The 277,496-nt window shown below is 50.3% G+C and overlaps 14 protein-coding genes and 9 non-coding genes across 28 annotated transcripts; 14 read left to right on the forward strand and 9 right to left on the reverse strand.

Moving 5' to 3' along the window:
* Positions 1-6,349: 6,349 nt before the first annotated feature.
* On the forward strand, positions 6,350-14,256 carry RACK1 (receptor for activated C kinase 1). The gene is made up of 8 exons (XM_044982031.1): positions 6,350-6,573; positions 8,173-8,344; positions 9,493-9,640; positions 10,551-10,646; positions 11,213-11,323; positions 12,350-12,490; positions 13,244-13,354; positions 14,124-14,256. Exons 1-8 carry the CDS (start codon positions 6,465-6,467, stop codon positions 14,187-14,189), a joined length of 954 nt encoding a protein of 317 aa, XP_044837966.1. The 5' UTR covers positions 6,350-6,464; the 3' UTR covers positions 14,190-14,256.
* A 5,294-nt stretch (positions 14,257-19,550) lies between these two features.
* On the reverse strand, positions 19,551-33,797 carry TRIM41 (tripartite motif containing 41). The gene is made up of 6 exons (XM_044981990.1): positions 32,833-33,797; positions 27,565-27,660; positions 25,161-25,391; positions 24,446-24,468; positions 22,416-22,543; positions 19,551-21,416 (listed from the first exon to the last, which is right to left on the reverse strand). Exons 1-6 carry the CDS (start codon positions 33,715-33,717, stop codon positions 20,899-20,901), a joined length of 1,881 nt encoding a protein of 626 aa, XP_044837925.1. The 5' UTR covers positions 33,718-33,797; the 3' UTR covers positions 19,551-20,898.
* Positions 33,798-42,269: 8,472 nt separating this feature from the next.
* Positions 42,270-47,555, forward strand: LOC123345269 (zinc finger protein 501-like). The gene is made up of 3 exons (XM_044982024.1): positions 42,270-42,321; positions 42,920-43,033; positions 43,408-47,555. Exons 1-3 carry the CDS (start codon positions 42,288-42,290, stop codon positions 44,523-44,525), a joined length of 1,266 nt encoding a protein of 421 aa, XP_044837959.1. The 5' UTR covers positions 42,270-42,287; the 3' UTR covers positions 44,526-47,555.
* Positions 47,556-58,079: 10,524 nt separating this feature from the next.
* On the forward strand, positions 58,080-58,152 carry TRNAK-CUU. The gene has a single exon. It is a non-coding gene; the product is annotated as a tRNA-Lys (tRNA).
* Positions 58,153-60,657: 2,505 nt separating this feature from the next.
* Positions 60,658-60,730, forward strand: TRNAV-CAC. Its single transcript has one exon. It is a non-coding gene; the product is annotated as a tRNA-Val (tRNA).
* Positions 60,731-62,246: 1,516 nt separating this feature from the next.
* TRNAK-CUU lies at positions 62,247-62,319 on the forward strand. The gene has a single exon. It is a non-coding gene; the product is annotated as a tRNA-Lys (tRNA).
* Positions 62,320-69,594: 7,275 nt separating this feature from the next.
* LOC123345241 (zinc finger protein 271-like) lies at positions 69,595-81,771 on the reverse strand. 2 transcript variants are annotated; one of them, XM_044981976.1, is made up of 3 exons: positions 81,678-81,771; positions 75,355-77,781; positions 69,595-70,482 (listed from the first exon to the last, which is right to left on the reverse strand). In XM_044981976.1, the coding sequence occupies exons 1-2, from the start codon at positions 81,685-81,687 to the stop codon at positions 75,368-75,370; spliced, it is 2,424 nt and encodes an 807-aa protein (XP_044837911.1). In that variant the 5' UTR covers positions 81,688-81,771; the 3' UTR covers positions 69,595-70,482; positions 75,355-75,367. The 2 variants fall into 2 exon arrangements, with proteins under 2 accessions (XP_044837911.1, XP_044837910.1); XM_044981975.1 differs by lacking the exon at positions 69,595-70,482 and having other exon boundaries at positions 74,728-77,781.
* Positions 81,772-85,086: 3,315 nt separating this feature from the next.
* Positions 85,087-92,974, reverse strand: LOC123345260 (E3 ubiquitin-protein ligase TRIM39-like). Its single transcript, XM_044982010.1, has 6 exons — positions 92,189-92,974; positions 91,899-91,994; positions 89,893-90,123; positions 88,227-88,249; positions 87,396-87,508; positions 85,087-85,821 (listed from the first exon to the last, which is right to left on the reverse strand). Exons 1-6 carry the CDS (start codon positions 92,597-92,599, stop codon positions 85,304-85,306), a joined length of 1,392 nt encoding a protein of 463 aa, XP_044837945.1. The 5' UTR covers positions 92,600-92,974; the 3' UTR covers positions 85,087-85,303.
* Positions 92,975-94,943: 1,969 nt separating this feature from the next.
* On the reverse strand, positions 94,944-99,660 carry LOC123345271 (zinc finger protein with KRAB and SCAN domains 2-like). 2 transcript variants are annotated; one of them, XM_044982028.1, is made up of 4 exons: positions 99,522-99,660; positions 98,709-98,801; positions 96,423-96,961; positions 94,944-95,541 (listed from the first exon to the last, which is right to left on the reverse strand). In XM_044982028.1, the coding sequence occupies exons 3-4, from the start codon at positions 96,943-96,945 to the stop codon at positions 95,090-95,092; spliced, it is 975 nt and encodes a 324-aa protein (XP_044837963.1). In that variant the 5' UTR covers positions 96,946-96,961; positions 98,709-98,801; positions 99,522-99,660; the 3' UTR covers positions 94,944-95,089. The 2 variants fall into 2 exon arrangements, with proteins under 2 accessions (XP_044837963.1, XP_044837962.1); XM_044982027.1 differs by having other exon boundaries at positions 96,423-96,973; positions 98,708-98,801.
* Positions 99,661-99,809: 149 nt separating this feature from the next.
* On the forward strand, positions 99,810-113,371 carry LOC123345252 (zinc finger protein RFP-like). 2 transcript variants are annotated; one of them, XM_044981998.1, is made up of 8 exons: positions 99,810-99,953; positions 102,204-102,626; positions 105,700-105,795; positions 106,753-106,983; positions 108,866-108,888; positions 110,558-110,673; positions 111,360-111,392; positions 112,083-113,371. In XM_044981998.1, the coding sequence occupies exons 1-8, from the start codon at positions 99,810-99,812 to the stop codon at positions 112,586-112,588; spliced, it is 1,572 nt and encodes a 523-aa protein (XP_044837933.1). In that variant the 3' UTR covers positions 112,589-113,371. The 2 variants fall into 2 exon arrangements, with proteins under 2 accessions (XP_044837933.1, XP_044837934.1); XM_044981999.1 differs by lacking the exon at positions 99,810-99,953 and adding an exon at positions 100,061-100,084.
* A 4,292-nt stretch (positions 113,372-117,663) lies between these two features.
* LOC123345256 (zinc finger protein RFP-like) lies at positions 117,664-131,425 on the forward strand. Its single transcript, XM_044982004.1, has 7 exons — positions 117,664-118,071; positions 119,850-119,945; positions 122,872-123,099; positions 124,460-124,482; positions 126,885-126,994; positions 128,739-128,813; positions 130,861-131,425. The coding sequence occupies exons 1-7, from the start codon at positions 117,664-117,666 to the stop codon at positions 131,367-131,369; spliced, it is 1,449 nt and encodes a 482-aa protein (XP_044837939.1). The 3' UTR covers positions 131,370-131,425.
* A 5,538-nt stretch (positions 131,426-136,963) lies between these two features.
* On the forward strand, positions 136,964-146,014 carry LOC123345101 (zinc finger protein RFP-like). Its single transcript, XM_044981744.1, has 7 exons — positions 136,964-137,440; positions 138,908-139,003; positions 140,806-141,036; positions 142,015-142,037; positions 142,702-142,817; positions 143,438-143,467; positions 144,376-146,014. The coding sequence occupies exons 1-7, from the start codon at positions 137,024-137,026 to the stop codon at positions 144,894-144,896; spliced, it is 1,434 nt and encodes a 477-aa protein (XP_044837679.1). The 5' UTR covers positions 136,964-137,023; the 3' UTR covers positions 144,897-146,014.
* A 3,305-nt stretch (positions 146,015-149,319) lies between these two features.
* On the forward strand, positions 149,320-179,557 carry LOC123345367 (zinc finger protein RFP-like). The gene is made up of 7 exons (XM_044982162.1): positions 149,320-149,775; positions 150,633-150,728; positions 175,379-175,609; positions 175,936-175,958; positions 177,051-177,166; positions 177,780-177,809; positions 178,670-179,557. Exons 1-7 carry the CDS (start codon positions 149,359-149,361, stop codon positions 178,840-178,842), a joined length of 1,086 nt encoding a protein of 361 aa, XP_044838097.1. The 5' UTR covers positions 149,320-149,358; the 3' UTR covers positions 178,843-179,557.
* Positions 179,558-185,149: 5,592 nt separating this feature from the next.
* LOC123345364 (E3 ubiquitin-protein ligase TRIM7-like) lies at positions 185,150-196,092 on the forward strand. Its single transcript, XM_044982158.1, has 7 exons — positions 185,150-185,600; positions 186,773-186,868; positions 188,669-188,899; positions 190,951-190,973; positions 192,732-192,847; positions 193,358-193,432; positions 194,266-196,092. The coding sequence occupies exons 1-7, from the start codon at positions 185,193-185,195 to the stop codon at positions 195,141-195,143; spliced, it is 1,827 nt and encodes a 608-aa protein (XP_044838093.1). The 5' UTR covers positions 185,150-185,192; the 3' UTR covers positions 195,144-196,092.
* A 4,583-nt stretch (positions 196,093-200,675) lies between these two features.
* On the forward strand, positions 200,676-217,418 carry LOC123345365 (zinc finger protein RFP-like). Of its 3 annotated transcripts, XM_044982160.1 has the most exons (8): positions 200,676-200,691; positions 201,082-201,636; positions 207,676-207,771; positions 208,640-208,870; positions 209,560-209,582; positions 210,658-210,785; positions 212,570-212,602; positions 213,991-217,418. In XM_044982160.1, the coding sequence occupies exons 2-8, from the start codon at positions 201,220-201,222 to the stop codon at positions 214,503-214,505; spliced, it is 1,443 nt and encodes a 480-aa protein (XP_044838095.1). In that variant the 5' UTR covers positions 200,676-200,691; positions 201,082-201,219; the 3' UTR covers positions 214,506-217,418. The 3 variants fall into 3 exon arrangements, with proteins under 3 accessions (XP_044838095.1, XP_044838094.1, XP_044838096.1); XM_044982159.1 differs by lacking the exon at positions 200,676-200,691 and having other exon boundaries at positions 201,052-201,636; XM_044982161.1 differs by lacking the exon at positions 200,676-200,691 and having other exon boundaries at positions 201,052-201,636; positions 210,670-210,785.
* Positions 206,808-206,879, forward strand: TRNAR-UCU. Its single transcript has one exon. It is a non-coding gene; the product is annotated as a tRNA-Arg (tRNA).
* A 12,180-nt stretch (positions 217,419-229,598) lies between the features above and the next one.
* On the forward strand, positions 229,599-240,007 carry LOC123346521 (E3 ubiquitin-protein ligase TRIM39-like). Its single transcript, XM_044983969.1, has 6 exons — positions 229,599-230,377; positions 231,565-231,660; positions 233,768-233,998; positions 235,026-235,048; positions 237,336-237,451; positions 239,070-240,007. Exons 1-6 carry the CDS (start codon positions 229,961-229,963, stop codon positions 239,609-239,611), a joined length of 1,425 nt encoding a protein of 474 aa, XP_044839904.1. The 5' UTR covers positions 229,599-229,960; the 3' UTR covers positions 239,612-240,007.
* A 5,131-nt stretch (positions 240,008-245,138) lies between these two features.
* On the reverse strand, positions 245,139-245,211 carry TRNAK-CUU. The gene has a single exon. It is a non-coding gene; the product is annotated as a tRNA-Lys (tRNA).
* A 1,462-nt stretch (positions 245,212-246,673) lies between these two features.
* Positions 246,674-246,782, reverse strand: TRNAL-CAA. The gene is made up of 2 exons: positions 246,745-246,782; positions 246,674-246,719 (listed from the first exon to the last, which is right to left on the reverse strand). It is a non-coding gene; the product is annotated as a tRNA-Leu (tRNA).
* Positions 246,783-250,727: 3,945 nt separating this feature from the next.
* Positions 250,728-250,799, reverse strand: TRNAE-UUC. Its single transcript has one exon. It is a non-coding gene; the product is annotated as a tRNA-Glu (tRNA).
* Positions 250,800-251,444: 645 nt separating this feature from the next.
* TRNAK-CUU lies at positions 251,445-251,522 on the reverse strand. Its single transcript has one exon. It is a non-coding gene; the product is annotated as a tRNA-Lys (tRNA).
* A 1,457-nt stretch (positions 251,523-252,979) lies between these two features.
* TRNAL-CAA lies at positions 252,980-253,088 on the reverse strand. The gene is made up of 2 exons: positions 253,051-253,088; positions 252,980-253,025 (listed from the first exon to the last, which is right to left on the reverse strand). It is a non-coding gene; the product is annotated as a tRNA-Leu (tRNA).
* A 7,557-nt stretch (positions 253,089-260,645) lies between these two features.
* LOC123346376 (olfactory receptor 12D2-like) lies at positions 260,646-261,682 on the forward strand. The gene has a single exon (XM_044983747.1). The coding sequence runs from the start codon at positions 260,646-260,648 to the stop codon at positions 261,585-261,587; it is 942 nt and encodes a 313-aa protein (XP_044839682.1). The 3' UTR covers positions 261,588-261,682.
* Positions 261,683-277,496: the final 15,814 nt, after the last annotated feature.

Raw genomic sequence — 277,496 nt, forward strand, 5'->3', positions numbered from 1 at the left:
GAGGGGCATCGAGGGATGAAATGTGTTGAGTTTTACTGACTGTTTGGATGGCAGTGAGCAACGGACTATGTGTTTGGGCCTTTTGTTATGGACTATTTTGTCAAGGGGGTTGTATAATAAGCCAGCCCCAAGGAGGGTATGATTGTGCCAAGAGAGCCTGAAGTGAAGTTACTGGGTTAGCTGAGAGAGGAAGTGCCTGCCCTTCCACAACCTGGCACGGCTGAGCGCTCCAGACGGGGGTGCCCTACGACAGCCCTCAGTCCCCAGCTTCAGACATTACCTACAAATCTCCCGCCCTCCCTGCATTCCTAGTGCTCCCCCCATGCATCCCAGCTGGCCCATCCTGGAGCAACCCTCCCTTCCCCAGGGGTTGTGTTCCTTCCCCAGGGCAGGCTGATTCACTGGGCCCGGGCCCCTCTCGACCAAAAAACCGGCTTCATGGCTTGACTTGTGCATCTAAAGTGGGATCTTCGGCCCTGAAATCACAAGCCCTGACCCCTTGCCTTAAAGCAGAAACTCTGAGCTGTGAGCCATGAGCTGGTTGGTCATGACTGGGGCTGGCCACTAGGGGGACATGATCTCTTGCACTAAGCCAATGTATGAAATAACCACATAAAGCCAACCAGAGGGGACGTGTCCTAGTACTGCCCTTGTCTCCTCCAGCTCTGCTTTTCCCTGGAGGGGCCCTGAGGTTTCTCCTCTGCAATTCTTTCAACAGGACACACAGAGAGCCAAGTGGCTGCCGGTTTGTGAGGTACTGGCCATGGGGCGAGCCCCTAGGATGAGCAGGCAGGAGATGGGGAAGCTGAGGCTGGAGGAGAGAGAAGTCCTATCAGACTCCAGTCTCCTGCTGTTCAGATCAATGAGGAAATAACTATCAAAGCCTGTGGGATTAAGGTAAAGGCAGCAGGTGGAAGGGAAAAAAACAAAAAAAACCACTTGGCTGCCGGTTGGCACCTATCTCTGGGGTGCAACCCTGCCCCACACTGTGCCATGATCTGGGAAGGTGTGTGTACAAGCCCTTTCCCAGCATCATGAAGGCTCAGAGAGAGAGTGAGAAGGAAGCACGTACCTGGCCAAGGTGCTTCTGATGTCCGAGAGAGGAAGAGAGAGAGAAAAAGGAGCTCAGTGTCACAGTGACGTGAATGATAGCTAATGAGTGAGTGAGCACCAAGATAATTTAACACTGTAACCTCAGGGATATCCTCTGTACCCAACTGCTTTGTTCATCATACTTCCCTGTCACAATTGCTTGGGAACACAAATAAATATAATAGTAATTGATGATGATGACTAGATCTGTGTTTGACTGGAGTAGCCATTGGACTGGGGACTTGACTACACACAACCCTCATGGTGCTGTGCAGGTGTTGCAGTGGTTAGCACATCTGCCTTCCAAACCCTTCGCATGGGTTCTTTACCCAGACAACAGAGGTCAATGATCTCGAGAAGACAAAGTCTGGCCTTGTGACAAAGCACTGAATTGAGGCACAGGAAATCCGCCTTTAGCTCTTGGCCACAGACACAGTCACGTAAGCGACGGCTACACTGCAATCCGAGGTGCGACTGCAGCATGTGGAGACGTGATGGAGCTAGCGCCAATCAAAATAGCAGTGAAGCTGCTGCAGTAGCACAGGTTATATGTTCCCGCCCTGGGTCAGTGACATTGGAAAAGGGGGGGGAAGGGGGAGTCCTTCCACTTTTCACCACAGACCCTGCCCCCACTTTTCCCCCCTGAGGCCCTGCCCCACAGCCAGGCCAGGAGCTGGTGGAGCCTGGGCAGCTGTGGGGAACCGCAGACCCTCCACCTGCCCGGGATGCATGGGGCCTGAGAGCAGCCCCCTGGCTGGCCCATGTCCCCACCGAAGGCAGGAGGAGGGTCTGCCACGGCTTCCCACATGGCTCTTAACATGGCCAGGCTCCGAGATCCCGTCCCCCGGCTGGAGCCAGGTCGGGGTAAGAGCCGAGCAGGCAGCTGTGAGGAAACTGGGTCCCTCCACCTGCCCTGGGCGGAGGGCCCACCAGGGACTACTTTCGGCCCCACTCCACCCTAGCTTTTGGCTTGGCCGGGGGGGAAGAGTAAAGAGTAAGGGTCCCCCCCACCCCCAACACACACTTTTGACTGCCCTGGGTACGTATTTGAGCAGCGAGTCCATGCTGCCACCTGCATGGCCATAGCTTTGTGGTGATTGGTATTGGAACTAGTTCAGAGGAGGGGGCTGTGACGTTATTGATATAAATTGGGACCATATAGAACATGGGTTGCAACCAAGGTCCTGTAGTGGCACCAAATCTTAAGTAAAGGGGGTCATATAAGGTGTCTAAGACCAGGTTCTGGGTTGCTGGTTATGATTATGCTGTCTGTATGTCTGTGTATCATTTTGTAGTTGAAGTTATAAGTATTGGCTCTGTACTGTCTGTATTTTGTATTATGCTCTGCTTCTGGGAAATATCCCAGACAAGCTGGTGTTAGCCCTGCCTAGCTGGCTTGATGGCCCATTAAGGACCATCAGCTACACAATTGACCCATGGAGAGAAGGCAGACACGCCTTGTGACTCAGCAAGGTATGCAGAGACTTGTCCATGTGACTGCAGACTCCATTTTGCTGTAATTTTCCACAGTGAGGACAAAGAGATTCTTACACCTGGAAAAGTCTATATAAGGCTGATGCATCATCTCCATCTTGTCTTCAATCCTGCTTCTGACCTCTGGAGGGACTTTGCTACAAACTGAAGCTCTACACAAGGGACTGAACGACCCATCCCAGCGGGGGATGTATTCCAGAGACTTAATTTGAACCTGCAGTTTACTCCATCACTGCTGCAAGCCTGAACTAAGAACTTTGCCATTTCTGTATGTAATTGATTCCATTTAACCAATTCTACCTCTCATCTCTACCTTTTTCCCTTTGTAAATAAACCTTTAGATTTTAGATTCTAAAGGATTGGCAACAGCGTGATTTGTGGGTAAGATCTGATGTATATATTGACCTGGGTCTGGGGCTTGGTCCTTTGGGATCGAGAGAACCTTTTTCTTTTATTGGGGTGTTGGTTTTCATAACCAGCCATCCCCAGGACGAGTGCACTGGTGGTGATGCTGGGAGACTGGAGTGTCTAAGGAAATTGCTTGTGTGACTTGTGGTTAGCCAGTGGGGTGAGACCAAAGTCCTTTTTGTCTGGCTGGTTTGGTTTGCCTTAGAGGTGGAAAAACCCCAGCCTAGGGCTGTGACTGCCCTGTTTGAGCAATTGGTCCTGAATTGGCACTCTCAGTTGGGTCCCACCAGAACCGCACCGTCACAGGGGCTCAGGCATGTCTCTGTGTGCTGCAGCCACATCTTGCAGCACGGACATACCCTTAATCTGTGGGTCTCAGTTCCCTACTCACAAGACGAGGAAAATTCATTAATAGCAACACAGAGACTTTAAAAAACACACGCGAGTTCTATACTGAGGTTTGAATCTTGCACTCTATGACTTGTGAGTTTCACCCTCTACCCCTTCCCCAAATGCCTTGCATGAATCGTGGGTCTCACCTGCAGGAATTCACTCGCTGGCTGCCGGCACTTCATCTCGTCGATCAGCTCGCTGAGACGGGAAATCTCCATGGAGAGTTTGGCGACATATTCATTGTGCATATTCTCCACACTTCCCACCAAAAAGTTTCGCTCTCCTATGCCGATCACCAATTCCATGTCTTCCTTCATAAACTGAAGCAGTTGCATAATTTCCAGTGTATTTTTTTCTCTCTCAGCACCTGCGTTCTGTAATCGATGGGCACAAACAGGGAAAGGGGCAGGCAGGGGACTTGTCATACAATACATTGCACCGCATATAAATGAACATATTTCCAGTGACCCCCATGGCCATGTGTGCACAGTCAGGAGAATTTCACTGCCACTTGTGAAATGTCAACAGGACCTTTTGACAGAAGCTCTCCCTGTGCTGCTAGACCAGTGTTTTCCCCAAAGATTCCCACTTTGGTCGTAATGTCTGTTAGCATTGTGATGGCCCTAATTTTTCCTTCTGCTGGCTCTTGGGCGCCAACAATGCAAACACAAAGAGCAGGCTTCAGATCGACAAGGGGAGCAGTTTATTGTGACAGACACCAAAGGAAGGTGAGAAAAATCAGCATAGATCAAGACAAATTAGGAGAATCACGATGCTCACACAGAGATGAAAGCAGACACGCACATGGATGCAAATATACATGCAAAGAAAAGAGAAAGTCTCCTGGGTTTGCGCAGCCAGACACTCTGGAACAGGGCAGCTTGTCCTGAGCTGCAGAGTATGCAGCTAGGCCAATCCTGACTGCAGAGCAAGCCCCACCTGAAGAGAACAGCAACTGAGAAGGGAGACCCAGCAGGACATGACACCAGGAAGCTTGGAGGGTAAAGACTAGTAAGGTGGAGACTTGGGGCAGCAGGAAACCGTGACTGTGTTTGGGAGTGGGTGTCAGGGCCCCAGTGAGGGGGAATGTTTGGGAGATCAGATCCGAATGGAAGAAGGGCCCTGGGGGGTGAGAGAAAGTGCGCAAGCTAAGGATCTTCCATAGTTGGTTGCAGTGTTGTAACTGTGCTGGTCTCAGGATGACAGAAAGAGACGGTGGGTGAGGTAATATTTTTTATTGGACCAATTTCTGTTGGTGGAACGTACAAACTGTTGAGCCAAGCAGAGCTCTTCTTTGGGTCCTGACAAAGAGTTCCATGTATTGGAAAACGTGTACATTCCACCAACAGAAGTTGGTCCAATAAAAGGTATCACCTCCCCCATCTCGTCTCTCTCTAGAGCCAGGTATGGACCTTTTCTTTGTGTTGCTGGAATGGACTTTAGTTTGAAGACTCTGGGTTGTTCTAAACTGGTTCTTGAATGAAAATAACCCCTGGAAGGTGTACTGGCAATCAGAGAAAGCCTCTGTGAGTTCTTAAAAGACCTGAAGAGAGGGAAAAATGGAGGGGGGGGGGCCTTCAGAGACACTCCTGGTCAAGAGGAGGAAATCAGTAAGCAGCAGTCCCATTATGCACCCCACACATACCTACAGATTAATAACAGACACATACCAGGTATTTCTGTTTTCTCCTCTCCTTGGTCTATCTTTTCCTTCCAAGGCTGCACTTGCATCTGGATTGGTATCTGAGCAAAGAAACATGGTATGCGAGGCCAGGTCTATGCGACAAAAATTGGATCGACTTTATTTATGTCAGCACGCAGCCATCAGTTCTTAAATCGCTTGTGTGCGCACACATTTGGCTCCTTGTGTTGGCGGTGCACACCATCACCATGAGCGCTTGCATCGTAAGATGGTAGAGACAGACAAGCAGCTGTGAGAAACTGTGAACCCTCCACCTGCCCTGGGCAGGAAGCCTGGGGGGCAGGGACACTGGCCAGGAGTTCGCTTGGGCACCCACACGGCACCCCATTGCTGCCCACCCTGGTTCATCACTAACCGTCAGGGGAGAGCTCATTCAGACCTTGCTTACAAATCATTTTAAAATTATAAGGTTGCCCAACACTGCCAAAAACCAGAAAGTCAACAATGTAATTAAAAGCAACAGCTGTGAGAGGAAGCTCGTCTTTGTTCATACTTTTCAAACCTATTCTACTTTTTCAGGTACAAATATTTTATCATGCACTGTATACGCTTTTAAAGTGTGTCTTAATGTTTCCATTTCAGTCCAAATTTCCAACCAATAACTAAATTGGGAACACTGCATGTAACTAGATGGAGAGAAGTCCTTGTTTCACTGAATTAAGTCTCCTGCTGCACCTCAGTAGGTTACAGCAGACACGGAGTTGCTGCAGTGACTAGGCATGGGTGGTGCTGCCAATTTTGGTTGGGCACATTTCCTGGAGATTTCATCAAAGGACAATATTTAATTGGAGATGAATCTTTAATTCCTGGAAACTCCAGGACAATCCTGGAGGCTTGGCAACCCTAGACATTGGGAAGCCCGTGCTTCGTGTGACCCTGCTCAGCGCGTTCCTACGGGGAGCGGGATCGGGGAGAGCCGCGCTGGCAACGGGGATCCTGGGTCTTCCCACCTGCCCCGGGTGGAGGCAGGGGGGGGGCCGCTAGGGGAGGGGGGTAGAGATACTGGGCGGGGGGCTGCTTCCCCACCGCAGCAGCGGCTGGGGCGGGGCTGGGATATGCTGCGTCACGACAGGAGGCGGGGCAAGGAGGGAACAGCTCTTCCCATAGGGCGTCCCACGGATGGAGCCGTTGGGATTCCCTGAGTTGAATGGCTACAAGGCGGCGGCCATATTGTGACCCGCTGCGTCTCCTGCCGGCGGCCATCTTGCCGTACGGTGGCGCGGAGGGGAGGAAGGCTATTTCCGCTTCCGGGTGACGTCGGCGCGTCCTTTCTCTCCGGGCCGCTAGCTGAGCGAGAGGACGGGCCGGGGCTGCCGCCGAATCCGCCTCCATCCTCCTTCCCCGCTCGAGCTGAGCCCCCCGCGCCGCCGCCGCCATGACGGAGCAGATGACCCTGCGCGGCACCCTTAAGGGCCACAACGGCTGGGTGACCCAGATCGCCACCACCCCGCAGTTCCCGGACATGATCCTGTCCGCCTCGCGCGGTGAGCGCCGCGGGCCAGACCAACCGCCCTGCCGCGAGGGGGGGGGGGGAGTGGGAGAAACCATCTCGTAGCGGGTGCTGGGGTCAGGCTGCGCTCACGGTGCGGGGGAGAATGGAACCGAGTCGCCGACGATGGGAGCGCGCTGGCAGGTTCCAAGGGCGGGGCGAGACCATCTCGTAGCCCCCCGGGGGTGGGGGAGGTGGGAAGAAGATCCCATCTGGCTGGGGGAGGGGAAGAGACCAATTCTCATACGTGGGGGCAGGCAAGGGAGGGACCATCTCAGCCATGGAGGGGGGGCGAATTCATTCCTGGGGGTGGGGGGAGAGCTAGTGTCATCCCTGGGGAGGGGGCAGGGCTGCACTATGTGACTGGGGGGAGGAGCACAGACTTGGGCACCTGGGGGGGGAGGGGAGGTTACAGGAGTGTTGGGAGGGGCAATATGGGGGGGGTGAATCACACGCTGTGGGGGGGAGGGGTAATTCACTGACTCCTGTCGGGGCACTGCCCATCTGGGGCTCTCCAATTACCTCTCGATCTTGGGGGCATCTCAGAAAATCAGGGCCACCCCCCTCGGCCTCAGTTTCCCTGACGGGGGTAGGCGCTTACCCCATCTCGCGGGGGTGACTGGGAGGGTGGAACCCAGTGAGAGGCGCTTGGATACCTGGCATGTAAGGTAGATAAATAGGAGGGGACCCGTTGCAGGGAGCCAGGAAGGCGTCTCAGGCCTAAATACTATGGGGGGAGGAGTAACTCAGTAGAAGAGGGAGGCGGACGTGCTTGTGACATTGCCACAGGGGCAGTGTTGGGGCTTTCCACGCTCGGTCCCCTCCGCCTTGAGCCGTCACAGCAAGTAAGGACCCAGTTTGTTGGAAGCTCTCCTCAGGCACATTTCCCCCCGCCCTGTGTGTGGGTCCCAGTGGGCATCCCTGTCAGCATCAGCATCCATCTCTAGTACTGCCGTTGAGCTGCTCCACGCCTCCTCTCCCCAGCCCTGATGATTAGACCTGGCTCGTCCACTGACCCTCCTGGGTTTTGATGACATGTCCTGCAATGATGAGGGGATGCCGGGAAGGAGCGTGAGCAAAGGCCTGGGCTGTGGGAGCCAGGGCTGGGCCCATGATTATATAAATGAGGACAGGGCATTGGCTGGTTCAGAGTGGGGGCTGGGATGGTGGGGTCTTTCTCCTGTAGTTGACACTCATCTGATCATAAATGGGGAGGGGGCCAAGGAATGGCATACAGGGCTGTCGGGCTCCAGGTTAGGGGGTGACTCGCTGTGTGGGGGATGAAGTGGGATACGAGGCCTTTCTCCTCTAAGCAGCACCGGTTTGGATCTAGCCCCAGGCTCGGGGGACTAGCTGGCCGGCCAAGGGGCTGTGGTGTATTTAGCTCTGGGCGCTGGCCACAGAGACCAGTCTCCTGTGCGACAGACCCTAGGAGCTCAAGATGGCATGGAGTGGGGAATGGTCATAGGGCCATGCCAGGCCTGCATGGGAATGGCAGGTTCCCCTTCCCAGGGCTGTCAGGCCGCTCCCTGAGAGGACATGCCCGTTAGGAAGGCAACTAGCCGACCTTAGACTCCCTCCTCCCTCCACACAGACAAGACCATCATCATGTGGAAGCTGACACGGGACGAGACCAACTACGGAATCCCGCAGCGCGCCCTGCGCGGCCACTCGCACTTCGTCAGCGACGTGGTCATCTCCTCCGACGGGCAGTTTGCCCTCTCAGGCTCCTGGGACGGCACCCTGCGGCTCTGGGACCTCACCACGTGAGTGATGGATCGGGGGTGGAGGAGAGGGGGTGCACCACAGACATCAGATGGGCTTCCTTGGCAGAGCAAAAGCCTGTGCGAAGGAGGGTGGGAGGGGAGAGGGTTCCTGTGGGTGACAGAGTCAGACGGGTTCCTCTCAGCCCCATGGCCTGTTTCTCCTGCCCATCGCAGCTCCCCTTAGTGGGGAGGGGGACTGGATGCCTATCCTAGAGCCCCTTGGCTTGTCGTGGCACCCCTTAATGGTGCCCTAGGGCAGGGTTTCAGAAATGGGTGATCACGACCTCTGGTGGGGGTCATCAAAGGCAGTTGGGGGGTGTCATGAGGCATTGACACATATAACCTAAAGCAAAACAAAAGATGTCTCCCCTACACACCCTTCCCCTTTCAAGTCGAGTGTTCTCTGTGGAGCTCTGGAAACACACCAGTTATTTATACAGGCTTAGCCGTGTCATCACCGACCTTTTATTTATTCATTCATAGTCAACGTCAGGGAGGCTGTGAACGTTTTTGACATCAGATCAGGGGTCTTTCACCTGAAAAGGCTGAGGCGCTGCTGCGGGGAAATGGCCAGTCTAGGTTCTAAGACCACAAACGTGTGGGGTAGTTTCCTGCTGGGCCCAGGCTTGGATGTACCCAGTGGCCAATCACCCCTGATTCCAGCCATTGGGGCATCTGGATTTTCTGAGGCACCCCTCCCTTTCCTCCCAGTCCCAATGATTAAATCTGACACGTGTCTGCTGACCCCTCAGGGGCGTGATGACATGTCCTGCAATTATGATGGGACAGCAGGGGAGACAGGGAAGTGTTGCGCTGTCTCTTGGCTTTTATCCCCTGTGACATCACAATCCTTTGTCTTAATACCCTGTCTCGTTCTTCTTCGGCTCCACCCCTTTTTTATCTGGCTGAGCTGCCTCCACTGCTGGATCTTGGGTCCCCCTTCATGTTTAATGTCCTGCCTAGTTCCTGGCATGTGATTCTGTCTCAGTGGGATCCCCAGTCACTTGGCCGCCACTCTTCGTGCTCCTCTCTGTGGAGGTTAAAGAGGATTTTTCTTTGGGTGGCTTGGGAACAGGACCTGCTCTTAGCAGGAGGGAGGCTGGCGTAGCTGGCCTGGGAGTGATTGAGGGGAGTCTATTGCCTTGCAGAGGTACCACCACCCGCCGCTTCGTGGGCCACACCAAGGACGTGCTGAGCGTGGCCTTCTCGTCCGACAATCGCCAGATCGTCTCAGGCTCCCGGGACAAAACCATCAAGCTCTGGAACACCCTGGGCGTCTGCAAGTACACGGTGCAGGTGAGACGTAGGAAGGGGTGGACCAGGCATCTGCCCTAGACCCCGATCACCTCCCTGAGTCAGGGACAGAGAATCCAGGAGTCCTGCTCCCCAGGCCCCTGCTCTAACTCACTAGATCCTGCTTTCCCTACCAGAGCCGGGGATAGAACCCACTAGGTTTCCCCCTCCTCCCAGAGTCAGGGATAGAACCAAGGCATCCGGATTTCCTGTCCTATGCTCCTCACTGTTTCTCTTTGGGTTTGGTTGTGGTAAAAACCCACTTACATTTTGAATGTGAACCTGCCGCTCTGGTCATGGGGGCGGGGGACGAGAAGGGCCTCCGAAGCCTTGCAGAGCAGGGGGTGGTTGGAAAACAGCTGGCTCAGAAGGGATGTGGGATGGGATCTGGGGCCTTTCCTCTCTGCAGAAGGGGCCTTCGTGGAAGAGACGCTCGCTGGGTCTTTGGGGAAACCCCTCTGAGTTAAGCTGTAGCAACAGTCCCTGGGCTCCCGCGCATTAATTTAGAAGCATCCCTGCAATTGTCTCGTGTGTGTCCCCTGCTGGGAACTGGTCCTGCTCCCAGCTGGCAGAGGATCCAGGGCTCTGTGTTGCCCCCCCAGCCCCGATGATTAGATCTGACACGTCTGCCGACCCCCCTGGGGCCTGACGACATGTCCTGCAATTATGATGGGATGCAGGGAGGGCTGGCAGAGCCCTGGGCCAGGGGTTCGAGCAGCAGCTCACATGGCGGGGCAGGTGGGGAGGTCAGCAGAGCCCTTGGTGGTGGGAGGCTGTGAACCTAGGGCTGGTGGGGTGGAGCCCCCAAGGTGTGGGGAGATGAGTGGAGGGTTGAGAGCAGAACTCTAGGTTGAGTGAGCGATCCCTGGGCTCTAGTCTCTCCTCCAACTCCTCCCCGTCCTTCTCTCCCCAGGATGAGAGCCACTCGGAGTGGGTGTCCTGCGTCCGCTTCTCCCCCAACAGCAGCAACCCCATCATCGTCTCCTGCGGCTGGGACAAGCTGGTGAAGGTGGGTTTGAGGCCGTGTGCGCTGCAGGGGGTCGGGTCCCCCTGCTGGCCCGGGGCTGCTTGGAGCGGGAGAGGGCACAGACCATTGATGGGGTCTCGGCCTGAGCTGTTGATCATTTCTCTTCCCGCTCCCAGTGGTGCTGGGTCTGGGACAGGGAGCATCGGCACAGAGACACCTGGGAATTTCCATTGTCCCACAATTCCTAGGTTGCCCTAGGGCCAGGGGATAGGCTGGGAGCGGATGATCGCTTGGTTGCCTCTGGGTGGTGAAGGGGGCATTTCAGCTCTGGGGACTCGTGTCTCGTCTCCGCAGCTTGTCCTGTCCTTGACGCGCTGGCGTCCTGCCCTCTGGGTGGCTTGGTCTCCGAAGAAGCAGGCGCTCCATTGCTGTGCTGCCGAGTGCCGTAAAAACTTGGATGGGTGGGGAGGTTCCTAAAGTCCTTGCTTTGGTGGTTCGACTGGTTGCCTGCCTGGGAGATGCTGGAGCTCCGACTGGATGATCCGTGGGTTCCTTTTTGGTCTGGAACATGCTCTGCTGATCACATGACATTCTTCTCCTGCCCCCAGGTGTGGAACTTGGCCAACTGTAAGCTGAAGACCAACCACATCGGGCACACCGGCTACCTGAACACCGTGACAGTCTCCCCCGACGGCTCCCTCTGTGCCTCCGGCGGCAAGGTCCGTCCCCAGCCCGGTTCCAGTGGGGATCCGGGACTGGGAAGCATGGGGGGGGATGGACGGCAGGACTGGATCGAGGTCCCTCTCCTCTCTGGGTTCTGTCGACCCTGAGGGGTCACTGATCTCGGCTGAGCTACCCCCACCAGGAGGCTGGGGGACATTGTCTGTCTGTCTCTCTCTCAGCCTGTGGGAGCGGGGCTGAGCCGTGATGAAACCCACTGAGTTTCTGATTGCGTCTGCGTGCGGAAACCCAGAGGCTGTTTCTGAGCTGCCCCTGCCCAGCTCTCCCTGGACTGACAGTGCTTAGATGGCTGCTTCTTTGTGTTCCTCTGTCTGTATCCGCCTGTCATCTCGTGCCTTCTGCTGACGTTATGAGCTTTTGGGGGGCAGAGGGCTCCCTTGTCGTTCACAGCAGCATCCTCTGTGCCCGCACAGACAGACACACGCTATTGATCTCTTCACCATGCTGCTACTAAACTCCCCTTTCCTCGCCCTTTGGTCTGATCCATATTCTGAACCCCTCCCTTGACTCTTCGACCAGTATTGGCTCCAACTCCAGTTTCTTGCAACCACCATCAAAGCTCTGTGTGATCAACCACCCTGATCCTGCCTGTTCCCCTCCACCACTGCTTCCAATCTCATTCTACCCTGTCAGAGTCTCACAAAGCCACCGGACAGCCACTCTGAGCCCCTGCCCCAGTCCACACGGCCCCACCTCTGCCTAAGGGGAACCTTGTTGGTTTTGAATCTGAGCAGTTTGTTACTCCCCTTCTCCTCATCTCTGAGTCTCTCAGTGCAGGGCCTGTCCTTGGGCATCAGGGAAGTACATAGCAGGCAGTAATTAATATTAGTTACCCTTTCTCTCAGTGCTATCCTGCAGCAGGGAGTGCCACAGGTTAAAGGTTTGCTGCCTGACTCCCAGGGTGCATCATTTCCTTGGTACAAGTTGCAGGCTGCTGGCTGGTTGGTTGTGGGGTGGGATGGGGTGAGGACTCTCTCTCTGTCTGACCCTCCCTCTTCCCCCAGGACGGCCAGGCCATGCTGTGGGACCTGAATGAGGGCAAGCACCTGTACACGCTGGACGGCGGTGACATCATCAATGCCCTGTGCTTCAGCCCCAACCGCTACTGGCTCTGTGCTGCCACCGGGCCCAGCATCAAGATCTGGGTGAGCGGGTGCCCCCTGCTGGTGGGGGTGGGCCTTTCAGGGGACTTCACCCCCCCCCTCTGTGCTCCCTTTATACCGAGTGCACAGCCTGGGGTGTCTAGGGGCCTCTCCCCTGGAATTCCCTATCTCTGTGTCTCCTTTCTGTAGGGCACAGGGATTCCTTCTCTGTCTCCTTTCTATAGGGACTAGGGACCGGGGGTGTGTAGAGGACACACCTCTGGGAGGCGTGTCTGCTGTGCTTCCTTTATAAAGGGAACAGAGCTTAGGCTTTTCTATAGGGCATACCCAGAGAGTTGCCTTCCTTGCTGGTTTCTATAGGGGACCTGGCCTGGGGTTTCCATGGGGGGACACCCTTAGGGGTCACTTCTGCCCCAGGAAATAGATCTTGGTTTTCCCGTAGGGGAGACACCTCCACCATAGTGATCTCTGGGCCCTGTTGGATCTGCAGTCCCCCACAGGGAGTGGGATATGGGGCGGGGCCGTGCTTTGGTATCTGTGGGTGTGCAGCTGCCAGGAGATGTGGGATGAGGACATGCTGTGGGTCTGGAGCCCCCCAGGGGCTGTGAGGGCCAACAGGCCATGCTGTGATGAAACATCATGCCATCTGACTGCATCTCCGTGCTGAAAACCAGAGGCTGTTTCTGAGCCAGCTCCCAGCACCTGCCCTGGCGTGGGCACAGCTGGGAAGGGGGGTCCATGGCCTTCCCGGGGGGTGGGGGTCTTTTGTCTGATCTTTTCCCCTCTCCCCCGCAGGACCTGGAGGGGAAGATCATCGTGGACGAGCTGAAGCAGGAGGTGATCAGCACCAGCAGCAAAGCCGAGCCGCCCCAGTGCACCTCGCTGGCCTGGTCCGCGGACGGACAGGTAACGCGGGAATGGGCCCTTTAACATCTCGCCTCCCTCGGGGGGGTGAGGGGGGGAGATGACTCAGCACCAGGGCAGAATCTTAAAGGGCCAGGGCCAATATTTCAGTGGGGGCGGAGGTGCCCTGTGCATCCTCACCACTGGCCCCAGGGGGCAGAGGCTGCCAAGGGACCTGCTCTCGGCTCAGCCTATGGGAAGGTGATCCCGTTCTCACACCCCGTGGGAGGGCAGATGTGCCCATGAGCACCCGAGCCCCTACTTGCACTGACAACAGCCCTGATACCTCCCAGGGCCTGGCCTTCGTCCTCCTCCCTGACAGGAGACCTGAGGCCTCTCTGCCTCTGTCCCTGCCACCAGCCCCCTGTCCAGCATGGAGCCCAGCCTCCAGCCCTCTCCTAGCAAGAGATTCAGCCCCTCCAACATCACCCCTTTCTTGTCTCCACCTGCCTCCCTGCCCTTCAGCACTGCTGCTTCTCCTCCCCCCTCCCCCGCAAGAGACCTGACCCCTTGCCTTCAGCCCCCTTCCCACCAAGATTCAGCCCCTCCCAGCCTCCATACCCGCCAGCATCCTGGCACTCCCCAGAGCCCCATCCCCCCGTGTCGCTGATCTACTGTGGCCCGGCCCTTTCTCCCTGCCCCCTAGCATACCCTCTCACCATTTTCCCAGCTGGGCACTGGCATCAGATGAGGGAGCTCAGCCTGGCTGATCTGTCCCCAGGCCCGCTGTAGCTACCCCGTTACTGACATGTCTTTTTTTTCTCCTCCCCAGACCCTGTTTGCTGGGTACACAGATAACCTGGTCCGCGTCTGGCAGGTCACCATCGGGACCAGATGAGAGCCGCCCACAGGACCCAGCCTGCCTTTGTGTAAAAAAAATCAATAAAAAGTACATTTTGGAGGTTGGGGATTGTTTGGGTGTCATCTTTGCCATACGGGGCCTGTGTGCGAAAGCTGGAACTTCCGAGGAAGCCTGGCCCTGGGTTCAAGTCCCTGGGGTCCAATCCTTGCTCTGCCAAAGATCTTGAGCAAGTCCCGTAGGCCCGGATTTGTAAAGGTGTTTCGCCTGCATTGCACTCAGCATCGTGAAGCCGAAGGGGAGAGGATTTTCAGGCATCTAAAATTGCAGCTAGACGCCTGGCATGGGCAGTGCTAATGGAAGCTGGGGGAGGCTAAGTCTCCCCAAACCTCGTGCCACCAAAGAGGTGGTGGGCTGGGGGGCTCTTGAGAAAAATCTCCCCTGTCACAGCCCCAGGGCTGGAAGAGCACAGCTTTTCCTGTCTCAGGGCTGCAAGGGGGGGTGGGGTGCTTTGCAGGGAAGAGTTGGACCAGAGGAGGGGCTCAGAGCTCTCAGCCCTTCCTCCAACCACCCTGCCTGCCCCAACTGAACTCTCAGGTCCCCTCCCTGGCAGGGCCACAGGAGGGAGGAGTCAGCAGTGAAAGCGGGGCGTGGCCTCAGCAGGAAGAGGCGGACCTGGGGTCTCCAGGAATTAAAGTTGAATCCTTAATTCCCAGAAGCTGGGAATGGGCGACAGGGAATGGATCACTTGATCATTACCTGTTCTGTTCATTCCCCCTGGGGCACCTGGCATTGGCTGGGTTGGATGGACCATTGGTCTGACCCAGTCTGGCCGGTCTTCTGTTTTAATGAAAGTTTCTGTCCTGTGATGAAATCTTCCGGAAAACTGGGAACCCTCCGCCTGGTGGGATTTTCAAGTGTTGGACTCGCGCTGCTTTCACATGGAAGGAGGTGGACTTCAATCCTGGTCACTCAATTACAGACCTCAAAATGGCAATTCTTCAACAAGAAAACTTCAAAAACAGACCCCAAGGTGAAGCTGCTGAACTGCAATTAATTTGCAAACTGGATACTGTCAGATTAGGCCTGAATAATTTCCCCATACTAATTTCTCCCTTCTGTTACTCACACCTTCTTGTCAGCTGTCTGTAATGGGCCACTCTCTTACCATTTCAAAAGTTATTTCTCCTCGCTTGGTATCCTGCTGTTAATTGATTTATCTTGTTAGACTGACTCAACACTTGGTAAAGCAACCCCCCATCCTTTCATGTATTTATCTGCTCCTGTATCTTTTACTTCATACAACTGATGAATGATGTGGGTTTTAGCCCATGGAAGCTTATGCCCAAATAAATTTGTTAATCTCTAAGGTACCACAAGGACTCTGCTTTGTTTTTTTTTTCTGATACAGACTAACAGGGCTACCACTGAAAACTATTACAGCAATCTGTAATCCATTAATTCCCTTCCTGTCCTATGACTGGAGGGGTGTTGATGGGTCATTTCACCTTGACTGGTGCTTTAGATTGTGCTAACAATCTAGTCTGCCTTGTGTTCAGGTCTGGAAAAGGGAGTACTTTTCCCAGATCTGAAGAATAGCTCAGTGTAAGCTTGAAAGCATGTGTCTCTCACCTGCCAAAGGTGATCCAATAAATGAGATCACCTCACCCACTTTGTCTGTAATCCCTGAGACCAGTTTGGCTGTAACCATGAACTAGTTAAAAAAGATCTGGGGTGTGGTGTGCAGAGAGCACCCTGCTTAGCCCTCTGTCAAATACACCATTAAAATTCCCTTTAACCTTTTATTAAAGAGACAGAAAATGAGGGGAAAGCAGCTGAAAGGTAAAATATTGAACAAGGTTTTCACTATAACCATTCCCTTGTCTGACAGCTTCCTAGGGCATGGCTCCACTCTGGAGTTAAACCAGCCTTCGGAGACCGCAGCAGGGAGAACGCTGCCATGTGTTTACACTGTCAGGTGCAAGCGCAGTGGCGTGGCCATGGTAGCAGTCCTTGCAATGCCACAGAGAGCAGTGCATTGTGGTAGCTATCCCAGTGTGCGCAAGTGGCTGCAATGTGCTTTTTAAATGGGCGGGGGGAGCATGTCAGCATGCTGTCTTGTAAGTTCAGACAGCAGCAGACCCCCCCCTCCCTGCCCTCCACACACAAACTCACAACAGCAGCATCCCCCACTAATAGTTTGCTTTGTCCCGGAGCAGGTAAGCATGCTGGCTGTCAGAAACGGAGCTTTGAAAGGGAATAGCCACATTCCTGTAGCCGATTCTGACAAGAGTGGCCACTTGACTGCAGGGGATTATGGGACCTTTCCGGAGGCCAATCACAGTGCAGTAATGCAACACCTCGTTCACACTGATGCCTGGGTGTTTCAGCCGGGATGCAGCAAGCTTTATGCTTCTCATGGAGGTGGATTACCAGGAGTGCTCCAGCTGCAGAGTCCAGGTGCTCTACATGCTTTGCCAGTGTGGACACATCGGGATTTAGAGCACCCAGGGCTGCTTTAATGTGCTCTAACTTGCAAGAGTAGCCAAGCCCTTAGATGGTATCAAATATGGTCATAATGGGGGACAAGAGAAGTTCGGGGAGACGGTGTGGAGCTGTTGCGGTTAAATGTCCAGAGGAGACAAAACAAGAGAGCCGCACACAAAGGGAGAGGAAAGGGCACCAAACACAGCGGCTGGGGCTGACTTTCCCTTGCAGTCTCGCTGCTGAAAAAAATGGCACGGCCCAGTGTCCGGGTCAGACCCGGCAAACTTGTATCGGTATTGAGCTGATTGAGGAAAGTACTTGAGCAAAATGTAAGAGAGCCGCATGCTTCAATCTCATTGCTGTCAGGACGTGAGCAAATGTTTAAGCACTTTCCTGCCTCGAGGACTGCCCTGGGGAGAGAGCTGGGGTAGCTGGGCAAAGAGATAAGTTTGGTCATCACGGAAGGGACATGAAGAGCAAAGGGTTAACACTAGAGCGGGGTTGGTATTTTTCACATGAAGACTTTGGCATACAATGGCTTCCTTCCGTGCCCTCCCCCCCACCACTCACCTTTTTGGTGACAATTTTTAACAGTTCTTGTTGGGGTTTTTCCATTATTTGGTTAAAAATATTTGTCCCCCAAACACAATTGAAAAATGGGTTTTTCTACTGAACAAAAAAAAATTGAGGACCAACCCCCCTGCCCTCCTTTTTGTTAAATCAGTGGCTCTCAACCTTTCACGACCACTATACCCCTTTCAGGAGGCTGATTTCTCTTGTGTACCTCAAATGACACCTCACTTAAAAACAATTTGCTTACAAAATCAGACATAATACAAAAGTTTCACAGCCACACTATCACTGAAAAATTGCTGACTTTCTCAGTTACCCTATAATTATAAATCAATTGGAATATAAATATTGTACTTGCATGTCAGTGTATAGTCTATAGAGCAGTATAAACAAGTCATTGTCTGTCTGAAATTTTAGTTTGTGCTGACTGTGCTAGTGCTTTTTATGTTGCCTGTTGTAAAACTAGGCAAATATCTAGAGGAGTTGATGTACCCCCTGGAACACCTCTGACTACCCCCAGGGGTACACAAACCCTTGGTTGAGAACCACTGTGTTAAATGTTACTGGTAAGTATCTTCATAAGTAATTCAGGGCAGATCATTTCCTTTTAAAATATGGGTCTATTTCATTGTAGGGGACGGATTCAGAGAAGGGCGATGAGGCTCATCCGGTGTCCAAAAAACTCTCCTGTGACGAGAGACTGAAAAGACAGGGCTTTAGAAAAGAGAGATGCTAAGAGTCTATGCAATATGGGACTGGTTAGAGGAAGGAGAGCAGGAGTTTCTGTTCTCTCTGTCTCATAAGACAAGCGCAAAGGAGGCAGTCAATGAAAACAAAAGGTGGCCAGTGAACAACTGCTAAAAAGGACACTTTTTCCACACCATGTGGGATTAGACTATGGAATTTGTTACCAGGGGGAGTGGGTGAAGCCAAGAATTCAGCAAGATTTGAAAAAAAAAATAAAAAGTGGTTATTTATGCAGATAACTTGAATATTCAGTTAGAACAGCTGATGCTCACTTCCACCTTAATTTAATTGGCTCCTTAGCACTGCCCCCCCACTTGGTAGGGCAACTCCCACCTTTTCATGTGCTAGAACAGAGGTAGGCAACCTATGGCATGCGTGCCAAAGGTGGCACATGAGCTGATTTTCATTGGCATTCACACTGCCCAGGTCATGGCCACCAGTCCGGGGGGCTCTGCATTTTAATTTTAAATGAAGCTTCTTAAACATTTTAAAAACCTTATTTACTTTACATACAACAATAGTTTAGTTATATGTTATAGACTTAGAGAAAGAGACCTTCTAAAACATTAAAATGTATTACTGGCACATGAAACCTTAAATTAAAGTGAATAAATGAAGACTCAGAACACTACTTCTGAAAGGCTGCCCACCCCTGTGCTAGAATATATATTCTGCTTGCTGTATTTTTCACTCCATGCTTCTGATGAAGTGGGTTTTCGCCCTCAGAAGTTTATGCCCAAATTAGTTAGTCTCTAAGGTGCCACAAGGACTCCTCATTGTTTTTGCTGATACAGACTAACACAGGTACCACTCTAAAATGCTGAAAGAGAGGCTGCAGGCCTTAAACCAATCTCTAAGTACTACAGAAAGACTGATGGTGGGGTAATCAGCACCCCCCCACACACACACACCCCATGACAAATGTGGACATCTTTGTGATATTGTTATGAACAATCTGTAGGACTCTGTACCTACCCACTTGTATTGCTACCCCTTGAAGGTAAAGAGTTCACCTTCTCCCTAGTTCTAGACCATCCCTGACAGGTGTTTGTCCAACCTGCTCTTAAAAATCTCCAGTGATGGAGATTCCACAACTTCCCTAGGCAATTTATTCCAGTGCTTAACCAGTCTGACAGTTAGGAAGATTTTCCTAATGGCCAACCTAAATTTCCCTTACTGCAATTTAAGCCCATTGCTTCTTGTCCTATCCTCAGAGGTTAAGGAGAACAATTTTTCTCCCACCTCCTTGTAACCTTTTATGTACATGAAAAGTGTTATGTCCTCCTTCAGTCTTCTCTTCTCCAAACTAAACCACCCCAATTTTTTCAATCTACCCTCACAGGTCATTTTTCCAGACCTTTAATAATTTTTGTTGCTCTTCTCTGGACTTTCTTCAATTTGTCCACATCTTTCCTGAAATGTGGTGCCCAGAACGAGACACAATACTCCAGCTGAGGCCTTATCAGTGCAGAGTAGAGCAGCAGAATTACTTTTGTGCCTTTGAAACAAATTTGACATCCTTTCCAAACCCCCTTTTTGGATTTTACCCTGCCACCAGCTCCAGCCAAGGTGGGACTAAAGAGGCAGAGACTAAACTGTACAATCTTCTCTTTATTATTAATTATTATTATAACATTTCAAAAAACTAAATCTCCATTTAATTCTTGGTTTAGCCAAAAATATTTCAAACTAGCTTTGTAACATCAACAGAAAAACAACCAACCAAACCTCAACACACAGCAGGTATGGGCAGTGTCTTTCCAGGGATGGGTTGCTGGAAACTGGACAGCGACTGGGAAGGTGGGGGAGGACAGCTCAGAGAACATTTAAAATAAATACCCAACCCTCAGAGAGTGCTGGAGGAGGCCTAGGACTCCCAGAACAGGGCTCACAATGAAAGCATCTCACATGATTCTTGGCACCTCCAGACATTTTAGCCAGTGATTCTCTTGTAGCATCTCAGCTTAGGGAGGAAGTTGCCCCGTTTGCCTCGGTACCACAGGCTGTTTTGGATGTCCACGAATAAATGCAATGCCCAGGGCCACAAAGGGTGGTGACAACGTGGAATAGAGATTCAGGAGCATGTGTGATGGTTCTGGAGACCAAGACTGGCAGACAAGAGGACCATTGTGGGGAAGAACTAGAGGACAGATGGACACTGGGACTGTTCTGGGTGGAAAGCACTGGGCTCTGGAGGCTGGACACAAAGCGGGGGGGGGAGAGCAATGTTTTGGGGCTGGATCTTGGTCTGAACACCAGCAGGGAAGGGAAGGCAGCATTATGGGACTGGGCAGAGCAATGGGGTCTTGTGCTTGTGGAAGAAGAGAGAAGATGGTCTGGAGCTAGCTTCAAATGCCACCAGGAAGTGGGGGAGGGGGAAGTTGGATGGCTGGAATTCTTCCAGCAGGGCCAAAGGAAATTCAATGACATCTGGGTGGCCAAGTCCCTTGGGAGCTTGAGTTGTTATGGGACAGAGCAGCGGGCCAGCGCTTCCGGGGATGCTCAGAGCTCCCTCCCCAGGTCTGGGGCCTAGATCTTCCATGAAGTCGCTCACCTCCGCCTGCTCGGCCCCCAGACACGAGCGAGGGTGTTGCAGGAGCACCAGGGCCCTACAGAGTGACGGCAGAGGGACAGATTGGGGGGTGGTTACAGTGGTGCATCAAGAGCAATTCACACATTGTGCATCGGACAGGAGGGGGAATTGCCTGACAGCAGCATGAAAACCCACCCGTCATCCCCGGAACCAAGCCCTCCCCTGCCCTCACACTTCAAAACAGAGTAACGCAAAGGGACGAGGCAGGCTTTGGAATGTCAGGCCGGCTGAGGCGGCCTCCCCCCAGGCCTCTGTGCGGTGCCGGATCCTGGGACAGGGTGGGGAGGATCCGTGCAATGGTGGGAGGGACCCAGCAGGGGAGGAGGCCCGAGGCAGCAGGGAAGCAGGTCAGGTGCAGATCTTGATGCGTGTGCCCTTGGCCAGGATGCGGAAGAAGGGGAAGATGCGCTCGCGGAAGGTGGCATTGAAGGTGTGGATGTGGGCCATGTTCTCGGCGTTGTAGAAGCACAGCTGGCCCCGCTCGTAGTCCAGGTAGACCCCAAAGCGCCGGAGCTTCTCCCCGGGGGGCAGCGCTGTCTGCTCCGTGGCCGTCAGCGCCTGGTACTTCTTCCCGTTGGCGCCCACGCACCAGATCTCCCGCTTCTGGTAGGGGCCACCCGTTTTCTCCTTCCGCCGGGCCGTCTCCCGGGCCGCCCCCACCGCCCAGCCCCGCCGGCCCCCCACCTCCACCTCCCAGTAGTGGCGCCCTGTGCTGAAGCCCTGAGAGCCCAGCACGCAGTAGTCGGAGTCGAAGCGCTTGGGGTTGTCGGGTAGGTCCTGGCGACGTTCACCCAGCTTCACGCTCCGGCGATCCAGGGACAGGCTCAGGTGGGGATGGGCCGTGTCGGGGTCCAGGGTCACGTCAGCTAAGGAAAGAGACCCACACACGGTCAGGAGAGTTAGGGGGGCAGCATGATCCAGTGAACTCAACTCTGTGCTGAGTGTCAGGATACCTGGGATCTATTCCCAGCTGACTCTGGGCAAGGTACGGCCTCTGTTTCCCTTCCCACCCTATCTCATCTATTTAGACTGTGAGTACTGTCTCTCGCTGTGTGTCTGTGCAGCACCCGGCACCATGGGGCCGTGATCTCAGCTGGGGCAGGGACTGTCTCTCGCTGTGTGTCTGTGCAGCACCCGGCACCATGGGGCCCTGATCTCAGCTCAGGTCTCAGGCACTGAGATAATACAAATAAACAGTAGGCTTGGTATTTGAGACCTCCCCCTGCTTTCCCTGCATGGAGAGCCGAGGCCTTACCTCATCATGTGACACTCCACAGGCCAATCAGCAAGCCCCAAGTGCTAGGTTTATATATATTACTACTGGCTGGGAGCTGCTCCTGGCACTGGTCATCCAGTAGGGGGCATCCTCCTCCTGAGCAGCAAAGAGCTGCTGCAGACTCCCAGGGCCAGGAGCACCGTGAGCTCAGGGACAGGATAGCAGCAGGCTGCAGGTCAGGATTGAGGGGCACCAGCAGAGCCAGGCAGGAGCCTAAGGCTGGCAGGACAGGGGGCTGTGGGTCAGGACTGCAGTGCATTAGCAGAGCTGCATGGGAAACCAAGTGGCTGGGCACTGGCAGAGCCTGGAGTTTGGGGAGCAGAGCCCAGGGCTGGGGCAGCAGGTGAGGGCTGTGGGTCGGGATAGAGGAGCACCAGCAATCGTGTGCACTGGGACAGCAGGAGGATGTAGGTCAGGACAGAGTTGTGGACGAGTGCTGATGCACATCAGCAGAAGCAGCCTGTGAGAGAAACTCATGCTACAGTGGCCTGTGCTGTTCAGCTCCACCACACACAGGACATCAGCGTAAACAGAGTCCTGGCTCTCCCTGGTCCGCTAACCAAGAGAAGAAAGAGCTGAGCTCCTTTACCTTGAGGGACTTTCCTGAAGACCTTCTCCATCTTCCTCATCACCACGTCCTGCAGGAAGTAATTGCGGTATTTCTTCCCCACGTCTACCGGCACCGTCTCCGGCTCCTGGAATTTGACGCTTTCGCACCTGGCAAAGGGAATACAGCAGTGAGTCAAGGGCTGGGTGTAGTGGGAAGCGTGGCCTAGTAGGCAGAGCACTGAACAGGTCTCAGGCTCTGCCACTGTCTCACTCGACAACCCTGGGCAAGTTAGTTTCCCTCCTCTCTCTTTTTAGACTGTAAGCTCCAGGGACAGAAAGTCTCTCACTGTGGGGGTGGGCTGACAATCTTCTGTCAAAGCTCTTCTGCAACAGAAATGTAGGTTTTTGACTAAGCAATTTTCTTGTCTCCTTTCTGCAGAAGATTCTGATTTTTTTCACCCCAAACCAGACCACCCCCAAACTGAAATATTCGACTTAGAATGCCACAGGGCTTCCTGGGAGTTGTAATTCAATTGCCTCATGTCTCCCTTCTCCTCTACTGGCTGGGCTCCCAGGCAGACTACATCCCCCATGATGCATTAGGAGAGTCCCTGAGCATGGTGTACCACCTCCCCTCTTTGGGTGGTGCATCATGGGAGATGAAGTGTGACTAGGAACTCCAGCCTATACAGGAGACAGGAAGCATGAGGCAGCTGAACTAAACTCCCATGACCCACTGGGGCAGCACTTCCAAATTTAGTTTTCTGGCATTCAAATTTTCCATAAGAAAAACATTCCCACGAGAAAAAATATTTTCAAACCGGCTTTACTCATTACGCACGGCTACCACTTCCAACGCAGTGGGTCTCCAACTCTAACACAAATGACCTAACAGTACCTAAGACCAGAGAGTCTGCATAGAGACACAAGTAACATCTTTAACCACAGTCCATGGATCAGGTCTACAATGTTCGGACCACGTGACACCCGCTGGTAACAATGACCAAATCTGTTTGGAAGACTGCTCCTTGAAGCACCATAATTCGATTCCAGAGTTAATAAGGGGTGATGTAAATGAGGAGAGGTGGTCCCCGACCTGTTTCAGGCAGTCTGAGGCCAGATCTACACTAGAAATTTTGGCTGGTATAGCAAGTTCAGTTAGGGATGCGATTTTTTGGATGACATTTCTCTACCAACAAGAGCCCTGGTGCAGACCAAGTCTCAGCATAAGAATCCTTGTGCTGGTATTTCGTTTGGGGAACCAAAATAAGCTATACTCTTTTGCCTGGAGAAACTGCATCTCCACTAGGCGGCTTTGTTAGTATAGCTATACTGGCAAACCCTCTGCTAGCGGTTCATGTTTGAGAGTTTCTCTTTGCGGCCACAACGGCTGCGATCTGGTTTAGAATGAAAGCTTGACTCAAGACCCGTCACGGGGGCTGAGTAAATACATCACGTCAATACATCTGGCACGACTGCCTCAGATCATCGGTTCTCTTGGGTCACTCCCCAATCTCTTTGGGTCTTTCTGTTCCGTGTTTGTGCAGCGCCTAGCCCAGTAGGGACCCAATCCATGACTGGGGCTCCCAAGTGCTAGGATAATACAAAAAAAATATTATCGAGGAAGCCAAGTGTGTTCAAGTCTAGGCTGCCCGGAAGTCTAACTGCCATGACTGTAACTACATTGTGGGGACCCCAGAGATGTTTAAAGCCAACCAGGATACTGGGTTAAGATCTATAGTGTGCAGAGGAAGCCGCGTGGCCTAGGAATAAACTCTCTGCTGCTGCCCTGCTAGGTAAGTCACTCCCCCCACACACGCCCCATGCCTCAGTTGCCCCATCTGTAATATGGGGAAAATGAGACTATCCTCCTTTGCAAAGTGCTCTGTGATCTATTGACGAAATGCACTACAGAGGAGCTGGAGATCCCTATCCTTCAGTGCTAAACCACGGCTAGTCAGTTTCAACAAGTGACATCATGGAGCATTTCCATGTTTCTACAACATGACATTCTTAAAAACAATCGGTTTCCTTCCTGTAGCAACAGGTGCATCAACAGACGGGACTGACCTGATGAAGGTGTCTTTGATGTCCTGAGAAGAGTGGGAAGAAAAGAGAAAAAAAATTACTAACAAGCCAGCGACAAGCACCACGGTGTCTCATAAAACTCTTTGATCAGCCACGACTCAGCGAGATCTTTGAGCACCTCCCTCGCTTTGAGCGTGGGAGCGACCCCATTGCAGTCTGGGGCACTAACCACATGCTTGAAGTTAGAAAACCACCCCTGACGTATGTGCCTAAGGCACACAGCGGAGTTAAGCGAGGTGCTTTTCAGTGGGCGTTGCCATCTGTGCCCTTGGAAGTCTCCCCCTAAGTGCAGCCGGGGGGGAACATTTTCAGCGCAATTTCATTTCATCGGAACATGCTGTTTTGAAGCAGGGGACGTATCAGTTTCAATGAAGTGTCCCTTGGGGACAGAGAGAGAGAGAAAAAATAGCTCTGGCCTGGGACGTTGGAGCAGAACAGGTTCAAGCCCCCTGCTCTGAGTCAGAACAGTGTTTTGTTCCAGATCATAACCCAAATCAAGGACTTGAAGCTTGGTCCCCCTGCCGGCCGGCGCCCCCTTCTCAACCTTCCCCACACGCAAACACTCTCCCAGGCGGTGGAAAGGGTCCAAATATTTCATTTTCATTCCAGCAGGGATCTGGAAATGGGCTGGGGATGACAGACCAGGGCTGGAAGGGTGTGGGGGGAAGACATCAAATTGTGCGCTGGAGGCTCTCACCTTGAGCAGCTGCAGCCCGTCCTGCCTGCTCTTGTCCTCAGCCTCAGCGATGAGGCGCCCAAGGGTGGCGCCCTGCTCCTCCAGCTGGCTGATGTTGCTGCTCTGGCGGGCCAGCAGCGCCTCGTAGCGCTCCTCCAGCTGGTGCAGCAGCAGCACCTGCTCCCCGATCAGGAACTGGTGCAGCAGCTCGAAGTCCGACTCAAACTCCTTGATCTCCAGCTTCATCTTGTTCTGGAGCAGGGAGGGGAAGAGTTAGACACAGCTCCTCCTGCCTGCCTGGGCCACCCACTGCTTATCCAGCCCAGGCAGCTGGCCCCCAAGTCCCAAGTTCAACCCCTGTTAAGTGACCCGTCCTAGGGCATCACTCCACCTGCAGGGGAATATTTGGACAGTGTCAGCAGAGCGAAGCCAACACCATTGTCTGTCCATGCCAAAGAGCAGTGGGATAAAATCCCCTAGTGCATATTGAACACTGGGCCAGCTGAGCTACGTGTCGGCCTGTTAAACCTGCTAACAATGGCAAAGTCAGCCTGGCTGCCAAAGCCTAATCCGCACTAGTTCAGCCAGTGCAGGGCTGGTGGGAATCTGCCTGTAAGGCAGAGCCCTGCAGTGGGACCGGTATCCCGAGGTTCCTACAGGACCCGCTGCCATAATAGCAGGTAAAATTTACTTTGTTGCAGACAGGATTGGGTGGGCAAAAAACCCCAGACGGCAGCGATTTGCGGGAAAACACTCAATCTTTCGTCTATTTGCCAGAAGCTGGGAATGGGCGACAGGGGCTGGATCACTGGATGATTCCCTGTTCTGTTCATTCCCTCTGGGGCATCTGGCATTGGCCACTGTTGGAAGACAGGATACTGGGTTGGATGGATCTTTGGTCTGACCCAGTCTGGCTGTTCTTATGTTCTTATAAACAGAATTTCAGCCACAAGGTTTTTTTCCTTTTCTTTTTTAAATAAAGCTTTTAAGACTTAAATTTAAGGCAGGGATAGAAAGAGATTTGATATCTATTATAACAGGAGTTAAAGCATTTTTTTTTACATGGCTTAAGCAAGATTTATTTTAACCTTTTAGTGATGAAAATTGTGTCTGAATTCCATTTACAATATATTAACTGACTTTGTTTTGTTTTGTTTTGTTTTAAAGGAGCATGGGGGAATCTGTCTCTCTTGCAGGATCTGCAGAATCCAAGTTTTTGCAGGTGGGAGCAGGATAAAAATGCAAGAGACAATGAGTGAGTGGATGTTGTGGGAAAGGAGAAGGATTAAAAAAAATAGTCCCCCGCAGGGCTCTGCAGTAAGGTTTCCTAATGCAGACACAGCTACAGAACCTGTGGAAGGCGCTTATGTTATCTTTGGCAACATGCTACAGATAAGGTACAGCAGTCTGCAGCAGGGGTGCCGACATGGGGGGGGATCCAGCTCACATGGTTTATTTAAGTGCACAAAAAAAAAAAACCCTTAGATCAGTGTTTCCCAAACTGTGGGTCATGGGAAGGATCCAGGTGGGTCACGCAGTCACTGCCCCTCTCCCCGCCAGAAGGGGACAGGGCTGGGAGGCCAGAGCAAAGGGGCTGGGAGAGTGGGGAGCAGGAGGGAAGAAAGGACAGAAAAAGAAATAAATAGTTGGTGGGTCGCCTTACTAAAAAGTTTGGGAACCACTGCCTTAGGCGAACCAGAGGACTTTGATATCACATGACCCTTGGGGAGGCTGTGTATCAGGAATCCTGTGCTCAAATGACCCCAAATTTGGATCATTAACCCTACCCCACCACCTGCACACAGCACAGCAAATTTCCAGAAAAGCTGAGTCAGTGGGTGGATTTTAGGGCACTTAGAAGAGTTATCTGTTAAACAATCAGTGAGTCACCACGTTAACTCTACCAATGCTGCTACTGTACTGCAGCCTGCATGACATGGTCAGATTGGCCAGTATCTCAGCTCCCATTACACAGAAGAAGAAGAAAAAGAAGAAAAAAAAGAAGTCACTAACCCTTGCGGTGCCAAGAAAACCTGCTGAATGTGAGCCAAGCATGAATGACATCTGCCTGAGTCTGCAGGCATGAGTCTGAACCAATAGCTCAGAGGAGAGTAAACTCCCTTGTCCACCTCACTGGGGCACCAGTTCTGATAGGTCAGTGACTACGCTTCACTAACTATTTCAGTGCTGATTGCCTGAGCATCTGGAATAGGGAAGGAGATAGGAGCCCCAAGGGAGGTGAGACTTAGGAGGGGCTGCAGGAAGGGAAGAAGGGACACCAAGGAGATATGCGGCAACATGGGAAGGGCAGGATGGATGTAACCTCTCAACCACCTGACCCTCAAGTTGAAAACACCCCTGAACCATGCAATCCCTGGTCGGGGTGGAGAGCAAAGGTGGTGGGGAGGGGGAGCCTGGCACCTGCCTTCAGCTCAGTAATTTTCTCCTCTTCACTTGATTTCTGTTTCAGAACCGCATCCAGCTTCTTCTTCAGCGGATCCAGATGGCCCTGGAGTTTCATCTACAAAGAAAAGACAATAAACATCCTCCCCACCCCTGATAGGTTTATCACCAAATCTGTCTTTTCTGTATGTATTTTCCCTTACTGGGCTCATAGGTTTTAATGTCAAGAGTGACCATCTCGTCTGGCTTCAATGGACCAGGAGGCAGCATGGTCTAACGGGTAGAAGCAGCAGAGCAGGAAACCTGGGGTCAATTCCTGGCTCTGTCGCAAACTCCCTGTGTGACCTAGAGCCACTCGATTGCTCTGGGCCTCAGCTCCCCCTGTGTAAGCCAGGGGACAATCCTTCCCTGGTATGTCCTGTGTTTACACTGTCAGCTCTCTGCAACTCCCCCACCTGCGTGTACAGAGCCTAGAACGACTGGGCTGCCATCAGCTGGAGCTTCCAGGCGCTGCTGTAATATTCAGACTCACGAAATCTGGAGAGACTCCAGCCCGGACTCTTCCGGTTTTGCTGGAAGACTAGAGAGGGCGAGGGCAGGACAGTAACATCGCAACAGGTTGAAACCTGAGCTGCCGTTGCACGCACTTTAGGGCTTGTCTACACTTGAAACGCTCCAGCGCAGCGCTTCACATGGACACTGCCTACGCCGATGGGAGGGGTTCGCCCGTCAGCATAGGTCCTCCACTTCTTCAGAGGAGGTAGCTGAGTCGAAGGAAGAATTCCGTCAACCAAGCGCTGCCTACACCAGGGGTCAGGCCAGCTTACCCACATCGCTCAAGGGGGTGGATTTTTCACACCCCTGAGAGACGTAACTGGGTCGACTGAACTTTAGTGCAGGCCAGGTCTATACTTGCATCACAGTTATATCAGTCTGATGTAACACACGTTGGTCCAATAAAAGATATGACCTCACTCTCCTTGTCTCTCTAGTAGCCTGGGACTGACACAGCTACAACAACACTGCAAACGCACTTTAAGCCTCATTAAAAAAGCCAGTCTGAGGCCCGTTTAAAAACTCTCCCTGCCCTGCTGCAACCCAGGTGTTTTGATAACGGTTTCCTGGTTTTGTTTTTTCCTTCCCTTTTAACTAGTGTTTTTCCCATCCCTGCTGCTGTGGAAAAGTCCCCCAACAAACAGGAAAAGGACTAATTATACAGAGGGCCGGCCATGGACCTGGCAATCCACACAGTGCTGTCCACTGCACACAGGAAAAACTGAGACGAGAAATAAAATATCCCCCCTTCCCTCCCCGCACCTCTCCTGATCTCTTTTAGTTACCGGAATATTGGGCCTTGATCCTGCAAACACTTATGAGGGTAATTTTACGCAGATATGTCGCCCCTCTGAACTCAGCAGGGGTTAGTCACTCATTGCAGGACCAGGGTGTTAGCTGTAACTTTTATAAGTATTTATGTTTTAATCTGTGGCAGCACCTAGGAGCTCCAGCCAGGGATCAGGACACCACTGCACTAGGTGCTGTACAAACAGAACAGAAAGGCAGCCCCTGCCCCAAAGAGCTTACAGTTAGAGCTCTGCCCGGATACAAAATGTATCTGCGCAGATGCGGATATCCATGGGTATAAAGTGGATATCCGCGGAGCTGCAGGGCTCTACCAGGAATACAGACCGCTGTGTGGACGAGACTCCTGTCTAGGAGCGTGCAAGCCACTTGCACACACTCGCGCCACCAGGGACAGCTGCTGGTGAGCCTGGTGCCCACCCTAGTGGGCAGGGCTGGGGACAGCACAGCCATACCGGAGGAGCTGCCTGGGCTGGGTGCTAGCTCCTGCGAGCGGCAGCCCGACATGCTGCTGCTTTCGCTGCTGTGGATCCTGGTAGAGCCCAGCAGTTCTGCGGAGAGCCGCAGCCACGGATATAAATTTTGTATTCACGCAGGGCTCTACTTACAGTCTCCAAGAGACAACGTCAGCTTGTGGGACTATTCCAGCCAGCCACAAATTTTCATCTACGTGCAGCCCCACAGGCCCTGTGCGCCCCCTCTCCCTGTGGTGGCTTGCCCCAGGGTTGCCATTTTTACCCCTGCCCCAAAAAGGCCCCCAAAATCCCAAAGGCAAGCCCAAGCCCATCATAACCCACAGCAACATTAGGAACCTGCAGTCTAGAGCTCATTGCTCTGCACTGTCATCTGTCTGTCTGCATTCCAGCCGGAAGGGGTCACAGGGGCAGTATGGGCCTGCCCCCACTGCAGTCACGCCAGCAGGGGTGGGGTGGCACGCTCTGCAGAATGGGGTCCTCTTCCCAGCGTGACCTCTGTAGGGGGACCGCGGAGGTGCCCCAGAACTAGCATCCGGCTCACACCATTGAAAAGGTCAGATCACCCTCACGATATTAGCAGTTGCCACATTTCCAGGCAGAGTTTTAAGCTGACAGCATCCCTCTAATGACTTCCTTCTTCTACAATGCCGGGAGAGTCAATGATCACAGAAACAAGCTTTTCAATTGAACCCAGACACTGAGGTTCAGAGTGTCACAGGTATTTAGATGGCTAAGTCCCACTGAAGTCAGCACCTAAATGCCTGTGATGCTCTGGGCCTGAGCAACTGATGGTCTTCTTGGTCTGATCCTCTCCTAGCCCAGCCCAGCCCAGCCCAGCCTTGTTGCTTGTCAGCCCCCATCGAGATATCAGACCCTGCTCTCAGCTCTGCTCAGTGGGACTCAGGAGCTACCCAGACCAGCTCTGACTCCAGGGAAATGCCTGCGCAGAGCCCCTCCCACGAGGGAGGCCTTACAGTGTAAGCCAGGGGTGGGTAAACTTTTTGGCCCGAGAGCCACATCTGGGTATGGAAATTGTATGGCAGGCCATGAATGCTCACAAAATTGGGGGTTGGGGTGCAGGAGGGGGTGAGGGGCTCTGGGGTGGGCCAGAAATGAGTTGAGGGTGTGGGAGGGGGTTGCAGACTGGGGGAGGGGGTTGGGGTGCAGGGGGGAGTGAGGGTTCCATCTGGGGATACTGGCTCTGGGGTGGGGCTGGGGGTGCAGGAGGGTGCTCTGGGCTGGGACTGAGGGGCTCAGACTGGAACCATATAGAACATGGTTGCAACCAAGGTCCTGTAGTAGCACCAAATCTTATGTAAAGGGGGTCATGTAAGGTGTCTAAGACCAGGTTATGGGTTGCAGGTTATGATTATGCTGTCTGTATGTCTGTATCATTTTGTAGTTGAAGTTATGAGTATTAGCTCTATACTGTCTGTATTTCAAATGTGTGCTGTGCTTCTGGGAAACATCCCAGACAAGTTGGTGTTAGCTCTGCCTAGACTGCTTGATGGCCCATTAAGGACCATCAGCTACACAATTGACCCATGGAAAGAAGGCAGATACGCCCTGTAACTCAGCAAAGTATGCAGAGACTTGCCCATGTGACTCCAGATTCCATTTTGCTGTAATTTTCCACAGTAAGAACAAAGAAGGGTGCTTACACCTGGAAAAGAGACTATAAAAGGCTAATGCCTCATCTCCATCTGGTCTTCAATCCTGCTTCTACCTCTGGAGGGACTTCGCTACAAATGGAAGCTCTACACAAAGGACTGAATGACCCATCCCAGCGGGGGATGTTCCAGAGACTTGATTTGAACCTGCAGTTTACTCCATCACTGCTACAAGCCTGAACTAAGAACTTTGCCATTACTGTGTGTAATTGATTCCATTTAACCAATTCTAGCTTTCATCTATATCCTTTTCCTTTTATGAATAAACCTTTAGATTTTAGATTGGCAACAGTGTGATTTGTGGGTAAGATCTGATTTGTATATTGACCTGGATCTGGGGCTTGATTCTTTGGGATCGAGAGAACCTTTTTCTTTTACTGGGGTGTTGGTTTTCATAACCATTCATCCTCAGGACGAGTGGCACTGGTGGTAATACTGAGAGACTGGAGGGTCTAAGGGAATTGCTTGTGTGACTTGTGGTTAGCCAGTGGGGTGAAACCAAAGTCCTCTTTGGCTGGTTTGGTTTGGTTTGCCTTAGAGGTGGAAAAACTCCAGCCTTGGGCTGTAACTGACCTGTTTAAGCAATTAGTCCTGAATTGGCACTCTCAGTTGGGTCCTGCCAGAACCGCATCATCACAGGTGCCTTGGGGGGTGAGGGCTCCATCTGGGAATACGGGCTCTGGGGTGGGGCTGGGGGTGCAGGAGGGTGCTCTGGGCTGGGACTGAGGGGCTCAGAGGGCAGGAGGGGGATCAGGGCTAGGGCAGAGGTTTGGGGCACAGGAGGGGGCCAGGGGTACAGCAACAACAACCAGAAGCAGCAGCATATCTCCTCTCTGGCTCCTATGTGGAGACGCAGTCAGGCAGCTCTGCACGCTACCCCTCCACAGGTGCTGCCCCTGCAGCTCCCATTGGCTGCAGTTCCTGGCCAATGGGAGCTGCTGGCTGCCCCTACCCATAGGAGTTGTAGGGGGGACATGCCGCTGCTTCCGGGAGCCGAGCGGAGCCACAGCACATGTGGAGCAGGGCAAACCCCAGACCCCATTCCCCGGCAGGAGCTTGAGAGCCAGCTTAAAACATTTGAAAGGCCGGATGTGGCCCCTGAGCCATAGTTTGCCCACCCCAGTGTAAGCTGCCTATGACTTGAGTAGGGCCCAGTAAACACACCTGTGGGAGCCAGAAAAAAACTAAACAGCTCCCATCTATCCCACCCCAATGCAATCCAGCACCAGCAGTCTCTGACCAGTCTTACCAAATGACTCAATTCAGCCAACCCCATCCCACTGCGGATCAAACCAACTCCCCATCACACTCAGCTGCGTGAACATGTGATCAAGCCAGCAACTCCCAGCCAACCGCTCAACCCACCATCAGCCACCAAGTGAACCCAACTCCCTCACTGACACAACGCAATAACTCCAGCCACTAGCTAGCTTTACCAAAGCCATCACTGCCAACCCAATCCCACTGCAAACCAAGCCGACGCAATCTCCCCTATTCAAACCACCTGGTCAAGTCAACACCTCCCAGCCAACTAACCCCCAACTTCTTCTTAGTGTATCCGCAACGTGCCTCGGGTAGCACGTGACCAAAATTCATCACCAAATTTGGTCTGCTGGTTGGACCATTAGCTTCCCTGGCTCGGGCCAGGTACTGATGGAGAGTGTAACGTAAACGCTGATCCATGCATGCTCAACTACCATCAGCCAAGCAACCAACTCAACCCAACCCAACCCACCGGCCTCTAGCTAGCCTTTACCAAACCCAATGCTGCCGACTTCGTACCTTGTAATCCTGCACCACCTCCTCCAGCGGGACAACGCTGTGGTGCTTGTGGCTCCGGGACTCTCGGCACACCACACAGATGGCATGCTCGTCCACCTCACAGAAGAGCTTGAGGGGTTCCTGGTGTTTCTCACACAGGGCTCTTTTCTCCAGCCCCCCTGCCACTTCTGCCATACTCCCAGACCTCCCAGATGCCGAGGCCCCAGCGGTCGGTGATGCGAGCTTCTGGGGGTGTGGGTGCATCTGTCGGATGATGTGCACCATATTGGCCAGCTGGAGGTTGGGCCGGAAGTTCCTCTGGGTGAAGGTCTTGCGGCACTGGGGGCAGGTGAAGGTTGGGGGCTGTCGAGGTCGTGTGGCCACTGCTGCTGGGGGAGGCGGTGGCAGCGGCTCTTCTTCCTCCTCCTCCTCCACGTCCTCTTCCTCCATCACCTCCTCATCATAATCATCCTCCTCGAAGAAGAGCTCATCTCCTACCTCGTCCTCCCACATGTCATCCTCCCCTGGGTCATCCCACAGGTCGGTGTCCTCGTCTTCCTCGCTCCACATATCGTCTTCCTCCTCGGCCAGATCATCCCCGTACCCCTCCTCTTCCTCCTCGTTGTACTCTACGTTGTCATCATCGTCCAGCTCATCCACGTCGTCCTCCTCACCTCCCATCCCCATGTCGTCCCCCACGGCCTCGTACTCGGCCTGGCCCTCACCCTCTTCCTCGCCTCCCCAGAGCTGAGTGATGCAGACGCGGCAGAAGTTGTGGCCGCAGCCGATGGAGACGGGGTCGGTGAAGTAGTCGAGGCAGATGGCGCAGACGGCCTCCTCCTGCAGCGTCTCCACCGCGTTGGGCCGCCCACCCCCCATGGAGCCACTTTCCCCAGCCACCGCCATGGACCCTCTGCACCAACTGAGCCTGCAGCCCCCACCCTCACCTTCCCCCCGGGGTCCTGAGTCCCCTGCCCTGAGCCCCCTACCCTGAGCCCCCCTCCAGCGTCCTGAGCCCCCCCCCCACTGAACCTGAGCCCTACCACTGACCCCCCCCCCTCTGCCCCAGACACCAGCAGGGCCCTGAGCGTCTTCCTTCTCCTCCCCCACTAGGGCCCTGCCCCCCTCAGGGCTCTGAGGCCCCGGAGCCTCCTGCTCCCGCGGGCCCAGCTGACAGCTGCCCCAGCCAGCCCAGTGTTGCGAAGGACGCTCTACCCTCCTCGCCCACCGCTCTCTATGGTGTGCGAGGCTTTTTTTCCCCACCGGAAGTGGCTGCGAGACAATCTATCCCCCACCGACGGGCTACCCCGTGCGATGGTATGTGGTCATGTGACCGGAAGTGGTGGTGAGACGCTCTCCCGCCACTCTGTGGGAAGCGGTCTTTTAAGCGGAAGTGCCCGCCGGACGCTCTATCCCCGCCCCAGCTCCCAACACGATAGTATAACCGCATGTGACCGGAAATGCATGCGAGGCGATCCATCCCCTCTCTCGCTCTCTATGGTATAAGGACATTTGTCCGGAGGCGCCTGCGAGACACTGTAACTCCGGCCCTCTACGGCGAAAAGTTCTTTGCGCGGCAGGCCCTGCGAGGCGGCCTAGCCTCATGGACTCGATACTCTATGATGCGGTTCACTCCCCCGATCTGCGGGGCCGGCAGGACGCTCTATCCGCACCCCGCGCCTCTCTATGGAGTTTAAAAAAATACCGGAAATGAGTGGGTGGACGCGCTATCTCCCGGAAAGCCCTTTTCTCTGTGGCCTCTCGGCGGGAGGGTTATGACGCTCTGGCTCCTGTCTCCCTCTAGTCTCTATGGTCAAAGGGTGCGGGGTGGGTGGGGTGAAGTTCTTGGGGCGGGGCCGGCGTAGGCCCCGCCCTCAGCTGAGTGGGAGGAGCCAATGAGCGGGGGGGACAGACGCGGGGGCCGGAGGCAGCTATAGAGCTATGGGGGTGGAAGTGGGAAGCGCTGCCTGCCCCAGGCCTGGTGGCGGGCAGTGGGTCAGGCCAGTGAGGGTGTTGTGGGGCCATGAGAATGAAGGGGGTGGGTGGGGCTGGGGGTGTCTCCCTCTTGCTGCCTGTGGGGCAGGCATCAGGGCACCCATGCCCCTGCTGAAGGAGTCATATCCCCCACGGGATCAGGGTGCAGTGGAGGCTGGCCTGCCGGGGCTCCACTCCCACCGCAAGTGGCTGCAGGTCCCCCCACACTTGGCTTCAGGCCTGTGTCCAAGGCAGGTCCCCCCAAAGGGGATCCAGCCATCACACCCTTCTACAGGGCAGTCGGGAAGGAACACTTCAAGAACAGGGTCTGCTGGTGTGCGGGCCTGTGTTCTTAAAAGCACGGCATCCCAATGACAAGACAAGACAGCTCTTCGCTATTGGACATGATGTATTGAGCAGCAAAAGGAGACTTGATCCAGTAAAATATTTAACATCCACCCACTGCCAAAAATTGCAATGGTCATACATGATTTTAGTGTGAAAAAGAATCCCGTATCAATGTATCTGTCTGCATAACGCCTCCGAGCAGTTCACAAATTTGTCTTACCTGGTGTTCTGATTGCCTGAGTTGGACTGGGTTTTTTGGTAATCCACTGTCCGTAGAGTTTCACTCCTTTAAATTGATTACTTTTAAAAATGCTATTTTGATGACTCTTAGCACTTCATCATTTCCCTTCGTTAACATGGTGCAGATGGATGGCCATGTGTTCGTTCACTTCTATTTTCATAGCAAATAATCTTTGAAAATATTAATAGTTGCTAGTAGCTTCAGGAGTCACCTCTCACAGTGTTTCTAGTGTAACACTTCCTGTTTGTATGGTAGACGGCAGCTTGAGTTTTTAAAGCTAAATTTTTGTTCTTTTTACCCAGTTTATTCTTTGGGATCATGACTGCAAGGTGGACTGATTTCCTGGTTTCTCTGATGCTGATTGTGTAGTGATTACTTCTCTGGGATAGCTCAGGGGTTTGAGCATTGTCCTGCTAAACCCAGGGTTGTAAATTCAATCCTTGAGGGGGCTATTTGAGGCAAAAATCTACCTGGGAATTGGTCCTGCTTTGAGCAGGGGGTTGGACTAGATGACCTCCTGAGATCCCTTCCAACCCTGATATTCTATGATTCTTTCCTGAGCAGAGGTATTTGCATCTGAATGTCTGTGACCCCCCAACCCTGTTCATGTGGATGTCATAGAAATACATTTTCCCCCCCTAAACTAAAGGAATTAACAGAGGCTTCAAGCCTTTCAATTTCCCTTATTCAGGGCTTGTCTACATGGTGTGATGCTAAATGTGTGAAGTTAATGTGCCATAAACCCCTGTGTGGATGATCTCGTTCAGAAGTAAAGTCACCTTAGTTATAACTATAGCAGTCTTGGCAACCATAGCAGATTGCAAGAGTCCTTCCCAAAAACGCTATTATTCATGAGAGCTTTGATGTGTCCAGAACACTTAAAAAATTTTGTATAGTCCAGGTGTAACCCCCATTTGATTTTTCAAAGAGAAGGAGCGAAGCAGTGGGGCACTCATCTTAATTTCCCGGAGCGTTGCCCCATGTGGAAAAGTCATTACAATATTTCCCAGGTCTCAGTTTTGGCCGACAAAATTTCAATAAATGGTTTAAGGTTGAAATTTAAGATGATCTCGCCTCTTCTCTCTGCCCTCCGCTGGTCTGGGCATCTGTTATGAGCAGGGGAATGAAGGCTGGATTGTGTCGCCATGGTAGATCCTGCTGTGCGGACAGAAGGTGTTGGCCTGGCTGTATGGGGATACCCTCTATAAGCGATGTATAGAAATTCTTGTCCCAATAGAATTAACCAATCGATCCACATTTTTGGTGCTCTAACTGTAAAATTCCTCTTTGATCTCAGCCTCGAGCTGCTCACTAATCACATGTCATATAAAGCTTATCCGTTACTATGTGCTCCCTGGGGAATTTAGCTCGCAAACACAGCATTGTCTTTGACACCTTTCTGACATTTTTGTGGTAATATTAATGGCTGCGATATCTGCATAGGTGTGAGGACAGAGTGTGAGAGGCTGTAATAAAAATATTTTCAGCTCATTTAACACCTTGTGATGTTGCATCTCAGCCCACAGCGCAGAGCCGATCACCCGGCCCAGAAACACCCAGAAATAGGCTGTGGCTGCAGTTACTAGATATGCTCTGTACTTTGTTTCTGACGCTGTTTAGGATGTTTTCATTATAGGCCAACCACCTGGCAGGTCGCTCCCTCTTTACTCAGCTGACAGATGAGCTGATCAGACATCAAGGGGGGGAATATGATAAACATATCTGCTTAAGACTGCCCTGTGATATCAGCGGCTGCTCAGTGCAAGAGCATGCCCGTGTGCTGACAGCGCTGAGAAGTGTTTTGAGAAGAAGGACGGAGGATGCTGACATTCTTATGAAGAGCTGAAGAAGCCAGGTGCACACAACTACACATTACACCCACATTATAGAGATCCCGGGCAAGATTCACAAAGGTACTTTGACGTGCATCCAACGAAGTGGGTATTCACCCACGAAAGCTCATGCTCCAAAACGTCTGTTAGTCTATAAGGTGCCACAGGACTCTTTGCTGCTTTTACAGATCCAGACTAACACGCTACCCCTCTGATAAAGGTACTTAGATGCCTAAATTTGGGTTTCGGGGCCTAAGTCCCAAGTTTTGGCTCCACGGCTATTCCCACAACTCTTGTCAAATTGTCTAGGCGCCTAAACTCACCCAGTGCCTACATTTTCAGGGTAAAATTTCCTTTTAGTGCCTGCCCTTGGGGTGAGGAGACATGAGGGGGTTTGGGCCCGGGGATGGCTTAATCCGGCCCTACAAATAACTCCAGGAACTTGGCGGCAAAGCACTGGCAGCTCCATGACCTGAACTGGTAGCTCCCGCCCAGGGCTGCTAGCCAGGGAGCCTGGTGCGCGGACAAGAGAACAGCTCTGGCCAAGTGCTCCCTGTGCCAGTCTGTTACCAGAGCAGTCACACACGCTGTGTCATCGAGAAGCATGTCACCTGCAGCTCCAAGCTCTGAGCAGCCGCTCCAGGACCAGGATCCCCATCATCCCTGTGTCCATGTAGACAGGAACAACCCCCAGTCTCCATAGAAGTCCCCTTCTCCCCCCTCCTCGCGATATGGACGTCTCCTTTATCTAGTCACTAACAGGGAGGCTTCTATGCACGATGCCCCCTAATGCGGGAAGAAGCTGCCCCTGCCCGGGGGCGGTGGGGCCCCAGGAGGCAGGATCTAGGGCAGGGTCTGGGGCAGGGGCTGCATTGTCACGAGTTGATCGCTAGGACCCAGGAGCCGCTGGCTGGGAGCAATGGCCGGGCTCGCTGCGTCCCGGCCGCAGGAAGTGACTCGCAGCCGCTGCGGTGACTCTGGCTCCCAGGCTCCTGGCGAGATCCCCGAGCCCCGGCGGGCGGCTGGTGCTGGGAGCCCGGAGCCCTGGCTGCAGCCGGGAGAGGGGAATCTCCAGCAGGGCCCTTCCCGCTGCTCCCCCCCAGGAGCCTCTCCCAGGGCAGAGCCCCCAGCCCGGCCCCTGCCCCGGGGGCCCCGCTCGGAGGGAAGGTGAGAGAGACCCGCCCCCCCCCCGGCACCCCCGGGCTGCAGGGGGAGGTTTGGCCCCAGGCTGCTCCCCGCGGAGCTGGCTGCGATTCCCGCCCCGGGCCCGGGAAAGCTGCCGCCAGCCCCGGTGGGGGCGGGGCGGGGGGCGCCCTGCTGGGCCGGGCTGGGGGTGGGACAGTGACACGGGGGGCGGGAGCGGGAGGGGGTTGAAGAGGGGTGGGGGGAATTGAGGGGGGAACAGGGATGTGTGAGGCCAGGGGCAGGAGGCGGATGGATGGGGACGGGGGGGAGGGGCTTTAAGAGTTGCCCAGCCTGGTGGGGACTTTCTCCAGTGTCCGGAGCCTGCAGGCGATGGGGAGACCCGGGGGAAAGGGCTGGGGCAGGAAAGCGACTCTGCCCAAGGGGCCCCTTTCAGGGACCTGCTGGTGAGTTTGTAGTACAGGGAGAGCGAGTGTCTGTGAGTCCCAGAGCTGCTGCCCTCGGGGACACCCCCAGGCTCACACTCCTGCTAGCAGATGGGTGTGGAGACGGTAAATAAGGAAATGTTGTTTACTCCTTCTCATAACACAAGAACCACGGTCACCCAATGAACTTAATAAGCAGCAGGTTTAAAACAAACAAAAGGCAGTATTTCTTCACACAACGCAGTTAACCTGTGGAACTCCTTGCCAGAGGATGTTGTGCAGGTGGATGGTGTCCCTAGACTCTGTTTGCCCGAAGCAGGGAATGCGTGACAGGGGATGGATCACTTGATGATCACCTGTTCTGTTCATTCCCTCTGGGGCACATGGCACTGGGCACTGTCTAAAGACAGGACACTGGGCTGGCTGGATCTTTGGTCTGACCCAGTCTGGCTGCTCTTATGTTCTAGACGAAGTAGCTGATCTATGCACTGGAGAGCAAACGCCCAGGGGAACAGGACAGGCACCAGTTGTCCCAGGCAGAGGGGAGGAGAGAAAAGGAAGGGGACAGAAAGGGAAAGAGAAGAGACTGGCAGGGGCAGCAGGAGCAGTAAGTGAGGAAGGAGGTTCCCAGCTCCCAGCCCGGCCCGGATCCATTCCCTACATCCCCCTGGGCCGACTGACTCTCCTGGGAACAAGGGAAGGAGCTGACAGAGGAGAAGCCGGATCCTGCCCCTGTCGAGTCATTGCCACTGCGAGCTGGACACTGCCCTTGGGGCCAATGTCGGGGGGGAATCCACCACTGCAGCTCCTTTGATTCTGGTCTTTTCTAGTGTTTGGTTCAGACAGTCTGTTACTGGGGGGCAGAGGAGGGCGATTTAAAAGTGTCTCAGGCAGTTCAGTGCTGGTGGGAGGGGCCAGGTCAGTGCTGTAATAGTGACAGGGTTTTCCCAGCATGGCAGAGTCCAGAGCGTCTGTCTGCAGGGAGGGAGCCTGTGGGGAATTGGGCTGTGAAATGGACTCAAGCCCCTTCTGAAACCTCCCCCATCGCCCCTCTCGCCCCGACAGGCTGAGCAATCACATCCACCTGTCGCTCCAGATTTTCCCCGTCTTCAGGAGACAGGGAAGGGAAATGGCTGTGATGAAGCCAGCTCAGGTAGGGGATTTTCAGGGAGCTGCAGGGGAGATTTGTTGTAGAGGGGGAGGGGCAGGAAACACAGGGGGAGGCAGAGAGGGGACAGGGTGTCACAAACCTGCTGGGGCATGATTAACCTGGGCCTGATTTTCTGAACAGGCCCCTTGGCGGGGGTGGGAGGGAAACACTCCCCCATTTCTGAAACAGGAACAGCCCCCTGGGCAGGGCTGGGAAAACTGACCAGACTCCCAGTGCTGGAGCCTGAACCCACTAACCAGAGGTTGCTGTGATATTTTGATAGGTCCATAGATTCCAGGGACTGTTTTGATCATCTAGTCTGACCCACTGTATAACCCAGGCCAGACTAATGAGCCCGTTATTCAATATTTGTTCCCTGTGTAGACTGCAATCAACTCACTCCGTAATCTTTTCTTTGTTTACCTAAATAGCTAGAGCTCCTTGAGTCTATCACAACAGGGCTGGTTTTCTAATCCTTTGACCGTTCTCCTAGCTCTTCTCTGAACCCTCTGCAATTTGTCAACATCCTTTTTGAACTGTCAGTACCAGAACTGGACACAGGATTCCAGCAGTGCCTGCACCAGTGACAAACACAGGGCTGGTCTACACTAGGGGAGGGTATCGATCTAAGGTACGTAACTTCAGCTACGTGAATAGCGTAGCTGAAGTCGAAGTATCTTAGATCGATTTACCTCGGGTCCTCACGGCGCGGGATCGACGTCCGCGGCTCCCCGTGTCGACTCCGCTACCGCCGCTCGCTCCAGTGGAGTTCTGGAGTCGACGGGCGTGTGTTCGGGGATCGATATATCACGTCTAGATGAGACGCGATATATTGATCCCCCAAAAATTGATCGCTACCCGCCAATACGGCAGTTAGTCTGGACGTACCCACAGAGGTGAAATAACCTCTCTATTCATACTTAAGATTCCTCTGTTTATACATCCAGTCGCATTAGCTCTTTTGGCCACAGCGTCACGCTGGGAGCTCATGTTCAGCAGCTTATCCACCATGCCTCCCATAGAGTCACTGCTTCCCAGGACAGCGTCCCCCATCCTGGAAGTATGGCCTACCGTCTTTGTTCCTAGATGTTTACATTTAGTCATATTCAAATGCATATTTTTTGCTTGCACCCAGTTTACCAAGTGATCCAAAGTGCTCTGAAGCAGAGACCTGGCTTCTTCATTGTTTACCCATCCCCCAATTTTTGTGTCCTCTGCAAACCTGATCAGTGATGGATTTTGTTTTCTTCCAGGTCATTTCTTAGAAATGTTAAATAGGATAAGGCAAAGAACCAATCCCTGTGGGACCCTACTTGAAACACGCCCTCGATGTTGATTCCCCCTGTAAAATGACATTTTGAGATCTATCAGTTAGCCAGTTTTTAATCCATGTAATGTGTGCCATGTTAATTGTGTATCATTTGAGATTTTGATTCAAAATGTCATGTGGTGTCAAGTCAAACACCTTACAGAAGTGTAAGTATATTATATCAACACTATTACCCTTGTCAACCAAACTTGTGATCTCATCAAAAAATGATCTCAAGTTAGTTTGAAAGGCTCTGTTTTCCATAAATCCATGTTAAATTGCATTAATTACATTACCCTCCTTTAATTCTTTATTAATGAAGTCCTGCATCAGCTCCTCCATTATCTTTCCTGGGCTCAGTGTCAGGCTGACAGGCCTATAATTACCCATATCATCCTGTTTCCCCTTTTAAAAATTGGCACATTAGCTTTATTCCAGTCTTATGGAACTTCCTCAGCACTTGAAGACTTATTAAAAAATCAACATTAACGGTCTGGCAAGCTCCTCAGCCAGCTCTTTTAAAATTCTTGGATGCACGTTATCTGGATCTGCTAATTAAAAAATGTCTAGCTTTAGTGGCTTCTGTTAAACATCCCCATGAGATACTAGTGGAATGGAAAGCGTGTATATGATGAGACTGTATCGTCTGTTTTCCCCCCAAATGCAGAAAGGAAGCTGTTGGGATTCCTATTCCTGTCCCTGCTCAGAGCTCTGCTTCCTGTATCAGCCTGTGGCTGGTAGGCATGTGGTAAATAAGATGACTCTGCCTTCCTCCAGCTGCTGGGGGGACAAGGAGCTCTCACCTTCTCCCCACCCCCTGAAGCCTCCTGGCTGCTCTGAGCAGGGTGGGGGTGGGATTCTGGTCCTCTGAAAGCTTCTGGTTTTTTGCCGCCTTCTTGTATGAGTAGTAAGAAAGTGGCTGGGGCAACAGGTGCTGACTGGGGGACTCTTGTTGTTTCAGATGCCGGTGACCTTCGAGGAGGTGGCTGTGTATTTCACCCAGGGGCAGGGGGCTCTGCTGGACCCCGCTCAGAGAGCCCTCTACAGGGACGTCATGCAGGAGAACTACGAGACGGTGACCTCACTGGGTAAGGGAGTCCCGTCCCCTCAACTATTAGAAGCCGTGGGGTCTGTGTGTCTGACTCTGGTCAGGTTCTTCTTTGGTCAGTTAGATTAGAGAAGAATGGGTCCCATAGTCCACAGCTCCAGTGTGAGAGAGACTTGCATCTCCATCCCCTCCAAAGCAGTCAGGGAGTCGTAAACCTAACGGACGTGCTAATTCATCCCCATCCCTCCAGCTTTCCAGGGGGCAGAAGCCGTGTATTGTCCTATCCCTAACTCACATGCAGAATCCCTGTTGGTCTCCTTCCCCTGGACTGGTTCCATCCATGGGGAGGGCTCTGGAGGTTTAGAACTAGGCAGGGGTTTAACACCAGAGTTGTGTCCGCATCAGTGAATCCTCCAGAGTGCACAGACCCTGGAAACCCCCAGTGAGGGGATGGTCTCCCACCCCAAATATTTGCTTCTCTCAAGGGGGCTCAGTGATCATGCTCCCATCTCTTCAGATTAGTCATGCTCCCAGCACAGCGCGCAGGGCCAGGTTAAACTCAGGGAATGTTCCTTGTGACAGATACTCTCCCAGTGCTCCATGCGCCCTGATCTTGTCTGATTTCACCCCCCGAGCAGGATTTCCCATTCCCAAACCTGAGCTGATCGCCCGGCTGGAACGAGGGGAAGAGCCGTGGGTCCCGGATCTTCAGGCCTCTGAGAAAAAGGAGGTCATGCAAGTCACCCACAAAGGTGAGGTGTCGGTGAAACGGACATAGAAACTGTGTGGTGAGTGAAGGAAAAAGTCGAGACTCCCAAAGATGTGCTGTGAACGAGCTCCCCCAGGTCTGCCCCATCTCACCCAGGTCAGGGCTGTAATTGACAAGTCGTGCCTCACCATGACAGATATCACTCATGGCTTCCCACCCATCCTTTAGCTGTATGCAGTTTCCTCCCCAGCTTTACTCCTCTGTGAGTGTTTGGGTGGGATGTGGAGGCAGAATTCAATTGCTCAATCTCCCCAGCAGTTACTGTATTGTGTTTTCTCTCTTTGCTATTCCCCATTCTGTCCTTTATCCCCGGCACAGACAGTGACTCCTGTCTGGATTCTCTCTGTCTCCCAACAGGTGATGAGACCCTGAGTGAGAACAAGGAGGTGAATTGGCAGGTGGAACCAGAGAGGACCTTTTTGAGAGGAGCTGAAGGGAATTGTTCCCAGTGCTTGGAACAGGGGAAAGCCTGGGGAAATCGGGGTGGGTCAGAGAGGCAGCTGGGAAACCAGCCAAGGAAGAAAGTGGATGAATCCATTCAAGGTGGGGGAGGATGCACAGATCCCAAGGAAACCACCACCCAGCAGACAAATCCCAAGGACGAGAAACCCCACAAATGCCTCGACTGTGGGAAAAGCTTCAGTGTAAGAACCAACCTTATTACGCACTGGAAAAACCACACGGGAGAGAAGCCCTATAAATGCTTGGACTGCGGGAAAAGTTTCCGTCAGAGCTCACACCTTATTACCCATCAGAGACTGCACACGGGAGAGAGACCCTATAAATGCCTGGAGTGCGGGAAAAGTTTCAACGTGAGGTCGGCCCTTATTGCGCATCAGAGAACGCACACGGGAGAGAAACCCTATAAGTGCCTGGACTGTGGGAAAAGCTTCAATGTGAGATCAGCCGTTATTAGACATCAGAGAATCCACACGGGAGAGAAACCTTATAAATGCCTGGACTGCGGGAAAAGCTTCAGTCAGAGCTCCAGCCTCACTAAACATCGGAGGACCCACACGGGTGAGCGACCCTATAACTGCCTCGTGTGTGGGAAAAGTTTTAGCGACAGCTCGTCCCTTATTAAACATGGGAGAACCCACACGGGAGAGAGACCATATAAATGCCTGGACTGTGGGAAATGTTTCAATCTGCGATCAGCTCTTCTTGCCCATCAAAGAACCCACACGGGAGAGAAGCCCCATAAATGCCTGGACTGTGGGAAAAGCTTCAGTCAGAGCTCAAACCTTGTTACGCATCAGAGAACCCACACGGGGGATAAACCCTATAAATGCCTCCACTGTGGGAAACGGTTTAACGTCAGCTCAGCCGTTATTACGCATCAGAGAATCCACACGGGAGAGAAACCCTATAAATGCCTGGACTGTGGGAAAAGCTTCAGTCACAGCTCAAATCTCACTAAACATCAGGGAATTCATGAGGGAGAGAAAACCTATAAGTGGGACACGTTTCAATAGGAAGTCGACCCTTAATACTCATCAGGAGACCCCAGCGTGGGAGAGAGGCCTCAGAAGTGTCTCTGTTGAGGGAAAAGTTACATTCAGAGATCAGCCCTTGTTCCGCATCAGACACGCCACAAAATAGAGAAACCCCATAAATGCTTGGACTGTGAGAAAAGCTTCAGTAACAGCTCAGGCCTTACTTAATACTGGAGAACCCACATGAGAGAGAAAAACCTTGAATGTTGGGGAAGCTTCCCCTAGTATCTGGCAGCAGCAGATCTGTGCAGGGAAGAAACTGCTGAGATGTCCTTAGCAAGGAAAATGCTCCAAGTGGAGCCAACACCATGTCAGATGTCAGAGACTCCTCCGCACATGGGACTAATTCTCTCAGGGCCCTGACTAAGGCTGGCCATGGTGACAAACCCATTTCCTCATTCCCACACACATCAGGGGCGTTTGGCTCCCAAGGATCCAACTGCCCAGCGCTGGGGTGAGGATCCAGCAGCAGCCGAGCAGCAGCTGGTCAGGGACCCTCTGGCTCTGCCTGGTCTAAGCAAACCCCAGGCAGAGGAGGAGAAGCCCCCATCAGCCCCTCCGCCCTGCTGCAGCCCTGGCTGCTGAGCTGATGGGCCACAGGTGGGGGAAAGGAAAGAGAGAAACTCCTCCAGCTGCTCCCTCTGCTTGGCTGAAGTTCCCCCGCTCCCTTCCCCTGCCAGCTGGGATCCCCCTGCCATGGAGATGAGGAGGAGGACACTAGGGCCAGGCCCCACCTTCATGCTAGACCCCTGTCCCCATCCCCCATCTTCCACCAACCCCTGGGCTGGGCTCCCGCACTGACCTGGAGCTGTTCCCTGCAGGGCGAGTGTCCCTGGGGGCTGGTAACTCCTCCCCTCCTCGAATCCCCCAGGGCGGTGGGCTCTGGGGGATCAACCGTTAAGGGACCAGGGCGATGGGTTCTGGGGAGGACACTGGGGATTGAATGGTTGGGGCTGGGGGAGATGAGACACAAAGGGGAGCTGGGTGCTGGGGTATCGAGTGTTTGGGGATGATGGGATCAGAGGTGAGGGAGAGCACAGGGGTAGAGAGATGCTGCCTCATCACTCACCCCCTCTGCCCCTTCTCCCTGCCCCCTCTGCATTCACCGAGAGGGACTGATTTCAACAGGGCCTTTTATGGGAGGCCTGGAGATCCCACCTCTGCCTCAGCAGCATCAGCCTCCGAGCATCCATCTGTGGTAGGAAGCATGGTCGGGATCAGCCAGCTCGTCTCCTCTGACTCACCCACCCCCATCCTACCCTAGACTGAGCCTGAGCATCTAATTCATTCGGACTCCACCATTAGCAGAGTGACTGTTCGAGTCACTGAGTTCCCCCTCGGGGGGTAGGTTCTCTCCCAGCCAGTCTCCCCTCGATCCAGGCCATGCCAGGAAGCATTTATTTTTGTACATTTTCTCTCTTACAGACGAGAATTAAATGGATTTTCAAAGAGTTGGAGCAAGGGTAGTAAAACGTGGTGTTTTAGGTACTATGCTGTTTGAGAGCGATGGGGTGAGTCCCAGGGATTCCCTCCTTCCCTCATCACTGTCACGCTCCATCCTTGATGCAGCAGCCTCTGTCTGAGCCTTGGAGAATTTTATCCTGTCCCTGTTCTACTCCACCCCCCAAAGTGTCGCTTACCACAGTGTCCCTGGCTCTCCATGCGTAGGAATCACACTTGGATCCTAAATCAGACTCCTGGAAGTGAAAGTGTCACCGACCTGGGCTGGGGTTGGGGGAGGATTCAGATGAACCCCAAAGCACAAGCTAAGGTTTCTGAGCTTAAATTCCATCTATCGGTAAAGTGGCTTCTGGGCTTTTCACAGCCATTTACAGATCATTTGTCAAGGGGAAGGTTTTGGTTTTATTTTATTTTTTTCTGTTTCATTGTGAGGATGCTAGAATTCTGTAACTAACACAACTGAATAGCGAGGAGGTGCTGAGTGAAGCAGTTAGTCAGCTCAGAAGGAAATGAGTCAGCTTGTTCTCCTGATTGTGAATCTGAAGATCCTCTGGGATTTCACTTTCTGAATGTAAAAGTGTTTCGTAGTCCACTCTGTATCATGGGGTTTTCTTTCCTGAAGGTGTTGGGTCATGTACTTTGATATTTGTTTGGTTTGATAGGTGATGGGAGACGTGATGAGGCAAATGACTATTTGCCAGAATAGTCCTTTCCCATTTTAGTTTCACCTCTACCCCATCGTGAGATTTTCATGTGGTTTGAACAATGCCAATTGTCAATATGTATCGGCACAAACAGGGTGAGTGCTAGATTTACCCTCCCAGAGGCAGAGACTGAAATGAAGAAGGAAGTTACTGCCTGATCCCTGCAACGATGCGAGATATAGTCGGGAGGTGAGGGGTACAGAGCTGGAAAATTGCACATTTTGCTCTTGAGAGCCAGACAGCCAGTACTGAGAACTGTGAACTTGCTGCAGTGGGGCGAGAGAGAGACAGGCAATGTCCTATGATTGCCATGGGAAGGCACCCCTGAAATCTAAAGGGCTATGAATGACGCCCCAAGAGGGGAGAGGGCAGCGTCTTCTCATTGCTGAGAGGGCGAGGCTGGGCAGATGCAAGAAGGAAGCCGGGGAAGTCACGAGGCCTGAGCTCCCCGGAAGCCAGGCTCACCCTCATCAATGAGGCCAAAGGGAGAGGAGGAGCCTGAAATTTTAGCCCCTCCCCATCCACCGCAGAGTCCTGGGTGCAGATGAGAGAACCCCTCTGTGCCCCACTTGCCCCACACTGCATCCCTCGAACCCGAGCTCGTGGGGTTTCCTGCTCTCCGAGCATTTGCTCTTGTGACTAGATCCCGGCATCTCTCACGGACTGTCTGTGCTTTTCTACCAGCTTTAACTTGTTTCTCTTTCCCTGGTGCCCGCGGGAGCTGGGAGCAGCACGGTGCTGGCCTGGGACAGAAATCCACCGGGCTGGCCTGGGCTCCGGGCCCTGGCTGGGGAGGTGGGTTTAGCTTGTATTTCTCCTTTGGAAATGATAAAGCAGAACATAGTTTCTCAAGCTCTCGGCGTCTCTTGTCGTGAATAATGAATCAAAATGGGCTTTCCTGGAAGCCTCTTGGAGGTGTTATTTCTCTTTCCCTGAGCACCACAGACTGCAGATGCCAAAGGAGCCAGCTCTGTGGGATTTCAGACTCTTCTATGGGTCTGTGGGGAAAATCCATCATTCGCAGGGGAAATCCCTCCTAGCTGTCCTGTCCCATTCACCTCCTGTGGAAGAAGAGTCAGTCAGGCTGGGGAGGCATTTTTTTGAACCTTGGTGGAGAAGCCATGGAGAGGAGTCATGATAACCTGTTCTTTAAAGCGGTGGTTCTCAACCAAGGGTACACACATCCCTGGGATTACGCAGAGGTGTTCCGGGGGGCACATCAACTCATCTAGATATTTGCCCATTTTTACAGCAGGCTACATAAAAAGCAGTAGCGATGTCAGTACAAACTAAAATTTTACACAGACCATGACTTGTTTATACTGCCCCGTAGACTATACACGGAAATGTAAGTACAATATTTATATTCCAATCGATTCATTTTATAATGATATAGTAATGATGAGAAAGGAGGCAATTGTTCAGTAACTGTGGCTGTGACACTTTTGTATTGGTATCTGATTTTATAAGCAAGTTGTTTTTAAGTGAGGTGGAACTTGGGGGTAGGCAAGACAAATCAGCCTCCTGAAAGGGGTACAGTCGTCTGGAAAGGTTGAGAGCCGCTGCTTTAAAGCACCTTGAAATCCACCAATGCAAAGTGCTATCTGAGAGCCAGGTATTCTTCTGATTTATTTTTGGCCATGCAAGGTAGGCCCTGCACTCAGCGCAATGGCATTTGTCCGTTTGGACGCAACGCAATAACTTTCGATTGCTGCACCTGATCAGTTCTAACATTTCCAGGAGTGTTCCAGGCAGCCCCCGGGAGGAGGCTGCTGAGTTCAGTGAACGTCAGAAAGTTCTGAGGGGTAATGGCGGATGCATGGGGCTCTCCACGTATCTGGTCCCTAGCCCCCTCCGCTTCAACCAGATCTGCAATTGTCGAATGTCTGGTGCTCGGCTGCCGCTGAGCCCTGGAGGGCCGAAGGGATGGTGATGGTGCAATACCTAACTTAGGTGTCTAGAAAATCACTGAAACAACTCTGGGATCCAGAAAGGCTGAATTAGTCAGCTAGGCTCCCTGTACTGTGCATGGGGAAACCGAGGCACTTAAGGCTGGGATCTACAAAAGCCAGCATGGTAGGCAGGGAGCCTCCTAAGCTAGGCCATGAGAGATGCTGATATGGGGGGGTCCCTCAGTCTCTCCTGCAGAACTTGTCACATTTTGCAGCAGTCATACAGAGTCCTTGGGAAAGGGGATGGGGCCTCGCAGGCAGGTGCCCCAACCCTCAGACTGCGGAGTCGATCTCTCGCTGTGGCACCGTGAACGTTCCACCTGGGCTGGGCACGGCACAGGGGGGCCTTTGATGAAGGTCTCCCCAGCACAGACCCTGCTGGGGGAGCAGCAGCTGCTCAGTGTCAGCTCCCAGATCCCAATGGAGGAGGCAGCAGCTCATGACACAGGATGAAAACCAGAGACAGATGGAGCACAGCCTCCTCTCTCTGAGCCGGGACACAACAGCTACTGAACAGCTGCCCCCACTCCTCTCCCTGCCAGACCCCCAACCTGGGAGGGGATCAAATGTAGTTAGGGTTGCATTAAGGCATTGGCTATTTGCTATTCCCAGGTGATAGGGAAAGACTGAGGCAGCCCATTATAATTGGTGGACCCTTATTATCCATTACCATTTGCTGCCCCAGACGAGATGGAGAAAGGTGTGAGAGAGCAAATTGTGATGGGAAACCACCCCCACATCTGTCACAATATGGTACCCCTGGACCAGAGGATGGGGAAAGGCAGACACAGCAAATTGTGACAGGGCAGCAAAAGCAACCAGCAGCAACTTGTGCTGGCAGCTGTTTGCAGCCTGACCCTGGCTGGGGTCTGGGAGATCCCAGACCCAGCAGCTGTCACTTTCCATCTGAATTCCTGTAAGGGAGAGTGCGCCAACTTCAGGACAGAGCTGGACACACAGGGGAGGAGCGGGAGGATCCTGCACAAAATCTCTTTTCCAAAGCAAATATCTAAACCTCTGGGTCATTTTCTTTCCCCTTTTCCTTCGAGGCAAAGGAAAACACACGGAATGTGGGTAAATAATGATTTTAAAGCGACCGTATTATATGTTGAGTCTTTGCTCCTGCCCTGTGCTGTTTTGAGCCAAACCTCTGACTGCCAGAAGCTGGGAATGGAGGACAGGGGGTGGATCACTTGGTAATTGCTTGTTCTGGTCGTTCCCTCTGAGGCACCTGGCCTTGGCCACTGTTGGAAGCAGGGGCACCGGGAAAGGGGCGGGGGGCATGGCCCTCCCACTTTTTGAAAATGGACGGGCCTGGCCTATCCACTTTTCACCATGGCCCCCCGAGGCCTCGCCCCCCTGGCCAGGCTAGCAGCATCACCTCACGCTACGGACCCTCACCAGCCTGGGGTGTGGGGGCCAAGAGTAGCTCCTGACCTGTGTCCTTGCCCTCCAGGTCCCCCACCCAGGGCAGGTGGAGAACAGGTTGCTCCTCACAGCTGTTAGCCAAAAGGGCTCGTTTCCCCCTGGAGCTTACCTAATTACACCAAGGAGGCACGGAGACAGGGAGACAAGTACCACACCCTTTATTGATCGGTCAGCTGAGCGGGTGTTCCTCTCGGCTAGTGCCAGAGAAAGAGACACACCTTTCATGGCCAAGCGGCCTACCTTTATACCCCGAAACAAACAACTTAGCCTACGTTTGTCTACGTCATTTGGTTGACCTGTAGAACCTGTACATGCATCTGTTAGGGGATAATTGGATATGCAGGATACATATATCATTTTGTGGGGGTTACAAGAGACATACAGCTGTTGAGGATACATTTGTCATTCTGAAGGGGACACAAGGTACATCCGTTGACCCTTTGTACTAGATACTTTGGATGGATACATGTGAACGCAGCTGCATACACTTGGGGAGCCAACATATACTTGGGGAGCCAAACAAAACTGATAAGCGAAATAGCTGACTTAGGTAGATACACGGCCTTCAGTCTAATGAGTTCTGTAAGCTTTCCAACACAGTTTGGACAAGCATAACATAACTTTGGTTTACTCAGGCCTAATACGGAAAGGCTTCATTAGCACTATGATTTTCCAACAACTCCCCCCTTTGAGAATACTCACCAAACCTTTTGGCTGAGTTTTCTCACACTTTGAGGCCAAAAAGCAATGAAGCTCTGCAGAAATATTTACAACTGCTCTTTTAAGCTTAGTCACCCCCAACCCAGGAATGAATGCATGGACAAAAGAGTGGAACCTTGTTCATTGAACAACTAAGGGATTGGGGCACTGACTATAACTCAGGTAGGCATACCTAATGGTTTAATTTCCCAGATGTCTCAGTGAATAATTTAGTCCCATATGCATCCTCCCCATGGACCCGGCAGGATTCGGTATGTGGTAGCCACACCCACCCTAACCGGTTCATATGCTTGGAAGGAGCACTGTAAATGTTCACACTTCCATCCAGAAAGTGTCCAAATATGTTTCCATGACCACAGATCAGATGGTACTTCAGATGTGTCTGTAAGGGCAGTGGGCCAAGTCTGGTGCTCAAGATTACTCCAAATGGCCATCAGCTGGTCATTCAGGAAATCCTGGATTTCTAAACATACTAGATCCCACTGCAATGCCTTCCCAGTCTTAGTGATATTTAACACCATTTCTGTCAGTAACTTCTGGGTCATAGAACTAAGGGTGGAAATGACATGTAACTTACCAACTCCAGCCTATACTTAAGATAGCTGAGCTTCAAAAATAAGGCTAGTGGCCTTTTCTAGTTGGTCCAATTTCTTAGCATATTCTTGGCTTTGAAAAATAATTCAGATGACTGCAACACTATTGGCCCCAGCCCACAGGGATCTGGTCAATTCCCCTTTCTCCAGAGGAAATAACCCAGGCTCTTTGTTGTGCTAATCTAATGGCAGCCCCTTGTGAGCAATCTGGGTATGTAAAAGTGATCTGAAAACTGGATAAAGGCAATGTCATTTAAAATCCAATTAGGGAGGGCAATACATACTAAAGGATTTATCCAAAACACAGGGCGCAGCCTGTAGAATAAACCCCAAAATTCAATTAATACCACATTTCCAAACAGGATCCCACAAGTTTCTTCCTGCCAGTGTAGAATTTTTGTTTCTTTACCAGGGTCAGTTCTCAATGTCCTTTTTAGTCAGGAATTCCTGGACTTTGGCAATGTCAGTGGAGTGAGTGTTTTTTTTCTTCTTTCCCCAAACAGTTGTAGTTCAGCATTCTACAGGGGAGGGATTAGGAATACACCAGCCTGTAATGGTTTTTGATTCTTCTAGAAAAGTTCAAAGGCACAGTAGGTCTGTCAGCGGACAAGGGAGAGGTTAGCTAGCACGTCACCTTGTCCTTTTTCCCTGCTGTCCAGAAGGCACAGTGGAGCTAGAAGAAGGAATAGGCTAATCATATAGGAGAGTTCTCCTTATGTGGACGGGTCTTTTTGCAGTGAGAATCATGGGTCCAAGCAATCAGTCTTTGGCACTTCACAGCGGTGTTGGTAATCAGCAGGACTCACTAAGGGCCTTTCCAGCGTGGAGCCAAAGCAGTCTTTCGTTGGTGGACCTGTACATTGATCCGGTCTCCAGGTTCCATGGAGTGGCAGGGCTGCTAGGGTCTTCGGGTAGTGCGTCTTTACCTGTGTAAAAAGGAAACCTAACACATTGCATTAGTGTCTTTGCAGATTGTACAGCCCCCCTTTTCTGGTTGTTAGCCAAGTGTCCTTGAACGAAGTCAATGTATCTTTTTTTTTTTTTTTTTTTTTTTTTTTTTTTGACTGAGCTTGCTAGTTAAAGTTTTTCTCATTTAACTCGTTCTTTTTCCTTTTCCCCTTTTTGGCTTCCTTTTTTAACCTACAAAGGAAACTTTTACTTTTTACTTATACACCTTTTGTTAACAATGAACACATACACATTGCTGTTATACAGTACATTAGTCTTATTATTTAATGTATGCCACATATACCCTTCTACTAAAATAACCTTATTAGAGAGCTTTGGAACAACAAGCCAGGACAAGCACACCCACTTTGATGAGTTCATTCAATACAACCTCTAGTTCAATAGCTTCCCACCATCCCCAGCCCTCTGGCTAGAAATCTGAGGTAGCCAGAAGGATCACATGTACAATATGGGGAGTGGGTTAACTTTCCATGCCCTTGCTTCCAAAGACTGTTAGTATGCAATTTGGCCAATGCAGTTTTTTCTTTTACTTAAGAAAATACATAAGACTTTAGTATATCACATTTTTCTGATGTATTCAAACACTTTGTATTTTAAGTTGAACAAAACAAATATCTGCATTTTAATTCAAGCCTTCTGCTTTATTTCAAACCAGACCATCCCATGAAAATATTAATCACAACAATTTGGCTACAAGACAAACACCACAAGACAGAACATAGAACACAAAACTTAATTTTTACTCTGCCAGTAAATCACGATACGTTGAATGCTGTTCAGCTGGCATTAGTTTTCTTTGATTATCTGAAAGACCAAAACAGAGGTCTACCCCTTCTGGGCAGTCAATTATTGCTTAAAATATACAAATACCCTTGTTGATTTCAGGCAAAACAAGGGAATTATCCCATATTGTCTTATATGTGTTTCATAGACAGCCCAGATTTCAGTGGCTTTTACCTTATCAGTTAGATAATTTGCATTAATACAGATGCTTTCTGGCTTGCTTTTTACTTTTAACTCCTGCTTTTAAACACTGAAAGAAAACATCACCACTTATAGTGCCTTAGAGCCTAATAAATTTTCATTTACATAGCACTGTATAGATTCTTCAGCTAATTCAACAAAATTGTTCATAGCCAAATGATTACAATCTAATAATTTCTTTGCCTGAATTTATTTACAAACATTTAAAAAAAACACCAAGAACTTTTCTCTTTAGCATTTTTACAAAGTTCAACTACTATTCCCTCCAGCAACTACAGAGTTAACTTTTCACTCTCCTTCAAATCACTTGCTCTTTCCTTATATCACTTGCTTGGCTCCCAACAGCCACTTACCAATTCAAATCACCATTCCAAATATCATTCTGAGTATTTGAAATCCCCATGCTTACACTCACTTACTTCTTCCTTCCACGAGACCCTCAAAAGTTTCCAACCTGTTCTCCAAGCTCTCTGTCTGTTGCCTGGCCGCCTGGGCCCGATCCTTTTTTTTTTTTTTTTTTTTTTTTTTTGGCGCTGAACCGTTTCTTTCATGGGCTTCTGCCCCCACCCTTCTGGTTTTTTTCCTAAAACATTTTATTCACAAGACGACCCGAGTCCTCCCTCGTGAGGCTCACCACCTGAGCAAAACGCATGGCCCACTGGCGTTAACTATTTAATTGCCTCTTGTAGCAAACACACTGCTGTTACGGCATATGCTGAGCACGAATGGTTACATTTTAACAAGTCCCTGAAGGACTGGTACTTGCTTAGCCAGGGCTTCCTTTTCTCCAACTACTCTATTGCCCAGTCCTGCTACGACTGGGGGTAGATTCACCTGCCACCCTTCCTGGTCAACCAGGGTGGAGAGAGGAATGCTAAACCCTTCTCCAGTTCTCAGACTTACTGCAGCTGAGAATGGGCACACCTTTAATTATGCAATCCTCAACATATAACACCAACAGAACCAAATAAAACAAACATAAAACAACAAGGGTAAAACAAATAGATGGTGTAAATTCTGCAGGGTTCCCCCATTCTCTATTGCTCACCAAACTGTGACAAATTTCTGTTACCAATTATCCCTCATGTCAGGTGATCAAACTGACACTGCAGGACGTTGCAGGAGGATAGAGAAAATACACCATATAACCAAATTTTAAAGCTTCATTAAAATGATAAAACAACAATGGAGAGTGTTGGGAATGCTTCCACATCACTCATAAAAAATACGAATGCCCCATACTTACACATATCCAGACTGGCCACGTCTGTATATAACATTCAGAAAAGGGGAATAGGTGGACGGGAGATTATCCTGTATACAGCTTGTTCAGAATTTCCAACATGCTTCCGCTCTTGGGAGGGCTGTTCTTTTACACCCTGGAATCTCCTGCGGTGTCTCTTTCAGAGATTCTAGTCCAGGTCAGCTACCTCTGGCTTCTCCAGTGTCACCAAGCCACACCAGCACCGGCATCCGTCACAAAGTCAGACTGTTGGATCTCACCAAACAGTTAAGCTTTGCAAATGTAATCTCAGTTCTGTAACTTGTACTGCCTTTGGTTTGCTTGACCTTGAGCATAAAACAACTTTCTCTTTTTATCTCTGGGCGAAGCTGAGTTTTAAATTAACCCGTTTCTAGACAAATTGCTCACACTGTGTCAGAGGCTTTTCTTTGGTGATTAAAAGCTCCTCTGAGATATATGATCTTATCTAGATTAAAGGTACCTTTTAATGGGCATTGTTTAGATGGATCTTCACGCGTATAAAGATTCCAATTCTCTAAATACCTGCAGGTTTTAGAACCATAATGTACGTACATATAATATGCTGGGGTACCCTTAGGGGGTGAGGTGGAATGTTTAGACTGTCCCTTACCCACACGGAAAAGAAGGGGGGGGGGAGAGAAGATGGGTTCACACGCTCCTAGACCCGATTACAGTTTTGGCTTCCAGCATACCAATAGAACAAGAAACAAAAGTACCCCTACCAAAAAGAAAAGCCAGCCCTGGGGCTGTTCTAAGTCCCAGTAATTGTTCAGCACGGCCCACGGACTCGTGGAGTTAATGGAATTATTCATTAGCCGTGTCTGAACCTAGGTACCTTAACCAGAAAGCTTTTACCCACACTCACCTTCCTATTTGTGGGTTCCTTTACCATTAGGGGCCCAAGGTCCCAACCCTCACTCTTCGGGGGCGTTAATCCTCAAACCCAGGAGGTAACGCACTTACCACGCCCGGAGTGGCCACGTCTGGCAGGTGGACTCCCCTCTTCTGGTACTGTCTTGCCTCCGTGTCGTCTGGAGTTCTCTGTGGAGGGGGCGTAGCCGTCCCGGCCGATTGCGGCGACCCGGAGCTTGAGCAAACCAATAGCTCAAGGTGGCCACTCTCCTGAGCCGTCCTCGGCCGCCGGTCAGCGCCCCCAACAGGGAGAGAAGTCCCATCTGGAGTCGCCATTTGTTAGCCAAAAGGGCTCGTTTCCCCCTGGAGCTTACCTAATTACACCAAGGAGGCACGGAGACAGGGAGACAAGTACCACACCCTTTATTGATCGGTCAGCTGAGCGGGTGTTCCTCTCGGCTAGTGCCAGAGAAAGAGACACACCTTTCATGGCCAAGCGGCCTACCTTTATACCCCGAAACAAACAACTTAGCCTACGTTTGTCTACGTCATTTGGTTGACCTGTAGAACCTGTACATGCATCTGTTAGGGGATAATTGGATATGCAGGATACATATATCATTTTGTGGGGGTTACAAGAGACATACAGCTGTTGAGGATACATTTGTCATTCTGAAGGGGACACAAGGTACATCCGTTGACCCTTTGTACTAGATACTTTGGATGGATACATGTGAACGCAGCTGCATACACTTGGGGAGCCAACATATACTTGGGGAGCCAAACAAAACTGATAAGCGAAATAGCTGACTTAGGTAGATACACGGCCTTCAGTCTAATGAGTTCTGTAAGCTTTCCAACACAGTTTGGACAAGCATAACATAACTTTGGTTTACTCAGGCCTAATACGGAAAGGCTTCATTAGCACTATGATTTTCCAACACAGCTGCCCGGCTGTGTGGTCTTACCATGGCCGGGCTGTGGCTCTGAGGCCCGGTTCCCCAGCCGGAGCCAGATTCAGGTAAGAGCCACACTGGTAGCTGTGAGGGGGCTGCAAACACTCCACCTGCCCTGTATGGTGGGGCCTGCACCGCAGGGACACGGGCCAAAGCTGCTCTTGGCACCCCCATCCCAGTGGGTGGAGGGTCTGCGGCTCCCAGCCTACTCTGGCTTCCGGCTTGGCCAGGGTCAGGGCCTTGGGCAGAAGGGGTGGTGCCATGGAGGGGGAGGGGGTGGAGGCCCCTGGTCCTCCTCTTTTGGGCAGGAGAAGACCAGGATACTGGGCTAGATCAGGCATGGGCAAACTTTTTGGCCTGAGGGCCACATCTGGGTGGGGAAAGTGCAGTGCCATGAATGTGGGGCTGAGGCAGGGGGTTGGGGTGCGGAAGGGAGTGTGGGGTGTGGGATGGGGTGCGGTGTGCAGGAAGGGGCTCAGAGCAAAGGGTGCGGGGTTCAGGAGGAGTGTGGGGTGCAGGAGGGGTGTGGGGTGCAGGAGGGGGCTCAGGGCAGGGGGTTGGGGTGCTGGAAGCAGCTCAGCACAGGGATTTGGGGTGCAGGCTCTGGCCTGGCGCTGCTTATGTCGAGCGGCTCCGGGATGGCAGCGGGGCTAAGCCAGGCTCCCTGCCGGCCCTGGCCCCACGCCGCTCCCAGAAGTGGCCAGCATGTCTGGCAATGGCCCCTGGGGGTGGAGTGGGGCAGGTGGCTCCCGGTGCACTGCCGTCACCTGCAAGTACCACCTCTGAAGCTCCCATTGGCCGCGGTTCCCCATTCCCAGCCAATGGGAGCTGCAGGGGGCGGTGCCTGCAGGCACCCCTCTTTGCCCCAGGGGCTGCAGGGAGATGCTGCCAGCTGCTTCCGGGAACAGTGTGGTGCCAAGGCAGGCTGGGAGCCTGCCTTAGCCCTGCTGCACTATGAGACTGGCAATCCCACAGGCCGAAGTGAAAGCCCCAGGGGCCGTAGTTTGCCCTCCCCTGGGCTAGATGGAATATTGGTCTGACCCAGTGTGGCTGTTCATAAGAACGGCCATACTGGGTCAGACCAAAGGTCCATCTAGCCCAGTATCCTGTCTGCCGACAGTGGCCACTGTCAGGTGCTTCAGAGGGAATGAACAGAACAAGTAATCATCAAGTGATCCATTCCCAGCTTCTGGCAAACAGAGGCTAGGGACACCGTCCCTGTCCATCCTGGCTAATAGTCACTGATGGACCTGTCCTTCATTAACTTACCTAGTTCTTTTTTGAACCTCTTATAGTCTTGGCCTTCACAACATCTTCGGGCAAAGAGTTCCACAGGCTGACTGTGTGGTGGGTGATGAAATATTTCCTTTTATTTCTTATGTTTTGCTGAAGTTTCTTGTTTCCTTTGCTCTTGTCTTCTGTTCGTAATTCCCCCAGCTCTTTGCATCTGTTACTTTGCATCCTGTGGCTTGGCATTCTGGGAGTTCCCAGAAAGTGGTTAACTCTGGAAAAGGAACCTGTTGGATCTTAGGAAGGTTCCCTGGGGATAGAACAACACAAGGCTGGAAACCTCGCAAGCCAGCGATGACAACTTAAGAAACATAGCTGTAGATCTATTCTACATGCTTGAATTGAAATGTTGCATAAGCAGCCCGGCTAGCTCAGTCGGTAGAGCATGAGACTCTTAATCTCAGGGTCGTGGGTTCGAGCCCCACGTTGGGCGCAGCGAGTTCCTTTTTCTAAAAAAATAGTGCGAGGTGTTTTAACCATATCTTCCCTGGAAGTAAATGTCTGTCTGTAAAAATGGTTGTTTCAACCATCTTCCTATTTTTTTAAAGAAAGCAAAGAGACAGAGACAGACAGAGAGAAGCCAGATGCCAGTTCCTGCGCCAGGAGTAATGCCACCCTGTTTCTTACAATCGAAAAATAATATTCTGATCTCCTTTTCTTTCTTTTTCTGTCTCAGCTAGAACAGAAAAACAGACCAGCTGCAATTCCCTGCCATCCTTTGTCTCAGTTGACTGGGTTGATTATTAAGGGGGGATTGCTCTGGAGACAAACAGCTGAGGGATAACTTGAATCACAAGAAAAGGTTCAGCAACAAAATTAGCAAATATCATTTTTCTCTCCGGCAAAATGGAAAAAAGGTGGTGTGTTGATTGTTCTTTTTCCTGTGCATTTATTAAACATGCAATCAATTATATTTGAAACAGCAGAATCTAAAATAAGACTATGTTAAAAATTTTGCTTTATTATTATTATTTTTTTTTTAAGTGCTTGAAACAAATGGCTCCCACAACTTCAGTAGATTTGCCCCAGGGCTGCCTTTGGCCTAACACTCATTAAGGATTTCAGAAAAACAAAAACACCTCTTGGATTTATATTGATGTGCATTGCAGTGTCCTTTATACTGTTTCATTTTTATAAATATTTATAGAGTAGACTTGTGTTCGTTAAAGTTCCTAAAGGGAGACTGAAGTTAATTTTATTTGAAACTGACTAAATTTTGTATCCAGTTTTTGAGGGAACAGCCATTAACTGGCACAACCTAAACTTTTTTTCTTTAATGAGGATTTATTGAGCTCCCCTTCTGATGTAAGTTTTATAAATGTAGTTTCAGGATGAGAGAATCTGACTAAACCAACTGACTATAACAGGAACAATGAAATTGACTAGACACAAACTTGTCAAAGGCAACAAGTGAACACACTGAACAAAAAAGAAAAGTAAGATTGAATAATGCCCGCATATTTAACATATTTTATCCTCTATAACATATTTTTGTTATGATTTACTGAAGTTGCTTCTGATTCACCAAAACTACCTGGGAAATAAATGGAGAGTGGCGTATTTGGTTAAATGTTGAAACTGCTTTTAGTTTAGCAGAAGTTGAATAGCATTAGAAAACCGGTAGCTGCCAATCCCTATACTAGCATGTTACTTTTTCAAAGCCATGGGCTTGTATCCCAGTAGGGAATGAGTTTTATTCCGTACAGCAGTGGTTTTCCCACACAAAACCCTATTTTAAAACCGAAAGGATTAATTTGAATATACTTTCCGTTTATTCTTTAACATGATCCACTTTTAATTGTCATAAAGCTGATACCGTAAATAATTAAATTCTCAATCTTCCGTCTGTACAAGTCCTGTGTATTCACTTTCAAACCCATCAGCCCTCGGTGTATTAACCGGTGTATTACATGTCTCTTATCATTTAAAAACAGCTACATACAGAGTTGATCCTTAGACTCCTTCGGGGCAGGGTTGCTTTACACTGAGTGTATCTGGATGCTGGAGTTTTCAGGCTTATCCTGTGTGCGTTGTTGTTTCCCCGTGCGTTTGCATGTTTTCTGCTTGGATCCTGAGGAGGCTCAGGTATGTGTCTCAGTTCTGATCCGCCAAAAGTGTCTATACGGTTATATCTGACTTGGAACTTTGAACCATCCAGGTGTATTTTTTGTAACCTTCCTGTGTGATTCAGGTCCTCTCAATTCAGGTGCTGACTGCACCAAGAAAGAGAAGTACAAACAGCCTGGGTTTAAAAGCACCAGCATCCTCTGTATAAAATAGCGAGCAAGACTTTTTTTTTTTTTTAGAAGCGCAGATGTTTTTCACAAAAGGCTTTGTCCTCCCAGTTCTGCTGAAACCAGGTACTTGTGGGACTGAATTGCCTGGATGCTGAGGGATTCTAGCATTTTGCACAGCTGTTGTGTTTCAAATCCGCTGCTGAGACAGTTACAGGTACCTTGTCTGGACTCCGAAGACGCCAGATGTGTTCACGATGACTGCTGTCAGGTTTGATAGACACCAGGCGCTTGTACCAGTCATCCTGCTGGATGAATTACTTTGACTGGATTCTGCCACTTGTGTCACACTTGTGCCCTGATTCCTGACTGTATCCCGGCTGTTTCACACTGATCACCCTTCAATTTTGCCACCAACGGGCGTTTTCAAACTTTCTGCCCCCTGCATTCTTCCAGGTCTAAGTGGTGCCCACATCTGGCTGGACGCTGGTCTTTGTTTAGCAGCCATGCTGCATGCACGGGTGTGAATGAAGGGGAATGTTACACAGGGGGAAATAAAGCAGCTTCTGTGGGAGGTGCCTTTTAAACAGCGGCCTGTGTGTTTTCTTATCTAGCAGCAGGGAAACATCAGCCCTTGGCCAGAACTGGCCTGCAACTCTCACACCAATGGCTGTAGCCGTTGTAAAGAAAGACGCAGCCAGCTGGTTTCTGTAGTGTAGTGGTTATCACGTTCGCCTCACACGCGAAAGGTCCCCGGTTCGAAACCGGGCAGAAACAGCAGTCACCTTTTTTTCTCCCAGAGAACGGGTTTTGTTTTGCAGCCTTTCTTCGGGCACCTTCATTGCTAGGAATTGCCATATTTCTCCACCTTCGTCTTCCCAAAGGGATAGTTCACGGCAGATCTGTAATCAGCGTGTCCCTAAGCCTCCTGAAGCGCAGCAGACTAACTGAAAGGATGTGCTACAACTTGATGCAATATTTAGGTGTCTTTGATTTTGTCCAGAATTGCTCAGTTGACTTTCAGTGGGATTTGTGTCCCAGTAATGGTGCTGACTGTTGTTTTGGGAGGACATGAGCGCTGGGCTGTGGGTCCCAATAACAGAGAAATAACCCGACCTTGGGTATCGACCAGCGTTTTCTTTGCCTTTAGATTATGCGTTAAACTGGAAGGGGAATAAAAGGCTTGGAGACAAATTGAAGGAAAGGGGCTTCCTGGTTATCGACAAGTTCATTCAGACAGGGAGCAAATAGTCTTATAGTTCTCACGCTGCAAACCGGTTTGTGAAATCACGGCCTGTGTGGTTCGTGGGTGTATAGGGGAGGGGGGTTAATCCTCAGCATTTTTTGCTGGATGACCTTTATTATGGTCAAATTCTGAACTCAACCTGTTTTCCACTTTATCTTGGCAGATATGTTCACAGTGGCTGCCTGAGTCTTTCTGGACACCGATTTCCCCCCCACCGCAATGATCATTCGCCTTGCACTGGGATCCATGTGTTTTCACCATTATTTCCCCTGCCGTGGGTCCATGTGAGTTCAACAATTCTTTTTCTTGCAGCAAGATCCATGTGTTCTCTCCTCATCCGTTAGAGTTTTTTGTCTACATACGTTGTAGCTCTCCTCCCCCCCATGATCACTCCTCCTGCACTGGGATCCATGTGTGTTACCATTATTTCCCCTATACTAGGATCCATGTGTTTTCACCATTATTTTCCCTGCACTGGAATCATACATACGGTGGCATTCAGGAGCAGCCATTCCTGTTTAAGCATGTGTGGACATTCTTATTCCGGATTAAGGCCCATTCTGTGTAGTTTAACACTGTTGCATACAGGAACAAGGTAATTCTGGACTAAGTTATTCAGGACTATCCCTGAATCACTCCATGGGTTTGCATTGTGTTAGCCCCAGGCGTCTTCACCCTGTTCTTGACTAAATCTTTCCCTGTACAGCCAGGCATTTGGGCAGTGAATTCTCAGGCGTTCAGATGCACACGCGTGTTCACTTTTCAGGGTTTTTTCCCCCAGGTGTTTCCCCAGTTACTGTGTCTGAAATATGTCCTGCATCCCAGCAGGAAGGCAACGTTCATGTCTTCTTCAGCAAACTGCAAATATGGACGGAACTACATGAAGAGTCTAGGGTTAATCCTGGAGAGGGTCTTGTGTCCAGGAATGTTTTCCAGGCGGTCAGCTGGGAGAAGAGGCAAACTCTAACCTGCGGCAAATCAACAGGCAGAGAAACGACAAACCTCTTTCCGAATAATCTCTGCTAAATCTGAAACATTGCAACAGCCGCCCGGCTAGCTCAGTCGGTAGAGCATGAGACTCTTAATCTCAGGGTCGTGGGTTCGAGCCCCACGTTGGGCGCATGTCTTTTCTTTTTTCCCCTGCCACCCTCTCTCTAAGGAATTATTTCTAGATGAGCCCAGGCACATAAAACTGTGCATTTAAAATTGGAACCGTGTTTTGATCTGTCGAAAATAACCCCCCGTAGGCTTTGATCAGCGGAGAAAAAACGTGTCACTGCAATGGGGAAAATCTGAGAAATGAGCAGCTGCTTTTAAGTCACTTTCAGTCACCCTCCCATTCCCTCTGATCACTATCCTGCCCCTCCTGCTGAGATCACTGTCCCCCACCCTCTTCTAGTCCTGTAAAGACAACTGAAATTGAAAACTATTCAGCTACTGGTGGCACAGAAATCTGCCCCCACTGAGGGCTTCATCTTGCCCCACTGAAGCTCAAGAGAGGTTTTCCAGTGTCTTTAAAGGGAAAAGGAGCAGATTAGGGAGCTGAGAGACATTCTGTTTTGACAGGAGCGTGGCCACATCTGAATAAATTGTGGCCTCTCTGATTGGGTGCAGTTAGCTCAGATTATTTGGCTACTGATCCTGGGGTTTAATAGACGCACAGCAGATAAAACAATGTCATAAAGGAAAATAAAATTTAAATATAATACATAACAGGGATCAATAAAGTAAAACAAGGACGACATATGAATGGGTAGAAACATTTTTGAACAAAGGGTTATTTAATTACAAAGCGGGCTTCTGTGAAACATGGATAAAAATGCAAAAATGTTGATTTTTTTTCCAATTTTTATTCGTTTGCCATTTATTTTTTTCAACCTTTATTATCATAGACATTCATGAAAGGCTTTTGTTTTCATGTCATGAAAACTGGCTTTTTCAATAAACATTTTTTTTCTTGTTTTTTTTTTAAATCGTTCAGTTTCAAAGCTGGTTAAAGAGTGACACCTTTGATTCCCCCCCCACACACACACACCCACCATCATTTTTTTTTTAAATTGCCAACCAACTTAATAAACCAAATGAAATAAAGTGGCAAAAATAAATTAATTAAGTGGAAATATTTTTTCCTTAAAAAAGGATACCAAATACTATAACATAAAATATAATGACTAAAGGCCTGATCCAGAATACACACTACCCCATATAGCAATTGGTACCTTGCCCCATAAGCCTGCAAATACTTACACACATGGTAAGTATTTGCTACCTTCATGGTAGCAAAGTTAAACACCTATGTAAGTGGCTGCAGGATTGGATGCTAATTTAATAAAATTGGCTGAGATCCTGCAAAGAGTTAAGCATATGCTCAATCTGCACACTGAGAGCTTCACTGATGGCAATGGGATTATTCAAAGTGTATAAAGTTAATCACAGGTGTGGGTCTGTGCAGCACCAGGGCCATTGTCTATCTAGCGCTGATTCCTTCAGAAAGCCCCAGCTTCACTGTTGCCTCAACAGTATTTCTTCCCACCCCCCTTCTTTCTTTGGTAGCTGGCCACGGGTGCATTTTTGAAGCCCTGTCCTGTGACTGTAGCACAGAACTGCACCGGTTAACAGTCGTGATCAGAAGCATTAATGTGAACGAGAACTAACTGTATCCCCCTGTGTACGGCTTCAGCGATCTGCCGGGTTGAATTTATTCACTCAAGACTGACACAACAAAATTCTTCACAATACACAACCCCCTAAATCTAGGTAATTCCCGTGGTCAACTTCTCACTTGTGCCATATACACATCTGATTACTCCTGGGGGACTTCTGCGCCAAAAAATTAAAAATTCTGCACACAATATCTTAACATTCTGCATATTTTCTTTGTCAAAAGAACACAATATAATCATGCCAGTTTCAATTATTTTGGTAATTTATTTAAAAGTACCTGTCAACAAGTATGTCAACAATACAGACAATAAAAAAGATTCCCCATCGGCAGTACAAAGTTAAAGGAACACCTATGGCAAACCAGTCCACTCAGTCTCCCTCTCCACTCAGAGCCCAGGGATCCAGTGGGAAAACCAGCCTGATGCTGGGTCTTGGGGTTATAGGGAGTTTCCTGCATGCCACGTCCTTCCTCAGGGCATGCCAGGAACCCTCCACTTCTGTCCCCCTCTCCCCAGCAGTGTCTGCTATTCATGAGCTGGAGAGCTGGGCTCTGCAAGGTTCAGCGGCTCCTAGAGGCGGCCAGAAACCCCGCAGCACCAGTTTTGCTGGGGAAAAGGAAATTCTGTGCGGAACATTAATTCTGTGCAAATTCTGCATTGCACAGTGGCACAGAATTCCTCTAGGAGTAACATCTGGTTGCAGGCTTTTTAGGGGGATTTCTCTATGGAACCATCAGGTGTGTCTTCTACGTCCCATGCTATTGGAGAGTTAGCCTCCAACGGGCCACCGCGAAGCTCGTCAGGAGTAGATGGGGACCCATCCAGAGAGCCTTCTGGGGAATCTTCAAAATCAGACTCTGTGTGAGAGTCACCACCGCCTTGCAGGAGCCTGGGGCCGGATTCTGCCTCCCCCATCTCAGACACAACAGCTTGAGAGTCTCCACTAGGGGTCATCTCTTTTTGTTTCTTTCTCCTCATCACCTCTTTAGCCTTTTTTAAAATGTGTACAATGATCCTGGCCCATAACTTTCTAGCGGCCTTCCGTTTATCCCCCAAACATTGACCCCCCATTTGCTTACCCCTCAGCTGATGTGTATCCTCAAGGATGCCCCTTTTACCCGTGCCTCTTTCCACTGCTAGTTGCATCTTCTCAGATCCACCCTCTGGAAAACGGAAGTATTTTTCAAAGGCACCCACAAAAGCTTTAGTATTTTTGATGCTGTTTCCTGTTGTCCTTTCCTTTAGAACCCCTGAGGATACAGCGGCCATCAGCTTTCTAAATGAAGCATCATGTTTTTCCCAAATCTTTTTAGAATAGTGAAGAGCTGTTCTGAGCTTATTGAGGTAGAAGAATAGTTCGTAACAATTTTCAGATACTTCATAAGGAGCTACCCCTGCATCGCAGGAGCTTCCAGTCCTTGGATTTTTATTCGCCACCCCCGAAGTACGTGCTTCCCCATAACCTCCATCTGTGCACAACGCCCAAATCTCCACTGTCTCAGGCTGGGGTGCTAAAGCCAAAGCCCCAGCAAGTCTGAGCCAGCCCTGGTGACCCCATTAAAATGGGGTCATAACCTACTTTGGGGTTCTGACCCACAATTTGAGAACCGCTGGTCTAGAGAGTTTAATGGGACTGTCTGTGACACTGTGGTCAGACTCTTATAGCGATCCATGAGTTTACGTTTGTTACCAGCTTGGTGAACTCTAATTATAGAGCACACCACCAGCTTGGGGTGTCTGCCTTGTTTTTGACAGTCTGCCCTGAGGTCATCACTCACAGTCGGCAGACAGCATCACCAGCTCAATTACATGAATTTGAAAACATTTGGACTCGATTTCTGGATACATTTGGGTAAAAAACCAGTGAGACTACTGACAGAATGCCTGGCCTTCATTCCCCGTAGCCTCCCTAGCCCCCTTCTTCCCTGGTTTTCCTGTTTACGGGTATCTTGTATTTTACGCTCGTAGCACCCACCCTACTGTGTTATGTCTATGTCAGGGATTGACAACCTTTGGCCCGTGGCCTGCCAGGGAAAGCCACTGGTGGGCCAGGCCGGTTTGTCTACCTGCAGTGTCCGCAGGTTCTGCCGATCATGGCTCCCACTGGCTGCAGACGTGGTTTGGCATCCCAGGCCAATGGGGGCTGTGGGAAGGGCGGGTTGCCAATCCCTGGTCTACGTGGCACCATTTGGTTTTGTATCGGCTGGTCTTGCAGCTCTGAGCTGTAAAACTGTATAATTCTGTTGGAGAACCTGTGCAGCGTGTTGGATTCAGAATCATACACAAGCTGTAACTCACGTACCTTTATGTGCTTTTTTATTGGTTTTGTTTTATACATGAAAACAAACAAAAAATGAATCTCACCTCCAGACACACACAACGGTTCTCTTATTCCTGAAACAGAGTTTCCAGGCAGGAAGTGATTCCAGACTAGCGATTCCAGTCAATTTCTCTGTATAGATGTGTCCTTAGCAAGTAAGGTCCAGATTTTAAAGATACTTAAGGACCTAGAAATCAACTGGTGTTAGGCACCTGAACACTTTGGAAAAGCCCAGTAGACTCCTAGCTGCATCTTTAGGCATCTAAATACCTTCTGCAACCCAGCCCTAGTAGCCTGCTACTTACCAGCAGTAGCGGGGGGCTGTATTTTCAGTGCTGAAGGTCCTTTGTCCAACCCTCTTCAGTGATTATGGTGCTTGTATGCATGTGGCCATAGGCAGGGGCTATACAGGCACTGGAAAACGTAAGGTTTTTTTCATAGGTGTAGTTTGACGTCTATATTTGGAGAAGGGGGGCCTTGGGCCAGCTTCATGCGGCAGAGCCTGGGGAGGGAGCGCCACCTCCACCCCCGGCTCACCTCAGCAGGCCACCCAGCCTGTCAGAGATTGGGGGTGGGGGCACAACCAAAAACTGTAACTCAAAGTGGGGAGGGGGGGGGGTCTCAGCTCAAAAAGTTTGAAAACCGCTCAGCAGGGGCACTGGAATGCACAGGGGGGAGGGGCGTGGCCCTGGCACTTTTAAAAGTGGGCGGGTCTCACTTTTTATGGGGCCATAAGGAGGAGCGATTGGGGAGAGGGGGTGGAAAGAAGCATGCAGGTCGCAAGGCCTCTGGGGAAGGGGCGGCATGGGAGGGCAGGGACATGGTTTGGGCGCCCCCACTTTTAGGCAGCTGGAGAGACAATGGAAGACCCAACAACCTTTTAATGGCTGGCAACCAAGGCAAGCAGAGTCATTGATGAACCAAAAAACCAAATCCTTTACCTGGGGTCTAATTCTGATACGACGGAGTGGTCTAAAATCCTACACAGATGATTTTATGAACACGGAACACTTTGCTTCCCATAGATTGAGAAATGAGGGATTCTCAGGCCGGGAGACCATGGCGATGGGTCAGTATAAGAACCCAAAGGAATAGAATATCTTACACACTACAGAGGAAACTTGGAGACAAACAAGAATTTCATTTGTCAGGTCCCCTCCACCAAACAATACTGAAAGTTCAACAACAACAAAAAAGTCCTTTCTTTGTTGGCTGCTGGGAACTTTTGAATAACTTCATACTTCCTATTAGGTGCCTAAATGGAAGAAGTTGGGTGCTGAGCAATTTTGAAAATCCATCCATCTGGGAATAATTATTGGTAACCTGAGCAGGGTCTGAATGGGCTCTCCCTTGACATCTAGTGCTGAGCAAGAGAAGAGGATTTCAGGAGCTGACCTTGTTTGCATGGGCACACCCACCCTGCCTAAGTGCTCAGCATGATGGGACTGCTTTGCCTGAATGATCACTTTTGGCTGGTGTTGGATCACAAGTCACTTTGTTACCGGAGGCAGGGGCACTAAAGCGTTGTTATCCTTGTTGTGTGAATCAAGGGCAGTAGAACTGTGCTTGGCATACTCTGAGTGAGGGCCTCACCCTCACCTAAACAACACTCACTAAACAGCAGGGGACATGGGTACCAAACCCAACCCCCCTGGCATTAAAAGGGTAGAGTCTAGTCCTATTCCCCCTCTCAGTTCTTCACTATGTGGTAATAAACTGATTAAGATTCAACTGGGAGCCTTGTTGCACACCAGCAGAAATGAAAGCACTGGTGACTAGGGCCCTACTAAATTCATAGTCCATTTTAGTCAATTTCATGACCATAGGATTTTAAAAATAGTAAATTTTATCATTTGAGCTATTTAAATATGAAATTTCATGATGGTGTAATTGTAGGGGTCCTGACCCAAAAAAGGAGGTGTGGGGTGGTTATAAGGTTATTGTAGAGGGGGTTGTGGTGCTGCTATCCTTACTTTTGCGCTGCTGCTGGCGGGGCACTGCCTTCAGAGCTGGACAGCTGAAGAGTGGTGGCTGCTGGCCGGGAATCCAGCTCTGAAGGTAGAGCTGTCACCAGCAACAGCATAGAAGTAAGGATGGCATGGTATGGTATTGCCACCCTTACTTCTGCACTGGTGCTGGCAGGGTGCTGCCTTCAGAGCTGGGTGCCTAACCAACAGCCACTGCTCTCTGGCTGCCCAGCTCTGAAGGCAGCGCAGAAGGGTGGCAATACTGTGACCCCTTTAAAATAACCTTGTGACCCCCCTGCAACTCCCTTTTGGATCAGGACCTCTCAGTTTGAGAAACACTGGTTTCCCCCATGAAATCGGTATAGTATAGGGTAAGCGCACAAAAGATCAGATTTCAAAGCAAGGTTGTTCCCCTCCCCTATCCCCACCAGTTGGCAGGTGCAGGGCCGGCTTTAGGAAGTGCGGGGCCCAATTCGAACCATTTCGACGGGGCCCCGGCAGGGATGACTTAAAAAAAAACAAAAAAACTACACATGTAAAAAAACAAGTGGGGCTTGTACTCACCGGGCGGTGTTCTGAGTCTTCGGCAGCACTTCGGCGGCGGTTCCTTCACTCGCTCCAGGTCTTCGGTGGCACTGAAGGACCCACCGCCGAAGTGCCACCGAAGACCCAGAGCGAGCAAAGGACCCGCCGCCGAAGTGCCGCTGAAGACCCAAAGCGCCGCCAGGTGAGTAAAAATTAAAAAGGCGCCTCTAGCCAGGGAAGGGATTCTCACTGGGTGCGGGGCCTGATTCGGGGGAATTGGTGGAATAGGACTAAAGCCGGCTCTGGGCAGGTGAACTCCTGAAGATGACCTCTGAACTTTGGCTCTTCACTAAGGACAACAACTATGACTGTGGTGTGGTGGAAGGAGATGGGAGAGGCACATTAAAGGAACTTTTGGCTGATACACTTAAGAACCTGAAGCAGAAGGACACTGCCCAACATGCTCTGGGGCGGGTGTTTTCCCCACGGTTTTATGTTTATGAATCCTGATTGCGGCGTTTTCCCTAATTAATGCCGGGTCACTTCCCTCCTTTTATGAAAAGTTTCTTTTCTACCCTCAGATTCTGTGCTTGCGAGAAGGGAAGTGTTGCTTCTTGGAGGTGCCCAGGGGTGGTGTGCAATTGTCCCAGGTTATTGGGTGGGGGCTCGAGCCAGTTCTGTGTTGGATTGATGGAAAGGAACCCCTAGGTATAGACCCCAGTCGTGGTTGCTCCTGACTCCACCTGGCAGAAGGGTTACAGTAAGAAATATTCTTAGAAATTGAGACTGGCTCTCATGCAATTGTACTTTGTATGGCTCTCTGTCCACCTCTATTGGCTAGGGAGGATATAGATGTTTTGAGTCCACTATAGCCTTGGAGGAAATGGAGATTGTCTGCTCACACTTTTAATTATGGTGACATTTATTACAGGTTAATAAAGGATTAACAGAGCATTTCAAGAAATGGTCATTCAATCTTTGGCTGGGCGTTCAAAAGCCTGACACTCAACTACATTTCTCCGTTTATCTTTCGTAACGTGGTACTGTCAGAACACCGCATCTGATCAATTCCAACATATATGGGAATGTTCTAGATGTCAATGGTCACAAGCCTATTAATTTTGGGGGAACAAAATCAGGAAACAAGAAGGGGAAAAATAAGGGACACTGGGAGCCCCATCCATCTGATTCGCCTAGCCACAGCTTCAAGCACCTCTGTAAATGTCTGTAGCTCAAACAACAGGTTGATTGCACCCCCTAGCACTTTTCAGCATAACAACATCCCTGCTCCTCCTCCCAATGGACTTTAACATGTTGCTACCGAATGGCTCATCTCCCAGACAGAACGAAGACTAACCAAGGAAGGGAGGAAAGTTACAGGGAATCGCTGAAATAGAGGGGAAAGGAGGGTGGACTGGAGGGATGCAAGAGGCCTCCGGTATGTGTAATAAACTCAGCCTACAGAAGCAAAGAAGTATGCGACCCCCCTCCTCCCCATTTAGACAGGTCGACAGATCAATAGATTGCTTATAACCATCGATACTGACTCCTATGGACATGCTTATAACCTTCAACTGATGCACCTATAGCACATACTAATCACGTCTGTAACATGCTTCTAACAGCTATTAATTGTTTATTAAAACTTTTATAAATAAAACTGTACTCTCAAATGCAGCCTCCTTTTCGCCTTTAGATCAGGCCATACCAGTTCATGCTTTTAGCTCCAGAAGTCTCCAGGTTGGTTCCAATAGGTTTTCTGAGCAGCAATGGTACATGCAGACACGGAGATTGGAATTTTTAAAGCCCTTTAGGGAATTTGAGCATCTGTGAGGACTGAACCCCGATCTCTATCCAAAAGCATAGGCACCGCCTGCTTGGGCTAAAGGGCCACATCCATTAGCCAGGCCAAGCTAGCGGTGAAGTTACTAGACCTGGTTGGAAAATGGGAATTTGTTTACTGGATTTTAAGGCTAGAAGGGCCCATTTGATGATCTAGTTTGATCTCCTGCTTTATACTGGCCATAGAATTTCACACATTGAGTTCTCAGAGGAATTTTCAGGAGCATATGTCCTTTGGGACGCTTTTCCAGGGGGAAATTCCAGTTTTCCCATGGGACTATTAGAAAAAGAGAGGGAGAGTAAGAGAATCCTATTTTCTCACATTTTCTGACTGTTTCCCAACTTTTTCCAGCTGGAATTCAAGTTGGAAAGTAGAGTCCCACTAGCTTTCCTCCACTTGGGGATTTCCCAGTGGGAAATGCCCAGTTTCCCAGAGGAACGCCATTTTTCTGGTTTTGATGAAATGAGATTTTCCATTTGTGACGCTGTATGGAATATGGGGGACACTTTATATGATAGTGTTGATACCAATACTATAAAATTGCAAGGAGTCTGACCAGATATGCCTTGTGAAGTATCTGCAAAAATGTTACACTTTGCCAAGGATGATAATCTTCTTTATATGTTTGTATCACCTTTACATTGTGAGTTATAGATGTGTAGAGTATATCTGTATTTCCAACTTGTGCTGTGTTTCCGGCTGGCACCCCCAGACTGATTGGCATCAGCACTGCCTAGCCTGTTCGATGGCCATCCAGGGTCATCAGCGGTACAATGAACCCATTGAAAGAAACCAGCGGCTACACTGTATGAGTCAGCAAGACATGTAGGAGCCTATGGAAAAGAGCTCTATGGCTTTTCCATGGCATGTGATGTGAAGCTTGTGTTTGGGACACAGGAAGTACAAACCACATGGCAAACGAATATAAAAGGAAGCTGCATCACCTCCATTTAGTCTTCATTCCTGCTTCTTACCTCTGGAGTAACTTCTCTACAAACTGAAGCTCTGAACAAAGGACTGAAAGACCCATCCAAGCTGTGGATGTGTTTCAGAGGGACTCTCAAGACAGCAAACTCACCAATTCTGCTAAGAATCTGATATACGGTCTTTGAAGTCTCTGTATGTATCTGAGTGCTTTACCATTTAACAACTCTCCTCTTGTTCGTTCTTTTCCCTTATAATAAACCTTTAGTTTTAGACACTAAGGGATTGGCTGGCAGCGTGGTATTTTGGGTAAGATCCAAACTAGTACTGACCTGGCAATGTGGCTGACTCTTTGGGGTCAGAAGAACATTTTCTATAATGAGCAGAGTTTCAATAACTTCTCACTGTACTGGATCTAGGTGCTGATTGGGAGCCAGAGAACTGGAATGCAATGAAGGGGGCTGTGTGAGTTCTTTTTTAGTTTCTCAACCACCAGTGTGGGGGATCAGGAGCAGAGTTTGTGACTGGTTGGGGAGTCTAACTTCAGTGGTAATCACCAGTTTTGGGAGAATCTGCTCTCCTTTACAGCCTGCCCTGACCGTGGCATTTTCAGTGAGGGCTGCCCCAGGCACCCTGGGTCCCACCATTAACAAAATATTTTCTGCTAAGAAAATGCCAACCAGTGACTAGCTGTCAACACAATTTCAAGTGTGACAAAGGTGTCTACATTCATGGCACAATAATGTATTCTAAGGATATTTATCGGGCCCCCCTTCACCTAGTATCCAAAGACCTCGCAATCTTTAATGCACTGTGTAAGATGGGTGCTCCTATCCCCATTGTACAGATTGGGAACTGAGGCACAAGAGGCCAGATTTTCAAAGGTGTTTCAGTGCCTAAAGATGCAGGAAAAACAACAAGAAGTCCTTGTGGCACCTTAGAGACTAACAAATTTATTTGGGCATAAGCTTTCATGGGCTGGAACCCACTTCAACAGATCTGATGAAAATGCCAATCAGATCTGATGAAATGGGTTCCAGCCCGCAAAAGCTTATGCCCAAATAAATTTGTTAGTTTCTAAGGTGCCACAAGGACTCCTCGTTGTTTTTGCTGATACAGACTAACACGGTTACCATGCTGAAACCTGTAAAGATGCAGAGAGGCATTCATAGAATCATAGAATCTCAGGGTTGGAAGGGACCTCAGGAGGTCATCTAGTCCAACCCCCTGCTCAAAGCAGGACCAAACCCAACTAAATCATCCCAGCCAGGGCTTTGTCAAGCCTGACCTTAAAAACCTCTAAGGAAGGAGATTCCACCACCTCCCTAGGTAACCCATTCCAATTCTTCACCACCCTACTAGTGAAAAAGTTTTTCCTAATCTCCAACCTAAACCTCCCCCTCTGCAACTTGAGACCATTACTCCTTGTTCTGTCATCTTCTACCACTGAGAACAGTCTAGATCCATCCTCTTTGGAACCCCCTTTCAGGTAGTTGAAAGCAACTATCAAATCCCCCCTCATTCTTCTCTTCTGCAGACTAAACAATCCCAGTTCCCTCAGCCTCTCCTCATAAGTCATGTGCTCCAGCCCCCTAATCATTTTTGTTGCCCTCCGCTGGACTCTCTCCAATTTGTCCGCATCCTTCTTGTAGTGTGGGGCCCAAAACTGGACACAGTACTCCAAATGAGGCCTCACCAGTGCTGAGTAGAGGGGAATGATCACATCCCTCGATCTGCTGGAAATGCCCCTACTTATACAACCCAAAATGCCATTAGCCTTCTTGGCAACAAGGGCACACTGTTGACTCATATTCAGCTTTTCATCCACCGTAACCCCTAGGTCCTTTTCTGCAGAACTGCTGCCCAGCCATTCGGTCCCTAGTCTGTAGCAGTGCATGGGATTCTTCCGTCCTAAGTGCAGGACTCTGCACTTGTCCTTATTGAATCTCATCGTATTTCTTTTGGCCCAATCCTCTAATTTGTCTAGGTCCCTCTGTATCCTATCCCTACCCTCCAGCGTATCAACCACTCCTCCCAGTTTAGTGTCATCTGCAAACTTGCTAAGGGTGCAGTCCACACCATCCTCCAGATCTATTTCAGTTACCTGAGGGCACAGATGGTCCAATGGGAAAGGCTCTGGCTTAGGACATGGGCGAGTCAGTTTCACCTCCCTGCTGGGCCACAGGTTTCCTGTCTGACCTCGAGTTAGCCACTTAGCCTCTCTGCATCTCAGTCCCCCATCTGTAAGCCAGGGGATAATAGCGCTTCTCTACCTCTCAGGGGTGCTGTGAGGATCTATAGATTAGAAATTGGGAAGTGCTTTGAGCTCTACAGGTGAAAAGTGATTTATAGGAAGGCAACAGTATTATTAGTATTATTATTATTCAACAGGATGTTCAAAGGCATCACACCTGCATAGGAGACTTAACTCCCATTGATTTCAATCTTTAGGCACTTTGAAAAATGTAGCCTTAAGGACGCGTTTCTATTAAAGCTGGAGCTGCAATTTCCAGCGTGGGTAGATGTACATGTGCTCCCTTTGATCGAGCTAGCATGCTAAAAACAGTAGGGTAGCTCAGGGGCACCGGAATGCAGCAGAACCAGGGGGCCATGGCCCCATCACATTTTACCAGCTGTAAGGGCGAATGACGGGGTGGGGGGGAGGGCAGAGAGGAGTGAGAAGGGGGTGGGGTCATGGAGGGAAGAGGTGAGGTGGGGCGGAGTCTCAGGGCAGGGCCTTGGGGAGAAGGGGCGGCACAGGGGAGGGGCCATGGTTCAGGCGCCAATGCCCCGCCCCCCTGCCTTTAGGAAGCTTCTGCCACTCCTAGTGTAGCTGCCATGGGGAAGGAGGGCAGGACGGGGTAGCCACCTGAGTGCGTAGCTAAGGTGTCGGATGGGACTGTACTCCAGCTGCTAGCCCATCCTTGTGGCAGCAACCCGGTTATTTTGAGCACGCTAGCTTGATCAAAGCGAGGGTGTGTACATCTACCCAAGCTGGGAATTACAACGGCAGTGTGGATGGTCCTTAAGTACCTTACTCAAAATCACACAGGGAAAATCCAGAATCCAGGTCTCCCCCAGTGCCCCCTTCCTCCCCTCTTTGAGCCATAGGCGCCAACTCTGTGGGTGCTCTAGGGCTGGAGTACCCACAGGAAAAAAACGGTGGGTGCTTCCCCCCTATTGGTCCCTCCCCCTCCCTCCCAGCACCTCCAGCCTGCTGTGGATCAGCTGTTCCCCAGCATGCAGGAGGCACTGGGGGGAGGGGGAGGAGCGAAGGCGGGGCACGTTCAGGGGAGGGGACTGGAACCGGCAGGGTGAGGGTGGGGCCTTGGGGGAAGGGATGGAGTGGAGGCGTGGCCTGGGGCAAAGCAGGGTCGAGCATCCCCCGGCACATTAGAAAGTCGTCGCCTTCGATTTCAGCTACCTGAGAGCACAGATGGTCCAATGGGAAAGGCTCTGGCTTAGGACATGGGCGAGTCAGTTTCACCTCCCTGCTGGGTCACAGGTTTCCTGTCTGACCTCGAGTTAGCCACTTAGCCTCTCTGCATCTCAGTCCCCCATCTGTAAGCCAGGGGATAATAGCGCTTCCCTACCTCTCAGGGGTGCTGCGAGGATCTATAGATTAGAAATTGGGAAGTGCTTTGAGCGCTACAGGTGAAAAGTGATTTATAGGAAGGCAACAGTATTATTAGTCTCAATGGAAGTAATCGGCTTGATCTGGAGCAAGGAAGATTTAGCCCAGATATGTGGGAAAACTTTCTAACACTTAAGGGGAGTTTGGCTCTGGAACAGGCGACCTACGGAGACTGAGGGACCCTCACCACTGGAGGTTTTTAAGACCAGGTTGGACAAACACCTGTCAGGGATGGGCTAGGCGGATGCCCAGTCAAGCCTGACATTTCTAGGACCGTACCAGTGCCAAGTGGCTATGCCGTGTGGGTCCCTTGGTGGGCAAGGAGGTGAGAACTGGTGCTGAAGCTTTTCCCACAGTCAGTGCATTTGTAAGGCTTCTCCGGCAGGTGCGATCGCTGATGGACCACCAGGTGGGAGCTCTGGCTGAAGCTTCTCCCGCACTGGGGGCACAGGTAGGGTCTCTCTCCCGTGTGGGTCCGCCAGTGCTTAACGAGGTCCGAGCGCCGGGCAAAGCTCCTCTGGCAGTCGGAGCACTGGTGGAGCCTGCCCTCCGCATGGGCCCTCTGATGGGTTGCCAGGGCCGGGCGGGAACCAAAGCCAACCCCGCAGTCGGGACAGAGGTAGGATTTCTCCTCTGTGTGGGTCCTCTGGTGGGTGATGAGGTTGGAGCGCTGGCTGAAGCCCCGCCCACAGTCGGGGCAGTGGTATGGCCGCTCCCCGGTGTGTGTCCTCTGGTGGGCATGAAGATTGGAGCTCTGGGCAAAGTCCTTCCCGCACTGGGAGCATTTGTAGGGTTTCTCTCCTGTGTGGATCCTCTGGTGTTTGATCAGCACTGAGCTGTCCCGGAAGCTGCGCCCGCAGTCGGGGCACCGGTAGGATTTTTCCCCGGTGTGGGTCCGGCGGTGTACGATCAGCGTCGAGCTGGTGTTGAAATTTCGCTTGCAGACAGTGCAGGTGTAGGGGCGCTCCCCCGTGTGGGTCCGCTGGTGTTTGATCAGGTTGGAGCTCTGGCTGAAGCTCTTCCCGCATTCGGAGCACCTGAAGGGCTTTGCCGCCGGATGGTGCAGAGGGGCCGAGCTTGGATCACAGCGCGCCTTGCGGCCCCTTGGCTCTGCTCGGCAGGCAGCCGGCACTGGGCTCTGCTCCGTACCAGTGCATGGAAGGGATTCCCCCTCTGAGAGGGCTCTCTGACATGCACTGACTTTGGAGCTGGTGGGTTGAGGGCTCTGCTCAGTGCTAATGCATGAAGAGAACTCCTCCTCCAGCGGGGTTTTGGGATGTGTATTTGGGGATGCTGGGCTCACCTTCAATCTTTTCCCCAGATCAGCTTCCTCCTCTGGGTCAGCTCCCTCTCGTGCATTGTGATTGGAGCCACTCAACCTTTGCACAGTGTTAGCACGTGGACGAGATTTCTCCTCTTGGTGCATTCGCCGATGCACATTGAGCTCGGAGCTGGTGTTGAACCTTTCCCCACAGTCGGGGCATTGATGGGGCTTCCCTGCTGGGTGGGATTCCCCATCGCTGGTCTCTGCCGAGCTCTGGCTGACATTTCCCCGGCTCTGGGTATCTTTACCGGGATCATCTTCCTGGAGGACCGTGGGCGTGGTTCTCACGCTGCCTTTAAAGGGCTTTGCCTCCTCATGGAGTCTCTTATGGGTAATCAGGTGGGAGCTCTGGCTGAAGCTTTTCCCACAGCTGGCACACCTAAAGGGTCTCTCCCCCGTGTGGACCCGACGGTGCTTATTGAGGTCTGAGCGCCGGGTGAAGCCCCTCTGGCAATCGGGACATTCGTAGGGTTTCTCTCCCGTGTGGGTCCTCTGATGGGTGATCAGGGCAGAGCGGCTGGGGAAGCTTTTCTCACAGTCTGGACATTTATAAGGCCTGTCGCCGGCGTGGCTCCTCCGATGGGTCAGGAGCTGGGCACTGGTGCCGAAGCCTTCTCCGCAATCGGGGCACAGGTGGGATTTCTCCTCCAGGTGGGTCCTCTGGTGGGAGATCAGGTTGGATTGCTGGCTGAAGCTCCGCCCGCACTCAGGGCATTTGTAGGGTCGCTCCCCAGTGTGGACCCGCTGGTGGGCACTGAGGTTGGAGCTGGTGCTGAAGTGTTTCCCGCAGTCGGTGCAGTGGTAGGGCCGCTCTCCGGTGTGGACCCGCTGGTGGGCGTGTAGGTTGGAGCTCTGGCTGAAGCCTTTCCCGCAGTGGGAGCACTTGTAGGGCTTCTCACCCGTGTGAGTCCGCCAGTGCTTGATCAGCACCGAGCCCTCGCTGAAGCTCCGCCCGCAGTCGGGGCAGCGGTAGGATTTCTCCCCGGTGTGGGTCCGGCGGTGCACGATGAGGGCCGAGCTGGTGTTGAAGCTTTTCCCACAGCTGGTGCATTTGTAGGGTCTCTCACCCGTGTGCAGCCTCTGGTGCGTCAGGAGGTTGGAGCTTTGAGAGAAGCTCCTGCCGCAAACGCTGCATTTATAGGGTTTCTCAGCGGTGACCACGTTGCTGTCTTGGGGTCCCTTGGGAACTCTCTGATGGCAGGCGGGTTTATCCTCTTGCTTCGCTTGGTGCTGCCTCCCTGACCTGCGCCGACTCTCCATGGCTTTCTCCCCCTCAGAAACAATCCCTTCGGATCTTCCCGAGAATGCCCCGTGTGGTTCCGCATGCTCCGGACCTCCCTGCCAGGGATTCGTCTCTTTGTTCTCACGCTTGAGCCCGTCAGCTGCCAGGATAAAAAGAGAGAATCTGAAGGCGAGTCATTCTCTGGGCTGGGAAGAAAGGAAACCTCAGCACTGTGGGTTGGGGAAACTCAATAAGGTGGAGAAGCTGACGCTGAATCCCTAAGAACACCTGGATCCTGGCACAAACAAGCTATTGTGCTTCCTACAGGGATCACGGAGCAGAATTAAGTGGCCTGTTCTATTTGGGTGGTCAGACTAGATCTGCATTTCTCCACCCGTGGGTCGGGACCCAAAATTGGGTCTCCAGAACATAGGCGCCGACTCTGTGACACCTGCAGAAAACAAAAAGTGGGTTCTGGCACAGCCGCAAAACAGCTGTTTGGAGGCTTGCGGAGGGACGACGAGCAGCCAGCGGTGGGCAGGCAGGGGACTCGGGGAGGGGGTGTAGCGGGGGCAGGAAGAGGTGGAGCAAGGGCGGGGCCTCAGGGGAGGGGGCAGAGCAGGGGCAGGAAGAGGCGGGGTGAGGGCGGAGCCTTGGGAGAAGGGGTGGAGTGGGAGTGGGGCCTCAGGAGGGGGGCAGAGCAGGGGGAGGAAGAGGCGGAGTGTGGGTGGGGCCTTGGGGGAAGGGGTGGAGTGGGGGCAGGGCCATAGGGCAAAGTGGGGGTGGAGCACCCCCAGGAAAAGCTAGAAGTTGGTGCCTATGCTCCAGAATGTTTCAAAGGGTCGCGGCTCCAGTCCCACGGGGCTGGCTGGGCCCGGCTCGCCTCCCCGTTCCAGGCACTTCAACCTCCCAGCGCCACTCAGGTTTAGCCCAGCTGTCATGGCAACGGGAGCCTGGGTAGGCCAAACCTGACTGAGTGGCCCTGCAAGCCCATGAGCCAGGGCACAGCTCCACTCACACAGATTGGGTCCAGTCAGGGGCCGGGGCCAAAGCTGAGCTGCGCTGCTATCCCGGAGATCACAGTACCCGGAGCAGAGAGCCAAGCCCAGCCAGCCCCACAGCCCGGGAGCTGCAGGAGCTGCCACTGTGGGGCGAGTGCCGTGCAGGACCGAACCCCACCAGGGGGCAGGATCCGACTAAACTCACCCCAGGGCCTCCACCCCCAGACTATTTACTGGGTCGCGACAGGCCACAAACATTGACAAATGACTCCTGAGCCCAAAAAGGTTGAGAATCACTGGGCTAGAGGATCAGAATGATCCTTCTGACCTTGAAATCTTTTTGGACAGGGTGGCTTATTTCACACACTTTACACGGGGTGTAAATGACAATGCAAGGTCACAGCGTGAGGAAGGCTGATGGTCTTGAGGTTAAGGAAAGGGGCAGGGCCGCAGGACACCTGGTTTCATTCCCCAGCTCTGCTACTCACTCCCTGTATGACCTTGGACGATTCACTTAGGCTGGGATGTTTAAAGGCGCCTATGCGAAATAGACATCCAACTTTCACTGAATTTCAGGAATAACTTCTTGATTAATTTTAATAACTCCCTTAGGTAACCTTTGAAAAAGCTAGCCTCAGTTCCCATCTGTGAAATGGGAATAATCGTCCTTCCCCCCTCCCCCCTTCCTGTCTATTTAGACTGTAAGGTCTTTGGGGCAGGGACTGAGTCTCACTGTGTGTTTGTAGCGTGTCCAGATCTCAGCTGCAGACTCTAGACCCTATGTAATACAAATAATGCATAGAGTCTAAGACTATAAAAAACCATTGTGATCATCTAGTCTGACCTCCTGGCCAGAGAACCCAGGCCATGGAACTTCCCCAGAATAATTCCTGTTTGCACTAGAGCATATCTTTTAGAAAAGCATCCAATCTGGATTTAAAAATTGCCAGAGACAGATAATCCACCGCAATCCTTGACAAATTGCTCCAATGATTAATTATCCTCGCTATCGCTAAGTAAATCAATAGCAGAAAGGTTCCAGGAAAAGGAAAACAATTAGGGTGACCAGCTGTCCCAATTTTATAGGGACAGTCCTGATATTTGGGACTGTGTCTTATATAGGCACCTATTACCCTCCACCCTGTCCCGATTTTTCACACTTGCTATCTGGTCACCTCTAAGAACAATGCCAACAAACTAGTCCTACCACAGAGATGCCAAATGTAAGGTACATTTAGAGGTTCTTCACCATTATACCCAAAGTACTGGGTTGCTGGCTAGAGCTGGCAGAAAATTTTCGAATGGAACCGTTTTCTCACCGGGAAATATTTTGACAGAATTGAAATGTTCTGCGGGAATATTCCGATTTTATTGACACTTTCAACCAAAATCAGGCAGGTTTCTAGGGTCCTTGTTACAAGGCAGCCTTCCCTGGAGCAGAGGAGCATATTTAGGAAACACCATTCTCACTGTGGAAACATTTCAATGTTTCTGAAGCAAAATATTGCAGGACTTCAGTTTCACAACAATTTTCATGGTTTTGGCTTTTTGTCCCAATTTTGTCTAAAACGTTTCCCGAACACTCAAAATTTCACAGAACCAAAACTCTGCTCGCTAACCAGCTTTAGTGTGTGGTCCTCAGGATGCTATAAAGTGGCTTAAAATAAAAGGAAGTATTTATTCACACAACACACAGTCAACTTGTGGAGCTCCTTGCCAGAGGATGTTGTGAAGGCCAAAACTATAACAGGGTTCAAAAAAGAACTAGGTAAATTTATGGAGGATAGGTCCATCAATGGCTATTAGCCAGGATGGGCAGGGATGAGGTCCCTAGACTCTGTTTGCCAGAAGCTGGGAATGGGTGATAGGGGATGGATCACTTGATGATCACCTGTTCTGTTCACTCCCTCTGAAGCACCTGGCATTGGCCACTGTTGGAAGGCAGGATACTGAACTAGATGGACCTTTGGTCTGTCCCAGTATGGCTGTTCTTATTTTCTAAAATGAGTTTCACTCCTATCCCCAAGCGTACTTCTGTCCCCGAGAAGGTGCCAGAGAGTCTAAGGAGTCCACTAGGGACTTTGCTCCTGCCCAGAATTTTAAGTGGAAGATGATCAGACACTATGGTGATGGGTGACTGTAGAGAACTGATAGCTAAAGATGAAGCAGGAGAGGAGCTCTCACAATGCCAGTTGAGAAGCGTGAGCTGTGGGGGAAGGTCTACTTTCTAGGCTCTTCTGCTCCCTCCCGTTCCCAGTTCTGGATTTGTACTAGGAGTCTGTGGAACCAGATCCTTAGCTGGTGCACATTGGCACTGCTCCACTAATGTCAATGGAGCTACCCAGCCAAGATTTTCCAAAGCTGCTGAATTTTGGATGATTAACTTGACGCACCACAAAGAAGCCCTGATTTTTCGGAGGATAAGTTCTCAGCCCTTTTTGAAAATCTGGCCCTGTTAAGAAGGACACTGAAAATCATTAAGTCACTTTGCAAAATCTTGGCTCAGCTAAGGAGCTGGGCGACTGTTCCAGTGACGCCAACATCTGATTTTTATCTCCAGTCTCACAATGTTTAGTGTTTTCCTCAAAGCCCCAGAGTCAGATGATTATTAAAGAACCTCTCCTTTCATTTTTTCTTTTAAAAAAAGTACATTTCTAGCCCTCGAGGTTAAAGAGAAAAGCTTGAAAACTTGTTTCTAGAGTCTCAAAACCCAGAAGGCAAATAATAAATGATAATAAAACAATAATTATTACTAATAATAACAAAATAAACAACAAAATTAATAATAATAATGTGTTTATTATTTAAAGCCTCATTATTTGAAAGCAGCCTCGTGATTTTGGGGGGCTGGCTGGTTCTTGAATGATTTCAGCTGGCAAATACAGGGGGCCTGCAGTCCAGCACCAAACAGGGCATCTTGCTCTCTAAGTAGCTTCTTAGGGGTCAGGCTGCAAAATACTCAGCTGCTGTATTGACCTACATCAAGGTTCCTTGACTGCCTTCCCTGAGCTGTTTGCTCATTGCACCTACCACCAATCCCCTTCCCAGCACTTACCTGGATTCATACCGAGAGGGCCCTGTGCCCAAGCACCCAGGGGTAATTGGGGAGCAGCCCCAGCCAACCAGAGATGCTTCTCTGATGCACCGGGGGTATCCCATTTGCCTTTTGTGTTTCCATCACAGAGGCACTGTGGGAAATGTAGTCTCCACTGCAAGGCGTAAAGACACGTACTCTTTGTTGCGGAGCAAACCCCGAAGGGCAGTCTGTGTTGCAGAGAACTATGGGAAGTGTAGTCTCCCTTGCCATGCACCAGCGGGTTACATCGCAAGGCATTGTGGGAGATGTAGTCTCTGGGCCTGGGCCTGATCAGAAACGTAGTGTTTGTGGCGGAGCATTATGGGGAAAGCCGTATGCATGGCAGAGTATTATGGGAAGTGTAGTTTGCATTGCAGGGCAGTATGGGAAATGAATTTCTGGGAGGCATGAGGACTGTTTGATTGTGATGTGCTGGAGAGGAGGATGTGGAGGGGAGGGTGGCATCCCAGCTTTAAGAAAGAAATTGAGCCCTCCAGGATAACAGAGGGAGGAATTGTTTGCCTGCAGTGAATTCACCATTAGTTAATTCATTTTATACACCCAGTCCAAGTGCCTGGAAGAAATGTGTTAAGAGCAGGATGTGAACCCAACCTCCACCTGCAGACCAGAATACCCAGCTCAAGAAAGGCACACAGATCCTTAAGCACAGTCTCTTTGATCACTTAGCTAGCCTGATGCCTAGGACAGGAGCTCTATCTCTGGATTTCACGGAGCCTTGAGGAAATGTCACATTCCTTGCTAGGGCTGTGATGGAGGCTTATTTTTCTTGGTGGGCTCATTACAGGCTGAAGAAGTTTCTGAAGATGAAGGTTGTGATGTGGAGCAACTTGCACTGCTGGGTTGGTCTCCTTGTATTTAAATGTAGATACACAAATACATCCAATCTACCTGTCTCTCTCTGCCTGTCCTTGTTTGTCTCTTTCACTGTCTGACTTTGTTTCTCTTTGTGCATGTCTCGATTTCCTTTATGTTGTTGTAGACGCGTTGGGGATATCAGAGAGAGGAGGTGGGTGAGGGAATACCTTTGATTGGACCAACGTCTGTTGATGAGAGAGAGACGCTCTTGAGCCACACACAGCTCTTCTGCAGGGCTGGGCTCCGGGTAAGCTTGAAAGCTTGTCTCTCTCACCAACAGAACTTGGTCTATTAAAAGCTATTACCTCACCCGCCTTGTCTCTCTCTTTCCTTTGTCATTCTCTTATAGTAAACTTGGTACAACACTTACTTGTATCAGGATAAAGGTGCTTATATCAACATAGCTTTTGCATAGTAGTTTCAAAGCTGCAGTAAGTCAATGTTCAGTTGTAAACTTTTGAAAGAACCACCATAATGTTTTGTTCAGTTATGAACATTTCAGAGTTACGAACAACCTCCGTTCCCGAGGTGTTTGAACTTGGAGGTTCTGCTGTGTTCCTGATTTATATTAGCATGAGAAGGGAACTGAGCTTCATATTTTCCTCTCAAGCTGTGCTGTAAGTTAATTGGCCTTGTTTTGTGGGAAAGCAAGAAAGGATAGAAATAATTCTAATACCTGTTACTTCCCCCTATTGTTGGGGTAAAGCCTTACTGCTTTAATGTAAGGGGAAGGGGTGGGTGATTCGGGGTCTGAAGTTCTGACTTTTGATCCCCACTAACAGCTGTGATGTTATAGCTGCACACACAGGAGCTTCCCAGTGCCTCTCCACCTAGGTACTTGGGTGGCCCCCTGTCACCAGAGTGTCTAGGCACTTGATACACCCAGGCCTGAAAATTTGGCTCCAGCAGACATCAGGGGAAAGCGGGATGTAGAGTTGCCCCACTCCTGGAAAACAAGGGTTAAAAGCAGCCCTGGAGAGGGCTGTTGCTGTGAAAGGCTAGGCTGATTGGGGAAGCAGCCACAGCTGTGGCCAGCTTAATTGGGGCCCAGCTGGCCGATAAGAGGGCTGTGGGCCAGAAGCTGAAGGAGTCTCACTCTAGCCTGGGAGCGGGAAGGGGTAGCTGTCTAAGGGTGAGGTTCCTGAAGTGGAACAGTGCTGGGGTAGGACAAAGGGAGCTGGGGAACTCCAGCCTGGTGAAGGCCTACAAAAGGTACTGGGGCTGCAGAGAGGCAGCCTAGGGATAGGCAGAGGCAGCTGATCCTACCCTCTTGCCAGTGATGAGCGGACATTACAGACTGCAGTCTGCCCCAGTGAGCGGGGGCTAGATGATGACTGGCAGTAGCCACTGAGGCAAGGTGGGTTTAGTGGTTGGGGGTTTCCCTGGGAGGGGAGAGCCAGATTGTGGGGTACTGCTGGGGGCAGAAACCCAAGGGTAAGGGGCACTGGGGTCCAAGAGGGACACAGGGCCAGCAGCAGGCAAGACACTGGTCTGCAGAGGGCACTCCATATGCTGGAAAAGAGAATTCCCCGATGACCAGCAGGAGGCACCGCACCGATGAGTCTCGACCTAGCGACACAGGGATTGAGGGCAGGCACTGTCTTTGTGTTCTGTTTGCACACTGTCTAGCACGAGCTGTGACTGAAGTCTCTAGCTGCTATGATAATATGAATAAATAAAGATTTATACAGTAAAAGCTTTGTTATCTGGCATGTTGGGGGAATGGAGGTACCAGCTAGTCAAAAATTCCAATTAACTAAGTGTTATACTTACCAATGGAATACCAATTTTCAAAGAATACAATAAAATGAATACAGTATAAAATAGTAGACAGGTACTCACCAATCCAGTCGTAGTATTGCACGGCAGAGTGGTTGGTTTCTTGAAGCACTTAGGTGTATACAGGGAGTTTTCTATACAGTAGGTTATCTTATGACACTGCATGTCACTATGGGCAGCACATGGTGTACACCCAGATCACTAAAAATACACTAAAGCTACACTGAACATAATTTAGTCTTTCTTTCATGATTCAGAAGGCACTTCAGGATCTTGCAGTGCCTCTGGGTCAGCATTATCAATACCAATTATTGTGCAGTAGATGTAGAAGGTGTAAGATTGGGCTGAATCTATACGGACCCTATAACACACCGTCAGCTGCTTTTCAGAAGAAATCCCTGATATCACCTTGCTTACTTGTCTTCTGCCTCTTTTGCATAAACGCAGAATGTGCAATTTCATGACCTCCTGGGCAGTATACTAGTCCCGCTTACTAGATTGAAGATTTGTATTGGGAGATACCAGAAATGCTGGTTAATAGAGCTTTCTGGTTCATAAAGTGCCAGATACCGCAGCTTTTACTGTACTATTAACATTAATAATATGAATAATCTTTCTCACGTATCCTGCCTTGAACCCAGTAGACATGGCAGGGAAAAGAAAGCACCACCCCAGTTTATAAAAGAGTGTTTATTTCTGTCGTTTTTACCCAGCGCAACAGACAAGAGCTCCTTTTGCGATACACTAAATCGTACTTCAACCCCTGCCCCCGTCTCATTCTTTGCAGAAACGTACAGCCGTCTGGGATCATAGAGAACAGGGACCAATAGGCCAGTCAAAGTCATTCTCGCATCTAGACGGATCGCTCCAGTCTCGAGGTTGCTTTGGCAGGCCAGAAATGCACTTCAGAGGGGGGCTGGCAGAGCAGGACAGCTGTCCTGCCCTGCGCCTCAGGGACACAGCTGGAGCAGCATGTCCTCCCCACAGAGACGGAACCAAGGGCGGACTCTCTCCCCGCCGAAGGAGGCCGGCGGGAAAGTGAAGATGGGTTTCTCGTTGTCCGCGTCGAAAAAAGACACCCGCCCCACTTCGTAGTCCAGCAAAAGCCCGATCCTCCTGGGGTCCCAGCTCAGATAGAGGGTGGTCAGAGGGGAGGTATGAGCCCAGTATTCACCCACGCTCTGGGACAAAATCCAGATCCCCTCCTCAGGGTTATGGCTGATCTCTTCCTTCCACCTCACAGACTCTCTGGCCACCCCCAAGGCCCAGCATCCCCCATCCCCCACCTCCACCTCCCAGTAGTGTCTCCCCGAGGTGAATCCCTCACAGCCCAGCACATAGGGCTGAGTGTCAAATCTCTTGGGATTGTCAGGCACTTTCCGCTGCGTGTCTCCCCATCTCACGCTTTTCCGATCCTCAGACACCGTGAGTTCGGGGTGAGCCGTGTCTGGATCCAGAGTCACATTCACTGGTGGGAGAGAGAATCAGAGGGTTGGAAGCAGAGCTCAGTTTTGGGGGATGCTGGGACCATTTCTCACACGCCCCAGCAGCCCCATCCTCGCTGGGACGCTCCCTGATTTCCTGCCTCGCTGTCCTGGGTCCCAGGCAGCTGCCTCTGTGCTGGTGTTGAGCCGGGATTTCACTGCAGCCCCCTCCTGCCAGAATCTAGAAGGGTGCTGTTATGGCTGCCCCTCTGCCTTCTCCCCCACTCCCATCATCAGGGACGGAGCAGGGGAGGATGCCCAGATGTAGGCATCAGCTTTAGTTGCAGTTTGGGAACCCACTTCACCCCCCCGTGCAAGGAAAGAGAAGGGGGCAGCACACGGACAAGAAATCTGGCAGTGGGAGGAGTCAGAGGCACCAGCTGGAGAGACCCCCTCCCCACCCAGCCATGGGGAGAGGGTACAACCCCCACCACATCTGGACGATCCCGGTGACATGCCCGGCTCCCGACACAGCAGTGCCTTCTGCTTACAGGGCTCTGCAAGAGTCACTCCAACCGCCTCTGCCTTATTTTTAACAGGGGAGCTGCTATTTCTCTTCATTCATAACTATTTCTTAAACCCTCCCTCCATCCCCTCCTTCCCCCAACCCGCCCCCCCCACAGACAATGCAAACAGATCTTCTGCCACCACATACACATATTCCGCAATATGGACAATATGAACCTGTTCCTAGAGCAATCTTGTCCCGTGGCCTTAGAGAGGCAGCACCTGGGGACACAGGCACCAACATTATCATTTCCCAGGGAGTGCTCGACCCCTGCTCCGCCCCAGGCCCCGCCCCCACTCCACTCCTTCCCCCAAGGCCCCACCCACTCCCGCAAGTGCCCCTACCCCTGCTCCTCCCTGCCCCCAGCGCCTCCTGCACACTGCTGAACAGCTGATCGCGGTGGGCGGGAGGCACTGGGGGAAGAGGGAGGAGCTGATTGGCAGGGCCCACCTGTAGGCGGGAGGCACTGGCGGGGAGGGGGAGGAACTGATCGGGTCGGGGGGGGGAGCTGCTGGTGGGTGCTGCACAGCCCTGGAGCACCCATGGAGTCGGCACCTATGCCTGGGGAGATTCCCCCCTCACCCCTAAGAACAGGGCACTGAGGCCTCTGAGTCCGGGGAAAAGAGAGAGGGGGAGAACTGTGGTTTAATTATGGGAAAGATGCAGAGGTACCCAGAGAGAGAGGAAAAGCCCTTGGGTTGGTCACTGTTTGGGGTGAATTGCATCTAGAGAAAACTTCTACGAAAGCCAGACTGAAATTAAACAGAATCCAGAACACAACATGGGCCCTCGGCGTCAACAATAGAATTTAAGTCCTCCAAAAGCCTTTACATCCCTCAATAATTAGCATAAGCAGGTTCTTGACCAAGGAATCACATTCATGTCATTCCTGCTAAGTTATAAGGATAATTCCCCAGAATCTTCACTTGATTCAGATATTGTACCAGCTGCCTGTCCTCTTTGGGTGTTTGGTTTTACCTTATCAGCTGATCAGGCAGAGCCCGCCCCCTCTCACATTCAGAGTTACTGCTCCATTTCCTGCCTCAGTACCTTTGGATTCCTTCAGCGTCTTCCTGACACTGTTCCCCTGAGAGAATTCTCTGAGGAACAACTCCAGCTCAAGAGGAATCTCCACCTGCTGCTGGGACTTCCCCTTCTTGCACCTAGAGAGACAGACTGCAGTCAACCTGTGGAACTCTTTGCCAAAGGATGTTGTGAAGGCCAAGACTATAACAGGGTTCAAAAAAGAACTAGATAAATTCACTGCTACTCTGAAACCTGTCATGGAGGATAGGTCCATCAATGGCTAGTAGCCAGGGACGGTGTCCCTAGCCTCTGTTTGCCAGAAGCTGGGAATGGATCACTTGATGATCACCTGTTCTGTTCATTCCCTCTGAAACACCTGGCACTGGCCACTGTCGGAAGACAGGATACTGGGTTAGATGAACCTTTGGTCTGACCCAATCTGGCCGTTCTTATGTTCTAATTCATTGTTTTATAACATATAATGTATCACATCACCTGTCAGTACGAATTTCGGATAGTGAAGACTGCTGGATTGAGGGGCCAGGTGACTGAATTGCTCTGTGGCTCCCAGCCTCAGAACACTGTCAGTCAAGGCACCAATTTCCCCTACAGGTCCAGTTAACATGCTTCAGTTGCGACGTGAAGAAAGACCAGCTCCAGGGAGGGGAAAGGAGTTATTTTCGGGTGAATAATCCAGCCTTTAGGATGATTAATCACAGGGCCTTAAATAACGGGCACCAAGCCCAGGATTTTGTTCAGCCGAGGAAGGCTGGGCTCTGAATTCCCCCATGCATTTGGCTGGAACCCTTCCCAGCACGGTGAAGCCCGAGGGAGGAGTGAGAAGGCAGCACATACCTGCTCAAGGTGCTTCTGACACCCTGGATGGGACGGGGGAAGAGAGAGGGAGAAATAGAAAGAGAGAGAAGTTCAGTCCTACAGTGCTAGTAATGAGAACTGACACTACATAAACCTCTGTACCTGGTTACACTTTTTCATAGATTCCTAGGTCTGAAGGGACCATCATGATCTTTTGTCTGACCTCCTGCATGTTGCAGGCCACAGACCCTCGCCCACCCACTCCTGTAATAGACCCCTAACCTCTGGCTGAGGTACTGACGTCCTCAAATCATGGTTTAAAGACTCCAAGTTACAGAGAATCCACCATTGACACTAGTTTAAACCTGCGAGTGACCCGTGCCCCATGCTGCAGAGGAAGGCGAAACCCCCCCAGAGTCTCTGCCAATCTGACCCAGGGAAAAATTCCTTCCCGATCCCAAATCTGGTGATCAGTTAGACCCTGAGCATGTGGGCGAGACCCACCAGCCAGACACTTGGGAAAGAATTTGCTGTGGCAGCTCAGAGCCCTCCCCATCTTCTGTCCCATCACCAGCCTATGTTAAATAGCATAGGTCCAGAACCGATCCTCGAGGGACCCCACTAGAAACACACATGTTCAGTGATGATTCCCTGTCTACAACTACACTGAGACCTGTCAGTTAGCCATATTTAAGTCCGTGTCATGTGTGCCAGGTTAATTTTATGTCGCTCTAGTTTTTTTAATCAAAAAGTGAAAATGAACAGTGTAACCTCAGGTGTATTTACTGCACCTTCATTAATTCTGCCCCTCATTGTCACTGTCCCTTTGAAGCACAAAGCAGTGAATGTAAACTAATAATGAATAAATGTGCTCTGGACCATGATTAAAGGGGGTAGGCCTTTAGCCACACTGCAATCCCAGTGCAGACCTCTTGACGGGTTAGCACAGCGGTTCTCAAACCCGAGGACCCCCATTTTGATTTAAAAATTTTCGTGGACCTCCAAGCCTCCCCACCCCTGCTCAGTCCCAGGCCCCGCCCTACTCCACGCCTTCCCCCAAGGCCCCACCCCACCCCTCCTCTTCCCGCCCCCTCTCCCGAGCACTCCCCGTCCCCACTCCTCGCCCTCCCTCCCAGCAGGAAGCGCTGGGAGGGAGGGGAGGAGCTGAGGGAAGGAGCAGGAGGAGTTGATCAGTGGGGCCGGCGGACTGGGGGTTTGTGGACCCCTGTTTGAGAAACACTGGGTTAGCACAACTGCCTTGAAGCACTGACCCAAGCCCCTTTCTTGGCCCACACAGAGCTGGAGAAGAAGGATGGCCTTGTGATGACGGCACAGGAATGAGGTTCAAGAGACCCAGAGTCTGTTCTTGACATCATCAGAGACTCTGGTACTGTGTCTTTAGGGAAATCACATCGTCTCTCTGGCCTCAGTTCCTCATCCATAAAATGGAGATGATAGAACGTACCTACTATAGACACTGGTGAGTAGATCTTCATTAATATTTGTGAGGTGCCCAGACATTGGACCAAAAGAGGTCTGATCACCAACTTCATAGAGTTTATCTATTTCAATTTGAAAGATTCATAGTTATACGTCTCTCCTGCCACCCTGACAAATCACAGCACGAAAACGAACTACAATCAAGATCGATACAAAGCAATAGAAAACCCCATCTCCATTTCGCTGCAGAGATTGGAGTTCTCACCTGCGGGAATTCATTCGCTGCCTGCTGGCACTTCCGCTCCATCTCACTGATCTGCTCACTAAGATGGGAAATCTCCTCGGAGAGTTTGGTGACAGTTTCATTCTGTATCCTCACAATCGTCTTGTCCAACTCTTTTAGCCGGACCAGCAGGAGTCGCTCTTTTTCCTCCAGCATCTGGTGCAGTTGTTGAAATAGAGACACAATCTTCTGCCTCTCGGCTTGTGTCTGTTTCTGTAACAAACAGAGAAAAGGGAAGTTCAGGGACCCAGAGTGGATAAGAGTAATAATTAAAAAAACAAAACAAAACCAGATTTTATTTAATCTATTTGTTTTTTAATTTGGTGCTGCTAGATCTTTCTTCCCATTTTGTCCAGTGAAATTGCTCAAGCGGAGGTTTGTTCAGTTTCCTAGTTGTTGAGTGAATTTCAGATTTTAGAGATGTTTTCTTGGAAGAGGTTTTATAAGGAAAATGTTCGTCTGGGCTCAAAAAGGCAAGTTCAGGGTCTTATTAGCGGGGACATGAGGACAGTCAAGTGACATTTGACAAAGCTGTGTGGGAGCAGAGGGGAGACTTTAGACATCAATACATCTAAAAATGCAGCACTTGAGATACTGAGAAATAAAAGTGCTCTGCCCACTACTCTCCCCAGGGTTCCTAGAGCCTCACACTTGGCCTTGGTGGCTCTGACTGGTGCAGCCTCATATCTGACCTGATCCGTCTGGCCCTGGATTTCCAGTAGCAGGAAGGGCAGGATTCACAATGACCTTGGCAGAGGCTTGGTGAGAGCGGGCAGGAGAAGGGGAGAAAAGAATTCGGAAGTTCTGAGGAAAACTCTGATCTTCCGACACCCAAGCACAGAGCCAGCCATGTGCAAATGGGGACCCTGGGACCCTGACTGAGACAGGTCCCAGCAGGGTGCATAAGGGGCATGTGATGGAGGAGAAAAATGGGCCTCTCTCTTATGTGTGGGACTGGCCGCACTTGCAGACCTGCCAGGACAGCTCCAGGCTGGTGGCCCTAGTGACAAGGAAAGAAGGAAGCAGGACCAGGGCCCTACACCTGCACTGTCCAGTGCCCACGGCCCCTCTCCTGGGTCTGCCCCAGCCTCAATGCAGGGCAGGGAGTTACTGCCACAATCCAGCCCATGGAAAGGGACATACAAAGACACAGATACAAAGACCCGACTTTTCTCCTCCTCCTCCCATAGCAGGGTCCACATTCTCACCAGGCCAGAGGCCCTATTTCCCCCCCACACACAGACGGCAGGGTCCCCCATTCTGGCCACCGTGCCAGGGGCCTTCCACCCCCCTCACAGAGCAGGGTCCTCAATTCACCCCACCATGCCAGGCCCCCTTTCCCCGCCCAGCAGAGTCCCCAATTCATCCCACCATACCAGGGGCCCTTTCCCCACCCAGCAGGGTCTCCAATTCACCCCGTCATCCCAGGGATTCTTTCCCTCCCCCCCCCCCACCATGTGGGGTGGTGGTGATGTCTATGTCTCTCTCCTCCCTCTGGCTTCCCCTGCAGGCTAAGTACCCGCCCCATGTCTCCCCCCACCAGGGACTGCAATTATTCCTTTTATCAGAGGGGCAGCCCTGTTAGTCTGGATCTGTAAAAGGGGCAGAGTTCTGTGGCACCTTATAGACTATAAGGTGCCACAGAACTCTTTGCCAACTATTCCTTTTGTAATTCAGGGTGCGAACACATTACCAGCTATTGGGAAGATGAGTGTGGCTATTGTTATACTGCAACGTGTTAACAGGGGCCATCCACAGATGAGGGTGGCTTCCATTTTGCCCCCTCTTTGAATGTCCCAGTTGTAGCCCAAATCTATAGGGCTCTGGCTGTTGAGGCCTAGAGCATCCCCTGAAATGTTAGCCTGGATCAGATGCAGTGTTCAGAAGTTACCACCTTACACACAGGCAGCCAAGCTCCACCAACAATTACCTCCCCCAGACACAGAGCCCCCCAAATCCATCTCCCTGCTTGCATAACAGGCACCTACCAGATGCTGCTGGCATCTCCCCTCTTCAGATTTTTTAAATCCCAGCAGCTTTTCTCTCTCTTCCTTCAGGGTCTGCAGGCGGGTCTGGATTTGTTCCTGAGCCAAGAAAAAGGCTTTGAGTGGGTTGAAGTTTTTTGGTGTGTGAGTTTTTCTTTGCTTTGGGGGGTTTAGTCTACACAAAGTCCTGTGTCTGAAGGACTATGTGACTCTTACTCTTTGTCCCCTGAAATAACAGTGCTATTAAAACAAATAAAAAGAGGCACGAACTCTCCAGCCCAGAGCTTCCTTACCTTGTAATCCAAGCCAGCCTCCTCTATGGGAACCACCGTGTGAGCTCTGTGAGCCTGGGACTCTCTGCAAACCACGCAGATGGGGGTTTGATCCTCTTCACAGAACAGTTTCAGAGCTTCCTGGTGTTTCTCACACCTTCCCAAGCCTTTGGCTGCCTGGAGACTCAGCCCTTTGGCTATTTCAATAACACTCGCCAGCTCCCTGTTGGGCCTGAAGTTTCTTTTCCGGGCAGTTTTTCTGCACTGGGGGCAGCAGAAGTTTCTAACCGATCCCTCCCAGCACTTAGTAATGCAGGCTCGGCAGAAATTGTGTCCGCATTGTATCGACACCGGGTCCTGAAAGTACTCCAGACAGATGGAGCAAGCCAGCTCCCTTTGAAGGGTCTCCACCCCAGACCTCTCTGTGGCCATGGCCAGGGCTCCCTGCACCCCACGTGCAGCCAGCCAGCCAGCACCTTGCAAATGCAGCAGCAGCGATTTGAAATTTTCACGTGTTCAGTGTCTGTTACAGGAAAGGGGCGTTTCCATGCCTGGCTGGGCTGCAACATGAGCCCTGGTTGAACAGAGCCCTTCCCCCGTCCAGGGGGCTGGGCAGAAAAGTGCGCGCGTTACTCTCTGTGCAGGGAATAACACGCGATGCCCAGGGGTGGCGCTCAGTTACGCGCAGGGGAGAGAATAAATACGTGCCTGGCGTTTGAGATGGGGGGGTTACATGTCCTATGTCCCATCCTCACCTGCCAGCCCCTTGTCACCTGGGGTCCGGGCTGCAGGCCCCACTCAGCCCGCTGCTGGCCTAGGTGAATGGAACCCCAGGGGAGCCGCAACGTAAGATCAGCAATTTAATTTAATTTTAAATGAAGCTTCTTAAACATTTTGAAAACCTTGTTTACTTTACATACTACAATAGTTTAGTTTATATAATATATAGACTTATAGAAACCTTCTAAAAAACGTTAAAATATATTACCGGCACGCGAAACTTTAAATGAAAGTGAATAAATGAAGACTCGGCACAGCACTTCTGAAAGGTTGCCGACCCGTTTTATACGCTCAGTCCCATGTGCTGGGAACACAAGTCCAGGCATGTCTGGGGGCATTGCTGAGCAATTCCCCTGGTGTGGCCTCATGCAGGTGAGTCATTGAATTGTAGCTCCCTCGCTGGGCAATGGTTGTTGATGGGTTGTTTGAAACCCCGCCTGGGTGTTGGTTACTTTCCTTGCTGTTGCCTCTGGGGAGCTAATATCTGGCTGATTTCCCAACTTACCGCATGTTTCAGTGACCACCATACAACACAATTCTCATAACTTCATCTGCATTAATGATACACATATATGGATAGAGAAATGACTTTCAGCAGATCATAACCTTTCTCCTGATACATATAAAGCATGTCTTGTAAGGTAAGATCTCAATTATATGAAAATGTGGAATATGGGGGTTATAGTACACTCCCCCAAGGTATAGAATGTTAGTTATTTTTAGTAAAAGTCAGGGACAGGCAGGGCCGGTGCAACCATTTAGGCGACCTAGGCGGTCACCTAGGACACTGGGATTTGGGGGGCACCATTTTCTTTGGCAGTGACCGTAGCGGCCGGATCTTCGGCCGCCCCGGTCGCCGCCGGCATTTAGGTGGAGGGAGCTGGGGCAGGGGAGCACAGGGAGGGCCACCCGCAGCAAGTACGGGAGTGGGGGGAGCGGCACACAGGGGAACTTCCTGCCCCAACTCACCCCTGCCCCGCCTCCTCCCTGAGCATGCCATGGCTGCTTCACTTCTCCCGCCTCTCAGGCTTGCGGCGCCAATCAGCTTAGGCGCCGCAAGCCTCGGAAGCGGGAGAAGTGAAGCAGCCACGGCATGCTCGGGGTGCTTGTGCGCGGAGCAGGGGTGAGCTGGGGTGTGGGGGGGTGCCTCAGGGTGGAGGGTGGGGAGCTGCTGTGTGGGGGGAGGACGCCTCAGGACAGGGACATGGGGGGGGCAAGGTGGAAGTTTCGCCTAGGGCGCAAAACATCCTTGCACCGAGCCTGGGGACAGGTCACAGGTGTCCGTGTATTTCTGTTTATTGCCCGTGACTTTTACTAAAAAGAACCGTGACAGAATCTTAACTTCTGTTATCACTGCCTGCTGTGTGCTCCATAATTTCTGTGGAGCAAAGGGAGAGACGTTTCCATAGGGGTGGGGGCATGGCGGCGGATGAACTGTCTGCTAATTTTGAGCAGCCAGCTACCAGGGCTATCAGGAGCTCAGTGGGGAGCAATGCAGCTCCAGGTGGCTTTGAAAATCCATTTGATTAATGACTCACGGTAATGGGTGTTGCTTTTCTGCATTGTGCCTGCCAATAGTCTGAATCTTGCTTTGACGGCTGCGTGTGTAGTAATGTAACCTTGGAAATACACCTCTTACTTTGCTCTGAAAATGACTCCTAACCCCCACCTGCTGCAACCACTAGAGCCCCCTCCCTTGCTACAGCTGGGGAGACCACCCCACACTCCACTCAGCCCCTGATCCCTCCAAAGGCACTGCCAGTGACGGGGGAAACAATGCCCGGGGAATGGGCTGAGACCCTACAATACATACCTCACAGGGGCCACTCCAGTGGCTGCTGTGGGTGTGGGGAGTGTGGGCTAATGCTTAGAGCAAGAAGGGGATAGGAGCCAGGACTCCCGGGTTCTATCTACAGGTCCGGCTCTGTGTGACCTCGTTCACCCGCCTTGAGTGCCTCAGTTTCCCTCCCCCTTCACTTCGAAGTCATAAAGACGGTTTCGTTTTCAAGAAATGGACTTTTATTTCACACAGAAACAGAAATACGTGCCACGGAGGTAAAACCTGGAAACCCCAGGGGAATATACAACTGGGAGGGGGAATGCACATTCACCTTCTGTTTAAAAGCGCATGGGCCTGGCCTGTCACACGTCAGTGAACGGGCGGCTGGGATTCCACGCACCCTCCCCGGGGACTGAGCAGAAGGGATACTGCATCAGGTCCCTCCGCCAAGTGGAATGTGTGCGAGGAGGGGAGGGGAAGTAGGGCGATGTTAGAGTGTTGTTCTGGAGGGGCCGCAGAGGGAGTTGAGACTTAAAGTATCGCTCCTGAAGGTCAAGCAGACGCCTCAAAATGTCTGTTTGTTCCTTCAGAATCCCCAGCACCTCCTGCTGCATGCGACGCTCAGTCTCCTTGGCTTGCGCCCTGCTCATAACGTCCATTGTTTCCGAGACAGCGGTCCTCGGCTCGGTGTGCGCCCTCCCAGAGGCGTTCATTGTCTCATGCGGCACGTCATCACGTGTTCTCTTTGGCCTTCGTCTTATCTGGAAGAGCCCCGCCGACGGCGTGGAGGGAGAGCCCCAGGCCGCGCTCCTGGCTGTAAAAGCACAAAGGAACCATTGTCAGCGCAGAGCCAGGGTCCAGGGCAGACTTCCTGCATAAAAATCACTCCCTTGAATCCCCGCAAATGTACAGCAGAACATTTGCATTTCTGCAAGGTGTTAATTGGACCGGTTTGCTGTCTTAGCCATGAGGAGTACGGCCCGGGGACAGGGACGTTGGGGCTTCTGCAGAAGTGGGGGTGGGGGAACACAGACCTCTGCCACCCTAATTACAGCCATGTTCAACAGTGGGTGGCCATGCCCCCCCCGCCCCGATTCCGGCACCCCTTCTCCATTGTGCCCCTGGGTTCTGGTGCCCCTGGCCGGTGACGAGGGTAGGGGCAAGCTATCCCAAGGCAGCAGGGGGTGGGGGGAAGAGGAGGGAGAGAAGGGAAACCGGCACTAGTGTTTGCGGTTTGAGCAATTGAAATGACTACTAGCACCATCTTCCACAGGTGACCCTAGCTGATACCACCCTCCTGAGGGTAACAGAGGCGGAAAGGGGACAGTTGCTGCATGCGTTCAGGTACGGACCGGGTCCGTACGCTGCTATCCTGTGTACTGAGATGATGCCTGCCGAATCAATACTGGAGCAGCGCAGGAAAGTGTCCTACCGTGGTGGAAGAAATAAGGCAGCCCTCCCCAGAAACCTTCAACGGATTGCAGACTACCTCCAGGAAAGTTTCCTGAAGACCTCTATGGAGGATTCCTGGGACATCTCTGTGCACATAAACAATCTCTTTCGCAGGGCACCTTCTGCCTAGCTGGTCTGGGCACTGAGAAGCAGAGAGCCATTCTACCTCCACCGATTATTTCAGTAAAAAATAGCAAAGAAGAACATGTGTCCCCACAATATTAATGCTAAGTGCGTACTCACCAGAGGTACCCTCCCCAGCATCACGGTCAGCCATGCTGCAGTGCTGCAACTGGCTGGACTGCTCCGGGGTTACAAACAGCTCCTGTCTCCCGGGGACAACGGATCCCCCGCTCGCCTGTCTCCCATTCGTCTCCTCCTCTTCCTCATCCAGCAGCTCCAACTCACCACTGCCCTGGGACTCCGACTCCTCCGAGGACTCCTTCTTGGGGGTGGGGTCATTGCAGAGGATAGCATGCAGCTCTTTGTAAAACGGGCACGTCTGCAGTGCTGCACCAGAGCGACCGTTCGTCTCCTTTGCCTTCTGGTACGCGAGCCGCAGCTCCTTTGCTTTCACGCGACACTGCAGCAGGTCCCTCTGGTAGCCCTTCTCCACCATGCCCTGAGAGATCTTCTCATAGACCTCTGCATTTCTACGGCTGGACTGGAGCTGTGCCTGCACAGCCTCCTCTCCCCACAGGCCAAGGAGATCCAACATCTCCTGCCTACTCCAGGCAGGAGAGCGTTTGGCGCGTGGACCCCGCATGCTCAGCTGGGCGGGCGAGCTCTCCACGCTAAACAAACAAGACATGGGAAATTCCTTTAACAGGGGAGGGGTACCTGTGTACCCGGCTGCAGGGCAGCGGAGTTAAGAACGCTGACCGGAGCGGTCACCGCGGAGCATTGTGGGACAACTCCCAGAGGCCACTTAAGCCGCCGTAAGCAATCCCTGCATCGACTTCATTAAGCGCTATGCATCTCGCGGAGGCAGGGTAATAAAGTCGACGTAGCGGGCGAGTTACGTTGGCAGGAGGGACCTGGTTGTGTAGACGTGTACACAGTTAGGGCGACATAAACTGCCTTACGTCGACCTAACTCTGTAGTGTAGGCCAGGCCACAGGCAGGAAGCTCAAGCCTGAAGCCGAGCCCAGCAGGCTGCCTGAGGAGTGTGTGATGGGGCTGGGAAGGGCTCAGGGAGCCTCTCTGATAGTCAGAGACTGACCATAATGCAGCCTTGGCCATGATCCCACTTCCTCATCGCTCTGGCCACCTCAGGGCTGGATTCATCTTGTGTGGGCCTGGCTCCAAACATATTTGTGGGCCCCCCTGGAGGCAATGGAGCATGGCACAGGGAGGTCAGTCCCCAGCGTGAGGGGCTAGCCAGGGGCAACGGGGCATGACATGGCAGGGGCGGCCCCTGCTCCGCCCACCCCAGTGCAAGGGCCCTATTTACAAACTGGCAGGTGCCAGAGGCACACTGACCCGCAAGGCCCTGTGCTTCCAGCGTGCCCCTTTCCCTCGGGGGTGGGCCCATGCCGTGCCCATAGCACCCCCCTCCAAATATCCCCGCCAACTCCCTATACCAAGAGCCCCCCTGGATCTGCTTTGCCCAGCACCCCCCCCAAGGTCCCCATCACAAATGCACAGCACCCTGCACAATACCACCCCTGCCCAGCGCCCTCCCTTCCCACAGCCACCCAGCACCCCACACAGAACCCCCACTCCCTAGTGCCTCAACACACACAGATCTTCAGACCCCCTGCAGATTCCCCACAGACCCACTCCCCCATGCCCTGCCTCCCAGCGCACTCACCGGCCCAGCTGGGAGGCGACTGTGTCTGCCGGGCTGAGCTGGCAGCACAGCCAGGGCTGGTCCCGGGGCCGGGAATCGCTTAGGCTTCTCCGGCCGGGCTCCCTCAGGACCCACTTGCCTGGAGGGGCCCAGCCAAGCCCCACACACGGTCATCCCCCCACAACTGTCCGAGACTGGCCAGGCTTCTGCACCAGTCCCAGGCGGCTCAGCTCCAGGGAGACAGGTGGGGCCCCACAGGTGGTGGGTAGCAGACTGCCCGGAGCCGGAGGTGCACTGCGGTCAGGCCAGGGGGCTCAGAGGAGCTGGCGGGCAGGGCCATGGGGTGGAGAGGAGCCCTGAGCCGGCTGAGAAGAGCAAGTGATGGGTGGGGTGGGAGCCAGCAGGCTGGCAGGGTCTCGGGGCGCAGTGCAAGCAGAGCAGGCCGGGGCACCTTCTGAGCTTGGGCCCGGCTCCATGGTGCCACTGGAAATGCAGGACTGGCCACCTGCTGCTGGATTCGATCAGCGTCTGCCCTGCCCCAGGGCTGGGGCTGAGGAATCTGCCCCAGCCCCAGAGCCAGGCAAGGAGCCTCAGTCCCACTCCAGCCCAAGGAGGGGAACAGAGACAGACACGCAGGATCCCCAATCAGCAGCACACGGCCCCAGAGAGACGCACAAACCTCCCACACTGACATTCATCCCCACGGCCTTGCTCGGTAACAACACGGGGCACCTACCAGGTACTCTGAGCTTCTCCTTTCTCTGGTGTTTCAATCCCAGGAGCTTTTCTCTCTCTTCCTTCAGAGCCTGCAGTCGGGTCTGGAATTGTTCCTGGGCACAGGGACATGGGAGGTGCGGGGGGATGGTGGTGCAGGAGAGGGTGTTAATTTTTTTTCTTTTGGAGCATGAGGATCAGTGAATCCCCCCCCCCTCCCCTCCCCTCCCCTCCCCTCCTCTCCTGCCAACAATAGCGCTGCTGCATGGATTTAGCTTTCCAGTTTATTTAACCCAGCAGCAGGCCGGGAGAGTACCCGCATGGCAACTCACACGCCAGACTATGGATGGTGCAGGAACTGGGGAAGAACCGCAGGTCACAGAGGAGACCTAGTTCATTTTAGGATTGCAAGCTGGGTCCAGGCCTCCAATGTACAAACCCTAGTGCCTCCGTATGTAGCCCTGGCCTCTCAGCGTGCTTGGTAGAGATCTCTTTCCTATAACTCTGCTCCCACATTGCTGACTGCTAGTAAAACAGAGGGAGGCAGGTTTGCTCCAAAAATTCATCATCAATTATTCCTAAGGTTGAGGGCCAAGATCAGTAACTTAACCTAATGATCCTGATAAGATCATTGTAATTAACAAATAACAACCAATAATGTGGCAGAAAATATGGAGTCCAGTGAAAGGAACCCCAACATCCAAACATCTGGAAATTCACAAGTAAGGTGCCAGACTCCATGAAGTCTGTCTGAACTGCTGAGCTTTGGCCTCTGAAATCTAGGTTTGGAAAAAAGCCACCGGTACAAATATTGTTGGTGGGCAAATATTTCCTACCTTGTCCTCCTGGGCAGACTCCTCTGTGAGATCCTGGCTCAGAGCCTTGGCTCTATCGCACACCACACAGATGGGGGTTTGGTCCACTTCACAGAAGAGATTCAGGGCCTCCTGATGTCTCTCACACACTCACTCGTCCTGAGCCTTTGGCCGCCTGGAAACTCAACCTTCTGGCTAGTTCGATAACTCTCGCCAGTTCCCTGCTGGGCTGCAGGTTTCTCTGCTGGGCAGTTTCTCCGCACGGGGGGCCAGGAAAAGTTTGTATTTAATTCCCCCCAGCACTGGCTGATGCAGGCCCGGCAGACGTTGTGCCCGCAGTGGATAGTCACCGGCTCTTGGAAACACTCCAGGCAGATGGGACAAGAAGCTTCCTCCCGGAGCCTTTCTGCAGTGCAGGGCTCTCTGCAGGCAATGGATCCCGGCCGGAAAGGGGTAACAAAAGTTAGTTTGAATTTTCAGCAGTCTGGCAGAGGAACACAGGGTGGAATTGGGTGTTTCCCTTCCTGGATTTGTCTCATTGGCTGAGCCGCGTCTGTGACTTGTCCCAGCCCCTGGGAGATCTGGTGAGAAATGTGATCCTGTGTGTGCTGGGGACAGTGTTAAACTCAGGTTAATAGGACATTTACACTGGAAATAAAGTCAGACAGAGAGATTTTTGTTCCCTTAGGGGAAAACAGACTTTAAAGTGACTTTAAAGTCCCTCTTTGAAAAAAATAAATACATTGAATTCACAAAAAGAACAGGAGTACTTGTGGCACCTTAAAGACTAACAAATTTATTTTAGCATGAGCTTTCGTGAGCTGCAGCTCACTTCTTCGGATGCATAGAATGGAACACACAGTCAGGGGATATTTATACATACAGAGAACATGAAAAGGTGGAAGTATGCATACCAACAGGCAGAGTCTAATCAATTGAGATGAGCTATCGTTTATTTGACTCCCAAATCACCACATGAGAACAGCCATAGTGGTTCAGACAAAGTCCATTAAGCCCCGTGTCCTTCTGACAGTGGTAGGGTGACCACGTGTCTGGTTTTTGATTGGAACACCCGATCGAAAATGGATCCTGGCAGCTCCAGTCAGTGGTGCTGACCAGGATGTTTACTGTCCAGCTGGTGGCGTCACACAGCAGGGCTGGCAAGGCTCCCGGCTAGCCTCCATGACGTGTGGCTCCTGGGAAGCAGCTGGAATGTCCTCACTCCGGCTCCTACGCATAGGGGCAGCCAGGGGGCTCCGCACGTTGCCCCCTGCCCCAAGCACCACCCTCCCACACTTCGAGCCAGAGCCCCTTCCTGCCCCCCAAATCCCTCATCCCCAGCCCCACATCAGAGCCTGGCACTCCCAGCCAGAGCCCTTACCCCCCGCCTCCCAACCCCCTGCCCCAGCCCAGAGCCCCCTCGTGCACCCTGAACCCCTCATTTCTGTCCCCACCCTGGAGCCCACACCCCCAGCCGGACCCTGCACTCCAGCCCCCAGAGCCAGCCCGGTGAAAATGAGCAAGTGAGTGAGTGTGGGGAGAGCTAGTGACTGGGGGTGGGGGATGGAGTGAGGGGGGTGCGAGGCCCCAGAGAAGGGGCGAGGCATGGGCAGGGTCTTGGAGGAGGGGCAGGGCAGTGGTGGGGCAAGGGTGTTCAGTTTTGTGCTAGTAGAAAGTTGGCAACCCTAGACAGTGGCCGATGCCAGGTGCCTCAGAGGGAATGAACAGAACAGGTGATCATCACGTCATGTGAGCCATCCCCTGTCGCTCATTCCCAGCTTCCGGCAAACCTGGCTGACTGTGAGCCATTTAATCAGCACGGAGGCAGGAATCTCCTGGTTTCCATACAGGGTGCAGCAGGAGGCATGGGGCAGGATGGTCCGGGAGATCAGAGGCTGCTAGGAGCGAGCAGGCTCCAGCAGAGGGGCTGGGAGTACAGGTGTGTTTGCACCACACTGTGGCCTGGCTGCGGCTGGCCTGGCTTAGCTGACGCGGGTTTGCGGGGCTTTAAAATATCAGTGTGGACATTGGGGCTCCCCTGTGGCTCCCCACAGCTTCCTGCACAGTTCTTACCATGGCCCGGCTGTGGCTCCAAGGCCCTGCTTCAGGCACAAGATTGTGGCTGATGCATCTTTTCCAATGGTCCACTAGACCCTTCCTTTCTGCTTTCAGGAAGAGTGGCTGGCAGAATATGGATCATATCATACATTCAGGGCTTTGGAGAGGAGCCCAGAGCTGGAGCGCGGAGCAGCTCCGGAGCAGTGGAGCTGCAGGTTTTTGCCTGGAGCTGGAGCGGAGCCGGAGCACAGCTCCAAAGCCCTGGATACATTAATACATTTAATACATGCTACGTTATTCACATTATTTTATTTGTTATTCTAAATTATACAAAATACAAACATAACATCCTCCTACTACACGCTGCAGTGGCACAGTGTAGACGCGCCCTCAGCTGCCAGAACAGAATTTGACCAAGCTTCGTGGTGTTGTGTGTAGACCAGCCTCAGTCCTATTGACGTGGCTTGTCACACGGCAATTTCATACTGTGTCCTGCCCAGAGGGGGGGGGATTTCCCCTCCCCAGGGACTGCAACTCCTCACAGCTCAGAAAATGAAGGAGCTTCAGCAAGGGAACCGCCCAGTTGCTGACCAAGGCTGAAGAGATTGTAAAGTGAAACTAACCTTTTCATTCTCCCCCTGGCAGGCAGCCATGGCAGCCCCGGATCCTGTGGAGTCTTTGCAAAAAGAAGTTTCTTGTTCCATCTGCCTGGATTATTTTACTGACCCGGTGTCTATCGATTGTGGGCACAACTTCTGCCGCGACTGCATCAGGCAGTGCTCGAAGAAATCGGAGGCCAAACTCTCCTGCCCTCAGTGCAGAGGCATAGCCCTGAAGAGGAAATTCAGGCCCAGCCGGGAGTTAGCAAATGTGGCCGAAATAGCTAAACAGCTGAGTTGCCAGGCTGCCCAAGGGGCAGGAAAGGAGAGGGTGTGTGAGACCCACCAGGAGGGTCTGAAACTGTTCTGTGAGGAGGATCAAACCCCCATCTGTCTGATCTGCAGAGAGTCACGGGCTCATCGCGCTCACACTGTGGCTCCCATAGAGGAAGCTATCCAGGATTACAAGGTAAGAAACTACGGTTTAGAGCCATTTTTGTACCAGCTTTTTCTTAAAACCTTGTTCTTTTCTCTATTTCAAAGGACACAGAGCGGGAGTCACATAATCTGTCACGTGCACAAATCCGTAGAGGGAAGGTGACCACGCTGCTGTTAGATTAATAGAGGATATTGTGAAGGCCAAGACTATAACAGGGTTCAAAAAAGAACTAGATATGATCATGGAAGACAGGTCCATCAATGGCTATTAGCCAGGATAGGCAGGGATGGTGTCCCTAGCCTCTGTTTGCCAGAAGCTGGGAATGGGTGACAGGGGATGGATCACTTGATGATCACCTGTTCTGTTCATTCCCTCTGGGGCACGTGGCATTGGCCACTGTCAGTAGACAGGATACTGGGCTAGATGGACCTTTGGTCTGACCCAGTCTGGCCATTCTCGTATGGCCAGAAGGGACCAGTATGATCATTTTGTCTGCCTTCCCATATAAAACAGGCCAAAGAACTTTGCCCAATTACTCCTGGATTGAACCGAGTGACCTGCGTTTAGCTAAAGCACAACTTCCAGAGAGGCATGCAGTTTTGAACAGAAAACTTCAGGAGTTGGAGAAACTCTGCCACTTCCCTGGCTACCCACCCTCACTGTTAACATTTTGTGCCTTATTTGTCATTTGAAATGATCTGTCTTTAATTTCCAGCCATTTGTTCTTGTTGCATTATCACCCAATCTACTAGATTAAAGAGTCCTTTAGTACCTGGCATTTTCCCCCCCTTTGAAGGTATTTATGCACTAATCAAGTCACCTTTCAATAGTCATGATAAAATAATCAGACTGAAATCCGTAAATCTCTCGCTGAAATGGCTGGTCTACACTGAAAACTTACACTGACATAGCTACGTCTCTCAGGGATGTGAAAAATCCCCCTAGCCCTAGTGTAGACAGTGCTACCCCACTTCTTTGCTCAACCTAGCTACCGCCTCTTGGGGCGGTGAATTAACTACAACAGCCAGAGAACCTCTCCCATGGCTCTAGTGAGTGTCTACACTGAACTGCTACAGCAGCCACTGTAGCGGTTCAAGTGTAGACATAGCCCTAAGTCGTTATTTCCAGCCCTTCGGTCGTTTTTGTGCCTCTTTCCTGCACCCTCTCTGATTTTTCATCGTTCTTTTAAAAATGTGGACCCTGGAAGGGGAGGTGGTATTCCAGGATCAGACTCACCATGAACATATACACAGGTAAAAAAAATATACAAACTAGTCACGACTCCACTGTTAATATATCGAGGGATCATATCAGCCTCTGCATCGCAGTGGGAACACATGTCGAGCTGTTTGTCCACACTGACCTCTAAATCCTTTAAAGCAGTGGTCCCCAAACCTTTGAGGGTCATGCCCCCCCTTACCCCTGTCTGTGTCCCCCTGGCTCCTCCCCGAGCCAGGACCCAGAGCAGAGCTGCGGCTCTAGGCAGGGGAGCGAGGGCAGACAGGGGTAAGGGGGTTGAGGCTGGGGCCGCAGCTGGGGGTGGGTCGGGGCTGGGCCAAGGCTGGGGGCAGGTGCGGGAGCGGATCCGCAGCCGAGCTGAGGTGGGGTCCAGCAGCTGGGCCCGCAGCCAGCTCCTGGCCTCATCCCCCAGCCTCAGCCCTGGAGCTGCACCGAGGCTGGGATGGGCCAGGGACGCAGCTAAGGGCAGGACTGGAGCAGAGCTGGGGGTGGAGAGGGGCTTGGTGGTGGTCCCTCCCTGCCCTCTGTGGGGGTTGGCCCAGATCCCATTGCGCCCCCCCACCGGACGTTCCTCCACACCCCCCTAGGAGGGCATGCCCCACAGTTTGGGGGCCTCTGCATTACAGGGTCACTGCTTTCCAGGATACAGTCTCCCCTTCCGTAGGTCTGGCCTGCATTCCTCGCTCTTAGACGTATAACTTGGAATTTGATTGTAAAATACACTTAACTTATCAAATGATCCAGATCACTCTATATTACTGCCCTATCTTCATCATTATCTACCACTCCACCAATCTGCACATCATCTGCACATGTTGTCAGCACTGATTTTATATTCACTTCCTGGTCATTGATAAAAATATTGAATAGTTTTAGGCCTTGCACCGATCCCTGCAGAACGCCCCAATTCATTGAGGGTTCCCTATTGAAAACTATTTTTTGAGGCAGGTCAGGCAGTCCTTAATCCATGTAACATGGGCTCTGTTGACACTGCATAGTGCTGATTGCGTTATCACCCCACATTCTGATTAAAAGTCAAATGCCTTCCAGAAGTGTAAGTATAGTACATCTGTACAGTCAACAATTAAACTTGTAAATCTCATTTAAAAAAATTGAATCAGGTTTGACGACCTGTTTTCCGTAAAACCATGTTGACTGGCATTAATTGTGTTCACATTGAATCCCATATCAGTTTTTCCAGCATTGTGCCTGGAATTGATAGGCTAACCAGCCTGAGATTACCCAGATCATCCGATTGCCCTTTTTGATTACTGGCATGACATTAGAACGCTTCCAGTCTTCTGGAATTTCCCTACCGTTCCAAGAGTTATTAATAATGAACACCAGCTAGCCGGAGATCTCCTCAGCCAATTCCTTTGGAGTTAGTTATCTGGGAACGCTGATTTAAAAATGTTTATCCCTCCTAGATGTTTTCTAACATTCGCCTTGGTTGCAAATGGGCTGGGAAATACTTCATCATCCTCACATGTGGAATGGATCATCCTGCTTCTTCCCAAGCTCAGACCAGAAATATTAATGGACTTCTGCCTTTTCTGCATTGTTCTTAGCAGGTTTATCATGATCATGATGTAGTGATGTGCCTATACCATTGTTGGGGGGTTTGTTTTTTCTGATATGCTTAAAAAAACTCCTCCTTGTTGTCCTTAGCTATGCCAGTTGTGATTTCTTCCCCCCTAACGTCTCTGGCCTCCCTTATCAATTTTCCACACTTCATTACTTAAGATTGATTACTATCTACTTCCCCTTTCCCCCTTTTGTTATGTATTGTTCAAAGAAAATCAGTCACAGAAGAAAATAGCCCCCCTTCCCCAGTGAAATCTCATCCAGACCATTTCCCCCAAAGGAACAAATCCAGATGCAATTGCAGACTCTGAAAGAAGAGAGAAGAAAGCTCCTCGGGTTTAAAGTGACTGGAGAGAGGAGGAGCCAGGAATATCTGGTAGGTGCCTGTTGTTATTACCCAGCAGGGACAGGGACGTGGGTCTCTCTCTCACTGGGTCAGTCTCACTCTTTGACCAGTAGAGTGAACAATAAAAATCAAAAGATTCTCACGTTGCTAGATCAGCACCTAAAGCAAAACACACAGGGGTCACTGGGAAGAAGAACTCAAACAGCCACAAGCTAGGCTGCTCCCGATGGCTTGCACGGAGCTATCACCCTGGCAGTTACTTCACTGGAATGGCCCTGTGCCACAATAAAGCAGACTTGCTCCAAACGCAAAATCGGTGGCCACAAACTAGGGGTGGAAAGTGGGAGGTGCAAAGCACAGTTGAAAGCGGCGTTTCTCAAACTGGGGAGCCCAACCCAAAAGGGGGTTGCAAGACTATTGTGGGGGAGTTGCGAGGGCGGCGGCTGCTGGCCAGGCGCCCAGCTCTGAAGGCAGCAGTGCAGAAGTAAGCATGGCATGGAATGGGGGGGCTGGGTTGTCACAGCCTGAAGTATTTTCAAAGGGGGTCCCAGAAAAAAAGAGTTTGAGAACCTCTGGTCTAAACCCAGAGAGGATGGGCTGAGCAGGCAACGGGACAGAGCGAGACACTTTCTACTCCAGCGGACTAAATACAAGGAAGCAGGAGACAGATATTGCCTCAAAAGTATGAGCAACCATAGAAGGTTTCTCAGCCAAACATGATGAGGATAAATTGTGTGTGACCCTGGGAGGAAGGGAAGAGACATCAGCGATAGCAACTGGCCACTGACTCACGAGCTTCCTAACACTGAAGAGCGTTAAGTGCTGGGAGAGGTTAACTGGGGTGGGTGTAGAATCCTTGACCTTGTAGGTTTTTAAGGACAATTAAAGTCACCGTCCTGTACATTCAGGGCCCAGTTATATGTCCCCTGAGTCTCTATGTTCGTGACCTGCCTTTCCTTTGCCTTCGTTTTAATCCGTTCATTACAGGAACAGACGAAAATCCAGAGGTGCAAGATCGTGTCTGAATTTGAGCAGCTGCGCCATCTACTGGAGGAACAAGAGCGGATCCTGCTGGCCCGGCTGGGAGAGGTGGAAAAGGAGATTGTGAACTGGCAGAATGGGAGTGTCGCTAAACTCTCGGAGGAGATTTCCCGTCTCAGTGAGCTGATCAGTGAGTTAGAGAAGAAGTATCAGCAGCCAGTGAGTGAATTCCTGCAGGTGAGACTTCCGTTCTAGGCAAGAACTGGAGCCTAGGAAACTCAGTGTCTGTCACTTTTGATGTATATTATCTTTGTTTTCCAATCACTTTTCATTGGGATTTGTTGTATTTCATTCAAATATGTTGATTTTTTTACTTTGCATTTTGTCTTGGTGCTGAGATCCTGGGCGAGATGGGCAGCAGGGATAATAGGCCAGAGGAGGGTCTGCCTCCCCTGGTGCTGCCGCAGTTGCAGGGTTTGGCGGCAAAGTTTTTGCTTTATTATGCCCCATGCAGGTTCTGGGGCGGCTGAGGAGGTGGCTATTCAGCTTCCTGGGTTCCCCAGTAATCTCCCTGGACTCCAAAGGGATTGTCACTCAGCATTGCAACACCTGGCTTTTTGGCCCCTTGAAAATCACTGGCGCCCACAAAGCTGGGTTAGCCGCGGAGGCTCCCTGTGCAATGCACACTCGGCGGGGAGCTGCCTCAGCCAGCCAATGGGAGATGCTGATGAGAGGGATGTGTGCTAAGCCCGGAGTTAGAAGCCTAAACCTGGGATGCAGGGAGGCTCCTAGCTCTGCTTGGGAGCCACAAACGGGACCCACTCTCCTCACTTAGGCATTTCTTGTGAGAAGGGCTTAGGCCAGGGGTTCTCAAACTTCATTGCTCTGCAACCCCCTGCTGACAACAAAAATTACTACATGATCCCAGGAGGCGGGACCAAAGCCCGACCCCTGCTGTCCTGGGGTGGGGGCTGTAACCTGAGCCCCACCACCCAGAGCTGAAGCTGAAGCCTGAGCCTTACCACGAGGGCTGAAGCTCTTGGGCTTTGGCCTCGGGCGGTGGGGCTCAGGCTTCGGCTTTGGCCCCAGGCCCCAGCAAGTAGTGCCAGCCCTGGAGACCCCATTAAAATGGGGTTGCGACCCACAGTTTGAGAATCACTGGTTTAGGCACCTGCTTAATGCCAGACAAAATGGCTGGGTGAGGGGATGAAGCAGGCTCTGCCCTCAGAAGCCTGTAGCCTAGCAGTTAGTGTACTTGTTTAGGCTGTGGGTGACCCTGGTTCCCATCCCGCTCTGATGAGCAGGGCGTCTGCCACCTGTTAGGTGAGTGCCTGCCCTAGGGGATGGACTGCAGTGGGTCTTGCTGGTTGAAGCTATTGTGCTTTATTTACATATTAATTAGACCAGAGACAGAATGAGAATCACCCTCCAGTACAGTGAGGCCTCTTCCCCTTCCTCCGGCCCCATCCCTGGCTCTTGTGCTTACCCAATCGGCCCTATGGGAAAGCTAGGAATAGGAGCTGCTCTTATCCCCTGGCTCATTGATCTCACAGAGGCTTGGACGTGACGTAGGTCCCCGGACACCGGACGTTGCCTGCCAGAAGCTTGGGGGGACTTGTACAGTGAAAATGTAGGTGCAGTGTGAGTTTAGGGGCTGGTATCCTCATTTCACACACGAGGCGCGGAAAGATGAAGTAAAGTTTGCCAAGGCCACTGAGGAAGGAGCCGGGCCAGCAACTGAACCCGGATCTAAGTCTGCCCCAGGCCATTAAGCACAAGGGTAGTCACTCTGTGTTAGCCAATAAAGGTCTATTGGTTGTGTCAGCCGGGCACACCAGCAGCGCTGCGGCGTTCAGATCCTCATGTGGCCAGATCCCAACCCCTGGGGGTCTGCTCCACTCCAGAACTGATTGATCCATTCCTTATTTCATAATAACTGATTTGTGCTTAAAAGGGGCAGTGGCAGGAAGGTGCGAAATTAACACAGCACTGGTGCTCACCAAATAGAGCGGAGGGTCATGAGGATAAAATGCATGGAGAGGTGCAAAGACCCTTCCTTGTTCTTTCTGGTTGTTATTACTGTGGATCTGAGCTCTCTGTATCTCTCTCTCCCCTGTAGGACATCAGAAGCACCTTGAACAGGTACGTGGCTCCTTCTCCCTCCCACTTGACTGTGTGGGAAGCTCGCCCCAAAACTCAACAGCAAAGCACATGGGAGAGGGTAACAGTTCAGCTTCTCCTCTCCAGCTGGGGATGACTGGCTGATTCTGATTCCCGAAGGAAGCACGAGTCAATTTGATTATATAAACTAAGGGTACGTCTACACTACCCGCCACATCGGCGGGTAGTGATCGATCTATCGGGGATCGATGTATTGCGTCTCATCTCCCGGTCGACTCCGGAACTCCACCAGGGTGAGAGGTGGAAGCGGAGTCGACGGGGGAGAGGCAGCCGTCGATCCCGCGCCGTGAGGACACGAAGTCAGTAAATCTAAGTCGATCTAAGATACGTCAACTTCAGCTACGCTATTCTCGTAGCTGAAGTTGCGTATCTTAGATCGATCCCCCCTCCTCCCCCAGTGTAGACCAGGCCTAAGGGGCCATACTGCAGTCACGAGGTATGGTTTTCGCTCCTAGCTGGCCTACAGCTCACGTACTGAGAGCAACCAACCTTCATCGGCATGTGCTTTCGCACAGGCAGTATAAACCCACCCAGAACCTTGGGTCATTACTCACCTATGCTGAAGCATGTTCTGCCATGGCTTTACAGTCCGGTACCTGAGCTCGCTCAATGAAAGCTACCTTAGGTACGTTAACTGGCATTGCAATCACATCCCAGGATTGCAGTATAAGCCATACCCTGAATAAATAAAGCCCTGTCTCCCGAGCTCAGCCTGTGGGGCAGAGTCACCTTTGGTATAGCAATCTCCCACTGCTGAACAAACCCCCAGGGTAAATTCCATTTCTACTAGACTATAGAATTAGCCATCCTAGGGAAAGGACTCGTCTGTCATCTGAATGTGTCTATTGAGTAACTTGGATACCTGAGGGACTGACACGTCTGGCAGTGGGCTTTGGGTTGTTTCACCTCTGTGTCATGGGTGAGGACCCTGGCCAGATCAGACATGATCAGAAATCTTCCTCACCCGATGAGTCTTTGGGGAGTTGGGTTGGGGTTCTTAGTCCAGTTCTTGCTGGACACATTTGGTGGCAATGATATCCAAAAGACTGAGATGACTAAATGCCTTTCTATTTCCTTTTGGAGGAAGGGGGCCACAGAGAAATTAGTTGTCCAAGCTTGTGACAGAGGTAGCGTCCCAGCATGCCCCCCCTCCCCCTGGTGCAGAGTGGTGATGCCTCAGTTTCTCCACATGATCTTCAGCCAGCTTCCCCTGTAGAGGTGGCTTAGCTCTCCAGCCAAGACACTTGTTCAACCTCTTCCAGGGTAACAGAGTCCTCTGGTCAAAATCCAACAGAAACGCCAGACAAAAGAATCATCAGTCCAGCTGGGGTCTGCTTCCAACCTCCTTCCTAGCAGGCAGGCTCCTATCTGCAAGGACCTGTCTCAACACCCAGAACCATGTGCCTAGGCTTCAGTCAAACCACTAATCCAGTACAGGCCCATTCTCTTGCCATGGGCTCTGGGCAGTTGCCATCCCCAGATAGCATTGATTTCAACTGGAGTTATGCACCTATCCCTAACCCTAACCCTAACCCTGGCTGCTTAGTACAGCAGAATTTACTGGCGTGAAAGTCACGTTACAAGCTGATAAAATGAAGACCAACCAATAAAAAAGCCTGTCTCCCTCCAGGTGCAAGGTGGGGGACTTCCAGCAGTCACTGGACATTTTTCCAGACGTGGAAAAGAAACTCAGCAATTTCTCTCAAAAAAATATTGTTCTGAAGGAGACACTGAGGAAATTCAAAGGTACCAAGGGGGTGGAAATCCAGATGTGTGTCTGTGACGGGGAGGATTTAGGCACTATGCAATTGGCTGCTAAGGGAAAGCCCCGCTAAATAACAGTAAAGAAATATTTCATCATCCCTGAATTAGGGATAAGGTTTGGAGAGGTGTCTATCATTGTGTTCTCATAGATGGATTTGTTTATCTATCAATTACTGAGGAGTGCGATATACTGGGGATGACATCAGTTCTACCTAGGGTGATCAGACTGCAAATATGAAAAATCGGGACAGGGGGTGGGGGGTAATAGGAAAAAGACCCAAAAATCGGGACTGTCCCTATAAAATCGGGACATCTGGTCACCCTAGTTCTACCTAACACAAAGGAATCAAATCATATCCTTGATTCTATTTTATTTCAAACTGCCTAGGAATGCACAGGAGGTGAAACTCACCTCTCTGCTGAGAGCCAATGGTCCATTGTCTCTCACTTGAATTGTATTATGGAGATTCAAGAGGTGCATAGATCTTGGCCTGGCCCTTCTGTAGGGGGATGAATTCACGCTCTGTCCACCTTAATTTCTCTCTGTCTGGATAGCTCTGTCCCATCCCCTCCATTTGTTTCCCATCATTAAAACCCTGTTAGACCGGTGAACTGCAGAAATCTTATCCTAAAGATAAAACCATGACATGCCTCTCTTCTCTCTCTAGATTCTCTGCCATCTGAATTGGAGGTGGAATGGGGTGAGTGTCTGGAAAACAGCTGGAAAAGTGACTTGTGTCAGGGATATTTCCCTACTGAGTAGACCATGAGAGTTGTGGCTCAGGCTTTGCTTGCAGAAGAAGTTTCTGAGATCGGACAAAGTAGCTTCTTGGCAATGAAGGAGGAGGTTTACAGGAAAGGGGGAAGGCCTTTAGCACCCCAGTATTAGTAACTGCTGTTATCACATGGGAGTGAGAAGGGGGCTGCCGGACCATATGGAGACTGGCCAGCTCCCATCGCCACTGAAAAATGGCAAAACGGCTTTGCTAAAAATTGGAAAATTTGGAAGTTGTTTCAATTTCTTGTGTCTCCAAATTCCACCCTGCCCCTGGGCTGGGGAGAGGAGTCTTGAGTTGGTGCCTTTTCCAATCCCCCTGGGCTGGGGTGACCACCTAGGCTCTTTGGTACAAACAAGAGGCCTCTGCTGTCATTCAGGGCCACTGATTCCAACCCTGCAGGGTCATTCCATGTACACTGGGGTTTGCATTCTTCCTTCAGCTGCCTTCTGGCTGGGTACAGGACGTCTCTTCAGCAGGCAGCATGATTCTCTTGTCTCTCTCTACTGCTGGGAGTGTCCCAGGCAGGACGGGGCTGCTGGGGAGTGTGAGAAATGGTCCCAGCCTCCCCCAGGACTGAGCTCTGCCCCTAACGCTCTGATTCTCTCTCCCCAGCGAATGTGACTCTGGATCCGGACACAGCGAATCCCCACCTCGTTCTGACCGAGGATCGGAAAAGCGTGTGGTGGGAGGATACGCCTCAGGATCTGCCCAACAATCCCGAGAGATTTGATACGTACTGCTGCGTGCTGGGCCGGGAGGGATTTACCTCGGGAAGGAACGACTGGGAAGTACACCTGGGGCAGCAGGGATTCTGGACTGTCGGGATCGCCCGAGAATCTGTGTGGAGAAAGGGATGGATCAGTCTGGACCCTGCCCAGGGGATCTGGGCTGTAGGGCTCTGTGGGGGACAGTACCGGGCTTACCCTGACACCCTGCTTCCTCTGAGTAGAAGGCCTGGGAGGATCCGAGTTTCTCTGGACTACGAAAGGGGGCAGGTGGCTTTTTTTGATGTTGATAATGAAGCCCCGATCTTCACTTTCCATCCTGCCTCTTTCAATGGGGAGCGAATCTTCCCTTTCTTCTGGGTCTGGGAATCACAGCTCACGCTGTGTCCCTGAGCTATGGGCTAGTCTATCCCAGTGTGGACCATGAACCGGGCTCCTCTGGCCTCTGATAAGCCCATCTCTATGATCCTGGAAACTGACGTGTATTTCTGAGGTGTCAAAATGAGAAAGAGAGTGAAGGGGTCGGGCTAGAGAAGCAAACCGCATGGCCTAGCCTGTGTGTCTTCATCCTCCGTTCTTGGGGAAGATTGTAGATGTCAGAAGGGTGAGCAAATTAGAAATTCTATAGCAAGTTCTCTGGATTCTGTAGCCCCTGGGCAAAATTTCATGGGAACTCCAGCTAATTGTTTCCTATGGAGTATTTGACTTGAAGTGAAATGGGGTATTTTTTTTGGCACTGAATTGGGTTTATTTTACTCTGCTCCCACACGGTCAGTTTCCAGGCTCCCGTTCATGTGTTTATTGACATTGTTGGGAGAAGGAGAATCTGAAGGCTTTGGCTGCTGGTTAGTACTAATAGGGCCTTTAAGGACATTTGGGTCTGTGGATGTTTCTGCTTAAAGTGATTGGCAGTCAAAGGGTTAACAATGTTGACGAATGAAATCGCCCTCTTTAGGTTTCCGAGTTAAAGCCCGTTGACTTCAATGATGTACTCCACATTTTTCAAGGCTGTGTGGTAAGGATGGGTGAGCGACAACAAGATGGGTCCTGAAGGATGGACCTGGAAAGAGATGGAGAAAATTTTATGGACTTTTATAGTGTTAGTGTTTTAGCAAGTGGATTCTATGTCTTTATGATCCACCAGATGATTGTATTAAAGTGTCTTGATTGCTCCAATGGGCTTCCTGGTCTTTCCTGTTTAGTACACAATACGGTAGCACCTCAGAGTTACGAACACCAGAATTACAAAGTGACGGGTCAACCACACACCACATTTGGAACCGGCAGTACGCAGCCAAGCAGCAGGAGAGCTAACAAAAAAAAATACAGTACAGTGCTGTGTTAAATGTAAACTACTAAAAAAAAAATAAAGAGAAAACAGCATTTTTCTTCTGCTTAGTAAAGTTTCAAAGCTGTGTCAAGTCAATGTTCAGTTGTAAACTTCTGAAAGAACCACCATAAAGTTTTGTTCGGCGTTACGAACATTTCAGAGTGATGAACAACCTCCGTTCCCGAGGGGTTTGGAACTCTGAGGTTCTACCAGAGAGAAATAAGCCAAGGAACCCTCAGAACTGTCTAACGGGTGCGGTGGTTGCTTTTTACTGACATGCCCATTGCCATGAGGGTGGGTCACTCCAGTGAAAGGGAATGGCAACGAAAAGAACTTTCTCACCTCTTTTTAGAAATGCCCACGTGTTTACTGGGCAATAGTCAAGTGTCTTCATGTGGTTCCTTCGGGAACTAAATGTCCAGTGATGGAGGCACGTCCGTCACTACATCTGGCTGGGGAGCTCAGCTCAGTACGCGGACACTTCTCGAAACGCTTCCTGGACTTAAACAAGGTTCAGGGGCAGAGGCGCCGATTTTCTGAGTTCCCAGGGGGTGCTCGACCCCCACTTGGCCCCAGGCCCTTCCCCCACTCCACCCCTTTCCCCAAGCCCCGACCTGCTCTGCCTCTTCCTCCCTCCACTCCTCCCCCATTCCCGTGAGGGCATCCGGCATACCAGTGAACAGCTGATCACTAACGGAAAGGAGGTGCTGGGGGAGGGAGAGGAGCTGATTGGCACTGGTGCCAGTGGGTGCTGAGCACCCTATTTTTTTTCCGTGAGTGCTCCAGCCCCAGAGCACCCATGGAGTTGGTGCCTATGTTCAGGGGCCTTGAGGGAAGCTGTCAGTCTGGCCTTTGGAGGTGGTGCTTCCTGAGGTGTTTATCTCATAGTGGCGTCTGTGACAACCCAGAGAGCCCTACCATGGCTCCCCCTAGTGGTGTGACTGCGTCGGCCGTTCTACCGACTTGGGTTCTAGATCTGTCCCTGCAGAACCTCACAGTTAGCTTCTTTGCCCTAATTATCCATGAATGAAAAGCCCTCGGCTGACACAAGTCCTGTAGTCACACAAAGCACATGTATTATCTTCCTTATTCTGGGAGAAGGGGTGGGGGCGGGGCCTTGGGGGAGGACAGAGTGGGGGTGGGGGCCTTGGGTGGGAGGGGCAGCACAGGGGCAAGGGCCATGGTTTGGGCACCATTGCCCCCTGCCCACTTTTAGGGAGCTTAAGCCTCTCCTGTCCTCCACTGGAAAGGTCCATAGACAGATAGACAAAACAATCACAACAACCTGCAGACAAATAGACTGTGGGCTTGGCTACCCTTGAGAGTTGCAGCGCTGGTGGAGGCTTTCCAGCGCTGCAACTTAGTAACTGTCCACACCTGCAAGGCACATCCAGCGCTGCAACTCCCTGGCTGCAGCGCTGGCTATACACCTGGTCTGCTTGAGGTGTAACGAGTGCAGCGCTGGTGATGCAGTGCTGCTCGTCAGGTGTGGCCACACACCAGCGCTGTTATTGGCCTCCAGGGTATTAGGAGATATCCCAGAATGCTTTTAACTAAATTACTCTCTTTGTTTTGTTATGCAGCCTCTCTTTGTTTTGTTGTGAACGGGAGCTGCTTATCTAAAAAACAAACACAGCTCCTGTTTGCTGTGATCAATCTGTAATTGACTGTGAACAATCAAATGAGATAACCCCTGTGAATGAGGCAGGCAGGGGGGATGAGTGTTTGCTTGAGGAGAGAAACAGCGGGGGCGGGGCGGAGAAAGGGAGTCCATTGGAGCAGCTGCTTATCTGGTCTGCAGGCTGTTTGCAGTTAAGAGTAAGGGGTCGGGAAAATTTTCTGATTTTGCAAGGCAGGGAGCTGATACACAGTGTCGGCTCCAAAAATCCACTCTCTCTCTCTCCCCCGCTCCCTGTCACACTACACCCCACCCCCCTCTTTTGAAAAGCACGTTGCTGCCACTTGAACGCTGGGATAGCTGCCCATAATGCATCACTCCCAACAGCGCTGCAAATGCTGCAAATGTGGCCACACTGCAGCGCCGGTAGCTGTGAGTGTGGCCACACACCAGCGCTTTCCCTACACAGCTGTACGACCAGCGCTGTAACTCCCAGCGCTGCAACTCTCAAGTGTAGCCAAGCCCTAAACGTCAGGGCACCGACTTCCTGCTCTGCTTTGTCTCCTGTATCCCCTTCCCCCACCCATCGTCTGACTGGTCAGCCTAAACCAAAGTATCCTCAGGGCGAGGATGGTCTTAAACTCTGACCATCCCTGTCTCCTCCCACTGAGGGCAGGTCTCCACTTAAAATGCTGCAGTGGTGCCGCTGTAGCGCTTCAGTGAAGACGCTACCAATGCGGACGGGAAGACTTCTCCTATTGTTGGCGTAGGTACTGCACCTTCCCAGAGGGGTGGTAGCTATGGAATTCTCCCATCGACACCGTGCTCTCTACACTGGGGGCTAGGTTGGTTTACCTGTGTCACTCGGGGGGTGGGGCAGGTGTGTGGATTTTTCACATCCCCTGAGCGATGTCGTTATATGGACTGAATTCCCTAGTGCAGACCAGGCTTCAGTTTCTGATTTATTTATTTTTTTGATTGCTTGTTGCTCTGGTAGCACAGTTTGTCTTGCCTTTAACGGTCTGCCTTGGCTGATGTACAGTCCTGTCTGCAGCATCCACTCCTTTCCCCGCTCCGGGAATCATGGGAATGTTAATGAATACGGAGGAAGGATTTTTGCTTTGACCCAGGTCCTGAAATGTATGGACCAATGGAGACTTCCAATGGAGACTAAATACCTGGGGATCTGGACTTTTATTACAAGTTTGTCTGGCCTGCAGCACAAGAGGACTTTGAGCCTGACTGAGACAGGTCTCGGAATATCAATAAATAATATAAATGCAATTTGGGTGGCACAAAGGTGGGAGATCAGCAGGGGATAAAGACGGACAGGGACAGAGATACGCTTAGCTTGGAGCGCTTCCCTACTTGGTAATTATAGAATCATAGGACAGGAAAGGACCTCGAGAGGTCATCTAGTCCAGTCCCCTGCCCTCATGGCAGAACCAGGGCCGGCGCTTCCATTAGGCGACCCTAGGCGTTCGCCTAGGGTGCCAGGATTCGGGGGGCTGCATTTTGTGTGCTCCCCACGGGGCGCACAGGAGCTTCCGGTTCCGCTTCCGTCGCGCCGCCGAAGAAGGATCTTCTGCCAACGTGCTGCGGAAAAGAGCAGCAGGCAATTGAGCAGCTCAATGACTGCCGCTGTCGCCTGCGGCATTTCGGCAGAGGGTCCTTCTTCGGCGGCGCAATGGGAGTGGAACCGGAAGCTACTGCGCGCCCCATAGGGAGCGCACAAAATGCCGCCCCCTGAATTCTGCCTAGGGTGCCAGAAACCCTGGCACCGCTCCTGGGCAGAACTAAGTATTATCTAGACCAGGGGTCCCCAACCTTTTTAGGTCCAGGGACCGGTTTCGTTTGCCGGACCCTCCGCAGGCGTGCCTGCGGGAGGTCCAGCTGAGCCGCGGGACGAGCGCTCCCTCCGCAGTTGTGCCTGCGGGAGGTCCGCTGCTCCCGGGGCTCAGCTGGACCTCCCGCAGGCATGCCGGCGGAAGCTGCACTGGGTCGGTTCGCGGCCCGGTTTCTAAGAGGCCGCGGACCGGTACCGGGCCGCGGACCGGGGGTTGGGGACCCCTGATCTAGACCATCCCTGACAGGTGTTTGTCTAACCTGATCTTAAAAATCCCCAGTGATGGATAATCTTTATCTGTTAGTTGAAATCTGACTCCTAACCACCAATAATTTTTCTTACTGTGTCTGGATTTAAATAAATGATTACATTACAGTCATTTATTGACATTTGGGGGCAGGATTTCACCGTTCTGCCCTTCAATAGCAGAGAGATGCATTCTCTTAATTGCGGTTTCAAAGAGGTTTTTTTTTTTTAACCTGGGAATTAAGTAGCATTGTTCCCTGCATGGGGAGGGTCACATTGCTCTCCAGGGCCTCAGGGGCTGAAACTAGATGGGGCTCATTCCAGCCCAGCAAATGAGCCGGCTCCAGGAGAAGAAATGCTGTCAGGATGCACTCAAAGGGGAGTGATGTGAAACTAACCTGCTGTCACACTTGTCCTCACAGAGAGCCATGGCTACTGTGGAAAAACTCCAAGAGGAAGCTTCTTGTTCCATCTGCTTGGAGTATTTCCAAGACCCGGTGTCTATCCACTGCGGGCACAACTTCTGCCGGGCCTGCATCACTCAGTGCTGGGGCGAACTGGCTACAAACTTCTCCTGCCCCCAGTGCAGACAGACCGCCCAGCAGAGAAACTTCAGGCTGAACAGGGAGCTGACGAACATGGTGGAGCTAGTGAAACAGCTGAAGTTGCCTCCAATGACAGAGCCAGAGGCAGAGCGAGTGTGTGAGAAACACAGGGAGCCTCTGAAACTCTTCTGTGTGGAGGAACAACAATTAATCTGTTTGGTCTGCAGAGAGTCCTGGGCGCATGGAGCTCACGCTGCGGTTCCCATCGAGGAGGCTGCCCAGAAGTACAAGGTAGGGAATCTCTCTCTCCAGAGTGTCTATTTAGGCCTCATTTATGTTTTTGGTTGGTTGCCTTTTCAAAATCAAAATGGCAGGAGTTCAGTAAATCCTAGTGTAATTTGGGCCCTTCTCTGGGCAATTTCTAGACTAAACGTTTGGGTTTCTTTCCAGTTTAACCTGAACGCCTCATTTCCTGTGTTATTGATGATCGATTTATGCTCACAACAGAGTTCTTGCATGGAATTTTGGCCTAGAGCTTCAGAGGTCTTTAGATTTCTGGATTCCATTGAAATCACTGGAAATTGAGAGCCTAGGAATCTTTGAGGAGCAAGGCCTTAGCCACTTAATTTTTGATCTGTGCTCCTGATAACTGGGGTTTTTTTTCTAGTGGAACCTGAGCGCCTAACGTCTCATTCATTCAATTTGCTAACAAGCGTTCCTGCAAGGGGTTGTGCTGTTAAGTTACCGGTCTGTGCACCTAACATTAAAGAAAATGTTACATAGTCTGGGAATTAGACCTAAACGACCTTTTGCATCGAAGGTTGCAGTCTTCCAAACGCTAATTAGGGCTTGTCCATTACTTGGAGAAATTCCTGATCAGCTCCATGTGTGAATGCTCTTATTTTGGAGCAAGAGTGCCCTTGCTCCTGTAAAGTGGATTAAGCTGAATAGGACTATGTCACTGTTGTTTTGGAGTAAAAGTGTCCACACACGTACTGTGCTTTAAATTCACACCCGCAATGACTGGCAAGTCCAGATAAGTCCTTATGCACATGCTTCAATTTATATTACCATGTCAATGAGGCTACTCAGAGTGGTAAGTTAAGCACCTATGTGTCGCAGGATCAGGGCTATTTCACCCTGAAATTACATTCCTCGGGCACTGAACCTGTTGTGAATAAAACTGTTGTGAATAAGACTGACTGGAGTAATACTCCTTGTTCCTTGCCACTTATTTCACTCCCAATAAGGTAATACATTTCTCCAATTCTTGTACACTGGATATCTAGTTTAATAACTGGTCAACATTGGCACAGCTGCGCTGCTGTAGGATTCTAGCATAGATGAGCCCTTTAGATGTTGCAAGTCCCTTTCTGAAGCTGGTCTATTTGAAATAAAGTTGACTAAAGTTGTTTTATTCTTCTCTGGTGTCATTAATTTCATACCCAACAAAGCAATAACCCACTCCTTGCTCCCCAGACCCCCTGACTGCTAAGCAGGGTATTCAGAGCCCTTGGTTTGTGTAGATCAGGGGTCGGCAACCTTTCAGAAGCAGTGTGCCGAATTTTCATTTATTGACTCTAATTTAAGGTTTCACGTGCCAGTAATACATTTTAATGTTTTTAGAAGGTCTCTTTCTATAAGTCTCTAATATATAACTAAACTGTTGCTGTATATAAAGTAAATAAGGTTTTTAAAAATGTTTAAGAAGCTTCATTTAAAATTAAATTAAAATGCAGAGGCCCTGGACCGGTGGCCAGGACCAGGGCAGTGAGAGTGCCACTGAAAATCAGCTTGCGTGCCACCTTCGGCACGCTTGCCATAGGTTGCCTACCCCTGGTGTAGATTATACAGACCAGCATTACTTACTGGGGGGAAAAACCCCAGTGAATTATGGGAGGCAAACTTGGTCCCATCCAGCCAGGGAATTTACATGCAAGTGACATTAAGAAAGTTCCCCCCGTGAGTTAGAGTAGCTGGTAAAGCGTTTATTTAAATGAAATCTGAATTGGATCCATTCCTCCCCCACCCAAAACAGAAATCCCACCAAACCCTTTTTCTCTTCTCAGGAGCAAGTCAAGGCTCGACTGCAGGCTCTGAAGGAAGAGAGAGAAAAACTCCTGGGATTTAAATTGACTGGCGAGAGGATGAGCTGGGAGTATGTGGTAGGTGCCCAAAGCAGAGATGGGTATCTCTGCCTGTGAGTGAGTATCGCTGGCCTTGTCTAGATGAGGATTAAAATATGGGCTATTAGATCTTGGGGCTTGTCTACACTGAAAACACGACCGCGGCACAGCTGTAGCGCTTCAGTGTGGACACAACTTATGCTGACAGGAGGGGCTTTCCCATTGGCGTAGGTAATCCACCTCCCTGAGAGGTCGACGGAAGAATTCTTCCTAGCGCTGGCTACATGGGTACTTAGGTCGGCTGAACTATGCTGCTCAGGGGTGTGAATTTTTCACACCCCTGACCACTGTGGTTATGCTGATATAACTTTTAAGTGGAGCCCAAGCTTAAGAGCCTGGGATGTGACTATTTGTGTCCCTCTGAGACAATAAATGTGTGTGTGTCAGGGTGTCTCTCACTCTACAGCTTCCGTGTTGGGGTGGTATCTGTGTTTTGTGGTGACCACATGCTCCTGAGTGTGATGCATGTGTGATTGCATTTCCACATGCAGAGGCAACACATAAGGGGGTCATGTGCCCCCCCCCCGATTTGCTGCACGGTTTGTACTGAGCATGCTCCCATGGACTAAGCATGCTCAGTAACACTGCGGAAGCCAGCTGCCCTCACTCTGCCCAAACACGCCCCCCCCCACTAGTGGCAGGCACGAGTCGTCTCTGTCCCTGGGAGCACCTGATAGGAAGTTTCTGGGTGTCTCTCCCATGTGCGTCCATGAGCATTTGTCTCTGCAGTTTGTATTTGTTTTTTAAATGACTGATGTGCTGATATCATGATTTTTCTCATTGGATTTTTTTGTTGGTGTCATGCTTCTAATTTCCCGCACCTCCCTTTGCCCAAGAGTCTCTGCCAGTGCAGAGTGTGTGTGTGTGTGTGTGTGTGTGTGTGTGTGTGTGTGTGTGTGTGTGTGTGAGAGAGATAGAGAGATGGGCCAGGTCTACACTAACATGTTAGTTTGACCCAGCTGTCATTCAGGGATGTGAACACCCCCGCCCCTGAAAGACGTAGTTAAGCTGACCTACCCTGGTGTAGCCAGTGCTAAGTCAATAGAAGAATTCTTCCATCACCCTAGCGACTGCTTCTCAGGGAGGTGGATTTAGCACAGCAATGGGAAAACCAGTGCCGGATTACCGCACGGGCCAACGGGCTGGAAAAATCTCCCCCTGCCACTGCCCCAGGGCAGGAGGAGCTCTCACTCCCCACCACGACCTCGGTGCAGAGCTTCTCCAGTCTCGGTGCCGCAGGGGGGGCGAGGAGCAAGCGGAGGGGTGGGGCTATGGCAGAAGGGGTGGAATGGGGGCGGGACTGTGGGCGGAACAGAGGCAGGGCCACGGGGAAAAGGTCAGAACAAGGGTGGGGCCACAGGGGAAGGGGCAGAACAGGTTGGGGCCATGGGCGGTGTCGCAGGTGGAAGGGGCGGAACGGGGGTGGAACTTCAGGTGGAAGAGGTGGGGTAGGGCCACAGTTTTGACGTCGGGGCCCCCTCACTTGCTCTGGCCCAGGGCCCCAGGAGACCTTGATCTGCCTCTGAGGAGACCCTCTCCTGTTGCTGCAGTGAGTGTCTACACTGACGCACTAGCACGGTGCAGCTGCAGCGCTGCCACTGTGCCGCTGTAGCGGTTTCAGTGTAGACACAGCCAGAGAGAGAGAGAATGTTAACCTGAGTCCTGCATCCTGCTGCCCTTTCTGCTGCTAGATGAATCTGGAGTTCACTAGGCCAGTGAAATGAGAACAACCTAATCATGCAACGCTGTAGCCAAAATGTGATCCTTGGATGCGTAACCGTGGGACTCTTGAGTAGGGGTAGAGAGGTTATTTTACCTGTGTATTTGGTCCTGGAGAAACCGCTGCTGGAATCCCATGTCCAGTTCTGGTGTCCTCAGTTCAGAAAGGATGTTGATAAACTGGAGAGGGTTCAGAGAAGAGCTACGAGAGTGATCAATGGAATAGAAAACGTGCCTTCTAGTCATAGATGCAAGGAACTCCATCTATTTAACTTAACATAAATAAGGCTTCAGAAGTGACTGGATCATGGTGTGCAAGCACCTACGTGGGAAACAAACGTTTGATAATGAGCTCTTTGAAACTAGTGGACAAAAATATACCACCATCCTCTGGCTGGAAGTTGAAGCTAGACAAATTCAGACTGGAAATAAGGCATATATTTCTAACAGTGCGGGTAATTAACCACTGGAATATTACCATGGGTCTTGGCGGATTCTTAATCACTGGCAATTTTTCAATCAAGATTTAAAAAAAGAAAAGAAAAAGATATGCTCTAATTAAAGAGAAAATGTTTCGGAAAATCCGATGGCCTGTGTTACACAGGAGGTCAGCAACCTTTCAGAAGTGGTGTGCCAAGTCTTCATTTATTCACTCGAATTTAAGGTTTCGCACACCAGTAATATATTTGAATGTTTTTAGAAGGTCTCTTTCTATAAGTCTATAATATATAACTAAATTATTGTTGTATGTAAAGTAAATAAGGTTTTTAAAATGTTTAAGAAGCTTCATTTAAAATTAAATTAAAATGCAGAGCCCCCGTGGATGGGTGGCCAGGACCCAGGCAGTGTGAGTACCACTGAAAATAAGCTCGCGTGCCACCTTCGGCACGTATGCCATAGGTTGCCTACCCCTGGACTAGATGATCACAATGGTCTCTTCTGGCCTTGGAATCTATGAATCCATGCTAAAGCTCACACGCTATTAACATAAATTAGGACTGACTAAGGAAGCTTTAGGAAGATGTCTCTCTCATCCATAGGACGTTTGTCTCAAAAAAAGTCTTAAAATGACTTTTTGGGGTAGTGAGAAATTTCCCTGTGGCAGACACATGGCTGTATGAAATACCCCTGATCTCTCTGCCGGGTCTTTACCTGTCCATTCCCCATTTCTATCTGTCTGTTACAGGAAAAGATCAAAAAGGAGAGGCAGAGAATTGGGTTTGAATTTCAGCAGCTCCGCCAGTTTCTGGAGGAACAAGAGTGCCTTCTGCTGGCCCGGCTGGAAGAGTTGGACAGGATTATGAAGTGGCAAAAGGAAACGGTCACCAGATTTCCCATGGACATTTCCCATCTTAATAGCCTGATCAGTGAGCTGGAAGGGAAGTGCCAGCAGCCAGCGAGTGATTTCCTGGAGGTGAATTTCCTTTCTGTGGAGGTAGGCTCCAGCAGTGGGCAGCTGCAGGAGCCTTTCCCCACTGCCTCTCCCATTGCCAGAGCCAGGGTGGCCGGTGCAACCTATTAGGTGACCGCGGGCACTAGGATTTGGGGGGCGGCATTTTCTTCAGCGGCGACCGGGGCGGCTGAAGATCCGGCCGCCGCGGTCGCCGCCGGCATTTAGGCGGAGGGAGCTGGGGCAGGGGGGCGCAGGGAGGGCTGCCTGCAGCAAGTAAGGTTGGGGGCGGCACGCAAGGGAACTCCCCGCCCCAGGTCACCCCTGCTCCGCCTCCTCCCCGAGCACGCCGTGGCTGCTTCACTTCTCCCGCCTCCCAGGCTTGCGGCGCAAATCAGCTTAGGCCGGGGCGGGGGGGGGAGCTGCCATGGCGGGGGGGGCACGTCAGGGCGGAGGGGGGGGTGGGGAGCTGCCGCAGGGGGGGTGCCTCAGGATGGAGGGGGGGAGCTGCCACGGGAGGGGGTGCGCCTCAGGGCGGGGGGGGGGGGGCAGGGAACCGCCACAGGGCTCGGGGACGGGGGAGGGCGCAAGGTGGAAGTTTCGCCTAGGGTGCGAAACATCCTTGCACCGGCCCTGGCCATAACCTTTCCCCACTTCTGTTAGAGACACCCCAGTTGCCTCTGCACAGTATCCTGCACTATTTTCACAGGGGATGATGCCAAAATTACCCCCAAAATTCTCTGTGATGTGGAATATTCCTGGTACGTAGCCTGCTCTCCCAGTTCTCTGAGACGCTGCCTACGGCTGCCCTGTGCATGCAGAATGCGTCAGAGCCCCGTGGGAACTTTGCTTGCCGGAGCGCTGCACCCAGCTAGTGTCCTAGGGAAGTTCAAATCCAAAATGAGCCCATAAATATTTAAAGTATTGTTTGTATTGCAGTAGCCTCCAGAGGCCCCAATGTGTCAAGCACAGAGAGAGGCTGCAGCAGAGCCAGCAAATGAACCCCATAACCCAGCCTCCAAAGTAGGAGGCTAAACATTTTGCTAAGGCAACATAACATGTGCCAAACCCAGGAATCTGCTGTGGCGATGGAGGGGGAGATTGGAGTGGGAAATGTTAATCTTCCTGATTAGCATTTGCCTTTTGAAAACACCCTGGATTGTTTCTCTGTCCCCAATAGAACGTGCCGCCTAACCCCAGGGGAAGATTTAGGGGCCGTTTTGGAAAATCCAACTCCGTGATCCAAATGCTTTAATAAATATGTAGAAATAGGTTGTGACTTTAACCTATGGAACTTGATGGGTTAAAGCTCATTTCCCGCAGGCGGGATCTTTGGCATTTCACATGTGCAATCAACTTCCTTTCTCTCTTTCTCTCCCTCTAGGACATCAGGATCACCTTGAGCAGGTACATGGCTCCGTCTCACTCCCCCTCGCCTTTCATTCTCTTGTCATGTTAAAACCCCAGGGCCCAGCAGCAAGGTGTAGGGGGCACAATCACAACTCTCCCAGTGTTAAGTTTAATTAAGTGGTTTTAAATATGTTCCACCCAGGGCTTACTTTGTAATGAAAGAAGTGCCTTGGCTCAGGCAATGAGGAGCCATATATTTTACTTTCATAACTGATGTGTCAAGCACAGAGGTGCTGGGGCTGTGAACTGCCAGGCCTAGAGATGCCAGGGATATGAACTGCCAGGCCCAGAGATGCCGGGACTGTGAACTGCCAGGCCCAGAGGTGCCGGGGGCCCGGGGCTATGAACTGCCAGGCCCAGAGGTGCCGGGGCTATGAACTGCCAGGCCCAGAGATGCCGGGACTGTGAACTGCCAGGCCCAGAGGTGCCGGGGACCCGGGGCTATGAACTGCCAGGCCCAGAGGCGCCGGGGCTATGAACTGCCAGGCCCAGAGGTGCTGGGACTGTGAACTGCCAGGCCCAGAGGTGCCGGGGCTCTGAACTGCCAGGCCCAGAGGGGCCAGGGTTATGAAATTCCAAGCCCAGAGGTGCCGGGGCTGTGAACTGCCAGGCCCAGAGGTGCCGGGACTATGAACTTCCAGGCCTAGAGATGCTCGGGCTATGAACTGCCAACCTAAAGGTGCCGGGGCTAGGAACTGCCAAGCCTAGAGGTGCCAACACTGAGCCCTGGCAAGCCCTGGCATAAATTAAGCACTGCTTCCACCTCTAAGGCACTGGCTGTGTCAGGATGCTGGGGATGGAATAAGAGGCCTTTCATCTCTAGGGCACTGGTTACAATCCAGCACCGCTGACTCTTTTTTTGGCTACGTCTACACTACACACCACTGGTGGTGGCATATAGGGTGTGTAGCTACACAACACAATGAGAAACTGCTGCCTCTCCCATTGCCGGAGCCTTACCCCACTTCTGGAGTCTTTTTTCCTGCAGCGGGGAAAGGCTCCAGCTGCAGGCAGTCAGCGGGATGCTACTCTGCTGAAAACAGCGCTGAGTGGACGGGGAGGCATGGCTTGGGTGAGCAGAGAGCATGTGGGGTATGTTCTCGTGTACACCCTCACCCTTCGGGAGTGTCTTTACTCACCTAAGCCGTGCATCATGGTCTGCACAGCTCTTTACACCCATGCTAAGGGGGCCTCCCCATCTATGCACTCTATACGCCGCTGAAAGAACCGTGCAGATGAACCCTTTGTGTGGAGTGAGCTGTGTCTGGGGAGGGACTGGTCTGACTCCAGTTGCTTTTGGGCTTGAGGTCTACAATGCAAAAACCACTTGCAACATGGGAACATCCTGGCCATCAGAGCAGGGAGGATATCGACCAAAATGGCCATGATGCAACTTCCTTCCTACCCATACACATAGGCACGGATCTTCTAAGGCATTGCAATGATGAGATTTGACGATAGGTTTTCCACCTCCTGGGACTGGCAAGTCATTCTCTGTCTGAATGACCTGGACAGGAGAGACTGCGAGACCCACAGCAGAACATCCCGTACCCCAGAGGTTACCCATTTTGTGTGCCGTTAGGCTTGTCTCAGCACCTCTACAGGCAAGATAGGTGGGGGGACACCTCCCCGGTTTGAGGATTGCACTGCAGCATAGGCAGGAGACGCCTACTGGGAGGTAACAGTACCTGTGCCCAGAGGCAGAAACATAGGCACCTAGGGCATTTTTAGAACATAAGAATGGCCACATGGGCTCAGACCAAAGGCCCATCTAGCCCAGTATCCTGTCTCCCGACAGTGTCCAATGCCAGGCGCCCCAGAGGGAATGAACAGAACAGGGAATCATCAAGTGATCCATCCCCTGTCGCCCATTCCCAGCTTCTGGCAAACAGAGGCTAGGGACACCATCTCTGTCAGCCAGGCTAATAGCCATTGATGGACCTATCCTCCATGAATGTATCTAGTTCTTTTTCAAACCCTGTTATAGTCTTGGCCTTCACAACATCTTTCGGCAAAGAGTTCCACAGGTTGACTGTGCGTTGTGGCTAAAAGGTAGATGTTGAGTGAGCGTAGGCACCTACAGGGTTAGGTGGCAGATGAAGGGGGTTGCAATGCCTCTTAAATCTGGGACCCAGGTGCCTAAATCCCTTTGAGGATCTGGGCCTAATAGTCTCTGTAGCCTAAGGATGGATTGTAACTGTGGGGGAAGCATGCACAGCTAGTGCCTCGGTGTCACCTTCTGTGAGGGTAGGACACACAGAGGAATTCATTCTCCATGGCCCCCAGTACAGCAGCATTGACTGGCACGAGCTTCATATTAAAAGGCAATTAAGTAATACATAATAAGGAGTAATTAATGTAATTAATACAATTAACTTCAGAGAGTTTTCTCTCTCCAGGTGCGAGATGTTCCAGCAGCCCACGGGGATTTCTCTTGAGCTGGAAAAGAGACTCAGTGATTTCTCTCAAAAAACTATTGCTTTAAAGGAGACCCTGAGGAAATTCAAAGGTACCAAAAGGGGAGCCAGGCAGAGAATCGAGATGTGTCTCTGTCACTGTAAGAGGGGATGGGCTCTGGCCACTTAGCAGCCAATGTAAAACCCAGCAAAAGTACAGTAGAGGTCCATTGGACGGGGCGGTGGGAACTGTCCAGGACTAAAGAAGTTTCCAGTGAGGATTCAGAAATGAAATAACATGAATATGGTTCAATGTTTTATTTACTTGTTTTTCCTACATCATGAGAAATTTGGGATCCAGGTGAAGGGAGCAGTGCCAGATCCAAAAGGGGCTGAATCCTGCTTATGAATAGGCCCTATCAAATTCATGGCCATGAAAAATGCGTCATGGACTGTGAAATCTGGTCTCCCCCTATGAAATCAGGTCTTTTGTGTGCTTTTGCCCTATACTATATAGATTTCATGGGGGAGACCAGTGTTTCTCAAATTGTGGGTCTTGATCCAAAGCGAGTTGCAGGGGGGTTGCAAGGTTTATTTTAGGGGGGTTGCGGTATTGCCACCCTTACTTCTGCATTGCTGCCTTCAGAGCTGAGCGGCCGGAGAGTGGCGGCTGCTGACTGAGGGCCCAGCTCTGAAGGCAGCAGTGGAGAAGTAAGGGTGGCAATACCATACTGTGCCATCCTTACTTCTGCATTGCTGCTGGCGGTGGTGCTGCTTTCAGAGCTGGGTTCCCAGCCAGCAGCCACCGCTCTTCAGCTGCCCAGCTCTGAAGGCAGCGCCGCTGCCAGCAGCAGCAGCACAGAAGTAAGGGCAGCAGTACTGCAACCGCCCCTACAATAACCTTGTGACCTCCCCCACAACTCCTTTTTGGGTCAGGACCCCTACAATTACAACACCGTGACATTTCAGATTTAATTAGCTGAAATAATGAAATTTATGATTTTTAAAATCCCATGACTGTGTAATTGACCAAAATGGACATGAATTTGGTTGGGCCCTCCTTATGAATGAACAGAGAAAGAGATCCAGTAAACAATGGTTTAATAACAGAGAAAAAAGAGGGAACAGATCAAGGAGATAGAGCTGGGAGTCAGGAGACCTGGGTTTTGTTCTAGCTCCTCCACCAATTCGGTGAGCAACCCTGGAAAAATCAATTCAGTTCTCTGTGCCTCACTTTCCCCATCTCCAAAATCACGATGTTCTATTTCTCCAGCACAGCCATTCCCTTGCACTTCATGCACAGGAAGTCCCTTCTGGCTTCCGGCAGGAAAGAAAACATGGCGCATCCATGGTAGGTCACCGCTGCTGTTCTAGTGCTGGCCATCTTGAAACCCGCACGGAGAAGGAAAGCTTCTTGCATGCCCTCTCTCGGCTCCCTGCCAAGCTCTCCCGTTAGTTCACCTAGCAAGTGATGATTTACACCAAGTCTCCCAACTTAGGTCAGCCCAGCCCCTCATCACTAGGGAGCAACTGTGTCCAGTGGGGCTGATCAAAGCTTGGTGGGTCAGGCCAACAGACGATGAGAACTGCAGTCTGCACTGGGTTCTCTAATGTTCAGTCTAGGAATGTACTGATGTTCTGAGATCCTTCAAGGAAACAAGTGATATAGTCACATAAAAATCCTCCTGGAATATTCTTCATTCTGTTTAAGGTACGTCTGGCTTGACTAAAGTTTTTTCTCTCCATATCTCTGCCCTTTTCCCTCTCTCTGTTTCCCTTCCCTCATTAAGCGGACTTATTTAATTCAGAGTGGAAAGCCGGGCATAACGCTGACTGCATGACATCTCTCCTCTCTAGACACTCTGGCTCTGGCACTACAGACGGGGGCAGGGAGATCTCTAGCGTGGGGAGTGGACACCATAGGAAGAAAGGGTGAGTTTTTACAGGGATATTTCCTGGTTTGCATTTGTAGCTTGAATGGCAGAAGAGCTTCTGAGATCAAACAAAACAGCCTCCTGCCAACAGAGGGAGAGAGGGGGACAGGAAAAGGGAAGGGGGCTTAAACAGCCTACAATATTAACCCCTTAACTGCTGTTCCCACATGACAAGCGCGGCATGGAAGTGAGACGGGGGCCAGCAGTGCATCTCCACTGACTCAATGGGACTCAGTGTTGTTGGCTTGATCCTCCCCCAGTGTCCTCCCGGGGCACTTGCTTCTCTCCCTCAATTGCCTGGATCTCCCATTTTCTCTTCCCACTGGACTGCGGAGGTCTCCATTTATGATCCTCCCTTCACCCTGGCTCTTTAAGACTTCTCCGCTGTTGCCTGACCCTTGGGAAGGTTAATCATGTTTGGATTGGCAGCCAATCGATCGGCGTGTGATAAGGGTCTTCCCCCAGAATCAGACCTAACACTACGGAGCTCGATGTCTTGTGGGGAGTCTCAGGTTGGATGACAAGGACACGTACCCTGAGGGCAAAGTAAAACCTTAGATACCTTTATGAAAATAATGGAGAAAGCTAGAAAAGACCCAAGCCACATAACAAGGCAGAGATCATGCAGGACTGGGGTTATCTATGGTATCACTCGACGCATAAGCTCCCAGAATTGCATACTCAGCCTTGGTTGAGGACCTGGTCATAAGAGACAACAGGACCAGCCCCGTCTCTGGCATCTATAGGCTAACACAGCGGTTCTCGAACTTTAGCAACCCGACAACCCCGTTTTGATTTACAAATTTTTGCGGACCCCTAAGCCCCCTGCTCTGCCCCAGGCCCCACCCCACTCCACTCCTTCCTCCAAGGCCCCACCACTGCTCCATCTCTTCCCACTCCTGATGCACCCCTGCCCCTCCTCCTCTCCACCTCCTCCCCTGAGCTCGGCCCTTCCTTGCTCCTCACCCTCCCTCCCAGTGCCTCCTGCATGCCGCTGAGCAGCTGTTCCCCGGCGTGTAGGAGGCACCGGGAGGGAGGGGGAAGAGTTGAGGAAGGGAGGGGGAGGAGTTGATCAGTGGGGCCGGCAGACCCCCTGGAGTACCCATGCGGACCCCCAGTTTGAGAAACGCTGGGTTAACATGTAACAGCCATTTCAGCCCATGATCATACCGTCACCCCTTGCTCCAGCGGATTCGCGGTTATTCCTTCTTATGTTCCTTGTGGTAGCACTGACTGGAACATTGTAACTCGTACCACTGAGCAAGCTCTCCTTAGTTCCCAACATCTAAATGTAACTGTTAGGCCAGGGGCGGGCAAACTTTTTGGCCCGAGGGCCACACTGGGGTTGTGAAATGGTATGGAGGGCCAGGGCAGCAGGGCTCGGACGGGCTCAGGCTTCAGATCCTCCTCTTGGTGTCATACGTAATTTTTGTTGTCAGAACAGGGTCGCAGTGCAATGGAGTTTGAGAACCCCAGATTTACGGTACACGGGCCTGTAGGTTTCTTGCATTACAGCTGAATATAATGAAAGCAGCTAAATATAGTGAAGGCAAGACAGTGAATATGGGCAGGCTTGCCCTATGGGCTACACCACCGCCTGCCGTCTTCTCCCCTCATCCAGCTGGGCTGGGAGGCTGCTCTCCAGCGGTCGGAGTCCCTTATTTCTCTTCCATTCCGCAGTGGGCTGGGTGCTGTTCCCCAGGGTTGTGCCTCCTTCCTTTTGCTAGTGGGGGACGGGGCGTCTCTCCCTAACAGGCACACCTGCTGGCTCCCAGGCTCTGCTGCCTCCCCTGCTCTGTCCCTGCTGCTGGCAGTGGGGCAGCCCCCACAGGAAGACGCAGCAGGGGAGGAGGCAGAGAGAAGCAGTCACAGCAGCAGATATAGCAGCACCCCTAGAGCCTGGGAGAGGACAGAGAGCCAGGACAGAGAGGCAGAAAATCAGGGAGCGACCCAGGTGGGATGAGGCTGCTGGGGAGTGCAAGAAAAGGTCCCCTCCTTCCCCAGGGCCGAGCTCTGCCCCTAACACTCTGATTCTCTCTCCCCAGCGAATGTGACTCTGGATCCAGACACAGCTCACCCCCAGCTCGTCCTGTCTGCGGACGGGAAAGGCGTGAGACGGGGACACGAGCAGCAGGATCTGCCCGACAATCCCGAGCGATTCAATTCCGTTCTCTCCGTGCTGGGCCGTGAGGGGTTCACCTCAGGCAGACACTACTGGGAGGTGGAGGTGGGCGTTGGGGGAATCTGGTCGGTGGGGGTAGCCAGGGAGTCTGTGAGGAGGAAGGGACGGATGAGCAATTACCCTGAGCAGGAGATCTGGGCTGTGGGTCACTGGGGCGGTCAGTACCGGGCTTACACCTCCGGTGAGACCATTCTGCCCCTGCCTACGATCCCCAGGAGAATCCGGGTGTCTCTGGACTATGAAGGGGGGCGGGTGGCATTTTTTGATGTTGACAACAAGTTCCTGATCTTCATGTTCCCACCAGCCTCTTTCACCGGGGAGAGACTCTTCCCTTTCTTCTTGGCGGGATCCCCACTCCGGCTGTGTCCCTGAGATAGGGGCAAAGGGGAATGGTCCCATGTGACCATAGGTGCTGACTCCACGGGTGCTGCGGGGATGGAGTGCTCCTGGAAAAAAAACAGTGGGTGCTCAGCACCCATCAGCCACAGCTGTTCAGTGGCGCAGCCAATCAGCTGTTTGGCAGTGCCCCATATCAGCTAATTGGGGGCGCTGCTAAACAGCTGATGGCGGTGCCAACAAACAGCTGTTTGGCAGCTCGGGGAGATGTTGGGGGGAGGGCGGAGAACAGCGAGTGGTGGGCAGGCGGGGGCTTTGGGGAGTGGGTGGATCGGGGGTGGGAAGAGGCAGAGCAAGGGTGGGGCCTTGGGGGAAGGGGCAGAGTGGGGGTGGGGCCTCAGGGCAGAGTGGGGATGGAACACCCCCGGGGAAAAATAAAAGTTGGAGCCTATGCATGTGACTACCATAAAATACGTTTCTCTAACATGTGACTCCACGACACTGAGGCTAGAACGTATTTCTGGCCAGTCAAAATGGCAGAGAGATGGACATGAAGGCGAAGCAAATGGCATTTGTCTGTCAATTCTTTATGATTCTGGAGGCCCAGGGATTTTGCAAGGTCAGAGAATAAGAAATGCTGCCTGTAGCCACCTGTGATTCTGCAACCTCTAGGGGAGATTGCAACATCTGCAGCAACGTCAGAGACCATTTTAAAGGGCGTTTTAAAATAGATTTAAATGGTGCAATTAGTGCAGCAAGATATTGTATTGCATTTATTTTACACTATTCCCAGGTGATCAGTTTCCAATATCCCAACATCTTTGTGCTGAGAATGCATAGCTACAGGAGAGATTTTTTTAAGGGGGGGCTGGAGGTTTTTTAAGGGGGGGCTGGATGGGGGACATTTGGTGATTTTGGCACAGGACCTTAAAGTTATATAGGAGTCTATTTCAATGGGAGTTCCACACCTAAATACTTTTGAGCATCTGGGCCAGTGGCATCTGGGGTGGGATGAGAGGCTGTTTGGCGTAGCTGGAGGTCTTGGTGAAAAAGATCAGCAGTGAAAGCATTGACAATGCCGAATTTAGTAGGAAGAGAACCTAAGATATAAGCCCTGGTAGGAGGCCTGAGCTAAAGTAGTGGGCAAGCTTTGCTGATATAAAGCAAAGTTAGCAAAAGTCAGGCTGTGAGCAAATATCAGGCCCCTAAGATATAAGTGCTAGGTGCAGAGCACTCACCCAAACACATTCCAGAGGAGTGGTACCAGAACACCCCCAATATCAAGGATGGTACCAAAACATTCCCCAAGGATGACAGGAACACACTGACCCCTCCTAAAAGATAAGGTCAGGATGACAGTGTAATAAATAAAGATGTTTTAGTCAAACCAGTATGCACAAGGAAATGGGTAATAACTAGCTACGTCAGGGAGCAATAACTAACTATGTCAGAGGGGCAGTACGTAATTGGTTTGTATCAGGGTATAAAGGTGCATCTCTGAGAGAGTGTCTTGGTCCAGCCGAGGGGGAATGGAAAGTCCCGCCATTCACTGAACTACATCCATTGTCACGGGCATACATGTCTTTGTATCTTTGTAAAGTCTGCCAGGTGCCATTACCGTGCTTTGTCGACAATAAACCTGGCCTGGTGCCTTCATCCCTTCATGGATCTTGTGGTCATTGGGCGGTTCGCTTGAGGTCTGCTGTGCCGGCTGTCTGCGCAGAGCTGGGGCAGTACACAGGGAGTACACACACATGCGGCCGAACATCTAACCACACTAATCTTTATGTTTGAGTTAAAAACCCACTGAACTCCATGGGGGAGTCCATATTTCTCAGAGCAATTGGAGGTGGAGGGAGATAGGGAAGGGAGGAGAGAAGGCCAAAGGGGGGGAACCTGAAGAGAAGGGAGAAAACAAATCATTTCCAAGTTTGAAGTTTTAGTTTTTTTAAGGAAATGGGTTTGACCTTTTCAGGATTCACAAAATTGACTGTGTTAAAGTGTCTCAATAGCTCAAAAAGGCTCTTTTGGGGCTGGGTGTGTGTGTTATTGATTTGTTTGTCGTTTTTCTGTTGGGTGAAATAATTAACAATGCCATCATTAGGTTTCAGAGTACCCAGTTGATATCAGTGGTACAGGCCACATTTCTCTGAGCAATGGGATTGTGGTTGGGGACCCCATTGAGAGGGGAGAGGAGATGGTGGGACTGGAGTGGCAACCTGAAGATGGTGGAGAAAATTATTAATCTCCCTATCTGAAGAGTATTTCACAGGGTTCTATAGACAGAGACAAGGCAGGGCGGGGATATCTTTCATTGGACCAACTTCTGTTGGTGAGAGAGACAAGCTTTGGATTTTGCATAGAGCTCTTCTTTGGGTCACTTTATTTCAGGATTTCATTTATTTATTAAGGAAACGGATTTGACATTTTTATGATCCACCCCGACCCCAGGTGTGTGTGTGGGGGCGGGGAGAGAGAGAGAGAGAGAGAGAGGTACAGGAGCTCTCCAATCCCTTTTATAAATTGGGAATGCTTTTTTTGCCGGCATCTTTGTAACCACTGAGATGAGTTCCACTGAATGGGAACTACACCAGCCCCTTGCTCTTTCTCAGTGATATGCTGCATCTAAATGTGCAAGCCTGGCTGGGTCAGCTGCTCATATGCTACCAAGATAAAGGCACATAATAAACTAGAGAGCTTAGCATATCCTCCCCAAGACTGAAACATTTATTCTTCAAATAGAGAGTGCACGTTCTGAGAATTTACAAACAAATCGGTTAGTTGGCTTATACGTTAAAAATGGAGTCTGTGTGAACCCTCTGTCAGCCATTTTTTGGATCATGATGAGCTTACGGAAGACTGCAGACTTCTCAAAGATCCCACATTTCACTGATATGTAATCCACAGGCTATACTTGAAGTTTTTTTGTCCTTTTTTTAAAAGGGAGAATAGTAATTTTTTGCCATTATTAATAGATTTTAGGCCCAGAAGGGATGATTATGATAATCTAGTCTGACCCGCATAACATAGATCAGTACAATTTACCTAGTGATTTCTGCATCAAGCCCATACCTTGTGGCTGAGCTAATGAATAGGTCCGTCAATAGCTATTAGCCAAGATGGTCAGGGATGCAAGTCCATGCTCTGGGTTTCCCTAAGCCTCTGACTGCCAGATGTTGGGACTGGATGATAGGGGATGAATCTCTCAATAATTCTTCTGTTCTGTTCATTCCCTCTGAAGCACCTGGCACTGGCCACTGTCAGAAGACAGAATACTGGGCTAGATGGACCATTGGTCTGACCCAGTATGTCTGTTCTTATGACCATACATTTTAGAAAGCTAGTCCAGCCTGATTTAAAGGCCTCAAAGCATGGAGAATCTGCCATATTCCTAGGAGGGTTGTTCCATCAGTTACTTATCACCACCATTAAAGGTGTGTATCTTAGTTCTAATCTGAATTTGTCCAGTTTCATCTTCCGGCCACTGGATCTTGTTATGTCTTTTTTTCTGCTAGATTGAAGAGCCATCGGCTATCAGAAATTCCTTTCAAATCATCGGTTCAGTGACAAAAGAAAAACAAAAATGCCAGTGAAACCAGAGAAGAGAAGCAAACAAAAGTTAGCAATAAAAACACTGAAATGAAGGAAAAGAATCAAACTAAGCTCTTTCTCCCAGCCCCACCCCCAGAAGCCTCTTCTTCACTCCGGGGGTAAAAAATAATGAATTCTTAAACCTGCATTTAAATCCTAATGAAGACAAGCTTTACCCTGTGGTAACTGGTCTGGGTAAATCCTCTGGGGGAAGTGGAGTGGGGTCAGATCTGAACCTGGGAAACTCTACTCTCAAGGCCCAAAGCCGGCCAGGCAGTGTGGAGGGAGCCTCCAGGATTGGGGCTTAAATTTAACTCAGATACTCACAAGTGGCAGGGCCGGCTCTAGGCACCAGCCCTCCAAGCATGTGCTTGGGGCGGCACTTTCAAAGGGGCAGCACTTCGCGCCCCTTCCCCCCTGCCCCCTTTTTTTTTTGGTTGTGGTGGCAAAAAGCCGGAGGCAGCACTGGCCAGAGCCACTCGCCCTGTAAGTGCACAAGCTGGGATCCGTGCCCCCTGCCCAGCCCGGCGGCGCCCTGCACAGCCCACTCCAGAGGGGAAATGCGGTGCCGCCCTGGGGAGACTCAGAGCAGAGCAGCAGGACCCCTCCATCCTCCCTGCATCCCGGGCCCTGCTTCCCTCCCTCCCCGGCTCCTCACACACTCCAGGAGCCCGTATCGCTGCCGCCACAGCCCACGCTCGGCTCCAGGGGCTGCCTGGGAGAATCAGACCCGGGGGCCGCCCGAGAGGTGCAGAGACCCAGCCACACATGCCCAGGGGGCCACCCGGGAGGTGCAGAGACCCAGCCGCTCATGCCCAGGGGGCCGCTAGCGACAAGCCTGGAGAGGCTTTCGAACCAGGCGGCGAGCCGGAGTCTCGCTTGATTCTGCGTTCCAGTTCCCAGGCTGTCTCGGCTCCAGCACAGGGCCAGTCAATAAAACAAAACACAAAGTGCGTTGCGGAGCAAACCCGGACCAGTTTGGAGCCTGGCCTACAAGGCTGCCTTGTGCAGGGCTTTCTAGCATGTGGCTGGCTGCGGGCTGGGGCTAGGCACCATTTGCCCCCCACTCCCTCCCAAGCTCGGGAGATCAGATGCTGACTTTGGGAGTTCCTCCTATTCCTTGTATGGAAAGCGGCTCCCCATAGGGCTTGCAGAGACTCATCTAACACCCTCCCCCGCTGTGACTTTCCCCAGCTCCCTTTTCTTCTTGCTCCTAGCAGAGAAGCAAAGGAGAAATCTCCCAGACTCTGCTGCTTCCCACAACTCACCCCTCTCCAACATCGCCACGCCCGCCTCCTCCTGCAACCCTCCTGATACCCCCTCTCCTCCTCTGCGAGTACATCACACCCTGCTTCTCTGCCAGTGTAGAGCCCCCAGCACCCCCACACCTGCTCCTCTGTCCTAACCCTCTTTACTAGATCCCCATCCCTTTCCGGGTACAAGGTTTGAGGGTTAGTCCCTATGCCATCCATGTGCATTTGGAGCCCTAAAGATGGGGTTGCGGGGGACGGGGGCGAGATTTATACGAAAGTGAAATAAAAACAGGAGAAACGGTTTGATCCCCACTGCAAGTGTAAATGGGGATTGCTGTGGTGAACAAGGAGGTCACTTTGGGGGGGGGGGGGAGCCCAGTGCTGGGGCAGCAGGGGCGGCACTGGTGGGCGGGGAGCGGGAGCCCAGGGCTGGGGTGGGGGGGGAACCAAATTTTTTTTTGCGTGAGGCAGCAAAAAACCTTGAGCCGGCCCTGCTAGGAGAGCATCCCAACACTAAGAAATCAGATCTGCTGCAATGAACAAAGCCCCGCCCAACAAGGGGGTGTGTGGATTTGGGAGTCAAATAATAGAATTCAAGTCAACTCTTCACTTTTTTGAAAACAGTGACATTCCCCCTAACCGGACTCTGCTTTTCCCCCTGAGCACTCTTCCCAGCAGAGAGAGGGTCCCGTTTCCCATCAGAGCCCCCAGGGGCTGGGAGAACTCACAGACACAGCTGATTCTACCTCAGCCAATGAGACAGAGCCAGAAAGGGAGACACCCAATTCCTGGCCCAGACGGCTGGAAATTGAAAGTAACTTTTTGTTACCCTTCCCGCCAGGAGCCATGGCTGCAGAGATCCCTGCAGAAAGTCTCTGGGATGAACTTTCTTGTCCCATCTGCCTGGAGTATTTCCAGGAGCCGGTGTCTATCCATTGTGGGCACAACTTCTGCCGGGCCTGCATTAGCCAGTGCTGGGAGGAGACAGATACAAACTTCTCCTGCCCCCAGTGCAGAGAAACCGCCCAGCAGAGAAACTTTAGGCCCAGCAGGGAACTGGCGAGAGTTATCGAAATAGCCAGAGGGCTGAGTTTCCAGGCAGCCAAAGGCTCAGGAGGGGAGCCAGTGTGTGAGAGGCACCAGGAGGCCCTGAAACTGTTCTGCGAGGAGGATCAAACCCCCATCTGCGTGGTGTGTGATAAATCCAAGGCTCACAGATCTCACAAGGTGGCTCCCATAGAGGAGGCTTCCCAGGAGTACAAGGTAGGAAATCTCCTCCCAGCATCAGTGTTTGTACCTGCAGGGTTTTTCAGATCTATTTCCAGGCCCAGAGTACAGCTGCTCATGCAGACATCATGTAGCCTGCGGCCATAATGGTAGGTTCCCAGACTTCCAATGTTTGGGTTTCCTTCTAGTGTTACTCCTATACCCTGCTTTAATAAAGGATTTTTTTTTTTTGCTAACTACAGTGTTGTGATAAAGATTTTGAACCTTACACATAGATCTCTGCTCTGACTTGAGGACCAATTTCCAGGGGTGGGAAAAATATTCATTCTCTTGTGATGCCCTTTTCCTGAGCTAATATTTCTGTTCCAACCCACGTTCCTGCTGAGCGGGACACACCGGAGCCAGCACTGCCAGCTCCCACCATTCTAAAATCCTGAGATCTTTGAAAAGATTCAATCAGACTCTGGGAATTGATCCTCCCATGCTCTGCTTCATTCATTTCAAACCAATGGAGAAATAACTTGATTCTTGGTCCCCAAAAGATGCTGGTGGATGCGAGGTGAGGCAGGAGTGTAGTCAGAGCTCCTGACTGGTGGACAGATGATGAAGTATTTTTGGAGCAAACGTGACACCATTTGTTTTACTAGGATCAGCAATGTGAGAGCAGAGTTGTAGGAAAGAGATCTTTACTGAGGACTAGAGCAGGGGGAAGCAAACTTTTTGGCCTGAAGGCCTCATCAGGTTTCTGAAATTGTATGGAGGGACGGTTAGGGGAGGCTGTGCCTCCCCAAATAGCCAGGAATGGCCCGGCCCCCTCCTCCATCCAACCCCCCTGATTCTCTCCCCTGATGGCCCCCCCAGGACCCCTGCCCCTCCACTCCTCCCTGTCCCCTGACCACCCCAGATCGCCTGCCCCTGACTGTGCCCCCCCCCCAGGACTTCTGCCCCATCCAACCACCCCTTCTCCCTGACTGCCCCCGGGACCCCTGCCCCTGACTGCCCCCCACCGCCCCATTCAACCCCCCCTCTCCTTCCTGACCGCTCCTACCGAAACCCCTGCCCCATTCAACCCCCCGTTCCCTGCCCTCTGACTGCCCCAACCCCTATCACACCCCCACCCCCTGACCACCACCCCAAACTCCCCTGCCCCCTATCGAACCCCTCCCTGCCACCTTACTGCGCTGCCTGGAGCACTGGTAGTTGGCTGTGCTACGGTTGCCCCCCGCAGCCCCCCCCCCCGCCCAGAGCATTGTGCTGGTGAGCTGAGGCTGTGTGGGAGGGGGAACAGCTGGGGAGGGGCCGGGGGCTAGCCTTCCGGGCCAGGAGCTCAAGGGCCAGGCAGGAGGGTCCCACGGGCCGTAGTTTTGCTCACCTCTGCACTAGAGTTTGTGCATTGGCAGCCAGGGCGGGAGGGGAGCTCATTGCTCCTCAATTTTTTTTTTTTTTTTTTTTTTTTTTTTTTTGGAGCTTAACACTACCCCTCCCTCTTTTCTCTTTGCCCAGGACCAATTCCAGACCCGACTGCAGGCTCTGATGGAAGAGAGAGAAAAGCTCCTGGGATGGAAACTGACTGGAGAGAAGAGAAGCTCAGAGTACCTGGTAGGTGCCCAGTGTTGTTACCGAGCAAGGCCGTGGGGATGAATGTCAGTGTGGGAGGTTTGTGCATCTCTCTGGGGCCGTGTGCTGCTGATTGGGGATCCTGCGTGTCTGTCTCTGTTCCCCTCCTTGGGCTGGAGTGGGACTGGGACTCCTTGCCTGGCTCTGGGGCAGATTCCCCAGGAGCTTCGGGCAGCTTTGAGGCAGGGCAAATACTGATCGAATTCAGCAGCAGGTGCAGCCTGTGCTCCTCTCTGCCCAAGATGGATGGGATGTGGGGTCATGGCCCTGCCTCCTCCCTGCTGCTCTGGCAGTGTCAAGGCTGCCTTAATGGTCCATCCCCAGCTATCAGAGAGGCCTGCTGGGCTCAGCTTCAGGCTTGATCTTTGTCTGTGTCTGCACACACTGTCTGTTTCGCTCTATGTGGTGTAGCTGAAGCCGTGTCGGTCCCAGGATATTGGAGAGACAAGGTGGGGGAGGTGAGATCTTTGATTGCACCAATTTCTGTTGGTGAGAGAGACAAGCTTGCACACTGCCCAGAGCTCTTTTTCAAGTCTGGGCTGGAGACCTCTGGGTGGCTTGAATGATTCTCTCTCTCTCTCTCTCTCTCTCACCAATGGAAGTCGCTCCAATCAAAGATATCACCTGAACCCCTTGTCTCTCTCTCTCTATTATAGATGAGCACTAGAGAATCAACAGCTGAGTGACAGCCAAGCTCTCATGCTAAGTGCTGATGGTTTCACAGGGCTCTAAAACCCACCTGCACCCTGACATTGTCTTGGAAAATCACTGTGCCCCATCCAGGCATGAGACAGGGTTATTGGGCTGAATCAGAGTCATGTGGCCAAGGGGCTGCAGAGGTGAAGGGCTCAGACGGAAAGAACCTGACAATCAATTTGTCTCCCATTCTCATAACTTTTCTGTGCCCGCCTATGACTCAGATCATAGCACCGATCAGCCCCAACTGAGCTGGGTCTGATTGGATTTCACCTTGGCTAGCAACCGGCACCCAGGACCACACCAGGGAAGCAGCACCTTAGAAGTTATTAAAGGGCTTTCAGTCTCTGTAAATACGCGTACATCTTGGATACGCACATGGGAAAGTGATGTGAGCATGCTCGAGGAGACAGGTTCACCTCAAGCCAGTGTGCGGAGTGGTAGCAGGCAGCTGTGGAAAGGGGGCAGAGTTAAGGTTGGGTGGGAGTGTGGTGTGGGAGGCGCGACCTTAACTCTGCATTCCCTTGATTTCAGAGCTGTGTTTGTCTTTGCTTCATTCTTGATTTCATGGTTTAAGTTTATGGCCTGGGGCTGCACTAGAGATCCTGAGCTCTGCACTAACACAGTTAGTTTTCTAGAGACTGAATTCTCATGTCTCTTCAGAGGTGCGGCTGAGCATCCTTCCGGGGCATGTGAATATTGGGAGCTTCCTCAGTAAAACTTGAGAGTTTTGGTTTGTTTTCTTATTTTTAATTTTGTTTTCTGTACCCCGTTCAGTCTCTCTCAGGAAGTCTCTGCGAATGTACCTCTGAATCCTGCCCTTTCTACGGCTGAAAGGACTTAGATTGTCACAGTTCACTGATCGCAACAGAAAGAAACCATGTCAGAGGGGAAGGGAATTTAGGCTGAGGTGGGACTTTCTAGGAAAATCTTCTCTCTGGGCAAATGGGGAAAGTTTCTGTCTGCTTTTGAGGTGCTAAATATTTAGACATTTCCCCCTCCTTCTGACACAGGGTTGTGTGAAATCTCCCCTGCCTGTCGGTGTGTCCATGATGTGCCCTTTCCCTGTTTGTGCCTCTTCTTTACAGGGAAAGACAGAAGCTGAGAGAGAGAAAATTGTGTCTCAATTTAAGCAGCTGCACCAATTTCTGGAGGAAGAAGAGCGAATCCTGCTGGCCCGACTGGGAGAGCTGGAGAAGGAGATTGTGAAGCTGCAGGGTGAAAATATCACCAAAGTCTCCGCGGAGATTTCCCGTCTCAGCGAGCTGATCAGCGAGATGGAGGGGAAGTGCCAGCAGCCAGCAAGTGAATTCCTGCAGGTGGGACCTCAGATCCTTGGAGATATTTGGGAAATGGATGAACGGGGAGACCCATATGGCTTGGAGTGCAGGATCCTAACACTACAGTGGAACTCACTGTTTCTAATTTTTACGTAGGAATCTTCTCTCTCACTCTCTCTTTAATGGTACCTCATTTTATTGTTAGGAACTGTTTTGTTAAAATGTGAATTCTCTGGTTTATGATCACTATCACTTGCTTCTGTTTTATTATTCTCCTTTGTATTATTAGTAATTTGATTAGGGGTATGGAACAGTTTCCATTTGAGCAGAGATTTAAAAGACTGGGAGTGTTCAGCTTAGAAAGGAGGTGACTAAGAGGGGATATGATGAAGGTCTATGAAATCATGATGGTGCGGAGAAAGTCACCCAATGAAATGAAAAGGCAGCAGGTTCAAAACAAACATTAAGACGTGCTTCTTCATAGACCTCACAGTCAACCTGTGGAACTCATTGTCACGGGATGGTGTGTAGGCCAAATGTATAACAGGATTAAAAAAAGAATTAGATAAGTTCATGGAGGATAGGTCCATAAATGGCTGTTAGCCAAGATGGTCAGGGACACAACCCGTTCTTGTGTTGTTACGGATTGAAGGATCCTGGGAGAGGGGCCCTATTGTAGGGTTTAGATTTTAATGGTCTTTTTTACAGTGTTCTGGGTCCATGTCTGGCCCACATCCCTGCGGGAGCAGCGTCCGTTAATAACACACATGAATTCTTCTGCACTCCTGATGGAGGGAAATATTATTTAAATAATGTGATCCCCGTTTCACGGAGAGAAAGGGGGACTGTGGTTTGGAAATCATGCCAAGCCAGCTGCCGTTCTCCCCATGACACCACCAACACCCCTGAACCAGGATCACAGTATGGCCCACCCCAGCCTCTTCTCCACCAGCCGACTTCCTTCTCGTGGTTCTCACTGGTAACTGAACTCTTTGTTCTCTGTCTCCCCCTCTCTAGGACGTCAGAAGCACCTTGAGCAGGTACGTGGCTCCGTCTCACTCTCAGGGAAGCGTCACTGTGCGGGGGAGGGGTTTGAGCGCCATGTGAGGCCCACATCTCCTCAGGGCACCACGGCCAACTGTGTGGGGCAGGGTCACCCCTCAGATCCAAATCCCCCCTCTGCTGACGTTACTCCTGGGATTGATGTTCTTTATTCGAGACGCTGAGATGATGAAGCATGAGGGCAAGTTAATAGACCCGAATAGATTCATTAAATCTCGTGTGTCCCGGGGAACGGGAATATGGACCCTTCCAGAGCAGCAGTGTTCAAATATGTCCAGCTTGTGTCTGTTTGGTGCCCTGGTGAGGTGATTTGAGGTAAGTGGTCTCAATCCATTTCTGACTGGGCAGGTGTGCACACCACAAAGCGCAGCGGAGTCAGTGCAGTTTGTTGGCCCATCTGCCTGCTTCACTTCCCCTCGATGTCGTCTCTCGCCAGGTCATGCTGGAAACAAATTGGGCTGCTGCGGGTGAAGCTTGTGCTGCCCTTGCCTGAGCGGTACCTGCTCTGAGGCCGGGATACATAGAACAATCCAACCTCCAGGCCCTGCAGTTCAGCAGTTTTCACGGGCATGAAATTCATCTGAAATGAGGATAAAATCGTGATTTACAATCAATCAATTAGAGAATTCTGTTTCTCTCCAGGTGCGAACAGGGGAAGTTCCAGCAGCCAGTGGACATTTCTCCTGATCTGGCAAAGCGACTTGGTGATTTTACCCAGAAAAACATTGTACTAAAGGAGCCTCTGAAGAAATTCCAAGGTACTGAGCAGGGACTGAAAAAGGAAAATGGAGTCTGATCCCTGTGAATGTTGGCGGAAACGGGCCCTGTCCAATTAGCTGCGAATGTAAAACCCAATTTAAAGAACATGGAAGAAATATAGACAAAGTTTTGAATTAGCTAAGAAATGTCCCCCAAGATATAAGATATTTATGGCGAAACAACAATAGTCCGAATGTGATTCATTGTCGCCTCCCTTACCCTAATTCTTGAGGACTGCAAAGTACTTGGTTGACTGAAACTCTGTGCTAATGCAAAGGGCTCCATCTTCTCTTCCTGACTCTGTTTCATTCCAGTCTCACCTGTCTAGGAATTTTCTCTTGTAGAAAGGCGAGAAACACTAAATGCCACATAAGCCGTGTTTATAACCATGTTATTAGTGCTGAAAGGGGTCCGTAAGCCTGATACTGGCCCATCTCCATATGGGCGAATTTTACACTCTCTCTCTCTCTCTCTTCATCTCTCTCTCTGGGTCTCTCTGCCTTTTTCTCTCTGTTCGTGGCCCAGAACTAAAGCACAGTTATTCTGATTAATTGTAGAAATCCTGCATGAAACCTAATTTTGATACCATGCAATCTCTTTCTCTCCCTCTCCTCCCTAGACGCTCTGATGTTTGAATTGCAGACAGCAAGTAAGTGGATCTCTGGAAAAAGGGGGTAGTGGAATGGGTGGGGTTTTAGATGGATTGAGAGAAAAGGACAGTTTGTGTTTGTGGCGCGGGATTCACTTGAGGAAGACGCTTCTGAGATCGAACAAAACAGAGGCCCCTCATCTATAGAGAGTGAGCATTGCAGGGGAGGGGGCTGGCCTTAAGCACTCCAATATATTATTAACCCCTTAATTGGTGTGCGATGTACTGCCTGAGTGAGGGCTCTGACTCCTCTGTTATGCTGAGGGGGTCGGTGCCTGGTCTGACCCTTCCTCGGTGTGTCCATATGACATCACCGCCTTCTCTGTCTCTCCTTGTGGCTCCCACCTCTCCCTTCCCCCTGAGTTCTTGGGTTGCCAACTAGGCCTCCTCCTCTCCCATTCGCCATGGGCTGGGGGCCCTGCTCTGATGTACCCACCAACTCCCTCCTGCCTGCTTCCACCCAGGGCTACTGCCTCTGCCCCTTGTCCCAGCTGCACTGGGGTTCGTGCTCCCCTCTCTGCTGCCTCCTTGATTCCCTCTGACTGGGGGTGTCTCCCCAAGAGGCTGCTGAGGCTGATGCCTCCTTGGTCCCACCCCAGGCTCTGCTGCCTGTCCCTGCTGCTGAGAGTGGAGAGCCACAGCACGGGGAGCAGGGAGATGCAGCAGGGGAAGAGATATAGCTGCAGATTCTGCATCTCCAACTGCACCTCTAGGCCCTGGGAGGTGGGAGCCGCGGTGAAATCCCTGCTCAGCCCCAGCACAGAGGCAGCTCCCTGAGACCCAGGACAGAGAGGCAGGAAATCAGGGAGGGTCCCAGCCAGGACGGGGCTGCTGGGGAATGTGAGAAATGGTCCCAACCTCCCCCAGGGCTGAGCTCTGCCTCTAACACTCTGATTCTCTCTGTCCAGTGACTCTGGATCCAGACACGGCTCATCCCCAACTCGTCCTGTCTGCGGATCAGAAAAGTGTGAGACTGGGGGAGACACGGCAGCAAGTGCCCAACAACCCTGAGAGATTTGACACTGCACGCTGCGTGCTGGGCTGTGAGGGATTCACCTCAGGGAGACATTGCTGGGAGGTGGAGGTGGAGGCTGGGCGATACTGTGCTGTGGGGGTAGCCAGAGAGTCTGTGAGGAGGAAGCGGGGGTTGACTTTTAACCCTAAGGAGGGGATCTGGGCTGTGCAGTGGCTGCATGGGGATCGATATCAGGCTCGCACCTCCCCTGAGACCACAGTGTCAGTGGGCTGGGTCCCCAGCAGGATCCGGGTTTGTCTGGACTGTGACGAGGGGCGGGTGGCATTTTTCAGTGCTCACAACAAGGCCCCAGTCTTCACTTTCCCACCAGCGTCTTTCAAGGGGGAGAGAATCCGCCCTTGGTTCTGTTTCTGGGGCAGTGAACCTGAAACCGAGTTGAGACTCTGTTCCTGATACACAGGGTTATCTGTCTGCCTGCAGGCTATGAAATGGGCTTCTCTAGCCTCTGGCACCCTCATTTCTACACCCTGGAATCTAGAGTGGGCTGGTGACCTGTTCTCCCCCCTCCAAAACACCAACCAAACAAAACCACCCAACCCTCAGGGACATGGACCAGCCTGTTTGTCACTGTTCTCTATGATCCCGGAGTACTCTAGCATTCTGTGTGGTCAGAGAGCAAGAGTTGTTGTCCTGGGTGAGGGAGGACAGTACAGGTGGCAAATCTTTGGGGCAGGAGAGGGACAGGAGAAAATGGTTAATCTTCACTTTTGATGAGAGTTTTCTAGAATTTAGCAAATTCTCGTCTCCTGCTGGGTAAAATATAGCAATAAACCCAGGAGCCATCAGAACTAGTTGATTCACCGGTGTGGGGTTTGTTTGCTTTTTACTGACATGCTCGGTGGGGTCAAGGTGGGTTATAGGCCATTGGAATTGCAACAACAGTAATGATCATGCCTCTGCTAGGCCACATTCAGGTGCTTTCACCCAGAGTCTGTTGGATCTGAATTTCCCAGCCCGGGCGCATCAAGCATTCAGACAGTACAGTGACATGTAGCTAGCTACTGGTTTATACTTTGTATAGACCAGCGTCACATATGTAGTTGTGCGGCACCTCTACTGGCCGTGTTCAGAAACTAAAGGGCATCATCATCTGTTCGAGACCTTGAATGTATGGTTTGTGCTTTACAAAATGGCGTCCTGACCCCTCACGTACAGTATGTGTGAGGTCATGACCTCACTCGTATGGTGTATGAGAGGTCATGCCATGCTGAGGATACTATTTTGTAGAGCTGGTCTGTTGCAGGGACGGATGCATTTGGGGACCAGACAGAATTGTCCTGTGGGTGGATCTGGCCCATGGGCCACCAGCTGAACTAGCTTTATAGGTAGGGTGACCACCCATCCCTTATATCAAGGGCCTGTCTCTTATTTCATTGATGTGTCCCTTAGGGTGGCCACCCATCCCTTATTTAAAGGGATGTCCCTTGACCACAGTCAGCATTAAATTGATGATGATGATTGCATTGTATATTTAAGGGCAGTAGGAATTAACTCTTGAGAGAAACGTGCGTGATGTGCTACGAGAAATGGTATTTGCCTAAAATGTCCTTGAAAATAAAGAATTGCCCCTTATTTTTCATGTGGTCTCCCTTGTTTCTATGCAGCAAAAGTGGTCACTCTGCTTGTCGGTCAGAAGAAGCTAGGCAGATAGGAGGTTCAAAGTTCCTGTCTGTGTAACAGTAACAGAGCGTGGCTGCGGACACACATGTCACTGTTACCAGTGGGGATCTAAAGTAGGAACTTCAGCCCTGAAATCACAAGCCCCGACCCCTTGCCTTGAAGCAGTAACATCTTTGAACGGCGAGCCATGAGCTGGTTGTTTGTGACTGGGGCTGGCCACTAGGGGGATATGATCTCTTGCATTAAACCAATGTATGAAATAACTACAAAGCCAATCAGAGGGGACGTGTCCTAGCATTGCCCTTGTCTCCTCCAGCTCTGCTTTTCCCTGGAGGGGCCCTGAGGTTTCTTCTCTGCAATTCTTTCAACAGGACGCGCAGAGAGCCAAGTGGCTGCAGGTTTGTGAGGTAGTGGCCATGGGGTGAGCCCCTAGGATGAGCAGGCAGGAGATGGGGAAGCTGAGGCTGGAGGAGAGAGAAGTCCTGTCAGACTCCAGTCTCCTGCTGTTCAGATCAATGAGCAAATGACTGTGAAAGCCTGTGGGATTTGGGCAAAGGCAACTGGTGGAATTAAAACACCACACACAAACCAGGGCCAAGGGATCATGTCTCAGACATTCTTAATGAGGCCAAGACACATGGGCCAGACTCTCCATGGGTAGCTGTAGCCATTTCTGTTTAAGGGCCAAATTCCTCCCTGCCGCTAAGTGGGTGCCCATCTCATTCAATGAGGGGCCAGATCCCCCTCTGCTGCACGTTGGTGTTGCTCCATGGGCAAGAGTTCCAGGGGGAGTAAATCAGTGGAGCTTCATTCTTTCTCTTTCTTGTGTAGCTACTCTTAAATTAAAAGAAGAGAAAAGAAAGGCAATGGCTCTCCCACCAGGAGCGCTTGTATCGCTTGGATTGTCAGTAGGGGGCATTGTGGTATGGCTCCTGGAGGCCAGTAACAGTCCACGTAAGCAACCTAACTACATCGCCTGTGACATGAAACCACTTGAGACGGTGGTGTTCTTATGTCAGCATAGAGAGGCACTTATGTCAGCCGGAGCCGAATTTAAGTGAAGACACTTCCACACCCAGATTGACGCAAAGCAGCTTATGTCGACCCAACCACGTAGTGTAGACCAGGCCCTGGTTTAGTAACACTCAACTCCTGTTATCATAGGACAGACTAAGCATGTGAGTGAGGAAGTGGCTGCTGTGGCGTGTAGAGGCTAATGAAAACAACAGTTATGGTGCTGCTCCACACACCAAGCAGGTGCGCAGCCTTAATGTAGGCCTACTCACCAAAGCTTTACCAGTAACATTTGCCTTATTTTGGCACATCCTTGCCCGCCTACATGCTCAATTTTGAGTCCTGTCACTAAAACCCTGATGAAGTAAAACTACCACTGCAAATGACATAAGCCCTCTCCTGGCCCTGTTTGTCCAGTATGATGCCGGTGTGGGGGCTGCAGGACGGGTACCAGCAAAAACAACCCTCCAGCAATGTCCCTGTGGCTGCCCAGGTGACTGCTCTGTTCACAATTTGGAACCCTCCTGCCAAGGGGTCACAGTGGCTGGAACCTCCCACTCCCGCAACTTTAGCCCGTGTGTTTTGGAAATACCTCTGTCCCTGCAGCCCACCTTGGTGAGCTCAGGTGTGGCTCTATCTGCTGCTCCAGCTAAAGGTCCTGTTGCCATCTGGTCCAGGAAAGAAGTCTTAGCCCAGTGGTTCTCAACCTTTTTGGGCTCAGGAGCCATTTGTCAATGTTTATAGCCTGTTGTGACCCAGTAAATAGTCTGGGGGTGGAGACCCTAGGGTGGTTTTGGTCAGATCCTGCCTTCCGGGGGGGTAGGGTCCAGCCAGGCACTCACCGCATAGTGGTGGCTCCTGCATCTCCTGTGCTGTGGGGCTGGCTGGGCTTGGCTCTCCGTTCTGGGCACTGCAACCTCCGGGGTTACAGCGCTGCTTGGTTTCCTCCCCATCCCCCCCTGACTGGACCCAATCTGTGTGAGTGGAGTTGTGCCCTGGCTCATGGGCTTGCAGGGCCACTCACTCAGGTTTGGCCTACCCAGACTCCTGTTACCATGATGGCTGGGCCAAACTGAGTGGTGCTGGGACCCCAGAGGTTGCGGTGCCTGGAGCAGGGAGGTGAGCCCAGCCAGCCCCGTGAGACAGGAGCTGCCATGCGACCCTTTGAAACATTCTGGTGATCCAATTTTTGGTCCCAGTCCATGGGTTGAGTCGTGACACCCTGGAGTAGATGTCTTCAGCCTGTGTTGGGGTGGGGAGCAGTGCAAGCCCTGCTACAGAATCCCCGCAGACATAAAGGTGTCTATTCTCACATTTCAAAGGCGAGCCAGACATTGAGGTAGGACAGAGAAGAGCAGCAATGCCAGACAAAGGGGAAGAAATTCTGGGAGTTGTACCACTAGGCAAAGGAGACCAATGGTCTTGCAGAGGCTGACTTCTGGGCCCATCATGCTTGGCACAGACAACACCCCCACTCTGAACACCTGGAGGAAGGAAATTCAGCAGCACCCAGTGATGTTCATAGAATATCAGGGTTGGAAGGGACCTCAGGAAGTCATCTAGTCCAACCCCCTGCTCAAAGCAGGACCAATCCCCAAACAGATTTTTGCCCTGATCCCTAAATGGCCCCCTCAAGGATTTAACTCACAACGCTGGGTTTAGCAGGCCAATGCTCAAACCACTGAGCTATCCCTCCCCCTGAGCTCACTGAGGTTGCCTGCAAACAACCCGGAGTTCTTCCAGTTCCAGACAAGCCCAGACACATAACCCACTGGGAATGGGGAAGGGAGCTCAGGTGGGTACATTAATACTTCTTTTTTCTGTTTACATGCTTCATGGGCTTCCAAACCTCCCCCAATCTTTCCATCCTCTTCCTTTGCTGCATTTTATACGGTGGCTGCATGCACACAGGCAGAGAGGGAATGAATTGCCCTTTGAAGTAGACTCACTATTTTAAAAATGTGCCCTAGTAATAAAAATAAGGGATATGGTTAGCAACTTTTTAACTCAGCTTTCATGTATTTATTTTTGAGATGAGCACTCTTCCCAGCAGAGAGAGGGTCCCATTTCTCATCAGAACCCCCAGGGGCTGGGAGAACTCACAGACACAGCTGATTCTAGGTCAGCCAATGAGACAGAGCCAGGAAGGGAGACACCCAATTTCTGTCCCAGACAGCTGGAAATTGAAAGTAACTTTTTGTTACCCTTCCTGCCAGAAGCCATGGCTGCAGAGAGCCCTGCGGAAAGTCTCCGGGATGAACTTTCTTGTCCCATCTGCCTGGAGTATTTCACAGACCCGGTGACTATCGAGTGTGGGCACAACTTCTGCCGGGCCTGCATCAGCCAGTGCTGGGGGGAGTTAGAAACAAACTTCTCCTGCCCCCAGTGCAGAGAAACCACCCAGCAGAGAAACCTGCGGCCCAACAGACAGCTGGGGAACGTGGTGGAGTTAGTGAAACGCCTGAGGTTCCAGGCGGTTACAGAGCCTGAGGGAGAGAGAGTGTGTGAGAGGCACCAGGAAGCTCTGAAACTCTTTTGTGGGGAGGATCAAACCCCCATCTGTGTGGTGTGTGATAAATCCAAGGCTCACAGATCTCACACGGTGGTTCCCATAGAGGAGGCTGCCCAGGAGTACAAGGTAGGAAATCTCCACCCAGAATCAGTATTTGCACCTAGGGGTTTTTCAAATCTATTTCCAGGCCCATAGTACAGCTGCTCATGCAGACACCATGTAGCCTGCGGCCATAACTGTGGGTTCCCAGACTTCCAATGTTTGGGTTTCCTTCTAGTGTCACAGAACTCCTATGTCCTGCTGTCATAAAGGATGGGTTTTTTTTTTTTTTTTTGCTAACTACAGTGTTGTGATAAAGATTTAGAACGTTACACATGGATCTCTGCTCTGATGTGAGGACCAATTTCCAGAAGTGGGTAGGGGAAAATATTCATTCTCTTGTGATTCCCTTTTCCTGAGCTAATATTTCTGTTCCAACCCACGTTCCTGCTGAGCGGGACACACCGGAACCAGCACTACCAGCCCCCACCGTTCTAAAATCCTGAGATCTTTGAAAAGATTCAGTCAGACTCTGGGAATTTATCCTTCCACGCTCTGCTTCAGTCCTTTCAAACCAATGGAGAAATAACTTGATTCTTGGTCCCAAAAAGATGCTGAGGGATGTGAGGTGAGGCAGTGGTGTAGTTAGAGCTCCTGACTGGTGGACAGATGATGAAACCCAGTTTGTGCTCCTAGCCCCCAGGTGTCAGAATGAACTAGCTCTCCTCTGCTACCTGCTGTTTTCCCCCAGTTCCTGCAGCATCCATGGCCTGGCCTGAGTTGCCATGTGGGTGCTCTCCTGGCCAGCTGCTGTAAATAAGCTGGAAACGTAAATCCCTGCAGCAACATTATTGCAGGGGGAGAGGGGGAAATCATTGCTCCTCATGCTCCAAAAGAAAAAAAATTAACACCCCCCCCCGCTCCTCCCATTTGTCTTTGCCCAGGAACAATTTCAGACCCGACTGCAGGCTCTGAAAAAAGAGAGAGAAAAGCTCCTGGGATGGAAACTGACTGGAGAGAAGAGAAGCTCACAGTACCTGGTAGGAGCCCAGTGTTGTTACCCAGGAGGGTCGTGGGGATGAATGTGTGGGAGGATTGTGCGTCTCTGGGGCTGTGTGCTTCTGGTTTGGGATTGTGTGTGTCTCTCTCTGTTCCCCTCTGTGGGCTGGAGTGGGACTGGGACTCCTTGCCTGGCTCTGGGGCTAGGACAGATTCCCCAGGGGCTCTGGGCAGCCTTGGGACAGGGCAGATGCTGATCGAATCCAGCAGCAGGTGCAGCCTGTGCTTCCCTCTGCCCATGATGGAGGGGATGTGGGGTCATGGCCCGACCTCCTCCCTTCAGCTCAAGCAGCGCCAAGGCTGCGTTCATGGTCCATCCCCAGCTATCGGAGTGGCCTGTTCGGCTCGGCTTCAGGCTTGATCTTTGTGTCTGCACACACTGTGTGTTTCGCTGTATGCCAGGGGTGGGCGAACCGGCCCTCGGGCTGGATGTGGCCCGTCAGGGCTTTGGATCTGACCCACGGGGCTGCCGGCACTGTTAGGTAAAAAGCAAGTCCTTACTCACCTCTCCAGCACCCGAGTTCGTGCGGAGTTGGTATGGGGCTCACAATCTGTCAGAGACCAGACATCAATTCGTTGATCAACGGGCTCACACTATCCTTAGCTTAAAAGGCTTCGGAGTAAGTGTGGCGAGTTTATTAGGGGTGAGCATCAATATTTATACACAGAAGTAAACAAAGTGATTAACAGATCATAATGGTCATGCATAATCAATCAAGATTCTACAGGATAAAACAGGTTAAAATGTAAATTTAAAAAGACAAAAGGGGAGATGGCTACTTAAGGGGAGGGGGGGTGTCATGAGTAGTTCGCAGGTCAGAGCTTTGATTAAAAGTTTCAGACAGAGACATCAAGTCTGGGTTAAGTTTAAGATCATCAAAAGTTCAGACTCAACATTCCTCCATTTGTAGCTTTGGGATAACTATTTACCAAAAGCTACACCCCATTTTAAGGAGCCAAGGGCCGCTTGGCAATTTCAGCCTGGGCCAACTCGAAGAGAGTAAGGCCTTTGGCTGAAGTAGGAAAAGAATAAACTGACCCACATGAGTATATGAGGGAGGGGACACACTGAATACAGCAACACAGTATTATAAGGATTACTATGGCCCCAACAATACCCACCAGGAGTTTTTTAACCCACCCAAATCCAGGCAGCCAATTCCATAAGGCTCCCCACCAATCATAAGGTGGCTGGCCAGAGGAGTAGTTCTTAGCCATTTCCCTTAGATGTTTGGTACGTTGAAAGGTGTCAGGGTAGGTGTCATTTACAAAAACACAGCATTCTTCATTTATGAGGGCGCAAGTTCCTTCCTGGGCTGCTAACATTATGTCTAAAGCCATTCGGTTTTGCAAAGCTAACTGGCGCAGTTGGGACATTTTCCCGGCCTGATTCTCAAATAGGGTCGCAGTTTCATTGGTTAAAGATTCTAGTAGTCCCTGTAGACGGATGACACCACCCCTCAAGCTAATGAGACCAGCCCACCGCTGCCATGACAAACCATCACGGATATTAATATCTCTGAAGGTTTCACGGATGTTACGAACGTGGGGAAAATGGGGGGGGGTGAGGGAGATGCGAGAAGGCGGTGTGAGCCACGCTAAATAACATGACCCTGCCCAATCAGGGGAGAGAAAGTAATAAGCTTTGGGCCCGCACACCCAGTATGTTCCATACATTGCGTTTCGGGTATTCCATTTCTCAAAGTAGGAGGTAACCCACCACCCGTTGGACTACTGTTCCCCTGGTAACGCAGAGGGGTCGTTGTGCAAACTGCAGAGGCACAATTTGGTAGTGGTGTTTTCAAAGTGCAGTGTAGTACTGCTTGAGCAGTTGTAGAAGGCAATCGTATATCCCTTAACAATTAGTTGGACACCCTCGTGATCTGAGCAGGGCTTCTTAAAAGCTGACTCTGAAGGCTTGCCCACCCATGAAAAAGTTGGATCGGGGTGAGGGATCCACATATGGGATAAGTGGGATGCGCAAGGCTTGAAGCCAAGATTTTTACTAAAGGCGGTGCCATTAAAATACATGTTGCATTTACTTGTTCCCACAAAAGTTGACCCCTTTTCTTTAACAAAACACAGTGATCCTGTCTGATTGGTTACCCTGAGATATCTGTTAATTGGCACTCCTGTTTTGTCCCATGTAAGATTGTGTTGGACTGGATCTTTTACTCTAGCCGGTGACATCCAAGTCATATTAGCAGTGGTCAGGGGAATGGGTGTGAAGGGGAGTCCCTGTTCTGCATTTACTGGAAATTGAGTACATACCCAGCAATTACTTCTATTTCCTAAAATACGAGTTTTAACCTCGTGGGAATATCTAATAAAAGCATTATCTTCATAAGCAGAAAATAAACTAAAAAGGCGTAATAAAAAACATACAGTTGTCAGAATAAAAGGTCCTCTCATTTTTTCCGAGTCAATTTAAGTCTGATGTCTGAAAGAGGTAAGCTGGTCCACTGGTCAGAGGCAGTGTCTTCAGTGGTGGCAAGAGCTGTTGGTCCGTCACTGTGGTCCACTACGGCTGGCTTGACGTGGGAGTAGTGGATCCAGGATTTGCGTCCTTCCAGGAACACTGCAGTCTGGGTTGTTAAAAGAACCTGGTGGGGTCCAGTAAACCTCGTCTGGAGGGTGTCGCCACGAACTAACTTTTTGGCCCAGATGAAGTCCCCTGGTTGGAACGGGTGGATCTGTTCTTCTAGTGGCACGGTCTGGGAAAACTGCGAGGCTTTCCAAAGGGTACGGAGGCGAGCCTGTAGGGAGAGAAACTGGCACGCGGTCATATGATCCCCTCCCAATAGTGAAACATCAGCACCTGGTAGCGCCCCGCCTTTGAAAGGGGGGTGTCCATAGAGCAGTTCAAAGGGGGATAATCCCAATACGCGGGTTGGGCGAGTACGAAGGTGAAACAGGACCAAGGGAAGTACCTGAGGCCACTTTAACCCTGTTTCCTGACAGTATTTAGCCAATGTGAGCTTAAACTCCCTATTCATACGCTCAACTTTCCCGCTAGACTGGGGGTGGTAGGGTGTATGAAAGGAGTGTGAAATGCCCAGTCCTTGTTCTAAACGGCCAAGGACATTACCAGTAAAGTGGGGTCCGCGATCTGAGTCAAGCACGAGAGGGATGCCAAAACGGGGTACAATGTCTCTAAGGAGAATCTTTGCCACTGTGGCAGCAGTACAATTAGCAGTAGGAAAAGCTTCGACCCATGAAGTCAGAGGGCAAACCAAAACAAGGAGGTGCTTTTTCCCAAAAGCCTTTGGCATATCTGCAAAGTCAATTTGAAGATGTTGAAATGGAGCAGCAGGCGGAGGTCTTCCACCCTTAATTTTGCTAAGGGGCGGAGCAGGTCCATTACGTTGACATGTGCTGCATGCTTTCACTATTGACAGGCAGTAGGGTTGAATGCCTGGAGCATACCAAAAGCGAGCGATGGTGTCCACAAGGGCGTGTGTGCCGTAGTGACCCCCCTTATCATGGTGCCAGCGAACTGCCACGGGGTATGTGGAGCGAGGGAGGCAGGCTCGGCCATCCGGCATAAGCCAGGTCCCTTTGACCAGAGTGGCTCCGAGGCTCTCCCACGACTGTAGTTCAGCAGCGGGTACTGGTACGGGGTGCGGCGGAGTAAAGGAGGAGGTTACAATAGCCAACGTGGGCATGGCTAAGGGTAAGACGGCAGCCGTTTTGGCGGAGGCGTCAGCCAGGGCATTCCCACGGGTGACGGGGCTATCATCTTTAGTATGGGCCCGGCAGTGAACTACAGCCAGGACTGAGGGTTCTTGGAGGGCGTCCAAAAGCTTGTGGATGAGGGGGAGGAGCTGAATGGGTTTACCGGCAGCTGTCTGGAAACCTCGAAACTTCCAGAGGTGGATGTGACAATGCACAACTCCAAAAGCATACTTGCTATCAGTAAAAATGGTAACGGTCTTACCAGCAGCCAACTGGCAAGCTCGGGCCAGGGCATAGAGTTCGGCGGCTTGGGATCCCCAGTTGCCTGGCAGTGAGGTGGCCTCTTGAATGTCCCATTCAGAGGTGACTGCATAACCGGTGAAACGCTTGCCATCAACATAGAAGGAGCTCCCATCCGAGAAGAGGATGCAATCGGGGTTGTCCAGTGGCACGTCAAACAGGTTGTTCCTTATCTGTAAGATGCTATGAACTACTTCCACACAGTCGTGCTGATCCTGGAGGACTGGCAGGTCAGGAAGCAAGGTAGCTGGATTAAGGGGCCCACACCTTTCAAAAATTAGGTTAGTGTCTTCTAGGAGTTCGGCCTCTAGCTGCTGCTGACGATGGGCTGAAAAGACTTGGGTCGTGCCCCTACGCAGAAGGGCTGACAAGGCATGAGAGGTCCAGACCGTGGTAAAATGACCCAGGGTCAGGCTCTTTGCCTTTGTGATCAGCAGGGCAGCTGCTGCCAGAGTCCGGGTGCAGGATGGGGTTCCCTGAGCGACAGGGTCGATCTGCTGAGAGTAAAAAGCAAGCGGGAAATGGTGGGGCTCGCTCAGCTGGGTAAGGACGCCACTAGCAATTCCGCCCCTCTCGTGGACAAAAAGGTGAAAGGGTTTGCTGTAATTGGGGGGGGCGGAGAGACATGGAGGAGGCCACACTGTCCCTGAGTAACTGAAAGGCTTGGATCGTGTCTGGGGACCACTGCAAAGGGTCAGGAGCAAGGTTAGCAGTGAGTCGGTGGAGCGGTTTGCTTAACTCCCCGCAGGACGGCAACCAGGGGCGACAGAAGCCAATTAATCCTAAGAAACCTCGAAGTTGTTTCTTGGTGTTTGGCAGAGGGCAGTTTTGGATAGTCTTTATGCGGACCGGGTCCATTTGTCTCCCCTCTGGGGTTAACAGGAAGCCCAGATATCGGACCTTCTGTGAGACCCACTGAATCTTGTTAGGGTCTACCTTGTGGCCTCTGGTGTGTAGGTATAATAAAAGTGCCTTACCATCGATGCGGAGGGCAGCTTCTTCGCGGTTACCTAATAGGATGTCATCTATGTATAGGACTAATGTGGATCCCTGCGGACTGGTGAAGACTTCCAAGTCGTGGCGGAGGCATTGGCTGAAAATCGTGGGGCTGTCTCTGTAGCCTTGAGGAAGTCGTTGCCAGACATAACTTTGTCCCTCCCAGGTGAAACCAAAGAGATACTGAGAGTCTGGGTGCACGGGAATGCTAAAAAAGGCTGATTTTAAGTCAATAACAGTGAACCACTCAGCATCCCAGGGGATTTGGCTGATGATAGTAGCTGGATCAGGAACTACTGCATGAAGAGGGACCACATACTGATTAACAACCCGTAGATCCTGTACAAAGCGCCAACGAATAGGTTCTCCGTCCTTTTTAGGATGCTTTTTGACAGGCAGTATAGGGGTGTTACAGGGAGTGCGCTGAGGGCGGACTAACTTTTGTGCAATGAATCCCTCGATAATGGGGCGGATGCCCTCCCGGGCTTCCAGCGACAGGGGGTATTGAGGGACTGACGGGGGGGCTAAGGAGGGCTTCACTTGAATCCTTACTGGCTCTGCCGAAAGGAGCAGGCCAACATCAGTGTCAGAAATTCCCCAGAGGGTTAAAGGCAAGTCAGTGAGGTCAGGGGAGAGAGAGGGGGGGTTTCCCAATTACCCTGAGTTGGGGCCGAATCTCCTAACACTGTCATCAATAATCCTACCCCTTCAGGAGTTCAGGTTAAAGTAGCCTCAAGCTTACAGAGTAAATCCTGGCCCATCAAAGGGATCGGACAAGCTGGGGAAAAAAGAAAACGGTGAGAAAAACATTTATCAGCATAAATAACATTTAGAAGTAAAGTGAGTCCCAGAGACTGTGGGTTGCCCTCCACCCCAGTTGCAGTTTTAACCTCAGAGGATAGCCAGGGAGAGGGGGCATGATTTAAAAGAGAGAAAGTAGCTCCAGTATCAATGAGGAAAGAGACAGGCAGTCCTTGGACTGAAAGGGTTAGACGAGGCTCTTTGCTGGGAGGGGAGAAAGTGAGGAAGGAGCCGGCTAAAGACATTAAGGAAATAAGACCATCACATTGTTTGCCTTCGCCCCCGGGGTACCGTCATTGAGGAGGCTGAGTTTGCTGCAGCTGCTGCTGTTGCCCGTAGTTGATCCAGGCCTGAGGAACGGGCTGGGCTGGTGGTGCAGGGGTGTATTTGTCCGTGGTGTAAGTATCTGCGGATGCGACCGGACCCTCTGGGCGTCCCCAGGGGCATTCACGTTTAAAGTGACTGGGCTGTCCGCACTGAAAACAATTTCCTGGTGGCTGGGGTTGCCAGGACCCTCTTCCCCGAGCACCCTGAAATCCCCTGCCACGGCCACGGCCTCTGCCTCGAATACCGCCGCGAAAAGCTAAAGCCATCAACTTATATTCTTCCTTTTTCTCTTTCTTTTTACTACTTTCCCTTTCTTTCTCCCATGCAAAATCAGCTACGTCCAACACTGAAGTGACTGACTCACCTCCCCAACCAGGGCGAAACTTTAAGAAATAATCCCTTACAGGGGGTACTGACTGATTCACAAAAAACGAAATAAGAGTAGGGTGGTCTGCTTCTCTCTCAGGATCCATCTGAGTGAACATTCGGGCCCCCTCCAATAGCCTCGACCAGAACTTTCTGGGTGGCTCTTCAGATTCCTGCCGAATCTGCATGAACTTAGCCTGATTAGGCGAGCGGCGAGCCATTTCTTTGAGTCTCTCTAACAATCGCTCTCGATCTGTTCGCAGTTGAGTCAGCCTTTGCTGACTCCAGTCTAGGGGATTCCAGCCAGCGGCTTGATCCCGCCTATCCATCCAAGTGGTATTAACCACATTGCTATCCCCCCATGTCCTTTCTGCCATCCACAATCTACTACGTTCCTCTCCGGTCAAAACTCTACTCAACAACTGATCTACATCCGTATAAGTAGGATTATGACTTGAAAACAATCTTTCTAAAAGTTCTGTGATCTTTCGGGGATTTTCCCCAAAGGACCCTGACAACCATCCCCACTCTTTCAAGTCCCATTCTAGCCATCCTTTATATTCCACAATATTAGTATGTTGTAACTGGGCATTATTGTCCACAAAAGGTTGGTCGTGCACCTGTAAAGGCATTTATCTACTTACACCTTCATTACTCATAAAAGGTTTGGCGGAGGCAGCCTCTGGGCTATCCTCAGGGGAGGGATATGCATCCTGCTGCATTTGCTTGATCTTTTGCCTAGTAATTACTCCTCCCGAGGTGTGCCCTTCCATTTCCTCCTTATCCCTCTGCAGAGATTCCAATCTGGAGTCCTGCAGATTCCCCTCTGTGCTCTGGAGAGAGTCCCCCTGTGGAGGAATAGGGGCAGGTGCAGTGGGGACCAACTGACGAGTTAAAACACGCCGTGGTTTACACCCTTCATCGAAATAACATGGAGGGGGTTCACTCTCGGGAGAATACCTGACTGCCATAATTTTTAAAGATTTCCACAGCTCTGCTGCTGTGTCCCAACAAAACCAGTAACATAACTGTCCCAGATGGTCTTTTTCGATCTGGCTCCTTACTCCTCTTAAGGCAGCCTGTTCGAAAGAGCCATACGAAGGCCACCTCATCTCCGGGTCGGCCAATACCGCGGTATACCCAGTCCAATTCCTTACACACAGTGTGTACAACTTCCTCCTAGACATTCCTGTCTGTACTGGGAGTTTCCCTTCATTCCATAACTTATTTACAATCCCCAGCAGACTCTCAAGAGGCACGCTAGTCCCTTGACCCATGGTGTCTGACAGGAGCCCTCCAACTGGCGTTTATCCTGCTGTCCAGTACACGACCCCTCAATATTGAATTGGCTGGGAGAAATCTCCCGTGGCGCCTGCCAATTCGTATATGAGTGGTCTGACCACTGGACAGAGGCACCGCACCAGAAGAAAATCCCGGACGAGCCCCCAAATTGTTAGGTAAAAAGCAAGTCCTTACTCACCTCTCCAGCACCCAAGTTCGTGCGGAGTTGGTATGGGGCTCACAAATCTGTCAGAGACCAGACAACAATTCGTTGATCAACGGGCTCACACTATCCTTAGCTTAAAAGGCTTTGGAGTAAGTGTGGCAAGTTTATTAGGGGTGAGCATCAATATTTATACACAGAAGTAAACATACACAGAAGTAAACAAAGTGATTAACAGATCATAATGGTCATGCATAATCAATCAAGATTCTACAGGATAAAACAGGTTAAAATGTAAATTTAAAAAGACAAAAGGGGAGATGGCTACTTAAGGGGAGGGGGGGTGTCATGAGTAGTTCGCAGGTCAGAGCTTTGATTAAAAGTTTCAGACAGAGACATCAAGTCTGGGTTAAGTTTAAGATCATCAAAAGTTCAGACTCAACAGCACCACGTCCCAGCAGCCAGTGTGTGTGTGTGTGTGGGGGGGGGGGGGCTAGAGGGCTCCGTGTGCTGCCTTCGCCTGCGGGCACTGCCACCCGCAGCTCCCATTGGCCAGGAACAGGGAACTGCGGCCAATAGGAGCTTCGGGGAGGTACCTGCAGGCGAGGGCAGCGTGCGGAGCCCTCTGCCCCCCCCCCATCCAGGGGCCACAGGGATGTGGTGCCAGCCGCTTCCTGCCCTGGCCCCGGTGCGCGCCACTGCCACCCCGGAGCTGCTCCAAGTAAGTGGCATCGGGCCAGAGCCCAAACCCCAAAACCCTCCTGCACCTCAAACCCCAACCCTCAGCCCCGAGCCACACCCCTCTTGCACCCCAATCCCTTGCTGCATCTCTTGTTAGGGGGCTTATTCCTTCACCCTCTCACTTCCCTGGTCCTTCTCGCATGAACAGAGGGCAACAATACCCAAAGTCCAAAGGCACAAACAATTCAATGTTTATTGGGGTGAACTTCCAGCAAGCATGATTTCAGTTTCCTTCCTTAGTGTTCCCCTTTCCAGCTCTGACACCAAAGGGCCTTGTCTGTGTCCCTGTTTCTGTTCCCATCCCCTGTTCCCATTTCCCCCCTTAGTAAAACATGATCCCAATTTCCTCATCCCCAGTCCCTGTTCCTATTTCCCCCCCCCTCTTCCTGATTGACTGCAGACTATATAGTAAAACCTGAGATTTGCTTAGCTATTCCTTAACCAATCATTTTACTGAAATTTAACTAACCAATCCTAACATATTGTAACATGGTTATTTAACCAATTATATTCCACCACCTTCATTGGTTTACACCCAACAAAATTAATTATACAGCAGACAGAAACAATCACAGAACCAGACAGAGACCATGCAAATAAACGTACAAAACAATACAGAAGTGAGGATTTTACAACTACATCTATACAGACATAAGGGTTTTCCAGCTGTGTCTATTGATAAGTGAGTTCTTGCCAGACAGGATGCTATTAAACTAAGTTTCCTTTTACATCTTCTAGGCTCTACCCTTTCTCTGGAGGTGATAGGAATACAATCCTGCCCTGATATTCCTAACAGCCCAATAGCACCTTATTTCAATGTGACTAGTTTGGAATGTGAGGATGTCACCACACACTTCCCAGCTTATGGCTGCCTAACTACATCTTAGCTGAAGGCCTTAGCCTGTCACAGTAAGAGAAGGCCATTACACAGACAGTGATTTTGATTCTTTCTTTTATACCCCTATAACTAGCTAAATGATAAGAATACATCTAAATTCTTAAAGTACAGGCCTTTGCAGACAGGCCTCAATATCTATATCCTAACACTCCACCCCTTTTTTTCTTTTGGGATCCTCCTGCCCACGTATCCCTGGAAAAGCACAGGACATATGGTGTTAGGTAAAAAGCAAGTCCTACTCACCTCTCCAGCACCCGAGTTCGTGCGGAGTTGGTATAGGGCTCAGAAATCTGTCAGAGACCAGACAACAACTCGTTGATCAACGGGCTCACACAATCCTTAGCTCAAAAGCAAAGCTTCGGAGTAAGTGTGGCAAGTTTATTAGGGGTGAGCATCAATGTTTATACACAGAAGTAAACAAAGTGATTAACAGATCATAATGGTCATGCATAATCAATCAAGATTCTACAGGATAAAACAGGTTAAAACGTAAATTGGAGAAGACAAAAGAGGAGATGGCTACTTATGGCTACTTATTGGGAGGGGAGGGGTCATGAGTAGTTTGCAGGTCAGAGCTTTTTGATTAAAAGTTTCAGACAGAGACATGAAGTCTGAGTTAAGTTTCAGTTCATAAAAAGTTCAGACTCAACATTCCTCCATTTGTAGCTTTGGGATAACTATTTACCAAACGCTACACCCTATTTTAAGGAGCCAAGGGCCGCTTGGCAATTTCAGCCTGGGCCAACTCGAAGAGAGTAAGGCCTTTGGCTGAAGTAGAAAAAGAATAAACTGACCCACATGAGTTTATGAGGGAGGGAACACAGTGAATACAGCAACACAGTATTATAAGGATTACTATGGCCCCAACAACTCCCACCAAGAGTTTTTTAACCCACCCAAATCCAGGCAGCCAATTCCATAAGGCTCCCCACCAATCATAAGGTGGCTGGCCAGAGGAGTAGTTCTTAGCCATTTCCCTTAGATGTTTGGTACGTTGAAAAGTGTCAGGGTAGGGGTCGTTTACAAAAACACAACATTCTTCATTTATGAGGGCGCAAGTCCCTCCTTGGGCTGCTAACATTATGTCTAAAGCCATTCGGTTTTGCAAAGCTAACTGGCGCAGCTGGGACATTTCCCCGGCCTGATTCTCAAATAGGGTCGCAGTCTCATTGGTTAAAGATTCTAGTAGTCCCTGTAGACGGATGACACCACCCCTCAAGCTAATAAGACCAGCCCACCGCTGCCACGACAAACCATCACGGATATTAATATCTCTGAAGGTTTCACGGATGTTACGAACGTGGGGAAAATGGGGGGGGGGGTGAGGGAGATGCGAGAAGGTGGTGTGAGCCACGCTAAATAACATGACCCTGCCCAATCAGGGGAGAGAAAGTAATAAGCTTTGGGCCCGCACACCCAGTATGTTCCATACATTGCGTTTCGGGTATTCCATTTCTCAAAGTAGGAGGTAACCCACCACCCGTTGGACCACTGTTCCCCTGGTAATGCAGAGGGGTCGTTGTGCGAACCGCAGAGGCACAATTTGGTAGTGGTGTTTTCAAAGTGCAGTGTAGTACTGCTTGAGCAGTTGTAGAAGGCAATCGTATATCCCTTAGCAATTAGTTGGACACCCTCGTGATCTGAGCAGGGTTTCTTAAAAGCTGACTCTGAAGGCTTGTGAGGGATCCACATATGGGATAAGTGGGATGCGCAAGGCTTGAAGCCAAGGTTTTTACTAAAGGCGGTGCCATTAAAATACATGTTGCATTTACTGGTTCCCACAAAAGTTGACCCTTTTTCTTTAACAAAACACAGTGAGCCTGTCTGATTTGTTACCCTGAGATATCTGTTAATTGGCACTCCTGTTTTGTCCCATGTAAGATTGTGTTGGACTGGATCTTTTATTCTAGCCGGTGGCATCCAAGTCATATTAGCAGTGGTCAGGGGAATGGGTGTGAAGGGGAGTCCCTGTTCTGCATTTACTGGAAATTGAGTACATACCCAGCAATTACTTCTATTTCCTAAAATACGAGTTTTAACCTCGTGGGAATATCTAATAAAAGCATTATCTTCATAAGCAGAAAATAAACTAAAAAGGCATAATAAAAAACATACAGTTGTCAGAATAAAAGGTCCTCTCATTTTTTCCGAGTCAATTTAAGTCTGATGTCTGAAAGAGGTAAGCTGGTCCACTGGTCAGAGGCAGTGTCCTCAGTGGTGGCAAGAGCTGCTGGTCCGTCACTGTGGTCCACTACGGCTGGCTTGACGTGGGAGTGGTGGATCCAGGATTTGCGTCCTTCCAGGAACACTGCAGTCTGGGTTGTTAAAAGAACCTGGTGGGGTCCAGTAAACCTCGGCTGGAGGGCGTCGCCACGAACGAACTTTTTGGCCCAGACGAAGTCCCCTGGTTGGAACGGGTGGATCTGTTCTTCCAGCGGCACGGTCTGGGAAAACTGTGAGGCTTTCCAAAGGGTACAGAGGCGAGCCTGTAGGGAGAGAAACTGGCACGCGGTCATATGATCCCCTCCCAATAGTGAAACATCAGCACGTGGTAGCGCCCCGCCTTTGAAAGGGGGGTGTCCATAGAGCAGTTCAAAGGGGGATAATCCCAATACACGGGTTGGGCGAGTGCGAAGGTGAAACAGGACCAAGGGAAGTACCTGAGGCCATTTTAACCCTGTTTCCTGACAGTATTTAGCCAATGTAAGCTTAAGCTCCCTATTCATACGCTCAACTTTCCCGCTAGACTGGGGGTGGTAGGGTGTATGAAAGGAGTGTGAAATGCCCAGTCCTTGTTCTAAATGGCCAAGGACATTACCAGTAAAGTGGGGTCCGCGATCTGAATCAAGTATGAGAGGGATGCCAAAACGGGGTACAATGTCTCTAAGGAGGATCTTCGCCACTGTGGCAGCAGTACAATTAGCAGTAGGAAAAGCTTCGACCCATGAAGTCAGAGGGCAAACCAAAACAAGGAGGTGCTTTTTCCCAAAAGCCTTTGGCATATCTGCAAAGTCAATTTGAAGATGTTGAAATGGAACAGCAGGTGGCGGTCTTCCACCCTTAATTTTGTTAAGAGGCGGAGCAGGTCCATTTCGCTGAAATGTGCTGCATGCTTTCACTATTGACAGGCAGTAGGGTTGAATGCCTGGAGCATACCAAAAGCGAGCGATGGTGTCCACAAGGGCGTGCGTGCCGTAGTGACCCCCCTTATCATGGTGCCAGCGAACTGCCACGGGGTATGTGGAGCGAGGGAGGCAGGCTCGGCCATCCGGCATAAGCCAGGTCCCTTTGACCAGAGTGGCTCCGAGGCTCTCCCACGACTGTAGTTCAGCAGCGGGTACCGGTACGGGGTGCGGTGGAGTAAAGGAGGAGGTCACAATAGCCAACGTGGGCATTGCTAAGGGTAAGACGGCAGCCGCCTTGGCGGAGGCGTCAGCCAGGGCATTCCCACGGGTGACGGGGCTATCATCTTTAGTATGGGCCCGGCAATGAACTACAGCCAGGACCGAGGGTTCTTGGAGGGCATCCAAAAGCTTGTGGATGAGGGGGAGGTGCTGAATGGGTTTACCGGCAGCTGTCTGGAAACGTCGAAACTTCCAGAGGTGGATGTGACAATGCACAACTCCAAAAGCATACTTGCTATCAGTAAAAATGGTAACGGTCTTACCAGCGGCCAACTGGCAAGCTCGGGCCAGGGCATAGAGTTCGGCGGCTTGGGCTCCCCAGTTGCCTGGCAGTGAGGCGGCCTCTTGAATGTCCCATTCAGAGGTGACTGCATAACTGGTGAAACGCTTGCCATCAACATAGAAGGAGCTTCCGTCCGAGAAGAGGATGCAATCAGGGTTGTCCAGTGGCACGTCAAACAGGTTGTTCCTTATCTGTAAGATGCTATGAACTACTTCCACACAGTCGTGCTGATCCTGGAGGACTGGCAGGTCAGGAAGCAAGGTAGCTGGATTAAGGGGCCCACACCGTTCAAAAATTAGGTTAGTGTCTTCTAGGAGTTCGGCCTCTAGCTGCTGCTGCTGATGGGCCGAAAAGACTTGGGTCGTGCCCTTACGCAGAAGGGCTGACAAGGCATGAGAGGTCCAGACCGTGGTAAAATGACCCAGGGTCAGGCTCTTTGCCTTTGTGATCAGCAGGGCAGCTGCTGCCAGAGTCCGGGTGCAGGATGGGGTTCCCTGAGCGACAGGGTCGATCTGCTGGGAGTAAAAAGCAAGCGGGAAATGGTGGGGCCCGCTCAGCTGGGTAAGGACGCCACTAGCAATTCCGCCCTTCTCGTGGACAAAAAGGTGAAAGGGTTTGCTGTAATTGGGGGGGGGGCGGAGAGACATGGAGGAGGCCACACTGTCCTTGAGTAACTGAAAGGCTTGGATCGTGTCTGGGGACCACTGCAAAGGGTCAGGAGCAAGGTTAGCAGTGAGTCGGTGGAGTGGTTTGCTCAACTCCCCGCAGGACGGCAACCAAGGTCGACAGAAGCCAATTAATCCTAAGAAACCTCGAAGTTGTTTCTTGGTGTTTGGCAGAGGGCAGTTTTGGATAGTCTTTATGCGGGCTGGGTCCATTTGTCTCCCCTCTGGGGTTAACAGGAAGCCCAGATATCGGACCTTCTGTGAGACCCACTGAATCTTGTTAGGGTCTACCTTGTGGCCTCTGGTGTGTAGGTATAATAAAAGTGCCTTACCATCGATGCGGAGGGCGGCTTCTTTGCGGTTACCTAGTAGGATGTCATCTACGTATAGGACTAACGTGGATCCCTGCGGACTGGTGAAGCCTTCCAAGTCGTGGCGTAGGCATTGGCTGAAAATCGTGGGGCTGTCTCTGTAGCCTTGAGGAAGTCGTTGCCAGACATAACTTTGTCCCTCCCAGGTGAAACCAAAGAGATATTGAGAGTCTGGGTGCACAGGAATGCTGAAAAAGGCTGATTTTAAGTCAATAACAGTGAACCACTCAGCATCCCAGGGGATTTGGCTGATGATAGTAGCTGGATCAGGAACTACTGCATGAAGAGGGACCACATAGTTATTAATAACCCGTAGATCCTGTACAAAGCGCCAACGAATAGGGTCTCCGTCCTTTTTAGGAGGCTTTTTGACAGGCAGTATAGGGGTATTACAGGGAGTGCGCTGAGGGTGGACTAGCTTTTGTGCAATGAATCCCTCGACAATGGGGCAGATGCCTTCCCGGGCTTCCAGCGACAGGGGGTATTGGGGGACTGACGGGGGGGCTAAGGAGGGCTTCACTTGAATCCTTACTGGCTCTGCTGAAAGGAGCAGGCCAACATCAGTGTCAGAAATTCCCCAGAGGGTTGAAGGCAAGTCAGTGAGGTCAGGGGAGAGAGAGGGGGGGTTTCCCAATTACCCTGAGTTGGGGCCGAATCTCCTAACACTGTCATCAATAATCCTACCCCTTCAGGAGTGCAGGTTAAAGTAGCCTCAAGCTTACAGAGTAAATCCCGGCCCATCAAAGGGATCGGACAAGCTGGGGAAAAAAGAAAACGGTGAGAAAAACATTTATCAGCATAAATAACATTTAGAGGCAAAGTGAGTCCCAGAGACTGTGGGTTGCCTTCCACCCCAGTTGCAGTTTTAACCTCAGAGGATAGCCAGGGAGAGGGGGCATGATTTAAAAGAGAGAAAGTAGCTCCAGTATCAATGAGGAAACAGACAGGCAGTCCCTGGACTGAAAGGGTTAGATGAGGCTCTTTGCTGGGAGGGGAGAAAGTGAGGAAAGAGCCGGCTAAAGACATTAAGGAAATAAGACCATCACATTGTTTGCCTTCGCCCCCGGGGTACCGTCATTGAGAAGGCTGAGTTCGCTGCAGCTGCTGCTGTTGCCCGTAGTTGATCCAGGCCTGAGGAACGGGCTGGGCTGGTGGTGCAGGAGTGTATTCGTCCCTGGTGTAAGTATCTGCGGATGCGACCGGACCCTCTGGGCGTCCCCAGGGGCATTCACGTTTAAAGTGACCGGGTTGTCCGCACTGAAAACAATGTCCTGGTGGCTGGGGTTGCCAGGACCCTCTCCCCCGAGCACCCTGAGATTCCCTGCCACGGCCACGGCTTCTGCCTCGAATACCACCGCGAAAAGCTAAAGCCATCAACTTATATTCTTCCTTTTTCTCTTTCTTTTTACTACTTTCCCTTTCTTTCTCCCATGCAAAATCAGCTACATCCAACACTGAAGTGACTGACTCACCTCCCCAACCAGGGCGAAACTGTAAGAAATAATCCCTTACAGGGGGTACTGACTGATTCACAAAAAAAGGAAATAAGAGTAGGGTGGTCTGCTTCTCTCTCAGGATCCATCTGAGTGAACATTCGGGCTCCCTCCAATAGCCTTGACCAGAACTTTCTGGGTGGCTCATCAGATTCCTGCCGAATCTGCATGAACTTAGCCTGATTAGGCGAGCGGCGAGCCATTTCTTTGAGTCTCTCTAACAATCGCTCTCGATCTATCCGCAGCTGATTCAGCCTTGGCTGACTCCAGTCTAGGGGATTCCAGCCAGCGGCTTGATCCCGCCTATCCATCCAAGTGGTATTAACCGCATTGCTATCCCCCCATGTCCTTTCTGCCATCCACAATCTACTACGTTCCTCTCCGGTCAAAACTCTACTTAACAACTGATCTACATCCGTATAAGTAGGATTATGACTTGAAAACAATCTTTCTAAAAGTTCAGTGATCTTTCGGGGATTTTCCCCAAAGGACCCTGACAACCGTCCCCATTCTTTCAAGTCCCATTCTAGCCATCCTTTATATTCCACAATATTGGTATGTTGTATCTCGCCATTATTGTTCACAAAAGGTTGGTCGTGCACCTGTAAAGGCATTTCTCTACTCACAAAAGTTTTGGCAGGGGCAGCCTCTGGGCTATCCTCAGGAGAGGGGTGTGCACCCTGCTGCATCTGCTTGATCTTTTGCCTAGTAACTACTCCTCCCGAGGTGTGCCCCTCTATTTCCTCCTTATCACCCTGCAGAGATTCCAATTTGGAGTCCTGCAGATTCCCCTCTGCACTCTGGAGAGAGTCCCCTTGCGGAGGAATAGGGGCAGGTGCAGTGGGGACCAACTGACGAGTTAAAACACGCCGTGGTTTACACCCTTCATCGAAATAACATGGAGGGGGTTCACTCTCGGAAGAATACCTGACTGCCATAATTTTTAAAGATTTCCACAGCTCTGCTGCTGTGTCCCAACAAAACCAGTAACATAACTGTCCCGGATGGTCTTTTTCGATCTGGCTCCTTACTCCTCTTAAGGCAGCCTGTTCGAAAGAGCCATACGAAGGCCACCTCATCTCCGGGTCGGCCAATACCGCGGTATACCCAGTCCAATTCCTTACACACAGTGTGTACAACTTCCTCCTAGACATTCCTGTCTGTACTGGGAGTTTCCCTTCAATCCATAACTTATTTACAATCCCCAGCGGACTCTCAAGAGGCACGCTAGTCCCTTGACCCATGGTGTCTGATAGGAGCCCTCCAACTGGCGTTTATCCTGCTGTCCAGTACACGACCCCTCAATATTGAATTGGCTGGGAGAAATCTCCCGTGGCGCCTGCCAATTCGTATATGAGTGGTCTGACCACTGGACAGAGGCACCGCACCAGAAGGAATCCCGGACGATCCCCCAAATTGTTAGGTAAAAAGCAAGTCCTACTCACCTCTCCAGCACCCGAGTTCGTGCGGAGTTGGTATAGGGCTCAGAAATCTGTCAGAGACCAGACAACAACTCGTTGATCAACGGGCTCACACAATCCTTAGCTCAAAAGCAAAGCTTCGGAGTAAGTGTGGCAAGTTTATTAGGGGTGAGCATCAATGTTTATACACAGAAGTAAACAAAGTGATTAACAGATCATAATGGTCATGCATAATCAATCAAGATTCTACAGGATAAAACAGGTTAAAATGTAAATTGGAGAAGACAAAAGAGGAGATGGCTACTTATGGCTACTTATTGGGAGGGGAGGGGTCATGAGTAGTTCGCAGGTCAGAGCTTTTTGATTAAAAGTTTCAGACAGAGACATGAAGTCTGAGTTAAGTTTCAGTTCATAAAAAGTTCAGACTCAACAATGGCGACACATTTCCTGATAGGTCCAGGCATCAAGATGGAAGGTGTCGATATTCCATTTTTCCCACTGCCCCTTGTGTAGTATAGTGCCCTGCACCTTCTCTCGTATGGGCATACCACACCTATTCCAATTAGTGTCCCAGACTTCCCATTATATTGGGCCCGAGAAGGTTGGGTCCAGGTTGTCTTGCACACTGCGGGGTGAGGAGGGCTTACTACATTACTTATAGGTTATCTGCATATGCAGCGTAACACAAGTACTGTTAACAATATACAATGGACAGCAACACTGAGTCCTGACCACTGCAGTATGGTCCAACGTCCGAGCCACGACCTAAACACTCCCTCTCCTCCTTCGACAGGGTTAAGATCTTAATGTGTCCAGTTGCTGGCAGCTGCAACAAGCTGCCCTTGCAAGTTTTACATGCTTTTGTCCATAGTATAAGTACATTGAATGTCCACAGAGAAATGGGTTATTGTCCAAACCAACTTAACCATTGGTATGGAATCAGTCCGTATGCCCTGGTTAGATTATTCACAGCAATAAGATTTACAGATCCATTTGTGCACCAAAGTCCAGATAGCAGCATGCAGAGGTGTGTAGTTTGGTTGGGGGATGGTGTAATTGTGCCCCCAGGAATATGTACATTTTTAGCAAAACACCTCATACACAGTACACCCAATTGTCCACCCCTTGCCATAGGCCATTTATTCTGCTCCTGCATAGTCACAGGAGAGGGGCACAGCCAAACATTTTCTTTGATTTACACCATTTTACACACCCCTCCACTGATTCCCAGTGAGCTCCTCCCCTTCTCATTATTCCCATAGGGCTTGCAGGGCCCACCTTAGTTGCCGTTTTATTTCCAGGCACCATAGTAGCCATTACACAGGTGCTGGCCTTCTAGCTGAGCATTTTGCATTCCCATACACATCTCCCCCTCCCCACAGGTCAGCCTTTTGAACCCATGTCATGCCAGCAACAAGACAAACATTACAGACAAACAACACAAAACATAGATTTATGGTATTCTGGGTTATTTTTTTGCTGGCGCCAGCATGCTTGTAGAGTGTCTGAAAAACAAAAGAAACAATTTCCACTCCCCTGGTGGGGACAGATTATTGCTTAATAATAATACCAATTCCTTTTACAAATTTCCTTGCTAATTGCAGGAAAAACAGAAGAATTACCTCCAGGCTGTCCTTATTTTGTTCTATAGTCAGGCTAGTGAATTACCCCACTCACTGGTCATTTATGAGGTGGTGTGCCTCAGTTTCCCCTCTTGTACAACAGACCAGGTTTGCAATAGTTTCTTTGCTGTACCAAGATTTACGTTTATTTTCAGGTAATAGCTGAGAGACAGCTTCAGATTTCTACTCTGTGCACGCGTGTCCGCGCGCGCGCACACACACACTCTCTCTCTCTCTCTCCCCCCTCCCCCCAACCTCCCTTAGGATTAAACTGTCCCCCTTATTTTCAGGCTTGACTTGTTTTTTTTTTTCACCTCCCCTTTCTGGAGGGCCATAATTTGAGTCTTCTAGTAGCTTGTTTGCTGACCAGATGTATTCATTATTCTCAGGTTCTTTGTGCTGCAAAGGGCAGTTTCCTCCTTCCCCCATCAGATAGGTAATTTGCATCCACACAGAGGCTTTCTTGGCTTGCCTCTGGATTCAAAGCTATTAGCAGCTCAGAGACTGTTTTAAAAGGGACACACTCCACTTCCACCAGAGTTCTGATTACTTTTCACTTTCATCTCCTGCTCCAAAACACACAGATCTGAAAAAGAAAGCACAATCTACTATGGCTCCTTTTGGAGCCCTAGCAGGATTTTAATTAAGTACCATGTTTTGTTTGTATTTCTTTTACCCCTTGTCCAATATACACTGCACATGTCCTGGGAAATAGTTTAACCTCCATTATATCAGCCATATTAATTTTACACAAGGTGTGACTGCCTCCCCCATGCCCAGAGTTTTCATGCACCCCCAAAGTGACAGTCCCATGTCCCAGAGCCACCCCAAAGCTCAATGTTCCCGTCATTGTTCCCCTTTTCCTTTTCTGTGCACACACACAAAATTCTATTTTGTCTAACATCCCTTGCACTGTGATTACTCTTTTTACACAACTGTACCCCGATTACACTCCCATCTTGTACAACCAGAGACAGCCAGGGGCAGTCAAGTTAAGTTCCAATAGAAACCCCTGACATTCCTTTAGTGATTTTTATTACATTACCCAGTAGTCAAATAATTTTGATCAGATTAATCCTCCACCTGCTGCCTGCAACAGTCTCCTATAGACCATTTCTGGTGGAAAAGGGCCCATTTTCCCTCAAAATAGCTGTAAAGGCTTCTGGGGACAGAAGCATAGTGGTGGTGGTAGCCACTCTACCTGACCCCCTGTATAATTTAATTACCAAGCTTCCATCCAATGTGACTGCACAGAGTTGCACATACAGTTACATTTATATAACTGGGTTTTATTATGAAACCAAAAACTTTCTTTTTGTAACACCACAACTGTTACCTTTAACATCTTCATAACTGTTACCTGTACCATTTTCACAACTCCCAAATGTTTACTTTCCTCCAAACCCTGTATTATTAATTTTTGCAAAAAGGTATTTGTAACTTTTAACTTACTTTTTTTAAATTACTTGCTCCTACATTTAGTTCTTTAAAGTAGTGCACTTTGTTTCTAACAACTTAGCCACTAAGTACAATTATTGCCACACAGCTGCCTTAACCTGTGCTGTCTTTACCCTGAGACTGTTTAAAAAGACAGTAAAACATTTGTCTCCATGGTTGCCCATGGATCTTTCCTCCAAAAATTCCAGTGGAATACAGCAGACCTGTCATACTTTGTCCAAAACAAAACAAAAACAAACAAACGAAACCCAAAAACATTTCACATAAGTATCCAAAGTACCCTTCATTAAAACTTCAGAAAAATAAAACTGTGGAAAGGCAGGGGGAGAGAAGGGGGAAGAGGTGGAAAGATACCAATTAAGCCTGTAGGTCAGTTTAAAGTACAGGCTACCAGCAGCAAATTAAGTAAACTGAGGGAAAGAAGGAGGAAAGGAAGAAAAGGATATAGATAGCTCTGAACCAAGAGTAGGCTCCCTGGGTTGAAACAGCTGGGAACCCTCACCCCCAGGTTCTCATCCTGGCTCTGGGAGAAGAGTGGGGGTTGTTACTTGCTCCTGCAAACCCTGCCATTTTCCACCTTAAAACCTTTTCTTTTTTTCCTTCACTTGCCCAGGACCAGGTCCCAGCTCCTGTCTCTAGGAGTGGTCTGTTAACTTTGCTTCTGACTCTAAACCCTGTTGTGCCAAATCACCTTTAACCACTCTAACTAATTTACAACACTTCAGCAGCCCCTGCTGAAACAGCACCAAACTTGAAAGATTACTGGCAGCTTCCCATAATGCTGCCCTACTTCAAACCTCTCACAAGTGGACTGAACTGCCTCCTTTCCCTGGAAGGCATCCAGTCCCCATGGGCAGGGATCTTCTTCCATTACCCATATACCAAAGGAGGGTGGACTCCTCAGCCACCCCTCATCCCTCTGGGTCCCCTAACACTTCCTCCATTTCCTTTTTAATCTCATCCCAGGCTGACCCCTGCACCTGGTATGGGCTCTGGTTCTTCCTTATCCATTTATCCAAAAAATCCTTTACCCTGGCTTGCCAGAACTCGTAACTACCATCACGAGAGTTTGCCATACCCCCTCCAAGCAGCTGCACGGACTGTTGGGGAGGGGGACTTACAGGCTGCCACTCACCTATCCAACGCGATGCATCCGAGTCACCGGCACCAAGATGTTAGGGGGCTTATCCCTTCACCCTTCTCGCATGAACAGAGCGCAACAATACCCAAAGTCCAAAGGCGCAAACAATTCGATGTTTATTGGGGTGAACTTCCAGCAAGTATGATTCCAGTTTCCTTTCTTAGTGTCCCCCTTCCCAGCTCTGACACCACAGAGCCTTGCCTGTGTCCCTGTTTCAGTTCCCATCCCCATTTCCCCCCTTAGTAAAACATGATCCCAATTTCCTCATCCCCAGTCCCTGTTCCCATTTCCCCCCCCTTCCTGATTGACTGCAGACTATATAGTAAAACCTGAGTTTTACTTAGCTATACCTTAACCAATCATTTTACTGAAATTTAACTAACCAAGCCTAACGTGTTGTAACATGGTTATTTAACCAGTTATATTCCACCACCTTCATTGGTTTACACCCAGCAAAATTAATTATACAGCAGACAGAAACAATTACAGAACCAGATAGAGACCATGCAAATAAACATACAAAACAATACAGAAGTGAGGATTTCTCAACTACATCTATACAAACATAAGGGTTTTCTAGCTGTGTTCTTACCAGACAGGATGATATTAAACTATAAGGCTGTGGCTACACTTAGCACTTCAAAGCGCTGCCGCGGTAGCGCTGCCGCGGCAGTGCTTTGAAGCGCTAAGTGTAGTCAAAGCACCAGCGCTGGGAGAAAGCTCTCCCAGCGCTGTCCGTACTCCACCTCCCTGTGGGGAATAACGTACAGCGCTGGGAGCCACGCTCCCAGCGCTGGGGCTTTGACCACTCTGGCACTTTGCAGCGACGCAATTTGCAGCACTGGAGAGGGTGTGTTTTCACACCCTGCTGCAGCGCTCCAAATTTGTAAGTGTAGCCAAGCCCTAAGTTTCCTTTTACATCTTCTAGGCTCTACCCTTTCTCTGGAGGTGATAGGAATATCAGGACAGGATTGTATTCCTAACAACCCAATAGCACCTTATTTCAATGTGACTAGTTTGGAATGTGAGGATGTGACCATACACTTCCCAGCTTATGGCTGCCTAACTACGTCTTAGCTGAAGGCCTTAGCCTGTCACAGTAAGAGAAGGCCATTACACAGACAGGGATTTTGATTCTTTCTTTTATACCTCTATAACTAGCTAAGTGATAAGAATACACCTAAATTCTTAAAGTACAGGCCTTTGCAGACAGGCCTGAATATCTATATCCTAACACCCCTCTTGCACCCCAACCCCCTGCTCTGAGCCCCCTTCCACACACTGCACCCCTCCTTCACCCCAGCCCACTGCCCTGAGCCCCCTTGTATACCCTGCACCCCTCCTGAGCGCCAACCCCTTGCTCTGAGCCCCTTCCTGCACACTGAACCCCCTCCCACACCCCCTCCTGCACCCCAACCCCCTGACCCAGCCCTACATTCATGGCCCTGCATGCAATTTCCCCACTCAGATGTGGCCCTTGGCGCCAAAAAGTTTGCGCTATAAGGTGCGCTATAAGGTGCAGCTGAAGCTGTGTCGGTCCCAGGATATTGGAGAGACAAGGGGGAGAGGTGAGATATTTGACTGCACCAATTTCTGTTGGTGAGAGGGACAAGCTTGCACGCTGCCCAGAGCTCTTCTTCAAGTCTGGGCTGGAGAGCTCTGGGTGGCTGGAAAGATTCTCTCTCTCTCTCTCTCTCCAACAGAAGTTGCTCCAATCAAAGATATCACCTCAGCCCCTTGTCTCTCTCTCTGTTATAGGTGAGCACTAGAGAGTCAACAGCTGAGTGATAGCCAAGCTCTCATGCTAAGCGCTGATGGTTTCACAGGGCTGTAAAACCCACCTGCATCCTCACCTTGTCTTGGGAAATCACTGTGCCCCATCCAGGCCTGAGACAGGGTTATTGGACCGAATCAGGAGTCATATGGCCAATGGGATGCAGAGGTGAAGAGCTCAGGAAAAGAACCTGACATTCAATTTGTCTCCCACTCTCATAACTTTTCTGTGCCCGCCTATGGCTCAGATCATAGCACCGATCAGCCCCAAACTGAGCTGGGTCTAATTGGATTGGGCCACACCAGGGAAGCAGCATCTTAGAAGTTATTAAAGGGTCTTTCAGTCTCTGTAAATATGCATACATCTCGGATATGCACGTGGGAAAGTGATGTGAGCATGCTCCAGGAGACAGTTGCATCTCAAGCCAGTGCGCATAGCGGTAGCAGGCAGCTGTGCAAAAGAGGGCAGAGTTAAGGTTGGGTGGCAGTGTGTTGTGGGAGGCGTGACCTTAACTCTGCATTCCCTTGATTTCAGAGCTGTGTTTGTCTTCGCTTCATTCTTGATTTCATGGTATAAGTTTATGTTCTGGGGCTGCACTAGCAGGGCCGGCTCCAGACCCCAGCGCGCCAAGCGCATGCGTGGGGAGGCATTTTGGCGGCAGGAGGCTCCGGCGGACCTTCCGCAGTCATGCCTGCGGGAGGTCCACCAGAGCCGCGGGACAGCGGACCTCCCGCAGGCATGATTGCGGAGGGTTCGCTGGTCCCGCGGCTCGGGTGGACCTCCCGCAGGCATGCCTGCGGAAGCTCCACCGGAGCTGCGGGACCAGCGGACCCTCCGCAGGCACGTCTGCAAGAGGTCCCCCGGAGCCACGGGACTGGCGACCGGGAGCGCGCCCCCTGGGGCGTGCTGCCCTGCTGGGGGCGGCCGGATTCCTAGAGCCGCCCCTGTGCACTAGAGATCCTGAGCTCTGCACTAACACAGTTAGCTTTTAGGCACTGAATTCTTATGTCTCTTCAGAGGTGGGACTGGGCATCCTTCTGGGGCATGTGAATATCAGGAAGTTCCTCAGTGAAACTTGGGAGTTTTGGTTTGTTTTCTTATTTTAATTTGTCTTTTCTTTACCCCGTTCAGTCTCTCTCAGGAGTCTCTGCTCATGTACTTTGGAGTCCTGCCCTTTCTACTGCTGGAAGGACTGAGATTGTCAGAGATCACTGATCACAACAGAAACAAACCATGTCAGATGGGAAGGGAATTTAGGGCAAGTTGGGACTTTCTAGGAAAATATTCTCTCTGGTCCAATGGGGAAAGTTTCTGTCTGTTTTTGAGGTGCTGAATACTTAGAGGTTGCAATGAAATTCCCCCTCCTGCTGACGCAGGGCTGTGTGAAATTTCCCCTGCCTGTCCATGTGTCCATGATGTGCCCTTTCCCTGTTTGTCCCTCTTCTTTACAGGGAAAGACAGAAGCTGAGAGAGAGAAAATTGTGTCTCAGTTTAAGCAGCTGCACCAGTTTCTGGAGGAAGAAGAGCGACTCCTGCTGGCCCAGCTGGGAGAGCTGGAGAAGGAGATTGTGAAGCTGCAGGGTGAAAATATCACCAAAGTCTCCGCGGAGATTTCCCGTCTCAGCGAGCTGATCAGTGAGATGGAGGGGAAGTGCCAGCAGCCAGCGAGTGAATTCCTGCAGGTGAGACCTCAGAGCCTTGGAGATATTTGGGAAATGGATGAACGGGGAGACCCATGTGGCTTGGAGTGCAGGATCCTAACGCTACAATGAAATTCACTGTTTCTAGTTTTTACATAGGAATCCTCTCTCTCGCTCTCGCTTAATGTTACCTTATTTTATTGTTAGGAACTGTACAGTTAAAGTTGTGAAATCTCTGGTTTATGATCACTTCCACTTGCTTCTGTTTTATTATTCTCTTTTCTATTATTAATAATTTGATTAGGGGTTTGAACAGCTTCTATATCACTTGTAACTGAGTTCTTTTTCCTCTGTCTCCCCCACTCTAGGACGTCAGAAGCACCTTGAGTAGGTACGTGGCTCCGTCTCACTCTCAGGGAGACGTCACTATGCAGGGGAGGGGCTTGAACCCCATTTGAGGCCCACATCTCTTCAGGGTACCACGGCCAACTGTGTGGGGCAGGGTTACCCCTCAGATCCAAATCTCCCCTCTGCTGACTTTACTCCTGGGATTGCAGCAGAGTTCTGTGGCATCTTATAGACCAGGGGTCGGCAACCTTTCAGAAGTGCTGTGCTGAGTCTTCATTTATTCACTCTGATTTAAGGTTTCGCGTGCCAGTAATATATTTTAACCTTTTTAGAAGGTCTCTTTCTATAAGTCTATAATATATAACTAAACTATTGTTGTATGTAAAGTAAATAAGGTTTTAAAAATGTTTAAGAAGCTTCATTTAAAATTAAATTAAAATGCAGAGCCCCCCGGACCAGTGACCAGGACCCGGACAGTGTGAGTGCCACTGAAAATTAGCTCGCGTGCCGCCTTCAGCACACGTGCCATAGGTTGCCTACCCCTGTTATAGACTAACAGACATATTGGAGTATGAGCTTTCGTGGGTGAATACCCACTTCGTCGGATGCATGTAGTGGAAATTTTCAGAAACTCCTGGGATTGATGCTTTTTATTCAAGATGCTGAAATGATGAAGCATGAGGGCAAGTTAACAGGTCCATTAAATCTCTTATGTCCCGGGGAACGGCAATATGGACGCTGCCAGAGCAGCAGTAGTCAAATATGTCCAGCTTGTGTCTGTTTGGCGCCCTGTGTGAGGTGATTTGGCGTTAGTGGTCTCCATTCATTTCTGACTGGGCAGGTGTGCACACCACAAAGCGTAGCGGAGTCAATGCAGCTTGTTGGCCCATCTGCCTGCTCCACTTCCCCTCGATGTTGTCTCTCGCCAGGTCATGCTGGAAACAAACTGGGCTGCTGCGGGTGAAGCTTGTGCTGCCCTTGCCTGAGTGGTACCTGCTCTGAGGCCGGGATACATAGAACAATCCAACCTCCAGGCCCCGCAGTCCAGCAGCTTTCACTGGCATGAAATTAATCTGAAATGAGGATAAACTCATGATTTACAATCAATCAATTAGAGAATTCTGTTTCTCTCCAGGTGCGAACAGGGGAAGTTCCAGCAGCCGGTGGAGATTTCTCCTGATCTGGCAAAGCGACTTGGTGATTTTACCCAGAAAAACATTGTATTAAAGGAGACTCTGAAGAAATTCCAAGGTACTGAGCAGGGATTGAAAAAGGAAAATGGAGTCTGATCCCTGTGAATGTTGGAGGAAACGGCCCTGTCCAATTAGCTGCGAATGTAAAACCCAATATAAGAACATGGAAGAAATATAGACAAAGTCTTGAATTAACTAAGCAATTTTTTTCAAGACACAAGATATTTATGGAGAAACAAGCATAGTCTGAATGTGATTCATTGTCACCTTGTTTGCCCTAATTCTTGAGGACTGCAAAGACCTTGGTTGAGATAAATTCTGTGCTAATGCAATGGGCTCCATTTTCCCTTCCTGAGTCTGTTTCATTCTGGTCTGACCTGTCAAGGACTTTTCTCTTGTAGAAAGGCAAGGAACACTTACGCCACTTACGCCATGTTTATAACCATGTTATTTGTGCAGAAAGGGGTCCATACGCCTGATACTGGCCCATCTCCATATTGGCACATTTTCCACTATGTGTCTCTCTGTATTTCTCTCTCTGGGTCTCCCTGCCTTTTTACCTCTGTTCATGGCCCAGAACTAAAGCACAGTTGTTCCAATTAATTGTAAAAATCCTGCATGAAACCTAATTTTGATACCATGCAATCTCTTTCTCTCCCTCTCCTCCGTAGACGCTCTGATGTTTGAACTGCAGACAGCAAGTAAGTGGACCTCTGGCAAAAGGGGTAGTGGAATGGGTGGGGTTTTAGATGGATTGAGAGAAAAGGACAGTTTGTGTTTGTGGCGCGGGATTCATTTGAGGAAGAAGCTTCCGAGATCGAACAAAACAGAGGCCCCTCATCTATAGAGAGTGAGCATTGCAGGGGAGGGGGCTGGAGCACTCCAATCTATTATTAACTCCTTAATTGCTGTGCAGTGCACTGCTTGAGTGAGGGCTCTGATCCCCTCTGTTATGCTGAGGGGGTCGGTGCCTGGTCTGACTCTCCCTCGGTGTCCCCGTAGGACATCACCCCCTTCTCTGTCTCTCCCTGTAGGTTCCACCTCTCCCTTCCCCCCGGGCTCTAGTGTTGCCAACGTGGTTCCTCCATCCTCTCTATCTTTGGGAGGTCTCCCCGGTGCTGCCTCCTTCTCGTCTATTCCCTATGGGCTGGGGGCCCCCCTCTTTCCGCCCAGGGCTGCTACCTCCTCCCCCCCGCCCCACCTGGACTAGGGTGTGTGCTCCTCTCTCTGCTGCCTCCTTGATTCCCGCTGACTGCGGTTGTCTCCCCAACAGCTGAGGCTGATGCCCCTTCGGTCCCACCCCAGGCTCAGCTGCCTGCCCTGCCCTGTCCCTGCTGCTGGGAGTGGGTCAGCCCCAGAAGGGGGAGCAGGGAGATGCAGCCAAAACTGTAGCAATTATGGCACCTCTAGGGCCTGGGAGGAAGGAGCCCTTGTGAAATCCTGGCTCAGCCCCAGCACGGAGGCAGCTCCCTGAGACCCAGCCAGAACAAGGCTGCTGGGGAATGTGAGAAATGGTCCCACTCTGCCCTTAACGCTCTGATTCTCTCTCTTCCCCACCCAGTGAATGTGACTCTGGATCCAGCCACAGCTCCTCCCTGGTCCTATCTGTCTGAGGTTCAGAAAAGTTTGAGATGGCGAGGCAGACGGGAGCTAGGGCCATCAGGCATCCGGGTCATACGCAGCATGCACAGCGGTGTAAGGCCCCCCAATATTTGGGGCACCCCTGGGTCTTAGTGTCCACCTTCCGCGTCTTCCTATCCCTGTTCTGACCCTTCCTGCAGGCTCCCACCACAGCTGACTGCTGCAGCCTGGCCAGTCTTCCTCTGGGTATGATCTAGTATCTTAGGCTTTGTCTACACTGCCAATTGAAGGGCAAAAATTTTGTTGTTCATAGGTGCTTAAAGAAGCCTCCCCTTCCCTACCCCCAGAGAAAAAGTTTTGCCTTGGCAAGTGGCAGTGTAAATGGCTCCTTGTCGGCAGGCGCGCTCTCCTGTCCACAACAAGAACCCCACTCGTAGCAGGTGGAAGTATTTTGTCCGCAAGAGTGCTGACAAACAGGGTTTACACTCCCCAGCTTTTAGCAACAGGACCATGTCAACATGGCCGTGTTCCAAAAGCTGTGTAGTATAGAAAAAGGCTTAAAAATGAAAAGGCCTCCAGCCTGCCAGACCAATTATCACAACATTGAAACTGTTAAAGAGCCATTCAAGTGGTCATGAAGCCATTTAACAGGCATTTGCCAACCCCCTGGTATGTACTGTTAGTTTCTGAATTTACTGACAAAAACAGTTGTGCATGATTGTATCGCTTCTCGGCCTTTTGGCTACAGGGGTGAAAACATTATCTCAGTTTACTCAGAACATGTCAGTCTACAGGACCTTAGTTTAAATTTTGCTTTAAAAATATTTCATTAGTGAGTTAGTGAAGATTATAAAATCACATCTCTAAAAAATCCTTGAATAGATTTTTAGATGCACAATCATATTTAGCCTCAAATGCTTGGATCTTCAGACATATCGTTTTTAAATAAATCATTCAAGACCACCCTTATCTAAAATACACATTTTAATTTTAATTACTATACTACAGAAAACTTGCTTCCAAAGTCTTCCTGGCCTTTCTGTCCATTCCTTTCCCCCTTCACCTGCCTGTTGAAGAAAGCCCTTAAAGGGACAACACCCCTTTCCTTCCAGATAGCAGGACAAATAAGTTTCCCTTTCTTTACTTCTGACTATTTGATGAACTAGTTTTAAGAGAACCCTCCAGCAAAATCAGTACCTTAGTAAGATACAAAATCCTTTTGTTATGCCTAAAATCTTTGGAAACATATTTTTTAAAGTTGGTGAAATGTCATAAACATATATATTGTTATGGAGATCACACAAAGTAAATTACTGTTCCCTTTTTCTAAAAGCAATGAACAGTGTTATGAACACATTAAACCTCTGTGACTGATTAATTTAAAATAATGTCTTTGTTTCAGTGTGATAAATATGTAGTAATCTGGAATGATTACTTTATGAAGGCTTAAGAGTACATTTAAAATATAAAATCAGCTTAGAAATACTGATTAAGAAAATGTAAAACAGAGAAGAGCTGCATCATGTATTCCATAATATTTAATGTTGGATTCAGCAGGACAGATGACTCGCCCTTACCATAGGTGCCAGCCGGGGGTACTCGTGCCTGCCCGCCCCCAATCCAGCCCTGCCCCACCCCCATTCCAACCCCTTCCCCGAAGTCCCCGCCCCAACTCCACCCCCTCCCTGCCCCTATTGGACCCCTCCCCAAATCTCAGCCCTAGCCCCACCTCTTCCCCGAGAGCACCACGTTCCCCCTCCCTCCCAGCGCTTGCTGCACGAAACATCTGGTGGGTAAAAGCGGGCACGTGGCGCGCTCACAGAAGAGGCAGAGTGGAGGTGGAGGAGAGCTGAGGCAGAGGGGTGGGTCGAGGAGCTGCCAGTGGGTGCAGAGCACCCATCAATTTTTCCCCATGGGTGCTCCAGCCCTGGAGTTTTTGCAAATAAATCTCTGACAAACTTCAGGGCATATCAAAAAACCGGTGACTGACATTTTTTATTCCCAAGTTTAGTGCTTTTAATTAGGTACCTTCTGCATGTCCAGTCTTCACCATGTGGCATGCAGTGGCAAACATGCTCCATTTTCTTTAGAAAGAAATTGCAGAAGAGTGATTTTTTCAAATGTCGTTTGCATCATTTGGGTTCATGGATGGTGCAGGAGGGAAGAGAGGAAGGAGACAGTGGGGAGAGGGTGGGGCCTGGGTGGAGTGGGGCGGGGCCTGGAGTGGAGTATGGGCGGGGCCACAGGCAGAAGAGGTGGGCTGGGGAGCTGACCTCCCCAAGCAGCAGCTTCACCCACTGCCCATGACAACAGGTAAGAGCAGCTCGGCTCCCACACACCCAGCGTGTGCTGCAGTCTCCTTAGGCAGAGGCCGTCTTCACAGAGCCGAATGTGCCGGCACAGCACGTTCTGCGTAAGGGAGAAGGGTACGAGGGTCTGCGGGGAGCTGTGACTCTCTGCTGCCATGAGGCTGGGCGTCTGCGTATCCTTTGCTGCCTCATCCCTCCCCGCCCCCACACTGCGAGCCCTGGCTGCTGTTGGGCACAGGGGCACCAGTTCAATAATACTGTGTAGGGCCCCATAAATCCTAAGGGAGGCCCTGCTGGCAGCATCTGCCTGACAACCCTGAGAGATTTGGCACTTAGTTCTGCACGCTGGGCTGCGAGGGGTTCACCTCGGGGAGACATTGCTGGGAGGTGGAGGTGGGGGGATGGGCAATTCTGGTCTGTGGGGGTGCCCAGAGAGTCTGTGAGTAGAAAGGGACAGATCTGCTTTAACCCTGAGGAGGGGATCTGGGTTGTGGAGCAGCAGTGTGGGGGTCAAAATATCATGCTTTCACTTTCCCTAAGACCACAGTGTCACTGGGCCAGGTCAGGGTCTGGGTTTGTCTGGACTATGACCAGGGACAGGTGGCATTTTTCTGTGCTGACAAGTCCCCGATCTTCACTTTCCCCCCAGCCTCTTTTAATGGGGAGAGAATCCACCCTTGTCTCAGTGTCTGGTACAGTGAAACCCAGTTGAGACTCTGTTCCTGGTACACAAGGTTAACTATCCCCCTGCAGGCCGTGAAATGGGATTCTCTAGCCTCTGGTTGTGTTTTATTGTTTTCACAATCATTGGCTGCTGCAGGCGTTTTTGTTCTTTCACCAAGTGGATTCTGTATCTCCAGCTGCAAAGATGCTGAAATTTTTGTGGCTCACAATGGATTCTCTTGTCTCTCCTGTTGGGTAAATATAGCAATAAACCCAGGAGCCATCAGAACTACTTGATAAACTGGTGGGGGGTTTGATTGCTTTTCCCTGACCTGCTCAGTGGGATCGAGGTGGGTTATGGGCCATTGGAATTGCAAGTAAAGCAACCCCTCTGGAATCACAACAACAGTATTGATCATGTCTCTGCTAGGCCATATTCAGGTGCTTTCATCCAGTGTCTGCTGGATCCAAATTTCCCAGCCTGGGTGCATCAGGCATTCAGACAAACAGTGACATGTAGCTAGTTCCTTGTCCAACCTTTTCAGTGACCAGGGTCACATGCGTAGATTTACGACACCTCTACTGGCTGCATTCAGAAACAAAAGGGCATCCTCGTCTGTTTGACATGATCTTGCACATACAGCGTGTGCAAGGTTATGCTGTGCAGAGGATGCCATTTTACTCTACAAAATGGCGTCTGGACCCTGTTAGTAGTGTGTTTTTGAGACTATGACCTCATTCCTATGGTGTATGAGAGGACGCACTGTGCAGAGGACCCCATTTTGTAGAGCTGGTCTGCTGCGGGGACAGATACATTCGGGGACCAGACAGAATGGCCCATGAAACTGGCCCATGGTCCTGCGGGTGAATCTGGCAGATATGCAGATGTCAAAGTTATGAGTGGGGATCTAAAGTGGGAACTTCAGCCCTGAATTCACAAGCCCGACCCCTTGCCTTAAAGCAGTGACTCCTTTGAGCTGTCATCAGTAGGAGCCAAATTTAAGGGAAGACACTTCCACAGCTTGGACGCTGAGCCCTGTGCTCTGGGCTGTGAGGACTTCACCTTGGGGAGATGTTACTGGGAGGTGGAGGTGAGGGATGGGAGATACTGGGCTGGGGGCTGGCCAGAGAGTTTGTGAGGAGAAAGGGATGGATCAGGTTTAACCCTGCAGAGTGGATCTGGGCTCTGCCGCAGTGCAAGGTTAAGTATTTTGCTCTCACCTCCCCTGAGACCTGTCTGCATCTGAGCAGGAACCCCGGTAACATCCCGTTTCTCTGAACTATGAGGGGAGGCAGGTGGCATTTTATGATTCTTATAGTGAGGTTCCAATCCTCACCTTGTCCCTGGCCTCTTTCACCGGGGGGAGAATCCTCCCTTGGCTCCGGGTGGGGCCAGGATCCCAGCTCCAATTGTAGGCATGTAGGTGTTGCTAACTTCACTGGAGCAAGTGTGGCCTAGCACAAAAGGCTGTTGAGTTACTGCTGCATGTGCTCACTGCGGTCATGTTGGCTGGAGTGAAGGTGAGGGCAGAGATGACCCCTGCCTGTCAATTGTGGGGGGACACAGTGAGGGCGGCCGGCTTCAGCAGCGTTACTGTGCGTGCTCACTCTGGGTGAGCATGTTCAGTACAAACTGAACAGGAAATTGGAGGGGAGAGGGAGACACGTGACCCCATACGCGCCCCCCCCCACGTTGCCTCTGGATGGGGGCATGTCCCTTGGTTCTCAGCACTGCGCTATTCCAAGCCACTCCTTCCCAACCCTCGCAGTAGGGTTGCCAACTTTGTAATATATAAAAACCGAACACACTAGCAGGAGTATCAGAACCTTCCCTGCTTCACCCCTTCCCCCAGGCCTCACCCCTGCCCTGCCTCTTCTCCCAAGGCTTCGCCCCTGCCCCACTCCTTCCTCCTGAGGCCACATCACCTGTTCACTCCTCTTTCCCATTCCCCTTTATGCTCACTGCTCTTCCCCTCTCCCCACTCCCTGAGTGGGTCAGGAGGGATTCGCCTGCAGCCGCCTGATGCAGGTAGGAGGCAGCTTCGGCTGAGTAGGGGCTGCTGTGGGTGATGACTCAGTGCCTCCCCTGCCTGCAGTAACTGGACTTCAGGTGTCCAGTTAGTAGATCTGACCGGACACAGTCAGGTCTCCTTTTTGGCTGGGCTTTCCAGTCAAAAAACAGACACCTGGTCACCCTACCTCACAGTGCATTTTGGGAAAATATTTTGGTCCTTTATGGTTATGTGCCCAGAAGTGGAGTTGCACATGGAGAATTTTGCAGCAGGCCATTTCTGGCTGCACTCTGTTGGGGAGTCACGGATTCTCCCCCCACCATTTTTCCCCCTGTCCTCCCACGTGAATGAAGAAGGTTGCAAAATCCTGACATTAATGCCGCTGTGATTTCAGCGAAGGGCGTCGTGTCCCAGGGATGAAACATGCTGAAGGGTCTTTCGCTGGTGTCATTCTGACAGGAGAAGGTGGGGGTAGGCTCTCATGAGGAGATTGGGCAAGGAGTGGAAAGAAGATACAAAATGGTTGGGCTGTTGTTCTTTTTCCAGTGGGAGGCTACCAGCAACCGAGCAGCTCCTAGCGGATGAGAGATCCATTCTTCAATTCCTTGGGTGTGACCACTTCCACGAGGAAGTCCCAGGAGCTGGAGGGAGGGATGCAGAGGTCTGACGGGGGCAGAGAGAACTCTCCATTTCAGTGGAGTTTACGTGGCAACCCTGTCACCAGTTCAGCTTCAAATGTATTTCTCCCATTACAATAAGATGCCGTGGCTGGAACACTGTATTTATCCCCTTCCGGGTCCCGGAACTAGCATCTGCAGCCAGGACCTGCTTCCCCACGGCAACTGCATTTCTTCTTCCAGGTGCAGTTTCACCAGCCCCCCTATAGCAGTGGCTCTCAACCCTTCCATCCTACTGTACCCTTTTGAAGAGTCTGATTTGTCCTGCATACCCCCAAGCGTACCACTTAAAAATGTACAAAATCAGACATAAAAACACAAAAGTGTCACAGCCACACTATTGCTGAAAAAGTGCCGACTTTCTCATTTTTACTATATAATTGTAAACTAAATCAATTGGAATATAAAATATTGTACTTACATTGCCGTGTATAGTCTATAGAGCAGTATAAACAAGTCACTGTATGAAATTTTAGTTTGCACTGACTTTGCTAGTGCTTTTTCTGTAGCCTGTTGTAAAAGGAGGCAAAGATCTAGAGGAGTTGATGTACCCCCTGGAAGACCCCTGAGTAGCCCCAGGGGTACACATACCCCTGATTGAGACCCACTGGGCTAAAATACCAGAGAGATGTATTCTCCTCTCTAGGACTGAACGGGGCTGTCCACCAGCACAATCACACAGCTCCCAGCGCAGCCAGGGTCACCAGAGCAGAGCCCCCAGGGGCTGGGAGTCTCAGATACAGCTCAGCCAATGAGAGGGATCCAGGAAATAAGACCCGCAGCTGGGCTGTACCAGAGAAGTGAAACTATCCTGGTCCCACACATCTGCAGTGCAGGGAGCGATGGCCGCTGTGCAAAAACTCCAGGATGAAGCCACGTGTTCCATCTGCCTGGAGTATTTCAAAGCCCCGGTGTCTATCCACTGCGGGCACAACTTCTGCCGGGCCTGCATCAGCCAGTGCTGGGGGGAGTCGGAGCCAAACTTCTCCTGCCCCCAGTGCAGAGAAACCGCCCAGCAGAGAAACTTCAGGCCCAACAGGGAGCTGGCGAACATGGTGGAGCTAGTGAAACAGCTGAAGTTACAAGCGGGGAAAGAGCCAGGGGGGGAGCGAGTGTGCGAGAAACACAAGGAGCCTCTGAAACTCTTCTGTGAGGAGGAGCAAAGCCCCATCTGCGTGGTGTGTGACAGATCCAAGGCTCACCGAGACCACCCTGTGATTCCCATCGAGGAGGCTGCCCAGGAGTACAAGGTAGGAAAACGCCATCGAGGATTTGAAACTCAGATGGCGGGAATTGGATAAAATCTGACCTTCGAATTACTAATCTGTGTTCTTTACTGTAAAGGATTTATTTTTGGTGTACGGGGTCAGTTAGGGTGACCGGATGGCAAGTGTGAAAAAGCAGGGTGGGGGGTAATAGAGTCCTATGTAAGACAAAGCCCCTAATATCAGGACAGTCCCTATAAAATGGAGACATCTGGTCACCCTAGGGCCTGTGAATTAGACCTAAGTCATGCTGCCTTTTGCCTGTTGAACAGCTTGCTCTCTAACCAGGTCCTGTAGGAGCGGGACAGATTAAAACATTAATTAAAGCTAATGTTAACAAATTTCATAGTACACAGGTTAAGAAAAACATGTCTGTACATCTGGGTATAGTGCTTAGATTATCCACAAATACAGAGTTTGTTTTAAAAGTCATATGATACATATAGTACATAATCAGCAATAACCCAAATTTAGGTGAATAAATTTAACAACACAGTTTAGCTGTTAGCATCCAAGTATTTGGGTGCATCACTCATGAAAAGATATACAGAGAGTGGGTTGTGGAAAGCAAATATATCAATGAGTGAAGATAGTCCCCCAAGAATTGAGAATTTGGGGTAGGTTGTCCATTAGGAAATACAACCATCAGGGAAGTATTTCAGTCACACCCAAGGAAAAGAAGAATGAATCTCTCATCTGTTAGTAGCTGCTCAGCTGCTGGTAGCCTCTCACTGGAAAAAGAAAAACAGCCCAACCAGAGAGGAATTTATTCTGCCTCTGTCTGTGCCAGTCATTTCAGGCTCCAAAGAGTAATAACCCAATTCTTCCTTCCAAAACATCCTGGCCAATCATAAACCAGCACAGCGGACTATTCAGAGCCTCTGGGTTACATGGATTATCCAGACCAGGGTTATAATATTGCTAACCAATAAAGCAATCCAGTAGATGCAAATCTGGTTACGTTCAAAAGCTCCAGGAAGTGAGTTTTCCTACAAACAGCACCAGCAACTCCTATAAAGTTGAATACATTGTGTCAATTCTTTCTAAAGTCTGAATTGGATCCATAGGTTTTGTTTATTTAAATTATTTTCTGTGAAGAAGACACCCAGGATGCCCCTCCCAGCAGAACAGATCACATACTGTGTTTCTTTGCTCAGGAGCAAATCTGGACACAACTGCAGACCCTGAAGGAAGAGAGAGAAAAACTCCTCAAATACAGACAGGCTGAGGAGGGGAAAAGCCAGGAATACCTGGTAGGTGCCTGTTATGAATCTGTGGATGGGAGGTGGTGGTACGCTGTGTGGTGTGGTGTAGTGGGGTGGGGTGGAAGGGCGTAATAACACGACTACTTACTGACTAGGGGTGTCTCTAAAGCCCCCCGGCCTCCATTTTTCCCTCTCTTCAGGGTCAGAACTCACACAGGCTTTCTCTGATAAATGGTACCCCTAGTTTCATACCAGAACCAGTTTACAACAAGCCAGAGTCCCAAACTAAAGTCCATTAGAACAACACAAAGAAAAAGTCCATACTTAGCTCTAGAGAGAGAGAGAGAGAAAGTGGATGAGGTAATATCTTTTATTGGACCAACTTCTGTTGGTGCAACATACAAGCTTTTGAGAAGCTGGTCCACTAAAAATGTCACCTCACCTACCGTGTCTGTCTAATATCCTGACCAGCTATGGAAGATATTTAGCTCGGGCACTTTCTCTCACCCCCCTCAGGGCTCTTCTTCTATTCTGGTCTGATCTCCCAAACTGTTTCCCCTCACTGGAGCTCTGACACCCACTCCCAAACACAGTCAGCATTTCCCAGCGCCCTGAGCCTCCTGCTCACTGGGCTTTACTCTCCTAGCTTCCTGGTGGTATGGTCCTGCTGGAGCCTTCCTCTGCAGCTATGTCTACACTGCCGCCTAGGGTCAGCAAAACTTCTGTCGCTCAGGGGGGTGAATATTCCACCCCCCTGAGAGACGTCAGTTACACCGACATGTTCACGGTGCTTCTCCCGCTGACATAGCTTATGCTGCTCGTGGGGCTGCTTTTCTTATGCCGACAGGAGAGCACAGAGCACTGTACCTGTAGACATGGCCTTCCTCTTTGCACTAGCCATTCCCTGAGCACAGCCACCTCTATCTGCTCTTTGTCGGCAGTTGCCTGATTCCCCTTGGGTGGGGCTTATTCCCAAGTCTGGATTGGCTTAGCCCAGTGGTCCCCAAACTTTTGAGGGTTATGCCCCCCCCTTATCCCTGTCCACGCCTGCCCCTGCTGGGAGTGGGGCCATGGCTCTGGGTGGTGGGGGAGAGAGGACGGAGTAAGGGGGCAGAGGCTGGGGCCACAGCTGGGGCTGAAGCCAGGGCCAGGGCCTAGGGGTAGGGCCAGAAACAGAGCTGAACTGAAGCTGGGGCCAGGTGTGGGGCTGGGAGCTGGGGCCACGGCTGCAGGTGGGACTGGAGCAGAGCTGGGGGCAGGGAGGGGCTGGGTGGCGCTTCCTCCCTGCCCCCGTGTGAGCTGCCCTGCTGTGCCCCCTGAAGGGTCCTCCCTGCCCCCCAGTGGGGAGTGCCCCACAATTTGGAGACCTCTGGCTTAGCCCCACGGTCTTCAGCTCATGGGGCAAGTGGCCCTGTTCCGGGATGTCTCTTGGATTTGCAAAACTGCCCTGTTCCTCTCTTTCTCTTTGCATGCATGTTTGCAGCCATGTGTGCGTCACAGTTGCCCACTTTCACGTGGTAAATAAGCACCCCGACTTTCACAGTAAGCCAAAAATCAAGCTAATCACGTTTCAAAACAAGGCCAAAACAAGCCAATCCCTAAGAACCCCAACGCTCTGTGTGACTAGATCCCCCCGGCCTGCAGTCTGGGACTGTGGTGGGCCCGCTGTGCACTCCTGACTCTCTCTATTTTATTATTGTTTAACAGTGTGATTAAAACTGCGATTATTTTTAATCTCACAATTTTTTGAATCGTTTGACAGCCCTAGTTTATTTACATCTGGTGCAAGGTATCCCACGACATGTCCCCCTGCCCTACCTTTTCCTTATTTGTGTCTGTCCATTACAGGTGAAGACAGATGCTGAGAGACGGAAAATAATGTCTGAAATTCGTCAATTGCGCCAGTTCCTGGAGGAACAAGAGCGACTCCTGCTGGCCCAATTGGGAGGCCTGGAGAAGGAGATTGTGAAGCTGCAGAATGAAAATGTCACCAAACTCTCAGCAGAGATTTCCCGTCTCAGCGAGCTGATCAGTGAGATGGAGGGGAAGTGCCAGCAGCCAGCAAGTGAATTCCTGCAGGTGAGACCCCTGATTCTTGCAAGGCATTTGGGGAAGGGGTAGAGGATGAAACTCATGAGTCATGGAGTGCAAAATTCAAACCTCAGTATAGAACTCATAGTGTGTATTTTAAAAACAAATTATCTATGTTGCTATTAATGAATTTTCCTCCTCCTGAGAGTAGGGAACTGAGACCCAAAGAGATTAAGGGTATATCTCTGCTGCCAGCAAGGTTGTGACTGCAGCTCATGTAGACATGCCTCAGCCAGCTTTGATCTAGCTAGCTCCAATAACAATCGCCGTGAAGCCAGAGCAGTGCAGGTGGCACCATGGACTCACTGCTCAAGTACATACCAAGGGTCCTGGCTGGGGTGTATAATCCGTGTTGCTGCAGCAGCTTCACTGCTATTTTGATTGGAGCTAGCTCGATCGAAGCTAGTTCAAGTACGTCTCCACATGCTGCAGTCACACCTCGGATTGCAGTGTAGCTGTCCCAGTGCAACTGTGTCTGTGCCCAAGAGCTGAATGGAGATTTCCTGCACCTCAGTCGAGTGCTTTGCCACAAGGCCAAACATCCTCTCCTACAGACATCATTGCCCGTTGCTGGCTGGGTAAAGAACCCAGGAGAAGGGCTTAGAAGGCAGATCTGCTAACCACTACAACACCAACTCAGCAGCATTGGGATGGTGTGTAGCCAGATACCCAGTCCTGTGTGGCTACTTCATTCAAACACAGATCTGGGCTGAGGATGATAATTGTTAATTACTGTTACATTTATTTGTGTTCCAAAGTGATTGTGACAGGGAAGTACAGTTAACTAAGCAGTTAGGTACAGAGGATATCCATGAGATTACACTGTTAAATAGAATCATAGAAAGTAGGACTGGAGGGGACCTCGAGAGGGCATGTAGTCCTGTCCCCTGCATGAAGGCAGAGCCATGTATTATCTAGGCCATCCCTGACAGGTGTTTGTCTAAACTGGCCTTAAAAACCTCCAGTGATGGAGATTCCACAACCTCCCTAGGTAATTTGTTCCAGAGCTTAACCACCCTGCCAGTTAGGAAATTTTTCCTAATGTCCAACCTAAACCTCCCTTGCTGCAATTTAAGCCCATTGCTTCCTCTCCTGTCCTCGGTGGTTAAGAAAAATGTATCACCCTTCTCTTCATAACAACCTTTTACATACTTGAAGACGGTTATCATGTTCCCCCCTCAGTCTTCTCTTCTACAGACTAAACAAACCCAATTTTTTTCAATCTTCCCTCATAGGTCATGTTTTCTAGACCTTTAATCATTTTTTTTGCTCTTCTCTGGACTTTCTCCATTTTGTCTACTTCTTTCCTGAAGTGTGCTGGCCAGAACTGGACACAGTACTCCAGTTGGGGCCTAATCAGCACGGAGTTGAGCAGAAGAATTACTTCTCGTGTCTTGCTTACAACACTCCAGCTATTACATCCCAGAATGATGTTTGCTTTTTTTGCAACAGTGTTACACTGTTGACTCATATTTAGCTTGTGGTCCACTATGACCCCCCAGATCCCTTTCCGCAATACTCCTTCCTGGGCAGTCATTTCCCATTTTGTATGTGTACAACAGATTGTTCCTTCCTAAATGGAGTACTTTGCATTTGTCCTTATTGAATTTCATCCTATTTAATTCAGACCATTTCTCCGGTTTGTCCAGATCATTTTGAATTCTAATCCCATCCTCCAAAGTGCTTGCAACCCCTCCCAGCTTGGTATCATCCACAAACTTTATAAGTGTACTCTCTATGCCATTGTCCAAATAATTTATGAAGATATTGAATAGGACTGGATCCAGGAGAGATCCCTGTGGGTCCCCACTTGATATGCCCTTCCAGCTTGATTATGAACCATTGATAACTCCTCTCTGAGTACGGTTTTTCAGCCAGTTGTGGACGGATCTTAGAGCAGGTTTGTCTAGGCTCTGTTGCTCTAGTTTACTTATGAGATAAATAAAAAAATAAATGGGCACCAAGATAATTTATTAGCTCTGATTCATGTCACTGTGACACTGAGCTCCTTTTCGCTCTCTCTCTTCCCCCCCCTCTAGGATATCAGAAGCATCTTGAGCAGGTACGTGGCTCCTCACTCCCTCTGATCCCTCGCTATGCTTGGAAAGGGCTTGCACCCGCATCTTCCCAGCCACTAACCTTCCCTGCTTAAAAACGTGATGGGTAGAGTTGATTGGGAGACAGGGAATGGATCACTTGATGATCACCTGTTCTGTTCATTCCCTCTGGGGCACCTGGCACTGGCTGCTGTCGGAAGACAGGACACAGGGCTAGATGGACCTTTGGTCTGTTCCTGTATGACTGTAATTATGTTCTTATGATAAAAAAAAGGGGGGGGGGTAGTGGGAAATACAAACATGGCAAAGTCATTTTTGTTCCACAAGCTTAAAAAAACAGCGTTTCCTTTTCCTTAATTCACCCATTGTCATTTATTTACTTATGTTTCGTGAGTATTTTGCTTTTTTTCCAGTTGAAAAAAAAAGTTGCAAACAAAAGACTGACAAAACCATTTCCAAAAGTGCCCAAGTGACTTAGGAGCCTGAATAGCACCAGACTTAGACTCTTGGGGCCTGGAACCTCAAAGGTATTTAGGCCCCTAACTCCCATTGATTTCAGTGGAAGATAGGCACCTAAAAATATGTTTGACAGTCTGGGCCTAACCCTTTCCCCTCCTCAGTTGGAGGAAGTACTTGAACTGAGGGTTTTCAGTATCCCAGGTGACTACTGTAATCACTGGGCTAGAAGTTCTGAAGTTCTTCTCCCCACAGCCATTTTGTGTAAGTTCTCCAATAGGCATGGGTGGTGTGTATAAGAGGCCAGGGAAGGCTGAGCCTCCCAAAAAGGCTGGCCATGCAGGGGGGAAATGTCACGGATGCAGCACGGGTGACCCATCCGGAGGCGCACTGGCCAGCCACTGCCTTTGGAGAACCAGAAGCAAAGCTCCATAGAAGTGTAGAGGGGTCCCCCTCCGGTGCCTGGACCGTGGCCCTGCCTGCGCTCCGCCCCAGCTCCACTCGGCCTCTTCTCCCATGGCCCTGCCCTTGCTCTGCCTCTTTCCGCCCCTGCTGTGTCTTTCTGCCCCCGAGGCCTCTCTCTGCCCACTGCTTGCTCCTCTCTGCCCCGCCCAACCATTATATTCCCCCCACCGACCGGGTCGCTCGCCTATGGCAGGAAAAAGTGATGGGGTCATGGCAGAGCCCTCAGGGTGAAGAGGCCAAATAGGGGTGGGGACTCAGGGACATGGTCTCAAGGGTGGAGCCATGGTCCAGCCATCAATGGCCCCCGCCCCACTTCTAGGCAGCTTCCGGCGGTCACATGTGAGCCCCTCCCCAAATGGAAAACTCACGTGCCACCTATGCCAATAGGGACCCGATCCAGCAGAGGTGATGTCTGAGCAAGGTTACCAAATCGGGCCTCACGGGGTTCTTAGGCAGAGGAATGCATCTCTTCCCCCAGTTAGTGGATTGCTCTGGGGCTTGGACATCTGGGCACCTGGTGAGAAGCAAGAACATAGGCACCTACAAACATGGCAGTGCTGAGCAAATTTAGGTGCCTGTAGAGTTTGGCAGCAGCTGGGGCAGGTGGATTGTGGCACCTAAAATCGGGACGTGGACACCAAAATCTGGGGTTTTGTTGCTCAAGTAACTTTGTGGATCTGGGCCTACTTGCCCTGAGTAGAGCAAGTTATCCAGCAGGCTGCTCGACTCCACAGCTTTCACTTCCAAGATGATCAGAACATAACGAACGCGAAGGAGTCATGCCTAAAAGAAATAATTACACTGCAAACTGCGATTCCTTAGCAAAGCCTGTTTCTTTCTAGGTGTGAGAAAGGGAAGGCCCAGGCGGTGGGGGAGAGTCCTTCCAAGCTGGAAAAGAGAATTGGTGATTTCTCTGAGAAAAGGATTGTTCTGGAGATGAGTCTGAGGAAATTCAAAGGTATCATAGAATATCAGGGTTGGAAGGGACCTCAGGCGGTCATCTAGTCCAACCCCCTGCTCAAAGCAGGACCAATCCCCAGACAGATTTTTGCCCTAGATTCCTAAAAGTGGCCCCCTCAAGGATTGAACTCACAATGCTGGGTTTAGCAGGCTAATGCTCAAACCACTGAGCTATCCCTCCCCCCAAGAAGGGCACATCAAAATGTCACTGTGGGAGGACATGGGTTCTGGATAAACAGTGTTGATGTCAAGCCCAACTCAATAAGAGTAAAAGACTAGGTTATACATTCCTGGGAAGGGCCAAGGGAAGAGAAAATACAATAGAGAACCAACAACAATAAGAGTGAAATTTATTATTCACGCTCTCTTCCTTTGTTTCTCTCTCTGGGTATCTGAGCTCCCTTCCCCTGTGTTTGTGTCACAGAAATAGAGCACATCAGTTGTAGGAAACCTTGGCATAATTATGAGCATATGAAAACACATCTCTTCTCCCCCGTCTTCTCTCTAGACACGCTGGTATTTGAGCTGGAGGTGGAAGGGAGTCAATTTTTGGCAAAGGAGATGGAAAACTTAGGTGAAAAGGGTAAGTTTTCCCAGGGATATATCGTAACAATGAGAAGAAACAAAGAGGAGATGGGTTTGCAGATCCGGATTCACTTGCAGAAGAAAATTCTGGGATCAAACAGAGTCAGTTTCCCACCTCTGGAGACTTGTAGGAAAGGGGCTGGGTGGAGAGGCCATTACTGCTGTAAACAGTAGGGGTGATGTACAGATGGGCTGGGAGTCAGTGGTGTGATGTCTCTGTTCTCTTTTGGGAGGGGGCGGGGCTGGTCTGGTCAGCCTGATCAGCCTCCAGTGTCTCCTTGGGGCATAACTCCCATCATTCTCTCTCCTCCAGTCCCATTGCTTTCCTGTCTTTTCCTCCTGGACTCAAATGCCGTATTCCCACACTTCCCGCCCTTCCACGGGCTAGATGCTCTTCTACAGGGTTCCCACTGCCTTCCTTCCCCATAGGCGGTGGGTCTCTCCATCCACCCAGTGTCACTTCCATTTTCCCATGCTGCCCCTCCTCTCCCCTTCCCTCTGGGCTAGCCAGAGGGCTTCCCCGGTGGACAGCTGAAAACGCTCCCTCTTTCACTCAACTTTGCCCCCACTCCCGTCCTAGCTGTGGGAGAGCAGCAGCCCTGGTAGGAGCAGAAGCAGAGTCAGTTCTTACAGCACCTTCGCATGGCAGAAGGGAGCTGCCGTGAAATGGCTGCTTAGCCCCCAGCAGGGACAGTTCCCTGGGACCTGAGACAGGCAGGAAATCAGGGAGGCTCCCAGCCAGGACAGGGATGCTGGGGAATGTGAGAAATGGTCCCAGCCTCCCCCAGGGCTGAGCTCTGCCCCTAACACTCTGATTCTCTCTCTCCCCAGTGAATGTGACTCTGGATCCAGACACGGCTCATCCCAAACTCATCCTGTCTGAGGACTGGAAACATGTGAAATATGGATCTGCCCAGCAGGATCTGCCCCACAATCCCAAGAGATTTGATTCTTCTCTCTGCGTGCTGGGCTGTGAGGGATTCACCTCGGGGAGATGTTACTGGGAGCTGGAGGTGGGCAAAGAGGGAGGCTGGGCCGTGGGGGTAGCCAAAGAGTCAGTGAAGAGGAAGGAACCGGTCAAATATAGCCCTGAGGGAGGGATCTGCGCTGTAGCTCTGCGCAGAGGTGAGTACTGTGCACTCACCTCGCCTGAAGAAATCCCCCTGTCTCTGAGCTGGGTCCCCCAGAGGATCCAGGTTTCTCTAGACTATGAAGAGGGGCAGGTGGCATTTTTCGATGCTGATCACAAGTCCCTCATCTTCCGCTACCTGATAGCCTCTTTCACTGAGGAGAGAGTCTTCCCTTTCTTCTGGGTGGTGGGAAAGATGTCCTGGCTCCGACTGGCTCCTTCAGAAATGAGGTTTCAAAGCCACGTCTCCAACCGTCATTTCCCCCAAAAAGGTCACAATCACGTCCGCGTCGCACCCCCAGGGATTCTCCACAGTGCAGAAGGAATGAGCAGCACTGAACCAAACCTAGCCGCTGCCTCAGCAGAGCGTGCAATCCCCGCCTCCGGCAACTCTCGGCCCAGTACCTTCCAGCAAGGGAAACCGAAGCCAAACACTTATCACCCGCGCAGGCGGGCCCACCGCAATCCAGCCCGTGCCACCTATCCTGTAAGGGGAACAGAGCCCCATTTGGCCCAGGCAGCCACCCCCCAGCCCACAAATTTTTATTCCTGGCCCGACTTCCTGAAAAGATATAAATAGATTCCAGCTGCCCTGCTCCTCACTGTCCCTGTGCCCCGAGGTAATGATCTCGAGTCCCCAGCCGCTCTGCTCCTCTTTGCCTGCTAGAAACTGTCTCCCAGTGAGAGCCCAGAACGAGCCACTTTCTCTACCTGGAGAGAAGCTTGGAGCTGCAGAGGGATCTAGGCCTGTGTGGGCCCTGGCAGCTGGGAGTGGCCAACCAGGGAGGAGCTGGAATTCTGTTCCTCGCCTTCCAGCTGAAGAACTAGCCTCTCCCCTGCTGCCCTAGGGTCACTCCTTGAGTTACGGGAGTGGTCAATAGCGCTGGGCAGGCTGGGAAGTTGTGTGACTGGAGGGGAGCAGAGAGGGCAGAGCCCCTTGGAGTGGGAGGCTTTGGAGTATCGGTCACTTCGTGAACAGGGCTGAGGTTTCTGTACTTTACAGATTAGTCTGCTTATTTTAGGAGCAAGGGGCCAGGTTGCGGCTGTGCAGTGGCTGCTTATTGTGCTAAACATGCTGATTCTTGAGTCCATCCTACTTTGTGTCCACCTGCTTTCTCTCCTTATCTACAAGACTGTGAACTCTTCAGGGCAGGGGATGTCTTGAAATACAGCACCAGGGGCCCCAGAGCGGCACGTGCTACCACAGTTCCAATACTACACAATAACATCAGTGAATGACTTGCCACTTGAAGTATTTCTCTTTCTTTACAGCACCGTTTTGTATTTTACAGGATTTCCCGCCCATTAGAAATTAAGAATCCGCAGCTACAAAGAGGGTTTGGTGGACATTAGCCAGGGTTATTTTAGCAAATTCTCTCTCTCTCTCTCTCTCTCTCTCTCTCTTTTTTAAATGATTCACACAATCTGGGCCCAAAGAGTTTTTAGAACAGGGTCTCTAGGGGATGCTAAAGGGCTCTCTTGTCTGGGCCATGTAGCATTAAATACAGAAATAAATTCGGAAGTGATCAGAAAAAGAGTTGCTTCTTCTTTGTTTGCCTTTTTTTTTAATTGAAACATTCTTTACCCTCAAGATGGGTTACAGGGAACGGTAGCTGCAGCCAGCCAAACAGTGTCCCCCTTTGTCAGTTTAGAAATGGGAGATGTGGACAAACCCTCATTAAAGGGAAAATGAGGCAAACACCTGTATGCAACTGGTCACCAGGCCCAAGCGATAGAGCACGTCATATCTGAATGTCCCCTTCGTTCTTTTGCCCAGGGACCTGAAGGACTTTAATCAGCTCTCTACTGCGGCAATGTGCTGGCTATCAAACTTAGCTATACCTTTGTAGTTGTTGCTATCTACCCAAGCCATATAAAAGAAGCAGCTTAGGAAGTATCCTGCCCTGTTGTGCTCTGTTTAGCCTGCTAGATCCAAATCTCGACGCCTCAATGGAGCATATTCAAGGCCCTGTATATGGGCCTCGGGACAGACATGGTTATTAATAGGGATCCAAACTAGGACCTTCAGCCCCAAATTACTTGCTTGTACCCCTGGGGATAAAAGAGTTAGGCCCAGATCCTCAAAGGTGCCTAACTCCCTTTGGTTTCAATGGGAGTTAGGTGTTTAAATACCTTGTGGGCCTTATTCCTTTATGGGTATGTTTGTATCTCCACTACCCAAAATCTGAGCAGATGCGGGGGAGAGGAAGATGTGTCGAGATTCTCCCCTCAAATTGCATCAGGGATAGAGAGGAGAGGGGCTGGGGTCACTCCCACAAGATACCTTCATCCTGTACACCTCTCCCATCTCCTCTACTGTGACCACAGGACTAGCTGGGAGCTTGCTGCGATCACTCAGGTTGTCTCAGAGCTCCTGCTCCAGCATCCTCAAAAGTCCATCGGTGCCTAAATCACATAGGAGTTAGGCACCTAAATATCTTGGGCCCTGGAGTCTTTCTGTAGACTTCAGCTGGATGCAGCTCAGATCCCCAGACTGTCCAGGAGTGGGGAAGGTGACTGTCTTGAAGTGAAAAATCGTATTTGAATGGCAGAGATTAGGAGATACGCTTATCGCAGTCTGATTTGCCTTCAGCAGATCTTGCTTCTGATGTTTTTTACTGTCAAGATACTTTGCTTTAACCACATTGATCCAAAGCGCTGGTTGGGCAGAGGTCCCACTTCCACAGTGGATTCCAAGTTCCCTCATCAGTCGGGGAAGGGACCGTTTATTGTGCAGAGCCAAGGATATGCTCCAGGTTCAAGGAGAAATAACAATGAATCATCAGGGCATTTCCCTGTAATGTAGGTTGTATTTTCAACTACGGATTAACAGGACGTTGCCCGATTTATAGATAATATGGGTTATAGTCTTGCCAATTCATCTGATCAGAAGAGAATAAGGTTCTTGGCCCAGAATCTGGCTACACAGAATTTCCAAGGACCTTCTATAATAAACCTATTGTAATAATAAAGAACATACTTCTAATGTAACAAATGGTCAAACTCATAAGAAAAGATATATGGGCAAGCAATCAGAATAGCCCTATAGGCTACAAGCCCGAATGGGATTAATTACATAACTCAGTAAAGCATTCCTGAGTGGGGAATGTGCTAGAAATGAAGACACTTTGGTTTATTTTTGAGGGAAATCTCCAAGATTTCCTAGGATTGGGTAGCAGTACCAGGAAATGCTGGTCAAGTCTGACAATCCCGGAGCGGGATTTAGTCCTGTAGGGACCATATCCTCAAAGGTGCCTAAATCCCTTGAGCTGGGCCTATGTTCCTAAAGGGAATGCTTAGATCCTGTCTTTCCCTCAAGCTGACTCCACACCCACCAGCCAGGCCCATTCTATTCTATTCTATTTAATTTGTCCGAATGAATTTCCTGGTAGCGAAAGGCTGTCAGACCCTGGGAATCCTTATTGGTCTATACCACAGACCCAACACAGGCAGCTCTATACTCAGCACCTCCTTCAAACTCCAAGCTGGAGCGAGTGAAGGACAGGCCGCTGAAGACTTGGAGGCCAAGCGCCGCCCGGTGAGTACAAGCCCCACGTGTTTTTTACATGCAGTTTTTTTTTTTTAAAGTCATCTCTGCCGGGGCCCCGTCGAAACTGTTCGAATTGGGCCCCGCGCTTCCTAAAGCCGGCCCTGTTGACATACTCTGAATGCATGGGCGGCGCGTGAACTGCTGGCTGGGGGAGGCTAGCCCCTCCAGTCCCACCCCTTCCACACCCCCCAGAGCCCCCGCCCCAGGCTGGCTAGTGCCTACAGCCTCCTCAGCCCCAGAGCGCCGGGAGGGAGAGTGCACAGTGCTGTTGCACTGCTCCACACACCCCAACCCCGGGGAGGCGGGCAGCGTGCCCTCCAGCCCCTGGAGCCCAGAGGCACAGTCAGAGCAGGGGTCTGGGGGCAGAGTGTGAGAGGGGTCACGCCTGGCTGTTTGGGAAGAGACAGCCTCCCCCAGCCTCCCCTACCCGCCGCCCTTGCCCTTGCCCAGGTGCTGTAAAGTCTGCATGCTTCCTCGGATTGTCTGTGCCTCTTGTGGGTGTGTGAGTGAGGTGCCAGCATCCAGCTGCCAGAGAACAGCAGGGGCGGGGTGGGAGCCACTTGGGAATGAAGTAGCCAGTTCATGTTACGGTCAATCCTTCTACAGTGCGGTTAAACAGCGGCAACATCCTCTTCAGCGACCCTCTGATCTCTGCTGTCATGAGATGTCCCCATTGCCTTGTTACTCACAGGAGTAAAGTTAAGCCCCTGTGTGCAAGTGTCTGCAGGATCAGGGCCTTAGAGAGCTGCTGGCAAGGGGCAGTAAGGCCCAGAGCCCCAAAGGTATTTAGGCACATAACCCATGGGAGTTAGGTGCCTAAATACTTAGGATAATCTGGGGCCTAAGGGTATCCTTTCCAAGGTAGCTGTAACTGCACTCCTTGCCCCCCCCCCCCTCTATACAATACCAGAGGGGAGCAGGGCAGGAATTGTTTCTCAGAGGGGCTGTCCCCACAATCACACCCCTCCCAGGCCTGCTCCAGATGTGGGACAGATCACGCACCAGCCGAGTCTTAGGCAGGAGAGACACAGCGGTGCAGAATTGGGGTTCCCACCTCTGAGATACCCCTCCCACCCCCCCCCAGGGGTATCGAGGATGCTCCTGAACCCATAACACTAGACAGCTGGCAGCCTTACGGAGTGCCCGGAGCTGCACTCTCAAAAGAGGGACAATCCCGGGAAAGCCTGGAGAACTGGCAACCCCATTCAGAGCAGCCACGGCCACAGTTCGGCAGCAGGGAGCGAGGACCTGGCAGTGCCTGCCCTCTGCAGCTGCTGCAACTGGCTCTGCCCCCTCCTGCATATCAGCCACTGGCACAGCAATTCCTCCATTGTCTCCCCAGTACTGAGATCCAGGGTACTTCTCCTGGGGTCCCTAGCCTCTGTTTGCCAGAAGCTGGGAATGAGCGACAGGTAGGGTGACCAGAAAGCAAATGTGAAAAATCGGGACAGGGGGTGGGGGTAATAGGAGCTCATATTAAAAAAAGCCCCAAATATCAGGACTGTCCCTATAAAATCAGGCCATCTGGTCACCCTCGTGACAGGGGATGGATCACTTGATGATCACCTGTTCTGTTCATTCCCTCTGGGGCGCCTGGCATTGGCCACTGTTGGAAGACAGGATAGTGGGCTAGATGGACCATTAGTCTGACCCAGTGTGGCCGTTCTTATGAAACTCTACCACCTTAAAACACCAGAATGAAATTTATTTCCCTGAGCACCACCACTGGGCATTTGACATGGCTCCCTGCTAGGGTGACCAGATCACCCAGCTCAAATATCGGGATGGGGGGTCGTGGCAGAGGGGAAAAAAATGGCAGCAGAGCAAAAAACAAAACAAAACCACCCCACCCCCGCTTCCTCCTCCCTCTGCAAGCGCTGGAGGGAGGCCCGGGAGACTCAGGGGAGCGCGGGGCTGGGGTGAGTGAGAGTCCGGCCCCGAGCAGGCAGGACTCGGGCGCGGTACCTGGAAGGGAGAGTAGGGGGCGGCCCGCGGGGCCAGGCGGCGGCTGTTCTCCCCACCTGGGCAGCAGGACTCGGGAGCAGCCGCTCCTGCAGCTCCCACTGCCGCGGGGGAGGAAGCGGCCGCTGGCCAAGCTCGGCGGCTGCGGCTCTGGCACCCACGAACCCCCCGAGCCCGGGCCTGCTGCGGGGACCCAGCGCGCACACTGCGCCCAGCCCCTGGCCAGTCGCGTCTGGGCTGGCTGCCCAGCCGGTGCAATCCCGCGGGCGGCCCCGGAGTGGGGGCAGCAGGCCCCAGCCCCCCCGCCCCAATCCCGCTCGGGTCCCGCAGGGGAACGAACGGGGCTGGGCTGCCGATGCCTCCGCCGCGGGATTGCACCAGCTGGGCAGCCAGCCCAGACGCGACTGGCCAGGGGCTGGGCGCAGCGCGCGCTGCTGGGTCCCCGCAGCAGGCCTGGGCGGTTCGGGCCCGGGCGCCAGAGCCGCCGAGCGCCATGTGCTTGGCCACTTCCTCCCCCCGCGGCAGAGGGAGCTGCAGCAGCGGCTGCTCCCGAGTCCTGCTGCCCAGGTGGGGAGAACAGCTGGCACCACGGGCCGCCCCGCTACTCTCCCTCCAGGTACCGTCCTACCCGAGTCCTGTCTGCTCGGGGCGGGGCCAGGCCAGACTCATACTCACCCCGACCCGCGCTCCTGGGCACGGCGTGCTTGGCAAGAGACGGGGATTTGGGGAGGGAGCCAATGGGGCAGTGAGGGGGCGGGGATTTGGGGAGGGAGCCAATGGGGCAGTGAGGGGGCGGGATCCAATGGGGGAAGGAGGGGGCAGAGTCAGGGCGGGGGAGGGCGCGAGCCCTTCCGGGCTCTGGAGCCTTTGCTTGTTTGTCCAGTGTCCCGACCTAACATTGGTCCGGACGTGGGACAAACAAGCAAATATCCGCTCAGTCCCGATAAAATCGGGACGTTTGGTCACCCTACTCCCTGCACACAGAGAGAGTCACATTTCTCCCCAGACTAGAGCCCTCCCCAGACTGACACTCTCAGCCACAGCTCACGGGAGCAGCAGCGAATCAGCCAGATCGCAGGGGAACGCCCCATAGGCTGAACAGAGGCCAAAGACAAGGAAATGAAACTAACCCTGTCACGCAGCCATGGCCGCGCACAGCTCTGTACTAAGTCTCCAGGATGAACTCTCTTGTTCCATCTGCCTGGAGTATTTCCAAGATCCGGTGTCTATCCACTGCGGGCACAACTTCTGCCGGGCCTGCATCAGCCAGTGCTGGGAGGAGACAGATACGAACTTCTCCTGCCCCCAGTGCAGAGAAACCGCCCAGCAGAAGCTTTTCAGGCCCAACAGGGAGCTGGGGAAAGTTGTGGAAATAACCAGGCAGCTGAGTTTCCAGGTCACAGTAACCCCAGGAGGGGAGCAAGGGTGTGAGACACACCGGGAGGCCCTGAAACTCTTCTGTGAAACGGATCAGCAACTAATTTGTGTGATCTGCAGAGAGTCGCAGGCGCACAGAGCGCACTCTGTGTTCCCAGTAGAGGAGGCGGCCCAGCAGTACAAGGTAAAGCCTGGGTGTCCTGTGTTGTCATCTAAAATAGTTTTGTTTTGTTTTGACGATGGTTATTTTCTATATTTTGGCTGCCGTAGCGCCCCAGTGAAAGTCCCCACCTGAGACTGTCCCCAGAGTGGGCAGCAGCCGGCCTGCGCCGGACGCTTGGCGTGAAGTGAAAAAAACAGCTGTGTAGTGGCTGAACCAGTGATGAGCTGGAGATGGTTCGCACCCGTTGGCAGGAACCGGTTGCTAAATTTAGAAGCCGGTTTAGAACCAGTTGTTAGGGTTACCATACAGCCAGCAGCCACAGCTGCTGCTGGGAGACAAGACACCTTGGCTCTGTGCAGCTAGAGCGTCATTTGCCCGAGTGCTACCTTCCCCCCATTTGCCCCGCAGCCCCTTGAACCTCGTCACCCCCGGTTCCTCTCCCCCCCATCCTCGTCACCCCCGGATTCCTCCCCTCCGAGTCTCGTCTTACCTTGGGCTCCAGCAGGCTGATTGAATCAGCTCCGGCAGGCTGAGCTGCAGTCTGATTCAATCAGCCTGCCGAAGCCCAAGGTAAGACGAGACTCGGAGGGGAGGAATCCCGGGGGGAGAGGAATTGGGGGTGATGAGGTTCGGGGGGCTGTGGGGCGAACCGGGGGAAGGTAGCGCTCGGCCAAAGGATGCATCGCTCTTCAGCTGCACAGAGCCGAGGTGTCTTGTCTCCCAGCAGCAGCTATGGCTGCTGCCAGGGGAATCAGACTGCAGCTGGCAGCCTGCGGAGCCCAAGGTAAGAAGGGGAGGGGAGGAATCAGAGAGTGACGGGGCTGGGAGGGGGTGGAGGAATCGAGAGATGACGAGGCTCGTGGCGGGAGGAGATGAGGCTGGGGGGAGGGGAGGGATGGGATCCCGGGCGGGGGCAGTGAGTTGCCTGTCTGTATGTTCTTAATAATAGCTGCTGTTCCCCTAGCAAAATCCTCTCCTCAACATTTCCTTTCTATTTTTGCCTCATTTTCTCCAGTCTATAGTTCTGTTTTTAAAGCCTATATGATCTATTCATGTTAATCTGTTTCTCTGTTTCAGACAGGGTTAAATATGTAACTTGTTTTACATAGAAAAATAGCTGGAGAGATAATGGTAAGACTATATCACCCAGCATTCTAAAGAGGCTCTGTCCTTTACACTTTGTGACTAGGAAAAACAAAAGTTGTCTTTGAATTTTATTAACCAATGTAATTGCTTTTAACACATCAGGAAGAAAGGCAATGACTTTAAGACCTGTTTGTATAATAATGAAAATACTGTAGTTTCTCACTGGCTAACTGTTAAAACATCATTTCTTTTGTTTACAGCCATTGGCAGTAGCTATATAATCCCCTACCCCACGATGGTGTTCTGTAACATTTGCCATGGCTACTGTCTCAATGCTTGCCAAGCTTTTCATCATATCCACAGAACAGAGATTAAATTAATGTAACTGCTACCTTCAATTCATACTAGTGCTTGTAAAAACTGCTTCATCAAAGCACTTAGTTCAATTTTGCAATAAATATCAGAATCCAATAAAGACTATTAAATCTGACTTATTGGCTACATATGTATTATATTTGGAGATGCAGTCAGTTATTATTCAACAGTGAGTTTCGGGAGGCGGCTGTCAGGGGGCAGGGGTGTGGAGGGGGACGGGGCAGTCAGGGGACAGGGAGCAGGGCAAGTTGGGTAGGGGGTGGGGACCTGCGGGGGTAGTTAGGGTGGGGGTGATCTTGGGAGTCAGTGGTCAGGGGACAAGGAGCAGGGGTGGGGTTGATGGATTGCAGGTTCTGAGGGGGGCAGTCAGGGGCAGGACATGGGGGGGTGTTGGATGGGGAGGACAGCTGTTTTGGGAGGCACAGCCTTCCCTACCTGGCCCCTGATACAATTTTGCAACCCTGATGTGCGGGGCCAGCTTTAGGAAGTGTGGGACCCGATTTGAACAGTTTTGACAGGGCCCCGGCAGGGATGACTTAAAAAAAAAACACGTAAAAAAACACGTGGGGCTTCCTCACCGGGCGGCGCTGCAAGTCTTCGGCGGCACTTTGGCGGCAGGTCCTTCACTCGCTCTGAGTCTTCGGTGGCACTGAAGGACCCGCCACCGAAGCGCTGCTGAAGACCTGGAGCGAATGAAGGACCTGCCGCCGAAGACCCGGTAGGGAACCAGTTGTTAAGATTTTGGCAGCTCATCACTGGACTGAACCCTGACAGTGTCACTCTGGCTGAAGACAGGTTCTAGGTCAGAGGTGGGCAAACTACGGCCTGCGGGTCACACCCAGTCTGTCCAGCCCCTGAGTGCCTGGCTCCTCCCGTGCTGTTCCCCCTCCCCTGCAGCCTCAGCTTGCCATGCTGCCAGTGGTCTGGCCCACCACTTTTGCTGGGCAGCGCGGGCGGCATGGCTGCGAGCTCCTGCTGCTCTGAGCAGCAAGGGAAGGGAGAAGGGGGTTGGGTAAGGGGCAGGGGTCCTGGGGGGCAGGGAGCAGGGGACGGTTGGATGGGATGGAGGTTCTGTCAGGGGGGGTCAGTCAGGGGATGGGGAACGGGGGCATTGGATAGGCGTGGGAGTCCCGGGGAGGCCTGTCTGGGGGCGGGGGTGATGATAGGGGGCGGGGCAGTCAGGGGGACAGGGAACAGGGGGGGTTGGATAGGGGGTGGAGTTCCAGGGGGTGGTTAGGGGTGGGGGGTCCCAGGAGGGGTCAGTTAGGGGACAAGGAGCAGAGGGAGTTGGATGGGTCAGGGGTTCTGAGAGGGGCAGTCGGGGCAGGAAGTGAGAGGGAGTGGGGGCCAGGCTGTTTGGGGAGGCACATCGTTCCCTACTCGGCCTTCCATATAGTTTCCTCAACACCAATGCCAAAAGATTTGCCCACCCCTGTTCTAGGTAATGCATATTCATGGGTCCTGAGGACAACTAGCGGAGTAGCATTGGTGGTGTAGCAGTTAGCATGGCTAAGTCTGTCTGAAGTCAATGCCAAACTAGTGTGGTGTTTTCCTCAGCGCTTTCCCTGCTTTTACCACAGCAAAGCAGTGTTGCCAAGTAGAGAGAGGAGGGGAGCTAGCATAGCTGCTCTGTGGTGCAATGGCTAGTGTGTTGGATTTCTAGGGAGTAGTTCCTGGCCTACCTCCATTAGCCAAGTCATTCAAAAGTTGTGGGTTCAAATCCCACCTGAGTCAGTTTAGCTGTTGCCATTGTGGTTTTTATGCAATAGGTAGGGCCTTACCAAATTCACAGTCCCTCTTGGTCAATTTCACAGTCATAGCATTTTAAAAATTGTAAATGTCATGATTTCAGCTATTTAAATCTGAAATGTCATGGTGTTGTAACTGTAGCGGTCCTGAACCAAAAAGGAGTTGGGGCGAGGGGTCACAAGGTTATTGTGTGTTGCGGGGAAGAGGGGGGTTGAGGTACTGCTACCCTTACTTCTGTGCTGCTGGTGGTGGCACTGCCTTCAGAGCTGGGCAGCTGGAGAGTGGTGGCTGCTGGCCAGGAGCCCAGCTCTGAAGGCAGAGCCACCACCAGCAGCAGTGCATGGCATGATATGGTATTGCCACCCTTACATCTGTGCTGCTACCTTCAGAGCTAGGCCATCAGTCAGCAGCTGCCACCCTTTGGCCGCCCAGTTCTGAACTCAGTGCAGAATTAAGGGTGGCAATACCGCTAACCCTAAAATAACCTTGCAACCCCCCTGCAACTTCCTCCTGGGTCAGGACCCCCAATTTGAGAAACGCTGGTCTCCCCCATGAAATCTGTATAGTATAGGGCAAGAGCACACAAAAGACCAGATTTCACAGGGGGAGACCAGATTTCACAGTCCATGACACATTTTTCATGGCTGTGAATTTGGTAGGGCCCCAGCAATAGTCAGTCACTTGAGTGCAGCTAAATGGGGCCAAGACAAGGCCAAAAGGTGTGCCTGGCTAGCAGTAGGTAGAAGCCTCTATCTGCATCTCTGCTGCGCAGGGAGACGTGTTTAACCCCCTCGAGAATTAAGGAAAAAATGGGAAGGAGAAAAAGAAACGAAAGCCTCTTCCAGTGGCTGAGGCCTGGTACAAGCCTTCTGCAGCTTCTCCTTTCCAGCCCATCTGGATGCCCCCTTCTGGCCATGCAAGGGTTGGGGCGCTGCCACTGAGCGGTGGGCAGCTGGGGTCCAGCAATCCCTGGCCTCACACTGAAGAGACAAATGTTTAAGCCTCTCCACTAACTTAGGTGTTGACTCTTAAGTCGCTCCACCTTGTGCTGCAGCCGCAGTATTTAGCCTGGGTTCTCCTGCTGGGGAGAACGGGCCCTGCAGGGCTCCATTTGAGGAGGAAACCTGGGCCGGAAAGAATTGCGGTCGGTAGGTCGAGCTCGTGTGTCCAGAGGGCTGAGCTGGTGGCCCCAGAAGCTCAGGCTGGTGTTCCGACGAGTCGGGGAGGCAGCTGAGGAGGGTGGCAGGACCGTGGCCTGGGGCCTCAGGCCCATTCATCCACCTGCTCTTCCCAGGACCCCAGAGAGGCGAAAAGAGGAGGTGGCCAGACACTCATCCTGGCAGGCTCGCCCTGCTCTCCTCCTCTCATATGGGCCCTTCTTCCCTCAGAGTGGCCATGCCCACCTCTGGCACCTTGATCCTCCCCCCGGGATCACTCTCCCCACATCCCGAGCAGGGAAGCCCCCTGCACCAGGCGCTGCAGGGCCCTTTCCCAACCTGTTGGAGGGCTCCGCCCTGGAGCGCAGGTCTTGGGGGGAAAAGGCCAAGGCTTGTCTCAAAGGCTTATTTTCCAGAGATGGCAGCCAGGGAGCTGCTCTGTTTGGCACCCAGGCTCTGCTTCCACCCCCTCTATTAGAATGAAGATGAAGATTAAACCACCTTTAGCCCTTCAGCTCCACGGAAGGTTTCTGTCCACCCTGAGCTGGCTGTAAGACACCTGGGCGAGGATGTGGCTGGTGTAGCACCTAGTGAATGTCCCCACCTGAGACTGCGCCTGGAGTGGGTGACAGCTGGTCTGTACCAGACTTTTGGAGCCAGCCACCAGAGTCCCTTGGGAGGGCTTGCTCCCGGCCTCAGGAGGGAAGTGAAAAAAACTGCAGTGTAGATGATTGAACCCTGCCAGTGTCATTTTGGCTGCAGTCTGGCCGAAGACAGGTTCTGGGTAATGCATAGTTATGGGTTTTAAGGGCTATTAACAACGCAGCATTGGTGGTGTAGTGGTTAGCATGGCTGACTTCTAAGTAGTTGGTCTGGGTTTAATTCCCAGCCAGTGCTGTGTTTTCCTCATAGCTTCCCCTGCTTTTACCACAGCAATTGCAGTGTTGCAAAGTAGAGAGAGGCGATGAGGTAGCCAACTCATCTAAGGGTTCTGTGGTGCAATAGAATGTGTGTTGGCCTTCTAAGGAACAGTGCATAGCATGGTTTAAGACAATCATTCAAAGGTTGTGGGCTCAAATCCCACCAGAGTCTCTTTAGCTGTCTGCTAGTGTGGCTCCTACAGAATAGGCAGCCACTTGAGTGCAGCCAACTGGGGCCAAGACAAGGACAGAAAGGCGGACCAGGCTAGCATGTGGTAGAAGTCTCTGCAGTGCGAGGAGGCGTGCTTTCACCCCTAGCATGGGTGTCTTCAGTTGAGCTCAAGGTGGACAAAACCTTTGGGGCTAAAGGTGGTTTAATCATCTTCACTCTGAATAGAGGTGGTGAAAGCAAGGCCTAGGTGCCAACCTGAGAAGCTCCCTGGCTGCCATCTCCAGAAAATCAGACTTTGGGACAAGCCTTGGCCTTTTCCCCCGAGACCTGCACTTTAGGGGGTTGGGAAAGAACCTCACAGCTTCTGGCGCAGGGGGCTTCCCTGATCGAGAGGTGGGGTCCCAGCGGGAGGGTTCAGGTGCCAGAGGTGGGCTTGGCCACTCTGAGGGGAGAAGGGTCCAGGCCAGCCAGTGCCAGAGGGAGGCCCTGTCTTGTGTCCAGGGTTCTGTAGGGAGGACAGACTCCTCGATCTCTGCTGAGGAAACTGCCCACAAACAAACACAGAAAGTCAATTCCAGCCACGCTATTTTTCTTTGCTCAGAAACAATTCCAGACCCGGCTGCAGACTCTGAAGGAAGAGAGAGAAAAGCTCCTGGGGTTGAAAGTATCAGCAGAAGGGAGAAGCCGGGAGTATCTGGTACGTGTCCAATGTTATCAGCCAGCAGAGACATGGGGTAGGAGTCTGTCTCCCTGGATGAGTAGGGGGATGGGTGTGTGTGTGTGTGTCTCTGACCACGTTTGGTGGGATCGCGGGGAACCAATACACAAGTCAGTTCCTGCCTAGGGATGGTCTCACATGGCTTAAACTGACCTTTGCCCTCCCTGAATTCTGGGCCCTCCATGCAAGTTAGAGCAGCCTCGGGGCTGCACAAGCTGGCTCTGACTCCCCAAGGGGCATGAGTAGCAGAGACCAGCTGGGATGCAGTGGGCTTTTTCCACACTGCTGTTGCACCTCTTATCCCATGGGCCGGGAGCAGGACTATTGTGGAACATAAATGCCATTCTCCCCTGGTCGAGGCAACCCACAGCACAGGGTTAGTCTCAGCGCAGTTTAAAAAGGCCTGAGAATCGTGCTTCCTGTGTCTGTGCATGTCGCCCTCTGTGGATATTCCTGTCTCTCCATGGGCTGGATTGTGCCAATGATTTCTGCTCTTCAGTGGGGCTGGACCAGATCCCCAGGATCCCAGAACAGCCCTGAGGGAGCGCAGCAGCTGCTGCAGCCAAGGGAGGGATGCAATTGCTTCTCTGGCCAGTGCAGGTTGTGGGGCCATGGCCCTACCTCCTCTCTTCCCAGACATCAGAGAAAGTAGGACCAAGATGGATTTCTGGGCAAAATCTTCTCTCTGACAACTTGGAGATGGTTCATAATCAAGTTTTTCTCTAAATGGGAAGTGTTGAAGTTTGGATCTGTAATGAAATTCGCCCCACTGCACACTCAGGGCCCAGGGAAATATCCCCCAATCTTCTCCACGTCCCTGACCTGCCTTTTCACTCTTTCATGGCAGGAGAAGACAGACGCCCAGAGGCAGAAGATTGTGTCTGAATTTGAGCAGCTGCGCCAGTTCCTGGAGGAACAAGAGCGACTCCTGCTGGGCCAGCTGGCAGAGCTAGAGAAGGGGATGACAAGGATGCAGGAGGAAAATTTCACCAAACTCTGCGAGGAGATTTCCCGACTCAGTGAGCTGATCCGTGAGATGGAGGGAAAGTGCCGGCAGCCAGTGAGTGAATTCCTGCAGGTGAGATCTTGGCTCCTGGTATAGAATTTTGGAAAACAACATAGAAGTGAGACTTGTGAGACGGGGTCCAGGATTCAAACCTCCCTCTGTAACTCACTGTACATATTGCTTATATGGAAATCTTCTTTATCACTTCCCTTTGGTCTTCATTTTATTGTTCTGAATTTTATGACTCATAGTTTATCAGGCGACCAAGATCAGGGAAAAGGCGCTGCTTAGTCTATAGAGATTTTATTTCTTCATGCACATGTATCTAGAAATGTTTATGGCCCACATCGCTGTGGAGTCTAAGCACCTGAATAGTGAACGAATTTATCTTCCACTTGGAAGGCTGGGAAATATTACGTGAATCACACTATTGCACCCATTATAAAGCTGGGGAACTGAGGCACAGCCAGATGATGTAACTTGCCCAAGTCACTAGGGGTGTCTAGGGCAGTTCAAGGAATAGAGCCTAGATCTCCTGCGTCCAAGTTCAGTGCTTTAACCGCAAGTCTGCTGGCTGGAACAGGAGCCCGGGCTCTGTCTCTGCAATGTGGCGGTGCTAACCGTGACACTGCTGACACACCTCCCTGGGAACGTGGTGTGTGCCCCCTCCACCCGTGGGACATAGAAACAGATTCGATGATTAGGCATTATTCATTCTCGCTGTTATCACTGTGAGACTGAGCTTCCTTTCTTCTCTCTAGGACGTCAGAAACACCCTGACCAGGTACGTGGCATCTTCTCAGTCCCCTCTCACGCTTCACTGTGCTTGGGCTCTTGTCCAATCCTCATCTCCTTCACAGATAGCAGCAAAGCATGCAGGGCAGGGTATTCAGGCTTGGGCTGAAACTTGGGCTTGATGCTCTTTAATTATTAACCTGAATATAGGAACATGCTATAAAAACTCCATGCTCCACCTGTGCCAGAAGAACTGGCACTGCCTACACCAGGGGTTAGGTCAGGGGTATGGATATTTCCCACCCCTGAGTGAGGGAGTTATACCCATGTAAGTTTATAGTGTAGACCTGGAATTAATCCAAAGAGTGACAGAGCTGTAGTGATCTGTCAACTCAAAGTGTCTGTCAGGGTGGACCCAAAGTGTATTTCAGGATTCTGGCCCCGTCAGATATCAAACAGCAAAGAGATGGAAAATTTTCCTGTGACTTTGCTTTATTTCCATCCTTCAGCTTCCAAGCCCACAGGACTGAGCTTTCTTGCAGGTAGCATTTCCAAGGTGCAATAGGGCGTTAACCAATCCTTTGTATTGTGATGTTTCTTGATGGCCCATCTGATTTTGACAATTCTTCTGTGTGGGCTGGGAGGACCATTCCCATGTCTGGGTTCCCAAATTCACAGCAAACATTCTCAAAGTTAGAGAGCAAAACCTACATATTTTTATAGCATGAAATATCGACATTACAAGTGAGATTAATGCATGCAGCAACTTACCAGCATTTTACAGAATCTAAATACTAAATACATTCTTATAAGACTAATAGCTATTCTGGGCAAAACTAACACACAAGTGAACTGGTCTGGTCTCAAGCTTTGAGTTTGCCAGTTCTTTGCTAAATGCCTGCAGCCTGGGCAGCAGCTGGCATCTGGCCTGCCAGCGTCACAGGGGTCACTGTGACCACTGGTTGGGCTGGACCTGGTCTGAGGTTGGGTTACACAGAGAAATGTGCTCAACTTAACAACTTTCACAGCCCATCGGCTTCCACTGACATGCGACTGATATTAAATGATGAATACCAAAGTAATGAAGAATAGCGATTAAGTAATCAAATGATGAATCAGAACAGCTTGTCTCCTAGGTGCGAGAAGGGGCAGTTTCAGCAGCCATTGGAGATTTCTCCTGAGCTGGAGAAGAGACTCTGTGATTTCTGTCCGAAAATCTTTGTTCTAAAGGAGACTCTCAAGAAATTGAAAGGTAGGACCAGGAAGGGATCTAGGAAGGGAAATAAAAACTTGTCTCTAGAATTGTGGGATTTGCTGAGCAGTGACCAATCAGCTGCTAATTTAAAAATAACAAAAAAGAGATAGATCAAAATTCTTGAATGAGGGGACTGGGCTGGAGAATTTTCTAGGGCAAATGAAATTCTGATTGAGAAACAACCATAATATGAATGTGAATCGTTGTCACCTTAACTTGTTTGCCTGAATTGTAGAGGAATGCAGTCTCTTTGGATGAAGCAAGCCTTTCGGCCATACAGAGTGCTCTGATCATATTCCTGCCTGGGTTCAGTTTCAATCTGGCCTCAGTAGAAATTCTCTGCGGATAAATAAAGTTCATGACTGATCAGAGAGGACGAGTCTGGTGCATGAAGTTGTCACAGAGTTCCCGGGCGATGCTTTGGAACTGCTCCCCACAAAGCCTGTCAGGACTTTGGGGAGCCTCCTCTCCCTTGGAGCAGACTGTCTTCAGGGCAAGAAGCTCACACAGCTTCACCTTCCTGGGTCTGATCTTGGAGCATTCAGCGTATGCCTCGCCGTGCGCTTCCCACAGCAAGTCCGCCCAGGCGGGGGTCCGCCCAGTGCAGAGGGTCCTGCACGCACCCTGCACTTAACAGTCAGATGTGACTCTTCCAGTAAAACAGAGGTTTATTAGATGACAGGAACATGGTCTAAAACAGAGCTTTTAGGTACAGAGAACGGGACCCCTCAGCCAGGTCCATTTTGGGGCCCAGCGAGCCAGACAACCCCGTCTGCCCTTATTTCCCATCCCCAGCCTGCTCCATACTGAAAGTCCCTCCAGCCCCTCCTTCTCTGCTGAGTTCCTTTCCCGGGCCAGGAGGTCACCTGACCTCTTTGTTTTCCCACACCTTTAGCATCCCCTTGCAAGGGGGAAGGGCCAGGGCCGTTAGCTGCCAGGAGACAGAGTGTTGGCCAGAAACTGAGGCACCCACACAGTATTCAGAGGAAACATTAAGAACAGTCCCACTTTGTCACATCAGTCCTCCTTACACCATATTAAGTGGACTTAAGTCATGCATAGGTTGGTCATTCTACATGGGAGAGGGGAGACATTTCTCATTCACTCTTAAGCCTTGTCTACACTGCCACTTTATAGCGCTGCAACTCTCTAGCTCAGAGGGAGTGAACCTCCCCTGAGCGCTGCACATTTCAGCACTGTAAAGTGGTAGTGTAGACAGTGCTCCAGCACTGGGAGTTACTCCCCTCGTGGAGGTGGGTTTTTTAGAGCACTGGGAGAGCTCACTCCCAGTGCTGACATACCCTTAGTTTCTCTTTCTATCTGGGTATCTCTGTCCCTTTCCTTCTGCGTTTGGCCCAGTCCTCAAGCACATGTATCCTGATTATTTGTTAAACCGTGACACCAGTATTAAAACTGGTCAAAACATTTAATTCAAAAAAAGTTTGATGGAAAATCCCCCCTGCTCAAAAAAACCCTTCCAGATCCACAAAGAAAACAAACAGAAACAAACAATTTTGTTTGGTTCCCCCTCCCCCCCCAAATTCTCTAATTTTTGATTTTCCAGGTTCCCCCCCACCCTTTTTTTTTGGCACTGAATACAAGGGGGGTATTTTTGTTTTGTTTTTTCACTTTTACATTTTTCTTTCCCTTTTGCCACCGGGTAATATTTCAACACTTCTTCTCACCATGTCCCCAAATTCATCCCAGCTCTGGCTATGGACCAGCAGAAATCACACCGTAATGTGACAGCATAACATCTCATCTTTCTCCTCTCTCTCTAGATACCCTGCCCTCCGAACTGGAGAGAGAATGGGGTGAGTCTCTGGGAAAGGTGGGGCCGGGGAAGAAGGCTGCAAATGGGAAGAGATCATAACAGTTTGTGTTGGTGACCCTGGATTCACTTGCAGAAGAAGCTTCTGAGATCAAACAAAGCAGAAGCTGTTATGACTAGAGAATGGGCATTCCAGAGAGGGGGGCGGCTTTAAACACTCCAGCATATTAACTCCTTAACTGGTCGGACCGAGCCCCTTGCTGTCTCCAGTCATCCTCTTCCATCTCTCTCCCTCTTGCTGGATTGTGGGGTCTCCCTTTACCCTGTCCTTGGGGACTCCTGGGTGCTGCCCCATCTTGTCCACCCTCTCTGGCTGGTGCCTCCTTCTCTTCCTCCCCTTGTGGGCTGGGGGCTCTTTCTTGTCCTTGCCATCCGTCCCCCGTTCGCTGGGGTGTGTGTGTGTGTGTGTGTGTGTCTCATCATCCCCTCCTCCGCCTTCCACATGCTGCTGACCCCTCCCTCTGCCCCACGCCCAGTGTCAATCCCCAACCTCTTCCTTCTGGAGTGGGGTTTGCACACTGTCCCTCCTGTGTAGAGTCCTACTGAATTCACGGTCACAGACTGTGAAATCTGATCTCCCCCGTGAAATCTGGCTATGACAGAGGAGGAGCAGGCCTGGGCTCCCACTGTGGGCCAGGCTCCAGTGGCTAGTCCCAGTCCAGGCTGGGGAGGGACAGGACTTCCTCTTCTCCTGCAGGGGCTGCCCCAAAAGGTGGGTCAGACCCACCTCTGGGAATCTCCCCCAGCTGCAGGAAGCTCTGCAGTTGCTGGCTGGGACAGCTCCTGACCCAGTCAGGAGGCTGCGGCTCCAGCTCTCAGCCTCTGACCCAGGCAGGGAGGCTGCAGGGAAAACCCAGATGGATGATAACTCACCCCACCCCACCCCATACCCTGTGACCCTCACTTCTGCGCTGCTGCTGATGGTCACACTGGTGGTGGCGCCCAGCCAGCAGCCGCTGCTCTCCGGCTGCCCAGCTCTGAAGGCAGCAGCAGCGCAGAAGTAAGGGTGGCAATCCCACGACCCCCCTGCAATAGCCTTGTGACCCTCCCATGACCTCCTTTTGGGTTGGTATCCCCCACCGTTACAACACTGTCAAATTTCAGATGTAAACACCAGAAACCGTGAAAACCCCATGACTGTGACATTGACCAGAGTAGGGCCCTACCAAATTTATGGTCCATTTATGTGCCATCTCTTGGTTCCTCCCTCCTGGCTGGCGGGGCTGGGAAGGCATCTCCCAGCTGCCCTCCCTATAAGCACCGACTCCGTGGGTGCTCCGGGGCTGAAGCACCCACAGGGAAGCAGGAGATGGCACATAAATGGACCATAAATCTGGTAGGGCCCTAACGCTCTGATTCTCCACCCCCCAGCGAATGTGACTCTGGATCCAGACACGGCTCATCCCGAACTCGTCCTGTCTGAAGATCGGAAAGGCGTGAAGCGGGGACACACGCGGCAGCATCTTCCTTACAATCTGGAGAGATTTGACGCTGAGCTCTGCGTGCTGGGCTGTGTGGGGTTCACCTCGGGGCGACATTGCTGGGAGGTGGAGGTGGGGGATGAAGGGGGCTGGGCTGTGGGGGTGGCCAGAGAGTCTGTGAGGAGGAAGGGAGAGTTCATCTTTCAACCCGAGAAGGGGATCTGGGCTGTGGGGCTGTGGAGGACTCGGTACTTGGTTCTTACTTCTCCTGCGACACCCCTGTCCCTGAGCTGGGTGCCCAGGAGGATCCGGGTCTCTCTGGACTATACACAGGGGCAGGTGGCATTTTTTGACGCTGATAGTGAAGCCCCGATCTTCACTTTCCCACCGGCCTCATTCATGGGGGAGCGAGTCCGCCCCTGGCTCTGGGTGGAGATGGGATCGCAGCTCAGGCTGTGCCCCTGAAACACGAGGTGAAATTCACCGCTGCACCTCTCCTCCAGGCAGAGGCTCCCCCGGCACCTGGCTCCTCATCTCTGGGACGCTGGCCAAGTGCAGGGAGCCTCTGAACTGACACAACTTTAGGTTGCTGGGTGTGATTAGGGCAGAGAGCCCAATCCTATTGTCCAGACTGGTCCTATCCACTCTGATTCTGGAGAGCTCGGGCAGTCTGCTGGGCAGATGGAGGGAGAGGAAGCCTGAGGGTAGGGACAAAGGTGGGGGCTGGAGAGCAGTTTTACTCCAGTGACTTCACTCCTGATTTACACTAGGGTGGGGGAGGGGAATCAGCCCCAGTGACTCCTGAGGGGGTCACTCCTCATTCACACTGGAGTGAATGAGGCCAGGAGGGAATCACTTCCAATGGGAGTGACTCCTGATTGACACTGGTGTGAATGAGAGGGGAATCCGTCCCAATTATTCCAATGGGAGACATGGCTAGAAAAGGTTAAACATCCCATGTTTTTTTGTATTTACGTATGTATGAGTAGGGTCTACAATGTAATCAACAGTCCCTGCCTATGCTGTATTCTGAGAATTCAGAGGTCAAAAGAAGAGCCTATCACTTAAATGAAAACCTGTAAACATGGGATATCTCAGTATTCATCTCTCTTTGAAATGTACTGCGAATGGTGGAGGAACAAGCAAATGGCCTTGTGTTAATTCGTATAGCTAAGTACCTGTGATGGACCTCCTTCAAAGTCATCCTAATTATCTTTTGTTCCCTGAGGAACTCCAACTTGTCAAAAGACATGAAATTGTACAAAAGATCCTTGGATCCTGATTCTGTCATCTCAGATCTGCTTAGACTTCATCAGGGGACGTTTGAGTCGCAAGATTGAGGTCCCAGTTATGCTGACACTCACCGAAGGTGATATTGGACATTGGAGTATAATCTTTGAACTATTAATGAAAGAACTCTTTGCAACCACAGAGCTCACCATCTCTGCCATGAATCTGCACCTCAATAAATTGAACTCATGTCTGTCTGTATATTGATCTTTTAACCATACTCTCTCTCTTTTGTTTTTTTAATACATTTTAGTTTTGTTAATAAAAATTGGCTGTAACATCTGTTTGGTAAAGATCTGAAACATGCATTAACCTGGGACGTAATGTGTCCGATACTTTGGCATTGGTAGAACCTTTTCTTTTATATGATGAAATAAGATTTACAGAAATTTTCATCATATTTGACATGAGTACGTGGATGGAGGCCTGAGGCTGGATCACTTTAAGGGAACTGTGTTGTTTGGATTTCTGAGTAACCAGTAAGGTAATAAAGAAGCTGTTTTATGCTGGCTTGGTAAATCTAAGTATTGGAATATCCACCAGTTTTATGGGGATTGTCTGCCCCGTTCTTTGGAGTTCACCCTAATCGAGTGACCATAGCTGGCCCCCACTAGGACCCCGGTCACACTACTCCTGATTGACACTGGTGTGAGTGAGAGGGGAATCAGCCCCAGTGACTGCAATGGGAGAGACTCTTGATTGCTGTACTTTTCTTCCTTCTCCTGTTCTTCCCTGAGTGACCCCCCCACCCTTTTGTGGTCATTTGTCTTGCTTTGTGCGATTAGTGAGAGAAAAAGGGATGAAGCAGCGGAGGGAAGATGAGAGTTTCTTTAATTTTCCTCCTAGTTGGAAATGTCTGCTTGATGGACATTCCAGGCACGTGGGCCTTCGGTTTGCATAAGCAGAGGCCAGGACTACCCTACAAAATTAAGTCAACCTAATTCACATTGGTGTACAGCCCCCACAGCAATTACACTGCACTTTGCTCCTTGTGTCAGCAATGCGCGTCCTCACCGGGAGCAGTTGTACCGATCGTACTGTCGGCATGGGGCATTGTGGGATGGCTCCTGGAGGCCAGTAGCAGTCCATGGAAGCAATGAAGTGTCTACACTGACACTGCATTAACCTAACTACATCAGCCCTGACTCTATGCTGCCCATGGAGGTGGAGTTATTAAGTCACCATAGCAGGGCACTTTAATCAGCGGGAGCGAAATTTTAATGTAGACACTTTCATAGTTAGGTCAATGTAAGCTGCCTTACGTAAACTGCCTAACTCTGTAATGTAGACCAGAGAGAGACAGAGAGAGCGCATACTGCCAGCGTCTGGGTCCATGCTGGAGGCTGAAAGCAAAGAAACTATTATCTCCTCTTGTTTCTGGTTCCTCCTGTGTTCAGAGAAACAGGATTTTGTATGTCCCTTCTCAATAAATAAAAATACATCGGCGAAAATACCAGACTCCATCGTCAATGTCTACTCCCATCCGGAACCTCCCCAGGCCCATAACTTCTACTGTGGCCAGTTGCCAGTTATGTCCATCCAGACCCACAGGGCCCCAATCTGACCCTGATCTGTTCACATATTGCAAACCTTCCCCACTCTGGCCTAGGGTTACCACCCAGCACCCGTCCTCCCCCCCACCCGCAAAGGCAAGCCCACGGCAACCCCAACCCCTAACCACAAGGCAACCTCACACCACCCCCTTCAACAGCCACTTATAGTATCTAGAGCGAGAACACATATAGATAAGATTGGTAACATCATTGATAACAAACAGGCCTTTGTTTTATCAGCACATTTTGCCAGCCAGTCTTTGTAGTCTGTTTCGTTTAGCCGGTTGTCATTGAATGTGCTATTTCTGAGGCCAGCTTTTTTTCCGCCTGTCTCCTCGCTGACTCAAACCCTCTCTCGTACACAAGCGCGTGGTGCGCTTGCGTGTTGGTGGGCAGACAGCTGCTGTGTTGATCTGTCGCTTAAATTGTGGCAGTGGGAACACTGCAGCGTCTTTAGCCGGGCATGGAAACTTTTAACATTAGACAGCCAGTGTATTGTGAGAATAATGCAAAGCTTTAGACCCACATAAAACAAACCCGGCAGATTAGATTATTTTTTCTGGCAACAGGCATATGCATAAAAAAAAAATGCCCAGGCTGGCATAGGCACAGGATCTAGGGGTGCAGGAGGGTGCTGCAGCACCTGCAGGTTTTACATGGGGCTCTGCTGCCAGCCCTGCACCCGGGCTCTGCTCCTGGCCCCACACCCGAGGCTCTGTTTCTGGCCCCCCACATGGGGTCCTGGCCCCACTCCTGGGGCTCTGCTGCCGACCCCACGCCCAGGGTCCCGGCCCTGCGCCCAAGGGTCCTGGCTGCCTTGCCGGCCCTGCACTAGGGGTCCCAGCTTCCAGCCTCAGCCCTCTTACCACTGTCCGGGTGCCTGCCTCCTGAAGACATGGCCCTGCTCTTGGTCCCACCTCGGGGGTGGGGGTGGGGCCGCAAAGGGGGGTTGCAGACAGGGGTAGGGGGCTGGCTTTCGGCACCCACACTATTAAACAGCACCACTGCAGGCCGGTCAAATACAGGCCAAGTGGTAACCCCACTCTCCCCTAGCATGATCAGATGTCCCAATTTTATAGGGATTTTGGGGTCTTTTTCTTATATAGGCTACTATTACCCCCCACCCCACTCCTGATTTTTCACACTTGCAGTCTGGTCATCCCTCTCCCCCCCCCACGACAAAACACCAAACGGATTTATTCTTTTCCTCCCACAGTGTCACCACCCAGGGATTTAAGGTGTTAAGGTTCCCTGCATAGAGAGGGGTCACATGTCTCTCCACTGCATAGGGGGCTGGAACTGCTATTCAGGACTCATTGCAGCCCAGCCAACCAGGGCTGGCCCAGGCATGGAAACACCCCTTTCCTGCAACAGGCAGAACATGTAAAAATGTCACAAAGAATTTGCCCTGCTAGCTAGATTTGCTGCTGCCTGAAGGAGCCCTCAGCCATTGTAGAGAGTCTCCAAAGAGAGCTGATTTGTTCCATCTGTCGGGATTATTTCAAAGAGCTGGTGTCCATACACTGTGGGCACAATTTCTGCTGACTCTGCATCAGCCAGTGCTGGGAGGGATCGGGTAGGTAGAAACTTCTCCTGCCCGCTGTGCAGAAAAACAGCCCAAAGAAGAAACTTCAGGCCCACTGGGGAGCTGGGACATGTTATTGAAATAGCCAGATGTCTGAGTTTGCAGGCAGCCAGAAGCTCAGGAGGGGAGGGAAGATGTGAGCAATGCCAGGAGGCCCTGAAACTCTTCTGTGAGGAGGATCAACCGCCCATCTGTCTGGTTTGCCGAGAGTCCAAGGCTCCCCGAGCTCATGTAGGGGCTCCCATAGAGGGGGCTGTCCAGGGTTATAAGGTAAGAACTTGAGAATGGCCACACTGGGTCAGACTAAAGGTCCATCTAGCCCAGTGGTTCCCAAACTGGGGTTTGTGAACCCCTGGGGGTTTGTGAAATGTTACAGGGGGTTCTCAGGAAAAAAATCCCTAATGGTGGACAGAGCTGTCCCTAGAGACCCCAGGCAGCACACGGCAGAGCCCCTGGACTTCCAAGAGCTAAGCAGATCAAAGCAAGCATCTCCATCACACTGAGGAGATTTAAACCTCAAGACTCCATATAAGAAATGGAAAGGGAGTGGATATTTTTTGCTGTTTTTAAAATTAAATAGGCAGCTAGTGTTGTTTTAAAAATGATTATGAAGAACAAGTTTAAGCTTTGTTGTAACGTGTGTTGTTTGCCTGGACTTTGAGTTGGCTTTTTAAATACCCCATGTTTAAATACCTTAAATACCTTCATGCTGTTTCACATCTGATACTCCTTGATGAAACATAGGAGCCTTGTCTTATAACAGGCTTATGCAAAGTGATACAAGCTACGAAAGTGAGATCTTGGAAGATTGTTGCCATTTTCATAATGTAATAAAAATACTGTAATGATAAATAATAATTAATAAATAGTGTGTAATAAGCATGTCACAAAAACAGATTTTATATTTCCAAGATCACTGCTTTTATAATTTATGCTCAGATAAAGGAGAAAATCTTTAGAAATATTCCTTTTTAGGAGGGGGTTCATGAGACTTGACATTTTAGTGAAAGGGGTTCACAGGCTGTTAAAGTTTGGGAACCACTGATCTAGTCCAGTATCCTGTCTTCCGACAGTTGCCAATGCCGGGTGCCCCAGAGTGAATGAACAGAACAGGTGATCATCAAGTGATCCATCCCCTGTTGCCCATTCCTGTACCCAGAAAAGGTAAGACCCTTTTCTACGGCTACAGAACTTGTACCACTGCCAGGTTAGGTTTGATCACTATTGCTTTCTCTAGTATTTCAGAGGGCAGGAGTCATCCCTGATGCACAGGCCTCACAAGAGAAAGAGACCAACTTCCTCCGCCCCATGAAAAAATCTCCAAACTAAACTTGTGTGCATGTCGCGCACCCATCAACTGAACACCCCCCTCAATCGCTTTCTCTTTGCTCAGGACCAAATCCAGGCCCATTTGGAGGCTCTGAAGGAAGAGAGGGAGGAGCTGGAGGAATGTAAAGATATGGAAGAGGGTAGAAGCCAGGAATACCTGGTAGGTGCCCATTGTTATGACCCAACAGGGACATGGGTGCTGGGGGTGCTCTCCCTGGGTGGGTGTCACCCTCAGAGTGTCAGGAGATTGTGTGTGTGTCTCTGTGAGCTTGTGTCACTTGTTGGGATTGTGCATGTGGGAGTATGGCCGTCCCATGTGGGAGTAGGGCTGTCCCTGTCTCTGCACTGTGGTTAGGTCTGATCTCCAGCAGCCATGGGCAGCTAGCTACAGTCACCAAGGGCGGTGTTGTGAACTCTGCCCTGAGCAGTCCAGGGTGTAGGGCCTTTGTTTTGCCTCCCTCCCCATTGGGGGAAGGGGGTGAGTATTAATCTGGAGCAGGCTACCACCTCCCTGAAAAATGACTATCTTACAAAATCAGACATAAAAATACAAAAGTGTTGCAGCGCACGTGCGCTCTTACTGGAAAATTTCTTCCTTTTTCATGTGTGCTATAAAATTATGAAATAAATGGTGACCCTAGGTTGAGGAACACTGATGTAATATATAGAGCAGTATAAACAGGTCATTTTTGGTATGAACTTTTAGTTTGTACGGACTTCGCTAGTGCTTTTTATGTAGCCTGTTGTAAAAGTAAGGCAAATATCTATGTGAGCTGACATACCCCCTGGAAGACCTCTGCACACCCCCAGGGGTACATGAACCCCTGACAGAACCATTGGTGTGGAGTCATTCTTGTGTGTTTTGGCCAGTCCCAGGATCATAAGCAACCAGTCAGCTGTACTATAGGCACCCTGGAGTCTGGAGAAGCTAATGCTCTTTTCTAAAGTGCTCTGAAACCTGCCTGCTTCCTCAGATTGTGCTGCAATTGGGTGTGTCTCATATAGGGTGGATTGATTCAAATCACCACGTGGGAAGCCTGGCTTTAAACCATCCGTTTGAATCAACGTTCTTTTGTACTTCACTTATTTTCTGAAGAAAGGGACATTCTCACTGTTTGAGAGCACCACTGAAACATGCAGATTTACAGCTCAAAAGAGCCTTTGCACTAGGTTTGGTACCTCATTTTGCTACCTAAGAGAGTGCACTCTCTGTACATTCATATATGCAATTGCATAGCAAGTTATTTTCAGATTCTTATGAATTGTACATTTTTAGTGTGTTAGAAAGTGGGGACTGATATATTGCTTATTTACTGGCTAATTAACTTTTTATTCACATGCTTGTCAAGCTGCATTAGGAAGGTAACTGGAATTTAGTTAAACGCACAAAACAGCATATGCAATTTATTTCTATTAAAACAAAACCACCTTACTTAAACATTTACAACTACATTATAATCAGTTTAGGCCTTAATATATTTTGTATTAAATAAATATTTCATTTTAAACAGGTTTATTAAAAATATGATTAAAATAAAAAAAAATCCAGTTGAAATCAAAATCCATTTTTCCTCTTTATTAAAAAATTCCTCTTTATCATTGACTTTATCCATTCTGGTCTCATGGGGCTGCAGGACAAAATGTGAGGTCACTTCTGCCGGGGGTTCCCCAGATTCAGCACCCCCAACAAATCAGCATTGCTTAAAGTTGACAGATTCCACCAGGCAATTATTATTTTATTTTACAGTAGTCAGGCTGTGGCTTGGCGAACTTAATCTGCAAACGGGGGATATTGGAATTTAAGATTAAATGTATAATACAATTTTGTGGCTTCTGTCCAAAGCTCATGGCACACAGCAGAGGTTCCTTGCATCTCTCCAGCCCCCCATCCTTGAGGGCCACTCTCCTGTCCCCCTCTATTTCAGGGACTCCCTGCAACTCCCCCACGCCAGCAGCTTTGGGTGCACCCTCATTCACCCTTAACCCAATGGCAGGGTCCCTTAACCCCCCCTCCACCAGGGGTTCTGGCTGCACCCCTCTCCACTTCCCATTCTCTCCTCCGTGTCGTCTTTCTTCCTCTGCCCCAAAGTACTTTTCTTCCCCTCCCCCTGCATGGGAAGGGAGGGAGAGAGACAGCTGGTGCCTCTCTGCCTCCCCTGGGAGGGGGCTTAAAAAAGCAGGATATTAGGAAGGAATGAAGGGAACCTTCCCTTATTTACAATCACAAATCCCATTGAGTTCTCACTACAAACGCTAATGGAGAAGTGTAGCATGGCCTCCCGGCTTCAGCTTTGTTGACTGTAGGGTGGCATTTCAATCCATTGGACAATGGTGTTTGCTGGTTGTAAACTTGCTTATCCACTTTGTGTTTGAGTTTGTTGCTCTCCCAGTAAGGATGTTAAGGAGGCCCTGGGCTCTGTGCTGTGTTAACTATGAAATGTCCTAGGAAAAACCTCTCTATAAAATCTGAAACTCTAGGAACAATTTGGGAAACTAAACAAACAGGCTCAAAACATAATTGTTAGCAATTTAACAGGTTTACATGGGAAGAAAGTAAAGAACCTGCAACTGCAAAATAAAAAATCACATGAAATCTATTTTTTAATGATGATTTTCATCCACCCTGTCTTTTTGAACTATCTTTTTGCCTGTTTTTGCTCCTCTTTGCAGGAACAGACTGAGGCTGAGAGACAGCTGATTTTGGCTCTGTTTCAGCACCTGCACCACTGTCTGGAGGAACAAGAGCGGCTCCTGCTGGCCCAGCTGGAGGAGGAGACTATGAAGATACAGGAGGAAAATATCATCACGCTCTTGGAGATGCTTTCCCATCTCAGCAAGTTGATCGTGAGATGGAGGGGAAGTGCTGGCAGCCAGCGAGTGAGTTCCTGCCGGTGAGACCTCAGATCTTTGCAGGGAAATATAGAGAAGGGGTAAAAGGTTAAAGTCAGAAGCCACACAGGACTGAAACTTCATAGATCTCACTATAGGTGGTAAAGTATAAACTCTCCCTTGTTTTCCATGGCTTTATATGATCATTATTTTAGTTCATTTTCCAGCTGTGATTTGTTGGGGTGGTGAAGTCCTAGGAGAGGGGTATGATTACAGATATTTTAAATTCTTTGCTTTGAAGCCTTCCTCTCCTGCTCCGTGTTGGACACAAAAAGAACTCAGGGCATGGGCGCCGACTCCATGGGTGCTCTGGGGGAAAAAAATGTGCATGGTCAGCACCCACTGGTTGGCCCCCCCAATTAGCTTCACCCCTCCCCCCGCAGTGCCTCCCGCCTGCTATTGATTAGCTGTTCCACAGTGTGCAGGAGGCACTGGGTGGGGAGGGGGAGAAGCAGGGACAGGAAAAGGTGGGGTGCGTTCAGGGGGGACGGGGCGGAACAGGATGGGAAGAGGTGGGGCGGGAAGTGGCGGAGTGAAGGCGGGGCGCATTTGGGGGGCGGAGCTGTGGGTGAAGGGGTGGGGTGGGGCCTGGGGCAGACTGGGGGGTCGAGCATCCCTGGGGAAATGAGAAAGTCGGCGCCTGTGAGTCAGGGCATTGCTTGCACGTGCTATCCCTGACACCACCAGCCTGCCTACACTGGCATTGTACTGCAGGCCAATGGCTCACCTCTTGTGTACATGCACCGCTGCAAAACAGAGGTGGTGTTACTGTATAGCCACCGAGCTGTGCTTCAAAGGGACAAGCTGGCTGCAGCTCAGTGAACGTCCTGATGGTTGCGTGGTGCCGTGTGTAATTGGTCACTGTTATGATTATTATCAGCTTGGGAATGAACTTCGTTTTCTCTTCCTCCCTCTTAGGACACTGGAAATGCCTTGATCATGCGCATGGCTCCTTCCAACTCTCCCCCCCCCCCGCCCCCCCCGGCACCGTGCTGGGAAGGGGCCCAGGCATCGGCAAACTGCCCGGGGCAGTGGCATAGTTCATACCCTCATTGACCTCGGTGGCACAAAATCCTGGTGTTGAGGCTCTGTGATCCATCCTCCTAAAGCAGTGGTCCCCAAACTTTTTCACTTGCGCCCCCCTTATCTGGTCCATGCCCCCCCACGGGAGCTGGGGTAGGGGGGTGATGGAGCAGGATGGGGGAGGGGGAAGCTCCATTCCAGAGGTGGGGAGGTGACTGGGACAGGGAGGGGGAGCCACGCTCGGGGCAGGATGAGGGAGCCTCCAGCCGGCTCTGCATGCTCCTCCAGGCTTCAGCAGCAGCTGCTGGTCTTCCCACCCCCTGGTGGTGGAGGCCGGTTAGTAACCGGACTTTTAGTGTCCTGGCAGCTGGGACTGGGGGGCCCGGGCCGGAGCGGAACTGCGGGCAGAGCGGGGCTGGGTGGCTCTGGGCTCCCTGGGCTAGCCTCATGGGCTCCCTGTTGGCTCTGGGTCAGTGACTGCCCACTTTAAGGCCCCTTCACACTGCCCGAGGGGTGAAGTTGAAAAGAGGCCTCGGTGCACATAAACTTCGGCCCAGCTCCCTTGTTTCATGCACAGGTTTCAGGAACACTCTCACCAGCCCTTCAGCTGACACAAGAGTCCGCCTCCACGCCGGAGGGCAGAAAGCACCACGAAGCACTGAGAAGCAGCGCACGGACCTGAAGCTCCACAGTGAGTCAGCAGCGATGCCCTGAGGAGAGGCAGGCTGGTGACGGGCTGCAGAGAGGGGAAGTGGATGCCAGGACTCCGTGAGCGGATGCCAGGCAAAGCCTCACGTATCTGCCTGGACAGCAGAAGAGGCAAACTGGTGAGCGGAGGCTCTGAGTGGAGGGAAGTGATTTTGGAACAAAGCGGCCGGTTCGGAGCCCAGCGAATCCAGCCCCAGTGGGGCAAAATGGCTGCACTGTGGTATTATCCAGCTGGCCGCGGCAGGTGGAGGGCGGTGCACAGATCCATTGAAGGGCTGCAGCAATTCCCCCCTCCCCCGCCAGCGGGCAGAGGGGGTGTGTGCAAAACGCATCCCCCAATAACACCCCTCCCAGGGCTGCTCCCAGCTGGAGCAGTTCACGCAACAGCCTGGGCTCAGGGTGGGGGGGCCTCCAGTGCCTGGACTGTGGCCTGGCCTGCGCTCTGCCCCCGAGGTCCTGTCCTTGCTCCCCCTCTTCCCTCAAGTCCTCATCCTCGCTCCACCGCCTCCCTCGCCTGCCCCTTGCTTCTTCAGAGGAGCAAGTGGCAGGTGGGCAGGGCCTCGGGGGAGGAGACGGAGAGGAGTGGCGGGTGGGTGGGGCCTCAGGCCCTGCTGCCTCCCCAGGCTCCCCACCCATCCCGCCATTGTCCCTGGCCCCCACTGCCTCCCCGGCTCCCTGCTCATCCCCCCAGGCCCCTGCTGCCTCCCTGGGCTCCCCACCCATCCCCCCATCCCATCAAGCCCCTGCTGCCTCCCTGGGCTCCCCACCCATCCCCCCAGACCCACACTGCCTCTCCAGGATCCCCCCCACCCCTCAGGCCTCTGGGCTGGGGCTGGGTGCTGCCTCTCTAGGCTCCCCACCCATCCCCCCTGGCCCCCTCTGCCTCCCAAAGCTCCCCACCCATCCCCCCATCATCCCTGTCGCCCGCTGCCTCCCTGGGGTCCCCACCCATCCCCCATCATCCCTGGTCCTGATGCCTCCCCACCCAGCCCCCATTGCCCCTGGCCCCTGCTGTCACCTCATTCATCCCTCCATTGCCCCATGTTCCCACAGCCTCCCTGGCTTCCTCCTCCTATCGCCCCTAGTTCTCACTGCCTCCCCATCCCCCATTGCCCCAAGCTCCCTTCCACAGCCTTGCACTCCAGGCCTACCCTGATCCTTGCCTCTTGACCACGGCTTTCTGGGTGGTTGCCCACCCGTAAGGCTGACCCTGCAGGTTTCTCTTCTCAATTTTACATTTCTGGGGAGATGAACGTGGGTAACATACAGTTTGGGTTGTGACGGGTCCCCAGAGTTCCATTCAGCTGTTGAAAACTGAAACTGTTTTCCCCACACTTTAGGAAAGGGTCCAGGGGATGGATCACTTGATGATCACCTGTTCTGTTCATTCCCTCTGGGGCACCTGGCACTGGCCGCTGTCGGAAGACAGGATACTGGGCTAGATGGACATTTGGTCTGACCCAGTCTGGCCATTCTTATGTTCTTAGCCCGGCTCTGAATTAGCCTGGAAGCTCTTTAGGGCAGGGCTGCCTTAGATTTTTAAAGGTGTTCAGGCCCCAAACTCACATTGAAATCAGTGGAAGTAAGGCCCCTAACTACCGTGGAGGAGTGTGGGGCTTGTTCTGTGTAACTAGGGTTACCAACTTTCTAATCGCACAAAACTGAACACCCCCGCCCTGCCCCTTCTCCGAGCCCTGCCTCCCCGCTCACTCTCCTCCACCCTTACTCATTTCACTGGGCTGGGACAGGAGGTTGAGGTTGGGGTTGGGGTGTGGGAGGGGGGTGAGGGTTCCAGCTGGGGGTGTGGGCTCTGGGGTGGGGCTGGAGATGAGGGGCTTGGGGTGAGGAGGAGGGCTATGGGCTGGGGCAGGGGGTTGGGGTGCAGGGGGGGTAAGGACTCCTGCTGGGGGTGCAGGCTCTGGGCTGGGGCTGGGTTCTGTGTCCTGATTTTATCTACCAATAAGAAAGAGGCCAAAGCAATTACCAGGCAGGGCGACCAGACAGCAAGTGTGAAAAATCGGGACGGGGGTGGGGGGGTAATAGGAGCCTATATAAGAAAAAGACCCCAAAATCGGGACTGTCCCTATAAAATTGGGACATCTGGTCACCCTATTACCAGGGGTGGGGGGCGAACCCCCCCCCTTTGGGGAGGCTAGCTCACTGGCTCCGCCCCTTGAGCTCAAGCCCCCGCCCCCCTGCCAGCTTGAGCCCCAAGATGTCCCCCCTGCAACCGGAGGAGCCCCAGCCCACCAGCCTCAGCCCCCAGGTAAGCTGCCAACGTCCCCAAGCACCAGGCCAGCCACGAGCACCAGACTGGGCCACTAAGCTGACCCCCTTCCTGGGCCAGCCTAAGTGTTGCCCCTGGCTGCTGGTGGGCGTGAGCTTCAGTCTGCTGGCTGGAGCTGAGCCCCCGCTGGCTTCTGGGGAGAGGGAGGGTGGGGGTCCCGGGGAACATCGGTGGGGTCACAGCCTGGGTCAGGGGAAGCTTAGCCTGCCCTGGTCCTTAATACCTGTCACCCATGGCAGTTACCCCTGAAGCTCCCTGTCACTCAGTGGAAAGGACTGTGTTCTCTCCATTAGGAGCCAGGGCCGAGCAAGAATCTCCCAAGTTCATGTGCTCTAGTCAATAAATAAAAAGCCTACACTGCCTTGTAAACCCAGGTCTCCTCTGACTCGGGTCTGCGGCTTGAGCTGTGTCCACACTGCACCATGACAAGGCTTGGACCCGAGCCACAGCAGGACTCGGGTTCTGAGCTATTCCCATAACGGGGCCCTAGACACTCACTGACCCGAGTCACACAGATTTGTGTGTGGACGGAAATGGGGCTTGGGCTCAAACCTGAGTCACAGCCCAAGCTTAGTGTGCGGTGTAGACATACCCTGTGTGGCGTCAGCTCTCCCAAGTCCTGTTGAGGCCTTTCCGCATTGTACTGAAGCCACAAGGGGGTCCAGGTGGAGCTGTGGCCAGCTGGGTGGGAATGCATATCAGCTCCACTATGTCTTTTAGAACTTACTTTAGAACTTGAAGAATGCACAGGTCTGGGCCATGGTACTCTTCCCACTGAGTGCGCCATCTGGGTGTCTGCAGGCAGCTGTAGCCAAGGAAGATCCCTAGTGGTTCCAGCCTGGGGGTCTGATCCGGTGCAGGGACCCCGGGACATTACATGGATAGCCCTGCTTTCCTGGGCATCCCCTAATGTCCATGCGGGTTGCCGTGAGTCCCACGGCTCCTGCTGTCTGGCCTCTGCCATAATTCTTCAGGGCAGGAGATGCAGGGGGGCGAGGGATCTGACTGGGGATCATTGACTTTCCCCAAACATCTGATATATTATCACTAAGACTTAAGATTTTGTCATGGGCAATAAAAAAACATCCCTGGAAGCCCCCCGTGACCTGTCTGTGACTTTTACTAAAAATACCCCTACAGTTTGGGGAGCCCAGCTGCAGTCCCCACACTCCCTGAAAAAGTTAGGCAGCTGCAGGGGCTGCTCCAAGCTCTGGGGGCCCCCACCACCTGTGGGGGCTTGGAGCTCCAGGGTCCCTTCACTCGGAGCTCTGGGGTACCCCTGCCACCTGTGGCCGCTGGGAGCTTTGAAGGACCCTGGTGCTTGCTGCGGCTCAGAGCTCCTGGGGCCCTGCTGCCATCAGCAGCTCAGAGCTCCTGGGTCCCCTGCCCCATGCGGAGGCTGGGAGCTGCAAAGGGTCCCACCGCCTGTGTCGGCCAGGAGCTGTGCCGGGAGTCCCACTGCCTGCAGCAACTTGGAGCTCCAGGGGGGCCCTTGCCGCTGTGGCCAGGAGCTGAGGTTCTGCTGCCCGCAGTGGCTGGGAGCTCCGGGGGCCCCCTGTTACCCGTTGCCATGGGGAGCTGTGGAGTCCTCCTGCTGCAGCAGGTGGGGGGGGGGGACCCTGCAGCTCCCGGCCAACAGGGCTAAATTCATGAAGGTCACAGGAAGTCGCAGATTCCGTCACTTCCGCAACCTCTGTGAAAAAATCGAAGCCTTAATTATCACTGAATGTTTCATTACCACTTTGTGTGCCTCTGTGGGCACAGATTGCACTGACTCTGAGCCTTAACGCCCGAGGCAAACTTTGCAAATGCAGTAGATTGACTGAACAGGTTTAAGATTTTGCTTTGAAGTCCTGCACAAAACTTCCTTCATTAGGGGCCTCTCCTCACCTGACACAGAAAGGATGGTGGGAGAGGAGGATGGAGGGTCGGTAGGAGATAAAGTAGAAAGGGCAGAGCTTAGGTCAGGGGTCGGCAACCTTTCAGCAGTGGTGTGCTGAGTCTTCATGAATACACTCTAATTTAAGGCTTTGCGTGCCGGTAATACATTTGAACATTTTTTAGAAGGTGTCTCTATAAGTCAGTCTATAATATATAACCAAACTACTGTTATATGTAAAGTAAACAAGGTTTTCAAAATGTTTCAGAAGCTTTATTTAAAATTAAATTAAAATGCAGATCTTATTAGTTTAGTGTGATCCTTGCCCTTGCTTTTCCTTGCTGAGTTTTCCAATGTCTGGTGGCACCGATTTAGATACTTTAATCTGCACACAGGCTTCTGAGTTATAAGTTGATAACTGGCTGGCAAGAGGTCAGCGGCTGGAACCCCAGATCAGCAGCTGAAGTGAGTGGAGCTGGCGGCTGGTAGGGCTGAGCAGGGCCGGAAGCCTGGACCCTGTCTGGCAGGGGGCCTGTGCTGGAACTCCAACTGGAAGCAAGGTTAGGGGGGCTGTGGAGGGGACCTCGGCTGGCAAGGGGCCAGCAGCCAGAACCCCAGAGCAGCAGCGGGCTGAGAGGCTCAGCCTGCCAGCACTCTGGGGTTTCCACCACTGGCTCCTGCCAGCTGGGGTCTCAGCCCACTGCCGGCCTGGGGTTCCTTCCCCCAGGCCAGCAGCGGGTGCTGAGTGGGGCTGCGGCATGGGGGGGGACCCCGGCTGGCAAGGGGCCAGCAGCGGGAACCCCAGAGCGACGGACTGAGTGGCTCAGCCCGCCCCGTGTGCTGTCAAAAATCGGCTCGCGTGCCACCTTTGGCATGCAAGCCGTAGGTTGCCGACCCCTGGCTTAGGTTATCTTCATGGCTTTAACTGTGCATTTCAATTTTGCCATGTTTTGGAAGGAGTTTGCCTTGGTATGTAAACAGGATCAGGGCCTAATTTATGTTTGTTAGTTTCTTATATTAAATAAACAGTAACCTCTAGTGGGCCCATATGTCATTAGGTTTAAATGGCTATTTTATATATTTATTTCTGAAAAAGCGACAGTGTTCTCTCAGGGTTTTTCCTCTTAAAGAAACACAGAAAGATTTATCACTTCCCCCCCACTTCAGCACTGCTCTTTGCCTGGGGGAATTTAATATCGGTCCCTTCACAGAGAGCTTTGCATTTCTCTGCACAGTCTCCAGAGCCTGAAAATCAAACAGGCTTCCCCCCCAGCTCAGCCAATGAGAAAGACCCTAAGTGAACAAACACCCAATTGCGGCTGCAGTCTAAAGGCAGGAAAGTGAAATGAAACCTGTCACTTTCCCCCGCTGGGAGCCATGGCTGCAGACAGCCCTGTACAGAGGCTCCAGGATGAAGCTTCTTGTTCCATCTGTCTGGAGTATTTCAAAGACCCGGTGTCTATCCACTGTGGGCACAACTTCTGCCGGGCCTGCATCACCAACTACTGGGAGGAATCGGATAACAACTTCTCCTGCCCCCAGTGCAGAGAAACTGCCCAGCAGAGAAACTTCAGACCCAATAGGGAGCTGGCGAAAATTATCGAAATAGCCAAGCGGCTGAGCTTACAGGCAGCCAAAGGCTCAGGAGGCGAGCGAGTGTGTGAGAAACACCAGGAGACCCTGAAGCTGTTCTGCGAGGAGGATCAAGCCCCCATCTGTGTGATCTGCCGAGAGTCCCAGGCTCACAGAGCTCACACGGTGGTTCCCATAGAGGAGGCTGCACAGGAGTACAAGGTAGGGAAGCCCAGTCTGTTGTAACAGGCAGGAGTTTAAATAAGTAAAGCATCACATAGAATGGGATCTTCCACTGTGAATGTCTAGACTTGCACATATTTAGGTTTCTCACTAGTTTAATTTGAATGCCTCATTTCCTGTGTGTGTATATATACACACGCACATACCATTAAGAAGACAGGAAATGACACACTTACGTTAATTGATCTCTGTTCTCAACCTCTTGCTGAATAACGTCTGGGAGTTGGATCAAAGTGACACTGAACTTTTGCTACCTAATAGTTCTGTTCAAAATGACATTGCTCAGGAGCTGAATAAAACCGACAGTGCTAATACAGGTCCCGATTCAGCGGGTAGATCGCGATAGACTGGTCAATCCTGGAGCCTCTGCCAGTCAGTCGTGATCTCTGGCTGCTAAAAGTCTGGCAGCACAGCGGGTCTAAGCAGGCTCCCTGCCTGCCCTGTCCCCATGCCACTCCCAGATGCATGTCTCTGCGGCATCTGAGGGGAGGGGGCAGTGGGTCTCTGTGAGCTGCCCGCGCCTGCAAGCACCGCCCCCACAGCTCCCATTGGTCATAGTGCCCAGCCAATGGGAGCTGTGGAGTTGGCACTGGGGGGGCAGGGCCAGTGGCAGCGCAAGGAGTTGCCTGCTGCCCTCTCCCCCCTGGGCCGCAGAGACATGCCAGCTGCTTCCCAGAGCGGTATGGGACCAGGACAGGCAGGGAGGCAGGGAGCCTCCCTTAGACCTGCTGCACAGTCAACTGGGAGCCACCTCGCACCCCTTCCTGCACCCCACCCCCTGCCCCAACCCAGAGTCTCCTCCTGCACCCAATCTCCCTCCCAGACCCCACACTCCCTCCCACCCCCCTGCCCCAGCCCTGAACCTGCACCCAAACTCGCTCCCAGAGCTTGCACCCTCACTCCCTCCTGCCCCAGCCTGGAGCCCTCTTCTGCACCCAAGCTCCCTCCCAGAACCTGCACCCCTCCCTCCTGCACGCCAATCCCCTGCTCCAGGCTCAATCTGGAGCCACCTTCCCAGGGCCGGCTTTTGAGTTAAATCAGCTGCAAAGAGTTTAAACAAATGCAGTCATATCCATGCAGCTGGGTTGTAGGGACTGGATTCTCCCTAGGCTGCTATCCAAAGAAGGGAAAAAAAGTTGAACACCCAACATTATTTCTTTGCTCAGGAAAAAATTCAGATCCAATTACAGATTCTGAAGGAAGAGAGAGAAAAGCTGATGGGATTGAAAGTGACCAAAGAGGCAAGAATCTGGGAGCATCTGGTAGGTACCAGTTGTTATTATCCAGCAAGGACGTGTAGGTGCGTGTCCCTCCCAGGGTGGGTATCACTCTGGTAGTGTGGGGGTCCCGGGGATGGGAGAGTCTGGGTCTCATGCTGTGACCACGTGTCACTGAGTGAGATCCTGTGTTTCTATGTTCCCCTTTGGGGATGTCCCGTCTCTGCCGGCTGGATTGTGGCAGAGACTATGTGTCTTGTACTCAGGCTGGTGAAAATGCTCCTGGACTCTGATGTGTGAAGGGGGAGAGATGCAATGTGTGATCCTGGGCTGGCTTGCACCAGGCATGAGGCCATGGCCTGGCTGCCTTCCTTCCCTCTCCTGAACAGCCAGAAGCATCACATCTGCTCCAGGGGCACAAGGCAGCTCGTGTGATACAGAAAGTGCCTGTTCTCCCCCCATCCCTGCCAAGTCCAGGCTCAGTCTGGGTCTGTGTGTCTGTGTTTGGACATGCCGGGAATTTCTGGGGGTTCCTGTTTGCACCCCTAGATGTCTACATGTTTGGGCATCTCTGGGAGCTGGGCAACTATCCGGATTTCCTGAGTTAATGTATTAGCGCAGGGGTCGGCAACCATTCAGGAATGCGATGCCAAGTCTTCATTTATTCACTTGGATTTAAGGTTTCACGCGCCAGTCATACATTGTAATGTTTTTAGAAGGTCTCTTTCTATAAGTCTATAATATACAACTACACGATTGTTGTAGGTAAAGTAAATAAGGTTTTAAAAATGTTTAAGAAGCTTCATTTAAAATTAAATTAAAATGCAGAGCCCCCCGGACCAGGGGCCAGGACCCGGGCAGTGTGAGTGCCACTGAAAATCAGCTCGCGTGCCGCAAGTTGCCTACCCTGTATTAGAGGGTTAAGCTGTCTGTTGAGTTCTCTTTTGTTTCATTCTTTTTTGTTTGTTTGCTTCCCCCAGCCTCTCTCACTCTCAATGTCATCCAGGGTCTGTCTACAAAGTAACTAGACACCCATGGCTGGCCCGTGCCAGCTGACTGAGGTTCGCCGGGCTCAGGCTGTGGGGGTCTAGGACCCTGAGAAGTGAAGGGTCCCAGAGCTCAGGCTCCACCCTGAGCCCTGAAGTCTACACAGCCATGAAACAGCCCTGCAGCCCAGAAGCACCGACTTTCTGTTTTCCCTGTGGGTGCTCGACCCCCGGTCTGCCCCACGCCCACCCTCACTTCCCCACTTCCCCCAAGGCCCTGCCCCATTCCACACCCTGCCCCGAGTGTACCCCAGCCTCGTTCCGCCTCTTCCTGCCCCTGCTTCTCTCCCTCCCTGCCCCAGCGCATCGTGCATGCCACTGAACAGTTGATCACTGGCATGTGAGAGGCGCTGTGGGAGGAGAAGGAGCTGATCAATGGGGTCGCTGGTGGGTATTGAGCACCCACTCTTTTTTCCCTGTGAGTGCTCCAGCCCTGGAGCACCCATGGATTTGGTGCCTGTGCTGCAGCCCAAGCCCTGCAAGCCCAAGTCAGCTGGCACAGGTCAGCTGCAGGTTTTTCTTTGCTCTGTGGATATACCTGTGTCTTAACTTCTCCTTCAGGGACCTACCTGAAAGGTCACAGACTCTCTCGTGTCAGGCACATAGACTCAACAGTCAGATTACAGCCAGCAGGGAACTGTAGGAAAATCTTCCCCCTAACAATACTGGGAACTAGATAAATTCCTGGAGAATTGGTCCATCAACGGCTATTAGCCAGGATGGGCAGGGATGGTGTCCCTACCTTGGTTGCCAGAAGCTGGGAATGAGTGACAGGGCATGGATCACTTGATGATCATCTGTTCTGTTCATTCCCTCTGAAGCACCTGGCATTGGCCATTGTTGGAAGACAGATAGTGGGCTAGATGGACTTCTGGTCTGACCCAGTCTGGCCGTTATGTTTTTATGGGAAAGTTTCTCTCAAGCACTATTTAAGATTGCAATAAAATACCCCTTCCCCCTCCCCATTGAGTACCCAGGGTCTCACCTGGAGCTGCCATGAATTGGCAGAGCTGCCTTGATGTTCGTAGAGTTAAACCAGCTGAAGATCTGGCCCCAGGTGACTCACTCTGTGGGGCCTGCCCTGCCCTTTCCCTTCCTCATTACAGGAGCAGGTAGAAACAGAGAGGCTGAAGATTCTGTCTGAATTTGAGCAGCTGCGGCAGTTCCTGGAGGAACAAGAGCGACTCCTGCTGGCCCGATTGGAAGAGCTGGACAAGGAGATTGAGAAGAGAAGGGATGAGAACATTGCCAAACTCTTGGAGGAGATTTCCTGTCTAAATGACATGATCAGCGAGCTAGAGGGGAAGTGCCAGCAGCCAGCGAGTGAATTCCTGCAGGTGAGATACTGGATCCTTGATATACAAGAGCCTTGGAGTCCAGGAGTCAAACACTAGAGTAGAACTCACAGGTTATGCAGCTGAAATATAATTTTTTACTCTTTCTATCCATTAGTATTGTTATTTGCTTCATTGTTCAGAGAACCTGGGTATTTTAAATCAAATATAACCTATCTAAGTACTCAAATGTCCCCCATGACCATCGGATCTGCATGCCTCCCCAAAATTAATGCATTGATCCTCTTCTTAGGGAAGGATTATTAGCTGCAATTTACAGATTGGGTGGACTGAGGCAAAGAAACCTGGATCCCAAAGGGACTTGTCATTGCAAGGTCTAACTTTCAGGTCCTTAGAAAATCACTGTAACAACAGTGGGATCCACAATGTTAGGCCCCCAGGCTCCCTGCATGAGGCACTGGCAGAGCTAGGCACCGAAGGACAGGAGCCACAAAAACCAGCATGCTAGGCAAGGAGCCGCCGAAGCTGGCCAATGGGAGATGCCAAGGAGACGGGTGTGTCTCACGCCCACCACTCTTACAAAGAGAGGTGCCCAAATCTGGACTGCAGGGGAGGTGCCTGGCTCTTGCAAATGGGAATCCCTTACCTGGAGACTGGTGGCTTCTGGTGCTTAAATCGTTCTTGTGGGAAAGAGTCAGGTGGGTAACTAGTGCCCAACAAAGCCATGCTGGTGGCAGAGCTGGCTTGCGCTTGTAACCTTTAGCTCAGTAATTAGGGTACTCGGTCGGGAGGTAAGAAATTCTGGTTCAATCCCTGTCTGATGAGAAGAAGAGATGTGACAGGGGTTCCCCACCTTAGAGATACACACCCTAACTCCTGGCCTAAAGAGCGGATTTCAGTTTGCTTCTTTTCTAGCCTACTCGAAGGAAGGGGCACAATGGACTAAGCAGTTAGGTACAAAGAATAGCCCTAAGGTTATATCCTGAACTCATCTAAACAGCGACCGAGATTGGTTTCTATTGCATCTCGTTGATTTCACTAAGGTTCCTTCTCTCCCTTCCCCTTCTAGGATGTCCGAAGCACCTTGAGCAGGTATGTGGCTCCTTCTCACTCCCACTCACAAGTTTCCATTCTGTTCTTATTATCGGTTTGTATTGTGGTAGTATTTAGGGGGCCCAAACCACAGACTAATAGGGCTCCATTATGCTAGGCAATGGACAAAAACGTAACAGACACTCCATGCCATAGGCGCCGATTCCATGGGTGGTCTGTGGCTGGAGCACCCACGGAAGAAAAATAGAGGGTGCTCAGCACCCACCGGTGGCCCCACTGATCAGCTCCTCCCCCTCCCTCCAGCTCCCGCCCAATGCGGATCAGCTGTTCAGTGATGTGCAGGAGGCACTAGGGTGGAGGGGGCAGAGATAGGGCGGGGCGCACTCAAGAGAAGGGGTAGAATGGGGTGGGAAGAGGTGGTCCGGGGTGGGGTCTTGTGGGAAGGGATGGAGTGGGGCAGAGCGTGGGTTGAGTACTCCCGGGAAATGAGGAAGTCAGCGCCTGTTCTGCCATACACCTCACTGGGAAAGGATCCCTCCTTCTTTGCCCTTTTGACTAGGACAAGCATCGGTGTCCTACGCTCCAGAAAGCCTTACCTTGCAGGTCCCTCCGAATGAGGAGACTTGGGTGCTTTCCTCCTCCTAGAGGGAAGGCAGAGTGAATTTCCAAACACACAGTGGCTCTCGTAGTGAAACAAGATTTATGTGAACATAGAGCAAGAAGATAATTTTTTTTAAATTGATGATCTCCACTTATCTATGTTTATATCTCTACTGGCTGAGAGCAAAATTCTTGGCTACCTGATAACTTTTGGGTGATGCATGAGGCAAGCTGGAGCTGTGGCGTTCTCGCAGTCCACTTCCAAGTGCTTAAATGGCCACATCACAAAGATGTACAGCACAGACGTCATATTTTTTGCCCACTTATTGGTAAATTGCAGCAGGAAAGCCAAGGATCGAATTGGCCGTGGGTTCAGATGGGTTTTGTCTGGTCCATATATAAAACTCTGTTAGGGAAGCTTCAACTGAGGGCTTGTCTACACGGCCACCTTACAACAATGAAACTTGCTTGGTCGGGGTGTGAAAAAACACACCCAGTGGTGAGCTGGAGCCGGTTCGCACTGGTTCGTGGGAACCGGTTATTAAATTTAGAAGCCCTTTTAGAACCGGTTGTCCTGTGCAGGACAACCAGTTCTAAAGGGGCTTCTAAATTTAACAACCGCAGCAGGTAACCCGGGGAGGCAGACACGCTCCCCGCCCCAGCTCACCTCTGCCTCCCTGGGCCTGAGCACGAAGCCGCTGCTTGCTTCTCAGCCCTCCCAGGCTTCCTGCATGAGCAGCTGATTTGCGGGAAGTGGGGGGGGGGGGCGGCTGCAAGCTCGGCCTGACCCACTGCTCCAGGCGCTGCGCAGTGGCGTGGTCCGGCTCCAGCCGAGCGGCACGGCTGTAGCGCTGCCAGCCACCTCCAGGCAGCACAGTAAGGAGGCAGGGAGTGGTGTGTGTGTGTGGATAGGGCAGGGGAGTTCGGGGGGTGTGTGGTTGGGGGTGGAGTGGGTGGATAGGGGTTGGGGCGGTCAGAGGGCAGGGAATGGGGGGTTGAATGGGGGCAAGGGTCCCGGGAGAGCAGTCAGGAAGGAGGAGGGGTTGGATGGGGCGGTGGGAGGCAGTCAGGGGCAGAGGTTCCAGGGGCGGTCAGGGGACATGGAGAAGGGGTGGTTGGATGGGGCAGGAGTCCCGGGGGGCCATCAGAAATGAGGAGGGGTTGGCTAGGGCATTCAGGTGACAGGGAAGGGGGGTGGATGGGGCAGAAGTCCCAGAGGGCAGGGCGGGCCACGACCCCCTTGTGGGGTGAGAAGGGAACCAGTTGTTAAGATTATGGCAGCTCATCACTGAACACGCCCCAATGAGTGATGCAAGTTTCAGCGCTGTAAAGCGGCAGTGTAGATAGTGCACCAGTGCTGGGAGCTACTCCCCTCGTGGTGGGGGGGGGTGGTTTACAGCGCTGTGAGAGAGCTGGAGCTGGAGTCGCGACTACACGGCCACGTTAAAGCACTGCCACGGCAGTGCCTTAATGTTGGTAGAGAAGACATACCCTGAGGCTGGGATACACAAAGGCAGTCTAGGGGTAGAATCCTGGCCCTGCTGAAGTCAAAAGAAATTTTGCTATGGACTTCACTGGGATCAGGGTTTCACCCCAGTCCTATCAGGACAGCGGGGTTCCGTAGCATAAAAGTCATGGGGAAAGATTTTTTTTTTTTAAAAAGCAAGCAAACAATGGAGAATAAGGCATAAACTAAATAATGAATTAGAAGAGTCTTTCTTTCCAGGTGTGAGCTGGGGAAGGTCCCGCAACCGGAGGAGGTTTCTCCTGAGCCAGAGAAAACCCCCAGCAGCATCTCTCATAAAACTATTGCTCTAAAGGAGACTTTGAGGAAATTCCAAGGTACAGAGCAGGGATCTGGGAAGAGGGGAACCTGACATAAGACAGTGGGAGGAGATGGACCAATTAGCTGTTCATGTAAAGTCCAGACAATAACAGTAAACCATGATGTTGTCATTACTGAACTCTGTAAGGGCCTAGAGCAGAGGTTCTCAACCTTTTTTTGGCTAGGACCCGCTTTGAAAATATTTGAAAAAATGACGACCCCCTTCCACACTGCGCCTTCCTTACTTCTGTGCTGCTGCTGGCGGCGATGCTGCCTTCAGAGCTGGGAGCCACACTCTTGCGAGCCCCCCACCCCAATGGTCTTGCGATCCCTTTTGGGTCGGACCCCCACAGTTTGGGAAATGCTGGACCAGAAGAGATTCCTTGGGACTAGAACGTAGGATGAGAGCTGGTTGGAAAGTGAGAGGTGTTTTCTTTCTCTCTCTCACACACACTTACTTTTGAAAATGTTTCTTTACAAATAATTCATAAGTATTATCGAAATTTCTTTTTCCCATGGGGCAGTTCTATCCTCCCCAATGCCCTCACCTACCACCTCTGATCACTCCTTTCACCCTGCACCCCCCCTGGGCTAGCCTTTTCTCTACTTCTACCTCTTGGCTGAGGGACCCACCCAGGCTGCTGATGCTGGTGTCCCTCCTCTGAGGGCCGGCCTTAGGGAAAATGGTGCCCTGGGCGCATGGGCGGCAGGTGAACCCCCCCTTTTGGGGAGGGTAGCCCCTCGGCCCTGCCCTCCCTGTGCTGACGAAGCCCTGAGCACCCCAGCTGCACCTAGAGTGACCAGACAGCAAATGTGAAAAATTGGGATAGGGGTGGGGGGTAATAGGAGCCTATATAAGAAAAAGATCCAAAAATTGGGACTGTCCCTATAAAATCGGGACATCTGGTCACCCTAGCTGCGCCGGCCCAAGTTGCCCCAGCCAGCCCAGCCCCTGGCCTCCAGTCCGAGCTAAGTCCCTGCCGGCTTCAGGGGAACGTGGGTGGGGCCCCAGCCTGGGTTAGGGAGGCTTAGTCTCCCCTAGCCTTTGATATCCACTGCCTGTGCCTGGGCAAACTTGTATTTTGGTGCCCCTGGCCCCCACAGGTGCCCCACCACCCTATCGCCCCGACCCCACTGGTCCCCCCATCCAGGCCCCGCTGCCTTCCCTCAGTGCTTAATTTGTATTGAAAGAGGTGCTGGTGCTCAGCCCTGGCACAAATTAAGCACTGGCTGTCGGCAGGACAGGGGGTAGGAGGTACCAGTCCGGTGTCCCCTTAAATACCACGCCTTGGGCGGCGGCCCAGCCCACACACCCACCTCTAAGGCCAGTCCTGCCTTCACTCTCCCCAACTCTGTGGCTAGGAGTGGGGCAGCAGGGTGGGAAGCAGAGAGGCAGAATCTGCAGCCAAAACTGCAGCTGTGACAGCACCTCTAGTGCCTGGGAGGTGGGAGCCACAGTGAAATCCCTGCTCTGCCCCAGCAGAGGCAGCTCACTGCAATCCGGGACAGAGAAGCAGGAAATCAGGGAGGGTCCCAGCCAGGATGGGGCTGCTGGGGAGTGTGAGAAATGGTCCCAGCTGCCCCCAGGACTGAGCTCTGCCCCTAACACTCTGATTCTCTCTTGGTCCCCCCTAGCGGATGTGACTCTGGATCCAGACACGGCTCATCCCCGCCTCGTCCTGTCTGAGGATGGGAAAAGCGTGAGATGGGAAGACACGCGCCAGCACGTGCCCGACAATCCCAAGAGATTTGATTCGTCTCGCTGCGTGCTGGGCCTGGAGGGCTTCTCCTCGGGGAGGCATTACTGGGAGGTGGAGGTGGAGGATGGGGGAGCCTGGGCTGTAGGGGTGGCCAGAGAGTCTGTGAGGAGGAAGGGACGGGTCAGTGTTAACCCGGAGGAGGGCATCTGGGCGGTGGGTCAATGTGGGACTCAGTACCTGGCTCTCACCTCCCCCAAGATCCCCCTCTCCCTTGCTGAACGGCCCAGAACAATTGGGATTTATCTGGACTGCGAAGAGGGGCGGGTGGCATTTTTTGATGCTGATAATGAGGCCCCAATATTCACTTTCCCACCGGCCTCTGTCCCTGGAGAAAAAATCCTCCCTTTACTGTGTTTGGGGAGAGGATCCCAGTTCAGACTGTGTCCCTGCATCACAGGGTATAATGTAGAGCCTTAGAAATACACATGGTTAGCCTCACACAGCCCAGTTTGTCCTGGAGGCCAAAGGGTATTTGTGCATGTCAAACCCAAGAGAAAGGGGAAAAGGCATCGACCTGTCTGTGTATCCCAACACTGATTCTGCAGGATTCTAGCAGTTTGCAGGGGCATAGACTGGGACGGGGGCAACCGGAACCAGAAATGGGGCATTGGAGAAGGGTAATTGGGTAGGGGGGGAACGGGGAGGAGGTGGATACTGGAGAAGTGGACCTGAAAGGGTGGGAGCTAATTAATAATCTCCAGTTTTGAATGGGATTTTACAGGTGCATTTTTAAAAAAAGCGAATGGATTCTACATTCTTATGATCCATGGAATAATTGTATTAAAGTGAATTGTAAAGTTCCCAAGGTCCTTTTTAATCTCCTGGTGGGTTTAAACAGAAAAAAAATGGATTAAGTGAAACTGCAATAAGGGAGGCAGTATGGCCTAGTGGATACAGCACTGGATTCAGGAGAGCTGGGTTCTCTTTCCAGCATAGCCACTAGCCTGTTGGAAGAGTTTGGGCATGGCTCTGTACCGCTCTCTCCCCATCCGTGAAATGCGGCTGATACTGGTCTCCTTTGTAAAGTGATCTGAGATCCTTGGTTGGAAAGTGCTGTCTGAGAACTACATAGAGGCTTGCATCAGTGTGACTGAATCTGTTTCAAGCAACACCCTTTTAGTTGAGCCTGTGAAATGCTGTGTGTAGACAAGGCCATGCGCGCATCACGCTTGTTAGCAGAGACTGATACTGGGCCCTTGCACAAACACAGCACTATCTTCACTGGGGGACAGGAGCTGGTTGTGTCTGATGTATTAAAGCGGAGCTCCAGACCTGTCCCCCTCCCCTCCCAAGGTCTTTTCCATTGGATGCAAAACACAGACTCCCAAACGGGTGAAAGCTTGTGTCCCAGGGGCAATCAAGAACCTCCAGGATGAGGAAGCAAGAGATTGGAGATGGATGGCATGGGAGAAAAAATATCCCTTGGATTTCAATGTACTGCTATTCTAGCTCTGACAAAGGAAGGAAGAATGGCCGTGTAGTTCAGATGTTAGCTTTGGACTCAGGAGATGCAGGCTCCTTTCTTGGCATTGCCTCAGGATTCCTGTGTAATTTGAAGTGAGTCATTAGACCGCTCCATGCCTCAGATTCTCCATCAGGAGTGTGGGGATTGCACACTTTCCTGAACTCACAGAGGTTGTGGGAGGTTAGATTAGTTCGTGAATGTGAGCTACTAACACACTACAAGATGAGACAGCAAATTGGTCACACATGGTTTGAAAGTGTGAGTTCTCCACCTCGTCGCAGCGATATAGGGGTTATTGGAACAGGAAAAATGTCCGAAACTTCCAAACGGAGTGATAGAAAAAGACAGAAATTAGAAAAATTCCCATATACATGGTTGGGAAATGTAATTCACCTACTGGATGCATACGGGTATTTAGCCTGTATATAAGGTGTCTATGGCTAATTTGGATATATGGGATTGTGCTTGCACATTGGCACCAGAGTCTCAAACGCACACTATGCTGATGTTTCATTATGCATATCTCTTAAATTTATAGTTATGTTCACAGGCGCCAACTTTCCCATTTCCCCGGGGGGTGCTTTATCCCTGCTCCGCCCTAGGACCGGCCCTCACTCCACACTGTCCGCCAAGGCCCCACCCACCTCTGGACCCAGAGAGACAAAAGATTCTTGCCTTATGCCAAAGCTATAAAAGGGGGTGAAGGAAGACAAAGGGGCTGCCAGTCATGAGAAACCCCCTGCTTACCACCTAAGATGTCTGCTGGAAGTAACAAGGACTGTACCGGGGAAAGGATTGGGCCCAGACTAGGAAGGAGTCTAGTCTGTGAAAGAAGCTGTGAAAAGTGGAAAAAAACCACATTGGGTCAAAGTGGAATTATGCTTCCCGTTCCTCCGTCAGGATCACCAGGGAAACACACCAAAATCCCAAGAGGAACAACTCTCCTCTGTTTTATTTACCCCCAATGCAATCCTCTCCGCTTCTTCTGCCTCCCTCGAGGCTCCTCCAGGGACAAAAATCATTGAGCTGATAGGATTTGGGGGATAGAAATGGAGAGAGGGGGTTTGATACCTCCTGAGAGGATGTGGCCACGATAGAACAGCTCTCTCGGTTTTAGAAGAATCCTAGCCTGGCTCTTTTGTTGTCAATTCTGTGCCATCGGGAAGCAGCGAAAGCAGGGTAGGTAGGGCACCCGGTGACGTTGCACTCCATACGTTTTATGAAAGGATGCTTATAAGTGTGAGTATGATGTAACTGGACTATGCTTGATGCAAAAGGTCTCTTGTAAGGTATCATAACAAAGGTTCTAACCTACTGAATATATGCCTCCTATTTGTATGCATGTCTCATTCTTGTATCTGAAGCTGGAAATATGAAGTCTAACTCTGAGGTCCTATTGTAATTATGCAAAGCGTGGGCCACTAATGGTGGTTTAAAACCTTGACGGCTCCCATTGACAATTGGTTGTAAATGGTTTATTGACCTGCAAACCTTCCTGTGTACGTGTGGGCCAACCCAGGAAGAATGGAAACTAGGGGTCTTACAGAGACCACGATATTGGAATCCATCTTAAATCTGGTATTTTTCCATTTAGAAGGAAGGGTGAGGACCCGGAGAGACACAAGATTCCCACCTTATGCCAAAGCTATAAAAGGGGGTGAAGCAGGACAAAGGGGCTGCCAGTCATGAGAAAACCCCTGCTAACCACCTAAGATGTCTGCTGGAAGTAACAAAGACCGAAGCAGGGGAAAGGATTGGGCCCAGACTAGGAAGGAGTCTAGTCTGTGAAAGAAGCTGATTGGAACACCTCTGAGGGTGAGCTATTCCCTGGAATCAGTTTCTTAATGTATTATGCTTAGGCTTGCGTGTTTTGTTTTCTTTTGTTTGGTGACTTCCTTTGTTCTGTCTGTTATTACTTGAAATCACTTAACTCCTACTTTTTATACTTAATAAAAATGACTTTTGTTTATTAATAAACCCAGAGTAAGTGATTAATCCCTGGGGGAGCAAACAGCTGTGCATATCTCTCTATCAGTGATCTAGAGGGTGAAGAATTTAGGAATTTACCCCGTATAAGCTTTATAGAGAGTACAAGGGATTTATTTGGGGTTTTGGATCCCACTGGGAGCTGGGTGCTGGAGATAGGTGCTGAGCTGTTTTGAGTTAAAGTCTGCAGCTTTGGGGGTGTGGCCCAGAGCCTGGGTCTGTGTTGCAGCAGACTAGGGTGTCTGGCTCAACAAGGCAGGGTTCTGGAGTCCCAAGCTGGCAGGGAAAACAGGCTTGGAAGTAATTTCAGTCCCAAGGGGATCTCTGTGACCGAACCTATCACAGTGGCGTAGTCGAGCAGGATATGTGCACAGCTGATTGCTTTGAGACACTGGTAGTGATTTTTAAGCGTGTTGCCCGGAGGACAGACAAAGTGCTTATTCGGGAAAGGGAAGATGACAACTTTGGTTGCAAAATTGGCTGAGAAAGCTCTGGATATATTCAGTAAGATGCCTATTGCTGATGCTTCAAACTATGGTCTATTTAAGGAATTGGTTTTGAAACAGTTTCAGATTACGCCCAAAACCTAGAGGGTTAAATTCACAACTCTTTCAACTCCCAGAGCCCTTCTACAGCCCAGATGATTTGTAGACACCTTCACCGTGAGCCAAATTTGCAGGTTTCCGGGAGCCGTGAGTCCGATGTTGTTTTAGTCTCCCTGCTGATTTATTAGGAGAATAAAAGATGGACACCAGAACTGAGGCAGACTACGGACACCGCATTCTGAGAAAACAATGGTGAACCTCCAACTCCAGCAGTGTGGGCCACATAGACAAGTAACCAGCACCCACAATCTTGACAAGCTTTTTTCCAAAATAACTCATCTTTTGGAAAAATAGGTTGAGCCTTTTTGACAATCTGGCTAAAGATTTTTGTGCCTAACTGGGAGCCTAGTTCTTGTGAAAATCTGGCCCTAGTGGTGGGTGTGAGACCTTCTGAAAATTCTGGCCAATGTGTCTGGAAGCTCCAAGAACCATCACAACTTTGAGCATTGACTAGACCAGGATGAAGAAAACCTTCCTTCCTTGACCTACAATCACCTTGATTCCAGGTTGAAGTTTCAAGAGAATTGATTTGCTTCTTAGATACAATGTGAAACAAACACCCCCCTGTAGACATTGGAAGAGGGAGGCTGAAATGGATCTGCCACTAAACCACGTTGCCTTTCATCAGTAGCCACCTGAGCAAGAGGGTAACCATTGGCCTAGAGGTGAAAGGCCCATAGCCCATGCTCAGAAGCCTTCTGCGGCTAGATCCTAGGAATGGAAAAGCTTAACGATCTTTCTCCGGGGTGGTTACTTCCAAAGACTTGTATCTAGCGCTGGATGAAAGGTTTTTGGATGAATATTATATTTAGTGAAATATTTTGGTGGACCCAAAATGATTGTTTGGTTTGGTTTGGTTTCACCAAGAAAAGTGAAAAAGAAAAAAAAAAGATCTTGGGTGAAAGTGCAATGTTGTTATTATTTGGGTAAGGCTAGGTAAGAAGGAAAAACTAAATTGTTTGCACAAGTAAGTGTATTTGTGTAAAAGGGTGCTGCGGCTGCGCTTTAAGGGGCAGCTAGCCATATTGTAGCAGTTGGAAGCTTTGCTTTCCCCATGGCCTCCAAAAAGGAGTTTTCAAGCCTTCTGAAGGAGGCCAGGAAGTTGCCTTCTTTCTGTTGAATTCCAAGTGAGGAAGGAATGGTAGACTTTTGTTGAAGAGGATAACTTAACTCCCTCACCGAGAATTGAACCTGGACCGTGGCGGTGAAAGTGCCAAATCCTAACCACTAGATCACCAGGGAGATTGCATTTGGGCTGTTGGGCGTGACTTTCTAGACCTACTTTCTGTCCAACTGAGGCCATTCGTTCGTCTTCAAAGGAGGTTAACACAAGCTCTGAGCTCTTCGTTTCCTTACGGTTCCCTTCCTATTTTTATCACAGTCAACTGATATGAAAAAGAAACAGAAAACATATTAAAACAATTTCCAGTATTGTTATACATTGAGGAGATGTCTTTTTTTTTTAAACAGTTTGATTGCTATCTTGTTTTACTCTCCGTGGGCTTACAGAAATGTACGAGGGATGAATAAGATGTGGTTGGAATCTTCAGCCTTAAGCAATCTCCATCCCAATGAAGAGGGCTGGTGGAGGATTTGAGAAAGAAGCAGTTATCTCAACTACTGAGTGCTGGCGAAGATATAGAAAGAAGTAGAGAAGCTATAGATCACTGCTGGGGGGCAAGGAGCTTCTGAAAGGTTATTTTTTCCCTCTCTTGCCTGGGCTAGAAGAGACTCAACTCTCTTAGGACCATGGAATTGTCAATTTGTCTTCTCTTCATGATGTACTGAAGGTCCAGACAGCCTCAGATGGTTGAGTGGACAAAAAGTGGATTCCCTTGGGTCCTGAGACTCTAAGGGAAAGAGTGATGTCAAAGAGTGCAAGATCAAACACCCAACGTGGGGCTCTAACCCACGACCCTGAAATTAAGAGTCTCATGCTCTACCGACTGAGCTAGTCGGGCTAGGTTTGAAGGTGTTGCAAAGGCACAGACAGTACAAAAGAAGAGCGAAGGAAGTTTCTTTGCGTGCTGAGATTCGTTTCCTGACATTTGCCTTCTTTCCTGGTTCCTTCGCTCTCCAGCTAGCAAACAGGACCCGTTTCAAGGCTAGTTAGATGCTGGTGTCTAGACCAGAGAAGTGGGGTTCATCTAGCAGCTGCTTAGAGAAACCTGGGCGGGAGGGTGGAATTTAGGATTCTCCCACCAGGAGGAGGTGCTGTTTCTCAGAAAAAGCTTCTCAGCGCCCAAAGAGGGGGCAGACAAGACAGTTCCCCGCCGGCCGCCAGACACATCTTTTCGCAGGGAATCAGAACCCCCTGGGGTAAAACTCCTCCAAGGATGCGCGGCTCCAGGAATGTCAGAGAAGGGAAGGACTGTTTGCTTTAGGAGGTGGGTGCGGAAACCTGCAGGTCCTTAGGTCCCTCCAGCGTGCGACGAAACCATTTCGGGGGAAGGGGCCGGGGTAGACAAAGAGAGGAAAGAAGGGCTTGCAGCTCCTGTGCAAACACCATGTTCCCAGCGGTCCAAGAGAAGCGGGTGGGGGTTCGAGCATTTTGGCTGCTTCCTGAGGGCACAGAACTCACAACCTGGCAATGCTCAGAGCCCCGTTCCTCGGGAGTTTTCTTTGTGTTGGTCTTGTGATGCTGAGGGAGGAAGCTGCAGCATCATTTGAGTTTGTTTCAGTGCCTTCGGTTGGGCTAAGGTTGTGACCCTGAGCACAGGGGTTCCAGCTCTTAACCCCTGAGGGGAATGGACAATGGACCAACTTAATCTGTTGGACAGAAAGTAGCCTGAAAAAAATCAAATGATGCTTCTGGTTTCTCCGTCAGTATCACAAGAGAAACACAAAAAATCCCAAGAGGAACAATTCTTCTCTGCTTTAGTTACCTCCATCGCAATCCTCTCCACCTCTTCTTCTGCCTACCTAGCGGCTCTTCGATGGAGAAAGATCCTGGAGCTGACAGAATTTCTGAGATACAAATTGAGAGAGAGGCTTTGAGACCTCCTGATAGGATGTTGACACAATCTAACAGGGCTCTTGGTTGTAGCTGCCTCCTATCTCTGCTCCCTATGTTGTCAATTCTGTGCCCTCCTGAAGCAGCCAAACCAGAGTACGTAGAGCACCCAGTTTAGGGCTCAAGCCCAAACCCTGAGACCAAGAGTCTTACCTTCCCTTTATCAATGTCTACTGTACTGCTCCCTTCTTCCTCCACCTGTATGTTTGACATCCATACCTGCCCAACATCAAGCAATGCCAACTTTCTGGTGGGGAATAAACTGGAATTTACCCAACTAGGTGCCTTGAGCGCATGGATTCTGAAGGTATTTACAATTCCCTCTAACTTCTCTTGCCGCTACTCTAAGAAAACTCCTAAACAAGGACCATTGAAACCAGGCCAGCTCTTGAGGTGGAATCAAGAGGCTGTGTCAGGAGTGGGATTTGAACCCACGCCTCCTGCGGGAGACCAGAAGCCCCAATTGTGGGAAAGACAGAGCCTTGAGTCTGGCGCCTTAGACCACTCGGCCATCCTGACACTGGCACAAAAGCATCTCTCTCAACCCTCCTTTTCTTCAATATTGTATGAGCCGCTCAAGGAGGCCAAGACAGCATCTCTCTTTCAACACCTACATCACATCTGGTTTTTAGACACCATTACCCTCATCTAAAGTTGCAGGTTTCCTACAACCCTGTGCGTTCTGAGGTGTTCTAATCTGCCCCCTCACTTATTAGGGGAATAAAAGATGGCCGCTAGGATAGAGGCAGAATAGAGATACTTAGCTTAATGAGAACCTCAAACTCCCGCACGGTGGGCCACACAGTCAAGCAGCCAGCACTCACAATCGGTACCGGCCTTGTTTTTTTTTTTTTTTTTCCAAAATAGCTCAGCACTCAGGGTGTTGAGCCCTTCTGGAAATCTTGCAAAAGAGTTTGGAGCCTGAACGGGAGTTGAGTTCTTAAGAAAACGATGTTTTTGTTTTGTTTCCCCAAGAAAATTGGGGAAAAAAGATTAATCTAGGGTGAACCTGGATGTTTATTGCTGTTTTCGTTCAGCTCCATTAGGCTGTTTCGAAAGCTGGCCCGTTCCCCATTACAGAGGGTCCAAGCAGAGAGAGTGAAGGAACGCCTGTGCTCAGCGTCACAACCTGAGCCCGAGGAAAAGCATTGAAACACGCTCAAATGACGCTTTAGGTTCATCCATCAGAATCACAAGAGCAAGACAAAGAACTCTCAAGAGGAAGAGTCCTCGGCTTTCATTTACCCCATCGCAACCCTCTTCACTTCTTCTTCTGCCTACCTAGAGGCTCGTCCAGGAAGATCACTCAACTGATTATAATTTGGGCAGAGAAACCCAGGGAGGGCTTGTGCTCCCCCTCCATGTGAGCGGATAGCATTCTGAAATCGTCTATGGGGTCTCTCAGCTTTGGCTTCCCCAGTTTGTCAACTTGGTGCAGGCAGGAAGCAGGCTCTCCTCGGCCTTGGCAAGCCACTTTCTGTCCAAATTGGGAAACCCGTCCAGTCTCCATTCCCCTGTGAGAACAAGAGCAGAGAGTTCACCAACTGAACCCAATCCGAGGCATTGAAGCAAATGGAGTTATGCTTCCCGTTCCTCCGTCAGGATCACCAGGGAAACACACCAAAATCCCAAGAGGAACAACTCTTCTCTGTTTTATTTACCCCCAACGCAATCCTCTCCGCTTCTTCTGCCTCCCTCGAGGCTCCTCCAGGGACAAAAATCATTGAGCTGATAGGATTTGGGGGATAGAAACGGAGAGAGGGGGTTTGAAACCTCCTGAGAGGATGTGGCCACGATAGAACAGCTCTCTCGGTTTTAGAAGCCTCCTAGCTTGGCTCTTTTGTTGTCAATTCTGTGCCATCAGGAAGCAGCGAAAGCAGGGTAGGTAGGGCACCCGGTGACGTTGCACTCCATACGTTTTATGAAAGGATGCTTATAAGTGTGAGTATGATGTAACTGGACTATGCTTGATGCAAAAGGTCTCTTGTAAGGTATCATAACAAAGGTTCTAACCTACTGAATATATGCCTCCTATTTGTATGCATGTCTCATTCTTGTATCTGAAGCTGGGAATATGAAGTCTAACTCTGAGGTCCTATTGTAATTATGCAAAGCGTGGGCCACTAATGGTGGTTTAAAACCTTGACGGCTCCCATTGACAATTGGTTGTAAATGGTTTATTGACCTGCAAACCTTCCTGTGTACGTGTGGGCCAACCCAGGAAGAATGGAAACTAGGGGTCTTACAGAGACCACGATACTGGAATCCATCTTAAATCTGGTATTTTTCCATTTAGAAGGAAGGGTGAGGACCCGGAGAGACAAAAGATTCCCGCCTTATGCCAAAGCTATAAATTGGGTGAAGCAGGACAAAGGGGCTGCCAGTCATGAGAAAACCCCTGCTAACCACCTAAGATGTCTGCTGGAAGTAACAAAGACCAAAGCAGGGGAAAGGATTGGGCCCAGACTAGGAAGGAGTCTAGTCTGTGAAAGAAGCTGATTGGAACACCTCTGAGGGTGAGCTATTCCCTGGAATCAGTTTCTTAATGTATTAGGCTTAGGCTTGCATGTTTTGTTTTCTTTTGCTTGGTGACTTCCTTTGTTCTGTCTGTTATTACTTGAAATCACTTAACTCCTACTTTTTATACTTAATAAAAATGACTTTTGTTTATTAATAAACCCAGAGTAAGTGATTAATCCCTGGGGGAGCAAACAGCTGTGCATATCTCTCTATCAGTGATCTAGAGGGTGAAGAATTTAGGAATTTACCCTGTATAAGCTTTATAGAGAGTACAAGGGATTTATTTGGGGTTTTGGATCCCACTGGGAGCTGGGTGCTGGAGATAGGTGCTGAGCTGTTTTGAGTTAAAGTCTGCAGCTTTGGGGGTGTGGCCCAGAGCCTGGGTCTGTGTTGCAGCAGACTAGGGTGTCTGGCTGAACAAGGCAGGGTTCTGGAGTCCCAAGCTGGCAGGGAAAACAGGCTCGGAAGTAATTTCAGTCCCAAGGGGATCTCTGTGACCGAACCTATCACAGTGGCATAGTCGAGCAGGATATGTGCACAGCTGATTGCTTTGAGACACTGGTAGTGATTTTTAAGCGTGTTGCCCGGAGGACAGACAAAGTGCTTATTCGGGAAAGGGAAGATGACAACTTTGGTTGCAAAATTGGCTGAGAAAGCTCTGGATATATTCAGTAAGATGCCTATTGCTGATGCTTCAAACTATGGTCTATTTAAGGAATTGGTTTTGAAACAGTTTCAGATTACGCCCGAAACCTAGAGGGTTAAATTCACAACTCTTTCAACTCCCAGAGCCCTTCTACAGCCCAGATGATTTGTATACACCTTCACCGTGAGCCAAATTTGCAGGTTTCCGGGAGCCCTGTGAGTCCGATGTTGTTTTAGTCTCCCTGCTGATTAATTAGGAGAATAAAAGATGGACACCAGAACTGAGGCAGACTACGGACACCGCATTCTGAGAAAACAATGGTGAACCTCCAACTCCAGCAGTGTGGGCCACATAGACAAGTAACCAGCACCCACAATCTTGACAAGCTTTTTTCCAAAATAACTCATCTTTTGGAAAAACAGGTTGAGCCTTTTTGACAATCTGGCTAAAGATTTTTGTGCCTAACTGGGAGCCTAGTTCTTGTGAAAATCTGGCCCTAGTGGTGGGTGTGAGACCTTCTGAAAATTCTGGCCAATGTGTCTGGAAGCTCCAAGAACCATCACAACTTTGAGCATTGACTAGACCAGGATGAAGAAAACCTTCCTTCCTTGACCTACAATCACCTTGATTCCAGGTTGAGGTTTCAAGAGAATTGATTTGCTTCTTAGATGCAATGCGAAACAAACACCCCCCTGTAAACATTGGAAGAGGGAGGCTGAAATGGATCTGCCACTAAACCACGTTGCCTTTCATCAGTAGCCACCTGAGCAAGAGGGTAACCATTGGCCTAGAGGTGAAAGGCCCATAGCCCATGCTCAGAAGCCTTCAGTGGCTAGATCTTAGGAATGGAAAAGCTTAACGATCTTTCTCCGGGGTGGTTACTTCCAAAGACTTGTATATAGCGCTGGGTGAAAGGTTTTTGGATGAATATTATATTTAGTGAAATATTTTGGTGGACCCAAAATGATTGTTTGGTTTGGTTTGGTTTCACCAAGAAAAGTGAAAAAGAAAAAAAAAGGATCTTGGGTGAAAGTGCAATGTTGTTCTAATTGAGGTTAGGCTAGGTAAGAAGGAAAAACTAAATTGTTTGCACAAGTAAGTGTATTTGTGTAAAAGGGTGCTGCAGCTGAGCTTTAAGGGGCAGCTAGCCATATTGTAGCAGTTGGAAGCTTTGCTTTCCCCATGGCCTCCAAAAAGGAGTTTTCAAGCCTTCTGAAGGAGGCCAGGAAGTTGCCTTCTTCCTGTTGAATTCCAAGTGCAGAAGGAAAGGTAGACTTTTGTTGAAGAGGGTAACTTAACTCCCTGACCAGGAATCGAACCTAGGCCATGGCGGTGAAAGCGCCAAATCCTAACCACTAGACCACCAGGGAGATGGCATTTGGGCTGTTGGGCGTGACTTTCTAGACCTACTTTCTGTCCAACTGAGGCCATTCGTATCTTCAAAGGAGGTTAACACAAGCTCTGAGCTCTTCGTTTCCTTACGGTTCCCTTCCTATTTTTATCACAGTCAACTGATATGAAAAAGAAACAGAAAACATATTAAAACAATTTCCAGTATTGTTATACATTGAGGAGATGTCTTTTTTTTTTAAACAGTTTGATTGCTATCTTGTTTTACTCTCCGTGGGCTTACAGAAATGTACGAGGGATGAATAAGATGTGGTTGGAATCTTCAGCCTTAAGCAATCTCCATCCCATTGAAGAGGGCTGGTGGAGGATTTGAGAAAGAAGCAGTTATCTCAACTACTGAGTGCTGGCGAAGATCTAGAAAGAAGTAGAGAAGCTATAGATCACTGCTGGGGGGCAAGGAGCTTCTGAAAGATTATTTTTTCCCTCTCTTGCCTGGGCTAGAAGAGACTTAACTCTCTTAGGACCATGGAATTGTCAATTTGTTTTCTCTTCATGATGTACTGAAGGTCCCAGACAGCCTCAGATGGTTGAGTGGACAAAGAGTGGATTTCCTTGGGTCCTGAGACTCTAAGGGAAAGAGTGATGTCGAAGAGTGCAAGATCAAACACCCCAAGTGGGGCTCGAACCCACGACCCTGAGATTAAGAGTCTCATGTTCTACCGACTGAGCTAGTCTGGCTAGGCTTGAAGGTGTTGCAAAGGCACAGACAGTACAAAAGAAGAGCAAAAGAAGTTTCTTTGCATGCTGAGATTCGTTTCCTGACATTTCCCTTCTTTCCTGGTTCCTTCGCTCTCCAGCTAGCAAACAGGGCCCGTTTCAAGGCTAGTTAGATGCTGGTGTCTAGACCAGAGAAGTGGGGTTCATCTAGCAGCTGCTCAGAGAAACCTGTGTGGGAGGGTGGAATTTAGGATTCTCCCACCAGGAGGAGGTGCTGTTTCTCAGAAAAAGCTTCTCAGCGCCCAAAGAGGGGGCAGACAAGACAGTTCCCCGCCGGCCGCCAGACACATCTTTTCGCAGGGAATCAGAACCCCCTGGGGTAAAACTCCTCCAAGGATGCGCGGCTCCAGGAATGTCAGAGAAGGGAAGGACTGTTTGCTTTAGGAGGTGGGTGCGGAAACCTGCAGGTCCTTAGGTCCCTCCAGCGTGCGACGAAACCATTTCGGGGGAAGGGGCCGGGGTAGACAAAGAGAGGAAAGAAGGGCTTGCAGCTCCTGTGCAAACACCATGTTCCCAGCGGTCCAAGAGAAGCGGGTGGGGGTTCGAGCATTTTGGCTGCTCCCTGAGGGCACAGAACTCACAACCTGGCAATGCTCAGAGCCCCGTTCTTCGGGAGTTTTCTTTGTGTTGGTCTTGTGATGCTGAGGGAGGAAGCTGAAGCATCATTTGAGTTTGTTTCAGTGCCTTCGGTTGGGCTAAGGTTGTGACCCTGAGCACAGGGGTTCCAGCTCTTAACCCCTGAGGGGAATGGACAATGGACCAACTTAATCTGTTGGACAGAAAGTAGCCTGAAAAAAATCAAATGATGCTTCCGGTTCCTCCGTCAGGATCACAAGAGAAACACAAAAAATCCCAAGAGGAACAATTCTTCTCTGCTTTAGTTACCTCCATCGCAATCCTCTCCACCTCTTCTTCTGCCTACCTAGCGGCTCTTCGATGGAGAAAGATCCTGGAGCTGACAGAATTTCTGAGATACAAACTGAGAGAGAGGCTTTGAGACCTCCTGATAGGATGTTGACACAATCTAACAGGGCTCTTGGTTGTAGCTGCCTCCTATCTCTGCTCCCTATGTTGTCAATTCTGTGCCCTCATGAAGCAGCCAAACCAGAGTACGTAGAGCACCCAGTTTAGGGCTCAAGCCCAAACCCTGAGACCAAGAGTCTTACCTTCCCTTTATCAATGTCTACTGTACTGCTCCCTTCTTCCTCCACCTGTATGTTTGACATCCATACCTGCCCAACATCAAGCAATGCCAACTTTCTGGTGGGGAATAAACTGGAATTTACCCAACTAGGTGCCTTGAGCCCATGGATTCTGAAGGTGTTTACAATTCCCTCTAACTTCTCTTGCCGCTACTCTAAGAAAACTCCTAAACAAGGGCCATTGAAGCCAGGCCAGTGCTTGAGGTGGAATCAAAAGGCTGTGTCAGGAGTGGGATTTGAACCCACGTCTCCTGCGGGAGACCAGAAACCCCAATTGTGGGAAAGACAGAGCCTTGAGTCTGGCGCCTTAGACCACTCGGCCATCCTGACACTGGCACAAAAGCATCTCTCTCAACCCTCCTTTTCTTCAATATTGTATGAGCCGCTCAAGGAGGCCAAGACAGCATCTCTCTTTCAACACCTACATCACATCTGGTTTTTAGACACCATCACCCTCATCTAAAGTTGCAGGTTTCCTACAACCCTGTGCGTTCTGAGGTGTTCTAATCTGCCCCCTCACTTATTAGGGGAATAAAAGATGGCCGCTAGGATAGAGGCAGAATAGAGATACTTAGCTTAATGAGAACCTCAAACTCCCGCACGGTGGGACACACAGTCAAGCAGCCAGCACTCACAATCGGTACCGGCCTTGTTTTTTTTTTTTTCCAAAATAGCTCAGCACTCAGGGTGTTGAGCCCTTCTGGAAATCTTGCAAAAGAGTTTGGAGCCTGAATGGGAGTTGAGTTCTTAAGAAAACAATGTTTTTGTTTTGTTTCCCCAAGAAAATTGGGGAAAAAAGATTAATCTAGGGTGAACCTGGATGTTTATTGCTGTTTTCGTTCAGCTCCATTAGGCTGTTTCGAAAGCTGGCCCGTTCCCCATTACAGAGGGTCCAAGCAGAGAGAGTGAAGGAACGCCTGTGCTCAGCGTCACAACCTGAGCCCGAGGAAAAGCATTGAAACACGCTCAAATGACGCTTTAGGTTCATCCATCAGAATCACAAGAGCAAGACAAAGAACTCTCAAGAGGAAGAGTCCTCGGCTTTCATTTACCCCATTGCAACCCTCTTCACTTCTTCTTCTGCCTACCTAGAGGCTCGTCCAGGAAGATCACTCAACTGATTATAATTTGGGCAGAGAAACCCAGGGAGGGCTTGTGCTCCCCCTCCATGTGAGCGGATAGCATTCTGACCTCGTCTACGGGGTCTCTCATCTTTGGCTTCCCCAGTTTGTCAACTCGGTGCAGGCAGGAAGCAGGCTCTCCTCGGCTTTGGCAAGCCACTTTCTGTCCAAATTGGGAAACCCGTCCAGTCTCCATTCCCCTGTGAGAACAAGAGCAGAGAGTTCACCAACTGAACCCAATCCGAGGCATTGAAGCAAATGGAATTATGCTTCCCGTTCCTCCGTCAGGATCACCAGGGAAACACACCAAAATCCCAAGAGGAACAACTCTTCTCTGTTTTATTTACCCCCAACGCAATCCTCTCCGCTTCTTCTGCCTCCCTCGAGGCTCCTCCAGGGACAAAAATCATAGAGCTGATAGGATTTGGGGGATAGAAACGGAGAGAGGGGGTTTGATACCTCCTGAGAGGATGTGGCCACGATAGAACAGCTCTCTCGGTTTTAGAAGCCTCCTAGCCTGGCTCTTTTGTTGTCAATTCTGTGCCATCAGGAAGCAGCGAAAGCAGGGTAGGTAGGGCACCCGGTGACGTTGCACTCCATACGTTTTATGAAACGATGCTTATAAGTGTGAGTATGATGTAACTGGAATATGCTTGATGCAAAAGGTCTCTTGTAAGGTATCATAACAAAGGTTCTAACCTACTGAATATATGCCTCCTATTTGTACGCATGTCTCATTCTTGTATCTGAAGCTGGAAATATGAAGTCTAACTCTGAGGTCCTATTGTAATTATGCAAAGCGTGGGCCACTAATGGTGGTTTAAAACCTTGACGGCTCCCATTGACAATTGGTTGTAAATGGTTTATTGACCTGCAAACCTTCCTGTGTACGTGTGGGCCAACCCAGGAAGAATGGAAACTAGGGGTCTTACAGAGACCACGATACTGGAATCCATCTTAAATCTGGTATTTTTCCATTTAGAAGGAAGGGTGAGGACCCGGAGAGACAAAAGATTCCTGCCTTATGGCAAAGCTATAAAAGGGGGTGAAGCAGGACAAAGGGGCTGCCAGTCATGAGAAAACCCCTGCTAACCACCTAAGATGTCTGCTGGAAGTAACAAAGACCAAAGCAGGGGAAAGGATTGGGCCCAGACTGGGAAGGCGTCTAGTCTGTGAAAGAAGCTGATTGGAACACCTCTGAGGGTGAGCTATTCCCTGGAATCAGTTTCTTAATGTATTAGGCTTAGGCGTGCATGTTTTGTTTTCTTTTGCTTGGTGACTTCCTTTGTTCTGTCTGTTATTACTTGAAATCACTTATCTCCTACTTTGTATACTTAATAAAAATTACTTTTGTTTATTAATAAACCCAGAGTAAATGATTAATCCCTGGGGGCGCAAACAGCTATGCATCTCTCTACATATCCCTAGAGCCCCGAGCAGGGGTATTCTATTTGCTACCCAAGATCTATAAACCTGGGAATCCTGGATGCCCCATCATCTCAGGCATTGGCACCCTGACAGCAGGATTTTCTGGCTATGTGGACTGTCTCCTCAGGGCCTTCACTACCAGGACTCCCTGCTATCTTTGAGATACCACTGACTTCCTGATGAAACTACAATCCATTGGTGATCTTCCTGAAAACACCATCCTAGCCAGTATGGATTTTGAAGATCTCTACACCAACATTCCACACAAAGGTGGACTACAAGGAATCAGGAACAATATCCCCGATAATGTCACGCAAACTTGGTGGCTGAACTTCGTGACTTTGTCTTCGCCCACAACTATTTCATATTTGGGGATGATTTAAACCTTCAAGTCAGTAGCACTCCTTTGGGTTCCCGCATGCACCCCGAGTTTGCCAACATTTTTATGCCTTACTTAGAACAACGCTTCCTTGGCTCTTGTCCCGTAGCGCCCCTACTCTACTTGCAGTATGTTGATAATATCTTCATCATCTGGACCCATGGGAAGGAGGCCCTTATGGAATTCCATGAGGATTTCAACTATTTCCACCCCACCATCACCCTCAGCCTGGACCAGTTCACACAGGAGATCCACTTTCTGGACACTACACTGCAAATAAGCGATGGTCACAAAAACACCACCCTATACCGGAAACCTACTGACCGCTATACTTACCTACTTGCTTCCAGCTTTCATCCAGACCACATCACATGATACATTTTCTATAGCCAAGCCCTAAGATACAACCGCATTTGCTGCAATCCCTCAGACAGAGACACACACCTACAGGATCAAGCAATACCCACCTTGGGTACTGAAGAAAGAGATTGACAGAGACAAAAGTGTACCCAGATGTCACCTACTACAAGATAGGCCCAACAAAGAAAGTAACAGAATGCCACTAACCATCACCTACAGCTCCCAACTAAAACCTCTCCAGCACATCATGAAGGATCTACAACCACCCTGAAGGATGATCTCTCACTCTCACAGACCTTGGGAGACAGGCCAGTCCTCATTTAGAGACAGCCCCCCAACCTGAAGCAAATACTCACCAGCAACTACACACCACACAACAAAAACACTAACCCAGGAACCAATCCCTGCAACAAACCCCATTGCTAACTCTGTTGGCATATCTATTCAAGGTACACCATTATAGGACATAACCACATCAGCCACACCATCAGGGCTCATCCACCTGCACATCTACCAATGTGATATATGCCACCATGTGCCAGCAATGCCCCTCTGCCATGTACGTTGGCCAAACCGGACAGTCTCTATGCAAAAGAATAAATGGACACAAAGCAGACATCAAGAATTGTAACTTTCAAAAACCAGTAGGAAAGCATTTCAGTCTCCCTGGACACTCAATAACAGACTTAAAGTGGCGATTCTTCAACAAAAAAACTTAAAAATAGACTCGAATTAATTTGAAAATTTGACACTATCAGATTAGGGCTGAATAAAGACAGGGAGTGGCTGGGTCACTACAAAAAATAACTTTCCCTATGTTGATACTCACACCTTCTTGTCAACTGTTGGGAATGGGCCACTTCTACCATGATTGAATCGGCCTCGTTAGCACTGACCCCCCACTTGGTAAGGCAACTCCCATCTTTTCATGTGCTGTATATTTATACCTGCTTACTGTATTTTTCACTCCATGCATCTGATGAAGTGGGTTATAGCCCCCAAAAGCTTATGCCCAAATAAATTTGTTAGTCTCTAAGGTGACACAAGAACTCCTCATTGGTTAAATTTGGACAAGTAATTGCTGATATAACTATTGTGAATATGTTTATAGTAAATGAGGAAGGCAGAAGCAAACTAAACTAACTATTGTGGGTATGTTAATAGTAAATAAAGTAGGCAGGAACCTTCTGAACTGGTAAGATTGCCTTAGACAATCTGCAAAGTGATTGGTGTATACAAAATTTGCAAAGCTATTGGTCGTTACATACAAGACGCATAGATATTGGTAGCTAGGAAAGATGTCTATTAAATGTCTAGTGTTTGATATGAATTGGGACTGTGGTATCACCTTGCACCTAAGCCCCCTGGATCTGGGCCTGGCCAGCATGGGCAAAGAGCTGTTACATGCTTAATAAAAAAACCTTAGTGTTGAGCTGGAGTTGAAATGAGATGGGTTTTTTTTGGATCCCAGAGAAATGGATAAAGCGTTCCAGAACTGGATGAGGTGTTCTGGATAAGCCAAGTGGAAAGGTCTTGGAGGGAATCCCAACAATGGTATCAAAGTTTCCCAACACAATGAAGTCTTCTGAATGTCATCACCATGTCAGATACATATTAGAATCTTCCTCAACTCCTCCAACAAGGCTTTGTTAGTTTGGGATTGACAGATTAGCAGGTTGAATAGGAAAATCTTGAAAAAAACTCCAGATGACTTTAGTGAGGGCATAACAAAGGCCATTTTTCTACTTTTCATCTGAAAAATTTCCATCACACTCTCAGTCATGTCCGTAGGGGGTGAAGTCTTCCAGGTACAAGTCATTACCAAAACACAGTAGAGTGGGGACATTTGCTCACTTCTTTGCCACACTGATGCTCTGACTTGCTTTGGTTCTGTTCATAAATACTATACCCCCTGCAAAATTGCATCTAATTTGCTAAATCTGTTTTAACCCTTCACGGTCTAATGGAACCATTAATCACAGTGAACAAATTCAGAAGCATGGTGGACCAGTTCAGTGGTTTTAGTAAAAATAAAATAAATAAATAAACAATCCCAACAACAATATTTGCTAACCAGGGTTTTATTTGTTTAGGCTGGGCTATTCAAATATATTGAATGGAAGTTGAGTGCCTAACTCCCTTAGGATTTTTGCTTTATTTATTTTCCCAGCAACTCCTGCCTGCTTGACTTTGTTCTCTGTAGGGAACTCTTGCCTTGTTATGCACATACCAGTGACCCTCATGTGGTTCAGAGATTCTGCCCCAGAGGAGCCATCTAGAGAATGGAAATTGGTTCTCCCCTGTGATTTAGACTGTGAATATGATAAAAAGGTTCATTTGTTCCACAGATTCAGCACACCATCCAGAAGTTCATTCAATAGGAGCTTGTTTCTCTCTTCTATTCTGAAAAGACAGATACTCCTGTTATTTTTCTTCAGCGCCCTTTGACACCAGTCATTGTTATTGTTTCCATTACAAGGATGACCAAAGTGGCCCCTGGCTGAGCTTTGAGGGAACAGCATGAGAGAGTCACCAAGGGTAGGAGTTTCAAATTGCCTCAGACTCCTTTTGAAAAGCTCCTGATTTTGGAAATGCAAGTAGCCCTAACAGCCAGTGCTTCGGAAACTTGTGTATTACCCCCAAAATTAAGGTAGGCTTCTAGACTAGGAGTTTCAAAACACAGCACGTTTAGAAGGTGGCATAGGTTTCCTAGATTCATGAATTTCAAGGCCAGAAGGGACCATTATTATGATTTAGTCTGACATCTTGTATAACTAGGCTTGGAAAAATGCAATTTTTTAAAAAATATATATTTTTGATGGATAATATCAATGTTTATTTGTAAACATTTTTATCAATTTAAATTTTCACAGCTGTGGGAAATTTATGCGGGGAGGGAAGGTCAGACAATAATTATGTAATGACAGTGGACATTGAGATTAAAAAAGTTCAATTTTTATAACCCTTACAACACAAATTGTCAATGTAACACGTCAAAATATATGAATAGCCTTAAATTAAACTCAAATGAGTTCTCAAGCAACATTTTTCTTCTGTTGCCTAGCCATACATTTCTATTATCAACAGAAATATTTTTTCATTGTTTTGTGTGTGTATGGTGAAATTGATGTTTACCAACATTTACTGATAAAAAGCTGATACTTTCGAGCCTGCATATGCAGCATTCATTATAGCTAATTTTATACACATTAAGATTTGACTCTAATAAATGTTCCAGCAGCATTTTTCTACTTTGCCTATGTCTAAATTTCAATTATCAATGGCAATATTTTTCCGTTGGTTTGCGTGTGTACATTGAAATCAATGTTCACTGTCATTTACTGATTAAAAAATAAATGCTTCCAAGCATATGTATAACATATGCCAAAGAATCCCACCAAATGATTCCTGTATAACTTGTATGTGAAATATAGCAGATAGCAATGCGGGTTTAAAAAAAAAACAAAAACAGCCTAGTTTAGTGGCTAGAACGACCAACTAGGACTCAGGAGACCTACACTTTACCCAAGCTCAGCCATTCACCTGCTGTGTGACTTTGGGTAGATGGTTTCCTCCCTTTGTTTCACCATACACCCTTTATTTAGCTTGTGAGCTTGCTGGACTGGGGCAGGGCTATCTCTCACTATGTGTCTGTACAGTGTAAACAGGGCTCTAATCTCAATTGTCACCTCTAATTGCTATGGTATTACAAATCATAGCGGACATGATGGGAAATGCCCAACTGAATTGTTATTAGGCATATTGATCCCTAGATGTAGCTTCCTGTTAATGTCCTAGGATTCTAAGCAGATGTCCTCCAGTCTAAGCTCCATTATGAGTGTGCCAGACATGGCAATTTCCTGCAATATCCTTGGGATACCTTACTGGATTAAGTTTAAATATTTTGGAGGTCCATTGTATTCAATGAATGGTTTCTGTATTATTGTGGGTCAGAATTGTATGCAACCTCTCAATAGGGGAGATGTGACAGGTGTGAGAGGTAGGGGATTCAACAGACTATATTGAAAAATGTGCCAGACAAGAACAGATTTTTGAGACAAAAGTGGGGGTTATCCATGAGGACTATGTAGGGGGAGGTGAATGCAAATTCCTCACCTCCAGTTATGCAAATTCCCCACCTATGCTTATGCAAAATCCCAGCCATTTGTAGCTACACCCTGAGCAGTGAGCCATTGTCTGCTGATGACCTGTTACATGATGATAAGATCAAAGGCCCAAGATATCTAAAGGAAAGACGGAACTTTTCATGGTTGTTCTGGTTCTGAATCAGTTATGAACTTGTAACCACAGGGAAAACCCAGTTGTGGATCTGATGGACTGACACCTACCAGAGCCTGAGGCTGACCTCTGTTAGTCTTTTTAGCATGCATGTAGGCTATTTTATTATTTTTAATATGTTTTCTCCATAATGCTTTCACCCTACAATAAATGTCCTTGCTTATAAAGAACTTCATGGTAACATAACTGTGAGCCATTAAGCTGTTCATAGTCTTCGGAGAGAAAACAAAGCACTGGTACTGGCATGTTTAGGCAGTCTGCTTTCACTTTCTGTTGCTTTGTCCTCTTCCTCCTGCAGGGATGGAGAACCAGACAGAGGTGAGCGAGTTCATTTTCCTGGGCCTCACCAATCTGAGGGGTCTGCAGTGCTTTCTCTTTGCCCTCTTCCTGCTGCTTTACACGGCCAGCGTTTTGGGGAATGGAGTCATTGTGGCTGTGCTACTGGCCGAGCCCCGGCTTCACACCCCCATGTACTTCTTCCTGGGAAATCTCTCCAGCCTAGACATCTTCTACTCCACAGTCACTGTGCCCAAGATGTTGGCCGGCTTCCTCTCAGGGCACCAGACCATCTCCTTCACCAGCTGCTTGGCACAGCTCCATTTCTTCCATTTCCTGGGCAGCAGTGAGGCCATGCTGCTGGCTGTCATGGCCTATGACCGCTACGTGGCCATCTGCAACCCACTGCGCTACACACTGGTCATGAGCCCACAGGCCTGCCTGCTGCTGGCAGGAGTCACCTGGGCCACTGGCTTCCTGCATGCCCTGATGCACACGGTCATGACCTCCCGGTTGCACTTCTGTGGCCCCAACCGTATTCACCACTTCTTCTGTGACATCAAGCCCCTGCTGAGCCTGGCCTGCAGCAGCATCCGCCTCAACCTGAGCCTCCTCCACACCGTCACTGGGATTATTGGTGTGAGTCCATTCATCATCACTCTCCTCTCCTACCTCTACATCATCTCCTTCCTCTTCCTGAAGGTACGGTCACGGGAAAGCAGGAGAAAGGCCTTCTCCACTTGCACCTCCCATCTCACTGTGATAGCAATGTACTATGGGACAGTGATCTTCGCCTACACGCGTCCTTCTTCAGGAAGCTCCAAGGGAGAAGAGATGATCATCACCCTAGTGTACAGTGTCATCACCCCAGCTCTGAATCCTCTCATCTACACCCTGCGGAACAGTGAGGTGAAATACGCCACCAGGAAATTCATCACTAGAAAACTCTTCCCTGAAAGGAACTAAATCAAATGACTGCTTCTTGTTTTGAAGTGAAAAGGAGAGATGTTGACCAAAGGAATTATAATGTAGGGGATCTAGCTTCAAAATTCCATGGAAAAATAGACTATAGGTGACATTCTTGCAGTGACCAAGATGGAGATGGAAAAATGTCCTCCCAGCATTTCTTCATCTCTAATTGTTAGAAATTTGGTACATAGGTCACATTTGAATATTTATTAGTTGTAATTCTCGTTTCCTCCCATTATTCATCATAAATGAAATTTCTTTCAGTAGAAATCTCTACTCTGGCTTGTATTCACAGCTGGCAACTAAACATACAATTGTGATTGAGGTATTTTAATGTCTGTGCAGCCAGCTTAAATGAACCTAATTTTTAAAGCTCCATTGATTTGTTTCTTTTTCCCACACCCCTCTTCTTGTCACAACAATGGAGAGTTAAGATTTTTTGGATGCCCCAACTGTGCATGTAATAAACCTTGTGTGATTATTTGTGGTATCTCTCTTGGTACACTTAAGAATTGGGGATGATCTTATGAAATGTCTATATCTGTACGAAATTTCTGACAGTGGCTCAGCCCCAACTTTCCACCCCAATGTCCTTCTTCCTGGGCAAAACTTCTTCTATTACACAGTCACCACACCTAAGATGCTGGCCGGCTTCCTCTTGGGGCACCAGGCCATCTCCTTTAAGAGCTGCCTCACCCAGTTCCATTTCTTCCACTTCCTGGGCAGCAGGAAGGCCATTCTGCCGGCTGTCATGGCCTGTGACTGCTACATGGCCCTCTTTAACCTGCTGCACTACACGCTGGTCAGGAACCCACAGGCCTGCCTGTGGCTGATAGCAGCCACCTGGGCCACTTCATCTCTGAACATGCTGATGCAACAGTCATGACCTCCTGGCTGTGTTTCTAGTGCCTCAGCTGCTTCTATGACTTCCTCTGTGACATCAAGCCCCCGCTGAGCCTGGTCTGCTGCAGCACCTTCCTCAACCTGAGCCTCCTCAAAATCATCACTAGGAGCTTCTCACTGGGTTTTTTTGTCCCCAACGTCCTGCTGTACCTCTACTTAATTTCCTACCTCTGGACAATCATGGGAAATCAGGACCAATATCTTTTCTACCTACACCTCCCACCCCATGATGGTGTCTCCATGCTATGTACCAACTCCCCTGGGGTCTCCTCTGAAAGGAATATTATAGTCATCCACATATACAATGTTGTCACCCCAATTATGAACCCCATGATCTATCTCTCAGGAAGGAGGAGGTGAAATTTGCCCTGTAGAAATTGCTGAACTGAAAACTCTTCCATGAAAGAACACGAATAAAAAAAAAGACACATAAAACCCTTTAAAATTATGATTAAAACCTTTTAGTCTTTTTAGACTCCAAGATTTTGAAGTACACATTAGATTCTCCCTCTCCCCTCATTTTTCCCCCCTTCAAGGTGTCACTATAGGGCAGTGCTAAGTTTGTTTGGGTGCCCTAATATCATTTCTTGCTGTAACATGTATGCATATTGTTTAACTTTAATTTTGAATTTCCTGTGGGATTTTGTGGGGAAATTACACCTTGTAATATATTCTATCCTAAATTAAGGAGATGTTCTCTAAACCTTGACTCCATCTTAATGACTGCTGATAGTGAAACTTTGAAGAATAATGGTGAGGAAATTGCCATGAACTATGCAAAAAGATTAGTAATATATTTCCTATATGCAAAATTTCATTGTTTTAACTAGATGGGAAGTTGGAAAAAATATGATAGGGCAGAGTTAAGGTTATTTTGGTGGCTTAACTGCATTTTCATTCCTTACTATGTTTGGATTTAAGTTTAACCTTAAATTGGAAATTCTTGGGTTTTAGCACTTTATTTTGTATAATTACAACATCCCTGCAATGCATTTTACCCAAATTTCCTGGTGTAAAACATTATCTCTGTTTTAACACAGATTTTGTGTTGTACTTGCAAAGGGAATATGGCAATGGAATATATAACAGCAGCAGGCAGTCTGCACTGGACAATGAAAAACAGGTTGTAGGGGACAATCCTGGCCCTTGAACATAACGAAAAGTTGGCAATGAACTATGTAATGTGGGAGAACAATCTGTGTTAGCCACTGAAAGATTGATTCTACAAGAGAAATCACAATGGCAAAAAGGGGTGGAAGGAGCTGAACAAATATCATAGCAGGACTCTCTCATCTCTACTAATTGTGGGGCAAAATTAGATGAATTATTATTATTTATTATGATTACATTAACCCCTTTAGGCATCAAATGAGATCAGAACCCCAATGACTTGGAAAAGTGAAAAAAAAAAACAATAGTGAGAGCCAGTCCCTGCCCCCTAGAGACCTTCCAAAGTACAGTGTTTCAAAGGGAAATATGAGATTTAGGCAACCATGGGCTAGATACACTAAAGAACTTAGGTGCTTATCTGCTATGTTAGGTGCCTAAATCTCAGTATCAGGCCACACTGGGAACCACCTGTTCAGCTGCCTCAACTCTCCTGGAACCTAATTTTTTTCAGGAAAATTTGCCTAGGCACCTATGATTTGCCTCTGAGCATGAGAACTGCAGCCCCATGCAGGGCCAGCTCCAGGCACCAGTCTACCAAGCACGTGCTTGGGGCAGCACCTTGGGAGGGGGCGGCGATCGGGGTCTGTTCGTGTTGTTTTTGGTTTGGCCAGGCAGCGCTGGGGGGCGGGGACTTAGAATCATAGAATCTCAGGGTTGGAAGGGACCTCAGGAGGTCATCTAGTCCAACCCCCGGCTCAAAGCAGGACCAAACCCAACTAAATCATCCCAACCAGGGCTTTGTCAAGCCTGACCTTAAAAACCTCTAAGGAAGGAGATTCCACTACCTCCCTAGGTAACCCATTCCAGTGCTTCACCACCCTAATAGTGAAAAAGTTTTTCCTAATATCCAACCTAAACCTCCCCCTCTGCAACTTGAGACCATTACTCCTTGTTTTGTCATCTTCTACCATTGAGAACAGTCTAGATCCATCCTCTTTGGAACCCCCTTTCAGGTAGTTGAAAGCAGCTATCAAATCCCCCCTCATTCTTCTCTTCTGCAGGCTAAACAATATCAGTTCCCTCAGCCTCTCCTCATAAGTCATGTGCTCCAGCCCCCTAATCATTTTTGCTGCCCTCCGCTGGACTCTCTCCAATTTATCCACATTCTTCTTGTAGTGTGGGGCCCAAAACTGGACACAGTACTCCAGATGAGGCCTCACCAGTGCTGAATAGAGGGGAATGATCACATCCCTCGATCTGCTGGAAATGCCCCTACTTATACAACCCAAAATGCCATTAGCCTTCTTGGCAACAAGGGCACACTGTTGACTCATATTCAGCTTTTCGTCCACCGTAACCCCTAGGTCCTTTTCTGCAGAACTGCTGCCCAGCCATTCGGTCCCTAGTCTGTAGCAGTGCATGGGATTCTTCCGTCCTCAGTGCAGGACTCTGCACTTGTCCTTGTTGAACCTCATCACATTTCTTTTGGCCCAATCCTCTAATTTGTCTAGGTCCCTCTGTATCCTAGCCCTACCCTCCAGCGTATCAACCACTCCTCCAAGTTTAGTGTCATCTGCAAACTTGCTAAGGGTGCAGTCCACACCATCCTCCAGATCGTTAATGAAGATATTGAATAAAACCGGCCCCTGGACTGACCCTTGGGGCACCCCACTTGATACCGGCTGCCAACTAGACATGGAACCATTGATCACTACCCGTTGAGCCTGACCATCTAGCCAGTTTTCTATCCATCTTACCGTCCATTCATCCAGCCCATACTTTTTTACCTTGCTGGCAAGAATACTGTGGGAGACTGTATCAAAAGCTTTCCCCTGCTTTCCCCTCATCCACAGAGCCGGTTATCTCATCATAGAAGGCAATTAGGTTAGTCAGGCATGACTTGCCCTTGGTGAATCCATGCTGACTGTTCCTGATCACTTTCCCCTCCTTTAAGTGGTTCAGAATTGATTCCTTGAGGACCTGTTCCATGATTTTTCCAGGGACCGAGGTGAGACTGACTGGCCTGTAGTTCCCTGGATCTTCCTTCTTCCCTTTTTTAAAGATGGGCACTACATTAGCCTTTTTCCAGTCATCCGGGACCTTCCCTGATCGCCATGATTTTTCAAAGATAATGGCCAATGGCTCTGCAATCTCATCGGCCAACTCCTTTAGCACCCTCGGGGAGGGGGATGGGCGGTGCTCACGGTGGCAGGGCTGCACTATTTTTTTTCGCTTGGGGCGGCAAAAATGTTAGATCCGGCTCTGGCCCCATGCCAGGTGTCTGGACATCTGAGCCCCACAGTGATGCAGAAAATAGGGGAAGATAGTTGTTCCTCCATCTAACCAGCCTGAGGAGTATGATCTGGTAAGCCTGCTCAGAGCTCACCTACCAGATTAGGGTCCTACAGGCAAGTTTATACAAAACAAACAGGGGACAAGGGTGGAAACACAAGGTGGAGGAGTTTCCTTGCTAAGTTTTAGACCAGTTGTCATGGTATTCATCCAGCATGTGGGAGACCCCCAGTTGAAATCCCCCCTCTGCCTGAGTGGGAGAAAGGATATGAATAGGGATCTGTCACCTCTGAGGGGTCATGGTATATTGTGATGCTGGGCTTCTACAGTCCCTCCTATTTAAGCTGTTCCACTGTGAATAAATAATGAAAGAATCCATAGGCCAGAGAGAGAGAGAGAGAGAGAGAGAGAGACCAAGCATGAGGATGACTCTTCAGCCTGGTGATTAGAGCGCTCACTCAAGAGGTAGCAAATCTCCTACTCTCCCTCAAGTAGAGAAGGAACTTGAAATGGGGGTCTCACACATCCCACGTGAGCATCCTAACCACTGAGCTAAAAGTTATGAGGGAGCTCTTTCTCCCTCCATCCCCCCACACCCAGGCTTCTTGCAATAACACCATAGGCACCAAACACCAAGAAAGAGAGTTTGCAGCTGAGAATCCCAGCCAGAGGGAGGCACCTCCCCACATCCTGGACATAGGCGCCTATCTCTAGAAGTGGGGCGGGGCTTAGGACACAACTCTCTTCTTGGAATCTCCCTTTGGCTAGCTTAGGTGAGGAGCCACCTATCATGCTGACTTTTTAAAATTCTATTGTGAGGCATCATAAAATCATAGGACTGGAAGGGACTTTGAGAGGTCATCTAGAGCTCAAATTTTACAAGTGTATTCTCTATGCCTTTATCTAAATCACTGATGAAGATATTGAACATCGAGGTGATGCAGTTGCACAAATCCCACTGACTTTGAGTGGGATTTTGCTCCTAAATCACTTAAGATCTTTTGAAAAGCTTGTCCCTAGTTACTGAAGAAGGCAAGAAATCAGGACACAGGTTCTATTCTTGGCTCTCCCACTGGCCTGCTGTGTGACCGTGGACAAGTCACAGCCTCTATCTGTGCCTCAGTTTCCCTTTAGAAGAATTAAGGTAATGGTGCTGTCCCATCTTTCTAAAGTGCTTTATAAGGGCTGGTCTACACTAAGGGGAAAAATCGATATAAGATACGCAACTTCAGCTACGTGAATAACGTAGCTGAAGTCGAAGTATCTTATATCGATAACTTACCCGTCCTACGGCGCGGGATCGATCTCCGGGGCTCTCCATATCGACACCGCCACCGCCATTTGCGGTGGTGGAGTTCCGGAATCGATATAAGCGCGTTCGGGGATCGATATATCGCGTCTAGATGAGACGCGATATATCGATCCCTGAAAAATCGATCGCTACCCGCCGATACGGCGGGTAGTGTAGACATAGCCTCAGATGTGCATGCAGCTGTGCAGATTCCCTTGATAGCAGAGCTGTTATTCCATTAATCCGGGGTTTCCCAAACTGTGAGCTGCAGCCCAAAGATGGGCTGTGCCATAGTCTTGGGTGGTTTGCTGATGCAGACATGGGGAGGATGGGGGGGCATTGAGAAGCAGACAGCAACAGTGTGGTGGCTAGCAATGGACTCTGCCCAGAGCCGGAGGAGGTCAGCACCCCTGACGGGCAGGTGAGGGTGAAGCAGTGACGCTAGGCGATGGGTGGAGGGCGAGGAGAAGGGGCCATCCCCAAGAGGTGGCGACTCCCAGGGCAGCTGGAGGAGGCTGGATGGTTCACGGCCATTCCGGCTCTGAGTCGCCGTCCCCCGCAATCCATGGCTGCCGGGCCTCCTGGATCATCAGCCTCCCAGGCCTCCCAGGGACAATGCCGTGATTGGGTCCATCAGCAGCACAGGTGGGCCTCGGGGATAAAAATTGTGAACCCCTGCATTAAGCAGAGGTGTAGGGCTGCTCTGAACAGAGATTCAGCGCTTTCTGTTAAAAATCCTATTTCAAACACTGAATAGTATTACCAAAGCCTGAAAGGCTTTTGACCAACACATTTTCAGTTTAGGCAGAAAATAAAATTTTTCTGACATTTTATCAAAAACAAAGTCATTTTTTGTCCAAACTGTGTTAGATGGAAAACAATGACCAGCTCTAGTGCTGAGGTTGAAACAGAGCCTGGCAGGAGCCAAAGAGCCTAAAGGAATTAGGCACTGAACTCCCAAAGTGTGGTAATGGGAATTGGGCACTTGACTCCCTTTGCTGCTTTTGAAAAGTCCAGCCTACATTTCCAGCACAGAAAATAAATCAGCCCTGTAAAAATTAGATTTAAATAGCAGGTTAGATGGTCAGGGATGGTCTAAGTATATTTACTCCTCCCTCAGCATGGGGGAATGGACAAAATGACTTCTTGGGGTCCCTTCCATCACTACATTTCTATAATGCTACGTAAATAAAACCTTTGGAACATTTTCACGCAAACAGGTCTCACTCCCAAAGGGTTATAGCACAGAGATGATTAAAAATTGGGATCATAAGCAAATGAATTTCAATGGGATTTGGCCACTCAACTCCCTTGGGCTCCACTGAAAATCCCAGACATAGACAATTACTCTCAGCCTGTTTACAAATTGGATGCAAATATCTTCTAAGAAACTGATGAACAAATGTGGAAGAACTTTTGTGTTTTAATATGGCTAAATGTCAATGTATACATCTCAGAAGAAACAATGTAGGCCATGCTTACAGGCAGGGGGCTCTGTCCTGGGAAGCACTGACTTTGAAAAAGATTTTGGAGGTACAAGGTGTGGGCGAGGAGGTAATCATTAGCTCCCAGTGCAATGCTGTAGGCAAAAGGACTAATGTGATCCAGGGATGCACAAGCAGGGGAATCTCGAGTAGGAGTAGAGAGGTTATTGGCATTGGTGCAACTGCTGCTGGAATACTGTGACCAGTTCTGGTGTCCACCATTCAAGAAGGATGGTGAGAAACGGGAGAGGGTTCAAAGAAGAGCCACAAGAATGGCTAAAGGATTAGAAAACCTGCCTTATAGTGATAGACTCCAAGAGCTCAATCTGTTTAGCTTAACAAAGAGAAGGTTAAGGTGTGACGCAGAAAAAGGTACAATGTGATCCACTGAGTGGAAGTTGAAGCTAGACAAATTCAGACTGGAAATAAGATGCACATTTTTAACAGTGAGAATAATTGACCATTGGAACAATTTACCTAGGGTGATGGATTTTCCATCGCTGACAATGTTTAAATCAAGACTGGATGTTTTTCTAAAAGATCTACTCTGGGATTATTGTGGGGAAGTTCTATGGCCTGTGTTATACTGGAGATCAGACTAGATGATCACAATGGTCCCTTCTGACCTTGGAATATAGGTATCTATGAACTCCCCTACCTATAAGTTTATCACTGCTTGCCTCTGTGATGCACTGTACCTTAAAATAGCACCCATGTAACTCCCACACTCATAATTTGTATATGATTGATATTTTGTACAAAGGATGCCATGTAAGATATCCAATGAAAGGTCATGATATGTTGAAACTCATTGTTCTGTCAAAATATCTGTATCATTGTATATGGAATTATGATATTCTGCTATATGGTTGATAGGAAATATGTTGTGTCTGGGAGATGCCCACAGCTAGCTATCCGGTGGCAACAAAGGTGGTGACCCACATCCAAACAGGCATTAAGCAACCATCCCGAGCCATTGACTAGCAGGGGAATTGTAAACAAGAGGTTTACAATTCTGTAAGAGACAGTTGCGCAAGCACCTGCTCTGCTCCAGAACAGGGTGATGTGCACCCCCACTGTGAGCCTCCTGGACTCTATTCAGTTAATTGAAGAAAAAACCTTCTTCCCCATCATGCTCCCGAGAGCCTCTTTCACATCCTTGTTCCTGAGGGTGTAGATGAGAGGGTTTAGCACGGGGATCACCAGGGTATAGAACATGGACACGATTTTGCTCTGGTTGGGAACAGATATAGTGACTGGCTGGGCAGAGATGAAGAAGGCTGTCCCATAGAACAGACTCATGGCCACCATGTGGGAGGCACAGGTGAAGACGGCTTTATACCTACCTACTGCAGAGCAGGTCTTGAGAATGGTGGCGGGGATGAAGGCATAGGAGGTGAAACTATAGTGACAGCTATGATGACATTACAGAAGATGAACATCATGACCTCATTGACATGTGTGACATACATTGTAACATGAAAAGGGATGATATAACATTTTGCTTTTCACATTTTGAACTTTTCCTCCCCCTTTCTCCTTTCCTTTACTTTTTTTCAGTGGCAAAAATGGAAAATGAAGCAAAGGCGGGGGGAGAGGGGAAAGTAAGGAAAAAGAGAGGAAACCAAAAAATGAAAAACTGAAAATAAAATTTTCAATACACATTTTTTGTGAAAAATGATGAATTAATGAAAGAAATTACTTTCTGATACTTGTACATTATTTCACATTTTCACGAGTTTTCATGAAAAAATATTTACCAGTTTTTGATTAGTTCAAATGAGCATGTGAGGCTTTAGTTATCACTTAGTTTAAAGGGGGTTAGATTGAAATATAGAGTTGGCCAGTGGAGTTACAGCCTAGATTTCCGTAGACGTTCTCAATTTACACCATCCGAGTATCGGGCCCCAAACTGGAACAAAACTAAAATCTCAAAATTTCCCACAAATACCTCTTTTTGGGTCAATAAAAATATTCCATTAAGATAAAAATCTGCTTTTTTTAAATTTTATATTGTATTTTCTAAAATACAATCAATTTTGAAACAGAAAGTTTCTTTTGAAATGAAAAATTGCATTCCAATAAGGTTGAATTGGAGCTTTTGTTGAAATGCTTAGCAAATCTTGTCACAAAAATTCGTTTCCTTTTTTTCAAGGAAATTTTGAAAAAATAGACACTTTCCCATGGAAAGTTCCAATTTCAACAAAACAATATTTTATCTGAAGAAAAAATTGTTCCATGGGTAAATTTTAGATCAGCTCTACTCTAATGCTTATCTAGCCCTCATCACTGCAGTATCTGAGTGCTTCACAGTCCTTAATAGATTTGGGGACAGATTTTTAAACCAAGTGGGAATTACAAATGTGCCTCACTTCCACTGATTTCAATTTAAATAGGCACCTATGTGCTTGTAAAACCAGGATATGGGGCTTCCAGGACCCCCGAACTTGCCACTTTGCTGCCTGGCAGGTTGCTGGGCCTTTGAGCAGTTTGTGAAGAGGTGGAAACATTTTGAAAAGTCAAAACAAAATATTCTAAACAAAATTTGGGAATTCCTGCTCTGTGGGAAATTAAATTTGTTTTCTTCAACATAACTTCTCTTTTTGAAATTTCAGACTTTCCTACAGAATGTGAATTTGAGTTTCCAGGCAGTTCCACTACTGAGAAAACAAATTCAGTGGTGTGCATTCAAACTTGGCCAGTTGTGCTGGTGCATTGTGTCCACATAGCATCAGGTATTATTGGCAAAAGATGTGCGCTCATATGGGTAGGGATAGGTATCCCTGTAGACGTGCGGACTCACCCCTGCGGCACCTCCTGCTCGTCTGTTCCAGGAATTAGCTCGTTCCATCTCCAGAGCGCCCTCTGCAGGCTGGTGATCTGCCTGTCCTCTGGCCCCTGTGTCCCTCCCAGGACCCTGGTGCCTTATTAGCTGGGGTGCTGCCCCCTGGCAGTAACCCCTTTCTCTTTGGGTCTCCTCCTCTCAGGGGAACCCCCACCCTCTATCCCAGCCTTGCCTCAGTATATGGCTACTGCCAGTCATTGTCTAGCCCCCGCGCCCTGGGGCAGACTGCAGTATCAGTCTACTCATCACTGGCAAGGTTGGGTTTGGACCTGCTGCCTTGGCCTACCCCTGGGCTGCCCTCTGCAACCCCCAGCACCTGTTGGCCTTATGCTAGGCCACAGCCTGGGGCTTTCCAGGCTGGAGCTCCCCAGCTCCTCTGCCTTTCCCCAGCCCTGCTCCACTCAGGTACCCTGTCTCTAGCTCCCTGCAGCCAGACCCTTCTCCTTGTTGAGGCAGAGGGGGACTCTCTGGGCTCTGGCTCACAGCCTCTTATAGGGAGCAGCTGTGGCCTGATTGGGGCGTGGCCCAGCTGTGGCTGCTTCCCCAGTCAGCCCAGCTTTTAGAGCTGCAGCTCTCTCCAGGGCTGCTTTAAGCACCGAAGGGCAGGAGTGGGTAACCACCCAGCTACAATCCCATTGTCCTTTTCCCCACCTTCTGGCATACTATCTTGGGGGACATTTTCACAATGCATTGTGGGATACACTCACACCTCTCAGGGAAATGTTAAACAGAGAAGTACAGGTAGTCACACCCAACATCCGACTCTCAGAGTTAAATTAATCATTTCAGGGAGTAGACAAAAGTACCATTTGACCTGCTAGCCCAATCAAATCTAATCAGTCTAATTTCAAACACACTCAGAACTTTCCAGGGTCTGGCTACAGACTGAGGGTCTGATTTGCCGCTCACTCACCCTAATGTAAATCAGGAGTAACTCCACTGGAATCAATGGAGCTGATTCTGACCATTATGTAAATCAGAAAACCAGCCCCTTCCACTCCCAATATAGGTTACAATGCCTTATCTATTCCATATATACAGGAAAGACATACATTTAAAGTATAACTCCTTACTTTAAGATACTTTAAGAAATCCTGTTGGATTTTGTAGGAGGAAAATAAAAGCCACTTCTAATACATATCTCCTTGTTTGGAAATATACACTCAGCAATGTTCAATTATACAGTGCTGAGGATGCTGGGTTTTCAGATGACTTCTTCAAAATGGAGGTATCTTCCCCCACCATCCTGATTTTGATTACGATGTCTGAATCTCTCTCTGTTGGTTGAAATGCCAAGTAATTCTAGGGGGAGTGCTCTATTCTCATTTGTCCTGGGGCCCCTGGGAGGAGTTATGGGAGGGAGAGAAAAAGCCATGAGACTTTAAGAAGTCTTGTCAGAGACGGGTTATCAGTTTAGCTATTGTATATTTATCTCCAGAAGTCACGGGACAGGATGAAAAGGCATTTCTACATCTCCTGTGCTGGGGCAAAGGAACCCAACAGCATCCTCAACTTCAAATAATTTTCACAGACTGGTGAGTCACCATTCTCATGCCGTCTAGCGAAAGAGGCATCAGAGCCGAGACAATCACCATCAATGGCAAATAATATTGAAGAAGTGCCATAAGAGACACGAAGCTCAAAGGACTTTCTTAAGTATGCAGTCTTTATCCTTTTAGTTTTCCATTTTTGCCAGGAGGGATACATGCTAATATGCAAACATGCTATTAAGCATTTTGTAACAGCAGAGAATTGGGCGGAGGCAGTATTTGTGTGAATGTGTTTCAGTGTGTCTGGTTGAATTCACATGTGAATGGCCCCTACACAAGTAATTTATCAGATTTTAAAATCAGACCTAAATTAAATAATTTTATACCTTAAGGAGACCACACAGATTTGTAGATGCATAGATTTGTTCTGAGGTCCAGAAGGAGGTGAGAGGCAGATCAGTTGAAAGTCCCTGGGTGAAGATAAAAGGGTGAAAATACAGGGGTGATGTCATGGTAGGGGTCTGCTATAGATCATGAAATCAGGAAGAGGAGATGGATGTGGACGCTCTAGAACAAATAACAAAAATATCCAAAACGTAAGACCTGATAATAATGGGGGACTTTAACTACCAAGACATCCTTTGGAAAAGTAATATGACAAAACACAAAATAGTCAACATGTTCTTGGAATGTTTGGGGGACCACTTTTGTTTCAGAAGGTGGAGGAAGTAACCAGAGGAAAGGTCATTTCAGACTTGATTAGGACTAACAAGAAGGAATTGGTTGAGAATCTGAAGGCTGAAGGTAATTTGAGTGAAAGTGATCAATGATCAATTTAATAATTTTAAGGAAAGGAAGGAGTGAGAGCAGCAGAATAAGGGCAATGTACTTCAAAACTCAGAGAATGGGTAGGTAAGGTCCCATGAGAAGAAAATGTAAGGGAAAAAGGAGTTCATGGGAGTTGGAAGTTTCTCAAAGATACAGTCTTAAAGGTGCTAGAGCAAACTATCCTGATGTGGAAGAAAGATAGGAAGAATAGTCAGAGGCCAATATGGCTCCATCAGGAGCTTTTTAATGTTGTGAAAATGAAAAAGGAATAAATAAAAAAGTGGAAACAGATTGCTAAGGATGAGTACAAAGGGACAGCACAAACATGAGGGACAAAATCCGAAAGGCTAAGGCACAAAATGAGTTACATCTAGCAAGGGACATTAAAGGCACTAAGAAGAGGTCCTTTAATACTATGTTAGGAGTAAGAGAAGGACAAAGGAAAGTGTAGGTCCTCTACTTAATAGGAAAGGAGAGCCAATAACTGATAATATTAAGAAGGCTGAGGTATTTAACGGCTATTTTGCTTCAGTCTTTACTAAAAAGCTTAATGGTGACCAGATGTTTAACACAATTCATAATAACTGCAAGGGGGAAGGAACACAAGCCAAAATAAGGAAAGAACAGGTCAAAGAATATTTAGATAAGTTAAATGTATTCAACACAACAGGCCTGATGAAATTCATCCTGGGGTACTTAAGAAACTAAATGAAGCAATCTTAGAACTATTAGCGATTATCTTTGAGAACTCATGGAGGATGGGTGAGGTCCCAGAGGACTGGCGAAGGGCACACATATTTCCTGTCTTTAAAAAAAAAAAAAAAGGACGAAAGAGGACCCATGGAATTTTAGATCAGTCAGAACTTTGGTACCTGGAAAGCTACTGGAACAAATTATTAAACAATCAATGTGTAAGCTGCTGGAGGATAACAGGGTAATAAGTTATAGCCAACATGGATTTGTGAAGAACAAATCATGCCAATTCAAACTCATTTCCTTCTTTGACAGGATCATTGACCTAGTGGTTAGTGGCAAAACTGTAGAAACTATATTTCTTGAATGTTCCATTGTCATAAGCAAAGTAGGGAAATGTGGTCTAGTTGAAATTACTATAAGTTGGGTACAATACTGGAAGACTGTACTCAAAGAGTAGCAATTGGTGGTTTGCTGTCAAAATGGAGGAACATATCTAGTGGGATCCTGAAGAAGTCTGTCCTGGGTTTGGTATTATTCAGTAAAGAAAAGTACAAAGTACTATACTTCAGAGGAAAAAGTCAACTGCACAATTACAAAATGGGAAGCAAATGGCTAGATGGTAGTACTGCTGAAAAGGATCTGGGGGTATAGTGTATCACAAATTGAATATGAGCCAACAATGAGATACAGCTGTGAAAAGGGCTAATATCATTCTGGGGTGTATTGACAGGAATGTTGTATGTAAGACACAGCATGTTTAGTTTTGAGAAAAGAAGCCTGAGGGGGGGACCTGATAGCCCTTAATATATTTGAAGATGGTTATTATAAAGAAGTCGGAGAACAATTGTTGTCCATGTCCATTGAGGACAGGAAAAGAAGTAATGAGCTTAATCTGCAGCAAGAGAGATTTAGGTTAGATATTAGGAAAAACTTACAACTATAAGGCTAGTTAAGCACTGGAATAGGCATTGAAGGGAGGTTGTGGAATCTCTGTCATTGGAGGTTTTTTGAAGAACAGGTTAGGCAAATACCTCTCAGGGATGGTCTACATATACTTGGTCCTTTCTTTGTACAGGGGAATGGACTAAATGACCTTTTGAGGTCCCTTCCAGCCTTACATTTCAATGCTTCTATGATCATCTACTGATCTCTGTTTTGAGACGCTAAACTGATTGAGCTCTTTAATTCTCTCACTGTAAGGTATTTTCTCTGCCACTCAAATAATTTGTGGTTATTTTCTGCACCGACTCCAATGTTTCTACATGAATTGAGGGCAACTGTATGTTCATGAGCTCCAATTGTGATGTTGTGTCTAAAAAAGCTAATATCTTCTACCATCAGGCATTTATAGACCATGATCAAATCATGTCTTAACCATCTCTTGAATAATTTAAATAGATTGATCTCCTTTGTTAGTTTATTGTAAAACCTCTACTCATTTCTGTATCTCTTCTCTGAACACTTTTCATTTTCTCAATGTCCTTTTAGAAGTGTGCACACCAAAAGTGGACAGTTCATCTGTACTTTGCCATATACAAAGGTAATTAACCTCCTGATTCAGAGAGAGCCATTTGATGTGACCTATCTACTGCTCTCACAACAGTGGATGTGTGAACACAACTAACCTCTTTCAGGAGTGGAGGGGCAGGTTGGGCTGGGGGGGGGGCTTAGGATAGTGCTGAAATGGAGAAATGAGAGAATTCAAGAAGACCATTGAAAGATTTCCCTCCAAAAATTAACCTGCAGTACTCAGAAGAGTCGGAAAATTGCTAGCTCAGTCAGTTCAATAGGAGATGCATACCACTGAAAATCCCAACTTCAATAATCTAACATGAGGCAGAATTAACACTTCACTGGAATCAGAGAAATACAGACATCTCTGCATCTTCAGAGGATTCCCTGAACATCTTCAGGTGTTGCCCTAGATTCCAGTTGTGAGATCTCAACTGTCTTTCATCTGACCGACGAGAATCACATCTATAGTGACAATTTGTGAATTCCCTTACAACTTTGACTAACCTGTCTTAAAAAAAAAACTTCCAGTGACAGGGATTCCACAGCCTCCCTTGGAAGCCTATTCCAGAGCTCAGCTACCTTTACAGTTAGATAAAATTTCCTGATATCTAACCTAAGTCTCCCTTGCTGCAGAACCCTTTACTTCTTTTCCTACCTTCAGTGAACATGGAGAACAATCACTCACAATTCTCTTTATAGCAGTCCTTAACATATTTGAAGACTCTCATCATGTGCCCCTTCAGTCTTTTTTTCTCAAGTCTAAACGTGCCTAGTTTTTTTAACCTTTCCTCGTAGGTCAGATTTTCTAAATGTCTCATTGTTTTTGTTGTTCTTGTCTGGACTCTCTCCAATTTGTCCACAAACTTCCTAAAGTGTGGCACCCAGAACTGGACACAGTACTCCAGCTGAAGCCTCACCAGTGCCAAGAAGAGTGGGATAGTTACCTCCCATGTCTTACATACGACACTCCTGTTAATGCAACCCAGAATGATATTAGCCTTTTTGCAACTGCATCACATTGTTGATTCATATCGAATTTGTGATCCACTATAACCCCCAGATCCTTTTCATTAGTACCACCACCTAGCCAGTTGTTTCTCAGTTTGTAGTTGTACAATGAATGTTTTTCTTCCTAGGTATAGTACTTTGCAGGTTTCTTTACTGAATTTCAGTTTGCTCATTTCAGACCATTTCTCCAATTTGTCAAGATCCTTTTGATTTCTAGTCCTGTCCTCCAAAGTGCTTGTGAACTCCAAGATAGGTGGCTATCCAGCTTGATGTCATCCAAGCTGGATAGACAGGTGTGTTGGATGGTTCAGAAGCAACAAATCCTGCCTCTTTGCAGGGGGTTAGACTTGAGGCCCCTTGCGGCCCCTTTTAAACCTATGATTCACAAATGTTATAAGCATACTCCCCACTCTATTATCCAAATCTTTAATCAAAATATTGAAT

Source organism: Mauremys mutica, chromosome 12 (assembly GCF_020497125.1).
Source record: "Mauremys mutica isolate MM-2020 ecotype Southern chromosome 12, ASM2049712v1, whole genome shotgun sequence".
NCBI classification, from domain to species: Eukaryota; Metazoa; Chordata; order Testudines; family Geoemydidae; genus Mauremys; species Mauremys mutica.

What these genes read in the sequence shown, in the direction of transcription:
- LOC123345269 (XM_044982024.1), top strand. Translation starts at nt 42,288, where the DNA reads ATGCAGGAGAACTACGAGACGGTGACCTCACTGG. An exon ending in CGAGACGGTGACCTCACTGG is followed by an intron (nt 42,322 to 42,919) that starts GTAAGGGAGTCC and finishes CCCCCCGAGCAG; the next exon opens with GATTTCCCATTCCCAAACCT. An exon ending in CATGCAAGTCACCCACAAAG is followed by an intron (nt 43,034 to 43,407) that starts GTGAGGTGTCGG and finishes GTCTCCCAACAG; the next exon opens with GTGATGAGACCCTGAGTGAG.
- LOC123345260 (XM_044982010.1), bottom strand. Translation starts at nt 92,599, where the DNA reads ATGGCCACAGAGAGGTCTGGGGTGGAGACCCTTCAAAGGGAGCTGGCT. An exon ending in GGAGATGCCAGCAGCATCTG is followed by an intron (nt 90,124 to 91,898) that starts GTAGGTGCCTGT and finishes TGTTTGTTACAG; the next exon opens with AAACAGACACAAGCCGAGAG. An exon ending in GTCAGAAGCACCTTGAGCAG is followed by an intron (nt 87,509 to 88,226) that starts GTATGTGCTGCC and finishes CTGTCTCTCTAG; the next exon opens with GTGCAAGAAGGGGAAGTCCC.
- LOC123345252 (XM_044981998.1), top strand. Translation starts at nt 99,810, where the DNA reads ATGCAGGCCCGGCAGACGTTGTGCCCGCAGTGGATAGTCACCGGCTCT. An exon ending in AAGCTATCCAGGATTACAAG is followed by an intron (nt 102,627 to 105,699) that starts GTAAGAAACTAC and finishes TTTCCCCCAAAG; the next exon opens with GAACAAATCCAGATGCAATT. An exon ending in CAGTGAGTGAATTCCTGCAG is followed by an intron (nt 106,984 to 108,865) that starts GTGAGACTTCCG and finishes TCTCCCCTGTAG; the next exon opens with GACATCAGAAGCACCTTGAA.
- LOC123345271 (XM_044982028.1), bottom strand. Translation starts at nt 96,945, where the DNA reads ATGCGGGGTCCACGCGCCAAACGCTCTCCTGCCTGGAGTAGGCAGGAG. An exon ending in TGCTGGGGAGGGTACCTCTG is followed by an intron (nt 95,542 to 96,422) that starts GTGAGTACGCAC and finishes GTGCTTTTACAG; the next exon opens with CCAGGAGCGCGGCCTGGGGC.
- LOC123346521 (XM_044983969.1), top strand. Translation starts at nt 229,961, where the DNA reads ATGGCTGCAGACAGCCCTGTACAGAGGCTCCAGGATGAAGCTTCTTGT. An exon ending in CAAGAATCTGGGAGCATCTG is followed by an intron (nt 231,661 to 233,767) that starts GTAGGTACCAGT and finishes TCCTCATTACAG; the next exon opens with GAGCAGGTAGAAACAGAGAG. An exon ending in CAGCGAGTGAATTCCTGCAG is followed by an intron (nt 233,999 to 235,025) that starts GTGAGATACTGG and finishes TTCCCCTTCTAG; the next exon opens with GATGTCCGAAGCACCTTGAG.
- LOC123345256 (XM_044982004.1), top strand. Translation starts at nt 117,664, where the DNA reads ATGGCTACTGTGGAAAAACTCCAAGAGGAAGCTTCTTGTTCCATCTGC. An exon ending in ATCAGGATCACCTTGAGCAG is followed by an intron (nt 124,483 to 126,884) that starts GTACATGGCTCC and finishes TTCTCTCTCCAG; the next exon opens with GTGCGAGATGTTCCAGCAGC. An exon ending in GACCCTGAGGAAATTCAAAG is followed by an intron (nt 126,995 to 128,738) that starts GTACCAAAAGGG and finishes TCTCCTCTCTAG; the next exon opens with ACACTCTGGCTCTGGCACTA.
- RACK1 (XM_044982031.1), top strand. Translation starts at nt 6,465, where the DNA reads ATGACGGAGCAGATGACCCTGCGCGGCACCCTTAAGGGCCACAACGGC. An exon ending in TCTGCAAGTACACGGTGCAG is followed by an intron (nt 9,641 to 10,550) that starts GTGAGACGTAGG and finishes TTCTCTCCCCAG; the next exon opens with GATGAGAGCCACTCGGAGTG. An exon ending in CCTGGTCCGCGGACGGACAG is followed by an intron (nt 13,355 to 14,123) that starts GTAACGCGGGAA and finishes TCTCCTCCCCAG; the next exon opens with ACCCTGTTTGCTGGGTACAC.
- LOC123345364 (XM_044982158.1), top strand. Translation starts at nt 185,193, where the DNA reads ATGGCCGCTGTGCAAAAACTCCAGGATGAAGCCACGTGTTCCATCTGC. An exon ending in CAGCAAGTGAATTCCTGCAG is followed by an intron (nt 188,900 to 190,950) that starts GTGAGACCCCTG and finishes CCCCCCCTCTAG; the next exon opens with GATATCAGAAGCATCTTGAG. An exon ending in ATCAGAAGCATCTTGAGCAG is followed by an intron (nt 190,974 to 192,731) that starts GTACGTGGCTCC and finishes GTTTCTTTCTAG; the next exon opens with GTGTGAGAAAGGGAAGGCCC.
- TRIM41 (XM_044981990.1), bottom strand. Translation starts at nt 33,717, where the DNA reads ATGGCGGTGGCTGGGGAAAGTGGCTCCATGGGGGGTGGGCGGCCCAAC. An exon ending in ATCAAAGACACCTTCATCAG is followed by an intron (nt 22,544 to 24,445) that starts GTCAGTCCCGTC and finishes TCCCTTTGCCAG; the next exon opens with GTGCGAAAGCGTCAAATTCC. An exon ending in CTTCAGGAAAGTCCCTCAAG is followed by an intron (nt 21,417 to 22,415) that starts GTAAAGGAGCTC and finishes CTCTTTCCTTAG; the next exon opens with CTGACGTGACCCTGGACCCC.
- LOC123346376 (XM_044983747.1), top strand. Translation starts at nt 260,646, where the DNA reads ATGGAGAACCAGACAGAGGTGAGCGAGTTCATTTTCCTGGGCCTCACC.
- LOC123345101 (XM_044981744.1), top strand. Translation starts at nt 137,024, where the DNA reads ATGGCTGCAGAGATCCCTGCAGAAAGTCTCTGGGATGAACTTTCTTGT. An exon ending in CAGCAAGTGAATTCCTGCAG is followed by an intron (nt 141,037 to 142,014) that starts GTGGGACCTCAG and finishes CCCCCTCTCTAG; the next exon opens with GACGTCAGAAGCACCTTGAG. An exon ending in GCCTCTGAAGAAATTCCAAG is followed by an intron (nt 142,818 to 143,437) that starts GTACTGAGCAGG and finishes TCTCCTCCCTAG; the next exon opens with ACGCTCTGATGTTTGAATTG.
- LOC123345367 (XM_044982162.1), top strand. Translation starts at nt 149,359, where the DNA reads ATGGCTGCAGAGAGCCCTGCGGAAAGTCTCCGGGATGAACTTTCTTGT. An exon ending in AGAGAAGCTCACAGTACCTG is followed by an intron (nt 150,729 to 175,378) that starts GTAGGAGCCCAG and finishes TCTTCTTTACAG; the next exon opens with GGAAAGACAGAAGCTGAGAG. An exon ending in GTTTGAACTGCAGACAGCAA is followed by an intron (nt 177,810 to 178,669) that starts GTAAGTGGACCT and finishes TTCCCCACCCAG; the next exon opens with TGAATGTGACTCTGGATCCA.
- LOC123345365 (XM_044982160.1), top strand. Translation starts at nt 201,220, where the DNA reads ATGGCCGCGCACAGCTCTGTACTAAGTCTCCAGGATGAACTCTCTTGT. An exon ending in GTCAGAAACACCCTGACCAG is followed by an intron (nt 209,583 to 210,657) that starts GTACGTGGCATC and finishes GAATCAGAACAG; the next exon opens with CTTGTCTCCTAGGTGCGAGA. An exon ending in CGAACTGGAGAGAGAATGGG is followed by an intron (nt 212,603 to 213,990) that starts GTGAGTCTCTGG and finishes TCCACCCCCCAG; the next exon opens with CGAATGTGACTCTGGATCCA.